At 40.4% G+C, this 212,628-nt stretch overlaps 12 protein-coding genes across 30 annotated transcripts; 5 read left to right on the top strand and 7 right to left on the bottom strand.

The window, feature by feature from the left end:
• The first annotated feature begins 16,022 nt into the window (after positions 1 to 16,022).
• On the top strand, positions 16,023 to 45,254 carry gpm6bb (glycoprotein M6Bb). 3 transcript variants are annotated; one of them, XM_069702695.1, is made up of 7 exons: positions 16,023 to 16,159; positions 37,435 to 37,621; positions 38,440 to 38,596; positions 38,788 to 38,956; positions 40,462 to 40,535; positions 40,642 to 40,707; positions 43,013 to 45,254. In XM_069702695.1, the coding sequence occupies exons 1-7, from the start codon at positions 16,156 to 16,158 to the stop codon at positions 43,160 to 43,162; spliced, it is 807 nt and encodes a 268-aa protein (XP_069558796.1). In that variant the 5' UTR covers positions 16,023 to 16,155; the 3' UTR covers positions 43,163 to 45,254. The 3 variants fall into 3 exon arrangements, with proteins under 3 accessions (XP_069558796.1, XP_069558794.1, XP_069558797.1); XM_069702693.1 differs by lacking the exon at positions 16,023 to 16,159 and adding an exon at positions 29,467 to 29,546; XM_069702696.1 differs by lacking the exons at positions 16,023 to 16,159; positions 43,013 to 45,254 and adding exons at positions 29,482 to 29,546; positions 41,138 to 42,599.
• A 66-nt stretch (positions 45,255 to 45,320) lies between these two features.
• ofd1 (OFD1 centriole and centriolar satellite protein) lies at positions 45,321 to 53,625 on the bottom strand. The gene is made up of 22 exons (XM_069702685.1): positions 53,312 to 53,625; positions 53,030 to 53,233; positions 52,847 to 52,915; positions 52,728 to 52,755; positions 52,544 to 52,648; positions 52,325 to 52,461; positions 52,018 to 52,191; positions 51,618 to 51,724; positions 51,405 to 51,524; positions 50,833 to 50,906; positions 50,658 to 50,749; positions 50,239 to 50,428; positions 49,332 to 49,462; positions 49,003 to 49,114; positions 47,807 to 48,532; positions 47,495 to 47,651; positions 47,295 to 47,386; positions 46,653 to 46,781; positions 46,293 to 46,468; positions 46,005 to 46,175; positions 45,845 to 45,915; positions 45,321 to 45,551 (listed from the first exon to the last, which is right to left on the bottom strand). The coding sequence occupies exons 1-22, from the start codon at positions 53,405 to 53,407 to the stop codon at positions 45,506 to 45,508; spliced, it is 3,207 nt and encodes a 1,068-aa protein (XP_069558786.1). The 5' UTR covers positions 53,408 to 53,625; the 3' UTR covers positions 45,321 to 45,505.
• A 211-nt stretch (positions 53,626 to 53,836) lies between these two features.
• On the top strand, positions 53,837 to 55,791 carry trappc2 (trafficking protein particle complex subunit 2). Its single transcript, XM_069702700.1, has 5 exons — positions 53,837 to 53,868; positions 54,014 to 54,199; positions 54,392 to 54,540; positions 55,213 to 55,294; positions 55,401 to 55,791. The coding sequence occupies exons 2-5, from the start codon at positions 54,107 to 54,109 to the stop codon at positions 55,497 to 55,499; spliced, it is 423 nt and encodes a 140-aa protein (XP_069558801.1). The 5' UTR covers positions 53,837 to 53,868; positions 54,014 to 54,106; the 3' UTR covers positions 55,500 to 55,791.
• Positions 55,792 to 56,812: 1,021 nt separating this feature from the next.
• Positions 56,813 to 58,372, bottom strand: rab9a (RAB9A, member RAS oncogene family). Of its 3 annotated transcripts, none has more exons than XM_069702698.1 (3): positions 58,173 to 58,371; positions 57,771 to 57,901; positions 56,813 to 57,661 (listed from the first exon to the last, which is right to left on the bottom strand). In XM_069702698.1, exon 3 carries the CDS (start codon positions 57,604 to 57,606, stop codon positions 56,998 to 57,000), a length of 609 nt encoding a protein of 202 aa, XP_069558799.1. In that variant the 5' UTR covers positions 57,607 to 57,661; positions 57,771 to 57,901; positions 58,173 to 58,371; the 3' UTR covers positions 56,813 to 56,997. The 3 variants fall into 3 exon arrangements, with proteins under 3 accessions (XP_069558799.1, XP_069558798.1, XP_069558800.1); XM_069702697.1 differs by having other exon boundaries at positions 56,813 to 57,629; XM_069702699.1 differs by lacking the exon at positions 57,771 to 57,901 and having other exon boundaries at positions 56,813 to 57,629; positions 58,173 to 58,372.
• Positions 58,373 to 59,178: 806 nt separating this feature from the next.
• egfl6 (EGF-like-domain, multiple 6) lies at positions 59,179 to 68,981 on the bottom strand. 2 transcript variants are annotated; one of them, XM_069702682.1, is made up of 13 exons: positions 68,602 to 68,981; positions 67,229 to 67,335; positions 66,827 to 66,919; positions 66,501 to 66,620; positions 66,290 to 66,409; positions 64,539 to 64,673; positions 64,333 to 64,455; positions 63,850 to 63,912; positions 63,081 to 63,326; positions 60,515 to 60,589; positions 60,330 to 60,425; positions 59,960 to 60,222; positions 59,179 to 59,792 (listed from the first exon to the last, which is right to left on the bottom strand). In XM_069702682.1, the coding sequence occupies exons 1-13, from the start codon at positions 68,673 to 68,675 to the stop codon at positions 59,685 to 59,687; spliced, it is 1,623 nt and encodes a 540-aa protein (XP_069558783.1). In that variant the 5' UTR covers positions 68,676 to 68,981; the 3' UTR covers positions 59,179 to 59,684. The 2 variants fall into 2 exon arrangements, with proteins under 2 accessions (XP_069558783.1, XP_069558784.1); XM_069702683.1 differs by lacking the exon at positions 63,850 to 63,912.
• Positions 68,982 to 82,483: 13,502 nt separating this feature from the next.
• On the bottom strand, positions 82,484 to 83,836 carry tmsb4x (thymosin beta 4 X-linked). The gene is made up of 3 exons (XM_069702684.1): positions 83,727 to 83,836; positions 82,987 to 83,099; positions 82,484 to 82,886 (listed from the first exon to the last, which is right to left on the bottom strand). The coding sequence occupies exons 2-3, from the start codon at positions 83,084 to 83,086 to the stop codon at positions 82,858 to 82,860; spliced, it is 129 nt and encodes a 42-aa protein (XP_069558785.1). The 5' UTR covers positions 83,087 to 83,099; positions 83,727 to 83,836; the 3' UTR covers positions 82,484 to 82,857.
• Positions 83,837 to 85,187: 1,351 nt separating this feature from the next.
• On the bottom strand, positions 85,188 to 90,451 carry LOC138623261 (toll-like receptor 8). Its single transcript, XM_069702680.1, has 2 exons — positions 89,986 to 90,451; positions 85,188 to 88,501 (listed from the first exon to the last, which is right to left on the bottom strand). Exons 1-2 carry the CDS (start codon positions 90,013 to 90,015, stop codon positions 85,430 to 85,432), a joined length of 3,102 nt encoding a protein of 1,033 aa, XP_069558781.1. The 5' UTR covers positions 90,016 to 90,451; the 3' UTR covers positions 85,188 to 85,429.
• Positions 90,452 to 90,521: 70 nt separating this feature from the next.
• On the bottom strand, positions 90,522 to 95,477 carry tlr7 (toll-like receptor 7). Of its 2 annotated transcripts, none has more exons than XM_069702679.1 (2): positions 95,469 to 95,477; positions 90,522 to 93,686 (listed from the first exon to the last, which is right to left on the bottom strand). In XM_069702679.1, exon 2 carries the CDS (start codon positions 93,684 to 93,686, stop codon positions 90,537 to 90,539), a length of 3,150 nt encoding a protein of 1,049 aa, XP_069558780.1. In that variant the 5' UTR covers positions 95,469 to 95,477; the 3' UTR covers positions 90,522 to 90,536. The 2 variants fall into 2 exon arrangements, with proteins under 2 accessions (XP_069558780.1, XP_069558779.1); XM_069702678.1 differs by lacking the exon at positions 95,469 to 95,477 and adding an exon at positions 93,948 to 93,962.
• On the bottom strand, positions 93,747 to 120,898 carry frmpd4 (FERM and PDZ domain containing 4). Of its 5 annotated transcripts, none has more exons than XM_069702673.1 (17): positions 120,319 to 120,898; positions 112,996 to 113,112; positions 108,398 to 108,573; positions 107,993 to 108,113; positions 107,108 to 107,153; positions 106,100 to 106,204; positions 105,022 to 105,129; positions 104,486 to 104,617; positions 103,706 to 103,825; positions 103,404 to 103,540; positions 102,918 to 103,044; positions 102,651 to 102,740; positions 102,371 to 102,553; positions 102,057 to 102,189; positions 100,997 to 101,971; positions 98,211 to 99,416; positions 93,747 to 97,145 (listed from the first exon to the last, which is right to left on the bottom strand). In XM_069702673.1, the coding sequence occupies exons 1-17, from the start codon at positions 120,357 to 120,359 to the stop codon at positions 95,884 to 95,886; spliced, it is 5,079 nt and encodes a 1,692-aa protein (XP_069558774.1). In that variant the 5' UTR covers positions 120,360 to 120,898; the 3' UTR covers positions 93,747 to 95,883. The 5 variants fall into 5 exon arrangements, with proteins under 5 accessions (XP_069558774.1, XP_069558776.1, XP_069558775.1 ...); XM_069702675.1 differs by having other exon boundaries at positions 108,011 to 108,113; XM_069702674.1 differs by having other exon boundaries at positions 108,398 to 108,558.
• Positions 120,899 to 131,926: 11,028 nt separating this feature from the next.
• Positions 131,927 to 148,852, top strand: LOC138623257 (rho GTPase-activating protein 6-like). 2 transcript variants are annotated; one of them, XM_069702670.1, is made up of 13 exons: positions 131,927 to 132,137; positions 141,518 to 141,677; positions 142,198 to 142,269; positions 143,163 to 143,425; positions 143,646 to 143,841; positions 143,985 to 144,040; positions 144,130 to 144,280; positions 144,392 to 144,540; positions 145,793 to 145,972; positions 146,780 to 146,877; positions 147,076 to 147,338; positions 147,590 to 147,664; positions 147,749 to 148,852. In XM_069702670.1, exons 1-13 carry the CDS (start codon positions 131,991 to 131,993, stop codon positions 148,312 to 148,314), a joined length of 2,376 nt encoding a protein of 791 aa, XP_069558771.1. In that variant the 5' UTR covers positions 131,927 to 131,990; the 3' UTR covers positions 148,315 to 148,852. The 2 variants fall into 2 exon arrangements, with proteins under 2 accessions (XP_069558771.1, XP_069558773.1); XM_069702672.1 differs by lacking the exon at positions 131,927 to 132,137 and adding an exon at positions 137,517 to 137,684.
• Positions 148,853 to 156,612: 7,760 nt separating this feature from the next.
• mid1 (midline 1) lies at positions 156,613 to 183,713 on the top strand. Of its 7 annotated transcripts, none has more exons than XM_069702691.1 (11): positions 156,613 to 156,634; positions 170,623 to 171,344; positions 173,500 to 173,559; positions 177,422 to 177,517; positions 178,573 to 178,680; positions 180,158 to 180,306; positions 180,402 to 180,529; positions 181,136 to 181,279; positions 181,839 to 182,000; positions 182,103 to 182,310; positions 182,599 to 183,713. In XM_069702691.1, the coding sequence occupies exons 2-11, from the start codon at positions 170,679 to 170,681 to the stop codon at positions 182,942 to 182,944; spliced, it is 2,067 nt and encodes a 688-aa protein (XP_069558792.1). In that variant the 5' UTR covers positions 156,613 to 156,634; positions 170,623 to 170,678; the 3' UTR covers positions 182,945 to 183,713. The 7 variants fall into 7 exon arrangements, with proteins under 7 accessions (XP_069558792.1, XP_069558789.1, XP_069558787.1 ...); XM_069702688.1 differs by lacking the exon at positions 156,613 to 156,634 and adding an exon at positions 160,876 to 160,936; XM_069702686.1 differs by lacking the exon at positions 156,613 to 156,634 and adding an exon at positions 163,117 to 163,356.
• Positions 183,714 to 185,841: 2,128 nt separating this feature from the next.
• On the top strand, positions 185,842 to 201,689 carry cog3 (component of oligomeric golgi complex 3). 2 transcript variants are annotated; one of them, XM_069702669.1, is made up of 23 exons: positions 185,842 to 186,026; positions 186,283 to 186,429; positions 186,553 to 186,614; positions 187,894 to 188,059; positions 188,660 to 188,734; positions 189,145 to 189,237; positions 190,136 to 190,261; positions 190,364 to 190,444; positions 190,553 to 190,596; positions 190,718 to 190,844; positions 191,500 to 191,591; positions 191,929 to 192,068; positions 192,832 to 192,992; positions 195,813 to 195,921; positions 196,018 to 196,136; positions 196,261 to 196,350; positions 196,927 to 197,047; positions 197,331 to 197,419; positions 197,568 to 197,702; positions 198,066 to 198,141; positions 198,279 to 198,406; positions 199,033 to 199,131; positions 199,305 to 201,689. In XM_069702669.1, exons 1-23 carry the CDS (start codon positions 185,859 to 185,861, stop codon positions 199,332 to 199,334), a joined length of 2,478 nt encoding a protein of 825 aa, XP_069558770.1. In that variant the 5' UTR covers positions 185,842 to 185,858; the 3' UTR covers positions 199,335 to 201,689. The 2 variants fall into 2 exon arrangements, with proteins under 2 accessions (XP_069558770.1, XP_069558769.1); XM_069702668.1 differs by having other exon boundaries at positions 196,015 to 196,136.
• The last annotated feature ends 10,939 nt before the right edge of the window (positions 201,690 to 212,628 follow it).

Here is a 212,628-nt window from a genome sequence, read left to right as displayed (position 1 = left end):
CATTTCTTTGGCTATAATTCTGCACCTCCAAATGATATGCCTTCACAGCAAATTACCCAACAATAATATTTGCATTTATTTTTGTACACCAAGCTGTTTTTGAGGAAGAGCATGGCTGAAGCAGTACCCAGCTGCAAGCTCCATGTAGTCTGGGTTGGCATTGATCCCCCTCAGTAACCGAAGAGTTGTGGACCGGCTGGAGAGCTCACCTGGAAACAACAAGCAGGCTTTACCACCCTGATGCTCATGTGCACTGGACTGGAGACAATTGAGATCTGCAGAGTATCCATTGCTCCATCGATTCCTTGTATCTTTATCCCACTTAATGACTTTTTTGCTCTATAATTCAACTCGTGGAGCTGATCTCGGGCCTAGCAGGGATACAGAGAGGTAACTTGTTGTGGGAGCTATTTTGATGAGACATTGCAACAAGCCGGTGGAAGAATGCAAAGGATTTAATGAGAGGATTCTTGAAGAGAAGGAAGGATTTGAGAATTCTCTGGTGCCAAAACACCCAGTACAATTATCATAAGCTCTCTGTCATGGCAAAATGAAGCTATTTTGAGGCTCATACGTGGCACACAAGAGAGTGATTAACTTAGATTTTACCATGCACACATCCTGGCTGCAACACAAACATGTGGCCACATGTTTAAAATGCGTCTCTCTCGGTATGGTATAGGATGTTTAGTGTCTGAGGTGAACGAACGGCCTAAATGCTGACGAGGATGCTTCCCCTTATAGGTCGTATTGTCTCTCTGGCAAAGTGAAGAAAGCTACGCTGGTCTTCACAAAGACTCATCTGTCAATCAGCTCTCCTTCATCAGTGGGAGCCCCCTGACAGCCACAGCGCCTTTCTCCATCACTGAGCACAGAAAACCCACTGATCCCCAGTCTAGACCCTCTTACATCCTCCACAGTCTCTCCGTCTCATTCGAACAGCTAAAAAGAATAACAAAAGCCGCAGCGCTTGTATAGGATGCACACATCATATCGAACGCTCACAACTCTGTTCAGTTTGTTAAGCAATTCCTCTTCAATCCATCATGTTCTCTTTCAGATCTGCATGTCACGATGTCTCCCCTGAGTTCCAGTTACTGTGCAGTCACCCAAACCCTAAACAGCACACATACACATACTTTATTTTCCTGGCCAATGTCTGCTCCATGTTGACACTGACTCACAATTTATCTATTTCTAGCTTGCAGGCTTGTCTCACTGAGCGCTGTCACTGAGGCTGTGCTGCTGTCAAAGTGATGCAAGAATAGATTGAAGATTGAATGCAATTTCAATTGCTTAACTGGTTTCCATCAGTTTTTCCTTTCAGTGGTGCTTAGATGTATGTTATGGGACCAATTACCCGCGAGGGGGATACTGGCACAGCAGCAGCGCTCATTCCCCAGCTTTTTTAGATATTTATGGGGAAACTAATCTCTTAAATGCAGTGTGCCATGTTGAATATTAATCTATGTCGATATTCCACCTCAATGTGACCATTTTTAAACTGTGATGGGGAAATGACTCTGGCAGGGAGTATATGGCAGTATAAACAGGGGATGTTGATGTCATGTAGTGGAGTATATGTACAGGTATACAGCAAAAAGGCTCACTGGTAGAATACAAGACATGATGTGCTTGCACAAACATGGCTTCATAAAAGTGATTAGCGTGCAGCATGTCAAATGGAAGAACACATTAAAGGCGACTGACTGTCACTCTCAAAATGAATCCAGTTCTATAGAAGTGAGACGCACACTGTTGTACAGAGGTTTGTTTTTGATGTCTCCGTTGTGCATTTAGACTCCAATACCATACCTGCAGTTAAAGCATTACATTTATAGCTTTTGAGCTGAGTGTTATCCTGAAGTAAAGAAAAAGGAGATTTGTGACACCCCACAAAAACACAGTTCTTTATCATCCAGCAGCAGCGTCTTCTTGACTGAATCATTGCCATGTCTGTTCTTCTACTCATCAGGTTTGTCTTGCTTTAAACTGTCCAAGTGTTTTACTATATTCACAGCTGTGCAACAACTGCATTTACTTTCAATTATTTTTTCAAAACAGATTTTTTTTTTCCAGCACCGTAATTCTGATTAGTTTCTAGCAGCCCTTTTGTTTTTCTTCAGTTAAACCTTAGATGCCTCCCAAACCTCCCTAAGTCTTCCTCAAAATGGCACATTTTTGTTTTTTTTGTTTGTATTTCACAATCAAGCTATTTCTCACTAATTATTTTCTATATTTTAGGTAAATGAAAGCTTGGATTGTTGGAAAAAGGGCATCACTGCTCTCATGCAAATAATGTTAAAGGCGCCCTTTGGAGTTTTGTTGGACACAAACAAAAGCTATCAATGCATTTAGTGTTACCCACCAAAAGTCAAACAACTGAGTTCTGTGAATTTCCTTTCTTATAACCCTTTACAGAGTTGTGTTTTAAAAAATAAAATTTACATCTATGTTTGCTGGCTTGCATTGTTCTTTCTTGCCTTCATTGATACATGTTTCTCGGTCCAGTAGAACAACACTGTCCTCAAAACAGGGGCCCACTCATTAAAACTTTGCTCCACAGAACTACTGGCAGACACAAATCCACAGGGTACTTTTAAATGGTACAATTATTATTTTTTTTTTTAAGTTTCAAAGTAAAGTTCTTTCATTTAAGGTAGATACTTGGGATGCACGATACTATCAGCACGTCATTGACATCAGCCGATGAAGGCTTTCAAATGAAATGTTGGCGTCGTCCCGAAAATGAACATCTCTGCCAATATGACAGGTCAATAAAATGACATTTAAATTGTGCCTCAATGCTTAATGCTTAAGAAGGCACGTCGCCGGCAACGTCTCTTCGTCAAACGTCAAAGAGAGTGCAACAACCCTTCTGTAGTGTGTGTTTGTTTTTTTAAGTGTCAGACATATATGATTGTCTCAGGAAAGGCCTCATTCAAGCCGGTTTAAGTTGGATGAATCTCAGTTTTATTTAAAAGAAAAAAAAAAAAAAAAGTTTTACATTACTGTAAATTGAATTTTTTTTTAAATTTGTTATTTTCTGATGCTCTCTGCAGTTAGGTGGAGAACATATGTGCATATATTAGTATTGGCATCATCAATCACCTAAAAGAGTTAGAAAATATTGGTGTGTTGGTTTCCGCAAAAAAAAAAAATCCAATATTATGCATCCCCAGTGGATACCATATTCAAATAAACAACTATTGATTGACTTTACAAAGGTAGTACAAGATGTTGAGGGCTTCTTTGCATTGAGATCATTACATCATCCACATACTGCATCATTTTAGTACATCATCATCTCATCCTTTGTGACAGGGTACCTCACTGAATCATGAGGTACAAGATACAGTTTATGTTTCATACTGTATCTTGTTCCATTATGAGTTAATATTTATAGCATGTTGTAAAACATATTATTTCAAAAATGAAGCTTTTACTAAAAATATACTTCTCTTGCTGTGCGTTGAAGATGTTGTCTAATGAGTCACTCTTCATCAAAGATTTAAAGGTTGCATTTCAGTTTTCTTATTAATGGTTAAAACTGTCCAACATTATAATTTAATAACAATAGAAATATCTATTAGTTACAAATGATTAACTATTAACACAGTGTGATTTATCAGAAAGGGGAGGTGCTTCATGTCAGATGAATACAAATAACCAAAAATAAACAAATTGGATATATCAGGATGTTGCTGCTGTAGTAATTAAGTAATTAATTAGATAGGAGCTGGAATAATTTTAAAGAAAGGGTACATTTTGATGCACTTACTTCATCAGTGTTCCATATTTTACATTAAAATGGTTCAGCGCTCATTTTAAAATGTAAGCGTGGTTCTAGTTGGGCGATGGACACGATGTGGAGCTGTCAGATCGTCCAGGGGTGAGAGACGACCTGACAGCTCCACATCGTGTCCATCATAAGATAACAGCTTCCACATCTTTTATGTATCTCTGGACCAGCTTTACTTTCATTAAATCAAAAGCTGACCTGACCATTCATAGATAATTCAATAAGAATCATTATCATGCTCTTTTCACATGAACCTGGATGAATTTTTTTTTATCATAAATCAAATAAATCAAAAGTAATCGGAAGAAATACCTGCCATCACGATCATCTGATGTGAAAGAAGTAACAATCAGATTCAGAAAGTTTGATTCCCAAGAAATAAGTTTCTGAGTATCAGCGCTTCACTGAGACCCAGCTTTCCTCCAGTTAATGTAAAATAGTTCTTTAAACTTGATAAATGCAAATCCCATTGCCATGGGAACAGTGCTGTAACTGTCTTCTCTATCAAAAGCAGTTGATTATTGTCATCTTCAAAAGACCTTCTCACAGCATTCACAGTGTTTTAACCTGTATGATATTATCACATTGAGGATTAGCTACAAACAATACATAACAAACAAATACATAATACATAATAAATACATAATACAAACAAGATCATTGTGGATGGAAGTGTTTTTAGGAGTATTTTCTAACTGCTTGAAGATTTCAACCCTTCAAGTGAATACGCTGATGGCGAATAATCAGTAGTCTGAAATGACTAGAGCGCAGTCACAGCTGCAGAAACGGACACATAATCAGACCAACAAAAGATCTTCCCATTTCATTAAAGGGACAAAAAATCTCGAGATGTTCAGGTTTAGATAATGTGCCCACAAAAAGCCCATATTATGAGAAGAAAAAAGAGAAATAATGACATTAGTTAGCCTTTTTAATTCCACTATATGGACTTTGCACTAAGTGGAGACTGCCACAAGGTCAACCTCAATTTCGATATGTAATTTCTGTTTCTAAATCGTACTCATCGGCTTTCATATTTAGCACAGCTGCCAAAAAGATATATGAAGAGCTGTTGGGAGGAAAAAAGAAAGGACAGCAGGGGGGAGAGACATTTTTTAATTTACTATTTTCTCAGACCTTTAAATAGTCTGTTCTAAAATGAGCAAAGTACTGAGTTTGTGTATAAACAATATGTGCAGTGGCTTGCATGTACACATTTAAATTCTCTTGTTACAACGTCTATCATTGTCATTGTTCATCACATCTTTGCACTGCTCTCACTACTCTGGCACCGTTATCACTTTGGAACCATTTTTAGAACACTGTTTCACAGTAAACACAGTTTCCATGGAAACATCACCGAGACACACATTGATAAGCGGATTGGAGCAGCTGTATTTCTCTGATGACGAATGAAACCTCAAAAGCTGAGAGGGTTTCAGCTGGCGAACACAATTAAGCACTGGCCATATTTGGGGAGAGGGATCCACATAAGCGGAGGAATCTGTTTGATTTCTCATTATGAGGAAGATAACAGACGACTCTTATCTGGTTTCACCAAAAGCCTGCTCTGGCTCTGCACTGCCTCGCCGCAGCCAGCCGCTGGGTCTGCCTCTGTGTCTGAGAGCAGTCGCAAACGGGCAACAATTTGCAATTCGATTTTACTTTACAAATGGACATATTGATCTAGTGCAGCTGTTCTCATCAAGCTGGAGTGAAACAATCAGGCACGGTTTAATTTGGCATCAGTCAATAGTCTTAAGCAGATAAAGAAGACAAAGGGGTCAGAACAACTTTGAAAAATAATAACCACACAAAATCACACTGTAAATCATAATAAACAAGGTCTGATTAAGTCTCCAGTGTAATCAATTTGACTACATTATTCATTTTGAGTACTCCACAGAACAAAACATACAGTCCTGTTCAGTATAGCGACACTCATAAGATGTTTGACCTTCACTGTGTAAAATGACACTGTGCAAAGTTGTACATCTTAAAAACATCTTGTGTTCAGTAGTTCAACTTTTGGAATGAAAAAGGATTGCGTCCTTGTACTTTTGGGATTTTTCAAGGAGAAGGAGTAGGTGTACTTTTCAACAGCTTTTATTTTGGTGATGTAATTAATCATTTTTGAGAAAAAAACCCATTTCGGACACAGAAGAGTATCTCAAACGTCTGGAGTGGACTAATGCTGTAATCTGAGACCATTTGAAAGCAGGAGCCTGTATTTACACGGTGTCCCAAGTCTTCCAGGGTTGTGGGCCGAGACTCAGCTGTTGGGAGGACACAGAGAGAACAACTTGATCACACTGCAACTGATGGTGTCGTGAGAGCCGCTTTGCCTGACAGCGGCACATCTCCCCTCTGTGGCTTTTGTGTCCGTAAAAGGGCTGCACTGAAAACACAACAGCAATGACCTAAAAACAGACACCCCCCCCCCCCCACTAAGCCCAGAGACTGTTCGGCTTCGTCACCAGCATATCAATTAATGGAGTTTACCACCGAACCAGAGGGTGAAATGCCACAACAACAACCATTAACTGCATAATGTTACATAACATTAGGAAGTGAAATCGAGCAAATTGCTGCACAGATGATGTATGTTACTTAACACATTGTCTGGGAGGCTTTGACACACCTCAGAAGTGTACATTTCTCATTCGGGTGCTGTATTGAGTGTGGATCAATGTGGCTGAAGCTCAGTGATGAACTCGCTCCCCACTTGCAGCCTGATGGGTCTGTTTTCTAATGAAACGGGGCCTCCAGGGAAAATAATGACACTCTCCCTGCCTCTGTCAGTAACTAGAGGCCAGCCTTGTTTCCTTTATACTGTGTGCAATGAGTAGTGATATAATATTTAATGATACCACGGGTGCAAACATTCTGGAAATCCATTTTTATGCTGCAAAATAAATGGGGCAGGTGTGGGGTGGGGTGGGTGCAAGAAGTAAAATGAGATAATTTACTCTTTTGAAAAATCCCCATCCTAAGTTGCCATATCTAAAGCACAGAAATTTGGGTCAAAATGCTCCAATGTGCCAGACACTGTAATCAGTGCAGCGTTGAAAAGCTTCAGTGAGCCATTGGTAAAATAATTGCAAATGGAAATGAATGCCTGCAGTACCAGGTCAGCAAAAGACAGCCTTCCATCAGGTTCACAGTATAAAAGCCTAATTTCCCATGATCCCATCCTTGAGGAGCTGCCGGCAAGATTGCATAAACAATACACCATCAACATAAGCAGTGCAGAGCATGTACAGTAAATCACATTAAGCCACGTGCTGGAAAATTGTCTTACTTGGCTTGAGTGAGCAAGAAGAAGTGCTTTTTGATGTAATAGGTTTGTCTGTGTGACCAGCCACTTCCCACCTATACTTCTCACCCCAGTTGCTCTTTCTAAGCCAAGAACCAGAGCTGTGGCAGAATCCGGCAGGTGAAATCCATTTTGCAAAGATGTAATAACACATGGAGCTCACGCTCTCGCTAATGTGAGATTTAGAGTGCTAATGGCTTCTCTGAGAACCATGTCTTGTTTATTGAAGTAAGGACAAAAAAACACACTGAAACACTTCCATTTGGAGGTCACCAAACCTGTAAATGAATAAGATATGAGAAGAGGCATTTATCGGTAATTAGTATTGGCGTTGTGTTTGGGAGAGACACAACAGAGAATAATTGATAGTTGAAGGCTGGTGGAGAGTCATCAGCCTGCAAATGGACACTATAGTGCATCACTTCAATATAAAACTTGAATGATGCAACCCTTCAATTTGACATAATTGCCTTTGGGAGTGGTAATAGATTCGAAGACGATGAATGTTTATAGAACAAGAATCTAAGGAACTATTCAATATATTGATTGGATGATGTAGCTGTATGCTTAAATCCTGAGAACAGGTGGGAAGGAGGGAAATTCTGACAGTTTCATTTCCGGAGGTGAAACAGGAATCAATCCGCAGAAACAATAAAGATGTAAATGTTATCACAAAAATAAATGAATTATGAAAAAAGCTGAATTAGTTTGGCAGCAGTTTTATTTCCATTAAAAGCATTTTTTTGTAAAACACTTCATTCACTAAACGTAAAGAGTTTATTGATGGTAAGTTTATTATATTGTTCTTCAGTCTTCTTTTATCCTGCAAATTTCTTGTGGATATTTTCCTATTTTTTCTGACATTTAACTTTAACATTTAAAGTTTTATGCCACTGCAATGGCGAGAGCTGTGGCCATAGGCGCTATGTTTGGGGTTTTTGAACTGCCCATCTTTTGTACAATATATTACTGACTTTTAAAAACAGTTTAGTGTGTCTAAAAACTAGAGCTAACTGCAGTCAAACGTTTCAGTCTGACTCCTTGAACCTTGGATTTATATTTAAAAAAATGTAATCTTGAGAGTTAAAAAAAAGACACATGTAAAGCACACGCACACGCACACATGCACACATAAAACTATGTGCTTTTTTTCCAGACTCAGGGGAGTCAACAGGAGAGCAGCTGCTTGGAGGTGATACCATTCAAATAACACAAGTCGGCTGTTATCCAATGAGTTGATAATTTCCCTCAGGTAAACCCGAGCACACCACTTAATCTGTCAAGTAACATAACAGGAGTCCTCTGGAGGAACTTGACTTTCAACATTTTGTGATAGAAGGAAAAAGATTTTTAATGCCATTTGTTAATTGAAAATGGCTCCCGATCCTCTGGTAAATGGACAGTAAATACTGTGTGTGTCATTTAAACCTGCAGCTGTATTGTTACTTGAGTCTGATCCAAACCAGCTGTTTGGGTTGAACACTGAATCTACAGGTTTAACTTTTAACAGCACTTTGCCAGCGTACTGCAGTATGATAAGAAACAGTGACTGTGGAGTCAGTGAGTAATAACAAGTGTCACTGATTTAACACTGATGTTTTTAACCTTGCTATGTTTCATGATGTTATTGCAAAGTGTTTTAGGACCATGTTGGAGGGTGATTTTGCAATTGAATTAAATTGTACAACACTATCCAGATAATTAAGTGGCCTCGACATGCAAAGCACAACATCAATGACCAAAACTATCTACAGCAACGTTAATTCAGAGAACACAGACACATTTAGATAGTTAGTTAGAGTACGTAACTAACCTGGTGGTTAATGCAAGTCTAGTAAAAAAAAAATGAGCACCATATTCATTAGTATTATCATTTCAAAAAGGAAAACTACAATTCAATAAGCACAGCGGCATTTACAACAAAATCTGCAACAAAAAACAAAAAAAAACATCCACACCGGTAACGCTTTAGTGGTTATTTAAAAAAATATTATCATTAAATGAATGCTGCTTACTCCTGTTATATATATATCAGGACAATGGTATTCTGTAATACAACAATATACCTGGCCAGACATCTTGGCCAAAGTAGCATTGTATGAACAGTTATTTGGTCTCAAGTGAAAACTGGAACAAAGTTTGAAAACGTATTATTGTAAAAATAATTTTTCCCTGAAGACATTTTGATGTGTCATCGGAGGACAAGCCCGGACGTTACTAATACAGCAGGTCTACTAAGTTCACGTGTCTCAGTAAGCCGTGACAGTGTGACAGTAACCAGCATGCACCAGGCGCCCACTGAGTGGGTCTCCCACAGTGAAAGAGTCAGTGCAGCAAAAATTTGACATTTTGTGAGCAGGAGACTCCAACAAGAAATCTGCACTCGGGTGACAGTAAATCTTCTTACCGTGATTTCAGGCTACAGTTGTGACAAAAATAACAAGAAATCATGAAAAGTTAAGTGCATGCATCTGAAGTTTTTTTTTTTTTTTTTTTTTTTTAATCATTTTTGCTGTTTGAACACGACACACAGATTGTGTTTGGCAGGAGTTAGAGGAATAAATATGTTTTATTAATAGTTTTTTTGTACTTTATATCTTTGGACCACCATAAAAAGAGCCACTAGATGGCAGCAAAGTATAGACATATGTCAAAACTATTGTCCATGTTCAGATATTGCACTCAACAAATAACAACTTATCCTCCTCATTTATCAGAGAAACAGCTTCAGACACCATGTAACACTCAACATCAATCTGCAAGAAGGAATTATTTACTGTGATGTAGTTCCTGCCTGTGGCCATTACCGCCAGCTATAACAAATGATGGTATTAAGGCAATGTTTGCTTGACAGAGTGAATAAATCTGATCCAGTGTCCGTTTCAACTTTTTTCTCGTTACATTTCTGTTATTGCCTTGTTGTAGCCTACATGTGAAGGACTCAAATGTTTTATCTCTGAGCATCCGAAAACACAGCTGATGGTTTGATGCGTGATGCATCCCGCATACTGTGCAGAGTAACAGAGAGTGACCCAGTTATCTCTGGAGGCAGAGTCACAAAAGGTGTGCAAAGTTGCTTTGTTTTTCCATTCCCAAAGTTGAGTCTGTCTGAGTCCCCAAAAATCTGGATACTCCCATCTCCTTTCCCTCTCAAAGCCAACACAAATCAAGGGCAGCAGATGCAAACAAAACAAAAAGTGCAGTCTGTGGTCTCATTTTCTAGATTTTCGAGCATGTCCTATCCACAGTGATCAAATTGTAACACATGGTTTCTTTTCTGTTTGTTGTTTTTTTAATTCTCTTTTTTCACCCATGGGCTTGAGGAGATAACCAGCCTGGATCGGACTTCCTGCTCTGCTCCCAGCTGTGTGCTGAGCTGTTTTGTGACTGCCCTCTTTCTAGGGCCTCGGGGGCGATAAATTACATGAGCTCAGTGCTGCTTACATGTTCATCACTCCCCTCGACCTGCTGGAGTCAGTCACCACCACTTTTCCCACTGTCTGGTTTGACTCATAAGCACTGGTGAGGCAACGTGTTTGCAGAGTCTCCTGCAGAGACTGATACACTAAAAAAAAACTCAGTTAAGATATAAACAGGGTTTGAAAAAAAAAGAGAAAAAGACATGGATAAAAGAATCAAACACAACCCTGCTTTGTCCATAAGTGGCACATGTTTCTAACTTGTAAGCAGCATTTAGTTTTTATAGGCGAGTTGAATGGATTAAACTATTTAGAAACGCTTTTGAGGGTGGAAGTAAACAACATACTTCCTCTGTATTTTCCCCGAGATGGCAATTGAACTTCATTTTCCACTTCTTTTCAAATACTAAACCAGATGTCGATTCCACACAAAACCTCACATGTTGTTCACTTCGATACCAGGTCAAAATCTCAGAAATGTATTCTCAGAGTTCAAAGGAATTCAATTTTACATAGAGATACAATACGGTTTGTAGTTATTAGTTATATATCGTTCTTCAAGGAATTATTATTCTCTGTAAACAACTGCATTTTTGGAGGCTTTATCATATTCAAAAACTTATGAAAGTTGGTGCACGTGTCTCTTCTGGCGAAAAATGTAGTATATTAGTGGAGTCGCGAGTGGGCGTGGCCTAATGGCTCGCTAGCGCCCCCTAAAAAGAAGCCCCGGCGTCTACATTTACCTGCATGCACGAAATTCGGTGGACATGTGTATCACACCGATATGTACAAAAAAGCTTCAATGCACCATGCTGTAGTATGCATTTTTTTTTTTTAAAGTCATGACTAAGGTAGGGCCTCGAACCACAAATCTATTATTTGAGAGGCAACAGCATTAACCACTGCGACACCAATCTTCCCAGGTAATATTCTGCATCGTGACAAATCTTTGGCTTACTACAACCTATAACGCCCCCAATATATTCATTCAAATGCGACCAAAATTGCCGCAGACATTCTTTGGACAGTCTGCAGTGATATTAAATATCTTCCTGTAATGTGTAGTGTATGCAAAACTTTTTCAATTTCTCAAAACGTTTCAACTTCACTAAAAGTTGAATCACCATCAACAGGTTGAATCTGAACCATAAATAGTAACTTTGGTGAAGTAGAATCTTTTACCTGTTGAGTTAACCAGACTGTCGGTGAGAATCTGGAAGCTCTGAGTGAACTCCGTGAAACACTTTCTCCTTCCTCGGCGCCGAAGATAGTCCAGCTGGAGATCACCGCATGCAGACGCGGGTTCGAGCCCCGCACGGTTCAAAGAGAGCAAGCAGAGCTACATGGTTCCCACAAGTCCTCACATGGTTCATGTGAGTCCCTATAAGGGTAAGCCACAGTACAAATACAAAACAAAGGTCAACAGAAATACGAAACAAAAATTCAAACTAAAATACAAAACTTAAAGGGTGTGTTTAAAACTACAACAAACTTTATCTCTATTATAGTATGACTTTTTTTTTAATCATATTTCGGACACAGTGGTGCAGTGGTTAGAGCAGTTGCCTCACAGTGAGAAGTAACTGGTGATATCAAAAGTGACCCAAAAGTCATTTTTGTATATATAATGTGTATACGTACTATATGTACTATATATATGTACTACATAGTATTGCATATAGTATATAGTATTGTATATTGTATATACTGTATATAGTATAGCCACCAGGGTGATGCGGCTACGTTTGATGTTTCACCGTGACACAGGAAGTTGATGTTTAAGGTCAAACGATGCTCCAAACCTCATGAAACTTTGCACGTGCGTCAGGCACCAACTTTCATGAGTTTTTGAAGATGTCGACAAAAAAAAAAAGGCAATTCTTTTTTAAGAAGAATAAGGAACGAGATGTGCGGACCCTCTCGTGCTGCACGTCAGGGAGCCGGCGGCCCCCGACCCGCTGGATCCCCTCAGACATCACTTTGTATCCTCCCTGGTGATGCTCTCCCAGACCTTCAGCTCCAGCTTGTTGTGATTCTGCCTGTCTTTAGTTTGGTTTACAGAAAGAGGACTGTACACTCTGTATGGTATTTTGCTCATAAACACAGCTGCCCAAGAAACATCTAGTAACCAATGTCCAAATACATCTCTACTCTTGCAAATCGGGTGCTGAATGTTAAAAGTGCTATATATCATACACATAATGCAGCATCTTCTATTTCATTTCAAAGTGAATGTGCAGAAGAACAGAGCCTGCAGGACAAAAACTGTGTAACTGTCAAAATACTTAAGAAATTGTAACTGTTTGCTGAACCACGGCTTTTCTGGGAAAACAGTCAAATGTCTCCATATATAACCAGAATTTGTAGATTAGGCCGCAAAACATTTGAGCTGGAATATGTCTGTCTGCACTAATCTCATCAAGCTTTTTCAATAAATGTGTGCTGGAACTGAAAGAATCAATAAAATGATCTTCATCAAACATTTAAATCTGGGCTATTTCCCAAAGAACAAATACTTTCTGATGCTTTGGATTTTTATGAACCTAGAAACTCTTGTGTTCATGGCTAGTATGAGCAGGGTTTTTTTTGCCACTGCAGTTCTGTCATGCAGCAGAATGACCTGACACATGAAGTAACGCCTTGCAGGCCAGAATTGTCCTTCCAAGTCATGTAACATTCGATCTGATGCCAACTTTGCTTCTAGTATACGCTTTAAACCGCCTCTCATTTGGAGCCTGTTCACTGTGTCTGCCATTTTCTCAGTGGTTTGTAACCATGGTGGCTGTTGTGTTTGCTGCGGCGCTTCAGCAGCTTTTCTTTATGTGCAATTAGACGCTGCAGGATTACCTCAATTTCCCTCGACTGCCTGCCATCATCCCTGTTTCACTGTGCTTATTCTTAATTCGGAATAACGTAAATTATAACAGAGGAAATTGCTTCAAGAAATGTTTGGTCTTCAGCTGTAATTCCTTATATTGCCTCCTAGGTAAGAAAAACACTTAAAACCATATTACTGCTTATTTAATGCTTTGGTCTACAGAACATATTGGAGATATACATTTGCACCGATCAAACACTCAATAAATCAGCAGGATAATATGTCCAAATAGCTCTGTATGCTGCTGTAGCGAAAAAATTTCCCCTCGGGGATTAATAAAGTAACTACCTAACCTAACCTAACCTGTCCAACTAGAGCCTGATTCATTGTTGGACAGCAAAACCTGCTAAGGGCCAATTATTATCCATTTAAATGTATTTAAATTTAAATTTTCAGTTGTTGTTTTTTTATTTCACATATGATTCTGATACTAGATGACATTGCAATTTGATTCTTCAGGTGTGAAGAACACAAAAACTAGGTCGAACCCATTCATCCATACCACAACCAAATTTGCTCTTTAATCCAATACTGAGTCTGAAACTCAGTTTTAAAAAGAATCTGCATAAATATCCAAGAAACACTGAGGGCTTCTGAAGGTTACAGCATCATCTTTCAAAGTGAAATGTCCTGTCCTGTGTGTATTGCTGTGTAAGTGACCATATGTACGGTGTAATGTCAGATAAAAAGGCTTTGTGCGATGTGTTTTGTTTTTCCAGGGTCCACCCTAATAACAGTTGCATGCCTGCTGTCTGCCAGCTGCTGTGCCTGCTGTAAGAGCCAGCTCGGTGCTGGAACGTTCCCATGCAGACCCTCTATTCACACACACACACACACACACACACACACACACACACACACACACACACACACACACACACACACACACACACACACACACACACACACACACACACACACACACACACACACACACAGAACAACTGTGACCCTTTATGATGATGCAGACGATGCATTGATTGTAGACCTACACACTGCACACACTTTATCACACATAAAGGACATAACTTAAGAACACTTAAGGTTTTGGCATTGAATGACAACACGAGCTATGAAAAATAAATATAAATAATATATTAAAAATGGAAAGAAATTATAATATATATATATATATATATATACACACACAGGTGTACAGGACATTTATGAGGTTGTATCTTTATCTCTTGGGGATCCACTCAAGCATATTTGCAGATGGAGGGAAATGTTGAAAAAGACATCCAGACTTTTGAACTCTTACATTGTCACAGACAAAAACAGAAAGAAAAAAACAAACAATGACTATGATTACATTAAAACACAATCAAACACATATTTTGTAAAAAAAAAAAAAAAAAAAAAAATTAAAAACAACAAAAAAGAAAGAAGGATGGTATTGTCTCTGTAGCTCTGAAGTTGACCAGTTAAATATTTGCCTTTCGGCTGCTTTTGTGTTTGCCATGTTGGGAAGATGCCCTGTTTGACCATGAAACAAACCATTGAGAATTGTCCACTTGGCTGCCAATGAAAAGACTGCATGGGATTAGGGGGTGCTCAGACCTCCTTGGATACCGGATACCAGCTTACTGGATTGATGGTGATTGGTATTGTTGCTTTAAAGGCCCCATCTCTGAAAGACTGCCATTTATTCCAGTCCACAGAAGTAATGTCAAGCATGACAGATATCTTTAAAAAAATCAAAGAGGTCACGCACCCGAGTTTTTTCCAAAGACACTGAAAATCTAAAGATGTGAATGTATGAATTTACAAGTATAGTTTACTCTGGATGTAATACTTCATGCATGCTTATGTGCATATATGTATGATATAAATGTGATGAGGTTTCACAAAATAATGATTTGCCCTTCAGTGAAGCCGTTGAGGGTAAGTGGAAGAGTTTGTGGAATTTGAATGCATCTCTCTCTTTTGTTGTTGTTGTTGTTGTTGAGGGGGTGGGGGACTTATTTCCACTTAACCTCGACCACTTCATTTAAACAACCTTTTTAGAATGATCTATTTAGTACAATTAATTTAGATCAGTGGATTTTTTTGTTTTAATCAAGATGTTTGTAAGAGTATTTGAGGATTCTGAAAAATATCTTCAGACGAACAGCAAGCGTTGTTCTTCCTGAAAAACAAGTTATTAGCTCTGTGACTTGAATATAATGATAATATCTGATGGGCACAAACTGGTGCTTGAAGTATATATATATTTTTACCTCTGCAGCTCTGGCGACCTCTGACCTGTGATAATGCCTCATCTGTCTGTTGTCAGTTTGACTCTGCTGACCTGTTGGCACTTTATCCTCAACTCTAGCTGTGTCTCTGTGGTGAAGAAACCTTCTGCTTGAGTTGCAGATTATAATCTTGATTGAAATCAGTTTATTTGATCAACTCGATTGCAGTGTTCATGATAATCCAATCGTATCTATTGTATGTGCCGTGGAGGGCTTTGTGCACAGGATTGCACTAAATGCTTCAAGATAATGTTGCACCTGATGAGTGAAACTTCTTGATGAGGATTGATTCGGTGAGGGAGGGCGAGGGAAGGGCTCCGTCCTCCCTCCCATCAGTAATCCCCTCCGTGGTGACGTCAGGCGAGCTGTCTCCAGAGGGACGCAGCGTTGAGTGTTTGAGCAGCCAGGCGGTTAGTGCGCATCCCAGGACGCAACATCAGTGTAGCTGGGGCTCAACTTTCTACTCATCGAAAACTTCGGACTCTTTGGGAAAGTTACGAAAAATGGGTAAGTTTTCACCAACAAATGCTCGTGTTTGGCTGAAAGACGGATTTAAATATCGCCTTTTCGTGATGACAGCATGGCTCATATGCTTCGCTCCAACTGAAAGGGGCGCGCCGATTGTTTTGTGTTACGCAGAAGTGAACTCTTACTCGTGGTAGTGTTGCAGGAGTAGGTCGTTTACCTGACCCGGTTTCACGAGCATTAGAGCAGCCGGCTGGAGCAACTTGAGGAAAGCGATTAGAGAGATTATGTCTGCCAGGATTCCAGCAGTCAACTCTCTGCGAGTCTACGGACGCGTTAAGTCCAGATCAACTTTACTGTCTCACCGTTTCCAAAGACCTTTTGAGAGGAACTGCATAATTGCAAAAACCAGATGATCAAAACTTGTTTTCAGTTGGCCACGCCCTTCATTAGCAGCATTCATTGATCATTATTGGTCATCAGTGATTGATCAGGCTGCAGTGTTTGATAGTGACTGCAAAGGTGAAAGGTTGTTTTGGCTTGTATTTCCTAATCAAACCCATCAGCATGGCTTGCTGCTTCATTAAAAGCAGCAACATATTTGTAAGCTGCTTCATGGTTGAAGCCTGTGTCTTGTTTCGCTGAGGGCTTGAGCTGAGACGGTCTGTCCCATCTTTAAATAAGTCCCAAGTGTTGGCCATCTGTGCTCCCAACCTGGGGGTGGAAGGAATGAAGCACTCGTGGACGTTTAGTAACTTCTCCATAACTTTAAGACACTGTGAACCAGATGAGTTAGCACACATGAGAAACAGTCAACTTTTACTCCAAATGCCTCATTACATCTGGCTGGATAATAAACAGTAAAATAGCATTAATTGATTTAATATTGATGAATCGATTCAATAAATCTACCATTCTGACTGGATTTGGGCCGCTTTTAAAAGCGTGTGTTGTTTTCCACAGAACAGCTGAGGGCCAGGGAAGAATACTGTGTGAGAATGTGTATCAGTGCTCATTAATTCGCTCTGAAGCTCTAACAGAAGCGTCTTTGTGCTCCTAATTTGGAGCAGCTCCTTTGTGCGACTTCAGTGGCTCTTAATGTAGAGAGAGAAGTTCACTGAATTGCAAGTTTCATAGCGGATGCCCTGTGAACTAATTCCCCACAGACCCTTGTTCACTGTCTCATAGAGGATATTACTGTGCATGGCAATCAACCCTTGTGCATTGTCCACTTCCTGAAGCCATCATTTTATATTCAAATATTCTCCTATGGCCATTTCTGGAGAAAAAACAACAACCTGTTGTGTGCTGGAGGAGATTAATTTGGAGACTTGTTAGTTGCTGTAAAAGTCTCCTTTTGTTGTGCCAGAGAAATGGATATTCTACTGATGTGATGTAATTCACTGTGTTTCATGTGAAATACATTGACGTGTGCATGAACCCGTCCAGCCCAAAGTTAACAAGAGTACCATGAGGCAGATTTTGAGCGGAGCTGTGAAGTGAAATGTCATTTAGAGGTTATGTAACTTGTGTCTGATTTGATTTTATAGTGACCGTCACCTCAGAGAGTCCACATGTTTTTCAGAGAGATTCTCCTGTCTCTGCCCCAAACGATTTAACAGAGCATTGGCCTGTATGAAGGCTGTGGGAGGATAACTTGGCTTCAATCCTATGAACTTGCTGAGGGAGTTGGTCTTTTTCCACAACTATCTTTCTAAGTTCTTAATGTTAGTTTTGTTATGATTAACACAAGTTGTGTAATCATTGCCCCCCATAAGTTCAACTGATAATTTATCATTGAGCCAAACATCTGGTGCTGGTCTAAAGATGATAAGTTTCTTTGCATGTGATGACAACACTTATTTTAGCAAGAAAAACATGACAATGTGCTGCATAGAAGTTCACGTATCTTTTCTTTGCTGCAGATTGTAATCCTTAAACTATAGAGGATAAATATGTCAAACATGAGATTGTTTTTGGTTTTGCACTGAACTTGTTGCCACTGATTAAGACACATTTGGAAAAACAAAACATCTCAGTCTCATGGAAACCGAATTTTCTTTTCCAGTTCATGTCATTTATGGATACTATTTGATTATGTGCTTAACATTTATGACATTGGATCCAGCTCATCAAATGCAGTAAATTATGGACATGACTATGAACACTGTCCCTGTTTTTCTCAGAGCCAAATCCTGTTTCTGAAAAAAAAAAAGGAAGGACTACTTTTTCCTTATGGAAACTTCTGAACCTCCTCGTCGGAGTGTTTTGTCATCACTGTGGTGGTCTTGTGGAAAAGGTCATCAAGGCTGGATGCAAACCAGATCCAAATGTTACGTCATTGTTTTTTTTTTAAGTAAATCAAGAAAAGGAGAGATAATTACAGCTGTCAGTGTTGAATGCATCTTTAATTAGACACTTTGCTGTAGTTCTATAGCCCGGCTCTTCCTGGAACTCGATTTGCTCGTGTGCATAAGAGATACAAAACAGTTTCATGACTAAAGAAACGTTTTCATGATAAAATCAGGTTGATGATGCTGTTTTTTGATGACCTACAAACACAGGAGTTGTGTCTCACTTGAGGAAGGCATCCAAAAGAAGTGTAACGTTAAGTGTAGCAATCTTCCCATCCTTTTCTCTTTTACTGCAAATGTCACGCTACGGATATGACCAAGAGAGATTCAAGCCACATTTTAAGACAAAGTGGGATGTTCCAACTGTACGCATGCTGCATGCAACAGTATATACTTTGTTAGGGTAGCTGCAGTACGTACTGAAAGTAAAAAAAAAAAAAAGTGTGCGATTCGAAACGCAGCTTCAATGTCTTTGAGGTGTTAGCTGTCTCGTGCATTCCTGCTCCATCTGAACTAGGATGTCTGGAAAGTGTGATTACACATCAGCAGCGATCACTGTCATGCACACATGTGGCAAACTGTATGTGCTGTGACCCCGCATCCTGAGTCGGAGGAGAGGAAAGACCCATGACAGCTAATGCCATGCCAGCGGAGGTGTTTTTTTCAATCTGGGAATCAACAACTTGTCAACTGATGGCGGAGAAATACCAGAGTCTGTATTTTTTGCGTCCTTTTTGTTGACTCGATTTGTTCTGCTCAGAGGCAAACTGTCGGTCACATGCACATGCTTCTGAGCCGAAGATATGCAGAGGAAAAGTGCAGGACTGAAAGGATGAGTCACTGCGGAAATGCTGAACGGGTCCTGGGAGCAAAACTGAACTTTGCTGTTTTGTGTTTGTGTAAATCAAAGCATTCGGTTTTTAACTCTGAAGATTTGCCCTCCTTGAATTTCTTGAGTCTGAAATGCAGCTCAGTGTGTGCTAACATTTTACGCCTAATCTAAAATTTTTATGTCACCATCAATAATTTCCTAAATTGCTTTTTGTCTTCAGTTTGCAATCATTAATTACAGCGATTATCCTCCGTAATGAGGTAGTTGCTGTCATAGTTACATGAATTCTGGGCTTCTTTCCATTTGGCATAGCATATGACTGAGCATCTCTGGTAATTGTACGGCAGATGAGATCCATACTTTTTGTGACTGGGTACAGCTCTAAAAAAGAAACCCTTTTAGCTCAATCAAGACTTCTTTCATCTCCTGCTCCACTTTCTTTCCTCTGAAATCTCCCTCCTCTCTCTCTCTCTGTCAACGTCTTCGTTCTTCTCTCGTCTTCACTGCTTTCCTGTGCCTTTGCAGTTTTATTTTTTGTCTTTTTCCAGACCTGCAGGTCTGCAATGGCAGTATTGTCAATTTGCTGAGCTAATAACTCATCCAACAACAAAGAGAGGCATTGAGTATTGTGGCATGAATGATAGGAATAGAAGTTCATGTTCAGGCATGGGGCTTGGCCATCACTTTTACCAAAAGCCTATTCACAGTTTTGTGTGTGTGTGTGTGTGTGTGTGTGTGTGTGTGTGTGTAAGTTCACCCCTGTCAGAGAGATGTCACTCTGTCACATGATAGAAACAGGATGACATTTAAATATCTGAAAATACTCCCTGTATACAGGAAACATGCAGCTTTTCAGATATGCACCAGCTGCTGAATCTGAGTGTCAGATAAAATATGCCAAGGATACAATCTAGCCTTTATATTATCAGCAAGGCTTCAGAAAAAAAAAACAGACGTGATTAGTCAAGTTTAACCGGCAAATACAGTTTGGCATTATACCGGCATCACTGCATGTGTGCAGAGCTGAGAGGTGATATTTTCCAGTGGAGTAGCAATCTGTATCATTGTTTTGTTCAAAGTCAGGTGATTGTTCCAGAAGGCCTGTGGTAAATAATGGATCGGGGAAAAGCAAAGTGACGCTGCAGCAGAGGATCCAAAAGGCATTCGACCCCGCCGTAGTGTTTTCTGCCACTCTGGATGGCTGCATTTACCACCGCACCAAAAAAACCCACTGCATACCACTTTGCTCTGCTACTTTGATACACTTTCTCCATGTCGCATGAGTCGGGAGTGTTTATTAGATACTCAATAATGTTTTCCCAGAATGACCTATATAGCGTGTAAATAGAAAATACATGAAGCACATACTATTGCATAGAAACCTTTGGTAGCTGATACCCTCTTCCGTTCAGGGCCACCAGGGTTAAATGTTGATTGGAGAGGTTGCACTGTGAGGATACATTCAATCACTGCATTTAAATGAAGAGGAGGTCCCAAAAAAGAAAGAAAAAGCTGATTCAACTTTTACCAAACTGATTGATCTGTAACTCAAACTGGACTTCCACACTTTTATGTCAGGTGTCTTCAGTACCTGAAACAGCACATCCCACATTAATGCAGTCTGTGTTATTTTAAGGCAGTTTTTTTTTTTTTTTTTTTTTTTAGGTATAAATGAATGTTTAAGGCGTGTTGTTGGCTTTAAATGAAATGCTTGTCAAACTATGACGCACGTCTTTTCATCGAGTGTGACCTTTTGGAACAACGATTTCTTTTTAGATAGTTATCAGATGACACGTCTATCTGTGTCATCCTAACTAGCTTCTTTTGACCCCCGGCCTTGACGACCGTTAGATGTTTGCAGACTTGCTGGTTACAAACTTTTTGAAACTTTGGTTTTGAGTGAATATTTCTGCTTTTATAAGATAGTGAGGCTTAAAGACAAATAGGCTCTATTTGGACATGTTTGGTTGATCAGCAAGTGTCTACTGTGGTTGGTTAACTGAGTAGGACTTGCTACTTGCTTGTCCCACGTCATCTTTACCTCCCTCTCATTTGTCTAAATCTGAAAGTTTTTGGTTTGATTAACAGACAACGATGCTGGAAGAAGTCTTAAATCCAGATTCAGGCTTCAGAAGTTTATGGGAGTTCTCACAAGGGCTACATTTTTTATTTTATTTTTTTTTTTACCTTTTCCTACACTCTGCTATTAGGAGAGCTATTTTAGGAGAAAACACACAAGTGCAAGTATTGTTTCAAAATTATTTAGCAGCTTGATGTGTCCACAGTTCAGATGTAAAACTACTTAGGTGAAGTGAGAAAAAATAAAGGGGCCTCCAGCTAATTTCCCCATAAGATCATCTGTCAGGAGTGAGAGCAGAATGCATTAGTCTGCTTTTCAGCTGTGGGAGCCTATAGGATTGAGCTGTTGGCTGTGTGCCCACTGAGTGTATTCAACCCTCCACAGATAGGTCTCTGTCCTCAGCGCTTTTACACAGCTGCTAAACAACCGTAAGACAAAAGCATCTGGGGTACCCCGGCACACCAATGAGAAATGTTCACCACATGAAGAGCCGTGCCAGACAGCCTGGGACAACTGGGATGCAGCCAAATGCTACGCTTGGGATGAATTAAGCAGGAATTTAAATGAATACCCATGTAACCCCTTATGACTGTTTTTTCGCCTTTATATTCAGAATTTTGTGTTAAATCCTCATTAAGACGTTCAAAGTTTTTGAGATAATACTGTTACAAAAGCAGATCTTGTGAGGACATTTTCATCAAAGCGTGTTGTTTAGCTTATCCAAGAAGCTGGAGATGCACATGACTCATCTTTGCTCATGTTGTGGTGATGTGGTGCCACATGTGATAGTTAGAGGAGTCATGCTCTCCTGCCAGGAATCCTTTTCCTGACCAAGAAAAGACCTTTTCAAGTGAGAGTTTGCATTGTCTGCTTATTATCCTCCAGAGAAAAGCTTGATAGGCAGGAAGAGGCACTTCTGCCCAGCAGATGAAAATCTGCAATAGCTTTTATAAAGCGACAGCTGCAGGAAACCCAATAGCTCGGTGAGAGTGTTTGCTTCTCCGACGCAGACTGTTTGGGGGTTTGAGAAGATGGATTTCAATTTGAATCAATTGCTGAAAATGAACATTTGAAAACTTTTCTTTTTTTTTCAAACTTGTAATACACAACTGAGCAGTTCAGTCATGTGGAATGGCTTTACCATTTCATGGTTTTGTGGCAGTCTTTGTAGGTTTACTACAGGGGAAACGGGGGAGGGGGAGGGAATACTGGCTAGCAGGCTTCGGGGCAAGGAAATCCCAGATGTTTCTGTCTGAAAAACAGCTTGACCCCGTAACCACACGCAGACCAGAGGAGAGATCAGCTAGCAATATGAATATTACAGCCACACCACTGAGAGGTCTCATAAGTCATCTTAGCTTTTTGGCCTCTACTGTATAGGAAAACAATATTCAAACAGTAGAGCGGCTACAGCCGAAGACGGAAAATTAAGGTTGTGTAGCAGCAGAGCGTCTGCAACGTACAGGGTGATACTTTCTGCAACTGAACACGTGCTCCTGTGTTTGTGTGTGTGTCTGAAAAGTGAAAAGTGTGTGAAAGATTTAACGTGCGCAAGATGTGAAACTACTTGTGGTATGCCAAGTACATCAGTGTTGACGGCCTGTCATTTGCAACCAGGTAGTTTTTAAAATGATGCGAATGATTTTTAACCTCTCTCCATGTAAGCGCAAAGTTATAGAGGTGAAAATAAAAGCACAAAATTATTTATGATGCAGGTGATTTTCAGCGCACGGGTTGTGTGTGTGCGGTATGCATCATCTATTTCCATCTAAGGACGCATATTTATGAGGGTATGCAGAGAATACATTAGTGAGAATGTCAATGTTTGGACACTAATAATGATTGAGAGACTGCGTCACATCAGATGGTGCCATGAATGGGTTCCACTTTGCACAGTAGATTATTTGTAATGTCCACTTTGATGGACAGGATATTACAGTCTCTACTGTTGGAGAACAAGCTATCAGTGCTTACAGCAATACAGTAATGGATTGACCCACTCTCACAGAGGTCGGCCCGGGTAGAGTACATACCAATCGCTAGAGACATTGGCTTCCATCCTTTTCCTGTGATGTACTGTACGAGTATTTGCCACTTATTGTTAAGGATTTAGTCCATGTCATGAATCTGAGGGACACACATCCCTGCGGAGGTGGAAGTGTCAGGTTCAGGTTACAACCGACTCTTCGTTTCGATCCTTCCAGGATCCAGTCCCGGGATGCGGGGCTTTGAGACAGGAGGAGGAGCCCTGTGCAACAATAGCATTAAAATGATCTGCCTGTTGGCTGCTCTGTTGTCATAGCGCAGACGACGGTCCTGACACAGAGAGGTCTGGCTGGCTGAAAGGAGGAGGCTCCATCTAATGAGGGTTGGGGGGACTGGGACAGGAGAGTTTGAAAAGGGTAAACTTTTGGGTCAGGGGTGAGAGGTTGGCAGCGTGAGGCGGAGGACAATAGGACCGACGGGAGTGACTCAGTGAAAGAGATCCCAGCAGCTGGGAGAGACACGGGGGAGGGTGGGGGCTGTTCATGGGAAGCAACCCCAAGATTAGCTGGAGAGTCTCCTCTGCTGTCTCCTTGTCTCTGTGCTTCATTATGTCTCTATTGTGTGCCTATGCACTGCAACAAGTAGGAAAATGAAAGTCTCCTGCCACGGTGTTATTTGCCCTCCAAGCAGCTGGAGTGTGAGAACGTTTGAGTTTTGGAGATCCTCATCAGTATGAGATCTGTAGTTCCATGCTACTTTTTTGCTTACTGACACAGGATTTTCCTCAGATATCCTTTAAAGTGATGTGCTAAGTTACTGCAACATTTTGCCCGTGCAGTGGGTCTCTAAAGATATCTGCATTTCTATCAATTAATTCTTGGGCCTTCATTTTCCATTAAAATATTGTGCTAATAAGGCTTCATTGGCTAGTCCTTTAAATGCAACTTTTTAGTAAAGCATTTATTATATCAACTTAAAGAAGCTAATACATCTGCATGTCTCTCTAGTGTCCACGAGAATAAATCACTTAACAAAATGTTAGCACTTCACTTGAGTGCAGTGTGGCACAGTGTTGTTATCCCATTATCTGAAAAGTATTAGATTATATCCCCTGATTTTTCTGACAGAAAATGTTTCAGGAAAGGCTTGGCATTTTCATCACTCTATACTTTTTGGCAAAGTATCTTCGCAATATGGATTTGAAAAGACCAGAGGTTATTATGCAGCATTATTCCAGCTTGATAATGGAGAGGTGTTTTCTTGCACAACCTCTGGCTGGTTGATTGGCTCCATAATCTAAGCATGGCAGAACGCAAAGACAGCAAAGCCTCTTCCAGACCAGAAGCATCATTAAAATATTTAGTGCACACTGATAGAAAAACAATGTGTAATGGACAGACCTTCACTTTTCTCTAAAATGGCAGTTTGTGGCTTGTATAAGGGGGTGGTGGGTTACGACTACCATAAACACCTCCTGTCTTTGTCCTTCTCTCTGTATTACTCTTTCATTCTGTCCTAGGTTTCTGTTTCTGTTTCCTGGCACTGTTTTACTTTTTTGACTCCAGACTGAAATTAGTAAATTCTTTCGGTTATGCCTTCAGGTTTTGATATGGCAATTGTTCTCTGTCCGGCCAAGTCATTGTGGCAGTATCCAAGGTACCGTAAGCTAGAAGGCCTCGATAATAGAAGCATCTGTGTCTCTTTACGTTCCCTGTAACCCATTCGGCCCAAACCACAGTGGCTGTTAGAGGTGCCAGAGAGTCAGGGTTGTGAAGTCATTTTTAAAGGAAAAACATGGCTGCCAGGCTTCCCTGAATAAGTGTTGTTCTGCTTCCAGACCTAACACGATAACCCAAACATGCAATTAGAGAAGTGCTGAGTCAGATCGCCTGTGCATTGTTTGGTCAAACACTCGTAATAGCACTGCGGAGAAAAAAAATGATCTGGAAATTGTATTGCAGAAACACCAAGACACAAAGTATGTCTCTATTGGAAGTGGTTGAAACTGAATAGCAGAGTTGTATTTTTGCTACCGTGCTGCAAAAAATAATGTGTATATGAGTAGCTTTCTTCTTGTGGTGGAATTCCTCAGCTTGAAGAACAATGTGTTGGTCTGTGAGATAATGTTTTGCACCACAAATAGATGCCGGGGTTAGTTTCAAGATTTTATGTTTGAGGTTGGGTATTGGCTGGTCGCAGAGACAGAGGCTTGTGTATCATAAGGTCCACAAATTAAGTCTCAATTCCAACAACATCTGGTAAGAATATCACCTTAAACATCATCAGATTATATTTCACAACTCTGAATCAGTGTTTAAAATCAGATTGCAGTGTAACTTTCATTTACAGACATGGTGTTTAAAGGAACTCTTGGACGGGTTGTGATACAAATCAATTTGGTTTACTGCTTTTGACATTTACAGGCCCCAAGATTCAGAAAATAATCTGAAGATTAATTGATGAAGAAAATAACCATTAGTTAGATCCCTAAACATAAATTCACTAGGAAGCTAACTGTTCCAGACATGTGCAATGAAAGTTAAACATCCGAGGTTGAAAAGTTTTTATGTGAGCATGACACCAAAACAATTAATTTGCCTTTCAACCTTTAATCTTCTCAAAGAACGAGTGCAGTAGAGTTTTCTCTTCTGATTTCTTTTTTCTGCTACACAATGATGCTGGAGGGGAAAAAAAAGAGTTTATAGCTTTTTGACTGAGCCAAAATGAAGTGCAAAGCTCATTATAAGTTGGCCCTCTGTGGCTTTTCCTCTCACTGTTCATGTCTTACTATAATAAATGAGGACAGTAAGCATATTTATTTTTTCCACAGAAGAGTGAGGATTTTTCTTTCAAAGTAATACAACTCAGAGCCTTGTGTTGTACATTGGTTTGTTTAATCCTTATATGGTAGTCGTAGCTGTGCTTTTCAGGTGAGTTGTAGGCATGTGTTTTGTTTGTGTATTGTTTATTAAGGTTGCATTTTTCAACAAGTCATATGCTGAATTGTTCAGAAAAAGCCATACAGAGCTTGTGAAGCTTTTGTTCTTCAGTACACTTGCAGAGGAAAATGGGTCAGCAAACAAACGAATGGATCTGTATAATGGGTTCGTTGTGTGCTGCCTCTGTAAACCAATCAATAACTTGGATTCATGCCAAACATGAAGGCAGACATACAGAACACATCGACCCATGAAGAGGGCTCGCATCTAAAACTGGGTCAGTGATGCCACTACAGTACGTAGGAATGAAACTCACTGACTGCTGCAAATTGCCAAAACAATGTTGACAAGAATCTCAAGCTCCAAGACTGGGAATGTGAAAGTTATTTTCCATGAGTGCATCAAAGCATTCGGGGATATTTGGTTTTGGCTTACTTCTTTTCAACAGACGTCGACAGTCACAATGAGTCACTCCTCATATGGTCCACACCACACCCCTATTTGGCTTGATCGGTCCTCCTCTGTTGTGATGTAGTGAGCCTGCTTTCTCAGGCTGTTAGTGGGTGTAAGTGGTGCTCGGGTCTGGGCAGAGACCTGGTTCCCTGAGAACTCCTTCCTCAGTGTCAGCCAAGCAGGGTGCAGGTCTTCACGGGTGACTGAACACTGAGGAGCATTCAGGGCCCCCTGTCTCACAGCGTGAAAGGTTGACCCACAATGAAGCCTCCTCCATTTGTATGAGCTTCATCATCATTCAGATTGTGTCCTTAAGTAGGGGAGTGGCGCGGACTCGACACTGAGTCCGAGCTTGCAGGCTTTGCCTCCTACATTCACATGATTATTCCCACAGCCACTCGGCCTGTCAATATTTTTTAGTTAAGTGTGAAGTCTGTTCACTTCATTCACTGAGCACTACTTTACATCATACTTTTTCATTAAATTGCAATTAAACTACTTCAACACCATTAAGCATTTATTACAATAGCAATAACTAAGGAAGTGAATTGTGGAGCATTGTGTAAAATCATAGACAGATGGTGCATCTCCTTCCTCTCTTTATTGTATGTCAGCCAAAGAAACTCGGTTAACTGCTGAGGTCGAAATATTCTGTTTCATGCGAATCCTGCGTCGTTTTGTGGCCAATCGTCTGTGGGCGGCACTTTTAGATGTTCTTGGAGCAAAGTAAGACTCAATAGCACGTTTCGGCACATCAGGCTCTACTCAATCTCCAAAAGTAGCTGCCAGTGTGAATTCACCTCCACTAACACTTGCTGCTAATTTCACCAGTGGCCACTTGTAATATTGCAACAAAACAAAAAAAAACAAAATCCACTTTGCATGCTCAGTTTATGTTTTTGCTTGTGCACTTTTTCACCCATGCAATGGATGATTTTCTGAGAAAGCTTATAATAGAGTACTTTTTTTTTTAAACACGTGCACTCAACAGCAGCAGAGGTGGAACCTTTTATTTATGTTGAAAAGACAAGTAAAACTGTTTCAACAATTTTTAATGTGCCAAGCCAAAAAACATTATTTTATTCACAGGGTACATTTGTAATTGTTTTCCATTTAAAAGGCATGTTGTTGTTTTTTGTACTAGAATTTGAATACACTACATATGAAAGCACATTTAGATCAGACCTGATCACATGTTTTGAATTTGTCTTTCTCACAAGTGCAATAAAGATGTTGTTGTCCGTGCACTCTTAAAGGTTTGCAGATGGATCTCTGGGTTGCGTTTGATTTTGGTGTTCTCATTCATGAAGTGGCCTGTGTGGTTTAGTATGATACATTTATTCCTGTAAATAATCAACCTTATTTGATGCTTCGATTGAGCTCCTGTAGCACGTTAAGCGGGAATCACAAGCCTCCACTGAATCAGCTGTAAACACAAATATACAGAGTTCAAGTGTTCACTTCTGCAGTCCCGACTTCACGAGGAAGACGTCGGGTCTCCCGGCTTTTACGGGGCTGATGGTAAAAAAGCTTGAAGATTAGTGCTGCATTTTGTTGTTGTGGGATCCCCGCTAAGTTCACTTCCCTGACCCCTGAGGCTCCCCTCCCCTGCTGATCCCCCTCCTCTCTGAGGTCTGGTATCCGTGAGAAGACCCCACTCCAGCGCCACTCCACAGGGCTCCCCCCCCCTCTCAAAGGCCTTTCTCTCATTAGCATGTCCCCGGGGCTCCTTGGCTTGATGTTGCCAAACAAACACAGCCAAGATCTTCTTCCCTGTCTCCCTCGCTGTCTGTTCCTCTGTTTCTCATCTCTCATCATCCAATCCTCCCCTGTCTGTTGTTATTTCTAACAAGTTCTTTCTCATTGTATCATCCTCTTGGATCTTATTTGTCCTTCCTTTATCGGCTCCTTCGGTCAACTTAAATTTGACATATTCTCAACCTTGTTTTCTCCCAATTCGGCCCAGAGGATGTTCTGCCCCCGTGTTTCGGAAATGTGTATATGTGCCTTTCTAGTGCCCATGATTTGGAAAACCAGCAGATGGAGGGAAGACAGCGGTCAGAGGTTGCTAATGTATGCTGGAGGAGCAGCGGGCATATGGTGCAAATCAGAAGATGAAGGGCTCACCCTCACCCTCGACCACACCACACACACCACAGCACGCACACTCCCCCTCTCTTGGACTGTGGTCAGATGGGAAAGAGACAAAGGTGATTGTGTGCCTGTAGGCTTTCTGCTCCAGTGTTTGCAGCACAGAGTGGTTTTCACCTAAAGGAGCGGTTCTTACTCTCCTGTTCTCACCAGGCTGCTTTCCCCAGATTGCTATTCATGGTGCTACTTGAGTCTCCGAGACAGGGCATGACTTGCTTATGGCAAGCGTTTCTATCATTAGGAGGACAATTTAATTTGACTACTTGAAAACTTAATCCCAAAATAGTCAGTACAAACAGAATAAATTAATTTGTTCATCAGGGAAAGTATTAAGGTCAAATCCCTACTGACAAGAGCTCTGTGTCTTGTGATATATACAGTGCAGAGGTACCTTCGTGAGGCAGGATGAGATAAAAAGAGGTTGCACATGTAGGTGAGAGAGAGAGAGAGAGAGAGAGAGAGAGAGAGCGCCTTGTGGGAAGGAGAGGGAGCGAATGAGGGCAGCGAGAGGAGAGAGTGAAGGGGAGAAAAGAAGAGAGAATTTGCTGAAAGAAAGCATTTTTGCTGGATGGAAGAAAAACAACCATGGAAACTCAATCAGAAGAAAACCAAGACCAGAGGCAGGACAAAAGAGGTACCAATGAGCACTCACAAAGAGCCAGTTCACTTCTTTTCACTGCTGTTTACTGGCGCTTTAACCTTCTCCAGTCCGCTGGGTTTCATCGCACACAGTTAGGTAGATTTTACTCAGTGGAGAATTATGACGTGTCAGCGCAGCATCCTTGTTTCAGTATTTGTTTGCACAGAAGTGTTAAGTTCATTTGCAAATTGTGCATCACGGGCTTGTGCAAAACTGATGTGTGCAGCCTGTCGCTCGGGCTTGTTTTTATGATCTAATTACCGTGCCGGACGTTCGCAGCAGACCTCACTCCTGCAGCAGCAGGGATGTCATGTTGCCGCCGGTCATCATCACGATGGTGTCACTGTTAAGGACAATGAGCCTGTTGCTGAATCAACAGCAGATCAATCAAACCTCAGGCTACGTTTTGAGGTGTTCTTTCAGGGGACTGATGATTAATGAGGTGGGTGTGGGGGCAAGGATGAAGAAAAGTGAACCAGACATCAGTATCATAAGCAGACAGCCCTGAGGAGTGTGTACACTAGCAGAGACGGTGTCGTTAACATGCTCACCCTCTTCTTGTTGGAAGCAGCAAGAGTCCTTGAATTTTCTATTGCTGATTGTTCTGAACATCCCTTCCAAGTAAAATCTTGTATATTCAGACAAGTGCTTTTCCCAAGAAAGACTTGTCGTATCTGTCAGGGTGCTTGATAATATTCTGAAAAAGAAGTCGGGAACATCAAAACCAAATTCAAATCTTCACATTTCAAAAGCTAGAAACAGCTTTTAGCTCGATGAATAAAATACTTGAAAAGCTAACTGTAACTAATTATGGGTTTACACACACACACACACACACACACACACACACACACACACACACACACACACACACACACACACACACACACACACACACACACACACACACTTAAACTCTCATGAAAAGTTCTAACATGATGCTGCAGTGATTTCAGTACAGATTATTTAGTACTACTTTACTACAAAATATACTAGCAGGGTACTAGTACTCAATACTGGACTTTATTTAACTGGACAACTTGTATTTGATTCTCATCCATTAGTACAAGACCTACTGTAATCCTATAAGATTGTCACCCCAGTGTTGTATGCTCAAACATTCTGTCTACCTTCATCCCTTTTTTTGTTTAAGTCCTTCTTGTTTTTTTTTGTTTTTTTTTTAATGTTTCTTGCAGATGTTATGTCTTTATAAAGACCGTAGAGAGCTATAGGAAGAAAGAAAGTAAGGAAATGACTCCAACATGGGGAATAACGATCTCATAGTTGGGACTCGGAGAAATTACGTTTTAAAAGGAGCTGGTCTTTGTCTTAAAAAGTTTGGGCTGATTTGAGTACCAATGGACCTGTAAAGTCCAGACTGCATACAATCTTGGCTTATAAACAGATTTGACTTGACTGTTACCCTCCCATCATTTATTTAACAGCACACAAGTTCACATCTTTATTCTTTGTGTCCCCAAATATATACAATTATGTGCATTACAGCTATCGTTGCATCTATTTGGTCACTGAATGCTGACGGTATTCAAGCCTCCCTCAGTGACTTTCACTCCATGGTGAGCTGCAGTCAGCGGCTATTAGCTGGCAGAGTTTAGGTTTCTCTTGTTAGATAAGTAAACAGTGAAACCACTTTTGATGTATTTGCAGGCCCACATCTCCCTGATCCCTCGAGAATGGCCATTATAGTCATTACAGCATTTTTAAGTATTGCGCCTCTCGGTAGAGTGTGGAAAATGAGACTCTTTCTCATAAATGGTATTTTGACAGTTTGCCCTGAATGGAGCAATAAACAACAATACTTATCGTAAGCTGTAAACAGACACATCTGTTAGCAATGAGCCTAGATTTTTAGATTGGATCTGGATGTTGTTTTTAATGGAGCTGGAAGCCAGTTTGTTGTTCAGGACTCGGGGATGAAATGGAAGAGTTGCAATGTCTTCATCCCAAATTGTGTGTGTCCAAGTTCTTTGTTTGTGTGAGTGGGGTTTGTTTGCGTCCTACACATATTTCTGTGTATGTATGATTATGTGCAGTTTGTACTTGTGTTGGTGCGTCTGTGTTTGTGTCTGGTATGTGCATCAAGGTGGAATATAGACATCTTTCCTCTTTCCAGCTGTTGGAAGATTTCAGTTACGGTGACGACAGGCGGTGTTTACGTGATGGCTGTGGTTGAGGGATGGAGGCTGGTGATGAAGCAGAGCCAGCTGCAGGGGTCAGGGATGACTCTGAGCTCAAGCAGACTGTGCTGATGAATGAATGGCCCGAACAACCGGTTTGGAAGCACCGGGACAACCTTTTGCTGCTGGACCCCTGTTGCTTCCTGGACAATACACAGTAGATAGCAGCTTTATCGTGCAGCATTTTGCAGACAAAACTTGTCTCTGTTTCTGGTATTACCTCAAGTATTTCATATAGTACCGTATGCGGTAAATTGATGAAACCGGTTAAATAAAACTTCTTTCAAATTGCCAAACAAATTGTGCAAGTTATCATAATATCAACAACCAGGGCACCCTTTTAAATAGGGGTTAAGTTGCTGATCCTGCCAGAGACATTTGTTCTAAATCCTCCTGCCTCTCTCTCTTCCTTCATTTTTTTTTGCCTCTTGCGTCTGTTGGCTATCGGATAAAGAATAAAGACTTAAAAAGACCACTTCGCCCGCTTTGTAATCAGCACTGTGGTGATTGGTTATCATTTTCCTGATGTCTCTGTCTGGCTGTGCCTCTGTCTCTTTGCCTATCGTGGGTCTGTTTGTCCGTCCTGGGTCTGTATTCCAGCTTGCCTGCAACTCATGTCGCTCTTAACGAGCCATCTGATTCACACAGTGACGGATTCAAGATGCTTTGACAAACAGGATCCTCCTGGAGTGTGAAGAGGCTGTTCTGGCCCATTGTGGCTCAGCTGTGTGCAGTGCTGGAGGGGCACACAGGATGGAGCTCAGTGGTGGGCTTGTCCTGGGCCTCCAGCCTGTAGGCCGGAAGAGTGGGGCCGTGGTTCACTGCTATTCTGAATGGCCCCTGAGAGTCCAGTGTGATGGACAGTCTCGGGCTGCACACACTGGCCTTTTGTATCAAGGCTTCTTGGACTCTCTCTCTGTCTCTATTTTTTTCTCCTCTCTTTCACACAATATCACACACTCACACACACACACACACACACACACACACACACACACACACACTTTTTCACACACAAGCGTCTTTTTCTCCCTCTCTCCTCGTGATCCCGATGTGGCGAATCTAGCCGCCGTTGCGAGGCCAGACATTGTAATTTTCAACAGTCGCTAACTTGTCTGTGTTTCTTTCGCTCTCTCCATCTTTCATTCATATACTGCAGCAAGGAGATGGCGGACAGAGTGTTTTGAAGTGGTTAAAGGTTCTAACCAGGAGTATTAGTCAGGGACTGGGAGCATGTGAAAGTCATCAGAGGGAAAGAACCCAACGTGATTTTCATTTATGGTGCGCCACTCTGAGCAAGCCAGCAGGATCCATTTACTACAAGCTTGTTGTTTAGAGAGTCACCAGCTCCTACTGTTATCCCCTGTGGAGGAGGACGATTTGATCTAAAGCATGCGCTGCAATATCCTGTACACTGTGAAATTCCATATAGTATGCTCGGATAATGTCTATTTTACAACTCTGAAATAAACGTTTCAAACATCTCTATGAAATTTTGTGTTACCCTTCAGCCCATGGAAATACAGACTCCATCATCCTCTTTGAAATAGATTTGTGATTTGGGGAAATGCACCTTCATTTTTAAAGTTAGATGAGAAGATGGGCATCAATTTCTTATCTGTTCAGTAAATATTGAGTTGCTGGAATTTTTGCCATCACAACACTCCAGGAAGTAAATGTTTCCAGTCCTCGAGATAAGCATTTGTAATGTTTGTAACTTTGACAAACAAGCGTGATAGTGGTATAAACCTATCTGTCCCGTCATCTAACTCTCGCTCCATGAGCATATTTCTCCAAATGACAAATTATTCATTTAAGTTGACTCTGCACCGCCGAGCTGCCTTAAAAAGGAGAGAAAACCCAAATCCGTTGTCACGAGTTGACACTGAAACATTCATCCTTCGTTGAAATCGACAGATTTAAAAAAGACACCTAACAGCTCACGGATCTTTCAATACCTTGAAATCCCAACTATGAAACAAGTCTTATTTTACTTTGATGCAGACTACTGTCGGTGTGGTACTTCATGCAGGACTGCTCAAAGGTGCTTTTGGGCTTAAATGTCGTTTCCTTCTTCCCTGATGTCTAAAGTCAAATGTGCACTGCTACTGGATCGCACTGGAACGACGTGCGGACACTTTTTTCTCCAAGTGAGGAAATTAAATGGTCACAGTTCTCATGATCTGGTTGAAATTCATTTACATTTTTTAAATGCTGAATGATCCAATGATCTCTAAAGCCTACGCCATGCAAGAGTGCCAATAAAAATAAATGGAATGGTCAAAGCTGTGATATTGACATTTAAGATGTTCATGTTTTGATCCGCTACTGTTTGCCCTGTTAATGCTACTGCATTACACAGTAAAGGGCGCACACACTGGTTGCAATACAAACTCAAAACTTTCTGTATCTGTTTCATATTTAAAGCGGTCTAGCATTTAAGTAGACAGAAACCCTTCATTTCTTAACAAGGCTTTTATTGTGAAACATTTCCAAGAACCTTTTATGACTGAAATCGGACGGTCACATTGAGATGAGTAACCCAGAACAACTGTTGAAAATAGCAGGGTTATGTTGTTGACTTTAATAAATCAAAGCTAAGGAAAAATACATGATTTACTGTTGTATGTAAACTTGTCACCATAGGAACAGTGGTTACACAGCCTTAGAAATGGGCCACAACCTAATGTGTCTCTGTGCACTCATTTTCACGCCTCATAGGTGTGCTTCAGTAATTCAACAAAAAGCACTACACTCCTGTCTAAAGCCAGTACTAATGCTTTGACAGAGGCCCTTTGTGAACAGAGTTTATTCCCGAAAAGTTGAACCATGTCAGTGGGTCTGTCCTGGTGCGAGTGTTGTTTTAGTCAGCCAGAACAGTGTTATACTGACCTGACAATATCACTAGTACAGCTGTAAAAATACTACCCTGGATTCATTGTGTTTTTAATCATAACACCCAATAAGAAACTCAAGGTTTCTCCATCGGGAGAGAGAGATAGAGGTGTCGAACCAAGTGTCTCAGTCTGGATGGAGCGATGCTTCAAAAGGAATTCCCTCTCATTCGCTTCTCATGGAAGACCTGATCTCCTTCATGACCGGTTGCACTGGAGGGATGCAACATGATCAACTCGGTGTTTTAAAGCATTTGGAGCATTACATAGATATTTGGTGTAGACCACTTGGACCCACCAATACCAATGTTTTGTTCCTTGTAATCAAGACATCCTCATGGGATAAATATACCATATGTGGTCTAGTAAAATTCAGGCAATGAATGCACCCTGGCATTGTGATATTTGCTTTTTAAATAGTTGATCTAATGGGTGGAGTGATGCATTTCAGGGCAGGCTTTAAAACGATGCAAGACTTTTTGAATTGGGCAGCATGAGGAGTTTCGGCCATGACAGAAATTAATTTGTAAGAATTAAAATTTTTAGCATTGGTGTGCCATTTTATTTGTATGTAAATATAAACCCTTTCCACACTTCTCGTATGGAAACATTTGTTCCATCCAGAGTACACTTCATTGCTAAGAAGTTGTCTGGTGATGAAAACTGAAGTTTTTTTGATTCGAAGCTACCTGACGCTCTTTCTTTAAACGGACTGTATTTACTTTGCAGCTGGGCTCAATATCCTGTGGAGTTCTGTGATGTGACTCCCAGCAACCCACTCGCCCTCCCCGACATAGTCATCGGAGAAGTGTGGGCTGCGGTGGAAGTTAGCAACTCTGCTTTGGGCACACTCATTGAGTTGTGGTTAACATGCTGCCATGGCAACTCCCATTCACTCACCGTGGGACAGAAATGTTTTTATCTCCCGGTGCTACACAAACAGTCAGGATGAAGCATGTGGCTGCTAAAGTACTGACCCGGCAGCGGTATTATCTGTTTTAATTTCCTTTGTCGTGGCAAAGAGCACAAACACAGATGAACTTTCAGGATCTGCACCTCATGGAGGCGAGCAAAAATAAAATCATTTTTGTCTCTTTTGTATTGAACTCATCATCTCTACATAGTCGGACAATACAGATTCTTCCTTTTCCCAATGCGTACACAAAATAAATGAAATAATCTCGTAATTATATGTGTGAATGTGCCCGGTATAAGAAGAAAGGACACACTAACTATATAAACCATATAACTTTGCCTCTGTAACCTATCAATTGGACTTACTTTTCAAATTACTAATAGCAGACCACATAAAATGGTGTCATGCTGTCAGTAAGGAGCTGAATGTGTAAAGATGATTTCTCTACTGTAGATTGTCTTGTACTATTACACATGCAATTTGTGCCGACTTTTCTGCAGGACATCTTAAACCTACAAAAAAATTATGTTTTGGACACATTGGGGCAGTTCAGTAAGCCTTTATATATATATATATATATATATATATATATATATATATATTTCCAGCAGATGAACAGCAACATGAACATTTATTTGGAGATGAGTCTGTCACATAAGTCCAATATTCACTCTGTCTAGCTCTGTTTTAGTCACCACCAACTCGTCAGATAAATCTGGTTCTTACGCTGCCAGATGCTCCTCTGTGTTCATCAGCTAGTTGCTAATTTGATCAGTTATTACCTGATGGACAAATAGTGTACCAGGGATTTATCATAGCTTAAAACAGATGCCTGTTGCTTTTGAAAAGGATGTTGATGAGAGTGAAACAAAACAGTAACTTTGCAGACTAGGAAACCAAAACGACAAGCTTAAAGAGGCTAAACTGCCCATGTGGATCCGAGGGAAGCTGAGGTCTGTGGGTCTGTCGGTGAGCTGTGTCACTTCACACACTCATTTGACCCAATGTTAATGTAAAAATAGTGATTATAGCATCTTTAAATACTTTAGTTGCATTAAAACAAAAACAGGCAATGACCTGGATGACTCCACACATCCTGTCAGACATGTGGATCTGATTGGAAACACACTGTTGCTTGTTTTCATGTGTCCACACACGGTGCATTGTGGTGACTGGCTCCGTTTCACAAGGCATAAGAACACATTGGATGAGACAGAACCCATCTGGGTCACTTCATTTCCCTCATGGTTAGTTGCCATGGATTTCCATTACAGCTTGGCAGTCACCCATTACTCTGACCTGCTGGATGGCCATTAGTGCCCTTTAAGTGTACTGATGAATTGTGAAATGAAACATTATGGCAGTAGATTGTAAAACGTCAGTGGCACACAGCTAGCTGTTCTGTTTCCACTGATGTTTTACACTGAAGAAGTTTTGAAAGGAAACGCATATCATAATGTGACCACAGACAAATGTTCCGAAAGCTTTTGAACAGATGCGTCAGCTCTGTCTGCTTTGTTTCCTTTGTAGCATCGAGGATGAGACTATGTTGTTTAGAGAAGGAAAGTTGTGTTACCAAAGGATTGCGGTAGACTGGTGATCTGTCCAGTGGGTATCCAGACTGTTTCCAACGTGAGCTGGCATGGGCTTGATGGAAGAATGGATGATACATATGACTAATCATCTCATATTAAACTTTCCTGAGATTATTTCCTGTCCTGCAACTGAAACATTGTCCTTTATATGGAATTGGGGGCTGATATTGCCTTCAGTTCTCTCCATGGTCTTTTAAAGTAAAATTATTCTGGTACAAAACATGATTTCATGACAATTTACCCCTGAAACTTTTTTTTTTTTTTTTTTTTCCCCCACAGGTTGCTTTGAGTGCTGCATCAAATGTTTAGGCGGGGTGCCCTATGCATCACTGGTGGCTACCATCCTCTGCTTCTCTGGTGTTGCCCTCTTCTGTGGATGTGGCCATGTGGCTCTCACTGGCACTGTGACCATCCTGGAGACCCACTTTTCCAAGGTCACCACTGATCACGCCATGCTGACCGATGTGTAAGTGACCTCGTACTCCGTGTGCGTTCTAAGTGCCTGCTTGTAATGCTCTTTTGGAGTCTGAGAAACACATAAAAATGATAACATCCTTTTAAACTTTGTCATTATTTAGAATATTGCCTCTTTCATGTGACAGTAGGATTACATTACACAATAAGATCACTGGAAAATGTGTTCTTGCATAACCACCACAGTAAAAGAAAGTCCAAAACTTAAGACGGATAACTCTTTTAATGAGGCTGACTTTATGGAGGCTATTTTTAGATGATAATGTCTCCCACATTCACCTTATACTTAAGAACAGTCCTAATATGGATCTTTTTTCTTTTTTCAACGGTGCATCCATTAATCCAGACAATAAAAGAGGGATGACATTAGACAGGCCTGCACATATGTTTTATGTTGGGGTGGATTTAGAGTGCGCTGTTTAATTTAAGAGGTCTGGAGCGGCCGTCTGTCTTTCAGCGGATGATTTCCAGAGACAAGCATCACCCGTTATCTCCCCATTTGGGCTTAGTGTCTTTCTTCATGTTTTAGAGAAGCTTGGAATCTATCTCAATCACAACCATCTGTTTATGACGTACCATCCCAGGTTACTCATGTTTTAAGGGCTGTGTGCCGAATTTCTTTTTACATGCAGCTATTTTCCACACTAGACAGTGGGATGTCATGCTGCTACTATACATGATATTTTAGCGGATCTCTCCAGGTGCCAAAAAACCTCTGTTTTTTTTTTCTTTTTTCCCCCCTTACTGTTTTTAACCTATTGCAGCTTCACCGGCACAACTAAGTTTATGTGTGACATTGCTTTCCAACAGAATACAGCTGATGCAGTATGTCATCTACGGCATTGCTTCGTTTTTCTTCCTGTACGGGATCATCCTACTTGCTGAGGGCTTCTACACAACGAGTGCCGTCAAGGAACTGCACAGCGAGTTCAAGACCACCATCTGTGGACGCTGCATCAGTGGAATGGTATGTTAATACAACCGCACGCACGGCGCATATTTTACAAAGGTTTGATGCCACGCGATTAAAATGTAAAATGCATAGTAGATGTTCATTCTAGGAATGAAGTATGACAATAAAAAGAGGACGAGTAATTCTTACAACTGTTTCATGGTTTTGAAGAGGATGCGGACATCGTGCCATTTCTGTGTCCTCAGTTTGTGTTCCTCACATACATCCTGGGTGTGGCCTGGCTCGGTGTGTTCGGCTTCTCCGCTGTGCCCGTCTTCCTCTTCTACAACATGTGGTCTACCTGTGCTGCCATGAAGTCTCCCATAGCCAACCTCACAAACATTGACTCCATCTGCGTGGATGTACGTCAGTATGGTAAGAGAACAGCACTTTGTCCAAAAATGTCTTGTGTGGCATGATTAGCTTTGACATCGGACTATAAAAATAAATTCTAGTTATTGCGCACACTCTGGTGTCTAACAAACTGAACGATGTAATAAATGAGGTGGGTGAAGGGGGGATTGCAACCTCTTTAAATCAAGCAGTGTCTGCTTAGGAGCCCTCATCACATGTTGTATGTCATCGGATGGCAACTAGTGGAGTTCAACCAAAGTGTACTTTTTTTTTTCTTTAAAGATCCGAAAAGGTAAATTTATCCAGTGAGTCACAAGAAAAAAGGTAAAAATTTCAGGAAAAAGATTGTAAAACCAAACATGTAACAAAAGGTGCAAGGTAGAAATTTGCACTGCTGATAAAAAAAAAAAAAAGAAAAAGATAAACCGGGGACTGAGGCAGATTAAAAGAGGTCAATATTGATGCAGCAGAGGCCAGGATTTACTTTGACTTTTTGGGTTCTCTTTTAGGCCCTTTGCAAGAAGGCGTTGTTTAAATAACAGAATGTACCAGCGTCCACATAAACATCCTCTTGGGCGTGTTGGTCTTAAAATAATGTGTGGTCAGGCACATTGTTGGTGCTTTACTATCTTGAGGAACTGAAAGTGATTGGCCAACAAATATCTGGTCTTAAATTAAAGGTGCAGGATTTTACTGTTCTTATAAGGGCACATCATTAACATAGTAATATGTGTTTGCATAGGAGGGTCCATGATGGATGTAGACTCTGCTTGTTACAAAATAAAAGGTTATTAGTGTGAACATCAATCTGCTCGAACAAGAGTACGAATAGATTTGTTCCCTCCGCAGAGAGAAAGAAGCGTTCTTTCCAACTACTGGACAAACCTGCCATTAAAACAGCAGTCCTGGCTCTTTTAAAGGAAATGAAAGATGACGCTCTGATTGGTTTATTTCATGTAATGTGAAAACATATGATTGATTAAGAGCTACAACACCTTTGAACCATGCGCCTTACTTTGCGCTCACATGCACTTTTGACAGTGCGCTTAGTTCATTAAGATGCAGCCCTTTGTCCCTCTGAAAACATACATCGTATATTTACCATTATGCAAATGGATGAAACTTGCATTCGACCCTCCCTAACTGGTAAGTGCCGTCCTTCTTTTGTATCCTCAATTTGGAGTGCAGACTTTTCATTAGACTTTGAAGCCCGAGCTGAGATAACCCCGCTGACATTCCTAGCATTATTTTCTCAGACTATGGAAAGCTCCAGAGCCACAGAAGAAATCACACAGCTATTTTCACAGGCTTGTGTTCTGCTCCTCGTAGGGATAAAGGCATCCTCATGTGTGAAATCAGTGGAGTGCCCCATTGAATCGTTGAAATTTCATTATCGTTTTTCTCTTTGTAGTCAGTGGACATTACCTTGAGAGACTGTAGCTCAAGTGTTGTACTTCACAGGTTTGGTAATGGTGTGCGTGAATATGTGTGGGGAAAATGTAAACCTTTCAAATTCACGGCTGCAGGAATCATCCCGTGGAACGCCACACCAGGAAAGGCCTGTGGAGCCACGCTAGGTGACATCTGCAACACCAGTGAGGTGAGACGCTGTCTTCTGTCGACATGCATTTAAATGTCACACATCACATGCAGAGCAGGATTTTCTTTAAATTGAAGAATAATCACCGCTGCTTGTCTCCTTTCAGTTCTACCTGTCTTATCACCTGTACATCGTAGCGTGCGCTGGGGCCGGAGCCACTGTGATCGCTCTGGTAAGCTTCCCATCAGTCTCTCCATCCTCTCCCTTTAGCCCATCTTTGCATGGTTTGTATCTGCAGATCATGTGTCAAGTGCTCCTCTTCTCATTCCCATATGGTTTATGTAACCACACCAAGGATGATGACACATAGGCTTTTCCTCAGTCTTAATTCCATTTGCTGTTTACCCATCTGCTTAGATGCATATGGCCCTGTTTATTCCCAGTGGGGGGGAACAGTGTGCAGTTTGGACTTCTTGGTGTCACAATTACAATAACAAAACATCACAAATTCACAAGTAGGATATTGTAAAATGATACTTTATGTTCGTTAACATTTAACCTTGTTGAAAGCTGATTGGTCTCTTTACTAACTTGTCACAGCAGTGGTGACGAGGAGGTCACCGGCATGTACTCTTACCACCTTCTCTGTTCTCTTCCACCAGCTGATCTACATGATGGCTACCACTTATAACTTTGCTGTTTTGAAGTTTAAGAGTCGAGAAGACTGCTGCACTAAGTTTTAAACTGTTTTAAGAGTGCACCGTTTGAGGCTGTGCTGAGTAGAGACAGTTGCCACTGACAACAAATGAACTAAAAAAAACAAAAACAACAACCTGAGAATAGAAAACTCAACATCTCTCCATTAGTAATCACATGACATGTAAATAGCTGATTGTATGCTTCTTTTAGCATTTGGTATCCAGGGATATTGCTTGTCTGAGGACACCTGATGAAAGTTGTCTTCAGAGTGGGGTGGTGTTTAGTTGACTGGTTTTGTTCTGCTTTCCTCACTTATAGACACGTGACCTTCAGAATCTATAGAAATGTGCACAGCTAGAAAATCCACAACAGTGTTATTTATATTCGTAATGTGTGAAGTTGGTTTTGGCCTGCACAAAGGCGTCGGCTGAATAAATAATTTAGATAAGAAAAACATATTTAGCATGCAGTACTTCCTCCGGCATAAAGCTGACGAGCATCAGTTCACTGCCGTCAGAGCTGAAATGCGAATTTGTGCACAACCTCCTGAAGGCACTTATGAAACACACATGTAAGATACTTGTGCAGGTTGTAACAGCCTATTTGAATAATCTAAATTCTGAGGCTTGATTGAGCCATAGACTGCACCAAGCTCGTACATAGATGTACAGCATAAAGCCCTGAGTTAGTCCATGTGGACATCTGAGGACAAATATTGAAGGTGTTCTCAGGCTTCTTGTTTTTAATTGCCAGATTAGCGGTTTTGCTGAGGATGAATTTTAGTGCTACATTTGTAAAAGGACTCGTGGTAAAAGTGGTCGAGTGCCTCGTTCTTATACTTCTTTGAATTATTTGCTTATAGCCTTAAAATGTGGGTACCGACCCATGAAACACAGAAAAACTTCAGAATTATTTTTTTCGGTCACGAGTTAGATTCTAAACTGAACTAAAATCCTTTTTTGCAGATGAGTATTATGGCGACCAGTTGAGTATTGTAGATTTCAAAGTAACTGCACACAGCTAGCACTGCACACATGAAGGGTTAGGCCAGTACCAGGGGTATCGCACTTCTGCATGAGGCCCTAAACCTCAATTTAATTTCATGTATTTTATAAAATAAAATAAAAAAAATCCTATTATAGAGTAGAGTAAATGTATTTTTTTCTATGAGAGCTGATGCTGGTATAGCCTCAGCTATGAAGTTGATGTTTTGTTTCATATATTTTCCTTTACTCTCTCAAAGTGCCATTAAAGAGCCATTTGTTTTTATCTTAACACTGAGCCTGCATGCTTACAATTTTCAGATTCTTTGATCTGTTTATAGTTACTTATACTCCATATTTCATATATTTAATTTTCTCCTAAGTTTTTTCAAGACTGTAGCTTTTACTTTCTATATAAAATAAACAATCTTTGTTTACAAAAGTACCTGGTCTATTTCTTATACATCCTACAGCGTTATAATACTGAAATGGGTACTGTATGGAGCAGGGTCAGATTCTCATGCTTTGCACTAACTTTCAACTTTTACAGCTGCGTGAAGCTTGCATGCAACAACCTCTGGCTTACTTCACTCACTCATCCTGTCACCTTAAAAGTGTCATTTCTGTAGTATTATGTATAGCAACTCCAGTAATAGTAATGATTGTAACAGTAATGTTACAATAACGTCTTTTTAAGTGATGTCTTTTGTCACGTTGTGTGTTTTAGATTGTTTTTAAAAGCTTAACTACACATTTGTGTATGTCCGTGATGTACGTACTGTAGCTCTGACTCCTGTAGCTTGCTTTGCATCTCTGACATGCTCACCGGCCATCCACCTCACCCTTCTCTTCCAGATCCACTTCCTCATGATTCTCTCAGCAAACTGGGCCTACCTTAAGGATGCCAGTCAAATGCATGCCTACCAAGACATCAAAATGAAGGAAGAGCGGGAGCTGCAGGACATCACCTCACGCTCAAAGGAATGCCTCAATTCCTACACATAAGGATATTCACACACGCACACGCACACGCACACGCACACACACACACACACACACACACACACACACACACACACAGACACTGTGGCCAACCACTGTGGCCGCTTTGGACCAAGGCAACGCTCAGCTAAAATAACCTGCCAACTGCCTTGACACTAGCAGTACTAACCAGGCTCCCTAACAAACTAATGCATCAGTGTTGCTTTCTGCACTAACTCGCCAGGAAGTGTTTTTTCAGAACTGCTATGTAAAGTTTCATTCATTCATTTATATGTTCCTGTATTTCTCTGTAGGAAAAGCTGTAGTTGTTGCCATTTGTATAGCCAGTTTTTGCTGGGGAAGCTTGAGACATTGCACTATTCTTATACAATGCATTCCAATGACAATTTTGTTTACCGTCTTGCCCTGTCTTTCTTCCGACCCCCTGTGGCCAGTGTTCAACTATAGTAAAGGTACAACATTTTATGTGTTTTTATAATTTTTTTTAAAATCAAAAATGCAGATGAATTCTACACAACATGAAAGGCCTTACTTCCAATCTGCGTTAGTGTGTCACACTGTACTCACATCAACAAAAGATGTTTTATTTTGACTTAACAGTAAGGAAATTCTAAATTGTGCTCCAGATTCTCTCATATGTATGTGCTCCATGAAGACAGAATCCGTAATACTTGAGGAGTTAACTGTATTACATCTCAGTTAATGAGCCTTTGCGTGTTAATGATTGATTCTAGATTCTAATTTCCAATTGTACAGCTACTAAAGTCGTTCAGAACATTAATGGTCTACATTACCACTACCTCAGGTGTGCACTAGAGCCTATGGACAATTTAACTGGAACAAACAACACTTCTCCCTTCTACAAAATATGGTTTCAAAATCTGTAAAAAGATGCCTCAGACTCAACATGGATTTAAGTAGCTCCACAGCACATAATTATATAACGCAAAATGTATGGTTAATGCCATAAGAAGGACTTTCTCAATAAATGTGGACGATGCCAATAATGAGTCATATTCAACATATTTAATATCTTAAAATTTTGGTCTGTATTAAATGAGACAAAAGGACAAAAATGCATATTTGCCAATGAAGAGATAACTCATTCAGTTTTTAGCAGTTGTCTATTGTAATATCAGTACAATATGATCAAAAATGACTGGATTTTGATAATTCTTATGAAACAATAAAAACTATGTCCCATGTGAATTGTTACCATTTGACAGAGCTAAGACACATGAGGCGTGAACAATGTAAATGTATTACAAGTCAGGATTTTAGTATTCTTTTGTTGTTTTTAAAGATGAAAAGCTCTTAATTGTTTTCTAATTGCATCTGTTTTTAATGTGCAATTGTCATAATGTTGACATTATTATTCGTGTAATCTTTTATTGCTATTAGCTGAGTTACAGGGATAACTTGATGTTTCTTTGTTGCATGAAGACAACTGTTTCTGCAGTGACAAGTGATGTACAGTCATGTATGCTGACATCAGTAGTAGGCAGTGTTTGCCCGTTTCCTTTATTTTTTTCTAACCGCTACAGATTAACCCATGTTATGTAGCTCATTAGGTATAGATGTTTTTAGGTTATTCTAATCAATTTAAAAGTATATGAGTATTATTTTGTTGCCTGATAGTATACCTGAATTTTCTATGAATGTCAAGGGCTTCCTCCTGATTTACTGATACTTTTAATTCAACTTAAAAGTAAGAATTAGTCACAACACCAGTCACTTAAACAACTGTATAGAAATATAAATGGTAAATTTAGCCAAAGTATGTTAGTGTGACTTGCTGCCCAGTGTTCAAAACAGTATCTGAGATACTGTTGTACAAAACCTGCATTGTTCTATGTGGGAAAGGCTACAAATGTACAGTGGCCGAGCAGAAAGATGACATGTACATCACATCTTATCTTTATCTGTTGTGTTTCCTGTTGAATGAACCAAAAAAAGTAAAGAAAAGGCTATCTATCAATCACCAGGAGGACAACAATCAATCAACAAGCATCCTGTCTGACTGGAAACACCCTTTTATGACACGACTCAACTGGCCTGTTGACTGTTTTTATGAAAATAAATAAAATAAAACAAATTTCTGTTTGTTGGGGAGTGTTTCTGTTTTGCATGGTAGAATATTTACATACAAAAGTGTTTCGTAGTGTACAGTTCATTTAAAAAAAAAAAAAAAAAAAAAGTACATTTATTCATACATATGCAGTCAATACAAAAAAGTCCAATATACAAATCTTAAAATTTAAACAAGAAAGACTTCACACTTAAAACTGTAGAAGTCTGGAGAGACTTGTGTAATTCAGTGTATGATAGCACACCGGGACGATCAGCTCACCAGAAATCATCATCTTCATCCTTGTTTGAATATGCTGCAATGCTGGGAAAACAAAACCAGGTTAAGGACAGAAAAAAAACAAAAGAAAAAATAGTTAAGTATTCTTTAAATTAAGTCAACATCCAGAGCAAAACACAACATCAAAGAGACAAGGAGATGAGAAACCATGAAAGCAATTAAATGTTATTGGAAGAGGATTATGAATATTTATACATTTATTAAACTTCCTTCTCGTAACAACAAAGCTTTTGAATTAGAAGAGTTCTGATGTTTTATTCATGAATAAAGCCACGAATCTATTTTGTGTCGAGCCAAGTCACCAGCTTTTAAGTTACCTGTCTTCCTTCTCCACGGACAAACTCTTGGCCTCTGGGCTCATGTTTTCTGCTTCCTCTCTTTCAGGGCTCTAAAAAAAGAAAAGAAAAAGCAAATCACTCAGAGCAGCTGCTACAAGTCTGCAGTCAGCGGCATCAGAGAAATGCGTGTGCAGCTCACCTGTTTATGCTGCTTCTCTCTTGCTTCCAGGACCTTCTTCATGTATTTCTCCAGTGGATTTTCACCTTCAGACTCATCCCTATTGTTATCTGACTCTTCCTTCTGCTCCTCATCTCCTCCTTTCTTGACCTCCGTTTCCTCCTCTTCTAGTTGCTCCACGTCCTGCAAAATCTGGTTAGACAGAGACGCCGTCAACATTAGTTCATGTTGCCTTTCCCCAGCAAACAATAATAAGTTGTTCAGGAGAAGGAATTTCCTCATTGGAAGTTGGTGTAAGATAATCATTACCATCTCTTTCTCCAGTTGTTGAAGTTCTTGCAGCTCTCTCTCTCTGGCTTCCTCTTGCTGTCTTTGCCTTCGCTCTTGTCTTTCTTTTCGCTCTCTTTCCCATCTCTGCTCCTCATCTTCTTCTTCCTTCTCCTCCTCTTCTTCTCTGGCTGATTCAACTGAAGCTTGTGGCATCTCTAGAAAACATTGTGGACTGAAATGAGTTAGACCTTGTTTTGTTTTAAGAAGTAATTCACTGCAGACTGGCTACCATATGAGCTAAATGTGACAGATTCATAGCGTATACAGTAGATGATGGCGTTCTTGTCATTTGGGGTCAACCAAGATTATGGGTCATTACTGGGAGAACTAGCGACTCACCCGCCTGGCCCTGCAAGTCCGGTGGGTCTTCTGGGAGGTCCTGTGGGTGGGGGGCAGCGGGGCCGTCAGGGGCCTCCTCAGAGAGAGGGACAGCAGTGTCCAGGAGAAGCTCTGGAATGTGGCCGGGCTCTAGAGAGAGACATGCACAAAGAGATCTTTTATGCTCCACCATAATGCAACAGGGCCAGAGGACCGGCACAGAATACATAATCAGCTGTCCTTCATCTTCACCATTGTGCAAGGCCGCTGAAAGGACACTTTGGAGGCCGGTCACACACTCATTAAAAAACAGCCTATCCAAAATCCAAAGCCTTCAGACCGGATACACATTTTCGTTACTGGAATTTTGTTCAAATTATTGATAAACGCCAAATATTAAATCATTTTATTTGAAAAAAAAAAAAAAAAAAAAAAATTGCACCGAAAGATGGAGCGACTGCAAATTGATCACCCTTCTGCACTACTCGCATTAAGCAGCATATCCCTGAATACACTGAACGTTTTCCAGTTTTAGGAAAGTGAATCTGGGCCAGTTGTATCAGTCAAGTGCAATGCAAACAGTGCGTTCAACGATGTATGAGGGCATGATGTTTTAATTTAAATAACAGGGGAAAATAAAAAACAAATAGTAGTCTAGGGTACCTGACAAATCCCCTGCGAGATCCTCCAGGTTTATCTTCTCAGGCTCCGGAGACGACTCGGAGCTGGAGAAGACAGGCTGTTGCTGTGGTGGACTGAAGGGAACGGGGGTAAACATGAGGGCATTAGTATTCACCATCTTTCTAAGAATTGAGTATAAAATAAAGTCACATTGTCCTTGCCAAAGCTGTGCCAGATGGTACCTGGACTGGTCCCGCACTGTGCTCTTGAGCTGCGGACTGCGAGGTGGGCTGAACTCGGAGGAAAAGTCCCCTAAGGTCACCACATCATTGCGGGGGGGTCGAGAGAACTGTCTGTCAGACGGCAGCTGGGGGGACGCCACTGGAGACAAAACGGCCTCTAATAGGAGCAAAGACTATATATTAGAAAACACCATCGCGGGAGAAGGATCATAATTCAAAGACTGACGTGTAACGATTTGGACAGATTGATGTGAATGTTTTTAAATTCAGGAGGGAAGTGTTTTGACAGGAGAAAACGTTGTATGAAGGTACCTGCTAAGATCTCTTTTTGAAGCTTATTCCTGGGAGAAGAGTGCGGAGTGGAAGACAGGCGTTTGGATGGAGCAGACCTTTCATCCTCAGGTTGACCATCTCTTAGGAACAAAGGTTCAGTAAATGAATGGAGACTGTGGTCAATGAAAACTGGAGCCTGGAGCCACTCATGGTCTTCTGAGAAGGTCACTCTTGACTGTGCAGGTGGTGGTGAGGCGTTTCTGGTGCCATAGGATGCCAAGGAGGGGGATCGGATAGTTTGAGGAGAGAGGGGTCTGTGTGAGATGTTGAGTCTGTGGGTTGGGTGGGAGTGTAAATGGTGAGAGTCTTGTTTCCTAAGAAAAGAGTCAGGGAGATGTGAAGGATATTTTTGCTGTGGGGAGAGAGGTCTTGGGGGAAGCATGTGTGAGATAGTGGAGTGCACTGCCCTCTGCTGGTAGTTCCTGTAGGCCTCCTCTAAAGTCTGGGCCTCCTTCTGAAGCTCCATGATCCGAGCCTTGGCTTCAGCCACCAGCTCAATGTCGGAGTCTGGAGAGTTGCTCCAAGCTGACTTGTGTCCTTGCGAGGGCCCACCTGTTTCACAATCATTGTTATAACCCACCCTGGCCCTCAGCAGAGATCTGTCCACATAGATGTCAGGGGGGACCAGCTTGTTGGCGCTGAGCTCCAGCACGGAGCGGTCAACGAGAGACGGCTTGGGGTTACGCAGCACTTCATTTTCAAGAGCTGCCATGATTGCGTGAATCACACAATGAAAGGGAAAAAGGAAAAGCAAAGAAGAGGAACGTTGAGCACTAATACAGAAAACCAACCACCATAAAAGATCTGCGCTAAAAGTTCGCTAAGCTATTTCCCAGAACTATTTACATGCAGCCATACCTTCTATAAATCCAGTTTCTACTACTGTAATGTGGCTTTCTTTCTTGTTTTTACAAAAGTTCTTATTATAGCATTTGGAACACATTTGAAATTGGGCCAAATATTTTCCTTTTTACAGATTTAACAGTCTATGGAATGACATGGTTGAGAACAGAAAGAAAGCCTGTTTACGAAAAGCAGAAACAAAGTTGACTGCAAGTCATGTTTGACCAACTGCATCATACATAACTACTGGAACCAACATGATTCAAAGGTACACACTCCGAATCAAGCCACACTATGACACGGCAAACATTGCATGTGCCATCACGGGGTACCTTGTTGAGTTTGTCTCAGCTGCATCTTGATGTCCTCTACATGGTTCGCCATCCACTGTGACTTCTCTTCACACTCTATCAGCTGCGCCTTGAGCTGAGCAGACCGCTCCATCTGCACACAACAAATGACACGACATCACAGAACAAGTTATTGTTTGCAATTGGTACAAGGCCTGCGCAAAGTATAGGATAGAGGTCACCAGAAACACAGATTTTAGGACAAGTGCCAAATACTCAAGAAAGGATACTCCAGAGGTTATACAAAACTGTATTAAAAAAAACACTGATCACATAGTTTCCCACACTGGACTGTGATGTATGTGGCTGACCTCACTCTGGAGCTGCGCCTGCAGCACCTGCTTCTGGCTGCCAAACTCCTCCTCATCCAGCCTGTGAGCGCTCTGCAGCCTCCGAAGCTCCATCTGCAGAGCTATTTGCTCTTTGGACGGCTGGGCCATATCTGAGAGAGGGGTTATCAGAGTCACAACATCAAGTACAGCTCATTGTCCCAAAGGGTGTTCTGTTCTCGTGGGAAAACTCCCTCCTGAAACAGGATCTGTTGACATATGGAAGTAGTTCTGAGCGAAGGTGTAAATTTGAGAAAATACTGCATTTCACATTTTGGGCATGAATCTGTCCGGCATTAGATTACAACACAACGCTGTCGCTTCCTTTTGTCAGTGATGAGGAGAGAGGCCCACTGCTCCCTCACCCCATTCTCAAACACAAAGCATACTGTATCTCTCAGAGAGGTAAAATTGTGTTTGCCCTCTGTCTCTGCTCACTACGCTCTCTGCTCCCATTCACTCCACTTCTCATCCCCCTTCCCTCACTGGTCGTCTGCAAAGCTACAGAAACGGCGCAGAGGCCCCGCGTTGGCAGGCAAGACACATTCAGAAAGACTGAGCTCAGCCAGAGGCAGTGGGACAGACGGCCATGAATGCTTCACAGTACACTGCGCCTCACAGCAAACAATGAGCCCAGACTCGAGCTCTTTGACTACAACACAGGAGCTTTATCAGTTGTGAAAAAAAAAGAAAAAGAGTACAGATATCCTGACATACTGATTTTAGATTAGGATTACATTTCTGAAGTAATGAACACGTTCCCAAACCACAGAGTAATCAGCTGTGCATTCGAACAGCCAGAGACAGGAAATCCCAATTCTGTTATTGGTATAAACTGGAGAGGGAAAATGCAGCTGGGAGGTACTTGGGAACAGCAGCCACTCTTCACCTGCACGGAGAAGCCGGTTTTCCTCTCGGGCTTCCTCCAGCTGTTTCTTCAGCAGCTGCAGCTGCGCCTGCAGCTCTGCTTTCTGTCTTTTTAAGATGGGGTAGTCACTCGTGGTCTCCAGTCTTTCCCTCAACAGCTCCTTCTGTTGAGTCAGCAGAGAAATCTGCTGCTGTGCTGTGTCTGACTCAACCTGCAGAAAAAAAAAAAGAAAAAAAAAAGGAACAGAGATTTGAAAACAGCAGGCGAACTAATTAACGTAAATGAATCACACTGTGAAGCATGCAGTTATTACAGGATCACACTAAATGATTAAAAATGTGAAAAACATAAATGTTACTATTTAGTTACAGGAGTTGTTTCACCACATGCCCACTGAGGAGGGTGAAATCAACACTGCTGGATGAAAGGGGATGATTTACCTGCAGCCGCTTCAGCTCTGAACATGCACGACTGTGCTCTTCCACCCTGGCATTAATAACAGTCGACTCCTTTTGAATATGAGCAGTCTCCACTGAAGAATAAAACGATGTAAACAAAATGTAAACGTGGTCACAGCACACCGGGCATTGATCTTGCATTTCTTGAAATGCTCACCTTTGTTTCTGTTCTCACTTTCTCTGAGTCTTTCTGTCCTCTTGATAAAATCCTCCTTCAACTCAAGCTGATACCTGATTTTATAAAGAAATTAAATCAGTTATTTAAAAGATTTCGCAAACTAAACCAATGCAAAACATCTTCGTAATTATGTTTCCACCGAAATGATTCAAACCAGTTCGGTTAACAATGATAAGTAAGACGGAAATGAACTTTTTAACAAAAGTGTGAACTTATTTGTGGACATTTATTCAGCAGGAACATATTTTCTCTAGAACTCACTGACAGCATTCAAACAGCTTTTGGATTTTAATGACAAAGATGATAGGGATGGACAATGAAGATTTAGACTACATATAGAATGCTTTTACTTTAATGCTAGACAACAGTGACCTCCTCTGGTCACATGAGAAAGTCTTTACAAAAAACAAAAATCACTTAAAATTAAGAGGTGTAGTGAATTTACAGAATAGACAGACTTGCATGGATGTGTGACTAAAGGGATGTTTTAGTTTTGTTTTTTATGAGGATGTGAGTCAAAACAAAACTGGACGTGTTGAACATGAAAATACCTGGACAGGTCATTCTTCAGCCTGTGGTCGTATGTGTCCTCCATCGTCTTCACGGCCAGTTCTCTCCTCCTCATCAGCTCTTCACTCGTCTTCACCTTCTCCTCATGAATTTGACAAGTCCTGTCATCACACAAACATTCATTATGAACTTGTGCCAACGATGAGAGAGCCTAGAAACCCCTTTACAGAAACAAACCGTAAAAAAGATCTTACTTTTCAAAAGCCTCCATTCTCATCCTCAGCTCATTTTCTCTGTTACGCAGTGTTTCTATTTCTTTCAGCACTGATTGTCTCTGCATGTAGACGTTTTTTTCCTCAATCTAAAGAAAAGAGAGACACGTATAACGACATCTATTAGACCGTCTTAGGTTTAAGCAGCTAGAAATTACCCACGTGAATACAGTAATGTTAAGAGCCTCCCATAATTAAACAAAATCAGGGTCCAAAAGTCTGACAGCACATCATCAGTCTGTCATATTTTCATGTAAACCTGGAAATAATCACAAAACTGTCATTGACTGCCGTCCACTCTGCTGGTCTCTGACCTTTGGACTCCGGTGTACATGTTGAAGGTTTATCAGCATAGAACAACAACATATGAGCAATAACTTACCTCTTGTTGTTTTTGCAGTCGCTCGATGGCATTTTTCTCTCGGTCCATCAGCAGCTTTGCCTTCAACTCATAAGTCCTCCCCAGCTCTTGCTTCAGCTTATCAAATTCGTTATGAAATTTAGATTTTTCTTCCATTCTCACCTTTGCGATTTCGACATCTTTAAAATGTTCCATCTTAAAAAGAAAAGAATATATTGGGACCACAGATGGAAAACTACAAAACTAGAGAACATTCTTAATTTTTCTTATATATATATATATATATATATGTGTGTGTGTGTGTGTGTGTGTGTATGGATAGATATACCTTTGTTTTCATTTCTGCTTCCATCTGTGCTTCGGCTTCTTTTCTGTACGCAGCCAGTTTCGATTGGAGCGAAAACATTTTGCCCTCGCTGTAACTGAAGCGCTCATATTCCTTGTCAATCATTTTCATCTTCTCGACTGTAAGACAGCAAGACAACATTTAAAAGTCTAAAAGTTTGGAATATAAAAAGGTCAATTTCAGGGCATCAGTTCATCATACCAAGAGACTCTCCATAACTTGAGGAGCCGGTTGTCTGGGTGTCGGCATCGTGGCGCAGGCGGTGCGTATAATGTGTTAGTTGTGTTAGAAGGCTGATCAGGAACCCTGCAAAGACATTATATATTAAGGACAAGACCTGGGAGCAGAAGGAGCTTTATTAGAAGGAACATGTCACTACACGTACCTTTATCTGTATTGTCTTTATTTGAAAACTGTAAACAAAAAAATAATACGGTTATTACTAATTTCATTTTGTCTGTATCTATTCTTATTTCAAGAAAAGTATTTTACGTTATTAATTACCAGGGACGTGTAAAGGGCAGATTCAGGACTAATTTTAAGAAGCTGAAGAAGATCTTCTTTTGTGAAAACCTGCCGAAATGTATCAAAAGACCAACATCTTTATCTGCACTTTATATATCTAACACTTCACGATACAGGAAAAATAATAATAATAATAATGTTTTAAAAAGCAGTAATACACACCTTGTCTTTACAAAAGCCACTTTCAGGGTAGAAAACAGAAAGTGTGTATTCATACCCTGACACACGCAGATGGTCAGCCACCATGCTGTTACAGGCTGAAACTAAGAGAGGTCCAGATTTCCCAGGTACCGGCCTGGGTACCGGTTCTGGTCCGGTGAGAGGTGGGTGCTTTAGTTCCTGTATGAGCTGATTTCTCAACTGAACCTGAAGAAGAACCAAAGATTGAAATGGACAAATTGGGAATACGCTCGAATAATTGTATTTGTTATTTGTATTACTTACTTTCAGTGTGTCAAGTACTCCTTTATTTTTAAAAGTTTGATATAGTCTTTTCCTCAGCTCATCCGGGGACAACGCTTCTTCTTTGGACGAGGACATAACGGCTGAGTCCCAACAGAAGAGTTAATAACAAAAGCGAGCTGGAGAGTTAAACCTTCCGTTTAAAAACAACGTTTAAAGTCGTGGTAGATGGGTTTGTTTTCCCCCACTCCTCTTCTTAACACCCGATAACACGAACATCTCCAAAAACAGAGTCATTTCGCCAGTTAGCAGCTTGACGACCAGAAAGCGTCTCCTTCAAGGAGGAGGTGTCCATTTACATCCGTCAACGGAAATGTTTGAATACGCACAGGCTCATAGTTATGACGTAACGTCAATAGTGATTTATTTATCCTCATTTAATACTTAATGCAATACTAGACAACATGAGCCCATTTTGATTTTAAATCATCTTTGCAACAGATTCTATAAATAATTATAATTTAAAAAAAAAAAACATTTAGCTGCTTGGCTATGTCGTCATCTCTTCGCGACTGCTCTTTCGGCTCTTCAGGAAGCAGGTAAACAAACGTCGGGTTTTTTTGGTTTGTTTTTTTAATCAATTTTAAATAAGTCCTTACGCTGCATTCTCACATTGTTTCTATTCGTGTCATGTTTGCTTTTAGTATCACCAAAAAAAACAACCAAAAAAAAAATCCCTTCCAGACTTTAATCGACGGAAGTGTCTGTGAACGTTAGCCTGGTTTGAACTGGTTCCGAAGGGGCTGTTTAACTTCGCCAAAACAACAGGAGGAAACCATGTCGGGAAGCTTCTACTTTGTCATGGTCGGTCATCACGATAATCCTGTATTTGAGATGGAGTTCTTGCCAGCTGGGAAGTCTGAATCAAAGGTAACGCGACCATTATTGAGCCCTGGACCGCTCGCAGATCCGCACTGCGCATGCGCCAAACACGAAAAAAAACAAAAAACAAACACGAAACTGCGGTGCAGAGACCTTCGCGCTTTATTTTCATTGGAAATCATATTTTCTGTCAATTCTTTATCGCTTGTTCGATGAGTTGTTTTTCGTTTCTCACCACAGGATGACCATCGTCACCTCAACCAGTTCATTGCTCACGCAGCCCTGGATTTGGTGGATGAGAACATGTGGCTGTCCAACAGCATGTACTTGAAAACTGTGGACAAGTTCAACGAGTGGTTTGTTTCTGCCTTTGTCACTGCAGGACATATCCTTTTTTTTTTCTTCCTATTCCATGCAGGAGTAAATAAAAAAGCACACCTTTGCTATTCCAAAATCAAGTGTGCATGTGTGAGAGAAAGCAGCAGGACATTATAACTATTTATGATTTCATTTCACTTGAGTGCTTCCTTCCTTCTTATGAATAATGCATAACTTAATAGATAGCTGAAAACCTCATGAAGGCAGGTGCCTGGTCTGGCAATGCAAATCAAAATGAAATTAAATCAACGAAAATAAAATAAAATAGCTGAATGTAGGATTAGAAAGCTGTTACTGACAGAAAAGACAGACAAACATCTGCATTGCTACTTTAGTCATGTTTTACGAACTAATTTCAGAGGTGTACATCTCAAACAGTTTGTTGATTAATCAAAAGAAAAATACCACTTTAGAAAAACTGATTCATCATTTATTGAGCAATATTTCTACAGCAGTTCTTTCTGTTGGTTAAACAAAACAAGCACTTTGAAGATGTCACCTTGGACTGTGAGTAATCATTTTGTTATAATAATTGTTAATTAATTGTTGTAGACCTACTGCCGTTACCTGACATGTTAGTTTGAAGTATAATGTGATTAGTTAGTGAGGCGTCATTCTGTTTAGTCATATTCAATCCATTCACTGGCATGGCTTTGTTTTCCTTAACTATTGGCCACACATATAAGATTCATCATGCTGCATGATGTGCGGCAAGAAGATGGAATCAAAAACTTTTTTAACGATGTATATGATTTATACATTAAGGTAAGTAGTCTTGCATATAATTGGAATAACTTGGATTAATAGGGATTAATATTTGGTCTGTTTCACCTTCAGCATTTGAATTGAATCATCGGTTTTGTCTTCCTAGTTTGCAATGAATCCATTCTACGAAATCAACGCACCAATCCGCTCGACAGCTTTTGAGAGGAAAGTCCAGTTTCTTGGAAAGAAACATCTCCTGAGTTAGATCACTTCACAGAAGGATTTGAATGTGTCGCGTCCCTTTGTTGTATATACTTAAAAACACTAGTTTGATGTCTGTCGTTTCCTGTTTTACAAAATTGTACTCGACACGAATGGGAGTTTGTATAAAATGTTTTGTCTGATGTAATTCTTATGGAAAGTTTTGATTTATCCCCTCCCCCCCATGAAGTGGGATGTGGGTACGGCTACTTGTTGTGATTATCCACATAAGGCATAAACTTCAATTTATCCCAAAAGTGCTTTTCCAATAATGAATAAATCTTTTATAGCCACAACCTTATGTCTTGACATGTTTAGGTGCAGCAGCTTGGAAAGAGTCACTTCAGTTCTAAACCTTGAATATCGAACTGACTCCTCAACAGTTAAGTTTTTGGGCTACAAAACAGGATCAACAGACAAATTCTCAGGGGGTTTATTTATCATTTGACATACCAGTAGTACAACCTTGAACATAAATGAAATCTGAATGAGCAACAGTTAGGGTAAATTAATAGTTCACCTTATTAAAATATTAAGCAGTGGGGAAAGACTTCCAACTGTAAGTATATAAAGTGTTAATTAAGAGTGCTTTTTAATATAAAAATCATTATTTCAAACAATAAACCCAGCAATGAGGAGGAAGGATAACTCAATCATGACCACCACTTCATTACGCTTTCAGTAATCTTCTTATGGTTTGATTCAGTTATTTTTTTTTCAAGGTAAAAACTGCTTACAAAATACAAAAGTTTCCAGAAACTTAAATATACTATATGCCATGCATGTTAAGTTTGCTTTTAATATTTATTTTCTGGTCGGGAACTTATCCCTCAGTGCGTCCAGCACATAATCATAATGTATTCACAATGCAGAATGTGCACAAACAAGACCTAAAGGTGCAGTAATCACAAGCCTCAATTTGTTAGTTTTACAAAGTACTACCTTAGCTACTTCATAGTTCTCGAAAAGAACGTTACTGAGAGGTACAAATTATTTTAATTAAGCCATTATTGTTTAAGTATAATATAAATCGGTCATCGCTCTGCACGATCACATTTGGGAGTGTAATTTAGAAACCCTGCACTCCCCAAGTAGCACACATCAAAACACAGACTTTAGGAGTCGCATTATAATTTTCCTTTAAGACAGAATTTTACATTTAACCATCTGAGGTCATGAAAGTTTTCAGTGACCACAGTAGTTTTGGTCCAACATGATATGCTCCCTTTTTATACTGACTTTTAAATCGTGGCAGAGCGAAGTCAATGATTCAGTGCCTTGAGGTTTATTTGTAATTAGACTGGGATGAATTTAGTGTTTGTGTTTTTTTTTTTTTTTTTTTTTTTTAAACGGAGGTCAGACACTTTGCATGATCAAACTTTCAACAGTGTAACAAATCACAAGGCCAGTAGCATGATTTGTTTAAATAAGAGGTTACAGCATTGCACACCTACAGCCTCATCACACAACAGCAAATTCACGTTCGTGATAAATCCTGGATGTTATGAACAGCAAGTGGCAGCAGAGCGAGGCTTTCTGTGGAGCTTGACCGTGTCCGTGGGTATGAGGTGGTCCGTTCTTTCATCCATTGCCAACACTCTACGCACGGCCTCCTCGAAGGCCACCGCCACGTTGGTGGCGTCCTTGGCACTGGTCTCATAATAGGGGGAGTCACCATTCTCCCGGCACCACTGTTGAGCCTCCTCGGCGGACACCTGCCTTTCCGGCACATCCAATTTGTTTCCCAAGATTACGAAGGGGAACTTCTCCGGTTCCTTGACATCCGCGTAGTAGATGAATTCCTTCTTCCAGTTGCCCAAGTTGAGAAAACTCTGGTTGTCGTCTACACTGAAGGTGAGCAGGCAGCAATCAGAGCCGCGGTAGAAAGGAGTCCTCAGGCTGCGGAAGCGCTCCTGGCCGGCGGTGTCCCAGATCTGCAGGGTGACCTGGTGGCCGTCCACCTCCAGGTCCTTGTTGAGGAACTCCACTCCGATGGTGTGGAAAAGGTGAGCGTCAAACTTGTTGGTGACGTACCGGTTCATGATGGAGCTCTTTCCCACGCCGCCATCACCCAGCAGGATAACTTTCAGCAGGGATGTCTTTGTTGTCATGGCTGTTCACTCCCAGATGACCACTTTGGGAAAAAAAAAACAAAAAAAAACTGACCTAATGGAGAGACAACAACGTGTGAGGGATATATATATAGATATATATTTGAATCATCTGCACACCAGCATGGTGGCATTTTGAAACATGAACTCTCTATTTGTCTCACCAATGCTTGATTTAGTTTTTTGTAAACCTTCTCCTCTTGTCCAGATCATGTGCAGTAAACAACAAGTCCTCGGTCACATGCTCATACGCGTGTTGTTGATGCGAGCAGCCATGCAGGTGACGTTCAACCAGCTGTAACACAATGACAACAATCATGTTCCTGATTGACAGATGGTCCTACAACATATCGATTATTTATACTCTAAACAAGGTGTTTCATTTGTGAGGTATGACGAGGCTGGCGTGTTAACAGAAGGAGTCGGAATGATGAGTTTATGTTATCGAAGCTGGACTAACATGATAAAAGGAACAAAACAAAAACAACAGCTGGAGCTGAGTCGGAAACCTAAAATCAGCTGGCGGCGGTTTACGTGCAGGTAATAGGGCAAGTAGCATAACTCACTGTTTGGGTCAAAGCAGCTGCGGAGCCACCGATAGTTCAACCACGAAATATTAAGTAGTAATACTGCTGGGTTCGCGTGACAGCTCCTTTGTCTCGAGAATCGATAAATATCAGGTCGCAGCGTTTCCTGGTGGACTCCGGCGGCTCGGTGCTAACGCGGCTAGCTGCTAACGAGGCTAACGGGGACCGCGTCAGATCATGTGATCACGTCAGACGGAAACAACCAACGAGCGCTGAGGTTCCGTCTCGGGCCACCGCGACTTCTGCATGTAATATTCATTATTGTCACACCGTTATTATGAGAAGAACAAATAATAATAAAAAAAAAAAATAAAAAAAAGTTAAAGTATGGACGTATTTCCAACAAAAATGTGCAAAAATCATTGTGCAGCAAAACGGTTCCTGTCTTGTGTTTTACTGTAGCCAATATATATTTTATATATATATATGATATATTGGAACAGTATTACTGGTGCATTAATGTACTTTATACTAACAAAGATGCTTAAAGTTGTGCTTATTTTAACTTCCACCACTGATCACAGCATCATTCATGCTTCACCACCAGGGGGCGACACCTTGGTGTTGTTTGCCACCATCCCAGCTGCACGCAGTCAAAATCATAAACTGTTTATACAAATCTAAATGCATACTGGCCAGATGCAATGCTGCAGTGGTGGAATGTAACTTAGTACATTAACTCAAGTACTTTAAGTACAATTTATTTACTTAATTTCCTTTACTTGAGTATTTCTATTTGATGCTCCACTACATTTCAGATTGAAACGTTGTACTTTTTACTTCACTGCATTTATTTCACAGCCATTATTACTTATCAGATGAATATTTTATCCATAAAATATATGTCTACACTGTCTACAGACTGCATTTTCAGACTGCAAGTTACCTACATACTTGTTTGCCCAGTTTGCAGCCATCTACGGCAAGTAACATGCTCAAGATTAGCTTCCCAGATATACAGTCTTACAACAAGCACAGAATAAAGGAATGTTAGAAAAAAACAGATTTAATGTAATAATACAGTATGATTAAAATGAACAATTTGCAATTTCTTTGACTTTTTTTTTTATCATTTAAACTAAACAGCCTTCAAAAAAGTTACTCATCTAAGATTTTAGATATAGTTCAACTAATAATTCACATTACATGTCGTAGATTATTTTTAGTTAACTTCAGCAATGCCCTGTCACATACACAAAAAAAGGGATAAGCACAATATTGTTAAACCAAACCAACAGACTATTCCTGAGATTGGAGTTATCTGGATTGTAAGAGACTATTTTTTTTAAATCCTAATAAAGATTGTAACAGGATGCATTGATGTAGCAGCACGGTGATGGAGTAAACTTGCATGCACTGATTGTACATATTCTTCCCTTTAGGGTGCGGCTCTGCCAGGAAAGAACATTGAGAAACTCCACAAAGAAGACACCATCATATGGACAGGAAACAGGAATCCTTGACATGTGTCATTTCTAATCGTGGAGCTTCTTAAAAGACTGGCCCGGCGTCATCTTGACAGGGCCCTGAGGTCAGCACAACATTGTCCAGCCCTATTTCACCTCCAACGCTTTTCCCCCGCTGAGCTTCAAAGATAATCTGAAAGACATTCAATTGCAGTAAACATTTTAGATCAATATCTGTCATGGCTAGTCACAAGTACTGCATAGACGTTTAATACTTTATGGCTCCTTTGGCAGTGTTTATAACAGGTATTATTAGCAGTTACTTCAGTGCATTGCACTTATCAATTATATGAGACTCACAGACTCTGGGGCCTCGTCTGTCCAAGCCACGGTGAGGAACTCTGTCTGCCAGCTCTGGTCTTTGCTTTGGCTCTGCTCCCACACTGGGTAAGCATTGTTATCCAGCAGCACCCTGACTGTGCCCACGTTATGACCCACCACACGGTAGTCAAACGTGAGGCAGAAGCTGCCCTGCTGGGTCCAGGTGCTGAGAAGCAACTTCAGCTTGGCCACGTCCTCTTGCTCCCCTTGGAGCCCACTCAAGGCCATGTAGTACTCCGAACCTAAAAGAGTTTGGAGCTCATATAAGTAACTATAATTGAAGGATCAAAACTGAATGCATTTTATCTGACAAAATAAATCTCCTGCTGTATAGTCATCATTTTGTTACCTTTATCGTGGTATGCTACAGTCCAGTCCATGTCATCAGCCCTGTCTTGGACCCACTCACATGCTCCCTGATCAAAGTTGCAATCCATGATATACTCTAGTTGGTAAAGGACAGAAGCACTTTTTGAAATTAGTCCCATAAACAGTCATTATACAACTGTGGCACATAAACATACATTTGATTACCTTTCTGAAATGGCGCTATTTGGATTTCTTTGACTTCTGTGGCTGGGCCGAGCACCGACTCAAAGTCCTCTGATACTGTGTGTAAAGACAAAGATTAAAAATCACTGTGATGGTTTTTCATATGTGGATTTTATAGCGTGCACTACTAGTTACATCAAGATTAAACTATTGCAGTCTAATAAAACATTTGCGCAATAAATTATTTCTTCCTGATGGTTATAATGTTCAGTTTCCACAAAAACTAAAGGCAGGACTTATAGCAAGACAGTTGTGTTAGAGTAAATTAGTTTTAGCTTAGTGTACCTAATAAATTGGCATCTCAGTGTATAGTCTTTGTCATGATCCAACGCATCTTTATCCTGCATATACACTTACAAAAAAAAATCCCCTGGAAATGTTATTTTAGAAAAAAAAAAACTTCCAAAATAATGCAGCAAAGAGATTTTCCCTGATGAAACAAAAGCCAAAAGCTTGAAAGGGGCTTTTAACCAACAGGTGTAGACCTGCCCTGCTGTCACTCAGGCCTTGAAAGGGAACTCCAACTTTAGGATACAACCTCCCCCAAGCATTTTAAAGCTCTTGCAGCAAATCACCCCTGTGAAAAGCAGCCTTCGACACTCAGGCGAGTGACAGCTGGGGTTTTTGAACCTGCTCAGCCTGAGTGGGCTGGAGTTAGAGAAGTCTGGAGTGCTGATGACAGACTTTCCTACAAGGAGTCAAGTCTGTTTGCACGGCAGCTGTTTTGGGGAAACATAATAAAAGGCTTGGAGGCTTTGTAACCTCCCTCCTTTCCTTGCCCGTCTCCCATAGGATGGGAAGCAGGCCCAGGATGAGTTGTATCCCTGGGCTCTCACATGCCAACAGAGTAAAATTCCTCCCTGGAGGTGATGGATGTCTCGGGGCCTGTCTCCTCTTGCTATCCGAGACCTTAGACAGACTCTGATGCTTTAAAAGATCAAGATTATCAAGATTAGTGGTGAAAGGCAACCCTATTTGTAGGTTTTCTTAGTAAGAAGAATACTGCTACACGACAAGACTATCCAGTCCATTATGTCTCATATTCTAGAGACTGAATCAGATCCATTCTTTATTGTACATTAATGGGTTTCATATTAAGATTCCTACATTTGCATTTGTTTTAGACAGTGGTTTAATATCAGCCTGGCTCCGCCCGACTGTTGCTCACAACTTCGGTCTTTGCTGTGATTATAGTCTGGAAACCCTGTTTTCATGAAGGTTTGCTCAGCCACTCTTGAGGGCGGACTGATCACCAGCTGAGTGCGATGAAGTTGAAGTCAAGAGTTCGTTTTGAATTGTAGCTTTAACAATGTACCGGTGGTAGATAAAGCCAGTTGTACCAACGCTAGAAAATGGCAGCGGTCTCTGGTGTTTACAGCTTGGTGAGTTTCGGCCAAGTTACAACCCACCTCGAGGTCCCCCGATGGTTTGTAAACTCACAGTCTGAAGCCTCGGGTTTGGCATTTTGGCTGTCACCATCTTGTTTATTTTTTTTGGGAGCCAGAAGTGACCGTATTTTAATAATCTGGGGAGGAGCGATGGGTGGAGAACCCGCCCACCTTTACCGGAAACCTGATTGCACCGAGGCATATCAATCAAACGAGACACGCCCCCTAACCCACCTCACGTTGAAGCTTAATCTAATTAATTGTGTAATTTTTTCAGAAGGACCACCAAAACACTAATCAAAAGATGTAAGTATAGCGAATTACATCATATTGACTTGTGGACATTTTTTTTTATTGACTTTGTATTTTATAAAAGAGGTTGACACCTTTTGGATGGGAGTGTATGAAGCCAGAGGTTTTTCGGAGCCAGACCCTTGTGGCCCTCAGTGGTTATTGCACTTTGAAGGACTTCAGTAAAGGAGGCTATGTCCATTTGTATACACAGTCTATGGTTTTAGCACACAGCATAGGTCACATGGTGGTCAATACTGATTGGTAAAGTCTGCTCCAATAGTTTCCAAACCCGACCCGAGGTTATACACCCAGTATGATGCAACGACTTGGAATATTCCCCAGTGTAGCGCGGCCCAATCAATATATTCACAGTAAATTTGGATCTTGTAATACCAGGCCATTTTAATGTAAAAGCGTAAGCGAGAATCGAGTAGTTTTAAAAAACGTCAGGTTAGAGTTAACAATACTATGGGTTAATGATATGCCAGCACAGCAGTTACAATGCTTGTGATTCTTTATAAAAGTAGTAAGAAAGACTGCGATATCTCAGACCAATTTGATTTAATGTGCCTCAGCATGTTGCTGATCACTAAAGAAAACAACAGGGTAAAAACAAAAGATAAAAACAAGCCCATTTCTTCTTTGGCCAAGGGTTTAATGCTGAAGTGCTATTTTATACTTTTTTGAGCAAATTCCTGAAAAATGTGTAATTGTGTTCAGATGCAGTGCAGACATGAGAGCATGATCTCTGCTGAAGCATATTGAGTTTGTTTAGTCTGTTTATAGTTCCTATACTCTGTATACTGTAGACCACCCAGAATAATAGAATGGGTTTATTACAGGCAGCCAAACAAAAACACACTTACTGAAAACATCTCCTCTTGGATTGAGCTGGTTGTCTTCTGCTTCCTCCTGCTCCTCTTCTTCAGGAAATTCCTCCTCTTGTCTTGCCTCAGTCTGGGTGCCAATGTAGACCTCTCCCTCATAGTCATAAGGTTGCTGGTGGCCCCTGGGAGGCAGCGTCGCGACTGGTTCAGGAATAACATTTTTGATGTCTTCATTGCTCAGTTTACCTCCCAGAATCCTGGGCTTCACTTGGGAGTCTGGGATGACTGAGGGCAGGAAGAGGAAACAGATTGGTCATATGGATCTGCAATCATGAGTAGGAAATGTAATATTTTACCAGGATTCAGATGTGTTTCTTGTTTGTTGTCATGTATCTAGCAGCTGCAGGTCTTGGTAATCACTACCTTGGAGTAATTTACCAGTTCATGGATAAAATACTTCATTTTTCCACAGGAGCAGAGCTATATAACAAATGAGCATGCTAAAACAAGAGATAGGATTATCCTACTCCATGCAGATGAAGCATGGCAGAGACTTTCATTCCACATAACTTTAAATTAGTGTCTTAAATGCACAAGCATTTTAATACCATAAGCTCTAGATATAGAAGGTCATGCGGAGGATTCCAGGTTTCATATCAAGATTTGGGTGCTTTGGACATACATCATTTCCAGCCATGATCAAGGGAGAGAGTTGGGGGAGGTGTGCTTAAAAGTAGGCAAGAGGAAAGGATTATAGGTTTTCAGAGCAGGGAGTGAACAGCGGAAGCTGGATTCCACACAGTCTCACCATTGAGGGACTCATCTGCACTGCCTTTGTCTCCATCCCACGACCTCTGATAAAATGGCTTGACTACAAAATAAAAGAGACTTCACCTGTTATGATCTGGACCTGGTTCAGAGAGTAAAACACGACCTTCCTTTTCCCTTCTTCATAAGATGGCTGGCTGCAATGCAGTGGCATATTTACACAGGTGTGTTTTCAATCTGTACCTCTCAGGTACTAACTTCTGTAAAGAGGAGTGGAGCCTGAAAGCAGGAAACTAGCCTTGGCAGGACTGCTGTTTTCAAGAGATTTTTTGAAGAGTCCAAATGAAATATGCCGTTGTAAAACTGCTCCTGACCTGTCTGAGGGACTAATCTCGTCTGGGAAAGGCATGAGACATGTGTTTTTGAATTCTATTGTGAATGGCTTAAATGGCTTGGTACATCTTAAAAGACACTCCTACATATCACTGGATTTATAATTCTGTGAACAGATCTTGGATCTCACCAGAGCATTCAAAGCCATTGCCTCTGAAGCCAGACTTGCACCTGCACTTGTAGGATCCTTCAGTGTTCAGACAGACAGCATGGTGGCTGCACTTGTGGGAGCCGGCTGCACACTCATCAAGGTCTGGAATTGGAAGAAGCCTATTTGTACCTTTTAGCGTAAAATTGATCCCAGATGTGTCTTCTTAATAATCTTGTATACCTTACCTACACAGTCATATTTGCCGTCCACATATTTCAGATCGTAGCCGTCCTGGCACTTGCAGAAGTAGCTGCCGAAGGTGTTCACACATTGTCTGTTGTATGGGCAGAGGTTCTTCCCTGTTACACATTCATCAATGTCTGGAGGGAAACAGAACAAGGGGAGAAATTAAATGGCCAAAGATTTTGTATTCGTCAAGACGGTACTGTTCACTCAGATGACAGTTGAGCAGAGTCCTGAGGCACCACACTACAAAACTACATTACATTATTCTCTATTGAACGTTTTGGAGTTCTGCCTTTTGCACCATAACGAGGAAAAGTATGTACCAAATGAACATAGTAGAACTTTAAAAGAACATTTTAAACATATCACATTCAATGATGATTTTTTTTGCTGTTGTTTTTTTTGTTGAAATTGCTAATTCCCACTTCCCAGCAGTCCCTGTTGCTAGCGCACTATAGTGCTGCTGTTTATGGATTTATTTATGGCTCACCAACACTAAATAACTCTGTTCAGCATTCAATTTTGACATGGAAAATGTGTTTTTTCTTCTCAAGCAGCCTGTGTTGGCAAATTTCATGCAAATTTCATTCTTAACGTGGCATTTCTGGTTAGTTTGCTTAGCAGTTAGCAGTTTTAACCTTTCCTGCTTCACCTTCCGTTTCCTGTTCAGTGTGTCAGATGTTCTTTTCATGATACTGGTATTTTTTTTTAATAAATCTAGCCTTTTCGCAGCAACAGAGGTGAGGCTTTCTAAAATGGCATTGCGGCTCTGCACCATGGAAAACTACCCATTAGCTGCCTCTGTTTGCTGTCCTGTAACAGGAAGCTGGTATGCCAGGCCAGCTGGGAGACAGCACAAAGGGAGCTTAGCCCTAAACAGACGCCCGTGGTAATTATGTCTCATCCAGATGATTTGTCCTGAGATGATTTGTGTTGGGATTTGGAGCTGTATACCAAAACATTTTGGGGACAACATTATTTTGACATCATTCTAATAGTTTTGGAAACATACTCAGACATATTTAGTTGCTGTGGTTGCAGATTTCCACATTGGCCTTGGCAGAGGACTACACTGCACTACAGACCGCCTTTCTAGTTTCATAAATGAATTTACTTTCAGTCATGTAAATATGTTATTTTTCTTGTTTATATTTCTGCTTTGCAACTGAAAGTCTGGGCCTGTAGGCGGTTGGAAGCCTTTCGTATCTGGTGCAGACCAGATACTCTACGCTCACGTTGACATTTCATGTTGAATTTGGTGATCTGTCTCATCGGGGTTCATCTCGGGTAGAAATACACTGTTGCACTTTTGCTGTAAATCTATTTTTTAATGTGTTGGATACGGCATTCCTGAAATTTAATGCTGTAGAACTAGTAGATTACTTCTCTGCGTGATAATGTCAGGCTGACTAAGTCGCAGCTCAAGCTGTTTTGTGGGAAGAAGTATAATTTAATTGCATCCATCTGAATTACAAGGCAAGCAAGCCAAAGCCATGTGATAGAATCCTAATAGAACTTTTCCAGTATGCAAATACTTCCAGTCTATGTGACATAAAAAGCCAAGATATAATAAAAAGTCAGTCTCTTTTCGCTCTGTTTCATATTTAGAGATAAGATAAGATTAGACAAGATAAGGATATTGCTCTATCAGGCAGCAGACATGCAGTATTGCTTTCCTTGCAAGACATTAAATGCTTAAAATAAACGATTTACTGTTTCGATCTGTTACTGTGCGAGTGTGGTAGCTCACCTACACAAGTTCTCCCATCTTGCCCCAGCTGCAGGCCTGCAGATGGGCACTGGCAGCGAATCTCCCCCTCTACCTCCTCACAGCCGTACTGACAGTGAGCAAGGGAGCATGTCCTGGAATCTACGTGGACAAACACAAATAACACGTTATCAGACAGGGAAAAACTGCGTTAATCTCTGCATATCCACTCGGAGTACATAAGGAGACTCACTGGTACAAGATCCATCAGGCATTAAGGTGTATCCATTGAGGCAGTAGCACTTGTAACTACCAAAGGTGTTCATGCAGCGATGCTCACAGGGACGAGGTTTCAGGCCACACTCATTCAGATCTAGAAATAAGGAACATCGTCACTCTCTTTTGTAAAAGTTAAACATTTAAGTGACAACTTCATTGAAATACAGCAGATGAACATTTTCTTATGGGTACCTAAAAGTAGCTCGCAAAGTGAAGTCATCAGCTGGAAATGAGATTAAATTCCTGTACCCAGTTTGACTAATGTTTTCCAGACCCCCTTCACTGACCTCAAATACCCACCTTGATTGCATGTCTTTCCGGTGTATCCTGGGGAACACTTGCATTTGTTGGGGCCAACACACTCTCCATGCTTGCACCCGTGCTCACACTGAGCTGGTAAAACATTTAACATGAAGAAAACACCGCCAGAAAAGTCAGTGGTAAGACTGATGGATTGTAGTGAAACCGCACATTTCTGTTACGCAGGCAAGGATTTTTAATCATTTCCTCCACATTTTGTGGGTTTGGAAAATATCTTTCATGAAAAGAGTAACAATAGTCAGGATGTTGTGGTAGTACATTTCTGTTCTCTAAATATTTTTTGTTCATTCAAAAAGCATTTTGTGTATGCTACAATATTAATACACAGGTTTATTTGAAGGGAATTCAAACATTTTTAAATCAAAAACAGACTGTTCTTACCCTCACACTGCCCTTTGCTGTTTTTCTTCCAGCCATAGCAACACTCCAGTCTCCTGCCATAGCGACACACACCTGGTTGGTTTCCAGTAAGGACTTGTCGGTAGTGCCTTTGTAAAAGAAAATAAGTCTGGAAGGTAATTTGTCTGTCTGCGTAATATTTATAACCTACCAGTCTCAGTCTCATCCAATAGCACATTCTGCCTTTAAATCTTACCAACAATGACACCTTGATGAGAAATCGAGGTTATTACAAATTCATGTTTATTTAGGCCCACACATCCACAAACTCACTAAGCTCTCCCAAATGCAGGCTTTCAGCCATCCATTTTTAATTACAGTCCAAACAACCGAAATAAAGTGTCTGTTCACGGGCTCAGATAGAAGTGTGGCTCCCTGTGGAGCAGCAGCCAGCTGCCAGGATGTCGGCTACAGATGGAGGAAAACACACTAATCAGACACTTCCCGCGTCGGACACTGATACCTCAACTTTGATCTTCGTCTGGGTCTTGTTTCTGGAGTCAGATGAGAATCTACTGTGAAGTTATTCAGAGTTGTGATTAACGAGTCAGCATAGCGCTGAAAATAACCTATAGAGATGACATTGCGTGTGTGTATTTTTAAACCTGTAAATTAAATTAAGATTTGAACGTGCCATTTGGCGTTGACCTAGTAAGTAGGTAAAATCCAAGGATGCAAGAATCGCACATCCAAATCCACCTGCAGATTTCAGCATCATTATCTTTACTTTCAAGCTCAAAGTCACACTGTGATATCCCAGATGTTTAGGTGTCGCTGGGGTCGGCATCCTAAAAGCAGATTTGGCTCCAGTGGGACTGGAGGAATCTGAGACTTGATAGAAATCAACCAGAATAGCCCACAGGAGAGGCGCTTCTAAGTGTGACAGGTGCTCTTCAGTTTTTAACAGTTGCTGTGCCACATTTAGCCGTCACACTCTTGTGGTGGTCTGTTAGCAGAGTGTATACAACAACCGTTTTCCTCCTGTAAAGGTTTAAAGCACATAATTCAGTGAGAAATCAAGGGGTTCATGTTAACCATCAAGCTCCACTTAAAATAACACTACATGTACGAACTAGCAATTAAAGTGTTAGTAATTTCCTTTTAGGCCACAGGAACTGGGCCAAATTGTACACTAGCCAATAGTACAGGTCATATTTTTGGTTTCTTATTGGCATTCAGGCTCCCTGCAGTGTGGTAGTAACTCTACAGTACGAAGAAACCTGTCTGACATCATACTTCAACATCTTTTTGACTCTTGGCTGAGTAAATATGAAAGTTTACACCTGCTGCAGCTCTCAGGGGAGAAACACAGCACACAACATCACACGCTCCGTTGCTCTACTTGATTGACTTACCTCTGGGCTTCTGCGTTACCGGAGGAGATGTGGAGCAGGAGGGAAAGCGCAGCGAGCAAAGTAAACGGCTGCATGTCTGTCACCGGGAGCAGCCGTAGTGCTTTGTTTCCCACGGGGCTGACCTCGGTTGGTGCGAGTCTTGACTATTTCTCCTAAGGGCTTAAGCTCATTAAACTGCTCAGACAGGAGCAGGTCTCAGTTGAGCCTTTAAACAAGGCACGCCGGATTTCATGTATTTCCAGAACGCAAAGTCAAAGTTTCCTCCAGGGAGGGGGGGGGAGGAAAAAGACAAATTCTCTCACTCTCTTTTCAATGCTGCAGCTATACTCTTTGTCCCATATTTTGCCTTCCCTTCTTCCTCTCTGAAACTCCAGAGGTGGGTTGACACGCTGTGAAATGACACTGAGACGGATAGGTGGTGACTTTTGGAGGAAGGAGTGGGTTTGTAAGGGGGGTGGGGATTATGTTTAGGGGTGCTCCTCTATTTACTCAAAGCCTATACAGGACCACATTTTTCTGTACAGGAGAAATCACTGTTTCACCAATGTGAAATACAGGGCAGCCTATTGATGCTTTTACATTAACTTTAGATGCATTGTTTGCCTTTGCTGTCCTTTTTTTAAATTTTTTTAAATTGTTAATTTTTTATCATTAGCTGTATCACCTAATTGTGGAACTCGGACATGCGCAGGCCTCTCATTAGCCGCTGCAGCGCTCTTTGATGTCTTGCTCACAGGTAGCACATAAAGCTTTCCTGTCTCACACATGTTTATTCCAAGTTCAGCCATAAAAGTCTTTAATGAGTTTGCACACTTTCAAAGTTGCCTCTAACATCTGGTCCTGCTTGTCAGCTCCCTTAGAAATGGACAGGTCACGTTTCTGTGGGAGCTGCAGGGTTTAGTTTACAGTTTGTTGTTACATACATGTTTCTGTGTGAGTGCTGTGAATTCAAAATCTGTTTCATTTAGATGTCACACTGGGAGAAGAGGCTTAGCATGATGACTCCAATGGAAGTAGCTTTCAGATGAGATGGAAGTCTGTCGTTAAACAAGTCTGGGATTATTTGAACAGACATTCAGAACTCACGTCAGGAAGGAGAAATGTTTCAGATCGCTCATCAGCTCATTTAGTTTATATAGCAAAAGGTCAAAACTAATTGTACCCAGTTACTCCCACTGTTGCATATGTTTATTGTGGAAATAATGCACATTTGGTGTGGTTTTGCTCCTGTGATGTGAGATGAACTCATACATCAGCAGTTCTTATGAATGCAGGAGGACGTATAAAGGTTATAAGACGTGTGGTTGCTTGTTGATAGACAATTCTTGCCTCAAATATGCAGCACTAAGTAGTGGTGTTGACAGAAAGTACCGTGTATCACATCTGTTAATGGCTGAACAACCATTCGGACAGTAACTTTATTATGATCTCCAGTATCTTGTTTATCCATTTAACTGTGTAGTTTAGGTGTCCTGACCACAATCTCTCTGTAACCTTATCCAAGTAGTTTTACATCGTGGTTACTGATTACTGGTTACGGTTACAGTTAAACATAACCAAGCTGCCTTTAGGGAGCTCAGTTGGTCCCATGTGGTTTGTCCATGAGGGCCACCCAGTTTTTACAGTTACACACAGTACTGAATAATTAAAAGGTGTTTAGAAATATGTGTGTCTTCTTTTAGAAGTGGAAATGATGAGGAGAAATATGTGTTTAATGCTTTGAGAGGAAAATAATTGTTTGACCAAGATTTTACAAAGGCAAAACGTTGGCGAATATTTTCTCCATGATAGGTTTATTCAAGAAATGTATTTACTTATTTCCGTGACCATCGATAATCATAAGCCTGCGTGACATGTACAGGGTTTACACATAATGGGAGATGAAACTATAATTTCATCAAAATTAAGAGATAATAACATTATCACAAACAACAACCTTGTTGTGTTGCTATCTGCAGGCTGCACTTCATCAATTAGAATCTGTAATTCATGGCATACGGTATGCAGAGTTAGTGCCAGACAATATGTGCAGAAGACTGTTTTCTACCCTGGAAGAGCGCGCGCGCACACACACACACACACACACACACACACACACACACACACACACACACACACACACACACACACACACACACACACACACACACACACAAAACACTCACACTCTCACTGTCCTCCATTCCTAGTCTGAAATCGGACTCTATGTGACTGACATCTCAAGCATGTGGGTCATGCAAGCTATACATTAGAGCTGTTTCCTTGGTGCTGACATGTTCACTGCATGTTGGGCGAATCTGATGATGAAGATATTGTCACTGCAACAGCGCCCTCCCCTGTCCTGGAGAGAGCAGTGACATTTAGACCAAGTCTGGATTCATGTGCAGCTCAGTGGCTTTTAGACTTCAGTTAGCAAGTGCTGAGATGTTGAAAACTATTTGTTGCAGTGTTGAATGTGAATATATTTAGCAAGAGTGAAAATCAGAGGGTTTGCGTCATGATAGTTATGAAGAACACTAGTGATTACAGTATTTTTGAGATTTTACAAAGGTATAAAAATGTGTTTTAAATTTAACATTAAAAGTATATATTAATAACCAATTACTAGTTTTGTTTTGTAATTTTTTTTTATAGATTCTTACTTAAGAACCACAATGATGAGACCTGGTCCTATTTTTTTTTTCTACATTTTTGTCTGTATTTCAATTTTCTTTATGAAGGCGAAGATACGGTTCAGCACTTGCCAATTAAAAAAAAGCAATGAACCGACAAAAGGCCACATGTTGCCACTGTATATTATCTGCCTGTAATTAACATGTAATTGAGTTTCACCTTCAGAATGCATTTTAATTTTACCAGCTGCTGTGATTTACTGTGCTGCTTGTGTTATTTTTCTGTCACCAGAGGTCTCTGTCTGCATATATGTTGGGTAGACTGCAGAAGCTGCATCAAGCATCCTGAATGAGAGTCTGGGTTGTAGCAATGTTTGTTTTTTTAAGGAAGTCTATTGATTGGTCAGCAGTTTATCTGCTGTGTCCTGGACATAATAATATGGCCATTTTAGCAGTTTAGGATTAGTTTTATTTTCAGTGCATGTGTTAGATAAAAACTCACATTTGGCTTTTTTCATGTGTTGTCTTTGTTGTTGTCATTGTTGACTTATGCTTTAAAACTTGTCACATAATAAGGCTGTAAGTGGTGCAGGACTTTGATGCTGCCTTCAGGAAGTGTGCCTCCCCCACTCAGGCCAACACACTCCTCTCACTTTAAACTTATAATTTGATAATGCAGCTGAGACCGGGCTCAACAGACCGCTGTTTCACCCAAACCTGCAAGCCACATGTTACTTTGAGAGAAAATCAGTCGCTTCTGTGTTGGCATACATGCTGTATTCATCCATTCACAGGCCTACACTGCAGGCCATGCTGCAGTAAGCAAGGCTTTTACTATAAAAGGAGAGACAATGCTGTTGAAGAGTTATTTTGAAAGTAATGTGTGTATGCAACCGCATCCTGCCCTGAGTGGGAGATGCCATGAGCAATGAATGCACTGCAGACAATACTAACTGCTGTGAAAATGGGCCACTGCTCATCAAAGATACTGTTGGAGGTAGTTTGTCTAAATGCATTTGTGAACTGCTGTCTAGACTTGACCAGAGTCTTTATAACAGTCACATTTCAAAAGGCTGTGCTTAGCAGTAATTGCTGTGCTTCCTTTTAAATCTTCTACACAAAACTGTTACTTTATAGTGTGGACTCTGATAAAACCTGATCACTTGTGTTTTATACGAGGGATTTCTGTGTTGGTTCAGGAAGGGAGCTGTAACTTCCCCCTGCGATAATAAGTGACCTTGAGAAATCATTTTGACTGGGCGTGTGCAATTCTGATTGGACTATTTGTACAAGGCAACTTCCACCTCGTGATACTTAAAGTTTCTTGTACTTTTAGTTGTCATTTTACAGTTGTGTCCTCCTTGTGACCCAACAGAAATCTGCCTTAATTTACACACAGAAGATTGTAATTGCAGGTGCTTCTCCTGAAGCGCCTGCTGCTTAGCAAATACACAATGACAGGCTGTGGCTAAGTGAGGGTCAACCCAGTGCAGCCAGCCAGCCAGCCAGCCAGACAGACAGACAGACAGACAGACCTCGGGGGATTCAGGCCCCTTAAACATGAAGAGTGTGACAAGATAAACGCAGGCTTTCGCCTCAGCTGGACACCTCCCGTTTCTCCTCTAATTAATAATGCAGCAGCGGACACAGTTGTGCCATGCTGTGAGAGTGACTTGATGGGGAAGCACTCGACCTCTCTAGAGGGCTGATGTGTGGCTCCCCATTATTTATTAATGGGCTTGCCTGGTCCGACACATTACAGTGGAATATTAACTCTGTCACAGTCTGTCGCAGATGTGATGGTGGTTGCTTCACAGAGGTAACACTGACCAACACCAGAGTTGTACCATAGTCTTCCTTTAGCAGAGGAGGAATCTAAGCCTTTGTCTGCTGTTATAATGCTGACTTTTTTATAATTTTTTCTAATAAATGAGTCACCACAATTTCTTCTTGAGTTATTTTCTCCCCTCGCAAATGCTGACTTTATCACACACACCATTAAACAATATCTTATACATTTATCGACAAATGGTACTTTACGTCTTTTGACTTCCATTTATTCAAGTCTGTGGTTAGCTAATGGAGAACTTCCCCTGTGCACTTCCTGCCATGTGACTACATCTAAATCCAGATCAGTTTCAAACAGCCTTTATTTACTTCTTGTTCAGATCAAGCTGGATGTGCTTTAAAATGATCCTAAACATATTTTATACTCCATTTCACATTTTTTGGTGCATGCATCTGTTGTATTAAAATTTGTATTTTCCATTATCAGATTTTTATCTGAGCTGCAGTTAAAGACACGTGTTACCGTGATAAGTAATGGAAGACTATAGCTGCATTTTGCATTGTTCTCTGATGTCAGCAGAGATTAAAAATACTTTTTGTTTAGTTTTTTCCATTTTCACCTTTTAAGCAGCACAACCTTGAAGGTTAAAGTTTAAAGCTGCCTTTTATTCCTGTTAGCTGAAGTTGTTGGTGTTGGGTATAATTACACAACTATGTACTCTAGAAGAGCGCTCACCTCACCTTAGTGCAGTGCTCATGTGGATTGCATGCCTAACAGGATAGGACAGGCCGCAGTATCACTTTTACCTCCTACTATGTCTTTGCACAAGAGCTCTAATGTTCCTGCACTACCGTAGGGATTAAAGGCTCCTGGCGATACATTAAAAATGACTCTGCTGTTATTACAGACTTGTGTTGTTATCAGTAAAAGTCTATGAAAATGAAAACAACCAGATTTCATTTCCTGTTTGTTGTTAGAATGAGCTCTGTAGCTATTCCTGCAGGGATGTGCAAAGGAAAGGGATAATACATATCCAGGCATGGCATTTTACACTGTAGGTATGTTGGGGTTGTATAAAATACATGTCTATATACACGTAATTTACTTTTATAATTTTTGAGGGCCTTGGCAGACAGAAGTGAGGCTTGCATAGATAGGTAGGTAGGTAGGTAGGTATTTACTTTATTAATCCCACAAGGGGACATTTTTTATGTTACAAGTGTATGTTACAGGTTCCTCTGCAGTGGTGCACAGCATGAAGTGGAAACAGCCCACAACAAAGGGCAGAGAGAAAATGTCATAAATAGCAGAAGTCAGAAGTTGCAGTTCAAAAATATAAACTAGGATTTGCATTGACGGCTTCCAAAGACCCACTTTAACCTGCACACACACAATCAGGTCTCCTCATCCACATTAATTAAGGGGAGATTAAACCGGACCGAAATCCTAACCCCCTAGCTTCAGCTGCCTTGTTTCACAACAGGCTTTTAAAGCTCTACAGCAAACATGGTTGCAGAACAGATATGATGACAGTTTGTGTGCTTATATGATCTTAACGCAACTGTAAACTTAACTTCGGGCATGTGTGAAGGATTAACATATAAATCGCTGCATTTGTTTAATATACTGTACATCCAGTCGAGACATTCAATCCATGACCAGGACTTCAGGAGCACTGACAGCTCAGCACATTCCTCAGACGGTTTTCATCAGGCTGTCTGAATCCACCACAGGGCTGAGTGTCTTTCAGTTCACCTTTCTGGACCATTGTGCTTAAAAGATTAAAAAAAAAAAAGCAATCAATAATACAGCCATAAGGCAGGCATTGTACATTCTTGTAGAATACAGCACACAAAACTAAATATATGCTTCCACAGTCAGAATAAGATTCGTCGGCATCATCACTTCTCAAAATGTATAAACAGTCTGCTGCACCAAAGTTTCACATCTCACACGAATGACGTGCAGGATTCACTGAACTGCACATAGTGTTCTTTACCACTGTTTCAAAGTTGAGAGCGTTTTTTTTTTTTTAACTTGGCAGGTGATGGATAATGTTAGTTCACACGATAACCTCCCGATGACATCATTGTAAGGGCCTTCAAATCTCTGTACATGCTTCTTTCTCAAACCTCATGTGAACAGAGTGCAAGAATGTTCACATGTTACACCGAAGCTCATTTTATTTGATCTTATAATACTTTATATCTAATAACCTGTTTACAAATACAGAAAAGAGCAATTGTGTCAATAAAATCTTTAATTGTATTCTAATTCATTAGTTTGCGCTGTAAGTCTATCTACACCATTGATTTAACTGCGGAGTTTTGATTATACAGCACGGTACTGCAGCTTTTTAACCACTTCCTGTCACACACCTTTGAAACTGTTGAGTTCAAGCAAACTCACAAATAAGCTGCTGTAACTACAGAGACAATTTGCACAGCGTAAGATCTGAAGGAGATTTACCAGTCAGGGCATGACAACACTTTCATGTCTACACTGGTGTAATTTTTGGAGGAATAACAATCTTATTATTTTTTTTAAACAGCACCTCAGAAATTGTTTTTAACCTGTGCAGCCGGTTAATGTGCAGTAAGTTACAGATAAACTAGTGTTTAGAAAGAGGAGTTGGCACACTCTGTCGATTTTCCAGGAGTATTATTCAAATCTGATATAATGATGCATGCAAACTTGAACTTTACAGCCACATCATTAGGAGAGCTCTGGTTCTTCGTGTCCAATAATGACCTATCACAGTAGTAGATGTCTAAGGTGTTCTGTTCACTGCTGCAAACTCAACTGTCCACTGAACTCTTTTCTCACTATGGCTCATTGGTTTCCTGCAGTGCATATGACATTTTCTCAGACTAAATTTGTGACTGTGACAAAGGATTAACCACATGAGCTCATGTGCTATTAAAAGCACTTGGTCAAAAAAGAAAAACACCATGAGAGAGAGAGCTCTGTATTTTCTCTCACTGTGTGTCCCCTTCGACCAAAAAAGTCCCACTTCACGTTACATGATTACTGCCACACAAATGATATCTCCCTCCAAAAAAACCATGCAAAGCGGCATCTCAATTCACACTTACTCCTCTCATTTCCTGTCTCGGATGTCACACGTGATCACAACCTTAGGCTGGCATGATCACTGTTATCATGCTGCCTGTAACTCACCTTGTGCTCAGTACTCTGCATGTGTTGCATCTGACACAAGCTGTAAACTTACAATCCTCCGTTCATAAATGCATAGTGTGAGATCATGGGTGCTGGAGGGGGAGCGTTTGGGTTGCCGGACTCTCAGCTGATGAGCTACTGTGCACACCAGGGTGACTGTTGCAGATGTAAGGTTGCATGCACATGTCACATTGAATCCGGCTACACTACATCTCTGCTCCGGAGACACATCTGCCTAGCTAATCACATTGCAGATATCTTGTCCAGCAAGCCAAAGAAGTAGTAAGCTCTTTTTAAAGGTTGTTTTTATGTAACTCGGCCTGTAATGTCTGTCATTTTTCTTGAAATGTTATGAAACAAGAAATTAATAAATATGTTGATAATTTAAAAAGGATGTTTAGCTTTTTTTTTTTTTTTTTTTTTTTTACAAGTTTGTTGCCTAGGAGTGTACAGAAATCTTTGAAGCAACATTTACAACCACAACTAAAGGAGGAAGAGTTAATTGTGTACTGTGAGGGTTTTTTATAGCCAGTTAAAAATGTCTTAGGTAGATGTTAGAAGAATTTAGACTCATGACCTCATTTTTCTTTCTATACCAGGCCTGCATTATCTGCCTGCAGGTTAGTTTCAACTTCCTGCCTCAGTGCAGCTTGTCTGTGTTTTGCACCATGTTCTCAAGGTTTTCTGAACTGTTGGTTGACTTATATAAAAAGTACTGTGCAAATGTTTGGGCACTAAAAGTAAATTAGGAGAAACTTTTACAAAAAAATGCCATGAATATTTTTTTATTCATCAATTAACTTAAAAAAAAAAAATCCCACTGGGCTCTGTGATGTTCAGATCATAGCTTACTGCAGCAGCATGTTCTTTCTGGAGTTCTTTATGACTCAGGCTGGATATTTGGGGGCGTTTCATGCTGTAGAATGAATTTGGGACAGATCAGATGGCTCTCTGATGGTGTTGTATTATCAGTAAGAGTCATTTCGAGTTGCCAAAACTTTTGTGCGTTACTGTATTTCTGGCTAAAATTGACTATGGATTTCCAGACAGTAAATTAATCAACTTGGTATCTCCTCAAAGTCTGTAATACACCCGTCAGTCCACTAGGGGATACCGTGTCAGTGTCAAATTTTATCTTGGCGAGAAAAGTATCTGTTTATGTTTTTGGTACATCCAATTTTTTCCTTTCTTGTTTAGTTCAGGAGTCCTTATGTTTAATTTAGTGACCTATTTACCCTAAAAGTTGTGACCTTTCCAAGTTATTCTATGACTGACATCCTAAACAGAGGATACATTCACTGCTGAATAACTTACTGTTCATTCCTCTAACTGCCTTCAGAGAATAAGAAACAGGTCAAACAAGTTCAGTGTTTACTCTGTGTTTATTTTGCCTCTGTATTTACTCTGTTGATAAGGATTCAAATAACTGTTTTAACATTTTAATATCTTTGTTATTCCAGAGACTCTAGAAATCTGCTCCCATATTTATCCATTTTCACATCTTTGCTAATTGATCAGTTTGTCAGATATGTTTGCAGACATCTCTCCTTGGTTACAAATCTCAAACATTGCACAAGGGGGGGAGTTTCTTGTCACACATAAGAACCATTATGGTGTGTCACTGGCTTGACCAGCTCACACCCTCAGCTTTTGTGCCCTCCCTTCACACAATAGCAGAACTGCTTTTTCCCACCGTGGGTTTGAAAAAGGAGACAAAGATGAATTGTCCTCTCCTTGGTGCACTCTGAATTAAGAACATAAAGAGGCAAATGAATGAACATTTTTGAGCCAGCTTCTGCTTTTTATGGTTAGTGGTGAAAGTGGAATGAACTTTTCTCGTATAAATCAATTAAACTGACAGATTTTGTGAACTTAAAAAAAACATATAACACCATGAATTATGTAAGTTTGTGTTGGATAAACTGCAACAAATATTAGATGTGTTTAGTGTTGATGAATAATGGATTTTTTTGGTCTCAAATTAATATTATGTTCTGTTATTCTTTGTCAGTGAGAAAACAGACATAGATACATCCTGTCAGTCGTATTAAGATTGTCTTTAATTGGACTATCAAGCCATTTAATTAATTATCAAATCTCTCTGTTATATCAAGAAACAACTGGCAGAAAAAAAGACTTCCTGGTCTATTGGAAAACAAAAGACAGAGGTGGTGCGACTGTGTGACTATCTGAAGATTTGTTAAATCAGCGCTGATTTACAATACGTCTATCACTGCACAACCAATTGTTCCAGTCTGAGAAGAAGGACTTTCTGTTCTCTCGGGCCAAGTGCCAGTAAGCTTTTCTTTGTATGAAAAGCTGATGATTAGGATGCAGTAAATAAACATAGCTTCCAAAAATTATTGTTTTCTTGGCTGGGGTTTTATCATTTTTTTAAGACTGGTAATTGTTTATGTCTTTTAAAGACGTGGAAAACATTTTTTGACACTTTATCTGGTGGTGTACACCACAATAAACTGTTGGCTGGCTGCAGTCAGCATATTACAGCTGTGAACCATTCACAATAACACTCAGATCGAAGCTTTATGTAAGTTACACATTGCTCAACAGCATTTATCCAGTACAACCTTAACACCTAAAATATGCAAAGCTGTGCCTAAACAGGAAAAACATGCTGTGGCAGGAAGACAATTTCAAAAGTTTTCCCCGAGGAGAAGGTGTGGAGCATTTGTCTGATCTCTAGTGAACCAAACAAGCAGAAAATAGTTCTCTTAGGAGTTGAGTTTGTCTTGTTTTATGTCACCAAGCAGTTATTCTCAAAAGGTTTTGATTACAGCACTTTATGTTCATATATTTGAACAAACTGTATTTTCCTCACAAAAACATTCCCAAACCTTCAGGAGAGTTATTCTGAGTTGGACATTGATGTAAAGAAATAGAATGCCAAAGTACTGTGAAAATCTAAACATACAGCAAATGTACCACAAAGTGTCAGGAAAGAAGTAGAGGAACAGGCCGATTTCCAGAACCACTGTTACTTGGACTGATTTGATCATTCTGGGGGGAAAAAAACAAAAAACAAAAAAGTATTCTTCAAAATACGAACATTTATGAATTTAATGGATTTAGAGCTCTGATCATGTGAAAATCTCCTGTCTGCTACCATGGAAACAAGACGGCAAAAACGATGGACTGAGCAGTGAGGTTTTAGGCTGAATATGAGGAAGCAGCAGAGACTGAGATGAGTTTCACCATGTTGCTGCAAGCAGCTGTGAGATCCTGTCACTTCCTCTTGCATGTAAAAACAATAACCTGTAGGAACAAGCCTTGCTGTTGCCCCTGTAGCACTTCCTGTTAAAAATGCTGCAGTGAGGTTCTTTATTATTGCTTCATTAGGTGATAGTACTTGAATGTGCTGGTAAAAGTAAGGGCTGTTTATTAACCTCTATTGCGTTTCCCTGTATCTTATGGGTTTTAAAATGACATACTCACTGGCAGTCATTTTATTTGCATTAGCAAAGCTTAATCTGATCATCTTGTCAATATTTAAAAATAAAAAAACAGGAAGCGATAGACCAGATCAGCCTTGCTTCTCACTCTGTTTCACACCTTTTCTCACAGTGACTCGTTGTTTATAACAGTGGATGTGTAATTTTAAACCCACGACTTACACGCAGATTGATCAGCCTACATTGGTTTACAAAGCACATCAACACACAACATGGCCATATGCACAGTTTATAAAATATATATATATTTGTTGAGACACACTTCTGTGTCACACAAACAACATGCTAATCAAACCATGACTGCACAGAATTGAGTAGAATCCACCTTTAGTCATTGTCTGACCATAAAAATGTGCTTAAATAAAGTATAATTGCTGAAAAGTAGACAACAGCTCATTTACAAACTTTTTAACTTTCTAAAAGTCTTTCTAAAACACAAAATGTGTCTTATCTATACTCTGTTTTATAACCTGGAAGATTGAATGTAATGCAACATAAGGACATCTACAGTACATATCAATCTCATTTCATCCTGTGCAATGCATGTCAGTTATTCACTCACTCAAACTAACGGCACAATGCGCTTGTTGATAGTATAAGGCTCCGTTGGGGAGCAGAGTCAGTGAGGTCTCATGCTCGATACACATTACGTACAGCGTGCAGCCATGAGCAGTCTAAGAGGCATCTGTGTTCCTGGCAGAGGGCGGCTGCAGTCGGTCCGAGCTGCAGCCGGTCCAGAGGGGTGCCCGTCACAACAGTGGCAGATGGCCTCTTGGTGTCTTACGCCAAGTTCACCACAATCAGCCATTTCACTGTCATTTGCATTCCCTTTCACGGACGTGGTCAGGTCTTGACTGGGCTCACACCATCACAGAATGCATTAGTGAAGATGGGTAACTCGGTATGATGGAGAAATGATTTAAATAAATACTATTATCCCCTTCAAAAAGGGATCAGGTTTGATTTTTCCACTGGATCCTCCATTGAAGTATTGTTGTGCAAGATGCTGACTTCTACAGCTAAATGTTTTAAAGTCTGTCAGAGCGACAGTTTAAACAAAGTGTTCCGTGAGTTTAATAGAATAATATTGTCTCGTAATATGTAATACTGGGTAATGTCCTCCCAAAAGCACACATTGTTACGGGACACTGAGAAGCTGTTGTCTCACCAGACGGCACATATGGATGGTAGAGTACGTAGAGCAGGGAGTGGGAAGAAGAGGCGTGGCATCACAGATGTGTGCAACTGCATGAATTGTTTAGCCTTTTTGTGCTCCTTAAAAAAAACAAGCAAATGGAAAATAAACAGACATGTCGTTTTCCCATACTAAAAATGACAGTTGATTAAATGCAGCCTCATGGGAAAGCGGATGAATGTGAACTTGTGCCAATCCCTCAGCGGAGCTTATTGTTATTTCAACACAGCTCTTACGGTCTATAGACACACGGTATTACGTAATCTCCCTCACCAAACAAAATGCAGCTGATGTTTTTATGAAACAGGGAAAAGAAGAACAACTTCTCTTTTTGTGTGCTTTCAATGGAGAGTTAGATTTGTCTTTTTTTTACTGTACTTTGAAGGTGACAACTTCCAAATAGTGCCACCACATCAGTGCTGTGGTTTACTCATTGACAACATCAAGGCCTTTGTCGACTCAAAGCGTTCATAGAATTACACACTCCTCTGGACGTAGTGATCCGTCCGGGGGCCAATTTGTTCAACTTTTTGGACCTGTTATACTTAATACATCAAATGTCCCTTTCTCTTACGTATGTGAGCACACATCACAGCTTACAATAATCTGCCTCAAACTAATGTGGACCTCTCAGCTCTGATTACAGCTCAGGGCTGTGTGGGACACCCATCTGACAGCAGGTATATAAAGGTAGGTTTCTAACATCCAATTTACTCAGTGTTTCATCGCAGCATTTATTGACAAAACAAATCTGAACATTCAGCAGCTGGTTTAGATATGACTCGGCATCAAAAAAGTCCATTTTCTCTGACAGTAAAACTGAAAGACACTTCACCTGAATTCTGTTTGAGGAGAGGTAACCTGTTAGGCAGGGCAGATTTGGCTCACAATGAGAAGCTGCTGTAGTTACAGCTGGAGTGGGGAGGGACTTGGCCTGACTTAATGCTGGCCTGGTGCAGCTGCACGCAAGAAATCTTTATGTGCACTGTACAAGACCAGACAGGACTGCATGGCTTATCTATGATATGAGCTTTCGTGTTTTTATTTTCTCCAAAGCTCAGATTTGCCTTGAGGCGGTTATATAAAAAAAAAAATCACGACTTAAGGTAGAGCCCAAAGATTCATTTAGCGGTTGTCATTTCAGGATGTGAGCACATGCTTTAAACAATGAGTGGTTTTATTTCCCCTTAGCTACAAACACAGATAGTGAACAGGATTTACACTCCCCCACATTAATTACATATCTTCAATCTTAAATCCTGCCAAAAGATCTAAATACTGAAGTGTTTAAACCAAGGGTGTCAAACTCATTTTAGTTAAGGGGCCACATACTGCCCACTTTGATCTCAAATGGGCCAGACCAGTAAAATCATAGCATAATAATGACAATATTGCTCTGTTTAAATCATTGGTGAAGGTTTTTGGATGATAAACCCTATTTTAAGGTCTTTCTACAATAATGTAACGTATGTTTGACACCCCTGGTTTAAACAGTGTATTCCAAATGTGTATGACTTGGGATTGCACAGATAAAAAATTAAAAAAAAAAGACTTAAATGGATAGTTTCTCAAATGGTTGTTAAAACCCAACATGGGTGGAGCACAAATATTTTTAAAACAATAAAAATCATGACAGTCAATTTCATTTTTTTTTTATTTTGCATATTTAACAAACTTTTGCATTCCAGATGTTTTTTTTTTAATTTTTTTTACAAAACCACTTGCTATGTGAGCATTCACAAGTGTTGGTCAGTTGTTTCGACACGCGCCTGCTCGGCGACTCCACATTGCAGATGCAGACACAGCAGCAGATGACCAGGAACCCACGCAGACATGGAGCCACACTTCCTTACTGTACAGAGGGGTCATTTGGGCAAGTGAGTGGTGTGGGGGTTGTACAGCCATGTCAATTAGTTAAGGGGGATGCATCTTGAAATACATGGTGGAAAGGGAAGGAAAAAAAAAGGAAAAGCTTGTGGAATGTACAGTGCATAGGAGGACTGGTCTTCATTATGAGTCCAACTTCTCCTGTTGGATGGCTGCAAGAGGGGAAAAGAGAAACGTTTTTTCATTAGTCCCACAATCTCATTGACCACAGAAACTGACCAGTGTGGATAGGTCAACAGGTGCAGTACTTACTCTCGTTGGTTGGCAATGTGTTTTTCTCTTGGGTCTCAGTCTTCTTCAACTTGGTCTTGTCGAAGGTTGTGACTTCTTTGATGTCAGGTTTGTCAGACATGTTTGTTGAGGCTCTGGAACAGACGACACCAAATAATTATAAATCATCCGAGTTCATTCATTACCCCTGTGCGTCAAGTCGGATCGTGGATCTTCTCGGGCCGTTTAAATGATAGACTTAAAAAAAGAAGAAGAAAAAAAAGAAAGAATAGGACTCGGGCTCATTGTGGAAGTTATGGAAGACAGGCGCACATCCATGCGTCTTGGGCCCGACTTGTAAAAATGCTTTGTTAGGTGAGCGTGTGCAACCCGGGGACCACCGCCCTAAACAGCGATCTAGAGCAGCAGACTTCAACTACAACAGATCCTCCGACCAATTAACTTGACTGAAAACAAAGCACACGCGCTGCAGCTTTATTTCAAGTAGACATGCAGCATTTACGCAGGCGGCAAAGCAACAATGTGAAGGTATGCCTTCAGGTCATTTTTGCAACACTTCCTTGTTTTACGTTCGTCACGGTTTCTGTATTTTGCGATTTATTCCCGCAGCTTTAAACACAAATCTTGACGCGGTTTAATATTGAGCCAAGACAAACGATGAGGATCAACGACTTAAACTAAAACTACAAATAATTCGGGCTAAAAATAAGTCTCAAAATTAAATTGCATATGGTCTACACTAAACACAGCAACACACTTACCAGTGTTTCAGTCAGATGAATAACAAAAAGCCCGGCACGTCCCGTTGTCTCACGAGCAGAGTGGTTCGCATTCCTTACTCACAGTATAAATACTGCACCGTATGCAAATGATTGGGTGACGTCACGACCAGCCAGCTTTTTTTTTTTTGTACCAGCGTTTTTGTGCTTTTATTTCATTGACCACAAACAGTCGCTCAACGTGTCTAAATTACAGTGAAGGTTTAGACAATTTTATGAATGTTTGATGAAAATAATCTGTATGTCGCTGCAGGTGAGTAAAATGAGTCTATGAAGTTTCTCCTGAAATTATAAAAGACGTAGGCTAAGTATCACCTACAGAATATATCACTGCAGCAGTTCGAGAGTAGTTTCCTTATTCCTTAAAGCCGAAGAAATTGTTTGCTATAAAGTGATGTCTGAGTGGGACACGGAGTTTAGTTTTTAATTTGCATTACTCCCACACAGCAACCTATTAAAACTACCTCATTGGCGACACCATGCGGACAAACGAAGTAGTAGCAGGTATATTGCAAATGAAAATGTGGGTGGGGACCTGCAGGCGGTGGTGGAAAGTAACTAAGCACGTGTGCCCAAGCACTAGTGAAGTACAAATTTGAGATACTTGTCATTTACTCAAGTATTTCCTCTTCAGAGGTAAAGCTTGTGCTTTTTACTCCACTACATTTTCTTTACAGCACTTACATAAAAAAAAAAAAAAGAAGATTTGACACTGCATAATATAACAAGCTTTTATAGACACAACACACTGTTTAAAGACTAAACTTCTCAGTAAATGTTCAAAGGATCCAAGATGTGACAGAAATCCAAGATATGAGAAAAATAAAATTAGGCAGATTTAGTTTTTTTTTTTTTTTTTAAAAACCCAAAAAACCCCAATTCTTTTCCTCTCCCAGTAATCACCCCTCACATATCTGGTGTTGCTGTATGTGCAGCAAAACAAGATATAAACCATCTGAAACTAGCTCCACCTCCTGCAGCTACAGCAGTAACATGCTGCTAACACACTGATGATTCAGTTTTAATATTATAATGATGTCATATGACAATATATCAGCGAGAGGGACTAAACCTAAATATCACAACTACATTGTGCTGCTAAAACTCATGACTTTGCATTTAATTAGAAATTTCCATTCAGGACTTTTAGTTGTGATGGAGTATTTTTAAATTGGTGTAAAAGATCTGAATTGCTTTTCCACCACTGCCTGCAGGTTACAGCCAAACATGCAGTGTGCATTTAGGGTTTGCTTGATTGCAGGAAGTTTAGGATACGTACACTTTTTTATTTTTTATTATTGTACAATAATGTAGACTTCACATAAAACACTTCAATGACAGAGCATGCAGTACATTTTGTAATAGGCAGTACATTGCTCTTTCATAGGTTAAACTTGTGACCTTAGAGATTTTTAGAGACCAGATAATAGACTGCAAAATGGGACAGATTTGAAACGGATGATTTATTTATATGCTGTAATATTTGCACACAAATTATAAGAGATTCAGTATCATTCTGCGTGAGTAAAAATAACGAAATCATGGCTTTAGTTTGTTTATTCACAGACAGATCGATGAAAGTAATGAAGGACCAAACCAAACAGTTACAAAAAAAACTCATATTATCGTCCACAAAGCAACATTATAAATCATTCCAAGACGATCATCACTGTCCTCATCCTGTTTCACTTGTTGGTGAAGTACTTTGAATAAGTCTTGTTGTACATCACCTGATTGTCTACTCTTACGACACTCCTCAGGTTTTGCCAAAACCAGGGCTCTGCGGCTGCTGTTCTCGGCCACTCTACCACGCTCTTCCCACACAGCCTCCTCCTCAGGCGCAGGAAGTGCGAGTGCTGCAGGACGGGCTCCAGCATCAGCAGCACGATCACGTCCACATTCTCGTCCAGCAGTCTTTGGTGGGCCAGATACATTGCCAGCTTGAAGACTCCGGTCTTAACGTAACCCTCTGTCAAGACAAACAAGGTCTTGCGACTGTACTGGATGCTCTGGGTTAGGTTGTCCACGAGCGGGACCCCCGGGGGCCAATCCCTCTCCTCCAGACACAGAGGAAGATGCTTATCTCCTTCCTCTTCCAGTTTCACCCGCAGATTCCTCATCACCCACTCTGAGATACGTGGATCTCTGGTGTCGTACGTCACGAAGACATCATAAACACTGTCCGGTGAGTTCAAGGATCTGTATCCCTTCAGCTTAGCTTTCATGTAGTGCAGGACATAGGAAGCATCCCAGTAAAATAAGTGAGCAACTGTCGCCACTAACATAAAAACAATTATGAAGGATGTTGTGAGAAGGTATATCCGGAATGCCTCACTGTCATTTACACACTGTTTAATATCAAAGTTTATCAGTGCTGCATTCTTCTGGTGCTCCGGCGTGTGACATGTCACCTCAGTAGTCAGTTTGGGGATCTTTACATCATTGGTTTCAATCCACAAAATGAAATTCAGGGCATCACAGGTGCACTCAAATGGATTGTTCTGCAAGAACAAAGTCCGGATATAATTTTCAGGTCCCGACTGAAAAGTGGTCTGATTGATGAGAGTCATTTTGTTGTTGCTAAGGTCCAGAGCGGTAAGGCTTTTCTGGCCCTTTAAGAACCCATCGTCCAAGTGGACAATGTGATTATGACTCAGGTCAAGGAAGGTCAGTGTCTGGCTGATGCTTGAGTTAAAACCTGTCACATGAGACAAGAAATTGAAGCTCAGGTCTAAAATTTGTAGTCGACGGAAACACTTCAGTTTATCCCACATAAAATCACTCAGCGAGTTATGACCTATGTGTAGATTGGTGAGGTTACGTGGAAAATACTCATAAATATTGCCTGGAATCTTTGTGATGTGGTTGTAAGATATATCTAAAACTGTCAGATTAGTGAGATTAGTGAAAAGTGTCTTATATGTGCCGTCCCTCTCTTTCCAAAGAGTTCCCAGAAAATTATTTGTGAACTGAAGTTCTGCTAATGACTTGCTGTACATCTGCTTTGTTGTTAATGTGTAAATGGCGTTATAACTCATGTTTAGCACTCTTAGAGCAGGCAGATTTTTCATGAAATTTAAATTATGCGTTATCCCAAAAGCTTTAAAGTAGTGTTCGTTGTGACTGAGGTCGAGTACTTCTAGTTTCTGGAGCTCATTAAAAGCGTAGTCATAGGCCAGATCAATCTTGTTGAATGACAGGTCCAGGTATTTCAGATTAGGCAGCGAGGAAAACTCTGTGCCGTTAGGCGCAGCTGAAAATCCATTTCCTGAGAGGTTGAGACACGCAATATTTTTATAGGCCTCAAATTGTTTTGGAGATATGAAGAACAGGTTGTTTGAGCTGAGGATAAGTACTCGTCCAGAGTCAAAGCACTCTTGCTTCACAAGGCTGTGTGATATATCAAATTCTTGCGGAGTGCTCTTTATGAGCGGTGAAACCGAAAAGTCAAACCCCATATTGTACCCGTCACGTGGATTTTTCTCTGGCATGGGATAAAGTCTGTTTTCGGCAAGATATATAAACTTTGTGTTTTGAAAATGTTGGAATACGGTGGGCTCGTAGTTAATAATGAAGTTAGTGCCCAAGTTCAGAGCTGACAGGTTTTTGAGCTCATACAAAGGACTGAGTGTGCTTGGTCCAATACTCTGGAAGACCAAACCCTCCAAATGCAAAGTTCTTAGTGATGTGAGAGTTTGAAACTCTTTAGAAAGATTTATTGTTCTTGGGTATTGCTTGAGAGCAAAATTGAAAGACAGGTCGACTTTTTCTAGCTTGGGAATGTTTCTTAGAAAAGTGGCCTCCTCAGTAATTGCTTCTAGTAAGAAGTTGAACGCCAGGAAGAGTTGTTTAAGGTTGTTCAGCCTCTCAAACCAAGACGGATTTAGGTGCTGCAGCGAGTTTCCGCCCAGGTTCAGTGTCTTAAGCTGTGTTAGACTGTGAAAGGCATCAGCATGAATGGCAAGAGAGAGGTTTTGGCAAGGTACACAGGGATATGGAGCATTTTGACATCTTGGACAGTTCCCTTGTATTTTAAGGATTTTTAAGTTTTGTAACCCACGGAAATCATCCTTAGATATGGACTGTATTTGGTTTGACATCAGCATTAACACATTCAGTGATTGGGGCAGTCCTTTGGGGACCTTGGTTAAGTTGTTGAAGGACAAGTCCAGAAGCTTCAGTTTGTGCATATGTACAAAACTGTTGTTCTTAACTCTGATTATATCCCCACACGGGTTCCACGTGTAGCAGTTTTTTGATAACCACAGATGTGTCACGTTTGTTAAGCCAGCGAAGCTCTGCTTATCCAACGACATAATCTTGTTCTTGTTCAGGTCGAGGAATTGCAAACTGAGAGGGAGATTACCTGGAATCTTCTTCAGACCATCACTGACCAGTCTCAGGTGATGCAACTTTGTTAGATTTTTGAAAGTGTTTGCAGCAATGTGCAGCTCTTTGTCCTTGTTTGCCCGGTTGAGATTGAGCTGAGTGAGATTCAGCAGGTTGGAAAATGCATCATCTTTAATATCCTTAATGAGATTGTCTGACAAGTTAAGATCAGTTGCATTACTAGTTATCCCATGAGGTACTTCTTTCAGAAGACGCTGTTCACAGTCAAATCTGACCATAGAGGTGTTGGTGCCTGTGACATCACAAGGGAACTGCGGTCTCATCCATTGAGGTTTGCATGCAGCCAGCTGGATCTCATAATGGCAGCACAGACAGAACAGCAGCAAGTGCATCCAACATGAGACTGTCTGTAGACAAACAATGAAACGCGTCAAATCGAGTAACGTAAATTGTAACACAGTACATAGTTATCTAAAATGTCATGTTGAAAAACAATATTCTAGTACCCATATGAATCTGGGAACAGTTCACAATGGACATGAAGATTTCCCTTCCTAATGCTCTTCCAAGGGACTTAATGAACAACAAAATCTGAAGTGTTTGTCCAGTGAACAAGTTTATTCTGAAGTTTATCTGAAAGTTAATCTGAGGCTCAGCCTTTTCAGGAAATTTTCCAGGCCTTTTTGGGAATGAGGAACAGAAGAACGACCACAGCACGCAAAACCAATATGCCTTTTTTCACAGCAGACAGTTTGTCTCTGTTTGATTCACCTCTTCAGTGAGGCAACATGTACCACACCGAACAGCTCACCTAAATGGAATGCAGCCATTATTAATGGGGTGATTTACGTCTGTGCCTTTTCCTGCTTTCGCATGTCAAAATATTGGCTGCAAAAAAGGTCTGTGTTTATACGTGATTATTGATTTAATGATGAGTGGAAAAATCATTAACCTTTAGGTACTGTAAATTGCATTTCAGTATGGCACCACTTAAACCCAGCAGGTGGCAGTAGTTTGGAGGTGAAATAACACCCATTAGGAACAATAGTCCTGTCTATCTGACAGTGATCAATCCTGTTAACCACTTACAGCAACACTCGATAACATTTACTGTCTAAGTGACAGTTGTGAGATCACAAAACCCTTGAGTGTATTGAACTGAATGAGGGCATGTTTGTTTTGTTTCTGAATTCAACTTTTTTTTTTTTTTAATCTCCAAAAAGGAAGTTTATTCCTTCAAAAGCTAAACATTCAGTTCCCCCACTGTTTCTTTTTAAGTAGCTGTAGGTTGTATTTTAATTCATAGGGACAGTATCACATTGATTTTCTCACATACTTCTTCACTGAAGCTGTATGAGCTTCATAGTGAGTGAAATTAAAAATATTCTACGTCTTAATGAACGTTTCAGTATCAGTCTGACAAATGTGTATCTTTGGAAATTGTGTGGTTGCATAGTTCGTAATCCTGAGGCCCCCAACTGTTCCTGTCTAAAAATGAAAGATAATACTGATAGAATAAAAAGGACATGATATATTTTGCAGAGTCCAATTTCAAACTTTAATGTACTGTATTTTCTGTAGAATACATCATCAAAAATGCAGAACAATTTTCAATGCATTACATGAACAGTCTAATTAATTTACACAAAGTTAGTCTGAGTAATATCAAGTGGTGTCAAGTTTTTCACAAAAAGAAATCATAAAAGCACAAAGTCATTTAATATCATATTTCAGAAACATCCAATTAACACACATGTAGATAACCACAAAGCCCTGATGATTAATTTAGTCTGAGTAATAAAATGTATTTACATAATTCTGTTCTCTGTTACACAGAGAGAGAAAAGCTTTAAATAAAATATACAGAGGAACTTTTGTTAATACAACTCACCATTGTGCATTCGCTGTACTGATCCTTCATGATCTCTGAACGACAGCTTTCAAACCAGGTGACGCTCAGGCACTTAAGATGAAATGATTAAAAAAAATAAAAATAAAAAAAGACTTATAACCTGCATAATCCTTGTACTTTATCTTCACACATTGTGGAAAAATAATTCCCTGTGGTTGAAGTCAAACATAAAAGCAACAAACTGGTTGATTCACACAAGAAGCTGCTATGAACTGTCACGGAGAAGTAGCACGTAGTTTGAGGAAGTACATCTGTTTCACTTCCCTGTTCCATGAAATGCTGAAAGTTTCATTATCATCTAAGACAAGATAAAAAAATGTAATACTCTGCGGGAATGGCAAACAGTGGCATTCAGTAAAAAGGGAATTCACAAGTAAAAAGCACACAGTTGGTCATTAAAATTACATAAATAATATTTCTGTTTACATTTACACAGTGCAATATTCACATTCTCTATCTCTTATGCAGAAGCACATTCACATGAATCTAAAATGAGAGAAAGAACTAAGAATGACAGTATACTGTTTTATTTACAGTGTCTCTTTGAAGAGATTGTTGTATTGTTTGTGACCTTCAGTTGCTAAGACCCCCCTCAGGCTGAACCAGAAGTATGGTTGGGCTTGAGGGTTTGTAGGCCACTCCAGCACCGACTGCTTATACAGCCTCTTCCGTAATCGCAGGTACTTTGAGTTGCAGGACACTTTCTCTAAGAAGATTAGTACAATCACATCATTTTTTTCATCCATTAGCCGTTGCTGGGCCATGTAGAAAGCTGTCTGGAAGTTCCCCCCTTGAATATATCTTTTGGTAAGAATGAACACGGTCCTTTTGCTCCTGTGGATGCTCTGAGAGAGGTTGTCAATCAGGGGACACCCGGGGAGCCAGTCTCGTTCCTCCAGACACAGCGTCAACCGGCGGTCTCCGCTCTCCTCCAGGAGAACGCACATTTCCTTCAACACCCACTCCGACACGGCGGGATCCTCCTTATCGTAGATCACAAAGGCATCATAGGCAGCGCTCGGGGAAGGCAGGCGCCGGTAGCCTCTGAACTTGGCGCTGCAGAAGTGGTAGATGTACCATACGTCCCACAGGAAGAGATGGCTGGAGATGGACAGGGTGAGGAAGGCGAGGGCGACGGACGTCATAAGGATGCAGAGGATGATTGACAGGTAGTGGTGCTGGCAGGCCAGCAGGTCCACTGAGATCACCGGGTGGCCTCTTTGAACCCCCGGAGCTGCACAGGTGACATCCATGCCCAGTCTTGGGATTTTCACTGTGGTTCTGTTGAGCCATGTGACAAACCAAGTGGTATTGCAAGTGCACAAGAATTTGTTTTTGTGCAGAAGTAACATGTCCATCTGATTGACAACATCATCCGGGAAGCTAGATTTTTCAATGTGCTGTATATGATTAAAACTAAGATCCAGGTATTTTAACTTGTAGGCGTTCTTGAGAAAATCTGGCGTGAGTTTTAGGATTTGGTTTTTATGTAAAATGAGTTTCCTGAGAGATGTGCTACAGTTTGACAGCATGCCTGGAACAGACGTTAAGCTGTTTCTACTGAGATCTAAGACTTGCAAAGAAATTAGAAATTGTAGTTTCTCCCAAGGAAAGGATTTTAGTCTGTTGTTTTGGATGTAGAGATCAGACAGCTTGTCTGGCAGACCGTGGAACACTTGCTCTTGAATAGAATTTAGATTGTTTTGGGAGATATCAAGGACAGATAGATTATGTAATTTTTTGAAGTAGTTGATATATCTGGTGTCCCCTTCTCTCCACAGCAAATCCAACCGGTTACCTCTGAACTCTAACGTCTTGAGGGACTGACTCTCCAACTCTGTGTTCGTGGAAGTCGAGATCTTATTGTCGTTCATTCGTAGTATCCTGAGTTTTTTTAAATTACTAGTGAAATTAAGCATGTGAGTCAAACCTTCTGATTCAAAATAATGGTTGTTGTTACTTATATCCAAAATGACCAGATTTTTCAGTTCTTGAAATGCGCTGGAGTGGAGCAGATCCAGGCGATTCGATGAAAAGTCCAGATATTGTAAATTAGTCAAATTGCTAAATTCAGACCCATTCAGAGTTTGGCTCATTGCGTTTCCGGACAGATTAAGACATCTCAGCTCTTCAAAGTTTAAAAATTTGGAATGCAAGAAGAATATGTTGTTTCTGCTCACATCCAGGGTTTTGCCAAACTCACTGCATTGACTTCTGACAAGTGATGTTTTAACTCCGAGTTCCTTATCTTTGTATTTGCAGCTGCGCGCATACTCATCGTAGCTGAAGTAATGAATCTCTCTCACTTCTTTACTTTTGTACTCAACAGCAGCGGTCATGGGAGACCAGTGCAAGGGCTCCTCTCCGGAGAAACCAACAACATCTTGGGCATCGGAGGGAGAAGATATTTTGTTGTCAGACAGACTGATTATTTTGAAGCTCTTTAACTCCATCAGAATACTCAGATTTGTCATTTTAATGAAGTTTGTCCCCAGATCTACAACCTCCAGGTTTTGTAGATGTTTTAAAGGGTCAATGCTCTCTTGTCTTAGCTGCTGAAACACAAAACCCTTCAGTCGGAGAATTCGAAGTGACCCGAGAGAGGAGAAACTTTTGCTCAGTCGCAGTGTTTGAGGATACTTCTGCAGCTCATAGTTAAATGAAAGGTCCAGCTCTTCTAGATTGCGCAGGAATTGTGGGAAGATGGTGACTTCTATCGCTCTTGCTAAAAAGTTTGAGGAGAGATCAAGCACTCTGAGCTCTTTTGTGCTGAGAAACCATTCAGATGGCACACATGTCAGGGAGTTACTGTGCAGGCGCAACGTCTTTAGTTTGGTCAGCATTTTAAAAGCCGACTTACTGATTTTAAGCGGTGCATCATTTGGACACGGGCTGCACGGGAAAGGAGCGTTGTAACATCGAGGACAGTTACCGCTAATGTCCAGAATCTCAAGGTTAGTTAGTTTTTGGAAATCCTCATCAGTGACTTCTGTAATGTTATTGTTGTAGAGATACAGCTCCTTCAAACTCGTGGGCAGCTGAGGTGGAATGAAGGATAAGTTATTTGACTTGAGAGATAACAGCATTAAATTGTTAAACTGTGAGAACGTGCCATTCTCGATGTGATAGGAGTCACCGCAGGGGTTGCGATAATAGCAGTTTTGACCGAGGTAAAGCACCTCAAGGTTTCTGATTTCTGAGAGGTTTGCTTTGGAAATGTTATAAATGTGATTGACTTCCAAACTCAGCAGCATCAGATTTGACGGCAGGCCTTTGGGTATACTGGAGAGCTGGTTGCCATCCAGATACAGCGCTCGCAGATTCCTCAGTTTTGTAAAGGTGTTTTCCTCAATCGTCACACTCTCCGTGCACATGCGGTCTTTGGGGCCAATTTTGATGGGCACACAGTTGCACCGCATGTCAATCTCAGTCAAGTTATCCAGACCATGAAAGGAGGTGGAGTTTAGATTCGGTATATGGTTGATGGTGAGCGTCAGATTGGTCGTGTCTCTCGGGATGCCACGGGGGACTTCTTTGAGGTTTCTCTCAGTGCAGTCCACTTTCACCTCACTCTCGTTCTTGGTCTCAGTAACATCACATGGCAGCGTTTTTGGGTACGAGGGGCCACTTGTCGATGTAGGGGCACAGGAGGACCACAGGCCCAGCAGTGCCACACACATCTGCACAGAAACAGAGTGGCTCCATGAGACATGTGTGCAGTCAAAAGAAAACACATAATATCTATAACAAACACATCACCTATTTTATTCAGCCATGTGCAGGATATTCTACCTCATGATACAACCAGGGAATTTCACAAGCTAACATTTCATTTTCCTCTCCTCCGTGTGGTTGACAGCTCTTCTGATAAAAAAAAACAACAACCTACATTTGACTAGTTATAAATCATGATACCGTGCAGTAGAAAGTTCCTTACTCACCAAGTGGAAGAACATTATTCAGAGATTAAGAAGACGTCCTGCTCTGGGTTCTGTTGTCAAGTTGGATCGAGCACTGAAAGAAATGCAACACTGACAATCAGCTCTAAGGTGATGAGGTGAAAGTAACAGGTGGCAGGGTAAGCCCGTTGTGAGTATAATTAGCCAGAATCACTTCCTTATTGTTACAAACCACTCACATCCAAATATTCCTTCTATCACCACGTCTGTAACAGCTGACGGGTTATTTGTTATAGAAACATGGACATTACGTTAAGATGACCATGAACAGGTTTTCTTTATAATAGAAAGATCAAGTATGATATTCTTTTGCTCTTATTATGTTGTATTGAAGGATTTGTGGGTCATATAGTGGCCTCCACTAGTGAAAGTAGGGGGTTTCATTTCTGATCAACGTGCAGGGCAAAGTGAAACTTGTACTTGGGTTTAGGTTTACCGGCTTACATGTTGTTATTTTGGCCCAGGGAGAATATTCTTATGTAATCTGTGGCTGCTGTGTGGCTGTCTGCGCCTGAGTAACATTCACTCTCACCTGTCTAGACAGTATGTGCCCGGTCTTTCATTTGAGAGACCAAATGATCAGATTCTGTAGTTTTCAACAAAACATCTACATGAGCCGCTTTTCAAAGTGAAAAGGCATGATGGCAAAGCATCCTTGTGGCTATTCGAGCGACAGTATGGCAATGTCAGCCTGTCGAGGTTGATGTCATGCTTTTTAGTAAAGAAAATTTGACAGCTTGGATGAATTGCCATGCCATCTGGTAGACTACAGTTATCCGTGGTGCCCAGAGTATCAAATGAATGTGACTTTGGTGCAGCCCCTGATTTTTCTAAGGTGAATATGGTCAACATTAACCCTACTAAATATTAGCATGTTAGAGTTGGCATTGTGAGCATGGCAGCCTGCTAATGTAATGCTAATGCATTTAGCTCAAAGCACCACACCGCCTATAGCCTCACTGAGCTGCTAGCATGGCCATCAAGTCTTGTTTTACTCAGATGCAAAACCATTATGCAACATGTACTTGAATACTTTCATACATAACGCTGTGCAAACACTCTCTTCAGCCCCATAAGTGAAATAGACCATCATCATCATTAATGCAAAATGCATTACCACCACTCAGACCAGAGGGAATGGTAAAATCATGAATTATAAAACATAGTTACAAAACTAAACATAGGTCAGGGAAGTTTTCTGTATGAATAATGCAAATTTAGTCGCAAACTTGGATAATCCGGGGGGAGTTACTCTGTCAGGCTTTGTCAGTTTGTCTTTGGTGTTTCAGAAATCAACTGAAATGAAAGTGATTTTGAATTTACATGTAACAAAAGAAATTGGTAAACAACAAAACTACGAACGCATGGAGTGAAACAGAAAAAGACCATAATCATTGGAGATAATACTTTTTAAAAGTTTTAATTTTTTTTTATGACGTTGACAAAAATAACGAGAAAGTACTCAGTGTTCATGTGTAAAGTATTCAGTAAATTAAGTGACACCAGCAAATGGAAAAATTGTATGCGTTACTTTAATTTTATCAAGTCTAGTCCTGTGCAGTGATTTGTCTAGAGCTGTATATAGTATATGCATTTCTCCAACATAATATATATTTTCACAATTTATAAACAATGAACTAATAAGATTGTAATAATCTACATGTTAAAATCCTAATATAACCAATAAATCATTAAAATAATCCCTATTGTGTAATATTAGATACTATACTTGAGAGGAAATTCTTATTCTTCTTAATAGAGGGCTTAATATAATCTATTTAAAATTTTAATTATTCATATAATTTTATATTTTCTTTACATAATAAAATATTGTATACACAAGGCAAGATTTTTTTTCACAGCAGTTCACATTGGTTGTTCAACCCATGTCTATTATGTATGGCTTTAAAATCAATAATCAGGACAAAATAACACCAGTTTTTTTGTCCAGCAGTGTTTTCAGTGAGTGAGTTAGTGCATTGATAATAGCAGACATGGTGGCAGAGTAATGTGTCAATGCATTCACACTTTGGTCACTGGGGGAGCCTCCTGAAGCCGCCTCCGCAGCTTTCAGCAGACACACGTAGTTCATGACGACCTCATCCACCTTGGCTGCCACCTCGCGCCGCTCGCTCTCGGTGCTCAGGCCTTCCACCAGTGACATGCAGGCTTGCGTTAAGCAGCAGAGTGTGTGGAAGCTGTGCGTCAGAGTGAGCAGCAGCTCCTCTGGGCTGCTGTACTCCACGGCCATCTGACTGCAGGCGCCGCTCAGCACTTTGGACTGCATTAAAAGCAGCTGGGAGAACGTTTCCATATCAGTCTCGTTGACTTCTGGGATATCACCTCTGGACAAGTGGCCGACGCCGGACCGCAACACGCCGATCATCTCTAAGGCATCCTTTCGTGCGAGTGCGAACCCTGTGTGAAGGCTGTAGGTTTTCCCCTTCATTGAATTTATACGATCTAGTCTTGCTTTCAGGCTCACGTCCTGCTTGGTTGTGGCCCTGTTGCTCCGCTCAGCTTTATAACCTGCTTTCCAGATAGTCTTTTTCTTGCCACTGAAAGAAACTGAGCTGTCAGAGAAGAGAGCACGAGAAGGCATCTCTCCTTCTTCATCACCACCATGAGGATTTGACTTTCTCCTGAGGAAGCAGTGACTTAACGGCCCACGGCACCTCCACGTGCTTGCATCCAGCCTCGGTGCTGTTGACTCTGGCAGCAGCAGAGTGGCTTCTCTTTGCAGCCATCTGCCAGATGAATTAGAGGTGACTGAACCATGGGACAAGCTCTTGGGTAAGGTTTTGGCAGAGAACATCCTCTGCACTTTTAGGGGATCATGAGACTTCAAATTCTGACCATCATTCCTCCCTGTAAGTGTGGCTTTGGTTTTGCCTAACAGTGCTTCTAAGCTCCTGGAACCTGGCATTAAGGTGCTCCAGGTCCTCCTGAGCATCCGAGCCCTGTGTGGCTTCCTGAGGCTGCCTGTCGGAGGGTCACTCAAAGATCCGCTTGAGGGGAAAGCCAGGGCTTGTGGGTCGGGCACACGGCTGGCCTGTGTTAGCCTGCTGGGCTCTGTGCTACTTTGTAATGATGAAGGTGGCATGGTTGTGGTGGTGGTACTGGTCTCATTACAGAGAGCTAGAGATGACTCTTCCCCAGCCTTCTTCAGCTGTGTGCAAGCTACACTAGGGGTAGTAGGAAAACAAAGAGAACTGTTAAGCATCTCCCTGATGGAAATAAAATGTTTCTATTCATCACATGCAAGTAATAACACAAATGCTGCATTTCAGTTACGATTAAAGAGCAATAATGGAGTAAACAGTTTGACATTTTGGGAAGTACATTCTTCCAGATAATGATCTATCTGTTAAATATGAGCCTACCGGCAACTCTAAAGCTCATTAGCACTTAGATTGTCTTTTGTTGAATCTGCAGAAAGAACAAAGTTTAAAAAAAAGTCAGGTTGTGGTTTTATAGGGAGGTATGTGTTGAATTATTATTCGGGTGGATGCAATAACTTTTTTGAGTCTCCGCGAGCTTCATGGCAACCTCGTGGAAGAAAAGATGACCTGTACACACTGTATCTGTACAAAACCACAACTTGCCCTTTTTACACTTTCCCGTTTCCAGTCTTTATGCTAAACTAAGCAAACCAGCTACTGTCTTCAACTCCATATCGAATGTACAGATACATAACTATCTTGTAATTGCAGCAGGAAAGCGAATCTGTGTATTTCCCAAAATGTCGAGCAGTTCTTGTAATAAAACAGGTCATTGGAGGCAAATAATGGCACACACACATATATTTTAAAGGGCCATTTCACCTTTTTTTTTTTTTTTTTTTTTTTTTTTTTACCTCTGGTGATATCGGGCCCTGTAGATTGGTCTGGTTTTATTTTTCCAGATTTTGAGATATTTCACCCTCCCATCCTGATATAGTGAAGGTCATTGGATTTGAATTGTGGTAATAAACAATTATTTAAAAGGAATATCAGCATCATCAAGCACCTGCAACTCCAAATACTTCACACAATATGCTGTGAAGGAATATTTTCTCAGAAGAAAGTAATTCTAGTAAGAAATTTAATCATAAAATAGTGTATTTTTGTCATTTTTGCAAATTGACCCTTTGAAATTTACTCCTGATGTTATTTGCCTGCAATGATGAACTTTTTTTTAAATGTCATTTTAATTCTTTTTACGTAGGCACAGATGAGCAGGAAGCGCCCTTCTGCTTAGTTTTACCTGTGGTTTCTTTTATCTTGGGCATTCTGTGACTGCCATCCCGCGTAATCCCGAAACCGGGCTCAGCACTGGTAGCTGCATGGATCTTCCTCAACAGGGTGGGGTCCATGGGATGACCAGTCTTCCCCTGCCCCGGGGCCCCGTAAGCCTTCTCCTCAGCAGTGACATAACTCAGCCCCTTTAGCGAGGACTCCGACAGTACGTGCATATTGTCTGTGGCACAAAGGGGAGAGTCCATGGGCGTCGCACAGCTGCTGCTGCCTGTGCTACAGCCAGCATCTATTGAGGAGCACTGTGAGCTCTGGAGAGAATGAACGCCTTCACTTTGTATTGACGACATGCGCTTGCTCACGTGGTATTCATATAACCGCGTGACGTCAGGCTCTGACTGAGGGAGCTTCATTAGTTGCTGCTCGTTATCCTGTGAAGTGGCGTCACCCTCTGCGGAGACGGGCCCTTTGGACTGGGAGATGAGATGGGTATTTAATTGTTGGCTTCTTTCATCCGAGTCCTGTTTCTCTCCCTTTGCTGTCAACCTTTCTGCGTGGGAAGCCTGTGAGTCATTCACACACTCTGGAGCGAGATTCTGTGCCATTTTGTTTCCCGACACCCGCTGCTGCCATTTTTGATGCCTGTCTTTAAAGTGAGTTCGCCCCAGATCAAGTTGATTCATGTAATAGGAATCTCTCACAGTGAAAGCGTTATACTTCCCAACGAGATGAGGGGGCTCTTCTTTACCAGAGCCTTGAGGAGTCACGTGCAACTTATCGGAGGAGTCGCAGGTATCTGCTTGGATTCTGCATTCTGCCTCCCTCTGTTTTCCTCTCTGCCTCATTACTGAGCCCATGTGCATCTTAGTGAAGTATTCACTGACTGATTTTATTTCCATTGTCTCTGGCTCCATCTCTCCGCCATCTGAGTGAAACATCTGCGTGGAGGCGACAGCAGAGGATTTGGCCTCCTCCTCCTGGTGCTCCTGGGGGTTGAACTGCAGAGCTTCTGCTCCACCATCACCAGACATGGTCGCCTCGGTCTTTTCCTCATTCATGGCGTGGTATCCTTCTGCTACCGCGACGTGCATCCGCAGGTGGTTGTCTGAGTGTCTCTGGGCAGTGGCCAGCTCGGAGCTCTCCGTCATCTCTGAGGAGTTGGTCTCATTGCCAGAATCCGAAGAGTCGGGACTAAATGCTCGTGATATTTCGACACCTGCGTACCACAGAGAGAAAGACGCTTCATTAACAACTTGATCTGAGGCACATGGACAAAAAAATATAGATTAAGAAGTGATAATTACAATGACAAACTAAATCAGCAGGAAGATGAGAAAAAAAAAGAAAGATGAATGATGACTTTGGAATAATACACAATATTAAATCTAAATCATTACATTATATCATTCCACTTAAAATACAAAAACAGCTTTGGAATTCATAAAAGTTTCACGTGTTAGCCGCTTTACACCTCATTGTAAGAATGCTCTGTTCTTCCTGAAAAGTGTTGAAATTTGAAGCCATTTTGTGGCTCACTTGCATTTCAAGCTGTCAAAAATACTTGCAAAATCTAAAATAATCTTTTAAAATAGCCTGGACAAAATTATTGATACCCCTTAGAAGTGGTGCTAGATAAGTGGATTTGAGTGTTATTTGAAGCAATTACTATCTCCGTCATCTTATAATCACCCTTCTCATCATTTATTCAGCCTATTTAAATGGAGTCACTCAGATGTTCGGTGTCATTGTGTACTTCACGCTGAACAAAGAAAAATAAAATAGAAGAGAAGACTTGTCTAAGGAGAAAAACATAATTGCCAAGCGTGGAAGAGTTAAAGGTAAAGACGGTCTCCGAGCAGTGCCGTGGTCCTGTCACCACAGCTGCTAATATTATTAGAAACTTTAAGCTCCATGGGAATGAAGCCCGCCAGAGGAAAACTGAGTGAACAGAAGGATAGTTTGAGTGGTGGAAGGAGAACAACGGAAAAAAAAAAGGAAGAAGCTGACTTCCTCAATCGAGGTACTGCAGTGTCTGGTCAAACCATGTGTGGTTTCCTAAATGAAAGTGGGCTTCAAGGAAGTCGCCACTTTTAAAGCTTTAAAAGAAAGAACATTTGCACTGTGAGATATGGAAGACGCTCAGCTGGAGACGCTTGTTATGGGTCCGGCACAGGCAGCCTCAATACTGCAGGAGATAATGAAATTAGAAGATTATGAAGGCATTTTGGAGCTCAAGGCAGAGCGCTGTGTCTCAGTCGCAGGTTATGGCTCATCCAACAGCTCAAGACATAAATCTGAAAGCACAGAAAGAATGAGAAGGAAACTTCTCAACGTTTTGAAGTGGCACGCGAGGAGTCCTGATCCAATCGAACATATATGGAAAGAGTCAAACATCTAAAGGAGAAAACTCAGCTAAAACAAGGGATCTCAGAAAATCGTGTTTTTCCTTTTTTAAGTGGAAGGGTACCAATAATTTTGATCGCATCTGTAGATGGCTATTTAAGATGATGAAGATCTATTTTCGATTATTTTTATACTAGCAACAAACCTTTACATTATGTTGGGTACAATGGAGAAAACAAACAAAATGATACACAAAACAAAATCAAAATGAATCACAATAATGAACGCAAATGTCTGAATTGTCAAATGAATGAAGAAATATTCACAAATGGAAACATAGAACAAAATGGGCTTTATTGAAAAAAAAAAAAAAATCAACAAGGACAAATTAAAAGTGATGGCTGGACCATGTGTGGTGTTAATGGATGAAAGTTACAATAGTGTAAGGAGAACCTGTGCTACTCTCTGACTGTGCCGGACTCTGGTCCTCAGATGCAGCGAGGGCCTCAAGTGCCTGTAAGGTGGACACCACTGCATCGTCTAGAGGCTCCCCGGGGCCCTCTGCTCCGTGGGTGGGCACCGAATCTATGAGAGACACTGGGATATCATTACGGGCCCCGTGGGCCCGAATCCCAGCCCCCTGCTGCTGCTCCTCCTCATCAGAGCTGTCCCTGAAACCGGGAGGAGGAGCAGCGATGGCCATGTTAAGAGAGTGCAGCAGTACATCATTGTCCTCCTCGTCATTACCCTCCGGCGGGGGAGGGAGGGAGGTCAAGTCAATGATGTCATCGCTGGACCCTGAGAGCGTGAGCAGTGTAGGTTTGTCAATGTCACTCATCACCATGTCTTCCTCGCAGCTGATGTCATCCTCATCCTCTGCGTCATCTGTTGTCTCTGCATAGCAGATATCGTGCAGCAGCGGCTCCTCGATGCACTCGGTGGGACCGAAGATTTTGGTGGAGTACTGATACCCGTCTTCTATGGCATCCATCATCTTATAGTCGTCCTCGAGACGCCTGTACATGGGGCTGTGATTGTCTAAAATCTCAGAGCCTTCGTCCATCAGTCTCTGGTAGCCCAGATTCTGGGGGTTTACACTGTCTAAGGGAGGGTCTCCAAATATGAAGGAGACCTTTGCACTCCTGGAGGAGTCCTGGGGTTTGGGTCTTGGGATGTTGAGATAAGTCTGGGAGCAAGGGATTCTGCAGCACTCCGCTCTCTCTGCCATGTGAACTGTGTGCTGGGGCTGGTGGATCTCGGTCACATAGACGTGTTGGGCTTCATATCTGCCGTGGTCGAGGTATTCACACTCCTGGTCGGAGTAATCCTGGCTGCTCCTCTGGTTGTTCCTGTTGTCGCATCCTCTATGGGGTGTGCTGTATGTGCACTCAATAGCCTGGTAGTTCTGCTTTACTCTCGCTGCGTGGCCTGCAAAGAGGAAACAGAGTTTGAAATGGATCTATTTTGACACAGTGCACTCTGATGAGTCATATTCACATGCTTTCACACGCACTTGTTTCCATGCTGTTGGTGTTTTTGGCCACATTGAAGATGGAGCGCCGAGAGTCCACCAGTAATCTGTAGTAGCCAGCAGTCAAACAGGCCAGATTCATAGCATCAACGGACTCCATTAAGAGAGTGATAGGCTGTGAAAGAGGCAGATAATCAGACAACAATGAGCACAAAATAAATGAGACAGTGGGGTTGTGCAGTGAGGTTATAATGACTGAAGAATAGATCTGCCGTTGTCAGGATAAAACCCCAAAACCATATTTAGAAATGTACCAGTACTTTGTTGTGTTTTAAAATATGGGAGGGTTTGTTAACCTTTACGTCCAGAACATGTAGCTCCACTCTGACCCGGTTCTCATCCTCGGTGTACATCTCAATGCGGTTCACATGACTGAAATCAGCCAGAAGGGCCACCAGGTTTGTTTTGGTGTTGATCACATGACTGATGCCATATTTGGGACCCACCAGCAAAGTCACTTCTGTGTGCTTCTCGCCTTGCTGTAAAATGAAAGAGAAGGGAAGCACATACTGCTGTAAATGAACTGCATGTGACACTTATTGCATACAGTGTGACGTAGTGAGATCGTTAACTCACAATTAGTGTGGATTTAAACACACGTCCTCCGTAAAGCCTCAAGTCGCTGAGATACTTCAGATAATGGACCTTTGCCTGCAAGGCAGTAAGCTGGGAGGAAACAAAAGACGAAGGATAAGACACAAACTTGTATGACCATTTGGATACTTGGAAACCACTAGGTGGCAGCCAAGAGTCAGACGTGGTAAGGAAAAGAGAAAGATGGAAAAACGTCCAGGAAGAGAGACATGAACAGAGGAAGATGAAGAGGTAGCACGCTCTTTTTACCTTTTTACCAGGTGGCACCAGGTTTTGGTTGGTTTTCAGGATGTGAGTGAGGGCTTTTTTGATGTTCTTCTCTTTCATGCTCGACAGCACTGCAGGAGGCAGGAACAAGGCTAGACCCCACTCCTTCCTGCAGATGCACAATTCATAAATATAAAAAAATAAATAAAAAAGGTCACTCCGCCACTATGAAAAACAGTCAAGTCATCATTCTTGACCGGTGATCGATCCTGTTTACCCGGTGGTGCTGCATTGATTAACCGACAGACTACAGTCAGAGTCATTATCTAACCAGGGATGTATCCTCTGGTGTTGCAGCAGACCAACACTAGTTAGATCATTATTATTTCACTGTTCAACAGCACTGTGGATTTAGCAGTATTCTCTACGGCAGGAATGAGTTATTAGAAAGAACAAAATGGCTCTGCGTTTGGAGACGTGAGGTGGATTCCAGCGAGCACAGCGTATCGTGAAATCCAATGTACTTACTCAATGTACTTGAGGGAAACTTTCTGGGACTGCTTGGTATTGATGGTTAGAATATACATTTGCAGGGCAGCCAGACGAAGTGCCGTGTCGTATTTCAGCTCTGACCCAAATCTCTCCAATACCACGTCATTACAGCTCTGGAGGAGACGGGAAAAGGTTAGACTTCTTATCATGAAATGCAAGACAACAACACACCTCCGACCAGACGTTGGTCCCAGTCCTGATGTATTGTCTCGTGCTGCCAACACAACATCAAGTGCACCACACAGAGTATTGTGTCATCTGCATCTGCTCATATCCACCTGAACGTAGAGGTACTCAAAGGCGACGGCGTCTCTCCTCAGCAGTTCCACGGGATCCTTTGGAACAAAAGTGATGCGAAAAAAGCACTTCATCTTGTGCGACCCTGGTCTCTGTGTCACCTAGAGCACAAGTGGGAGATAAGGAGGGTCCCATCAGTCACGACGTGTTTGTGTCTGCAGTATTTGTCCGATGAACACCGCGAAGAACATAACATCCAACATCGACTGTGGATTCATCTACAATACATTCACAAATCGAGGAGTCAGTCAGGATTAGTTATTCATGGTGATTCCAGGAATAGTTTTGGAGATAAGATTTTCAACATCGCTTTCACATAGAGTTAGATAAATACCCATCTTATATCTGTACATAAATAATGGAGCTGGAGCCAGAGGATGGTTAGCTCAACTTAAAGACTGGAAACTGGCTTCCTTGGCTCTGTCAAAAACTACTGAAATCATTTTGTTTAATTCATACAAAACCAAAGTATGAAAACAAGAATAAATAGTTTTTTGAGGGAATATTATTTGGCTAGGAATTATGACACCCTGGTTTATGCTGCAGTAAACTACGCTAACATCTCCTGGCTTCATTTTTTTTTTTTTTTTAATTTGCGGACATATAAAAGAGATGTATAGAAGGAATCAGCAAATTTCCCCCAAACACATTGTCAAAATGAGAAAAGGTCAATACGTTTTCTCTTTAGTACCACACTATAGATACACTTGTCTGTATACCCCATCTCTCCTGTTTATTGGTGTCCACGAGAGTTGTCTCACCTGAGTTAGCATTTCCTGCTCATGGAGGAGCATGAGTTTGCTGGCCGACCCCTCAGCTCTCTGCTCGAGCATCAGAGAGAAGTGCTCGATGCTCTTAATGGATAGCTTTTCTTGCAGGGTCAGGATGACGTCCTTCGGCATAGACAATGTCACAATTAATACAACATGAGAACCGTGCAGATGCAGCAGCTCCTTCATGCTCAGCTTAATGCCATAACCGTAAGTCATTTTCATGGCTGAACGCAGGCTGAACATTATTGAACACACGGTCACAGTTTCAACTGCAACAGAAGAAAAGCGATTGCAAAAGTGAACCGCTCGACGACTTCTCGCAGCTCCACAGCACATTATGTTCTGCGTGTTGTTTGAATCATAATTTCAGTTCAAATAAGGCTCTTAAGGCCATAGCGTGGAGAAGAGTTTGCATTTTATAAGGTACAGTGCGCCTCTGAGTAACAATTAAAATTTAAACCGAACATCGCTTTAGATTACGTAACAGCACTTCACTATGACGGGAGGTTCTTCCCAGTGCCTACCTTAATGGATGTGTTGCTGTCAAATTTAAATGATTTAGTCTGCCCGTTCTCCAGGTACACCTTCAGAACATTTGGCATAAAGAGAAGAGAGTTGTCCTTCACGGTTTCCTGAGGATGGAATGAGAATCGCGTGGTCAACAAATCTCACTTTCTCTAAATGAAAGTTTTAATTTTTTTTATTTGCTGTAGTGCATAGCTGGGTGGAAAATCCTCTCATAAAAGGACACATTCAAGAATTCAATGTAGAAGTGACTCTGAAGAATGAAGGAAAATTAAAGGGACAGATCAACGATTTGGGAAAAAGACTTATTTACATTCTTACAAAGATAAGGAGAGTGATACCACGTTTATATCTGTACGGTATGAAGCTACAACCAGTAGATGGTTAGCTCAGCTTAACAAAAAGACCGGAAACAGAAAGATAACACAATTCACCTTCCTCAAAATTTTACTAATTACTACGTTGCATCTCAGGATGATTACAACATTTCAGGAAGTTTTTGTAGTAGCTGCTGGTAGAAGTAGCTATTTCTCCCTGTTTCAAGTCTTTATGCTCCGGTAAACTAAATTCATCCAGAAGCAATGCATAACTGTTGTATTCATCTCCACATCTCAGTCTTACAAAGAAAGCTTAATTTCCCCAAATCCCGAACAAATCATTGTAACACGTGTGACCTATTGTGATTTCTTACGTTTTCTGAGCCATCATAGAAGTAAAAGTAACACAGTGACACGTCTTCTTTAATAATCACTCCTTACTTTGTTGTTCTTAAAAACCTTTTTCTCTGTGACTCACCCACAAATCTGGGGAAGCTCTTTGTAAGAAGTTCTCCCCTTTTTACTGTCAATCATATCCACATGTTCTCATTTCATTAACCACTCATTTAAAGTGAGGGTAGTGTGATGAATAGAAAGAAAAGGAAGAGGATTTTTCATTCAATGCATGTCTTCATTTTACAGTCAGTGATTTTTTGTATTTTCACTAAGCTCTAGCTTTAACAGACTCAAGGCTGCTTCTGTCATCTCCTGTCTGGAGCCTCGATGTGTACAGAGTGAATTAATGTTCAATGTGACTTACTGGAACCTGTCCATTGATGATGACCTCCTCAGCGAAGCGGACTTTAACAGGATTAGTCTTTAACTTGGCCTTCTTGGCGGCGCTGATGAATGCAGATTTGGGTGACTTTTAGGGGAAAGAAGGAAAAACAAACTGATTTAAAGGACAATCAGTTGCTTCAGAGATGAGTCATTTATTTTTTTCATTACACTATTCAGGGACGTGTTTTCTTCCCGAAACGTCACAGCCTCGCATTACTTGACTCTGTGCTGATGCGATTAAGGTGGCACCGTGTAAGGGCATAAGAGAGAGGACATTGAGCCTGCAAAGAATCTACTGATAAAAAAAAAAAAAAAAAAAGCAGTTATGAGAGTTTGGTCCTTGACGCATTTGTACCCCTGCATTTATATCTGCAACCTCAAGTTTAGAAATGTTTTAAGTGGCTGGTTTTTTTTTTAAAGGCTCATCATGCTGAGAATCTCAAACACGCATACTAAACAAAATGATGAACCGATGAGTCTTATATGATATAAAACCCTATAATTGCTGTTACGGTATATTGATAATGATCAGATCAGTGGTTTCCGGCCTCACAAAAAATAGTACTCTATATTTCTTTTTCTGTGAGACCGTACATCTATTTTTGGAGGGAACTGAAGCATAATTCCATTTCCACCGACTTATTATTTGAGCTGTAAACAAAGGCCGAATATATGCTGCTGGCACTGTGTCTTCACCACCATCTGGTGCTCCGCGGCTCTAGTAAATGTTGACTCGGCAGGTTCATATGAAGTCTTGTGAGGATCTGACGCCACAACATCAGAAGACTTGGAAGGACTGCAGCTATTCAGAGTCCCTTTGAGTTAGCAGGGCTCTAACACTTTGCTGAGGCATTGCTGATACTGTGCCAGCACAAACATATGGTAGGATTAATGACTTGCTTTCATGGAGTTAACAAAGTAATCAGCTCCAAATGCACAAACAGCCTATTTGAATGTACTCCATTTCATTCATAGAAGATGGACTTACCGGGTACGGCTGAACAACAGTCAGCAAAATGGACTCCTTGCAGCTCCTGCAGGACACACACACACACACACACACACAAAAAAAAACATATTTAATGAAAGGAAAAACTTTGAATGAATATCATTTATGAAAAACAGAAATAAATAAGACAAAAAATGATTGTTATAGTTGTGGAAAGTATTTTGGAGATGACCGTGCACAGTAGCAGGTTGAACACTGTGTCCTGGTGGTGCTCCCGGCAGCCCCGTGTTGCCACCACGGTGTAGAGTTTTACTGCAGAGCCCGTTCAAGGCCACAGGAGCTGTGAAGGAGTGGCCACATGGGCACTTTTCCCTGTACTAATGTACTGTTTACAGACTACCGCACAGGTCGTACAAGGACCAAACGCTCACAGCCAGCCACTCAGCTGTGTCAGGGAAATTAATCTAATGAGACGCTTGAAGAAACATCAACACCAGCGTACAGCTCAATCGCGGTGAATAAGGCAGGTGGTTCGAAAAACAAGCCAAATATCTGGTTTTATAGAACTTCAAAATAGATAGAGAAACCAAATACAGTGATGGGCCACGTGAAGAGCTTTCTTACTCTGAAAAGTATGTGTGGCCATCAACAGTAAAAAGAAAAAAAAAGAAAAAAGTAAATCGTTTATGTAGATCAGGAGCAAAATATAACATTACACTAATCTTAAAATGTGAACAACAGTTCCTACGTAAAGTATTCACCTCCTTTGGAAGTAAAAGTGTTTTATTATTTTATTAGAGTGGAGAGAAGGGGATTTATTGCGGCTTAATAAAACATTTAAATCAACATTAGCATTAAACTATTCTTTTTTTGTGGCACTCGGTTATCTACAACAGGTTGAGCATCAGGCAAATGGCATCTCACCTGAGTGTGTTGTCATACCTGACAAGGTCAATAACCCTCTCCCTGGGCGCTGAACTGACTGGCTCATCATTAATCATGACGATCTCGTCCCCCGGGATCAGCTTGCCTTCTGATGGACCCCCTGTCACAACATACCAGACAAGACATAAGTGGTATAAACTGTGCACAGTCGCACCATTTTTCTTGATTCTCGTTGCTCGCTGTCTGGTGGCTCAAAGCTCTAATGAATGCTTACTCACTGAAGGCCCTTAAAATCAATGATTCATCAACGTAAACTGCAGCCTCAGTGGGTTTTCCTCTTAGCTACATTTTACGAGGATTTCATCTTCTGTTGATGAAATAATGGCCACGGACTGCATGAGTCACTGTTGTATCAGAGCTCGCTGTGTTGCCGGGTCACATTACCTGGTGTGACTGAGCGAACCACCACGGGTTTCTCACTGCCTGCCACAAATCCGAAGCCAAGCACTGGGTCTCGCCTCATCTCCACCTTCCGGGGCGCTGGTGGCACAAACTTGTCTCCGTCCAGACGAACTTCCTCCAGGGAGTTGCTCTGGGAGACGTGGCTGTGGGAATGACATCTAGGATATTTACTGTTTGTGTCACGGCTAGTTGTTTTTGTTATATTGTAAACAACATTTGTACGTGGTTCTGCAGAAACCACAGTTAGTGTTTCCATTTCAAGATGGAACTGTGAGGCATATTCTACAGTATTTGTAGTGTTAGCTATATATTAGTCATTACACCAAGCTTTGGCAAATGACTGGGACTTACTACACAAACAAAAACTGGGTATGCATTGTATTTTTAAGTATCTGGAACCCAAATAATTTCAACCACAACTCTAGCAATTGATCAACCATTGATTAGTTTAATTAGATAACTGACTCAATGTTGAAGTGAAATTTAAAGCAAAAACTCCAGATTCTCCAGTTTTCTCATGTTAATGTAAACTGAATATCTGCCAGTTTTGGAGTATAAGTCAGACAAATATGGACTTTTGAAGATGTCTTTTCTAGCAGACTAAATGGATAATTCAGAAAATAATCAGCAGATGATTTGATTAAAAATAATAGTTGCAACTTTATTTTCAAAATGTGCATGCTGTATTAATATTATCAAAAATAATGATCTCCAAGAAACAATGACAACTTCTACAAGAGACAGCTGTTTAAAAAAATATGAAAAAGGGAGAAAGAAAGAAATATAATACGTTACTATAAGATTGTTGTTTGCTCTAAATCCCCATAGTGCTTAAAGACAAGATATTGTCTTTGGAATAATGAACTAAAAGTAGAACATGTGTATGCTAATCAATCTCCAATGTTTGTATTCTCACATTACAGTAAGTGCTTCACTAAGAATCTGTGCAACTCACACTGATAGGTGTTAGATAACAGGCATCGGCCTCAATGCAGCACAGGTATAATGTGGAGTGTCATGAAATGTCATCACTGCCTGATTTTCAGATTTACAACCTCTGAGATTCCTGCTGTTAATAGCTGGCTGCAAACAAAGGCTCTTTACTTTAGCTACCCTGAATCAATGCATTTCTGCAACACAATTATTATTCTTTTACCTTTTTGAGCTCAAAGTTGAGCACAAATGTATTTGGAGTTTCAACAGTGTCTCTCCGCTCTCCCTGGCTGCAAAAGCAGCAGCAGCAGCTCCGCATGGTGCCAACAACGTTGGTTAATTAAAGCCGTGGGCAGACAGTGTGTAATTCACAGTTATTCTTGACACATGTACTATTCACCACTAAATACTAACAATTAGTCTTCTGCCGCACAAAGACACAGTGAGATCTGTCAATCGCATCCCGACACTATGAGAAAGCAGCAACAACAAGGCCAATGAGTTCAAAGATGTTGACTGTCAACTAATATTTTGGATGAGCAGGATTCAACAAACCAGTAAACATCTACTATGAGGATGTAAAAAGCAGAACCTTTTTCAACTGTTGTTTTTTGTAGTGATATCAGTCCTGAAATGGAACCAGAACCTAATCTCTGTGATGCTCCCACCTTTACAGAGATTTAGATTTTAAATACATTATCCCTGTAATATAAATAATGCTCAGTCCCTCAATAACCCGAATCCAACAGAAAAGGAAAAAGGAATAAGACCGAGAAATTCAAACAAATCTCATCATTTCACAAGTCAGTTCCAGTAAAACTGGGCTTTTATTGTTTAAAGTGAGGTTAGGAGTCCATGTGATGGCAGAGTGGGGAGCCTTTGAAATAGCAACTTAAATCTTACAACTTATGTCATTCAGTGAAAAGGTGCTCTAAATGAACCAAATGGTGTCCTCCTTCAGTTCTAGATATAAAACCCACGAAACTGATTTCTGTACAAGCTAACAAATTCCATCAAGTAAGATTTAAAAGATGCAAGAAGAGAAAACAAGAACATTTCTATAGATATTATCTTCTCTATTACTCCATCATTGATGCTGGCAGAGGTGGTCAATCTTGTGCATTTTTTTTTAACAGTAATTAACTAAATGCATGCTAATAGAATATGTACTGCATGAATATTATGCAGAGGCCATAATACATGTTTTTGCAATCAAGACGTTATCCACTTTGTTTCAATTAAAAACGACACAGCCCTGAGTTTTCCACTGGTCACCTTATTAACACGTCCACATTCTGCATTTATGTGCAGTTTAGAAAATAAAAACAGTATCTTCTCCTCTTTCCCTTTTACCTGAGGTCATTAAAGGACAAAACACCAACTCCATCAGTTTACAAAAGAAATCAAGAAATGTAGCTCCCTCACTGTCAAATAGCCTTTTTTTTAAGTTTTGTTGCAGCTTATGTAATAAATTCCACTTCAGTTTGTAGAAAAAACATCTTATAGAGACATGTTACCTCGAGTTCACTACCATGACACTAGAGGCCAGAATATCACATAAATCATGAATTTGTGCATTTATATAAATATTTAAACAAGCAGATTTTTTTTTTAACTGCATTAATTACATGCAAGACTGGTCAATCAACCAAACGTTTTGGTTTTCCTCTTAGCTTTATGAAATAAAATATGGTGTATTTCAGTGATACATTTTGTCTTCACCTTTGCGTGCAGAAGCGTACCCATCTCATTTTTTAATTTTTTTTGGGGGGAGGCTCCTCTATCAAACATTTCGTTTGAATTTGTGCGTCAGTTTTATCTCACAAATAACAAACTCAACAGATTGTGCACAAAGCAAAAACCATATGGACCTGTGCGTTCAGGAAGAATACTGTCTCCTCCCCTGCACGGCCACCTGCTAACCATGGCTAGATTCCCATTGTGCAGACAGCCATGCATCTAATGCTCCCTAATCATACCCATTAGCTTCTAGTGTAGCTCTGCAACACTCTACAAAGCAATGGCAAGGCAGCATTGGTAGCTTTAAAGTGAACAAGATGAGCAGTGAGAAATACTGGCTGGATTCTCGTTGTACAAACAATATTTCCAAATGTTTTCTTGTGGCATCTTTTGGATTTAGTGTAGTAAGCTCATTACAAAAAGCAATATCCTGTTACTCTTGCTCCTGAAGTATGCGTTGACAATGCTCACAACTTGTTGGTGCTATATAGAGGTTATATTTGTCCTGCCTGGAACTCAACCTCATTGATATTATGCACTGACCACCATTATTTATAATTTTGCTGTGTCACTGACTCTTCCTTTTGATGACTTTCTACAAGGACATTTTCTAAACTCCCAAACCTTTTAAATGTGGTAATGGCTCTGATGAAGTCATGAACCACTGTTTCCTGTTCTTTGACATATTTATATACTGTGAAAACAGATTGCTCCCCTGTCATCTCGAGCTCCGTCTTTCAACAAGAAGTCTCTGTTCAGTCTGTAATTTGTCAACACTTCTCTATATTGTTAGTCAAAACAACATTGCAGTTATTAAGTACCAAAGTGTCAAAACTCTAAATATTAAATGGCTACTACTTTATTCATGTGCTGCTGTCACACAGGCTCGACATGTGTTCCATTGAGAAATACAACAATTTATTGTGAGCCCCCTGGAGCCTTGACAAACTCAGATGACCACTGACATTCACAGACACTCACATTTGATTATTCATGAGTCGCTCTCAGATTTAGAAAAAGAAAAAGCCAGAGCCAAAACAGCCTCCATGATCTGCCTCATGCAGACACACTCTGCATCCAGCACTTTCACTGCTCCTTACTTCTTATGTAACTCCTCTGACATCACGCTTCTCATGCTATAACCCGTGTGTGACAAGCGCTCACCTCCTATTCTGTACACCATTGAAATGTTGTTCTTTTTTTACACTGGAAAGATGCAGCTAGAATACAGATGTTACATGCCAAAATATTAAATTAAAATAATCTAGTGAACAAATGAAAGCAGCAGATATTTTGCAGAATCATGCATGACATGCACACAGGTTGATAAAAGCAGCAATGAAGTAATATATTACATTTTGCACATCATAGTTGTGAGAGAATAGCAGACTGCACAGCCAAATCAACAGAACAGATAAATCAAGCAAACACTCACTTGTTACACGACTGCATGCACAAACATATAAAGCATCAATGGAGAGGTTTTTTTTTTTTTTTTTTTTACCTGCCTGTACAGATTTCCAGAAGTGCCAATTATGAAAGATCAATTACGCTGATAACACTATGACCCAGCATGTCGAGTCTCAGATCAAAAACAAGCCCCCACGCAGGTGAATTTCATCAGCGGCAGCGGCATAACGCACACTCTCAAAAGCCCTCTTCTGCATTTGCGAGACTGCATGAAGAGCATTGTAGGAGTGCGAGCGCGTGAGAGAGAGTGAGAGTAGGCAGGGGCAGAGTGTGCGCAGCAGCGGAGGGAGCAGGAAAATCAGTATTCTGAATGCACAGATGGAGACAGTGTGGAGGCAGTGACGTGGCTGGAATAATCACAGGTTGGCAAAGCGTCTGAAACATCTGGGACAGAGAAAAGAGCTCCCCCGCAATTTCTTTAAACACAGGGCACTTACTTGATGTAGCAGTCACGCCCCTCTCTACTGGTGCCCATATCCCATCCATTTGGGGGTCCCTGCGAAGCACTCCAGGTCCCTGAAGGGGGCGGCCAGCCTGAGGATTTGGTCCTGTGGCTGCAGAGGCAGAACGGGGGCATAAATCAAGCATAGCACAACTTCATATTATGCTTGCATAACACACACAGTATGAAGCTCCGGAGTGATATGAAAATAAATAAAATAAAATGGCTTCAGATCAGATAGGCAAGTCGAACTGCGAAAGAATTTCAAAATAATATTTGCCAAAGAGATATTTGAGTCATAATAGAAATAAATAAATTGTACTGATATAAAGCGATTCAGCCCGAGCGATAAGAGACTGTCCGATTCCACAGTGATAAACAATGTCCTGTAGCCACAGTTCACTCAGTGAAAGCAAATCAAATTAATTACGTAAGCTAGACACACAGGCGGAGTTGTCATGCTTCACTCTTGTGCTTTGAGAGGCATGAAATTGGTTTTATGTCTCGATGTCAGCACATTCTTTATAAAAAGAAGCCCAGAGGAATTCTCTAGTAAAGTTACTCAATCCCAAAAGAATTTGATAAAGTTTATCAGAGAACATAACCAGCTCTAACCCTCATCTGCAAAACGGTTAATTGTCGCCTTTTGTGTGAAAGACAGCCAATGTCAAAATCTTTAGTTGCAGCTGATTTTCCTGACAAAACACAGTCCTGCTCACTCCTTTCGCTGTGTCACAAGTTGGCAGAGTGCAGGTATTCAGGAGAGCTGTAATTGGTTCAAATGTTTCCATGTGTCTTTTTGTCAGCACCCCCCCCCTTCCCTTTTGTTCCCTTTATCTCTGTCTTTGTGTCTGCACACTGGTGATGCTATGAAAGCGGTGGCAGTAAGTTATGTCACTTCAAGGGCTTGTCTGCCGTGTAACAGGGCTCTTCGCATTCATTATTCAAAGCCCCTCTTTCTTTCCCTCTAAATGTTTCCCCAGTTACTGTACCGATGATAATAAATTGTGTGCAGGGTGCTTGTATCTGTGTGAGAGCGCGTCTCTGGGCGCACGTGTCCTCTATATGAGGTGTTTATGAAATATTGCCAGCTTATCAACACAATGTAAAAATATCGTGAAGCTTTATGGTACAAAGAGTTAGTCAGCTACAAAATACTGCAACTCAAGCTAAAGTACAGCACACAGGCTAACCGAGAAAACACACTTAAGTCCTACTGGGGGGCATTAAATCATAATTAATTCATAAAAGAACAAGCTCAGGAGCCAAAAAGTATGTTTCTTCTTTGAGTGCAACATTTTAAGTCGGTCTCTTAATAGAGGAAGCGATCTGATTTTTTGTGTTTGGGGGATATTAGTGTTTCCACATGGATATGGATTTATTTGACCTACAGTACATTAGATGGGAGCAGGCCTCCATGGTGTATATTTAGAACATTTCCTGCAGCTCAAATGATGTGTTTGGACACAACTGGATGCTGTCTGACACTGTTGGAGCCATGCTCACCCCATTGATGAATCCCACCAGCCATGTTAACACGAGCAGCGTCTGATGTAGCAGATTTACACATTTTTAATCAAGGGACTTGCAGCTTATGATTAATGTCTTATTATGACAGCATTTTCCTAAGATTTCACCTTCAGCAGGGATATGTTTGACATTCCTCCAAAGGTCTACAACGTATTAAAGAGTATTGTACTTACAGTCTCAGATGCTGTGCCCTCAGAATATGTTTCTGAACAGACAAATTGTTCTAAAAAAAAAAAAAAATCAATTTTCCGTCCGAGTCACAGTGTCTCTGCAGTAACAGGACAGTCTATCACAGATGATGCGATCTTTGATTTCTTTTGTCTACAGACAGGCGGTGCATCATGCCACTGAGTTGCTGCATTCCCGTTGAACAGAGAGGCTGAAAAGGTTCATCCACCGGCGGACAGTGAAACTGATCTTCCTCACTAAGCATCAATAAATAATGGCTGCACATTCACATCGGACTAAGTAATCAAGCGCCAAGTAGGCAAGCCGTCCTGCACAATTCATGAGCAGGTTACCCAAGAGTCAGAGTGAGGATAATTTGAACAAGAAATTGGAGGCAAATATAAAATCCCGAGGGATTTTTCTTTCAACACAAATTTCACTAAAACCGCCAAATGCTCAATGACCTTTCTGTATTTTTCACATCTCTTTCGATTATTCTCTATTTACAGTTTAGTGGCAACCAAAAATTTGCCTTTAAAAGACATTAACACCAAAATAAAAAGGGAAGAATGCTCATAGCTCGTAAAATTAACAATCAATAAAGTAGATTAGCATGAAACCTTTGCTGCCACAACAAATAACATCAGGGTTGTATAATCTAAAGTTGGGTGCCTACAATACAACTTTCTTCTTTTGAGCATCAGACTTGATACTTTTATTGAGATGAAGAGAGATGATCCTGGGAAGAGTTTAATTGTGCTGAGAGATGGAGAAAAGATCACTTTTCAGTCCTTCATAAAAATTGCATGGACAATGTGATCCTTACTTTATCACAGTGGTTCACTTTCACTTTCATCTGTGTGAATACATGCTCATCGCAAAGAAGCATTCTGGTGTTATATGAAGGCTCAAATCCTGTTAATGTAGGAAGTAACTATGCATTATAGACAAGCCACGGCTTAGAGGAGCACATTCCAACACAGACACTCAAGTTAGTTTAAATAATTTACACTAACAATCTCTGAGGCTTGGCCATATGAAACCACGTCCTGGTACAGCATGCCTGCCATTACGAGTATTTGCACGTGCTCGTAAAATGTTTTCTGATGGTCACTTGCTGATTGCAAGAGGACAAAACTCTGCATTTCCTTTTGGGCTCTTACTGCTTTCCCAGAATGCACTGGGCAAGAGACAAGGGAGTATCCCCAGGTCGGGAAGGCCACAATAACTTCACTGCTCTTTAGGATAATGGCATCATGAATGAAACATCACTTTATTCTATATGTGAACTTCGGTTCTGAAGCCTCGAGTTTGGTATTTTGGACGAGCTGTATGAAGCGAGTGGTTATTTTCAGATGGACCGCCAGAAAACTAATAAGAAGGAGTGACTTTAGGAAATGACACCATCATTTGAATGTCTTTGTATTTCATGAGAGAATATGGATGTGAGTCCATGGAGCCAGAGCCTTTTTGGAGCCAACCCATAGCGGTACTTGGTGGTATTGCAGTTTAACTCACTTTTGTCACTGGCCTCACTTTTCAGATCCAGAAGCTGCGTCCACTTTTATATACACAGTGTGATTAATACACATACAGACAAACACTGTAGCAAATACATTACCAGCGGTTTTATAGATCGAATGAGTAAAACCTCCATGAATTTCTGGAATTTACCAAATACTGAGGATCTAAAATAAGTAAGAATCTTTCTTCCTCTCTCTCCATCGTCGGCCTTTTAACTGAACACAGACTCAACTCTCAGCTAATCTGAGTAAAATATAAAAAGGATTTTTTTTTTTTTTTTTTTTTACCCTCCTTGTGTGACTGAGAGGATTGTTACAAGAATGTCTTGAGATACATAGTGAAGAGGTTGTGACGCTGCTTTCTCGGTGCTCTTGAATTAAACCGACATTTATGCAGAGATAAACCGCTAATGCGATTCTGTTTAGATACAAAACCTGTAGAGAGACAGCTGATGAGATGACCATCTCCTGGGAGGAGGCCGGGGGAGTGGAGCAGAGAAGTGGCTCAGACAGAGAGGAACCTCTCTGATTAAAGGCCTTATTCCTATGCTCCTCTTTTAGAGGCTGCCTCCATCCTGCTGAGGGCACACAGCCGCTGCCTTTTGTTTTTAGAAAACATCTGCCCTCTGCTTGACTTCTCCAACCACCACCTTGGCTCAAATTCTTCAGTCAATATGGCAACATGACAGAACATGGTCCAATCTGCTTTTCATATTGTGCGCTGCTATTTATATGTCACTGTTAAAGTGAAGGCCATCAGGGCTTTCAGAGATACTGCTGACTACGTAGTCACAGTAAATTGCTTGATTTTATGCTGCTGCTCTTCAGCATTCTGGGACATCACTGTTTTAATTCTCACTGCGTCTATTTAACATCTGAGAAGAAAACAGGGCTTTCCTTAGATTGATTATATGACCACATGGCATCAATACAACCAAAACAGACAGCCTGGGCATCTAGAGTTTGTACTTTGCCCCACATAGTCGCATTATACAATAATACTGAAATATTTAGCACTAAAAGACTCACTTCAAAAAAGGAGAGTCCATTTTCCCCATTATTCCAACTGAATATTGCATTTTTGTGTTTGTCTTTGTAAGCACTGATATTGTTGCCATGGGCAACCACACTATCCTGAGCAGCTCTCTGGTGCCTCGATATAGAAAGGTTTTTGGTTAGTTAATCTCCTCTGGGTGGGAATAAAACAGCATCTGGGAAACAGCCCACCCACTGTGGTCCTCCTGCTATTTTATGGCGTGTAAAGGAGCCTCAATGTCCCACTGTTTCTAGTTTACCTGTTAAATAGCAAAACACAATTACCCTACAGAAGAGCTGCCATTTGACTGGCAGATGTGAAGTCTGCTGTGACACCTTTGACAGAGGAAATCATAGCAAGTCAGGAAATATCAGAAACTTAATGTACATGATTGCGTTGCATCCAGTAGTATAACTTCCCTTATTCACTGTATACTGAATTGATAGTTTTATATCCAGGTGTAAGAAGAGACAAAAGGAAATCTGTGTTTTCTTAATTATTTCATCATTACACTGCATTTTCCTCAGGCCTTTTTTGCTCTCCATTGTTCTATGTAAAACATTAACCAAATATAGTGATGAACTTACCCTGTGGGCACTCAACTAGACATGGTCTCCTGTATCTCTTTGTGCGACTCATTGCTTCTATGCTAAAAGCTCTAAAGCACAGAACAAAACAAATGGTAGCGTAAGACCTCATTCTCCGGCCTGCTGGCTCCTACTTCTGACCCAGAGTCATTTCTGATCTACTCTTCCCGCAGAGCCTCTGATTTGGACAGTTAAGTATGACAGATCTTTTGATCTGCGTGTACTCTGATGAGCATTTAGGCGAATCAATTTGTGTCCAGACCAGTAATTTCCTGTGCAAAAAGTTTGCAGTTGCAATATGTGGAACAAGGGTTCACATTATGGATTATTAAAAGAAACACAGACAACAATGAATCAAGTGAGCAGCGCTGGCAAAAATTAATGCAGTTCGACTAAATTTGAATTAGCTGAAGAAAACTGTCACCACCGCCTACTAGACAAACAGGTCTACACGCATTTAATGAACATAGCTATCATTTATGTAAGGCCGACTAAAAATAGCTCCAGCAAGATATGCTAAACAATAATCTAGGCCTCTTTGAATACATGCAGAGCAAACATGCTTAGCAATCAACGAGTTCAACAACCCCATTGAGTCAGGTAAGCCCTGTGATTGAGTGATAATTGACACTCTCTAAATAAAAATGTGAGTTTCATGCTCATTATCTCAACAGTAGTGCTGCTGACAAACTATTTATACTGTATCACCCACAGAGTGTATCAAAAGAGTAACAGGTAAATTAGAGCCAGAGTTATACATATAGTGATCAAAACAAAGCACTTCAAACAACTCTGGTCAAATGGCACAAACTTGGAGGGTGGAGGAGGGTGAGTTTGTAACCTTTCAATGAAATAACTTTCAAAAATAGGGAAATAAGGAAAAGCCAGATCCAAGCACAACAAAGAACGGAGAAAATGAAACAAAATTAGGCATCTGTTTCTGACAGCAGACACATCTGGGGGGCGTTGAGGGAAATCAATCCTTTTCTTGTGACTCTCTAAACATGCAGTGGGCTTCTCTATAAAATGCTCTTTCAACCTTAGCAAAACTGTATCCCCGCTGACTGAAATTCTTGCTGGCAGCTGAGAGGGAGAAAAACAGAAAAAAATGCCGTGATAACGCATAATCAGTGGTAGCATTGTGTGGCATTATTAACAGTGACAGGATGCAGTGACGTTGGGGGTCCACTGGGAGCCGCATCATTAATGCTGCCAGGAGGGATCCTAACTGGAAAACAATGTTCCTATCATATGATGGACAAGCACTGCTACCTGTTTGATTTCCTGTGGGAATGTTATCAAAAAGCAGCTGTGATGATTTGCACACAGAATAATAATTGAGGTCCTATATTACGCTTTTAGCTCACGTTTTTATGTCTAGAAAAAAAGAACAAATGACAAATGATCAATGCGGTTTGTTGATGACTCATAAGTGAAATTAAACGCTCTAAATGGGCATTTCTGTGACATATATGGTATCTTATTTAATATCTGCTGTTTATGATCAGCTGCTCTCCCCACCAGTGGACTGTGGTGTTTCTGATAGAGCCAAATCCCCTGGGAGGATTAATGTCCATTGGGGCAGATCCACTCAATCTAGCAGACCCATGGGTGCATAAGGCGAGGTGTCAGCCCTGGCAATGAATGAATTTGTCAGAACTTAGTTCAACTCTCATATAATCCCCATTACATTTTGTAAAAAAAAAAAAAAAAAAAAAAAAAAAAAAAGAATAAAAAAACTAAATATATATTTTCATTTCTTTTACACACTAAAATTCACCAAGTGAAGAAAATTTTAAGTAAAAACAAAATGTGGGTTTTCACTTGGGAATATTTAAACTGCTCAGAGTCAGCTGTAAGTGTTCATCGTCCTGTTCAGGCCATAGGTATGTGAACTTGAGCAATCATATTGAAAACCACTCATGTCTAATAACTCTAATGACTAATCACAAATCACTCCGGGTTATTCATGAAAGGAAGATATGTTTATATTATCCTTCTGTAATATGAGGTGTGACAATGAATCACAACTCCACTGAGAATTGATAATCATTTCCCGTGGCCCATTAACCGGAGAGATATAAAATCTGGAACAACTGCAGCTGAATTTTCAAACGCTTACAAAATAAAATGCGTATCATGACATAACGAAAGACTTGAGCAACAGACCATAGCCACTGTCTGCAGTAGAAGAAATTTGCGAACTTAAATAAAAACAGTTTAGATTCACGATCCGCATCAGCTTTTGCATCCACCCCCACTCCCATCTACCCCACTTGCTCATTCATTTCACATCATACGTGACTGCACAACTTGCTGCCCTGAATAATCAATAACTCAGCATTTTTATTCCCACATGTGATTCCTGTGTCACACTCTGAATCACGTCTTCAAACATACAAGCCACCACCTTCTGGAGAAGGAGCAGGTACGTCCAAACACAGCAAACACACAGCAGCATCCGTCGGACTCACCCTGACAGCTTTGGCATCTTCACAAAGCTGAACACATCCATGTGTGCTGCAGACTGCAGTTAAGGCTACAAATTCACCATCTACTTCACTCCATTGTCCCGCACTGTCTTTGGCAACGGGGGAATAAATAATTCAGAAAAAAAAAAGTGAAGCTTCCACAAGTCAGGTGGAGAGATTAGTCCTGTTGTCTGGGCTTCTGCATGGCTGAGTGATTGCTGTGTCCTCGCCTCAGCAGCGCAAATCCACAGCCCATGGAAAAGGATCTGGCAGCGCAGCTTCCCCTGGTTACATCCTTCAAAGCATGCCTGTGTTAGCTGCGTTAAGCCACCTTCATTTAATTTCCATCGCGGTGGAATGATGTGCGGGAGCCGCACAGTAACAACAGCTTTGGAGAGAGGCAGAGAGAGCCAGAGCGAGGGACAGAGGGAGGGAGGGACATGGGTGGCGGTGGTGGTAGATGAGAGTGGAGGAAAGAGAAAAGAGGAATGTGTGGGGATGTTGAGTTTGTGTGTGTGTGTGTGTGTGTGTGTGTGTGTGTGTGTGTGTGTGTGTGTGTGTGTGTGTGTGTGTGTGTGTGTGTGTGTGTGTGTGTGTTTAGGGCTCAAGAATTGCTAATAAAAGATGCAGCCAGCCTCTAAGAATTCCCCAAAAGATAAGTCCGATCAATCCTCAGTCATGTGGTGTCTTTCCAGAAAGCCTGAAAAAAGGTTGAAAAGAACAAGAGGGATGAAATGACTCACACACACAGCATCATGTGCCCGTAATGTGTGCTTAAAAGCAACAGAGGAAGCAGCACGAGCAGCTGGCGAGACAGGAGGACCTAAAGTGTCCCATCCCCAGCTGAGGTCTCTGCCTCACAGCTGCACATTAGGATGCTCGTACTGTACAGTGCATTTGTTGTGACCTTTCAACACAGTTCAGCTGCTAAATGCTCACTCTCAATGATGTCAGTCACGAGAGGCTTCCAAACATTTTATTAATCCGCAACACAAACAAACACCGAGCTGACGCAATGGTCTTAGAAGAAGAGCGGGCTAAACATCCTGAAATTCCATGAAGGATAACAGGAACTGGGTTTGTGTGATTGATTACTTTTCAGAGTGAAGGAAGAGGGCAGTTAGGATTCCTATGCCCGGTTATCAAATGCATCTGGCGTCTACTTTGAAATCTACTTCTCGATTAAAGGCCTTTCAGTGCATTTAGGATGCTCAGCTCAATGTCAACGTTCAAAGATAACTCCAGCAACGCCACATTTCTGTCCCGTCTCCTTATGATGAATCACCATAGGTCTACTGTCCCGAAGATGAAGAATCCCCGTTTATAAATCGAACTGCTCACATAAGGCACCTCTGTCGAAAACCACCAAACGACAATTAGCCTCGTCTCTGATCCGGGGAGGTCTGAAACTTCCTCCGGTGTCTCAGACAGTTTGAATAAAAGAAACTTCTCACAGTAATACAGACAATTTACTCTTCTTTTCTCTGATCAGTGAAAAGAACCCTAACATCAAATATATTCTTTCAAGGCATCTGCTCTGCCGGGCAAATGATGTGTTTGAATGCAGCTGTTTACCATCATAAATAAAAGTAGCTTAGTAAACTGTGCAAACTGCACAATTTTAATACTTCTTCATTTGGACCATAATATAGTCACAAGGATACAATTCTTAGAGTTAAAAGGAGATCATCTCCAACCAGGTTACAATCAGTTGGATGACAAACAGTACAATCAATAAAAATGTCAAGTAGTAACGAATCAACAAACACAACCACATCGAATACAAATACTAGTCGATCCTAGTCGAGGTAATCCAGGCTACAATTTTGGAGCTGCACGGTCGAGTAGAAACCATCTTATATTAAAATGCCACAACTTGTAAGGCTCTGCAGAGTGAGTCAATGTGCCTTTGCAGAGAGTGATACATGGAATAAAGAATGTTGTCACTTCCACTCAGGATCAGGTTCACATTTGTTTGCTGCCATGAAGCAGATGTGAATAGATGGGTAACCAAAAAAAAAAAAAAAAAAGGAGAACCGTCCCTGATTTAAATTTTGACTTGAAATCTCTGGTCTGTGATGTGAGTTGGTCCAAATATATTAATCCCAATTTGAGACACAAACAGTTAGCTGATAATGCATGTCTGGAAGGGCACAGGAGGTCTTTTTTCTTTTTTTCTTTGTGAAGAACACATAAAACATGAAGGATGCACTGAGAGAACATGTCTGCCAATTTGCTTCAAAAGCAGCCACAGGGTCCAGAGACTCAGCGTATTCTGGACAGTTGTGTTTGTCCATTTGGGTTTGAGGCCCAGAGGCCAACATGAGTGGCAGAGGATATTAGGGTCAGACAGAGGCGTTGATCTAAGGCGACTACGGCCGAGGCTTTGACCGATAAAACCCTGCTGCCCTGCTGATCCCTAACTCTCCTCTCTCTCTGAGTCCCTTTTAAAACAGCTGATTTCAGTCATTCCGGCACACTTGGCCATTTAAAACGCAGCAGTGCTTAAATTTTGCAAGTACTGCCTTCGGATCACGTCGCTCGCCTTTAAAAAGTAATAAGCGGAGTGCAACCACTTTGCACAGTTGCAAACAATGCTACACGGCAAAGCGTTGCTCAAGAACATGTCTGCATGCACATTAAGGGTTCTACTGCAGATTCTACAACATCAGAAACTTCATTTCAAAGTAAAGTAATGTGACTTTTTAGTTTTTTCTGCCCTCTAAACTTCTCCTGGATCTCATCCTGATCTGTGTGTGCAGCCTCAGCACACAGCCCACAGACCTCCACTCTTAACCGTCTGCGTTGTGTTTGTTTGGGTGTGTTTGTTGACATGTTTTTGCCTGCGAGCCACCCCAGTACCCCAAGTTTCCTTGAATCTGTCAGTGCGACACTAATTATGCCCGGGCCGCAGCAGATTTATTCAATGAATTTAACAGCTTTTAGGAGAGAGTTTACAGACCAGAATGCTGTTTTGCTATGAATATTCAGTGGTGTGACTAATTGGGATAAGAAGTGAAGTGTTACCTGGCTGAGTTATGCTACGCTTTGAAAAGATTATGGATTTGGTTTGCCAGTTTCACTATAGCTGCTGATAAAGTTGAAAGTGATACTGGAGGGCTGTAGTCTATTCTGTGTGGAGTGAATAGGACAACATAATGGAAATACTGCCAAGATGCTCGACACCGCAGTCACCTTGTGCCCCGTTAACCTGCAGGTTATTAAACAGGCCAATGTGGGTCACCGGCAGGTCACGTTTGGTGCATCCATTCATTTTATGAAGCCTGTTTGGGATTGGATATCTCCCAGCATGCACTGAGCAATCGGCCTGGTACACAACATTTATTTTGCCCGTTTTTAACAGCTTTACAAGCAATTCTCATTTGATTCTTGTGATCAATATCATTTTCTCCTGCTAAATTAAACTGTAGCAATGTGATGCTCACAGTGTTGATCTACATAAAATCATCACTTCAATTTGTTGCTTCGTTTAGACTTATAAAGGCTTTCTGCTCATCGCTTTGTCTTCACCGGTTTGGCAGCATAATGTTGTGTACTTAAACTTGCAGTGTTAAACTTTAGTCTCCCGTTGTGGGTGTATAAATTGTGGCTATTTGGTGGATAAATGAAATATAAAGGGGTCACAACCCCACAGAAATGACTCGATTCCCTGTCAGAATTGGATCTCTCTGGTCTGATAACATATGAAAAGTCTCAGAGAACTGCATGATTTATTGTTTTATTTCCATTTAAGTCGGCATCGGGCTAAATTGGAAGTTAGCCGACTTGACAAGTGGAAGTGTCACGTGTGCATGCTCTGCCCACAGAACTTGGACTGTTTGCATTCCTCTGAGCAGCATGAGAATGTTTCACCAGACAACAAATGTAAAAACTCTGCATACTGTGAAATACCGAGAAATTGAATATACATCGTGTGAACTCATTCGGCGAGGGCTTCCTGTAACAGACGTTCATTTATATGTAGAAGTTTCGCACTTTATCTTTAAGTAACTGCTTGCTCACAGCTTGTTTCCATTGCCTCCTCTCAAGTGACTAATAATCTGCAGGTTTAAGTATTCCAGCAAATCAAGCCAGTAAGTGCACAATAACTGGACCTTTGAACGGACGCATTTAAATGGAACACAGCCGTCAACTGATAAGCTGTTAGTCAGGGTTGCTTCTCTAACTAAACGTCAAGATGTGTCTGTGAAACATGTCCATTAACCTCAGTGGGACTTGCTCCAGGAACATTAGTACACTATAGTTGTAATGGAAAACTGTATCATCTTACACCGCCTAATGTATCCTAACTGTCACTCAGGTTCAAAGATACAAAGAGTTCTTAAGAAAGTTTTGAACATCAAGTGTTTTAAACCTCACCAATGCCACTAAAACATACATTACATCTTTGCACTGCAATGCAGTGGTAAAGATTAAGTTGGATAACCCACAACAAAAAGCATCACAACAAAAAGCACAATACACAGAAAATCTATTATTTGTTTTTCACATGGATTAACTGTTCCAGTCATTAATTCTTGTCAAAATGATCAATGTAAGACTGAAGTGAAAAACTAAAAGGCAAGAAATACTTGCTAATGCATGTATATGTCTTAACAATCAAAACTCAGAGGAACTACAAATAGTGCTCTCATCCTTAGAAATATGACAGTCATGAGTAATCACTTGTGACTGAATTATAAAGTAAACACAGAACAGCATCCCGTAGCACACTACTCACTGAATGACAGTGAAGATGCCGAGCTCATTGTCATCGGGGTCCATTGCTGATGACATGTCAAGTCAAGTTCAAAGCAGCACTTGTTTCTGTTTTTTCCTGTCTAGGCTTTTCAAGCCTTCCTTCCCTGATGTGTGCTCCCGTCCTTCCTCCTGACTCCAAAGTTTTCTCGCTGCTTGATTTGGACTTTCAATAGTCAACTGAGCTCGTCTGACTAAGCCATTCAGTTATTATTACATACAGTGCTCCTGTCCAAGTGAGTGGCCAGTGCCCTGGGGGAGGAGACCGAGCTCGTCGCTTCTGCCTCAGTAATGAAATAACATCACATTCCGGGCCAGTGCATCAGAAAACACAAAGAGATCAATGCCGAACAGCTGGACTCCAATGGGCTGCTGTGCTGGTTTAGGGCGGCCTCAATTAGCAAAGTTCTCATGGAAAACATGTTCTGTTTGGGTGAAATTCACCTGTGGTGTTTTTGCATTTCAACTTTATTCTAGCGGTCAGAGCAGGAGAGTAAAAATACATTTGAGTTTTTCCATTTGGGGCACAAACTAATATAAACATCAGTGTTCGTTGTATTATTTACAACATGTCAGCACACAACCAAATCAGAGTATCTGAAATATTTATCTTATCCCTGCGTGAGGCATTTGGAAATGCCATGTGTTTTATCATCCAGGATAGCTTAGAAATTAAGCTTCAACCGTAATCCAAACTCTATCACTATCTGCCTGCCAACTGTCACCCTTAACAGGGCCAAACCTAAATCCTATATAAACCACAGAATTAGATCTTAACCTTAATATTATACACTACGCATATATCATTACGGCATCGGGTGTTATTTTTACGTATTGTTTTCATTATTCTATTATTCATATCTTCAGTGTTTTTACCTCATGTACTGTATGTGGTCAAATGATTCATCTCATCACACTTTGTTTAGGATCACCATATTTTATACTTTTGTCGACATTTTTGGATGTTTAGGGCATTTCCTCATAAAGCCGTAGCATTTTAACATCATGACAGTTCACGCTGGATTATACCATGCTGATTCTCTCATGCATGAATGGCATACACAGTCCTCCATTAGTTATGAACTGAGGCACGTGTCTTTGCCTCTGCAAGCAAATGGAGCTGCTTGCATAACACATCCAATGCCATGTACACACAGCAGTCTATGACAAGTGAAAGTTCAGCTTCCTATAAGACAACACGAAAGTGGAGCAGAAAGTCTGAACAGGTTTCTCATTAAAATATGTCTTGCTATAGAGCAGCATCATATGGCTGCAGTTATTTGTGCGCGGTGCTCACGGTGCGTGCAGCTTCTGTTTATGTACATCAAGTAGTTAGGCATGACCATATGGACACAAAGGTGGGCTGCGTGAGCGTAAAGCAGACAAAAGCAGACCTTTCTGTGAGATAAATACTGCACATGAATCCGACCAATCATGTGGCCCGACACTTGCCCCTGGGCCAAGGCTCGCTGCATCAGTGTCCTGTTTTTCCGTGACACACAGGCCGCGGCACTTAGAGCAGGAACAGAGGATGTGCAAAGTGCAATGACCCTGCACAACGTACACAGCTAAGAACCACACTTAGTATGTTGTCTTGGGGTCACAACAGTGATGATTTAAGACGGTGATTCTTGGCAGTGTGCGTGTGCTCTGAGAGCCATCTGATGCGCTGCTCGCTGTGTGTGTGGGTGGAAAGCTCATTTGTTTCCTTAGAAACTCCTTTGCAAATTGCTCTGACAGCTGATATAACTGCAACATGTAGTCATGAATTTCTGATTAATTAGTCAAGTAGATGAAAGAGTCTTGCAAATAAAGCAAAAAGATACAAGTTGATTTTCAGTCCATCTAAGCAGATTTGTGCCTTGTATAAATAGTGGAAATGACTTTCGCATTACTTTATGGAGCAGAACAAACAGTAGATGCAGCAATTTGCATAAAATGATGAGAGTCACTCCATGCAGAACAGGAGAACTCATATAACAAGAGCTACTGCTTGGCCCATGCTAAAAGGTTAGCGATGTATTTATAAAAGCTGCTGACTGCATTTATTCCAATAATATGATTTATACTATTTGTCTGCAAATCTGAATTCGTGTAATTATCTTTCTTGCCATCACAGAAGAATTCAGAGTAGGTAATTAATCCTAATTAATTAAACACATTGGAAATCCATTAAAGAAAGGCCGACAAAGGCCTTGCTTTTATTTGTCTGAAAGGTGTTCTTGCTGTTTGAGTCAAACACTAACATTAAAGTGCACTATTTAATGAATCCTCCTTCTCAAACAAATCGTTCGTCATATTATATTGGACACAATTAACTGTCAGTAATACAGACACACTAACATCCCCAGCAGGCATGAAAACATGCTGTTGAATACACTCATACCATAGACAGGAAGTACACAGAAGTCAATGGAAGTCAATGAGATCCCAGGATATCACATTCCTCAAATCAGATAGCCACTCTTGTGTCAACACACTACAGAAGCTCCTCCCTGCTGCCCGGGGAGGATAGGATTCACAGCATCCAGCAATTATCTGTAATGTGGGAGAAAAATCAATGTGCCCGTGGAAAGCTGCTAAGGTCACCAAGTCGACGTTGTCACTTGAATCAGAAGCACTGCGTTGCTGCAGGCTGAGCTCTGAGCCACTCAGCCACGATCAGTGAGAGCACGCATCACTTCTAATGCCATGGATTACGCTAATTATTAGCCTGACAATATGGAAGATAATTGCTTTTTGCATGTGATCATGGTAGAATGGAAACTGATCACAGATTTCAATCCAAATGGAAATATCAGATTAAATCAAATCATTTTACGCTCAAGTTGGTTAATTTTGTTACATCTATTCTAAACAAATAATATAACTGTATTTTCTTTTATACATTTTTGGATTACCATGCAATTATATAATTTAGTTTAGTTTCTACCTCATTCCTAAAGAAATCACATTCTTCTGTAGTTGCAATTAAACTTTTTGAACTTAAATTTAAGTCCTTTAAGAAAAGTATAATACAATCAAGTGTGTGTGTGTGTGTGTGTGTGTGTGTGTGTGTGTGTGTGTGTGTGTGTGTGTGTGTGTGTGTGTGTGTGTGGTATATTTCAACCTTACATAATATAAATTGCTAATCGCTGCACCTGACTTTTGTCAATAATAATAATAATAAAAAAAAAAAAGGAAATCAATTATCCTCAGACTCACCTCTCCTGCTTTTGTTTTTTGTCCAAACTGCTGCTGGAACCAATTTCATTTTTCCCCTTGTTGTCAATTTCCATGTCTTCTTTCTCTGGTAGAAAACTCAAAACTGGAGCTAATGGAGAGTGTTCCCTGTTTGTGGTTGAAAAGATCCCGGCAGTACTGTAAGAGGATGGTTGGGGGGCGGGGGAGGGGGCTCCTTGAAACATTGATAGTCTGGTGCAAATTCTATTAAAGGCAAGGGGATATTGAGAAGAATGAAAAATCAATACCTTGTGGCCAGTAAATGTTTGAGGGATCAGGCTGAGTGGAAAAGTGAGATGGCATGGCCTAGCCTTGACGCAGAGACTGCTTCTGTAAGTGGTTAATCAAGTGGTTGTCTGACATCTAGATTGCATTTTCTTCTCACCATTACTCCCATTTTCCCCTTCCACTGTAGAGAAGATGTGCGATCAAATGTAAGAAATGGTAATTAGGGTAATAATAGCACCCACCAATCTGATAAAGATGCACTCTTCTGAAGAGATTGCTAACCGTGCTGTCTTTACCTCTCGGTTTTCAGAAGACAAATGCATTGTGTTTCAAGTCTCAAGGCATAAACACTGGGGCTGCATACACATGAGCCATACACATGTCAGAATTTCGAAGTGTACGGTCTCCTGGAAATGATGCGGATGGGGTGTCTGTGATGACTCACTGGGTAAAAAGGTTGTCTCTGCTCTGTTAAAGTGAACCCTGCCATTTTGTTTCAATCTTAAATACAGAACAGGATATCTGCAGTGCTATAATGCAATCACACTGAGCATCTCCTGCCTGCATTACAGGCTTTTGGAGAAATCCTCCAGTGGAGCTACAATTTGAGACAGAACCCTGCCATTTAATTTATTGGGTTGTTTTTCAGTATCTGTTCAAATAAACAGGAAAAGCAAGGGCAACATTTCCAAAGGCGCCATGCCACTTTCTATTGGTGGCGCTCTAGGACAGATTCTCACTTTAATGTGTGTTATTAAAGGTTCATAACACTTAGATGCTGCGTGCACTATATCTGTGCTCTGACGGTGCACCAGCACAGACAAGTGACAGAAATGGGGCACTGCATGAAGCTGGTAGGCTGATGATGCAATGCTCCTTCATTTACAGTTTTTCTACTTATTACAGTATTGAGGGGTCAATTTAATGCTTGTTTTGTAGGACACATTTGCAACATCTGTGTATTAGATTACTTTTGAGACAGACATGTTAACCACTGTTATTTACTCCGTAAAAGTGAACAAGACAAATCATAAACCTCAACAATGGTAGAATTTGCTGCTGTTGTAATGGATTATATTGTACAGCAATTGTCAGAATCTTGAATCTGTGAGTTTTCAGTAATTTGAAATATAAGAATATCACATGCACTACTAAAGCACAATATCCATTGGCATGATGAGGACCCTGAGGTGGATCCGCTGACATCACTTAATTTTGAGGCCCTGTCTTAAAGAGAGGCACTGTTACAAACTTTTACCTTTCATAATAAATGTGCCTACGTGCATATTAATAGTTCCAGTTGTGTTTAATCAAATTACCTGTAGCTAACCTGGGGCTATGTAATATTCTAGCATAGAAGAAGTGCTGTACACAATGCGCAGAGAGGTGTGAAAGGAGGGTTAATAGGAGCCCAGTAGCTAATTTGCGCTCAGGTGACTCAAAGGAATTTGGTCAACCCAAATAAATTCTCCAAATTAATAATTAGCTCTCCACATTATGTATCAACTCAACTGATGCTTAAAAATCAAAGTGCTAATGCCATCTAGTGGCTGACTGTCTAGTGTTTCTTTTTGTTTTTTTTGCATTCAAAGGAAACCCTATCAGGTCTTGCCATGCTGACTCATGCAATCTTGCACATTCTGTCAGTTACACACATAATTAGAGTACTTTCCATTTGATGTCCTTCTGAAATATCCAATGAACTCTGAAATACAACCTCTCATTATACCTGATGTGGTCAGTCCTCAGAAAGTAAAAAATGTAGAAATGATTTTAAATGTAACGCTATGGTCATCATATCCTCAACACAAGGATGAGATGTCTATGCAAGATAATCTAAATGATATAACAGAGCCTTGTTTTGCTTTCATATGATATCCCCCTCAAAATCTGACAGCACTAGAGAACTGTCCTACTAAATCACCGGGAAGAATTGCCTCCTACATACATCCCCAGAAACCTGCATGGTTCCAGTGAGACAGCAGCGTTATCCCAACCAGCAAGCTTCACATTGTTCTGCTCAATAGATTAAAAAAAATCTGCACTGTGCTGTTGCACTGATGTAAAAATGAAATGTAACCATATAGCTTCTGTAAAATCGGTCATAGTTTCAACATAAATGATGATTTATTTCTTGCTGCTTTATGTAAGAGTGCAAATGTTTTAAACCAAACCCAATCCTGAGGTGTTTCAAACCTACATCCAGGACCTGCGTGAACCAAATCCTTTACCATGTTCTTGGATGTAAGACCGATCCCTCTGAGAAATGATATAATGGGAAGTCTGACGGGAATCTATCAGGAGTCGTACTCCAAACCTTCCCACTACCAAATAAGTGGATCAAACGCAAAGCTGCCTTCTTATCGCCACTTCCCCTGTCTGTTTGGTGGACGTTGGTATCTGATGAATCCTTATCGTGGCCATACAGTGCTGGTTCACATGTCACGTTATCGCACAGGTCCCTTCCCCAGGGCTCCCACAGGAAGAGTCTGTTCCGAGGCCCCTGCATGCCATGTATCTCCACTGGTTTATGGTGAAGAAAATAAATGTTCAGTAAAAAGGAAAAGGGCAGCGAAATTGGGCAAAATCTGTGGAACATTTCCAAGAGTATGTCTACATCCATTAAAACAAGGGGCCAAATTGGAAAAATTCAAAGGTCAATTTGATAGTTTTAAATAGTTTTAGTTTGAAGTTACCTTTGTTTTTAAAGTGCCTCACTAGGAATTGCGGTATATTACCTAAAGATATTTAAACTTCCATTTATTCAAATGGACCATTTAACCTCAAACATTAAAACAAATAAGGCAGCATTAGTTTATACAGTATATACAGTCTAGTCTTCAGGCCCTAGAGAGAGGCTTTTTTTTTCACACTACATTGTTTTATTAAAGTCACTAATAAATAAACACACAAGTATTAGTGTAAGTGTCTGCTTGTTAAATCTTTGGAAAGCCTTGATTTGATGGATTTTTGAGTGGCAATAAGTGCAAAATACAGAAAATAATCCTTTTGCAGTGTTTTTCTTTTTTTCCAAAGCTGAATTGGTCAAATTTAAAAGCTTAATATGTTTACACCTCTGGTGTGCATAATAATGAATCTGCTCGAGTAAACTGCAGCACGTGCTCTCTGAGTCAGACCCACGCATGAATTAAAGACTAAAGTCACAATGCCTCTGTGTATTGTCTGTTTTAGTGTTTGGTGGGGGAATTAACATACTTTTTTAAAAAACGTTATTAAAAGGATAAAAGCAGAAAGTGGTGAGTCAGAGCGCCGGGAGGTGGAGGAGGTGCAGGAGGTGACCCGGGACTACCGCGCGTATTTCGTAACACTGAGCATGGTGACGCGGTGGAGACCTGCTGCTGCTGCTGCTGCTGCTGTGAAACGCTCCTTCTCACTCGTTTGGTTTGGACCTGTGGCAAAGATATGAATCTGTCATAACACTTCTTTATCCACGAACTAAAGGAGATATGTCCGCCCAAGGATTGTTAAGCAGTGTTTTCTCGTGCTCGCTGAGCCCCAAAAGTATCTCCAAGCGGAGACTGAGGCAGACCAGGAGTTTAGACTCCTCATTGACGCGGAATTACAGTACCGAAGCTGAGGAGACATCGTTGAAGGTTGGTGGTTTTATTGCTAATGTTGATTGCCGGACAGATAACACAAACGTAACCGAGTTTTCTGGCGTGCTTCTTTCGGTGTCATCAGATCAGGTCGCAGACGGCTTGTTTTCATCAAGTTATGATGATGATATATTGACAAGATTTTTTTTTTTATTTAATTTTTTTTTTTTTTATATATATATATAAACTGCGGATGCACGTGTCTTAAAACTTTCGACAACTCAAAGAGTGATGCGGAATTTATTTTCCTTTTGAACTGCTTTTTGATTTAGTCATTTTTGTGAAGTTTTTAGTACAAAAAGTAAAGCTGCAGGGAGTTTCTAAATTCCGGAAGAGGCTGGAATTCCCTTATGGATGATGTAGCCAAGAAGGGCTCTCAGTATTTCCTTTTATCTTAAATTAAAAACAGAGACATTTTTTCTCTGTACATTTAGTACATGTAGTTATTGTTTTTAAGTGGAAAAAACAAATACTGAGTAATCGTGGTTCCATTGTATTGCATCATCAAAAAGTGTATGACTAACATAAGTTTGCGAAGTGTGTGGACCTTTTATTTATTTAAATGCTGCGTCACTAAAAGTGATTCAACTTTACAAAGATGAAATGATGTCAGCAGAAGCCTGTAGGCTTTGACTAACTTACTGAAAGAGGTGTGCCTGGGAAACTGCAAATCCTTAAAAAAAACTATAAGACAAACTTCAAGGTGGACTTCTGGAAATATTGTGGAAGTGGATGTGATAGGGTTTAGTTTAACAATTTCCTATGCATCAAGTTTCAAAGTATAAGAAACAGCAATATTATTAAATTAGCTCTTGAATCCGTGCATATCCCTGAGAACAAGATGCTCTTAACTTAAGTTGAGGAAAGTTTTCTAAATTAATTATATATATATTATGCATTAACTCATTGTGTAAAGCAGCAGTACAGTAAATGCACCTGTAAAAGCTTTGGCAGTTTCGAAGCCGTCCTACATTGCCAAAAAAACAAACAAAAAAATCACTGAACATATCATGTCTGAGATTGAGCCGATCTGTGCTGTTGTGTTTAAATCAGTCCTCATGGCAACACTGTTTGTTTAGTGTAATGGATGTATTAGGTGTCACATTAAAATAGGCTTTTAATGAATGCCAGGTGTGTTTTCTTTATTGCATGTTACAGCCAGAGCCCTTAGAAATGTATTCAGTAAATCTGAATGAAAACTCTGTCAGAGAGGATATTTAATGTGATTTATGACTTTGGTGAATGTGTGCATGAGTTACCATGGGCCTAGTTTCTTGCAAGGCATTGTTGTGATGGGAAATTATGACCTCCATTGCAAGTAACAACCTCAGACATTATGTAAAAATGTTACAGATATTCTAATTATGATTTTTACTTTTCCTTAGAACTTTGTGGAGCAGGCTTGCTAGAAGAACTCTGGTCAAAGTCAACTTTATTGTCAATTCACCAAAAGTACAAGACATACAGAGAGATGGAAATATTGTTTCTCACAGTCCCACGGTGTGCAAAAATAAAAAGATAAAACAAGAAAAGTATAAATATGTAACAATAAAAACAAACAACCCTAAACACTTGAGCAGAAATCTGATCTCCTTCCTGGAGACTCGCATGGCCGTGCTGTCAGCTTACATTCACGGTGAGTAAGAGCCTCACTGAATGCAAAATTTACTCCAAGTCAGTAATCAAATATCCAAGCAAAGGTTCATGCAGGGACAATAGTATCCAAGAGACTGTTGCAACAACATTAGTGAAGTCAGCCTGCTGCACCTCCGCCCACTAACAGTCGCAGCTCTGCAAGACTCTCCTTTCATGTGATGTGTCTTGAAACTCAAATTATCCAGGCCTCTTGTAAAGATAAAAACAAAACGTCAGTATTTCGTTTTTTGGATGCCATCCACTGGGAATTAATTCAAGAGTAAATCACAAAGACAACCATGAGTTTCAAATCTTACTAGTTCCAATGGCTTCTCATGATGAGTCTGTAATCAAAAGACATATATCACTGCAATGTGTTATGTTCTGCGTATCCTAATTAAGGTGTGCAGTTTAGACCAATGTGCTTCTTTTTTTTAATGTTTGTGCTGTGCAAAACACAAATAATCACCAAGTGTTGCATGACTCCAGCATAAGAACACATATTTTCCCATGTTTAAAGGGGAGTGTCAGAATGGTTGTTTAGATCAGTGTTGTGAATGACCCCGTGTTTTCCACCGGTTGAATATCATTGTGTTTTATTAGCATTGTGCTCACTCAAGACCTCAGCGGTCCGAGCTGAGATGGAAAGCAGAGACATCTGGTTTACATGAAGAACGCCTCAAATCTTATTTCTCCCAGTACAGCAGCATGACCTGATCCTTGGCTCCAGTCCCTCAGGCACATATTTCTTCCCACGAGAGGCTGTCTGTTTGCATGGCATGGTGCTAAACCGACCTCTGTGTGGTTACATTATGATTCATGTAGTCATTCAAGTCATGAATAAACAAACTGAGCTCACAGTCTGTGGGTGTACGTTGAGATATTGGTGGCACAATATGGTGTAAAAAAAGAAGTTATGTTGGGGCTCTGAAGGTGCCAGATAAGATGTTAGAAGAAGAATGAACTTGCTTGTTTTTGGTCGTTATATAGACATCGAGTCAGATTTTACTCTTCCTCTGTGCAGCACTGGAAAGTAAATATAAGAACAATGTTGTTCCCCATTGAACATTTGTAGGGTGAAAATTCAATGGACACAGTGAGAGGAGACAAAACATCAAGCATTGCAAATTTTATGACATTAGATCATTTGAGTTGGCACAGAAACAGATTTTAAACTTTGAGGCAACATTAACAACCTTTAAATTACAATTACATGTCATTGAAAAATCTGCCAAAATCTACCGCTGATCTGCGCTGACCTTCTTGGTACATCTTCCCAGAATATTACCCTGCAGCCCTGATCCTAAAGTGAGCTTCACACTGTGTAATATTAAGACAGCAGGCATGACTACCCGACTCCAAGACAATTACTCTTTAATATGACTGTGGTGGTTCATTTCTGAGCCACATAAGTGCCTAGCATTGGTCACAGTCATGTTTAGGATTCATTTAAACGGATTTTCTTTTAATTTGAGGTTTTTTTTTGGACTAGCCTCCGGTCAGAACTTTGTGAGGCATTGGAAAATATATATAGTATAATATAATTCAATCCTCAATATATATAACTAACTTATTAAAGTCATTCAGTGTCTTTTCCCTTTTTCTACATTGTTTTAATACTGCCTGAATTAAATCTTGTCTGTGGAAGATGGTGATTTTGAAAGGACCTCAGGCAGCGTGTGATGTCATCTTCGCTCACTTAATATATTCCCTTTATAACGCTTAAGAGAAATACAACTGTATGACACTCCAAACAGCCACATTAGATTTGCAGCTATAAAATATAGCTCCATTCACTCATTACTCTCAGGAAGTGAGTAAACTGCAGGAACGTATAAAGCCTTTAGAGGGAGCCATTCATCACACTGTTGTGGTAAATGAGGACATTAATCACTGCAGCAACTATTAAAGGTTGATAGGAGGTAGAACCCAAAAGATGTGAGCTCATCTTCAATAAAGTAAAATACTTAATTTATAATTTTAGAAAATGTAAACAATTATCCTGTTATTAACTTATTCATACTTGTTCTGCATTTTAACATTATATATACATAAGGTCATTCTAAAATGACATATATTTATAAAAGCGTTGTTCGGTTTAATATTTGAAATGTGATTTTAATCTTATTCTCATACGGATTATTTATTATTATTCTCCTCACTGCCAGGGCGGAGAAGGCTGAATGGCATATTTTTCATCTGTGCAGCAGAAAGCTTGAGAGTACTGCTGGAGTGATTAGGTTATCAGCGTGTCATCAGCATTCCTCTGAGCAATGGAGGAGATGGCCTGAAGGAGAAAGAGCTTGCAGGAAACTGAAAAGGGCTCTCTTGGATCTCACTAAAGAAGAACTAACTTTGCTAAATTGCACGAGGAAGCATATTTATTTTAAAATCTTGCTTATTTTCAGAAAATGTTCCCTTCTGCCATGTTACTTCAGAATAACAGTGATAGAAATTGGACTCCAATCCAAGTTTATAAAAGCTGACAGAATTTTTTTTATTTCTTTTTCAACTGTGACTTGTGAGTTTGAGGTTTCTCACCAAACTTTATTATCACTGTGCCATCAAATGTTATACTTTTAATACCATAGAGAAGCACCAGGAGCAGTTTGGACCACCATGAAACTAAACCCATACAAGGGAATTTATCAATGACAATAGCATTTATTTATTTTTTGATCTTCAAAAATTGGACATTTAGATTGTGAGTGATATTTTGACTGTTTTGTGAGGACACCACTTTAAAAAAAAAAAAAATTATGTATATTATTTGTCTAATCGTAGTAGACAGAATGGTTATTCATTACTAACAGCATGCTGATGCAGCTGTTAGATTGTTCACAATATGATATGACAATATGGTATTAACCAGCATCTGCTCCAGCTGCTGTGCAAAAAAGCCTTTGAATTTGCTCCCGCTATTTATTAATATGTGATAAAAAAAAAAAAGCCTGGTGATTTTTTTTTGGTGATAGTTTATGTTTAATTATATATTCATAAATCTACCCAAATGCTAGTTCATTTGGCAAACTCAATAAATGGACTAGATGTCTGACTGACAGCAGGATAGTGATCTTCAACCATTGAGGTAAAACTTCGAGCTGCTAATATATCACATTATAGAGTAAATTCTATGTAACTCAGTTTTAATGTTTTAAATAATTACTAAAGATTTTGTATCATCTAAATAAGCTCTCAAAGCGAAGACTGATCTGTTCACCCAACATCACCTTCAAAATGTGTTGCTGCATTTGGCAGTTAAGCACTTCCCCCCCAGCTATTTTATCTGTGCAGTCTAACTGTTTAAAAAAAAAAAAAAAAAATTAAAAAAATGTTCAGACATAAAAAAAAAAAAAAAATCAGGAATATAGGAAACATCCATCATGTTAAAATATATCTGTTGATTGAACTAAAAACTACTAATTCATTTTGCTTAGCAACAGCTGCTGAGGATCATGGGTATTGTAGTATTAATTATGATTCGCACTTTCAAACAATTTCTTTTTCTTTTTTTTAAATCCTTCTTTGCATGGCTATCTCTACGTGTGTGATGCGTGCCTACAGGCTGAATCCTCTCAGCTGGGTTTGTTTTGTTAACTCGACGGGAAGCGCCGAGACTTCCTGTCAAACTACAAGTGGCTGTTTTGGAGTTTTCGACTCACCGCGATGATAATCAGTCCCTGAACGTTTCACTTTCCAGCGCACGTGCGCCACCTGGATCCGGGCTGTGTTTAAACCGCAAACATATGAGCTTGTGTGTCTGTATTTTTTTTTTTTTTATTGTCTGAGGTTCAATGGGGGTCCGTTAATTTGTCACTAAACCCCCGGCGTACGCATTTGAGGACGGACGTCTCGACCGGTGTTTGTGTGATGGGGGATCCCATTCTCGAGCGAAGCATCACTTATCTTGTGAGTAACTGTTCTCGGTTTGTCTCTGCAACGACTTTCTAAAATCTTTCCCAGGATCACAACCTCTTTATTAAAGCCAGAGAGATATCTACAAGCTGGCAGAAACATAATGAAGTTCACTCAGGATATGTAAAGTTACGGCAGCGGACTTTGAAAAGTTTTGAACCATCCTAAATGGCACGAGAGGAAACAATAACAATGGTCTTGATCCTTGTAATTTTTTTCTACATCTGCTGAAGCAATAATATTATTCTGTACACAATCACATTTCCAGTGGTTGAAGAGGTAAATCTTTAAGCCTACTACAATATCTTACAAATAGACTTTAAAAGTTCTGCTTTAAAAAAAAAAAAAAAAATCAAGTAAAAGGATGTAGTCTTAAGTTTTAGCAGCACAATGTAGTTCAAGTAAAAGTACTGGTTTGGTCCCTCTGAAAGATTTATTATTATATGACATTATCAAACTAATAATGCTGAATCATCGAGTGCACGCAGCATGTCAGTGTTGAAACTGCTGCAGATAAATGTGAGAGGTTGTCAGATGATTACTGGGAGAGGAAACAAGAAAAAAAACTAAGTTCTGATCCACAAATCTGTTTTTAGTTTTTGGGCTTTTTTCTCTACTCTCTGATTTTTTTTTTTAATTGAGATTGTGGATCCTTTGAACATTTATTGAAATAAAATAATGTGAGAAATTTAGCAGTAAAAAGCTGTTAACAACTCACTCTCTAAAATGTGGCCCCGACTACGCAAACATTTTTGTAAGATGTCCGAAGTGAAAAAGGTTTGAAACCACTGGTTTAATCTTCAACAACGTATTCCACTTTAAAGGCTTGTTATATTGTCTATTGTGCCAAAACTTCATCTTAAAAGTAACTAAAGCTGTTAAATAAAAGTAGATAGTACAATGTTTCTATCAAATTGAATATACTGAAGTAACTAAGTAAGTACTTGAGTGAATATACTGAGTTTCTTTCAACCATGGAAGATTTGCACCCACCCAAGGTTAAGGGCGACATGTGTGCAGGAGGATGCAGTTTTAAATCCTCCAAAGCAGACGTCTACCACGGACCTGTAAAGTAAACAATGTGGGCGAGAGCGTAAGGGCTCCTCGAAATGGCTTCCTGAGCACCGAAGAATATTCATCTCCTCCCTGGGTCTTGTTCGAGTGTGTTTGATTAAAGTAATCTGAGTTTTCCATCTAGCCATATTGTATGAAACTACCTTGTGCGTTTCCTCTCATTGTATTCTAGGAAGTGCTATTGTGTTTCAGCGAGGCTTTGGATCAAAATTAGCCACTGCACAACTAAGTGCACCTGTATTTAGGAGTTGACTTCATCAGTGACTGCTGCACTCATGAGCTCAGTGTGATAAGAAACACTAACTTCATCCAGCTTTGACCGTGTCTGCATCTGGAACTACTGGAAGCATCTGCTCGGGTCTCACTTCCTTTCTCTGCGACATGAAAAAAGGTTGTTAGAAAAAGCCATCGGCCTGCCTAGACGGTAATCTTCACAACACATAACATGAAGCAATATTGCATAAAAACTGCCCTCGTATCACAGGTCTGAACACGCCACACTCAAACCCATGATTATGAAATGACTAAAACAACATTGCATCAAATTGCTATGAACAAGCCTTAGATTGCCTCGACGAAAGTCATTTATTCGAGGATGTGACTTCACTGACGGGCAGAAACTGTGGGAACCCGGCTCATCCTTGGATCAGATATGGAGACAAGTTTCCACTCCCGTACCGTCACACAGGAGGAATGTCAGAACAAAACGACAAGATGACCGCAAATGTGACTCGTACAGTTATCTCAACACGAAGAGTGGCACTTAAAACACTGTTACTCATTTTTCTTGGCTGCAGAAGATACTCGTACTTTTGTGACCTGGTCATTTGTCGGCATTCAGAAAACACAGCGCCGTAGAGATAGGTGGGCAGATAACTGAGCGTCAGCTGGAGTATTTCAGTACTACTCAATATTACACATTCAGAAAGGACATCTTCGTCTAAACCCGTAGTGGGTTTTTGAAAGTGGGTTTTGAGTCCTTACCCGAGAAGATTTATATCGTTGTTTAATCACACTAATTGTAGCTTTTAAATTATTACCTGCCATCTTTTGTTCCAAATAATGTGACTGTAAATCAAGTATCTTTGGTTTTCGAGCCGCTGGACGGACAGAACAACATTTTTAACGACTGATGATTTAGAGCTGAAATGATTAGCCGATTAGTCAAATAGTTACTTGACAGAAAAACGATTTAGATAATCACTTTTGTTATTTTTAAGGAAAACATAAAAGAAAAAAGAAAAGGCTCCAGTTTTTGGCCTCCAGTTTCTGTCACATGTCTTTAGTTACTTTTGGTCGAACAGTACAAGATCATTTTAAGTTTTTATACACTTCGTGATTAATTATTAAATCCAAAACATAATCTGCAGATTAATCTATAATGACTGTTGTTGGTTATAGACCTAAAGTTAAACTATAATGTCGTAATGCTTTTTGTAACGTAGCTAAATTAACTCGACCTGAAAGCAGCCAAATGTTAAGATCTTTTATATTTATAAATTATTACAGGGAAATAATATTGTCACAAATTATTTAGTCACTCATTGTCTCGCTTATGATGAAGCGTTTCAACCTTTATATCATTTTTTTGTGCCAACAGAACTGACAGAGACGAGTTGCAGCTGCAGAAGTTGCCACCGTCTCAGATCTGTCGCTGCATGTCATCCCAGACTGACTCTGTAAAGTTAAGAGCGAGACTCCGCGTGGGTCGGACCATTTGTTGCACTTCTCATTGTCCTTCTTGTCACTGAAGATAGTTCTTCATGAATCTCGCTGGAGGTTTTTGGGTCACGCTGCAGAATGAGTTTGGGGCCGATCAGATGCGTCCTCGATGGACGCCGTGATGTTTTAACCTTTTGGACTGTATTTATACCGCACTTTGTCAAACTGTATGTGTACTCGATAATAGCATGCTACTGTAGCACAGACCCAATTTGCATTTAATGGGAGAGAGCCACTTTAGTGTAAGCCTTATCCTGATAATGACTTACTAAGCCTCTTTGGAACACGGCTCATATGATTGGATTGACTGTGCCGGATCAAAGCACTGTAATCTCCAGCATGGAGATGCTCAAAGGTTGAGGATTTCAGATCAGATTATTTCCTCCGTCATTACCACTGAAGCAAACTGTCAGAACGGCCGTGGCAATGTTTACTGACGAAGTGATGCAGTTTTGATTTATTTGGGTGATAGATTATTAAAAGATGAGTGCCGCACACGCCACAATTATATTCAGTATCATGCACTATTTAGAGTTTCGACGTGTAAGGGCTTATGGTAAAAATCTATTATTCATCATATTTATGATACTTGTAAAATAGGATAATCTGCACAGTGCTCTGATTCAGTAGCATATTTAAGGTACTACAGCTACTTCAATGTAGCTTGAAAATACTTTTAAAGTCCTTTAGTTGGACATGTTTATCTCAACAGTATCACTGATGTCAGCAACTTACACTTCTGTGTTCTACAGTCTAAAAGAAAATGTTAAATTACATATAATAATCAGTTCAAAAGCTCCATGGTAACATCAAGAAGTTGCCTCCACTTCCACATCACAAACTGTCTTTTCAGTGGAAGCTGCCAGCTTCTGTTATAGGAGACAGTTGCTGTCACTTCCAGCTGCCAAGTGAAGCAGGAACATCTGTCAGTTCAGGCATACTGGAGTCATTAGCGGTTATGACTGACAGGTCCTGAATGTGAAATGTGACACCAATTATAGGCGTATCTGATGTGCCGTGTGTGTCCTCAGGGTGACTTCACCTGGAACAGCGTGTCCGGGCGAAGCGTGGACCTGAAGCCCGTCCCGCTGCAAAGCCTCTCGGAGCTGGAGAGGGTTCGTCTCCAGGACGTGGCCTGCAGGCGGTTGTTGCGGGGTCCCGACCTGGGCTGCCACATCACCATCCCTAAATGTAGGAACACAAACACACAGGCACATTTACAGGCTTCTTCTTGTCCAGCAGGCTGCTACTCTGTCCCAGGCTGTAGCTTGTCAGAGCATGTTTTTATGAAACAAAAGCAGAACAGCGGACGGGACTCGTTGCCCGCTCTCCTTTGTTGTGTAAGGGTACAATATTCATAAAGTGAGCTTGTCTTTCTTCTCCATTTCTGGGCTGAATCATTGTCAAGAAAACTTTAGAAGGTTTAGCTTTCTACAGAGCTTTCTTGTCCTGGTTTAGTTTACTTCTTTTGACAATGTCAACGTGTTGTGTTGTCCCTGTTTTATGAAAGGACATGCTCCTTTATAAGGTTATGAATTAAGATTCACTCTCCACATCTTTGCACTTTCTGCACAGTTTATCTGTGTTTGTTTGCTCTTTTTAATTGTGCAGACATTTGGGAAATGAGCCTGAGAATATCAAGTGGAGCGAGCATGAACAGGAGCATATTAACTACATTTCTTTATTTGACCGTGTTTAACTTTTTTTTCAGATGGCCACAAGCACAAGATGTCACTGAGGAGGAAGTTGGACTCATTATCTAAAGAGAAGAGTAAAGATAAAGGTAATGTGACTCAGCATATGGAGCACTGTGAATTATAGCCATATGCAACGTGTTCAATTGCGGTGTAGTTTTATTCCAGTTGGCCTTTTATGAAGCCGTTTCAGTGCCTGCATGATGTCATTGCAGTATAGAAGGAACTTCAGTGCTTTCCAACCCTTTTTCAACCTGTAAACACAGCTATCCTTTACGTCTGTGGTAGAGCCACTGAGTCTTGTCAGACTTTTATTCCCCTCCAGTTTCCAGCCTATAGTCAGCTTCTGACACTCAAAAAGATCCTCTTTTATGCCGTTCACCGAAACTGTTTGGACTCACTGAAGCAGACAATCCCAGCTGTTTATACCCGCGGAGCTCGCAGTGATCAGAATCTCCCAGTGCAGAGGGAAGCTGTGATCTTCAGCCGCTGCACTGCCCCGCCCGCTGCAACAATCTGGCAGGAAAGTGATGTTCTCTGTCAGACAAGCAGTCGAGGGAAATAACTAAAACAATCTTAAGTGGGGGCTCATTCGTTACAGCCTATCCTCCGGCATGCCCAGCCCCCTCTTTCCGCTTTTCTCCTTTTGTTTACAAAGGCACTTGGGAAAGTATGTCCTCTCTCTGAATATTAAGTGTGCGCTGCAGAACACTGTTTTTGCAATTTCTCTTGTTATATTTATTTTGGGCGGGATTTATTAAAAAAGATGGGGTCTGAATATACTGAATGAATCCATCGCAGCACAGTTTTAGATGCTTTCAGCTGGAAATAATCCAAAGGTTAAAATTAGATAATATGCTGACATGACTGGCACATCTAAAGAGTAATTCAGAGTCTCTCTGTTGGCTTGAAGCTAACTAAGTGAACTTTAAGTCTTCCTCTCTTCCCCCCCCCTCCTCCCCCTTCCCCTCCCATCACACAGAGACTTCGCCTCAGGCGTTTGGCATACTGCTGTCGCATGTCATATCCAACGACCGCACGCACAAGCTGCGGCACGATCACCCGCGGGAGGAGCACAGCGACCCCACTGAATTGATGTTATCCTTCTTACACCTGACCTCTAGCTTCAAAAGGGCAAACAAAGAGCTCTCCAGCAGCAACTCATCCCTAAGCTCCACTTCCGAGACGCCTAATGAATCTCCTCTGCCCAGCACACCAGACACAGCCCCGCGGACACGCAGGAGGGTAGGCTCTTCTGTCGATACGCTCATGTAGAACAACAGGGAACCAGTCTAATTACACTTGCACATTGGATTTCTCTGGGAATTCATGACCTTTTTAGACATGCACTCTGTGGGCTGCGGATGCAGCCGTTTAAATAACTGAAGCACATTTTATTACTCAAAGCGTAAGATGAGTTCGCTTTCTCCAGTCACTCTATGGTTGTCACCCGTCTACGTGTCAGGGCGGAGTGTCTGTGGATTGCATCACTGACCTTGACGATAGCCAGTCTCGTCTCCTGGAGGCCCTCCAGCTGTCTCTGCCAGAGGAGGCAGCCGGCAACAGGAAGAAGCTCCGTGACAAAAAGCTCAGCCTGAACCCTATTTACAGACAGGTGCCCAGGATAGTGGACCTCTGCTGCCAGCACCTGGAAAAATACGGTACAAAGTTCAAAAACTAAAACTATATAGGCATAATAACGGACTCTTGGACATAACCTAATGAATCTTACAATTTGAATGTTTTTGCGGTGGAATATTATTCTCAATATTGCCACTAAGGGAGCGTCTTTATCTTCATGTAGGCCTTCAAACTGTCGGAATTTTCCGTGTTGGGAGCTCCAAGAAAAGAGTACGACAGGTAAGACTGCAGCTGGTTGGCTTCAGAACACCTCGACTACTGTACGAGCAACAGGTTTGCAGTATTAATCCTCACAATATTTCATGCAGCTCCGTGAGGAGTTCGACCAGGGATGGGAGGTACACTTGGATGAGGAGCTCAGTGTCCACGATGTTGCTGCACTGCTGAAAGAGTTCCTCAGAGACATGCCCGACCCGCTGCTGACAAGAGAACTCTACACAGCCTTCATCAACACAATGTGTGAGGACAACACACATCTTAAAAACAACACTATTCTTGTTGTTATTGGGTGAATTCTTGTGTGACCTTTTGATTTATTTGACATAAACTGGTGGAATTCTTTTTCTGCAGTGCTGGATTATTCAGACCAAGAGAGTGCCATCCAGCTCCTGATATTTTTGCTTCCTTCCTGTAACAGCGACACGCTGCAGCGCCTGCTCTGTTTGTTATCGACCGTGTCTGCACACGCTGAAGACAGGCTGGACAATGAGGGGCAGGAGGTAAAAAAACAAAAAAAAGTGTACAAGACCTATTTTTATGGCAAAGTAAAGACAGGTCCAAGCAGCACCTGTTTTTTTTTTGTGGTGAGATTTGCATAAACATGATGTAGCACTTGATAAGGTGTTGATATTTTGGTCATAAGTGGGTTATTGATATTGCTGTGGGATTAAACCGCTTGTTGACAGCACATCACACGTTATAACTAGTTGATTCTCCCAGCGAGTACAAACAAATATGAAGGGAATGAGCAGCCAATCCACACTAATTCTGAATATCATAAATAAACCGTTTTACAAATTTTATGCGCTCGTAATGAATCCCAACAACCGTACGAAGGCAGTTGGACAGATGTGCGTTACATCTGCTGTCTGAAAACGCAGCGCCATTACACATGATGGTCCATTATGGTTATCTTTATCAAATGATTCACAACCATTATCAACCTGTTGCACAACAAACAATGCTGCTGCGAACACCATTCTCTTCTGTGCTAATTTGATCCGGAGTGTATTCCCAGTTTATCTCTCTGTCTATATATTTGCACCTTGCCTCTCTGCACCCATCAGATAATATTGTTTTACTGCTTCATAACTCCAGCCCCGGCTCTCCTCGTTATTTGGTGAACGTTTTTTGTGCACTACTTTATTTGAATGAGCTGCTTATAAGATTTGAGATAAGTAATGTGACAGGATGAGAATATAATGCTTAACATCATGCTCATCCACAGGTTTATATTCTGTTTCACTCAATGCTTTTACACATAGAAAAGTGCATATTAATTACTTGCTCTCCTTATGCACATGATTTTAGTTCAACCTGGGCCAGAAGGTCTCTTACTATTGCAATTATCATCACCATCATAGCAGAGATTTCTTTTTTTCCCACGGATATAAAACGGTTTTATTCTTGGCCCTGATCCTGGTGCATGCATATTGTAACGGTGAACCAGAGGCCTGCTGAGTTTCTTTGAACAGAAGCAGGCAGTGCCAGCCTTATTGATAGTGGCAGGCCTGTGGTAGGTAACACATTCCCTGCATTTCCTGGGCGCCACGGAGGGTCTGTCTGCAGCAAAAGACTCCCCTTTCATAAAAAATTATATCGGTTTAGAAAACATTTTCTGTAGCAGCAGGAGTCCAACCTGGGTGATGTAATGCCAGCATCACTGCTGAAAAGATTAGTGGGAGAATGTGTGTGCTCAGTTTGTAGACTGTTGAGATATACAGCATAAATTCTCTGTTCTGTTTTGTTTAGATCACAGGAAACAAGATGACGTCACTCAATTTAGCGACCATCTTTGGACCCAACCTCCTACACAAGCAAAAAAACTCAGACAAAGAGTTTGTGGTCCAGAGTTTTGCCCGTGCAGAAGAGAGTACAGCCATCATCAGCGTGGTCCAGAGGATGATCAATACATACAATACACTGTTCATGGTAAGCAGCTCGTACGGCAAACCCAAAGACATTTGAACAGTTAAAGAGAACACAGGGTTTAATAAGACATTGTCGAGGTCTTAGTCGGGTTTTCTCTGCAGGATTATATTCAATTCTTGAGCTTAATGGAATAGAGCACATCTAATAAAATGTAGACTGTGCTTTTATAGTCACTTATAAAACAAAGCAGCATCATTGTAAAGTAATTTGTTTTTCCCGAACCTTGTAAAATTCAATTTCGTGAATACTCTTATCTGTGCATGGCAAATGAGAAGCCTCTGTGGATGGATGAACAAGTTCATCCCAGCCTCACTTTGGTTTATAGAAAACAGGACCAAGGGCAAGACTCTCATCTACATTCTGCTTTCTGCTTTTAACCAGAAACTTCAGAGTAGATACACTCAATTGAAGTGTCTGAATATTATCTGCTAAGGGAATCCGAGGACAAAAAGCCCATTAGACATTTGCTCTGCATCATGAATGCTGTTAATTACATTCTCATTCAAATATCTGTACTAGTGCGCATTACAATAGAGATAGTATGTAAATATCAGGAAAGTTGTTTATGTAAAAGAGCAAATTCACCAAATGTGGTGAACTGATTAAAAAGAAGCTGCTGCTGTTAAAATGTTGTTGATCGTGTAGACAGAGTACAGTATGGAGATTTGAAGTGTTTTGCTATGTAGACACGTGTTTAGTTTTAATGTTATTAATTATTAAGGCACAATGAAATTAAGTAAACAAGGACTTTACATTTGTCAACCCTTTATTCTGAGCTTCAGTACAACAGATTTTTGGTTCTTCTAGGTTCCTGCCAACCTGCAGAATGAGGTGCTTATGAGTTTGCTAGAAACTGATCCTGATGTTGTGGATTATTTACTGCGGAGGAAGGCCTCACAATGCAAGTGAGTATGTGGCTTTTATTTGATTTATCGTGTATATGTGTGTGTTTGTGTGCTTACCTCATGCCCAGGTGTCAAAATCATCAAAATGAAGCACACATCATGTCAAATGTGTTTGTAGAATCAAAAACGCACGTATCCAATAGCTTAATGCTTATTTCAAAGTTGCTTTAACATATTGTGTCTTCTTTGTTTCTGCAGACAGCCCAGCCTTCTCAGACCAGAGGAGTCCTTCTCTCTGACCGAGAGACGTTTGTCCAACGACTCACTCAAAGCATCTAGTGGAGAGGTGTCTCCCTATGACAATAATTCCCCGGTCATGTCCGACCGACTGCTGTGTAAATACCAAGAGGACAGCAGTCCACTCTCAGATCGGCTGCCCAGACTTTCTGAGCAGCACAGACTCGGTGATGATTCAAAAGAGGGATCGGGCAGCGCCTCTCCTACTCATTCTACTGACAAAGGTGAACTAAATTCATTTCAATATATAGAAAAGTATCATTTAAAGTAACTTATTCTGGTATCGTGTTTTTTAACACTGGGGGGAATAAATCCAAATGATTTTTCCTTGGTATTGTAACACTGTCAAGGTTAAAGGGAAACAGCCGCCAGCTTGAAAAAGAGGTCATGACTGTGCTTCTGTCATATCTTGCGCTGATATATTGATGTATTAAACCAAAGTGAATAATCCTCTTAATTCTTCTGTTTCTGTCAGAGGCCTCCACCGACCGTTTCTGGGACACCTGGCACGAACTGTTCAGGAAGGATTTTACCAGCCGTCACATCACCGGTAACAGAATCCTCTTTACATGTCGCTCCAGACGGTCTCTGGATATGACACGAGTGCTGGTTGTTAACGAACGCTTTCTCTCAGGCTCTGTAGGAGACGTGTCGGAATGTGACTCGTATGGATCATCAGAGGGGCTGAGCAGTCGCCAAGGTAACAACAAGCTGCCCGTCAGACCTACACAAACATCATTGGGCGTTGTGGATTGCAGGCCACACCTCCCGGTGACTCGCAGCAGCAGTGGTCCTCATGACCAGAGAGAGCAGAGACAGCCAGAATCATCATTACATCCGACACTGAGCAGCCAATCAGGAGCCATTAGCTCAGACAACTTGACACCAAGGACAGGACGCCCTGCATGTCCATTACGTACGGCCAGGACGAATAATTTGTCTCCCCTTCTCTGCTCCGGACCTCTAAGGGAGACTCGTATTTCTCACTCCACACCCTCCCTCTTCTCGTATCAGCCTGACCCCCGAACCCCTCAGCAGTCCCAGCAGAGCTCTGCCCTCCACAGTGGAGACAGGACAGAAGCCTCTGGGCCAGAAGAAACAAAGGGCCCTGATGCCTCAAACTGGCCGACAGAGAGATGGTACATATGGCAGATGCTGTCAAAAGAAAATCCAGAAGCCCTGCCAGAAACCTTGGTGTGACGCAGCCTAAACTGATGAGCTAAACTGTGGATACGTTTTAGAGACAGGAACCAGTCCCCTGTCAGTCACATCGTCATCACCATCATAAATAATTGCAGTGTCAGCTTAATTATGTATTTTATACTCTGATGAAAACTTACTCCACATGGATGTATTGTAATTGCTATTGCATGGGTGTTTAGATGTTTATAATTAAAGCATGATTTTGTACACTTTTAAAAAAATTTTTTAAATGTTATTGGATAATTAATTACAGAGAAATTATTTGAAACTTCTAAAACTTGTATTTAGACTTTAATGTCTTTATTAGACTTGCATGTGTTTTTTTATTATGCTGAATATATAAACAAATCATATTTATCTTGTTATATGGCTTTAAATATATTACCTTTATTTGTATTTAAGCTACTTTAATACAAACTTTTGTAACAAGCAGACTGTAATCTGCCAACTTGTGGAAATGCTGCAATCTGTGTCACCGTCTAACCGAGTTCTTTGTTTTCCAGACAATTAAAACTGGAGTTTGTTTTTAATGTTTTTAATACGGGTTATTGCACTATTTCACATTTCAAGCTTTATCTGCTTTTCGACCGCCCAACTTATATATATATATATATATATATATATATATATATATATGATATTTGTACATTTGCAGTACTTTATAATGTAAAGCAAAACAATTATCCATTCTTTTTCTTGGTGCTACTTAATGAACTGACTTTGATTTGTCTCATTTAAAGTAGATTAATCTCAGTCTTTTGTGTCTCATACAATGAAATTCAATTGAAACCAAACCACCCTTCTTACCCTTTCAGTCAGACTGCGGATTGGTCGGACTCCAGACGGCACAGCTCTAAATGTGAGAAACATCCTTCATATAAAGAAATTATAGTATGCTGGATCATGGAGCACTATGGCGTGACATGAGATGCTTTGAATGTAAGCAAAAAATATTAGAAAAGTACATTTTGCTGTACTATCATGTGACGTGACAGGACCGGCGTTGAAGCTCAAACGGGGACTGTGGGCAAAAACGACCTGAACTGAATCTCACCATGATCTAGTATAGCAACATGAATTATTAAACACAACATATATCCAAGTTAATCACAACAAGGTGAGTTTGTACTGGTTAATCGTGCAATTCCTAAAGCCCATGAGCCCTGATGTGACCTTTGTGTGATGAGGCAGGTTTTTTCTTTCAAGTTCACACTTTTAATTTATGCACCTTGGAGGGGCAAATGCATAAATGACTTTAAGCTCATTAATTATCTATAGTATTAGTCCTTTTTTTAAGCACGTGTTAACTACATTATAGATTTGTGTCTGCACTCTTCCGGAGTAGTCACTGATTTAATTGGTGCAAAATTAAGATATTTTTCAATGTAGAAAAGAAATAGGTAAGGTAAGAAAAGACTAGTGGCATATTGGACTCCTATAAATAAATTATGTTTTCTGGTGGCAGATAATGTAACATGACGTTTTATCCTCGGGGTTCATTCAGGAATCAGCAGAAACTCAGGATTACTAAGGTATTGTGGCCAGAACAGATTTTGTTTTGCAGTAGTTCAGAATTACCTAAACTGGCCACCAGAGGGAAGCAAAAGACCAGGAAAAGGTTTTCCTTCCTCGTTGGTCTCCTTTCTTCTTCTAACTAACCAGTAAAGATTGTGGATCCTGATTGTGGGTTATAACCATTCATTACATATTGAATAGCTGTTTGTTAGATTTCATTCATATTAGACTCCTTTCTCCCACTCTCATCGGGATGGTGGTAATTTTATTTGATAGGGGTAATGTCTATTTTTATGCCAGTAAATATCTAATTTTACACTATGATGTGTTGATGTCCTCTGAGTGCAAATTTTGTTTTATCAATATCAATCTAGCTTTATGTGAATCTAAGATATCTGAGCTGTGACAATAACTGGCAGCATTTTCAATAGAAATGATGTTGTAATAGAAAAAGTCCTCATTGAACGTGTGTAATGACGCAAAAAATGTTTGGCATCAAAATCTGACACAAATTACAGAGCATTTACAAGAATACGGTAGTGCATATTTGAGGAGGATTACTTGCCTAAAAGTGACAGAAATGGTTGTGAATACTGGAACTGTGTAATTAACTTTTGAGTTATGAACTAAAGTAATTGGCAATTTCTCACCCAGATAATAAAAATCTTCACTTGTTAGGCAAATTTCCTCAACGCCAGGATTTGTGGTTAAACTTTCAACACTCCACAGCTGTGTGAGTCAAGCTGCATTGGCCACCACAGATTCTTTAATCTGTTGTGCAAATGGAGGCATTCATTGTTCTGACACTTAAAGGCCAAGCATTGGAAAGAAAACGCAGACATATGAAGCTGTTTTCTTCTGACCTGCCTCCTGAAAGCGAACGATTGAGATCAAGCATTTCATTTCACGTCTTATCTTTTGCAGCACTGATGGGTGTAAATTGATCCTTGGCAGAGTGTTGCCGCTGCTCCCAACAGGAGGTCCATCCTGTCTGAGTCCGCTCCCGAGCATCAGAGGCAGCTGCAGGGAGGACGGAGCAAGGTCTCAACCGAAAATGAGGCTGAATGTTCTGAAAGGAGAGAACCCCGGCCCCGCGGTTTCAAGGTCGAGATTGGCACTCAAATCTCTGCAGAGGAAAAACAGAGCTCAGTGGAGCTCATTAAGGTGTTAGTCATGCACAATCACTTTCAAATCAAATGCTACAAAGCCCCAGTCCTTTTGCTGTCATTTTAGGCACCAGCTCCTGACTACTTGCTGTGTACTGACTCATTTTCAATAACTTGTCTACGTCTTGAGTGCTTACTGATCTCAAGGATTTACTCCCTGAGTTGGTAAAGCACCTATGAGCGTCCTTAAATCCAAATATTCTCTCCCAGCATACTGTTGAAGATTTGAAGGTTAAATCAGGGTTGTAACTCAAATATACTTCTTGCCATCAATCATCCAAGTTAAAGTGCTGCATTTACATTTTTTAAAGTTGAGGCAAGAAGCTATTTTCTGCTGATTTATGATTCCCCTTGTGCTTCATTGTCCATGTGAAAATGTATTTCCATCGCCTTTGCTAAGGAGAAACCCTATACAGCAATAATATGACAACAATGACCACAATCATTTCACTAATGAAAAGAATGTGTAATACAATAGCAAGCAGACTATTAATGAACGGAAGAGTGACACAGGACCCAAATGTCAATGAGAGTGTATTATGGGAGTCATGGTCATGACTGGTTAATGAAGTTTATTTTAAGTAAAAAGACGTTAAAGATTAAAGGCTTAGCAGTGATTGCATTAAGCTTCTCAGCTTAGTCCACTTCAGCACTTCATGAACAAATTGCGATGTTTTAGATACAAAGTGTGTCACTGATAAAACAAGTCCAAGTAATTTTGTGCAGTTTTTGACTTGCTTTGGATTCTGATCAGCGCTCCCTCCTGTCTCCTCTTTGGAGGGGGATGTTTGAAGTAATACTTTCCAGTTCGATTTGTTTTTTTTAAATTTTTAATTCAATGTCAGGGCTTTCCAAATCAGTCAATGTATATCTGTTTGAGACTTTATGGCCAGCATACTGAGAAACATCTTTCCTTCTCCCATTTTCTCAGAGAATCTCAGAGAAGCAAGACAAGAGCTGTGTTCATGCAGCCCACAAAATCTAATTTCACTCACACCATCTGTTCTGCCTCATGTTCCAGTTGGGATAGATGTGATTAATATTTCTCATTTTGAAACAGGGACCACATTGCACTTCGAAATAAACTGTAGAAAAACATTGAATTTGTTTATTCTGATATTTGTGTCAAAATGCTCAGTGTAAATATATATGACCTTTATTTAACCAGGTAAAATCAATTGAGAACCAATTCTCATTTACAATGATGACCTGTGAAGAAATAGAAATAGAGTGTGTGTGACCCGAATACACCGTTTCTTGGAGTGTCCATATGGCTTGTAAAGTTTTCCCTCCCTCTCCTTGAGTCCACATAATACAGCGCAGTTCAGTTTAGATGCAGGCCGTGTATAGGATGGGACAGGGGATCAAGTTGGGTCAACCTCAATATGTCAGTTCTTTGGCAGGGCTGGGCAGTGAATGATTCGCTGTTTAAATGACATCAGCAGGACCCTTCAGGACGGCAACCAAAAAGGCAGTTTTCAACAGGCAGTTTTGTTTCTGCCTTCAGACTTGCGCAACAAACAGAAAAGTATGTGACTGAAAAAAAGACTCCCATGCAACATCAGAAATTGGAGCAACCAGATGTTTTTCCCCAAAGCTTGTTGTTATCAAGTTTTCTTGAGGTACAGCAATGAACACATTCATATTCTTACCTATTAATGTTTTTTTTATTTCTTATGGAGTCATGTTGATTCTGTAAGTGTGTCATTTAGTGATCACTTAGCCCCGTGAGATGTGATACTTCAAAACATGTGTTCTGTGAAAATATGTTTGAGAGAACATTACGATTGTCAAGTTTTAACATGTCTCTTTCACAAATGAGAAGACGCTGCACTATTATCTAAAATGTTTTCCTAATCAGGAACGAGGTAACACTAATGTAAGCACGTCCAATTTTTGTCTGTATTTTGTGGCAAAACACACAAACACCTGATAATATGGCTTTGTGTTGATAAAGAAATAAAGCACTTAATCAGCAGCATTAGGATTTCACACTCTTGTCCTGAAGAGGACAGTAAGCAGCAGCTTCAAGGAAAGTACTCTTTGAATCTTCTCACCACTTGTGTCCTCCAATATTCTCCTGTGGCTTTGTTTTTTCTTGCAGCTATCTCGGTTGCATGCTTATTTCCTTTGGTCTCTATTTTCAGCTGTTTTCAGAAACAGTCTCAGCCATGTCCTTTTATCTTTGACGCAAACTGACTTCCACGTCATTAGAAATATGTTACTGAAAGAAAAATGTATGGTATTACAAATGCAGTAGGCTATTAATTCAGTTATGATGTATAGAATTTGTGAAAACACCATAGCAACCACCTAACAACAAAAAACAATTAGCAAAGCACCAACCACTGAGAAACACACCAGAAACCACCTGGTCGGTGATTTTAACATTGTCAGCATGCATAGTTAGGTTTTAGGCTGTGTTAGTTCTGTTATTGAAGATGTGTTTGTAAGTCACAGGGAACACAATGAAAACACAAAAACATACTGACATTAATTGGTGACAAGTTGCAAAAATTGGAGAGCCCTGAGAAAAATAGTTGCAGGTATTTAAACCGTAGCTTGACAATTTGTTTGGGAAAACAAAATCAGTTCAAAGTGTTTAAAAACTCCTGTTTGTTAATGCCCCCTGGCACCTTTGTAATAAAAAAAACCAGATCGTGCCTTTCACAAAAGCGTCTAAACCTTGGAGACAGGGTGGTACTCTGTAGCAAGGGGTTTGTATAAATAACCAAAAGCCACCAAAGTTCTGGATGCTGTTTAGATTATCATTTGATTTTTGAATTTTGAATATGACCATAATTTGCATATTTGGAACCAAAAGCACGAAATTGGTTTTGCCAGAAATAAGAACTGAATGTTTCATCAGTGTCAGCGGTATGAAACACAATCTCACACTTTAAGTGTAGATGCCAGTCTGCTGACTGTTTCCAGCCCATGTCATGTAATCAGTAGAAATCGTCCTGGATTTCCTGAAAAACACAATTAAGCTCATACTTTTGACACTTGTGGCTGCTGTAGTTCGATACTGCACATCTGCAGTAAATGTTTCAAGTCTGTGCACACCCACATGTGTTGCAGGTTTGCTGCTGTTATGCACAAAGGAAACATAAAGGTGTAGTTATCCCGCCTCAACAGGTGTGGAAAAAGTCCCTTCTAATCACACAAACTTTTTATCTGCTTCCTTAGGCGGGGACCAAAATCTAGAAAGCTATCTCACCTGTGAAGAACTCTTTACAACAAAGAAAGAAGCTGCATGTAGATGCCCCTTTTTTCCCTTTTAATAACTGTGAATTCTTCCAAAAAAAATAACACAAACTACTGACATATTGCAATAACAGAACTGAATCTGTCGCTGTGTACTGATCTAATAAACATGATTGTTTTCCCTGGAGTGAGTTAAACATTTTCCAATATTCCATCAGTCCTTCAGGCTGGATTAGATCAATTCAATAGAGTGACTCCAAACTTAGTTCATTTGTAGATTTAGTTATGAAACTCCAATTAACTCCTTAACACTCAACAAGATGAAACAAGACTTAAGTGTAAAACAAGTTTGAACTCCAGCCTAGCCACCTTTTCTACCCCCTTTAGGTTGTTCTTTCTTACGGGAAGGGTAATTATGAGAAAATAAGGTACTAATCAGAGGGTGGCAGCAAACGGGAACTGTATAACTGCTCGTTCGCAAGTTTTGTAAAAATCCTGGCTTCACTATTCAGATAAGAGGTCTCCACCATGACTATTTTTAAGTCAACAAGTTCATCACATCCTAAACTTTCATCAACATCAACCTTTGCCTTTTAACCCAACGCCTGCACAACAGTCTCTGGCACAAAGTCGGTCCAGGTTAAAGGGACAAGGGAGAGCAGTGTGATGTGCCACATTCATGCTTGAAACCCTCATCTGACTCATTGTTGATCGGACCTTAGATTTCACTCTGCTATTATTCTCTTTTCAGCCAAGTAGTGGAGGTCTGGTTTCTTGACTAATAGTCTTCAGCTGCTCCACAGAGATGAAGAGCTTTGAAAGCAGCCTGCAACTGTACTGAGTTAAATATGGTGTTTCTGTCACGGTAGAAAAACAGCAAAACATGGTGATCTTTAGAAGGATTCCTGCAATGCAGCCGCGGAGAAGAAGGTGAGAAGTGCTGGAATCTAACAGTGATTGGTTCACCTCATGAACAACGTCAACATGTTTACCTTTGTATCTTGGGCAAAAAGTTCCTTTAGCTCACAATATTGGGCACCAAACTGACCTGTGCAACTTCAGCAGTTTTTTTTTTTATAGCTCCTTTTCAATGAGGCATGAGAAGATAACAGGCAGAAATCAACACTGGGAGTCAAGTCATGGTCAGACACACTGTAGTGTGGCAGCTGAGAAAAAGAAAGGCTCACAGTTTGACTTTGATATTCACTAGTTCATAGCTCATCGTTTTTTTTCTCATGATGCACAAGTTAATTGTGCATCTCCCTCGCTATTCTATTATTTTTGTAATAAAGTGGCTTTAAGTTAAAGAAACTTCAGCTTCTCCTGGATTTTTAACTTCACTTTCTGTGGTCCAAATTACATCCAAAGGCGAAGAGTCTTAAGTTTCTGATTTCTCTCCAAGGGGTGTTAACAACTTTCTGAACTTTCCAATACTTTTTTCAATTTCTTTTTTATTGTGTGGCCACGACTTGACCAGACTCTGACTACTCAAGTTTGAAAGTTTGTGACCTTGTAGAAATGTTTCAAGAATCGCAAAATTCTCCCACTGTTTTTAATCCATACTATTTTTTGTCTTTTCCTACCTCCCAGCCTTTACCTTAGCTAACGTATACCTACTGTGAATGTTAATCAGCACAGATTTTATTTCATCATGACATGAAAAGAGAAGATTTCTTTAGACAAGGTTGGGCCTGGCTGGATTTTTTTTCCACTCGAGGGATATACACCCAATTCCTCAAATATGATCTCATTATTGCAAGTATGGAATTGTGTTTTTGCACTGACTCATCTATCTCACAGGATGAATTCTCATTAGGGTGGAGAGAGCCAATTCTCTCTTGCTTAATAGAAAGTTTTTTTTTTCTTCTTTGCTGCTTTCTGCCGGCAGCTGTGAATCCTCAGACTCGAGCCTTATTTTTCTCTTCCTGACAATAGAGCTGGGGCGATAAAGAAATGCTCTTTATCAATATCGTCTGGTGCTGACTGTTTATATATCAGGTTCCACCATATACTCACATTTTCATCCATTTTTAAAAATTACTCATGAATAGACGCATTGCAACTGTCCTCGATGGAGCAAGAAAAGAGGAGAGTCCACAACTTCTCAGCCCGTTTTCATGATACGTTATGGGGATCACAAACATCTTCCTTATTGCTTTCAATGCCAGCTCATCAAAGGGTTAAATAGCTTTCCATGCTCCTGTGTAAACATGTACAGCAGATGAGAAGAAAAATGTGTGTCAGTGAGGTATGTGTGGATACACACCTCTTGGGGAGGAGTGTGCATGCAGACAGAACACCTTCAGCCTTCTGTCTCCTGTCTGTTTTACCTTAGGGGAAGTACCAGCTGCCTAACAGTGATACTCTGTTCTAGCCTTTCATTTATTCACCTGGGAAAGACACATACAACCGCAGCCATGGGGAAGCAGGTAAGATCTGATGAAGAACCATTTAGTAGCATTGGGTTTAGGGAGTGTATGCCAAGACTTACATTTCATTTCAATGATAATCATCTCAGATGGAGCAGTGAGATGACTCACTAGAGCTGTGCTGAGTCAGTAAAGATGACTGCGAGGGCCTAAATCCTTCTGCATTTGGTTTCTGGCAAAGTGGAAATCTTCTTTAAAAGAATTTATGATTTTTTTTTTTTTTTTTTATTACAGTAGTATTACCAATCACTGCACCTCATGTGTGATACCTGGATGCCAATTTATTCTACCTGAAGAATCATCACGCTGTAGTCATGAACACTCAGGGAAGCACTAAATGGAACACATGCATGGATGCACAGGATTGCACAAACTGGTTTCCATATCAAGGAGCACAGCACCGAATGAGTAAAGGATTAAAAGACTGTCGGTTGTTTACCAGTCAGAAAGTTAATTTAAAAGGGAGCCAGATATGTTGCCTTGAAGAAGTTCACTCTTGTTTGCACATGCCTCACATCTGCTGACAACTGAATACAGTTCTGATATATCAGCTTCCTCAGAAAAAACAACTGCTGGCAAATTACTGAAGCGGCAAAAATGTAACATTTCCTGTGCACGGAGAATTTTGTTGTCATACTCGAGGCTGGCCAAGATTTTCAGTTTTGTGTATTTTTACAGGATAGCTTATAATTTCCAGTGAGCGGCATCACTATCCTCACTTTTATTTTGATGGGAACTAAAGCAGGGCCGTGTTATTCTAAGAAAGAGCAGAATGTGTATTTGTGCCAAATAACTGTGGATAGGGAACTCTGGTAAATTCATTCGGGTCTTCAGAACTTTCTTTCATGCAAGCATCTGGATCTACTATTGCTCTGAAACTCTCCCTTTGCTTCAGTTTTAAGAGACTGCACTAAAGTATTCTTCTTCTTTTTAAAAAAAAAATTATTAGTCTTTTGGACCTGAAGTATTGAATACTATTCACCTATTCGTTTTTGCATTATACATAAACTGGCTAGAGAAGACAGACTGAATAGTTGATTATTTCTCTGCGTCATGGTGTTGATCTTTCAGTCTTATTCAGTCTACTCCCTGTATCACGCCCTCCACCCACCAGAGGTCCCCAGTCTTTCTTTCTCTGGACCCAATTTCCTGCCTGCCACGCCCACTTCACCTGCTCCCTGTTCCCTTCTATGTTTACCTGCAGACTCTTTGACAATAAGCCCACCAAATACTTCTAGTCGGCCAGATCATATTTTTTTTGTCAGGTACCTTAAGCCTTAGATTTCCTTGAGTTCTGTTTCTTTGTGAATATCTTGAAAGCCTTTGGATGCTGCCTGGACTTTGGACTCTGTTTCTCCTTCTGTTTTGGGATCACCTGCCTGCCATTTGTAATGTCAACCTTTCTCTGTAAGTGAAATTAATTTTAGTTGCTTCACATCCTGCCTCAGTGTTGTGCATTTGGGTCCTCTCCCATGTGAAACCGTAACACCCGGCATGCTTTGGATGCCTTCCGATTTAGACCTCTTAAAATCCCATTTGTGCTCATTTGATAGCTCCGTTTCTGCCGTCTTCACTCCAAATCATAAACAAAGCTGCCTCTCTTGGATCAGCAGTGACAGCTCTATCAACAGCTGTGATCTCTTGGGTGTGGCTGTTGGAACAGCTAATGCAGGGTCACACTCATTGTCAGAGCCAATAACTGCACATGGGAATGGGGTGGGGAGGGGCTTGTGTGTCTGTGTGTGTGTGTGTGCAGCTGGTGCAGCTGAAGAATATTATTATATAATATATATTATTTTCTCGGTGATACCTCTGCTAATGTTTTGTCCATTTTAATCTTCAGAGAATGTGCTTCATAGGATACGATTGAGGAATGTATCCTGACACTGTCACTGGCATGTAGATGGAGTGTGAGTGAGGATATCTGTAGGGGCCACACTAAAAAGCAGTAAAAGCAGGAAAGTGATCCGATTGAGTCGCTTTCAAACCGTTAGAACATCTGCATTGGCGGTTATCACCGATAGTGCTACAGAGCAAATTGTCAAAAATGTATTAACACCAGGAGAGTGTTTTGGAAACATCCCTCAGCCCTAGATGCAGCTGACCCAGATCCCCAACAGCTGGGCTGCTGCCTTTGGCTCCTGACAGTCTCCTCGGACACGCCAACACAGCTCACCACAGCAGATGTCCCGCCCTCCTCCAGCATATCTTGGTGTAGGAGGTTCGAATGGTGTCTCTGTTTCAGAGAATGTAAGAACAACTAGGCCTTTAAGCTTTTCATTGGAGAGTTGAAAGTGAAATTTTTATACCTGCCTGTGTTGGACTGGAGTTGTTAATTGCTGCTGCTTGTAAATCGTGACTGTTTTTTTGTGTTGGGAGTTAGCAGGCAGGAGAGTGATTGAGAGCTTCACTAGCGCCATTGTTGATAAGATAAGTTCAGTGTTGTCGGCAGGAGATTTGTGATAAAGATGTGACACCAGTTTTCTACAGTTGATCCCTCAGAAGCTGGAAGCAATTACAGACTTCTCCAAGCCAGTAAAGAATGTAGCAGGCGTTCACCGCAGCCTTTCAAAAGGAGACTTTTTATTTTTTCAGGAAAAAAATGGAAGCCAAGACTTTCAGGCTACGGGGCTGTGGTGTGGACTAAACATAACATATGACCTTACTGTTCCAAAACTCCTACACTTTTTCAGTCCCGTTAGAAAAACCCCAGACTGTGAAGTATTTGGACCACAAAGTGTAACTGGTTTTCTTGGTAGATGATATGTGAATATTTCCTTATGACCTTCATTTTTTCTTTTGATCTTTTGTCGCGTCTCTCATATTGCACGTACATGTTATTCATTCCGTGAAAGCATATAGTAAATGACTACACAACTTTATTACATCCTCAATATGGCTATAACAACTTAAATATTAACAGAGTCTATTTAAGGTTTGTGTTGACAGGGAATCCCTCAACTTTCACAATGTGCTTGTTTACATGATCTTACACTATATTCAGACTCACTTTTAAAGCTCACAGCACATAGCCTATTTGTTTTAATAAAACATTAAAGAGGGTGACAAATAATTCAGCTTTTGGCAAAACCATTAACAAAGCACCAATGAAGCCGCAGCAAACTCTGACTAATCAAAGAGTCATTTCCAGGTCACTGCCTGCAGAAGTCCTATATGCTCTGCCAGCTAAACATGAAGCAGACCAAATGCATGTGGACATTGGCTGATTTGTACTTTTCATACTTACAGTTTCTACCCTGTACAACTTGCTTTAACAATGAGGAAGCGCAGATTGTCTTTGAGATACTATATTAAATTGCAATAAGTAACACTTGTGTTGAAATTGAAAGATAAATTGCTGAGTGTTAATTGGCTTGCTACTAATGTGTTCTTTCATTTGGTTGATGTTTGGATTGATTGTGTGTGTGTGTTGCTTAGTTATGGGCAGCTTGCCTTGGGGATGAGAGCAATTAAAATCTTGAACCTTTGCCATGATGGGGGCAGGCTACGCTTTCATCTTATTGTTTACTGGCAAAATTAGGATTCTTTTGGACTGTCCTAGTTAGGAAAATAATTACTGCTGCTTAGATCAGTGTTTGCACTCAAAAAGACTATCTTGATGCCAAAGTGTGTGCTAACTCAATTAGGCATGTACATTCAGACTTTAATTGCTGCAATTTCTGTGGTCTTAATGGCAAACATAACACTGTAAAGATCTTCTGTTTTGTGTTTCATTTGTATGTGCGCTATGATCTGATGAGAGCCATTTATTGAGCAGAAGAGAACAGCATTTATTGTGAGGATGTATAGATCTGTGTATCAAATGCAACGATGCAGCACAGCCCTGGAGACTGATCCCATCTGTTCGAGGCCTCGCTGTGTAGTTAGAAACTCATCAAAATGTGGTCCCCAAGGTTTGTGCACCACCCTTTGTCTCTCCATTTGTTACCTCTTTGTCTTATTATTGAGAGGGTGGGGAGCCAGGGGCAAGAGCTCAACCCCAGGAGGGGGGGAGGAGGCAATGGGCCCCAAGCATTAATGGAGACAGTAGCCATGAAATGGCCCAGTGGAAGTGACGCTTCCCGGGCATGTTTTACGCTCGCATGAGCATACGGCTGGGGATGGGGTAAAGGGTGGGGAGCTTCAGCAATGAGGGAGGGAGTGTGGAAAGAGACTAGCCAGGATGCTTCTGTGTGTTTTGTTTAATCTCTCCTCCATGTGCTACTGAAATAGAGAGATGACTTGTCATTGGAGGTTGCGTCTTACACCTGCATTATAGAGGATCACTGTGGACTAGAGCATGTAAGTAAAATGTACTGCTTATTCAGCTGAATCTATTAGAACTGTTCTGATTTGCTTCTGGTTGTTGTGAGGTTGTTTTGACCCTTTGCCGTTTTTTTCTCATGCTGATCAAGCAGTCATGTGGCCATCCCCTCCAAAGCTGTTACCTTATACTTTCTTTTTTTTTTTTGGTACATGTTTGTTTACTTTAGATTACATGCATAGTTTAGTGTTTCTTTATTCAGCATGAAACAAGTTTGCACTTGGAAACAGCTCAAACACCACGGTGAATCCCAAGCTTATAACATGATGATGATGCAGTTTACAAACGTCTGCTTGCTCTTATGCCTTTAGAGAAATCCTGTTACTTTCTCAAGCCATCAAAGTTTATGTAACATTTGATTTCACAGCCTATTTAGTTCCAACATCTTATCTGTTCTTTCAGGAGGACATTTCTGGCCCTTTTCAGGTCTTTTTCCAATTAATACAGCTTGATGTGCCAACTGTCACCAAGAGAACTGCCTCCGGCAGCAAATGGCCTTATTTAGTGTGGATGAATATTCATTTGTTTTGAGTCATTATTCCGACAGTGCTGTTATTTATTGATAAGGAAATATATGGACAGTGTAATACAACATATTCTCTGGAAGTAATTTTAGGATTACAACAAAAATATGAGGATCTTGTTTGCCGCTTGTACAAATACATACAAAAACCAGAATTACTTCACATTGTTTGGAGACCTATTTTGTTCATTTGTATTGCTAGAACAGTAACTTTCTGTTTGGTCAAAGTTGATCTATCATAACATGTCAGATATCTGGATTTAAACTGTACAGTATATTTGTTTTGACATGAAAATTAAGCTGCTAAGTAACAGAAACACACAAAAATAAATATTTTGATCAGTTTTGATCAGGGTTTCCAGCGGGGGAGGTGGGGACAGTTGCTAAAACCACAGTCCAGACGAGTTCTCTTTTTATGGGATGATTAAAACAGAAACAGACATTTTTTCCACTCAAGGTTTATTGCAGTTCAGAACGGGGCGTGACCCTGCAGTAGCAAACCATTCTGCACTGAAATGAATATTAGTTAGTAGTGAAGTAATTTGTGGCTCTATATGTATTTTGCACCATGTGGCTTTGGCGTGGGCAATGAGACTTTCTTGTTGATGTCCTTGCTGTAAATTACTGAAGTGGTATTGTTCATCTAAGGAGTGATTTGAGCCTAATGTAGCCTTGTTGTCTGTGTTTTACATAGAAAATGGATTTGTGTTGTGCTGTTTACAGATCAATCATTGTGTCGGTAATTCCTGCTGAATGAGCCAACCATGGGAGTCACAGAGGAAGTCATGTGTAATTCATGTGTTGTTTCTCCCTGGTTGTGAGAGTTTAGTCGTGGTCACTGGGGGAGAGTGACCTCTCTTAGGTATTGTTGTCCCGCTAACAGCATCTTTACACATTTCCTCTCCTTACAAAATGCAGCAGACTTTAGATTGGCATGCTGATGTTGGAAGGAAGTGGACAGTGACAGACAGCAGTGGGCTTGACTGAAAAACAAACAAGCTGTGAAGAGAGAGCTGAAGGTTTGCCAGTGAAAAGATTAGAGTGGCATTTGGCTCAAGCGCCAAGATGCATCGTTGCTTTTGCCACACTGCCATGGCAACGGAAGCTTTATGCTTCCCTCACGGTCCCCCCGCTGAGTGTCCAGACTGTACCAAAGAGTCATTTGAAGATTCTGTCATTATTCATGTTGACCGTCACATTCAAAAACACATAAATTAAATTTTTTTCTTGAATTCAGATGTGTAAAATAGACATTTGCTGTCACCTTTGATTACACACTCATTTCCATGGCTTTGTATTCTTGGCAATGTCATGTAAATGAGTGAGCTCTTTAAAAGTCTATTATAAATGTAACTTCATTTGAGCATCTTTACAATACCATCCAAAGCTCCCATTTGTCATGCAAGGCACCTCTGATCCCTGGTGACCAATCAGGAGTGCTTCCTTGGTGGCTAAAAGCACCCCCCTCACCACCTCATCATCACATGTGATTGACAGCCTCCCACAGGAAGGAGGGGAGGGGAGGTGGAGGGGGGAGAGGGGGTATTTACCTCCTTATGTTCTCATGGGACTAAGTTAATGATCCCAGCCAACAAAATAATACAAAGAGAGAAAAGCCTGAGAAGTCGGCGCCTAGTTGAACCATTTGGAGCAGTTTCAGCTTCCTTTAGAGAGGATTAGAGAGGAAGAGGCTGTGTGAGGAGAATTTCAGAGATAGCGGTGAGACAGATGAAGCAGCAGAACCCAGACAGAAAGTAGGAGCTGAAGGGGGCTTCTGAGGAGAGCCGGTGATTTCAGAAAAATCTCTTTTTGGGCTTTATTTTTGTATTCATCTGTCACCCTGACTGTGGACTGTCTTGAGTAACAGACTGTGAGGTAAGGCATGATCTGCATTTCCAGTGGAAGACACTTTAAAAGTCCCCTTAAAGTCTCTTTTAGACTTTTGACTTTGGCTTTGAGAGAGTTTAGGGTGCTAAATTAAACATGCTTCACAGTATTCTGCATATTTTTGTGTCTGTGTTTGAAACGTATCAGATTTTTTCCCTTGGATTTACAGGAAAGGGGAGACCACAATGTAAACCAATAACAATGCTGATGTGGCTTTGGTCTGTTTTTCTGCCGGTTACGCTTCACTGCGTATGTTTCCAAGCTGCACATTGTGCTGACATAACTGCTGGATTTGCGTTGGTTCTCCCGCACTTTCCAAGATGATAATGTGTTTACGTTACTGTTCAAGTTGTTCTCAACTGTTCTTATAATCTAAGTTGTTTTACTATCTCTCACATATCTTTTCCTACTTTTTTGAACCACGAAAGGTAAACTGAAGCACAAGGACTCCCGGCTGCGGCTTTGGCGGTTAATCCAAATCAATCCATGCCTCTGGTGCTGTGGTTTTACCTCATAACATAAACATTTGCTTTACATTTGCACAAAAAAGAAATGAAACTGACATTGCTGACAAGGTCGTCTCAGGTAATGGCATCTAACTATTCAGCTCATACTTTATAGTTTAAGACTAAACTCAACTCCAGAGTGAAGAAACTGATCAAACTTTCTGTGATCAGCCTCACTATTCAGATGCCAATCCTATCAGCCACATGTTTGTGTTGGGAGCATTTTCCATGCAGCTTTAGACTGGCGAGCAGATGCCAACAATCTGAAACAACTTTCAACACTATCTAAGTCAGCTGTCGCGACCACGATGCATTCCTGCGTGCTTCCATGCCAGTGAATGTGTCCACATAAAAAAATAAAAGGGTGTGATTGTTTTAAGAAATGAGGCTGCTGTAGAGTTTGATAAAAGCTGACTGAAAGCTGATTCCCTGCACAATGCAGTTTTCTTGACCGGCATGCACGTCACTTGTCAGTAGTGTTGTGTGGCAAAAGTAATTGATAATCTATCAATATCCCTCCATATAACTGTGGTACAATTGGCTGTAGGCCACAGACAAATCATTGCTGTTGTCCTGTCTGGAGAATCTAATCAGAATTGATAACTGTGTTTGTTTATGCCCTATTTCATTTGACAGTATTGAATCTTGCCTAGAGCGTGAAACACATTTCCAACCAAGTTTGCAAACGACAACTAGTTCAAATGTGGCCTGAATATGTTTGACATTATTTGTAAAATGCAATCCTGCCAATTATACAAAAAAACATTTAAAAAAAGGAATGCGTTATTAATGCACTGAATGTTGTTTTTGTGGTGTGCTGCTCAGCTACTTGAAAGATGTTTATTTGAGGATGACAACGAGGCTTTGTCGAGAGTTGTGGCAGCACGCCATGCTCTAATAGCCCTGAGTGATAGACCAAACCGACGCAAAGTCCTGCCCCTCTCAGACGATTGGCTAATGCAACAATTTGCAGCCCACTACATCTTATATGGGATAGATACAATTCTCAGCAAGAGGACAGAAAGGGGTGGTGAGTTTTGATCCTCCTACTGTTTTTCAGTGGGCTTAGAGGAAAGGGTTAGAGGGTCAGAAACTCACAGGGAGTACAGAGAGACGAGTCACTTTGCTTCAAGTTCAGACCACGGCAGTGGATCAGCTTTGCAGAGGTTGCAGCCTACATCAACACAGGCTGACTTTAGAGGTGGCTCCTTCCTGCTCCTGCTTGTTTACGGCTGTAATCATGTGGCAGGTAAGTCACAGGGTCATTCTTAACTCTGTGTGCGCAACTGTTCCTCTGTGATTTCACTCCCGAAACAATGAGTCATCAGATGTTTCCAAGACTCCAGGCAGGAAACTGTTAAAAGTTGTTTGGCCTCGCTGTGTGCACTCCTTCTGGTTTTGAACAGAGGATGATGCTTGAGAGATAGGATGACTAAGTGAGAAGGCCGAGGGGGATTTTGCAATTAAAAAGTGGCAGAGAGAGTGGGAGTAGACAAGGTAGATTTCGAGTGTCAAAGCAGCTTTTTAGTGTTTGCTTTAGAGCATTTCCTTAAATACATACTTCTACATGAACTCTATCCAGAAAATATGATATCATTCGTTGGAGCAATCACTACAGTGAGCTTTGCAACATTATTTCTGAAGGTGCAGCTAGTTGGCTGATCTTTACCTTTTCTCAGTGCCATATTTTTCTGGCTCATTGTAAAAGTTTTTTTTTTTTACTACCTTTTCTCGGACTTGGAGATCTACCGCAGCATAAAACCACCCTTTCATCCTTAAGCTGGTGGCCTCATGACCTGCAAAATACCATCTACTGATAAGATAAAAAGATACATGCTCCCCTGCAACATCCATATACACTCTGGCGGCACATCTGGACACAGTTTGTGACAGGCTCACGTGCATAAAAGCATATTGGAGTCTTGTTACATGAAGCTAATGAAGAACAAAACTGGGACATATAGCTGTTGAGGCTGTGGTTGCCCCCGTTAATTAGTAACTTATCTTGTTCCTGTGAGGAGGAATGTTAGACATCTTCCCAACAGAGTAGCATTGCCTTTGATCACTGGTGTGACAAACAGACATAAAGCTGTCACCATGGCAACACATGTGGAGGCCTTTATAACATAATAAAGAGCTGATGCATTGGTTTTAATTCAAGGTGGGTGGGACTGGAGACAAAATTTGTGAACAGATAAAAATAAATTTGCACAATTCTTTAAATTATTATTATTTTGTGAATTGCAAAATGTCATCACGAGGCATGTTTTATGGTTACAAAGGACACGTTTTGAGTTCAGACAGATAAACTTGCTTGCTGGCAGTTTCCAAATCAGCCACGCGATGGCGCTCCGTGAGTGTTTTCCACGACAGTAAGGTCTCGCTCTTGTTTGTATGACGTCTGTTACATTGCTTATCCTCACATGAGCGACGAGGGATAAATAAAGACAGGATCGAACATTTGGACTTTTAACGATAGTTCCCAGCTCCGTGAGACATTTCTTCTGTCTGGACTTGTGAATAACACAGTTCTGCAGCTCACATGCTTGGAAAGTGACATTCTGTAAAGTTCCTGTGGTTGTGGAAAAGGATACAGCGTTTTCCCCGCTGATGACACCTGCCAAGCCACGGAGAGGAAATGAGATTTTGGTGCAGCTTCTGATGCTGACCAGGATGACCTGTGCAGACAGAACAGACAGTAAGCATGCAGAGAAGTGAAAGACGGGGGGATATGAACTTGTCTGGCTGACCTCTAGACCTCTGTTTCCATTTCTTAGTCTGTTAAAAACTTATTAAAACCATTATGCACTTTATAGATTTCAGCTGAATCTCATTATACAACCACCTCTTCACACTGGAGGGAGGCTGAAGCCAATACTTTCATTACAGCAGCAAAAACTTATGCCACTGTTATTATTTTCCGTGCAGCCATGTTTGACAGATACCTTTTAAATGCAGTTGTTGCAATGTTTAGATTAGTAATTAACTTGCCCTCTGTAATTATTTAAATAACAGCATCAGTGGCTGGTGTTCAGGGCCAGGCTCCATTAGGCTAATCTCAGTAATGTGTGCTGCTGCAGATCAGGTAGATTTGTTAGTGTAATCAGCTGGGTTGTGCTGCAGCAGCTGTAAATCACATTAGGCCTGAGTGGGCCGCTGCTGAGCTGGCTGCTTTAGGGAGCAGCAACAGGCCACACATTGGTCACAGCTACGCTGTGAAGACAGGATTACAGATAAATATGTTAGGTGTCAGCCCCAGGAAAGAAGACAAAGAGCAATCACACTCTTTCAGTCTCTGAATACATGGTTCAGAGCTATCATTAAGGCTGATAAAAGACCATAACCAAAAGGATTAGAAAGTGCTAGAGCAGGAAATTGTCTTCATATCTGAGGCATTGTAATTGTTTCATCTCTAAATGACACTTCCCAGTCAAATAAAACTCTAAATGTTAGGTCAGTACTCAAGTTCATCATTTGACAAAGAGCTAAGTGCATATATCTCATACCTGTCTATCCGCTAATAGCCTTAAGAATTTTGAATTACACCTCTGCTGTACAAAGTAGAGTATCAACCACCAACTGATAATTCATGTTTGAAAGTTTGGCTCCAAAACGAGGGCCTTTACACAGATTTATCCTCAAATAATTTGCAAAACACGTCTGATAAAGTAATCCATTGATTTAATGTTGATTTTGTGATACAAGACCAGATTGTATCTGGTTATTATAAACCATGCTTGTGTGATTTTCATGTCTTAAATGCTGCGTTACAGTTCTGAACTTGTTTCACTGTTGAAGCTGTGAGAACCAAATGGATCTGTCATCATATTTAGTCCTTCTTCATCTTCTGAGAACAAGAATATAGCAACAACATATTAATACACTGTTTATCAATACAGGGGTGTAAAATATGATATTTTTAAATTCAACTTTGGATCCTTTTTGTCATCATCAATCTTTTCCTGCTGCTCTTCCTACACGGTCATTTATTCAAATAGATTCTCTCACTGGTCTCGTGACGCTGAATTCCTTCCCAGTTGGAGACTGTATGGAAGGAAGGAGGGGAGTGCCAGTCGCATTCCCATGTGGAGCTCCCAAGTAATGTAGCTCGTACCCACAGATTTGTCTGAACTTTAGCGTGTGTTGAATATTTACAGTGTGTAACTGTCTCTCAGAGAGGATAGTCATTATGGGGACTCCTTTGAATGACAGGAGAATTGGAAATGGGGCGCAGCAGGGGTGTGTCTGGAAATACAGGCACATGGTAAACAGATGGTACCTCTGTGACTCCCACATGATGGCCAGCAGGGACAGAGTTAGATGTGGTGCGTGATGTTACGTCGTGGCTGTCTTCATTTGGAGTGTTGTGGCGGATGTTTACTGTCTTTCAGTGTTTGTTGAGGGACTCTACAGTATTACTTTATCTGTAAAGCTGCATGTTTGAAATGTGCCGTATCTTAAAACCTCTTTGAGGACAGATAACACACTGGGATGTGTTTCACTGATTCCACATCGCCTTGTTTGTTAAATGCAGAGTTCCTCTCTCTCTTGTTACAGATGAGTCCTGCTGCCTCTCAGACACTCTCCCATCTGTGTTTGTGTGTGAAGCCTCTCTCTTTGAATCCCTGGTGGGGATTGCCAGGAAAAGTTCCAATCGGCAGTATTGTGCTGCTCAAAGCAGAGGGACAGTCACACAAGGGAACCTGAAACTGATCCTTTGAATTACTGAATGGGCAGGGCTGAGAGGACACTGACCTGCCTGTGAGGACGTGGACTCGGGCTCTGCATGATCCTGTGCCTCCGCTTATTTGCAGATTGTGACTCCCTCTCTCTTTCAAGCTCACTCTCTCTCGCTGTTGTCAGCTCCCTCTCTCTTCTTCCAGTGCTGGCCAGAGCTCCAGCTGTAGGTGGAGCTGGCTTTCCTGGAATTGTCGGGCAACTTTTCCTGTTGTGCTTGCTACCTCTTGCTCAATCTCTTGCTTAATGACAGCTCTGCTGCGGGATTACTGAGCGCTGTGAAGACTTGTGCCATTTGGATGCATTTCTCTACAGCATGCCGGAGTTTGTGACTGTCGATTATTTGTCGTTGTAAACATATTTTCATGATTCAGGTCAGACGTTTTCCTTCAGCAAAAATGTCTCGGCAGTGCAAAGTGAGGCGAAATCCATCGGTGGGTAAAGTAAACTGTGTATGAATGGGAGAGCTTTCAGGAGTGCGTACTGAACTTGGGGCTGTAACACAGTTTTCAAAGGCTCTTTGCCAGAGTGTTACTTTACAAGCTTTTTGTATCTTCAGGAAAGTTTATACCACAGGCAATGACATCAGAGGATTAGCATCTTTGCATTGTGTTCATTATACAAAGCGCTGTATTCATTTTGTATTTAGGACATCCTGGTTGAATCAGGAACTTAACCTGCTTGACGAGACCTGCGAGGGCAGCATGTTGTTAGCTTTGCTGTGTGTTTCAAAGTGAAAAGTGGATAAAATGCTGAACAAGTAGTGAATTTGTTTTGTGTGCCACAGTTTTGTTAACCTGAAGAGATTCATGTCTCTGAGGGACACTTAGATATGTCGAAAATATTCACCCAAACATGTTTGAATTTAATGAGAAATTAATTACATAAAATTAAGAGCATCTGGAAAATTTTTAATACGTTAGTGAAATAATACCAACTTTAAAACAATAGGCTGAATGTTTTACGTGTTTAATTGAAGACTGAGGGGTTTGGATGGTGAAGAGGTCGTCTCTGATCCTTTCTAGACAGCTGCATTTCTCGCTTTGTCCATAGATTTTTTTTTTTTTAAATAGCAAAGGAACAATGGCCCACAGATGCATCCCAGTCACGGGAGACAAGTGCAACAATTGCTTCTTGTCTCGTACAGTACAGTGAGACAACTTAATGTCTGTGAGAATTTGAATAGAGTGGAATGAACAAGCCCAGGTCTGTAGCTCAGAGGTAATTGCTGTATCCTCACAACTTCAAAAGGATACTTGTGCCCGACTGTCCTGATAATGAGCTTTTGCCTTCTTCACACATAATGAGTGGAGGTAGAGAGTTCACATAGAGAGACGCTGTGAGCACAGTGTGTCCACTCGCAGCTGGGGTGTCTGACTGGCCGGGAACAAAGGCTTAGTGTCTGTGATGGTGTGGAGCCCCAGCCATCAGCAAGCAGGCCAATAGACTTCTGCTTGGCTGAGTTGTCAGTCCTCGCTGGCCTGCTGGCCTACGGGCTACAGTATAGAGAAGAACACATGCGGACAGGCTAGACCATTCCCTGTGCCAAATTAAAATGAGCCTTGAAGTTGTAAGTTCAGCCAAACAGACCAGACAGAGATCTTTATATAAGTTTATGTATCATATGCAAGCAATTGTTTTTGCTGAGTATTATTCTCTTGCTTGCTTGTTTTATTTTTGCAATATATTTAATCTGCATAATCAGATATCTCTTTCAAATATTTACATTTGTATTCATGCTTTCATATTCAGCCATGTTTTTATTATCATAAGTCGTTGATAATCAGGGCAGAGTTTGTATGATGTCAGTGTTATTGCATTTTTTTTGTTTAGTATGCTTTGTCAACATGGAGCTCGACTTTCTTTATTAATTAACCTCAGAAAAATAAAAACATTTCAATTTAATTGAGTCAATAAACAACTCATTAACTCTTATTGTTAACGCCCTCCCACAGTTTAAATTATTTTTTCCATTATACGTCTGTAATTTGTCTCTGTGTCATCTCTGCAGATAGCTGATCAGCTTCCCTGGATTTCGCTGAGACTTCTACTTTGTTTTGCCTGAAGATGGAAACACTGGAGTCGGAGCTGACCTGTCCAATCTGTCTGGAGCTTTTTGAGGACCCGCTGCTGTTGCCTTGCGCTCACAGTCTTTGTTTCAACTGTGCCCACCGAATCCTGGTCTCCCACTGCACCCCCAGCGAGACAATTCAGTCAATCAGCGCCTTTCAGTGCCCAACGTGTCGCTATGTCATCACCCTTAACCAGAGGGGCCTAGAGGGACTCAAGCGCAACGTAACCCTGCAGAACATCATTGACCGTTACCAAAAGGCTTCTTTAAGCGGACCAAATTCTCCTAACGAGACTCGGCGTGAGCGAGCCGGGCCCGACAGCAGAGCCATGACGTCTCCCGGTGACCGCGTGCAGTGTCAGTTCTGTGAGCAGGACCCTCCGCAGGACGCCGTGAAGACCTGCGTCACCTGCGAGGTGTCATACTGCGAGGAGTGTCTGAAGGCTACCCATCCCAACAAGAAGCCTTTCACGGGCCACCGTCTAATCGAGCCCTTGCTGGACTCCCATCTGCGAGGCCTCATGTGTCTGGAGCATGAGGATGAGAAGGTCAACATGTACTGTGTGACAGATGAACAATTGATCTGTGCATTGTGTAAGCTGGTCGGCCGACACAGAGACCACCAAGTGGCAGCCCTCGGCGACCGATATGACAAACTCAAGGTAAGAAACGATTTGTAGTTGGAGGAATGCTTTGGGATTTGCGATGCAGCGGAAAAACAGCATTCCCACCAGTGTTACCCCCACAAAATTTAAAGACAATTTCTGCACTTGTGAAAAAGCCCTTTTCAGTTTTTATAGTATCTCAGTGTGACAGGTGCAAAAGCAGAGAATAAATGTGTTGCCTTTCCATTTTTTGATAAAAAGAAGTTGCTTTATTTTAGTAATGAAATATGCACAGTCACAGAGTCATAAATCCTAGCTCATCTGTAAATTATTAAAAGTGTTGATAGAGACACAGAAAATTGAAACTCATTAATTGATTACGATTTGTGCAATTTATATTAAACAGATGCTTTAAAAGAAACTGCTGAATAATTAGCTACTTTCAAAAATGCAATGTAATTTTCTTTGCAAGTACAAATAATTGAATACTGCAGTACGCTATAATGAGAGATGCAGCTGCGTTTTTTGTTAATAAATTATGAAGCAAATCTACAGTGGAATTTTACAAACAGTTTAATTACCGCCAGTGTGAGAGAACTAACTCTACCAGATGACTTCTTTACTCAGTTCGATTGTACAATAACGTGTCAGTGTGTGAGTTGGAAGCTCTTTATTGTTGACGGCTTTCACAGTTTTAGGTTAAGTGGAACTGCTCACTTTCAGCGGATGTGCTGACATCAATAAGACATGAGAGGAAGCGGTTAGCTGTGAAGCATATGAAGGAGGCTCCACTTTCTTTTCCGCTGCAAACTAAATGAGTTTCTATCATTAGAAATTTTTACTTTGCACGTCAGTGTTTTGCCAACTCACAAAGTGTCTGTGACAGTTTTAGCAACATCACAGGCTCATTTTATGGTCCACAGCTAGGCAGTTGTGCTATGGAGCTTTATTGTGAAACAGTGAGTTAAATCTGCTCTGCGGCGCTTTTCTCTCTCTCTCTTCTGCCGGCGAGAGTATTTACAAAAAGCTGTCGACACATGATTTGACATGTATGTTCCACATAGCAAACTTACGTAGTCACATGAACTATTTTAAGTGCATACGTGCACTCACATTAACAAGTATGGAAACATGCAATGCAATACAAGTACCTGGATGGCACCCAAAAACGGTCCCAAACTGAGTGTGAATTGCTGGATTCTCTCCACACTCAATGATTGCCATCTCGGCTACATAGCTGAAAGGGACTGACCACCAACTGAGGTATTTTCAAATTGCGGGTTTGAGGAAGCTGCAGCTGTCCAGGTGCATCTCTGGGTAAAATTCGCAAAGCCGTAGGCAACGTAGCCTAGCCCTAAGCTACTGTTACGGCTGTGAAACGTTGGATAAATTTGATAAATGATGGATAAATGAAAAAAAGACTTCACAATCCCTGTGAAATGACTTGCTTTACTATAAAATTTGATCCATTTCGTCCAATAATGTGGAAAGTCTGGAAAAGCTGTACGATTGAATTATTTTCTCCCTATTCAAATAAGCATTTGAACTAAACTGGGAGTTAGCCAGCTTGGCCAGCGAAGCCTGAGGTGCACATACTCCACCCAGAGTTTATATTCATCTGGCCGGGGCGAGAATGTCTCACCGGACGTTAAATTTTAAAACTCTGTTTACTTTTACACACATAGAGATTTGTTTGACAAGGATAGGCTTTATCAGATTTGTATGACCTCGTTTTGCGAGGGCTTGAATGTTTATTCATGTGGAAAAAAAAAAAAGTGCCACGCTGTTGCCTTAACCACACACAAGGCAGCAAAGCAATTTCTTTCAGAGCCTCAAACATCTATCATTGTAATTTGGGGAAATGGTCTAAAACTCAGCTGAAAAAAGCTTTTCAGTTCAGTAAAAGTTCTCCTAAATTCATTCCCATGTTTATTCAAAGAACTGCATGGCATAGACTGCATGAAAAAAAAAAGAGTGTCCTCCTTTTTTCCCCCCACAAACACTCAAAAGTCTTCATGCATGACTCACAAAAGGATGGTTTTATGTATCACAAGTATCACTCATAACCCTTTTGTGCCCGCTCCTTTCTTTCTCAATGCTTGGTCACTGTGGAATTGGGATGCAAACAGTCTTTTTGCAGCATTTTGGGAACGTAGGTCAGAGGACCAGCCTTAACCCTTCTCCTTTGTTTGATCATGCTGTCGTTGCGCAGAAATCTCCTGGCCGCTTTCTCTGTGTGGGGCGTGATCGTTCACACCAGGAGGCAGACCAGGTGATCTGCATCATTTCTTCAATTACACATTCAGGGCAGATTTATTGTAAGGATCAGCCTCAACCTGAATGTCACTTTTAAAGTGATCGAACGAAATCAGTGAAATGAAAGTGAAGTGCATTCTGCGTTAGCTACAACTGCTCTGTACCACGGAGTAATGAGACATGTAGCCTGTGTTTTTTCATGAATTAGTTCGTGTATTTAGCTTTGTGAGTCTGTTGTTGTTTTCATTATTTGATATGTAGTTAATCAGTGCACTAACGTTGTTACTTGTCTTTAATAAGAATAACATCCTCCAGATGATTAAAGTCATTCGATTCTAGGGTAAATTAAGACGGACAGAATCCATTTGATCTTCTTGTAGATTGTTACTCGCTATGATCTGTTTTCTCTGTTGAATGATATTTACTGATTACTCACATTCAGTATTCAGTTGCTCAGCGACATTTTACAAGGGCTTGTATTAATTAATGTATTCATCTGTGTTTGTGTCGTGTTGACCTCACATTACGTACAGTTATTAGGCTCAAGTAAAACAGGAAATGGTAATTCCCATTTTAGAAAGAATAGATTTTTTTTTTCTCATGGCAAACAGGACAGGACCCAGGTGGCATGCAGCTGAGCTTGTTGATAGTTTCTGTCTTTTTCAGGCACATGTTTACAGCCACAGTGCCTCACATTTCTCAGAAATTCCCCCACAAAGGGATAGTATGACACTGTAAAAGCCTGAGTGTGTGTTGGTGTTTGTGTGTTAGTTCTTCAGCCAGATTGGAGCAATATGTGACATGATCCTGGTTTGGCATTATATGTGTAATTATCCATCCAATATTTGTATGTCAGTACAATCCTATTTAAGGTTGCAGCCTGAAGCATGAAGGAAAAACACCAGCTCGCTTGCCAGTTGCAGAGATTGTACGTAAACAGACAAAACAGTCACTCGTAGGCATTTTGAAGTTTGTACTGATTTCAAATCGAATACACCAAATCCGGGGTTGCGCAATACATCAATATTATATCAGTATTTTTATGTGACTAAATATAGTCTTTTTGATATCATAATATTATGATATGGCACAAGTCTTAACGGATGCATTACAGTGGGGTAATGTAATTTTCTGAACTTACCACTTGGTCATCATATCCACATTACTGATGATTATTTATTGAAAACAAATCTCATTGTGTAAATATTTTGTGGAAGAACCAGTCGTCATCCCCACAATACTGTCACGATATCGATATTGAGGTATTTGGTCAAAAATTAATATTTTATTTTGTCCATATTGTTCAGCCCTAATTTAAGAAGATGTAGTTGTAAACGTAATTACATAATTCTTTGTTTGGATCTTTTTATAAGCTTTTTTTTTTTTTTTACACGTATTTTGTAGGTTTTAATTTTTTCAAACGTCAGTATTTAAAGGCATCTGGTTTACTGTGCATCATGTGTGAAAGCTACAAAAACCCTCTAACCCTATTCAGTCAGCAGGCCAGTTCATTTTTCAAAAAATATTACATTTAGTCAGCTGGATCACATAGTATGAAAATCTATCAATTAACAGGCCCGCTGTAGTGTCAGAAACACTTCTGCTTCCTGACCATGATTAGTAGAAAGCCGTATGCGTCATTGCATTCAATGCGTTTCAATGCGTTACAAAAAAAATCAGCTAACATTGCACATTTATCAGCACATTGTGAAGAATTTATAAAGATATATCGAGGCGCATGGAACATGAAGCGCACGCTATGATGGTTTTTTTAGGGTTCAATCTCTGATTCAAATGTAATCTCAACCGTTTAGATTTGTTACGGGTTTGGACTCAGCCTTCATCCCCACCATGACTGGGATGTCTTTTAAATGCCTTTTTTCAAAGCTGACCTTTTAACTTGTCACCGTAGGGAAAGTATAGGTGTTTTTAATAATGTCAATGAATGTCTCTGTTCATTTCAAGTGTCCCTACTGGGATACATTAAAGTTTCTTCCATTTAAAAAGGGTCATACTATACAACACTACCCAACGCACAGTATAAATCTACATGATTTGTCTTTACATACTTAAATTGGAGGTTACAGTCAGATGAGAAACCCACGAGTCAAACACTTTAGGTATACACATTATGTGAATACCTATAAAGTATATGTTCTGGGATTATAATGCAGTGCAGTTAAGTGTAAAATATATATTTGTACACTTGAGTAGGACTGATTTAATTCGAGCTTAAACTGCCCTCCAACAAAGTCCAAATCACGGCTGTGTAACAGGATGAAGTGGCAGCCAACGTGTAAAATGTCTGATGTTGACACAGGATAAAACTCCAAGTCCTGACAGTGACCTGTCAGGGCTCCCGAGAGGAAGGAAGAGGGGCCGGCCAAAGCAAAGGTGTGGAACCAGAAGCATTCGCATACAAAAGGAAGCGGCTATTCTTTCCTCTCATCGGCTTTAAATGGTTTTAGGAAAGAGACCTCCATTAGAGAGAGCTGTCTAAACATGTGAAGAATATTAATGTTTCAGGAGAAGCCATATTTTTAGGCACATTGAGAAAGTGAGTGCACCACAATGTTAGAAGAGATGAACTCACTTTGTGTCTCATGCTTTCCATTTGCTCTTTAGGGCTTCACTGGTGTGACACCTGTCATAATCAAAGACTGGAGTCTGTAAAACGTATACGTTTGGCTATATTCTACATCATTTTGATAAATGTGTTATATTTCATTCGGCAGTTTTGAAATTATGAACTCTCTTCACCTGTACCTGAAGCACTGCATCTGAAATGGCTTTCATCACATTCTTTTCCATATGAATAAATCATATTCATGAGCGCAGTGAAATAAAGCCTTTACTATTTTAGCACACAGTGACGCACCCGCCTTATGAAATCACAATGTGAAACATCTAACATGAAAGAGGTCTTCCCGCTATTTGCTTCACGCTTCAGATCTTTGCAGGCTCCTCTTACCGGTTTGCTCTCGTCTTTGACTATTTCCAGTTTTTTTTCTTTTTAATCAAAGGAATCTTGCTCAGATTTTTATTTTTGGTGCTTGTGAAATGTTTTCCATAGTTTATAATGTTTATACTTTAAAAAAAAAAATATGCAGAACAACTGTAAATTAAATCTAATTCACTGCCATCTCAAAACAAATATTTTATATCCCAGTACTGTGCACTTTAAAGGCAGTAATTCTTTGACTATGAAAATTACAGATCCGTTCATATATTGTATATTAAAAGACTTTAACAGGCATTTTTTTCAGGTTTCTTTTTACTTCGTTGAATCATCACAAAGTACTACTAATTTACATTTCATCGTTTGGTGTCTGTGTTAAAACACTCGTCTGTCAATTTTTTGTCAATCTTATTTTTGGTATGGTGGGACTGTTATTCTGTTCTCATTTAAATCATTAATAGCACTCTAATATAATTGCACAATGTTTTATTAAGTATAAGAATAAAATAATATCAGAGGACATTTTGTGCCATCACTGTACACAATCATCATGCTGCCCAATTACAGTAAGAGATTAAGTTTGAAACATAAGCCTTTGATCTGAGTCAGTGATTAACACGGCCCGGGTTTAGTTGTCCAAATCACTGGCAGATGCTCTGCTAAGCTCTGTGGGCACTATGATGGGATCTTTGGCACGCAGGGAGAACCGAGGGGCTTCGCACTGATCAGAGCCCAAATGTGGTCAGTCTTATCCAGTGTCAGCTTTGAGTGTCCCCCCTTCGGCTCATTATACACAGGCCAGAAAATGGTCCTTATGTTCCCATTCACCTAACTCTCCACCAAGATTTATTCAGCTGTTTACAGTTTGATGGCGGGAGCTGTATGTAATGAAATATTCCCTTTCAATTTCGTTTTGCAGCAAGCGTTGGATTCCAACCTCAGCAGTCTAATCAAGAGGACCAGTGAGTTGGAAAGTCTGATGGGCAAACTTATCCAAACCTGCCAACATGTGGAGGTGAGGTTGTTTATCTGTTTCTTTTCAGGTGGCGCCTCTCAGCCGCCGTGGCATTTCATGGGCAACAACTCATTAAATTATTAACACCATGATGAATTACTGTATCTGAGAGCGGCATTTTATCATGTCAACAAGACTGAGTGCTCATTAGTCTATAGATCAATAATTTCTGTAACGTGCTTGCATATTGAGTCTTTTCAGAGAATGTTAGCAGATAAATATTAATATACATTTAACATAAATATTTATAAAAAATATAAAAACAACAATAAAATGAAGGATGATTATGGTATATTGTATTAAAGAGCCCAACAATACTGGATTTTTGTGGCCATTGTCAGTACCAAAGATACAGCACAACATAAATCTATCAGCAAAACTTTGGTAAGGACTTGATACAAAGATATGTAATGGGGGTACGATATTTTACAGTTTAAATAAACTTCGTTGTCCAAAATGACATCACTACACTAAAACAATATACTTTACTGGGAATATAATATTTATAAATAACTAGATATTTAATTTTAAAAAAAGAAGATTTTTAATGTACTCCAAGCATCTGTTTTTGCATTAAGTTCAGTAAAACAAGTGTTCATACGTATTCGACAACACATGTACCAACATATGATAGGCCAATATCGGACAATAAAATCCTCTTACCAATAAACTGGTCCGGCTCTATCGTTTAATATGATTTATTTCACTGCACTGTGCATTTTTAATTAACGTTGCGTAATGCAGAGTTTTAAAAAGTCAGCAAGAAATTTGGTAAATTTGAATGTCATTCAATACGTTGCCCGTATTCTCACATGTGACGGGTAAAAAGAGAAATTGTGAACGAGGACAACTGAATGCTTTTCTCTTATCTGGTTTCCTGTCACATGGGGTTTGCGTAAAATAAATTGTGCCGTTAGTAATGTGTGCTATAATGATTTTAAACTAGCACATACCTTCATGAGTGCAGCAGGACATTTTGTCCAAAGCAAATGAATAAAAAAAAAAAAAAAAAGACATTACCTACTGCCTCTTATCTGTACTTGTGCTGTTTCTAGGTAAATGCAACACGGCAAGAGAACAAGCTGCTGGAAGAGTGTGACCTGCTGATTAATATCATACAGCAGCGAAGACAAATCATAGCGACCAAGATAAAGGAGGGGAAGGTATTGTTTATCGCCTTTTGTATCTTGATAACCTTTGTTTGCTTGTTTATCACCTTGTCTGTGTTGATAACCTTGCCCCCTCACACACACACACACACACACACACACACACACACACACACACACACACACACACACACACACACACACACACACACACACACACACACACACACACACACACAAATGCATGCTGTTCTTGTTAGGATGCAGCAGTAACAAATTACTGTTGTTGGGTAAAAAACATATGTCTTCAAAATGTTACTGCCTAAAGCGAGTGTATGTAACGTTTAAAGGAATCAAACATATTTTTCTTCTTACTTTGAATTTTAATTCAAAGGAAATAAAACCCACATTCACTCCACTTTTTACTCTCAGTGGTTTTGCCCTTACAGCCGTAGTTGGTCTGGTATGACCAGCAGCTAAGGGTGGCTAATGTTAGCCGACTCTAGACAGATATTTTCTTTCAGGTGACAGTACTGATGTCGGTTCCTTAACTGTATCAGACATTTCAGCATGTTTATTGACAACATACCTCACATGCAGACAGGTCGCTTTTATTCAGGTTGTCCACTGAGGATGTTTTTAAAGCCACTGTACTGCAATAATAGTAAAATAAAATCTTAAAAAATAAAGTGAAATACCTTTGTAATTGGCAGTTGAGTTGACCATACGGGTCATTTGTCTTTATTCTCTGAATGTGGACCGTCACAGAGTAAATTGGCAGAGATATTTTTACCTTTGTTTAGCTATATTTTGTCACAAAAACAATTTGGTATAAGGGAGAGAGGGAAAATGAGATTGGGGTAAAATAGAGGAGTATCATGGTTACAATAAACATGCTGTTAAGGTTATGAAACGTCATTTACTTTTGATTTGAAAGTGGAATAAAACTGTTCCTTTTATATGGCTTTGTAAACTTGTTTGAGCAAACTTGTAGGTTAATGCTTATTTTGTCCTCAGCTTTAGAAATCTGCTTTGGAGTACTTGTGGCGCAGTGTTCACATACATTTAATGTGAAAGTGCAATGCTTCTTGAATCGTTTCCCTTCCTTTTCCCCTGTTAAATGTCCTTAGAGAGGTGGTGGCACTGTGTGTTCAGCGTCAGAGTAAGATCAGCCCTGTTTCCTGTGATGGTCCTCTCTGGGGAACGGCTCTTTCCTTCCTCACCCCATGCCTCACGTCAGGTTGTGGGGTTGCTTTCAACCATTAAGCCTTTGAGGCAAAGAGGGGGGGTTGGGATGGCCCGGTTACTATGGCAGTGTCATGAGGGATGTTTCATATATACACCTCTAATCCAAAAACAGCAAACCGGTTGTAGCTCGCAGTGTAAATCAGATTGATCCCCCAGTAGGAAATTTGTAATTGGCAAGGTGAAACCCAATCTAGCATCTGGCAGGATGACACCTCACAGGTCATATTTTGGTTGGTTATTTACCAAACCATTCATCTAGCTGCATTTCCTATTTCCTGTCCAGTCTGTTAGGCTGAGGAAACTAGCCCAGCAGATAGCGAGCTGCAAGCAGTGCATCGAGAGGTCCTCTTCTCTCATCACTCAGGCCGACCAAACCCTCAAGGAGACGGACCAACCTCGCTTCCTTCAGACAGCTAAGAGTGTCTGTGACAGGTGAAAGAACAGTGAAAGCTAACCCTAATAACAAATAATGGATACAGTGCACAAAACTGCCAGCATCTCTTACTGTATTTCCTTCTCTATCATAGAGTTTCTATGGCAACGGCATCCTCTCAGATCCTGCTACCAGAAATGAACCTGAATGACACCTTTGATACGTTTGCTTTGGACTTCACAAGGGAGAAGAAAATGCTAGAAAGTTTAGATTACCTCACAGGTGAGTCAGGTCTTACATGTTGAAGCACTCAATATTTTATTGTTTGTCATGAAGCCTGTCTGAATTACTTTAATCGATTGCTTGTGCCTGATGACTTTAGTTAGTTTGTAACTGCATCTTTCAGCTGCACACTGCAATTCTTCAATATTTATTTTTGTATGATTTGTCAGGTTCCTCTAAAAAAAAAATGCACTTGAAATCTCACTGAATTATGGATTTCTGTCATTTAAAGGCTTCTGCACGGAAAGAGGCAGGGTGTTTGTATCTTAACTATGTGCCTTATAGCGAGTGGCAGAAAATGAAAAAGCTCACAATGTAGGCAGCAGTGGTTTTATTTTCGGCTGAATGAAACAGGTTGGATTGTTTATGCTAAGCTCCTGTTGTGCTGCGTGACTTTAACTCTGCATGGGGGCTGTGGATGTAATAGCTGGAGGAACTCCAACCTAGATTAATTACACTTGTCAGAATAAAAAACCCCACAAATGAATGGTATTTATCCACCACCGATTTGGACAACATATTTTTCTGTTTGTTATTTTGATGTTGTTGAGGGTCGAATTAAATCCACTCTCTGGACAACATGTGCCTTTTGTTTTCCGTTTGCAGCACCGGATCCACCAGTAATCCGCGAAGAACTATGCACGGCTTCATATGACACAATCACAGTTCACTGGACATCAGATGATGAATTCGTTGTCGTGTCATATGAACTTCAGTACGCCATCTACACCAGACAATCTAATGTTGTCAGTAAGTCCACATTTAGCTTTCTTATGGGAATACAGAATATTGTCTGTGGTGGAAAACATAAAGAGGATGGAGGCATTTGAAAGGTATTTCTGAGAGACTTTAAATTGTTTGGGGGCTATGTTAAAATATTCAAACATAAGATCGGGTTGTAACAGCAGGACAGGAGAGCTCGGTCCTGGCTCTTATGGGTAATTAGATGTCACCAAAGTACACCGCAATTTCTGCAGTGTCTCGGAAGGGGTGGAAATATAACAGTCAGACTGGATTTACATCATGGATGCACATCATAAACTTGATATGATCTCGGGGTTGAAACAAGCTGCAGACTTGGAATTGATTGCCATAATACAATCACAACGGGCTCTATCAAGCAATTTATTCTAATGTGCCTCAGTGCTCAAGCATTCTTGCACAAGTGATAATTAGACTATGTTTGATATATATGATATAACTGATGAGTCAGAAATAGCAGCTATACTATTTTGTTCCCAACTAACTTCAGATTCATTTTAGGATACTTTGGTGTGAATTTGTGACTTTCTGTGTGTCGGGGCTGCAGGTTTGTGTAACTCTGCTGACAGCTGGATGATAGTACCAAACATCAAGCAAAATCACTACACTGTGCATGGACTCCAGTGTGGCACCAAGTATATCTTCATAGTGAAGGCCATAAACCAGGCTGGAAACCGCAGCAGTGACCCAGGGAAACTCAAGACCAACAGTACGTCAACAGCTGCCCAGAGTTACTCATGTTATTAATTATCCTTGAGAATTTTAATGAATGCATCTCACAAACTAACATGCGCCTCTGCCTTAATTAAAGGTCAGCCATTCAAACTGGACGCAAAGTCCGCTCACCGGAAACTGAGGGTGTCCCATGACAACCTGACAGTAGAGCGGGACGAGACGTCGTCCAAGAAGAGCCACAGTCAGGACCGCTTCTCCAGTCACAGCAGCTACGGTGTCACAGGGAATGTCTACATCGACAGTGGCCGCCATTACTGGGAGGCTCTGATAGGAGGAAGCACATGGTAAAGACATTTATGTTTTCAGCCATGGTAGCTGAATGGCTTGACTCCTGTCGGACGGTCCACCACTTTAGTCCCGACTGATATATCTCAAGAACTACCGGATAGAGTCCAATGAAATTTGGCACACACTCTAATGCATCGCTATTGTGGGCTTATTTAGCTTAAAACCTCACTGTGCCTATAAGTCTTTCAGTTGAATTTATTTCCTCATGGATATTGTTTCATACGTACAATACCAGAAATGTAGCAGTATTTATGAACATTTTTCCCTTTTCTTTTGTCACAAAGGTTTGCAGTGGGCATTGCTTATAAGTCTGCACCAAAACATGAGTGGGTTGGCAAAAACTCAGCTTCCTGGGTGCTGTCGCGCTGCAACAACTCGTGGGTGGTGCGTCACAACAGTAAGGAGTTGCCCATCGAGCCGTCACCCCACCTGAGGCGTCTCGGGGTGTTGTTGGACTACGACTCTGGATCTCTGTCTTTCTACGACGCTGTCGGCTCTCAGCACTTGTACACGTTTGACATCTCCTTCGCTCAGCCCGTGTGCCCTGTGTTCAATGTGTGGAATAGATGTTTAACAATCCTCAGTGGACTGCCCATCCCCGATCACTTAGAGGGGACGGACTACAACTGACAAGACCTGCTGGATTTTCTTATTCTATCTAAGAAAAGATCAGACTGCCTGCACCTCTTAAACTGTGACGACCGCATTCTTCCAACGTCCAACAACAGAACAATGGCCTTGGAGTACATTCCTAAGCAAGCCTATGTTGAAATGAATTAGAATAATTTAAGACTTGTTTTCCAGGCACTTGTAAATGTATTACCTTGCTTTGCACATTTATGTACATTACTCTGCTGCGTGGTTTTAAGGGTTTGCTTACAATTTCAAATGTATTATTTTTTACAAATGGGATTTTTGTATTTTATTTTGAGGTTCATATTACACACTTTTCCATTCATGTCCTTTTGAGGGTGATTATAACACTTAAGTGCAAGTGAAGAGGGGACTCTTTAAACGTTTCTGCAACGTTGATAGAGGCAATTTTAAATGTAATGTCTGTGAATGATTTTTCTTAAGTCGTAGCACTTTGAACAAAGTTTTCACTGTAAGATGTATTTGTAAGCCACTTTTGCCATAATACAAATGTTTACTTGTCATTGTGTTTTAAATGAAAGGCACGTAAATAGATAAAAAAAAATACTTTTACTCAGACATTTTAATTTGAAATCGGTTCATTCAACAATTCAGAGTAAAACGTATTTATTATCTGTAAATGCTTTAGCACAGTTTAGCATCTCAGGATTCATTTCCTCCTTGTATCCATTTCAAAGCAGATTTTCATTGCAATTTTCACATTTAATTTTTTTTGACAAGATCTAATAAAAGTGACTTCACTTTATGTGCGACTTTCCTTATTTTTTTTTTTAAAGATGTATTGTAAGCTACAAAATGCTCCTAACAATGCGTAACTGTTAATGTATTATTTGACGTCTTATCAAGCTTGCACTAGTTCTCACAATGTAGTGAAAGAAAAACACCACCACTTAAAGTGTCAGTGTTGCTTTACAGAACTCGGTCTGACCTGCATTGAGCCAAAATACAACTTTTGACAAGATGTGCTCTGACATCTCTTTTTGTACAAGAGTAACGTGGCTTGAACTCTGCAGCATCTCCCTTCAACAAAGAGCAAAAAAGGAAAATAAAAATGTGAACTCGTTTTGACCTCCCCAAGAGACACCCTGCAGACAAAGCTGCAATACGTGAACGCTACCTCCTCCTCCTTGCTAATGCCACCAGGACTGCATTTTGAGATGTGTTCATTTTTGTGTGTAAAGACATACTGAAAGCTCTTTGTGTAAGTATAGGAAATGATACGCAGTTCTTTGTGTACAAATAATTTCAGCTCTTCAAAAAAAAAAAAGAAAAGAAAGATAATGACCAATTTTCGAAACAGTTAAATGAAACAATTTGTCAGAACCATTTATAAAGAAAAGCAGTCAAATAAAACAAAAATGGTTTTATAATAATTGTAATAAAGGGATCAGTTGGTGAATGCAAGTGATCCATAACCCAATTAATAGAAATGCCTCAGGATCATAGATGCATAGTGTGAAGAAAAAAAAAAAGAATCCCTATTTTTGAATAATTTTCTTACATAACCTGCTCGGCATTCTGCTGAAAATAATGTAAATGACTATTTTTCACTCTTCATTGATTGTGAGACGTCCACAATGATTTATTCACTGACAGCATGAAAAACTGAACATATTGATTCAGTGTCTGCTTTCCATTATGAGGTAGAACAAACGTTGTGGCATAAAAAAACCAGGTCTAAACAAGCTGATCTTCACTGCTTTATTTTCCACAAGAATGATTAGAGATGGCCAGTTAAGAGTTGTCAGTTGTTAAATTCAAAGGTCTGTATGGTAGATAAGAAAACACGTCTATAGGTGTGTGAGTGTAACACTTGCTAACTGATTAAATACTCTTCTCTGACTGAATGCTTAGATAAACTTATATGGTGACAAAATAAACAGACCAGAAAATATCACTGTATTAGTTATACGTATTAGGGTTATTCCCAAGGGCTCCACCTGCTGGATTTATATTTTTATATATACATATTTATATAGGCTGTAGGCTATTCATGTGCTGCTTGACGCCATATTTGTCCCACTCAAAAAAAATGCCATCTACCGTGATGGTCTTTTTCTTGTTTGTTTTGAAATAGGCTAACATTGTGGGCCTCAGCTGTAAACCACTGATGTAAAGTTAGCTCAGGGCAAATGGAGAAAGAAAGCCAAGTCCCTCTTCAATAAGTAGTCTACCACTTGGTCAAGCACATGACAGAGTAATTATATTTTACTACTAGGCTGCCTGAAACCCTTGCTGTTATAATAAATGAAGCATAGGCCTTTAATGACACGATTTTGGTCCTGCACTTTTTTCCCTTTTCTTTTCTTTTTACAATTTAAACCAGCCGGGCTATATTCATGTATGCACTTTCTATGGACTGATTGATGTATCCTGCTATGACCAGAATACACATAAGAAAACACCTGTCCAAATATCACAAAACAGTGAAGGAAAGACAAAAGAAAGGAGGATTAAAAGGGGAAACAAAAAGGACATCCAAAAATTAAAAAAAAAAGTAAATACAGATTAAAGAGGAGATGAGACTTGAACATGCAAACACAAAATTTATGAAGTGATGTACAGTGATGAAAACTACAAGTGGCATTAACACAAAATAAAAAAAATGACACAGGATAAGAACAATATAAATATGTTGACACATCTCTCCTTTTCCCAAATACTTTAATTAAAACGTTTCAATAAGGCAAAAAAAAAAGTTATCTTGTCAGCTCTTTTACACATGAAGAAACAAATGGATATGATATATAATAAGTAGTCTACAGTTCAAACAGCCAAGTTTGTTTTTTTTTACACCAGGCCAGTTAAAGTCAGCTTCACGAAGCCCCGCCCACCTCCCCGGAACAGGAAGTAGCTGCCGCTGCTGACGTTGATGTTGTCCAAAGTGACGATGGCGTCCACGGATCAGTCCTTACTGGACCTAACGGACAAGGAAACCCGGGAGAAGCTGACGTTATGGGACCGCCGCGCCGATGCCACGGCTCCCCTCTCGGAGAAACAAATGGACTCGGTCCTGGAGATCCGGGCGGCGGCCGAGACGCTCTCGGTTCCCTCGGAGGTGAGACGGTCCTCCGCGGCTAGCTTCCGCAGCTAACCAGGGCTGCTAACTTACTTTATCAATTAAACGCACGTTTAATTTGCGCGAGCTCAATTCTGCCGCGTTCAAATGATATTAAATTAATATCCGCCTCATGCCAGGTAGCGGGCTTTGTATTCGTGCAGGGAAAAGCTCGTTAGCGCCACATGAATCCCCCCTGTTTGTTTGTTTGTTTGTTTGTTTGTTTGTTTGTTTATTTTTATTGTTTTTTTTGCAGCTGCCCATTGAGGACTTGTGCAGCCTGTCCTCTCGGTCCTTGCAGTCCCCGTTCACGGCGACGGTGCCCGCTTCGACAGAGGACGTCCTGCTCAAAGGTTTCCAGATGCTGGACATGGGAAACGACAGGATAGAAACTGCACAGCAGGTGACTCCTCCTCGTCCTCCTCCTCCTCCTCCTCCTCCTCGGTGAGCAGCTCCTGCATCTGTTAAAGATGCTCGTTTGTAACGTGACGCCCCATTTTTTGTTTTGTTTTTGTGTGTGTTGCAGTTTTTTGCCTGGTTTGCCAAGTTACAGGCAAACATGGACCAGGACGACAGCGCCAAGTACAGGTGTGTCCGTCTTCATCTGCCTTACCTGAGACTGAGGTGTCACGCTGAGGTGTCACGCTGAGGTGCTGAGGTGTCACGCTGAGGTGTCACGCTGAGGTGTCACGCTGAGGTGTCACGCTTGGTCGGGTGCTTTGTTTGGGAGGTCGACGGGCTCAGAGAAGTTTTTATTTTATTATTATTATTATTTTTTTTTTTAAAAAGGGTGCATCAGACACAAACCACTTAAACATGAAACTCAAGGTGCTTTAAAGTAAAACAAACAACTTGTTTGTTTATCACAGAGGAGTATTGTTGAGACTAAAGCCAGGCAGTGTCTTTAAACTGGCGTGATCACCATGGCAACTGATGCTGCAAACTTCACCGGGGGGGGGGGGGGGGGGGGGGGGGTCCGGAGCAGGTTATGTTCTAGTTATCGGATCAAAACGTAAGAAAGGACTTAAACTCTCTATCGACACTGTAGACTGGACATAGTGAACATGGACAAAGCCTCAACCCCATCTGGATGTCACAGTCCAATCCAACCTATCAATTGATATATCCAATTAGATTATATATATATAAATTAGTTTTTATATATATAAAATAAATATTTGATATATTTTAAATATATATAAATATTATAAATGATCAATCTATCAATCCAATCCAATATGGTGTGTGGGTGGAGTCAAGGCGAGCTAAAAGAGTCTCTGTTTGTTTGCCTCTGGCTGAAACTTGTTGGCAGCTGGCCAACTATGACGACATCCACCTGTCACTCAGAGCAGCCCCAGCCGTGATTATGCATAACTTAAGGCCTTGATTTAATTAAATGGTTGAGCTATAGCTTCTCCTCCTGTACTTATGTCATGATGAGAGAAATTAGCTGTTTTTTGTGCTGGACTGTAGAGTTTTGACTTTTTAACATGGGGGGGTCTATGGGTCTATTGAGCCAAGCTCAAGTGGCCATTAAAGGAACTGCAGTTTTTGGCACTTCACAGCAAGCTTTATTTTTCAGCCCTGGGGTGTTGCAGCTTTCTCTATACACTCTCTTATCTACACCCCCAAACAGATGTCACAGCAGGGTATTGTGCCTTTGATAGCTGAGGGAAAACACCTACAATCATATCCTCTTTTTTTTTAAGGTGCTGGTAGAGATGCAAAGTGTCATCTCTCAGAGAGCAGTATATCTAGAGTTTCCTGTTCGATGTGAAAACATAAATGAATGCTGTATTCTGCCATGCAAACCAATAGGTAGCTCCACTGCATTGCAAACAGATAACATGTCTACTTTTCCCTTCAGGAACACCAGAGACGATCTGAACTGCTACCAGGAACAGTGCGATGCAATTCTCAAAGATGTCTGTGCAGCTCTTGAACACTTGGACTCCCTTCAGAAACAGTACCTGTTTGTGTCCAATAAGACTGGCGCCCTCCATGAGGCCTGTGAACAGCTTCTAAAAGAGCAGGTGAGGTGCACACAGTTTTTGTGATTGCTAATCAGTGAAAAATTAGCGAATTATAAATCATCTAATTTATTTTTGGCTGGGACTGTATATTAACGTATACTTCTGTCACAGAGTGAGCGACTGAGGGATTAAGTTACATCATTGGTTGGCAGAATGATGCAACTTCCTTTATCAATTTCAAATTAAAAGCAATGGTTTCATTCATGTTCCAGTTGTACACTAGCTTCTAACCATGTCTTGTTTCTTTCAATTAAAGACCAAAGGAGGATTTTGTATCTGTGAATGTGAATGTTCAGCTAAAACTCCAAAAAAATGGTAAAAAATCCACTGAAATGGTGTAAAACCAACCGTGATAACATCTGAAAACTGAACACCATCGTGTTCAGAACAGTATTGTATAAATAATAGCTTGTCTAAATGTAAAATTTTGATCAGGCATTCTTTTCTTTCCGTGGCTTATTTAATTTCTTATTAATGCTGTATATTTGAGAAATTTGCTCGTGCTCCCAAATACATGTATATTGGACTACGTGAGGAAGCTAAACTGAATATAATCATATCGTATTGTTTGAAATGTGGTTTGTTCTTTTCTCCCTTCAGTCAGAGCTGGTTGACCTGGCCGAGAGCATACAGCAGAAACTCTCATATTTTAATGAGTTAGAAAACATAAACACGGTAAGCTGGGTTTCCTGTCGTCTAACTCTTGAAACATTTGACAACTTCAACGTATGCATTGTAACTCGTGTGTCAGTTAATTGGTCAATTAAATGTAATTGCAATTATTATTAAGGATTAGCAGCTATGTCCCAGATTTAATTAAGTTTTTTCAAAAGAACTTTGATACCAGCTATATTTACATTTAAAATATTTCTAAAAAGTTTAATAAAAGTACTCATAAAATATTGTTTCACATCGCACATTTTTTTTTACATTTTTAAGTTTGGCCTGATTTGAAAATAGAAAACAGCACATTTGTGGCAGCGCTGACTTGAAAAGATGTTTTGATTACAAAGAATATGACCTTAAAAATTTGAATGATGTTGTATATAATAACTTAAAAACTAAGACTTCTTTTGACTTTGCAGAAACTGAACTCGCCAAACTTGTCTGTAAATAGCGAAGGCTTTATACCAATGCTATCCAAACTGGATGACTGCATTGAATACGTTTCTTCACATGTAAGTATTTTGTACTTCAAAGCTTCAGTTTTGTCTGTGCAGATTTGAACTTTTTATACTAATAAATACCAGGGACAGAATAATCTGTAGGCAGTGGAACATTTTTGAAGTTAGTGTTTGAATGCCTTCCATGTAGTTGGTACATATTTATACCTAATGTGAAAGCTTTTTGTGGTGGTTTTGATGCGGCAGCCGGAGGTCTTATGTTTTTGAGTTGTCAGGATGTTTTTAGGATGTACAAAACTCATGTAATTTAACACACACGGTATGTTTTGACTGACGCAGGGAAGTACGATGATTTATGACCTGAATCTCATAAGATACAAGTTTTCATTAATCTTATAGCTCCCGGTTTTGCCATTTTTTTTCACGGTCAACCAGTTTGTGGTTTGTTCTGATGATGAGAGGGATTTTTTTCGATTGTTTGTTGTTGATAAAGCATGTGTTGTTTCGGAAAGGCTTCATCTGAGCTGTAATGTCTGTAGCAGACATCCTGCCGAGCGCATTTGCTGCTAGGAAATCACAGTTTTCAAAATTGCGAGATCCTGCAATTATTGTGGAGATTGGTTGAGTTCACATTCATATTGCTTTTGCTCAATTGTCATTTCCTGGATGGATTGCTCCACTGTCATTCCTATATCTTTGTGTTTTGTCAAAATTGGCTTCATTGGCCAAATTCCTTCAAAACCCAAACAGCATGTATAAGTCTGGACGGACATGAATAGAAACTGCAACTTGAATGATGGTGGTTTTAGTTTTCCAATCAGAAATTCAAACACTGACAATGACCTGTAATAATTACTGCAGAATCATGCTGAACTTGTAACAGCCAAATTTACACTTTGGTGTGTGTTATCCCCAATTAACTGATCTAACACTTGTTTATCTCTGATTACAGCCCAATTTCAAGGACTACCCTGTTTATTTGGCCAAGTTTAAACAGTGTCTCTCTAAAGCTATGCACTACATGAAGATCCACATTGTAAACACTATGCAGAATCTCACAAGCCAGTTAACAAAAAGGGTAAGACGCACTTTCTCCTCATGCAAAAGTAAACAACCGAGTATAGAGTATGTGTCTAGTTCAGTAACAATATTTGATTTGAGTCCTTTTTGTCTCCACCAGGATCCAATGGGCTTGACTAATGCAGACAATGCCTTTACACTTTACTATGTCAAGTTTAGAGCCGCTGCACCTAAAGTTAGAGTATGTATATTGCTATTTTATTGGCGACTGAATTCATGCTGTATGTTGTTTGCGTCGATAATTTTCCGTAATAAATCTACATTTTTATTGACATGTTTGTTCCTGCAGTCACTGATTGAACAGATAGAGCAGAGAGCCGAGAAGATTCCAGAGTGAGTACATTTCACCTGAACAAAAGCAGTAGCAACAGCAATATATATATATATATATTTTTTTTTTTCCCACAGTTCTTTTCCAAAATTAACTCGTCTCTCTCTACATTGATGCGAGCAGATACCATCAGCTCCTAGATGAAATCCATCACTGCTATCTGGACCAGAGAGAGCAGCTCCTCAGTCCCTGCATTACATCCACCATCACTGACTTGACCAACCAAAACAGCAAAGACCACTGTGCTCTGGTAAGGCGTGACTGCTTCAAAGGTGGAACTGCCCTCTTGGATATAGTGAGGTGACATTTGAGTCTGGGTAGACCGGCCAGCACGGCCCCTCTGGACATTTTTTGCAGGCTTTGGTAGAGACACAGAGCTGTGCACATGATAAATGAGCATAACCTGAGATTGTGTACAGCGGCTATCTAGAGATTTCTCCTGTTTTGCTCACAAGTGAATTGCTGTGCAGAGGCTGAGTGTTGTTAGTATAGCCTCAGTCACACTTCATCTATAAAGCTGCGAATCATTGCACTCTTTTCTTCTTTGTGTGAAAAGTTAACTAACCCAAAGTTTGTCACAATAATGAATAGTAAAAAAAAAATGTCCATTCTAATGTGATAGTATTTTGATGCTGTTGTTGCATTTTAAACAGCTCACTAATTGGCTTGATAGGGATGCTATAATTAAAGATCCGAATATCTTGTAATGAGACGTCAAAACAGCCGCACCACCTGTCCAGATTTTCCTTTTAATGAATGTTGAAAGCTTATGCATCTTGTTAATGATTGCTGTAATAGGGGCCTGGATCGTTTATGCGCCGGGAAAGTGTTTGATTGTTTGAGGTGGAGACAAAGTAATTGCAGGCGCTGCAGCGTGGGATCATTATACGTGTGTTTTTGTACAGGTTCGCAGCGGCTGTGCCTTCATGGTTCATGTGTGTCAGGACGAACATCAACTCTACTGCGAGTTCTTCTCCAAACCTACACTTAAACTAGAGTGAGTAACACCCGCCTCTCTGGTAATGTGATCATTGAACACACAGGGAGCCTTCGTCTAGCAGCGCGTTCTGCATGTTTGCTTAAGGTGTGACATTTTAAAATGTGCAACAGCCTTTTCAAGTTTTGCTTGTTATGCTTTGTGTTTGAAATACTAATTCACTGGAGACTATTTGTATGACTATTCTTTTTTTTCTTTTTTTAAACAAGTCCTTTACTTGTCATTGCTTCATTCCTTTATTCTTTACCTCAAATAAAACTTGAAGCTTGAGCAGAAAGTATAATTTTAGACTTTTCTTTTGTACAATCCAATTAAATTGTTTTTTAACCTCTCACAGTGAGCTGCTGGAGAAGTTATGTTTGTCACTGTATGATGTCCTCCGGCCTCTGATCATCCACATCATGCACTTGGAAACCCTGTCGGAGCTCTGCAGCATCCTCAAGAATGAGATGCTGGAGGACCATGTTTATAACAACGGTACGTTCATCTTTTCTTCCCCTCAAAGCTTCTCATATGTCATGTATATGGTAAGAATTAAGTTACCAGGATGCAGCTGAGTTATTGGGGCTTGATATAGTATCATGTATCAGTTTAAACGCCCTGTCAATTTTTTTTATTTATGTTGTGCTATGAAATAAATGTCTTTCGAATCAAATTATTTGAACCTAAAAGTTTCCAAATTGAGCTAAAAAGAAGATGCTGTAATCTCCTGTAATAATGTTGTCAGTGTATATGATGCAACTATACGTTTTCAGCATTGATTACCATTAACATTTTGCCTTTTCCTGTGAACAAAGACGGGAAATATTGACTATTTTAGTCAAAAAGTTTAAAGAAAGCACACATCTTCTCAGTCCTTCAATTTATCCCAAATTTCTAAATTGGTGTGTTGGTTGAGGCTTAGAGCATGTTTGAAGCGGTGGTTTTCTGAGGAGACAACCTTCAGTGAAAGTGTACATTTAAAAAAATAAAATAAAAAATAAATAAAGGTGCGTGATATTTGTTCTTCGAAGCTTGAGGAAGACGTTTTCATAGTTTATCTGTTTTGTAGTTTATCTGATTTCCACTCATGAGCCCACCATACTCCACGTCCCTGTTCATCACATATATACAAGCTTGTAGTTCAGACCCTAAAGGACTTATATTTGTTGAATCTACTCACAACAAACTAGAAGCCCACATTTTTTATGATTTTGGTATTGAATGAACTGTAAACTGACCCCTGTGTGTTTTTATGTAGCCACCCAGCTGGGTGCCTTTGACGCAGTCGTGAAGCAGATGCTGGAGGATGTACAGGAGAGGCTGGTCTACAGGACTCACATCTACATCCAGACCGATATCATAGGCTACAACCCAGCTCCAGGGGATCTGGCCTACCCGGAAAAACTGGAGATGATGGAGGTAAGGCTTGTGTGCTGAAATGTATGGAGACTTTTTTTTCTTTTCTATGACTCCATGGCATAGTACTGCAAACTTGCTGAAGCTACAAAATGCTGAGGTATGTGGTAATGTTGCAAGCTGCAGTTTATACTTGTCTCGTTACATATAAACTTTTACATATACAGCGGGTACGGAAAGTATTCAGACCCCTTTACATTTTTCACTCTTTGTTTCATTGCAGCCATTTGCTAAAATCAAAAAAGTTCATTTTATTTCTCATTAATGTACACTCAGCACTCCATCTTGACACAAAAAAACAGAAATGTAGAAATTTGTGCAAATTTATTAAAAAAGAAAAACTGAAATATCACATGGTCATAAGTTTTCAGACCCTTTGCTGTGACACTCATATTTAACTCACATGCTGTCCATTTTTTCTGATCCTCCTTGAGATGGTTCTACTCCTTCATTGGAGTCCAGCTGTGTTTAATTAAACTGATTGGACGTGATTAGGAAAGGCACACACCTGTCTATATAAGACCTTACAGGTCACAGTGCATGTCAGAGCAAATGAGAATCATGAGGTCGAAGGAACTGTCCAAGGAGCTCAGAGACAGAATTGTGGCAAGGCACAGATCTGGCCAAGGTTACAAAATAATTTCTGCAGCACTCAAGGTTCCTAAGAGCACAGTGGCCTCCATAATCCTTAAATGGAAGAAGTTTGGGACGACCAGAACTCTTCCTAGACCTGGCCGTCCAGCCAAACTGAGCAATCGTGGGAGAAGAGCTTTGGTGAGAGAGGTAAAGAAGAACCCAAAGATCACTGTGGCTGAGCTCCAGAGATGCAGTAGGGAGATGGGAGAAAGTTCCACAAAGTCAACTATCACTGCAGCCCTCCACCAGTCGGGGCTTTATGGCAGAGTGGCCCGACGGAAGCCTCTCCTCAGTGCAAGACATATGAAAGCCCGCATAGAGTTTGCCAAAAAAAACACATGACGGACTCCCAGACTATGAGAAATAAGTTTCTCTGGTCTGATGAGACCAAGATTGAACTTTTTGGCGTTAATTCTAAGCGGTATGTGTGGAGAAAACCAGGCACTGCTCATCACCTGCCCAATACAATCCCAACAGTGAAACATGGTGGTGGCAGCATCATGCTATGGGGGTGTTTTTCAGCTGCAGGGACAGGACGACTGGTTGCAATTGAAGGAAAGATTAATGCGGCTAAGTACAGAGATATCCTGGAGGAAAACCTCTTCCAGAGTGCTCTGGACCTCAAACTAGGCCGAAGGTTCACCTTCCAACAAGACAATGACCCTAAGCACACAGCTAAAATAACAAAGGAGTGGCTTTGGAACAACTCTGTGACCATTCTTGACTGGCCCAGCCGGAGCCCTGACCTAAACCCAATTGAGCATCTCTGGAGAGACCTGAAAATGGCTGTCCACCAATGTTCACCATCCAACCTAATGGAACTGGAGAGGATCCCCAAATCCAGGTGTGAAAAGCTTGTTGCATCATTCCCAAGAAGACTCATGGCTGTACTAGCTCAAAAGGGTGCTTCTACTCAATACTGAGCAAAGGGTCTGAATACTTATGACCATGTGATATTTCAGTTTTTCTTTTTTAATAAATTTGCACAAATTTCTACATTTCTGTTTTTTTGTGTCAAGATGGGGTGCTGAGTGTACATTAATGAGAAATAAAATGAATACTTTCCGTACCCACTGTATGTAGCCACCAATTGTAATCGTTTCGGCTTCTCTACAACACAAACTGGATGGAACTAGGGCTGTGCTAATCAATATTCTCATTTATACTGCATTTTAATGGGGTTTTTTCCATTAATAGTTTTGTCAATAAAATGTCAACAATAACCACAAGTTCCCTCCGATGTTTTCAGCCACACCATTATTAGCTGTGTGCAGGTCCTTTAAAAGACTTGGGGCTCTATTTAACACCCACCACAAAGCAGCATTAAGAGTCTTTGGTGGTTTCAGACCGACACTGTTTGAACAGCTAATGTGCCTGCAACCATCAGAGCACCCGTGGCCATGTTGGTGTTATGTTTTTCCCTCAGATTATCTGCCGTGAGACCACTAGCAGGGAATTTGGACACGAGCTAAATGCACTTGTGCTTTAGACCATAAAGTTAGATGGTCAAAAATAGCCCTTGATGTTTTAAGTACGCTTTTAAGCCTCAGAAGTTCTTTGCTCTTGTGAGTTTCTACACATGTTGTTAAATATGCCTTTTAGTCTTGACTGATATTTTAAAGCTCTTAAATGTGTTGAATATGAACTACTTTCTCAAAATCGCCTCGATATTGACGGCTTAATCTTTCACATTTCTTTAGATAATTCTAAATCCTTTTCTCTGTCTCTTTTGAGACACAGTGCAATTTTACTTTATGTTCTGCTTTCAAAGACCTGCAGAGTTCTTCTGTAGCAGTGGGGAAAAAAAGTTACCTTTCAACATCTGACACTTTCTATATTCAGCTCCATTAAAAGAGTTGTAATGTGTAAACTGAATTATGCAGGCTCAAGTCTGTGGCTGGTCTTATAAATGTTATTAAATATGCTTTTGAGGTTCAACTTATATTTAACATGCCCCTACACTATTTTCTGAATATCAAAAACTCCCTGATGCTCTTTAGATGTTTGGGACTTTCAGTCTGTAATTTAAACTTGCAAATTGATTCTTATTTTATGTTAATTTTCCCTTTAAAAAAAAACCTTCAGGCCTCCTGTTGAAGCAAAAATCGAGAAAAGTATGACTTTCCAGAATCTTAACATTTTCTGTGTACCAACTCTTGTCTTTGACTTTTCTCTTGTCATGAATAGAGAATCGCTCAGAGCTTGAAGGAAGAGCAGATGAAGCAGATGTCACAGGAGTCCATGTTTTCTGATGTGCAGCTTGAAGACGCTGATGGTAGAAGAAACAGTAATGCCGGTTTGTGTTTCCAGATTGTGACACTCACTTGTCTTTTACAACGTTTGGTGTTATTGTCATTTGCTTAATGGCTTCTCCTTTGTACAATGAAAGCAGGCAACATAGAAGCATCTCGTCTGCAGACGTCTGTCTCTCCCGCTGATCTGCATGGCATGTGGTACCCGACTGTCAGGCGAACACTGGTTTGTCTGTCCAAGCTCTACAGATGTATAGATGTGAGTCCTCAGTTTTTATTAGCTGCTAATTTCCACACACAGCAGGATGTGTAGTATATAGTTTCACCACTTTTGCATTTCTTATTCATGTGTTTTCTTCTTCCATCTCTTGGTCTTTTTCCAGAGAGCAGTCTTCCAGGGTTTATCTCAAGAGGCCTTATCTGCCTGCATCCAGTCCCTGCTTAAAGCTTCTGATATCATCCTTAAAAACAAGGTTGGCACACATGGTTAAGCATCGAGTATGGATTTTATTATTATCAAAATAGCTGGAAAAGTGCCTTTCTTTTTATGTAGCAAATAAGATCAGTTCCCTCTTTTTCTTTAGGCTAAAAGATCCTTAAATAAAGCAGCTTGAATGTCGTTTGAGGTTTACGTTGACGTTGCTTTTTTATGCTCAGCAGAGTGTTCAGCAGACTCTCCTTTATTTATGGGCTTCTTTCACCTTCAGATTTGCTGTCAATATCTGTGCTAACTGACCTGTTTCAAACTAACACTTCATATTAAAGCAGCAGCATCAATCTCAGAGAATATGTTCCTACTTCATGTTGATGTCTTTTTCCCATGTTTAAGTTGCTAGCTGAGCAATAAAATGATTTCAGCTGCTTTATTTGTCACAGTAATACGTCCCTTTTCAGCTACGGTTAATCAGCAGTTATTAATTAGACATATTCCCTTATCGTCGCTGAGCGTGTGCTTTTTTATGTTCTCCATCGTTTGGATAGTCAGCAGATGCCCTTTTGTGTTGGCAGCCTGCAGTGTGGATTTAACAGTGTGCTTTCACTTCCTGTAGACACAAATAGACGGGCAACTTTTCCTGATCAAGCACCTGCTGATAATGCGCGAACAGATTGCCCCATTTCACACCGATTTTGCCATCAAGGAAATCTCACTGGACCTGAAAAAAACACGAGGTAAGATAATTAAAGGTGGAGGGAACATTGGCGTTCGGCTCCATAAAGCCAGTCATTACATTTTCATGCTCATTAAGCAACTTGTGCCTATCACATGCACCGGTGGCAACAATTAATGTGGAAATTGTAATCCAGCACCATAATGTACATTAACCGATGGCTCACAGGGCAGACTCGCCCCCTCCTATCGCCCCCATCTCAGTCAAGGACATGTTCAATTTGTAACACTAGAGGGCACTCTAATTCTACAACAGCCCAGATGTAATCTCTGCTTTGTGTTAAGATGCTGCCTTCAAAATCCTGAACCCTAAGGCTGTTCCCAAATTCTTCCGACTTAACAGTCACAACGCCATACTTGAATTCCTGTTGGAGGTAGTGCTTCTTTTTTTTTTTTTTCCTTCTTCACTTCTTTTTTTTTTTTTTCACTAAACATACCATACACTTTATGTACTTTGATAGCACCCTGCCTAAGGGAAACGCCACTTGATAGTACTAAAGCCTTTTTCTCTGTGGCCCCCAGGGAACACCGGAGATAAAGGAGCACTACATTGACTCCAAGAAGGATGTGGACCGACACCTGAAGTTCAGCTGCGAGCAGTTCATCCAGCAGCAGACTCAGATCTTTGTGGGGAACCTTGAGGAGTTTCTCACCAAGGTAACCGTTAGAGCGAAGGCAGACTTCGCCTCGGGCAGCGACGGCTCCTCCCGACCTTCATTTTTTCAGCTTTTACCTTTTAAAAACCTTTAAAAAAAAAAAAAATACCATCATTTGCTTATTCATTGATCACTGAAGGTCTCAGAACGTTACTGACAAGTGACCAAAACATTTTTGTTTTTCATGGTGGATGTTGATGCATGTGTCTTTTTTTTCCCGACTCACCACAATATGTTTTCTCCGGTTATTTATATAAATAATGCTCCAACTCAAGACTGAATTGAATTGGCTGAACTGGCACCACGGCTTGCTTGTGTTAGTCTTTTCAAACTGTAATGTTTTGCTGCGGCTGTCTGCACTCAGGTTGCAGCTCTTAAAACTATGGCCATCCAAGGTGGTCCCACGTACAGTCTGTCTCAGCAACCTTGGGCGCAGCCAGGTAAGATTTGTCTCAGGAAACGCCACGAGCATCACACTGTAATTCATCAAAACCCTGTATGGCAAACGCTAGAGGGCATGTCAATGTTTTGTTTTTTCTTTAATCAGGACTTTTTTTTTTTTTTACTCCCTTTTCAGCAAAGATCAACGATATAGTGATGGCTACCTACCGGGTGATGAAGAGCAAGCTGCCAAGCACTTTGCAAAGCCTGTCCTTGTACTTAGCCAATAGAGACACAGAGTTCATCCTTTTCAAGCCTGTCCGGGTGGGTGGCAGAAAAGCTAGAGTATAGCATGTACTGCATGAGTCAGTTTCCTTTTTAAGTCATTGTTCAAGCTTAAAGAATCAAAGAATGTTTTCACACCGTAGTCCCACGTTGCTGCACTCCAAGGTCCAGTCAGTATTTTTAAGAGTGACATAAATGAAAGGTTTTTCAGGTGTGTCATATAACATGTTGACATACATACAAACACATTGAAATGTGCCGAGATGTTTGCTGATGTTTCCATGTAAACAAACCTCTCGTTATCAGATATCCTTCATGTCACATTTATTCATCAGCCAAGGTTCGATACTACAGTATAAGCCCAGTGAGTGAATTTTGCCAACACTTCTGTGTTTAATATCTACTCTTCAGGTTTCTCTCTTGCTTATATTTGGCTTGGCGGTTGTGCCTTTAGCTATAAATTGTCAACGTGATTGAACGCTAATGGAGAAATCTTTGTACCGCTTGTGTACTGTTCATCACGGTGCCAAGTGAGGCTGAATGAGAGAGAAACAAAATTCTGCGGTTGACATGGAAACAAGATAGTGAGGGGGACATAGGCCAGATGGAAATGTAGTATTAATTTCCTTCCAGCACTCAGTAATAGGATGTTTTTTTTCCCACAGAATAACATCCAACAGGTATTCCAAAGACTGCACGCCTTGCTTCAGGAGGAATACAGCGGAGAAGACCTTCAAATCATTGCATGTCCATCTATGGAGCAGGTACCAGTATTGTGGGATTAGCACAGCCTAAAGGCACCTGGCTTAGTTTTAATAATACCACTTCGGCATCCAGAACTGCTGAGGGCAACTTCAGTGTAGAAACATTAAATATCAGCTAAGGCACAGTGAGCACTCACCTTTTTTTTTTTTTTTTTTCTTCGGCTCTCTTTCAGATTAACCTACTGCTGTCTGTGAATAAGTAATCCTCGGTGTAGCGATGCTGGTGAACACCCTCCGGATAACAATGTGATGCTGCAACTCCAGCCTGTGACCAGGAGCTGTGAGACTTGAGTAGGCGAGATGACCGGAAAACTGCACCCGAGCGGCATGCTGGACCAGAAGAGCTGAACTGACGGCAAAGGAAAATAAAACGTACAATCTTGCACAAGGCCAAAGAATTGTTGAGAGCTCAAGTAGCTACGAGTCTAAAGAGGATCAGGTATTCATCTTGAAGTCCATAACAAACCGGGAGGTGGAGAGTAACTTCACAGGGTACTGAGTTGATCATTTTGTTTTGACTAAAAATTACAACTGGTGTTGCGGTGCCGGTTGCTTTCAAGTAGAAGACATCCATTTGGACGAGGGTGGATTAGCAGTTGCGTCTCTCCCGACACCAAAATTGCTTAGAATAAGAAGAATTTGCACATGTGGGAATAGTTGGGGTTGTTCAGAAAAGGGCGCTTTAAGTGCACAAATTGAGCCGCTAAACACGGCCCGGTAGCTGATGACCAGTAAAGAAGCAGGCTTGGATTTAGATGCCAAGAGTCCCAGTATGACAATGCTGCAAAAATACTTTATTTCTCTTTTCTTAAAATGTAACGGTCTTTGTAACACGCTCAGTAGAAGCTAATAATGACCTGTGCTACAGGTGTCTCAGGTCCAACAGGTTTCCTGCTCTTAATCATCGCAAAATCCACACAGATGTTGTTTTACATGTTTTCATCCATCTCCTTCTTGCGAAATGTTTTTGTTTTTCTGTTGAAAATGTGTAAAAAAGAAAAAAAAAAAAAAAGAGGACGAAATCATATGTTTTATACTTTTTTTCCTTTTATAACTAGGTTGACAAAAACAAATACATATTAACTCTGGCAAAATAATGGAAATCAGCGGTTTTGCTCTACGTGATTCATTGGTGTGTTTTCCTAATGGTCCTCACAGAGTAACAAAAGTAACAGGACACTTTCAATGTAACATTTGGTTTAGTGTGTCCCGTGTAAAATGATGTGTATAGTTATTATTTATGGACATTCTGATTAAAAAAAAAAAAAAAAAAAAGTTGAGGATGTTTTTCTGGCTTTATTTCCAGAAAGCAGTTTGTCTATGAATTCAAATTCAGGGAAATGCTTCAGTTCTAGTCGCTTCACACAAATGAGAAACTACCATTCAAGGACATCATCGGCTTTCGGGGGTCTTCTTGGCAGACCGTTGCTGTTTAACTGGCAGCTGCCGTCTTTCCATCTGCGAGATGAGGCTTTGCTGGGGCTTGACCTTCTGTGGACTGACAGTCTTTTGATAGGTGATGAGGGACTTGATGTTCTGGAGCAGGACATTGATCCCTGCACTCTAGCTCTGAAGCATGTCAGGCCGTGGCAGCGTCAGACCTTTTGCCTTGATTCAGCTGTGACAGCAAGACAATATAAAGTAGCACAATTAACGATTTGGTCTGAAATGGGCTCTCCTCCTTACACCTCCTCTCTTGTATTTCTGCTTTTGCTACAAACACAGAAGCCACGCTAAGTTACTTTGAGTTTCGCCCCTACTTTGAGCTGCACGCTGTCTTTATCGGAGGTGCAGATGTGCTCTTGGGATTGGATGTGGATGTCGATGTTGGGGCTCGGTGTGAAGCGGAGGGGCTGGCTGCAGGGTGGAGCAGGAACGTGATGCTTATTTTCCAGGCGGCTCCGCTGTCTCCTCAAATCTCCTGTGCCACAGCGCCGGGTGCCTCCGCATGAAGACACCCAATAAAGAGAAGCAGCTTGTGAACAATGAGCCCCTCGAGGGTTTTATTGTCTCAGCCAGATAGTTGGTCATTTCTGTCTCCTACCAGTGTAGCCAATAATTGGACAACTCTCACAGAGATGTGGAGATAATTCAACAGATTTTGATTATTTAATAAGATGCTGATTAATGCCAACTATGTTTACACTATTAAACAGCCAATCATGCCATATGCAGACATTGTTGTGGTGACGGGTACCCTGTCCTCTGCCTGAGTGCAAAAGGCTGCTGATGTTTGTCCTTCAGGACCACGAGACCAGACAGCTGATTGTGTAGCAGCTACCAGAATAGCAATCCTTCCTGATGGATCGCTTTTAAATATGATTGATGATCAAACATTAATTGACATGTCGGTTAGATTCCCCTTCAAGGATACCACACCTGCTCTACTCCATCTGGAGAAATCATAGTAAATGTTTGGCTGTTGCTGTAGTGTTTGACAAGCGGTCTTATCATGTGTTGAAGCGAGTAGATTCATCAATCGGTTTCAGCTTCTGTACCTTCAGCCAGTGCAGTGCAGTCTGGGGCATCTCGCTGAGCGTGAACCTCGGTTGTAAAAAATAAAATAAAAAATTGATTTGAACATTTAACCTTCAGTCCAGCATTTCCTCCTTTGAAAGCGAACATGTTTTCACAGTCCGTGATTTATTTTTCAGGGAACGAAGCTTCCCTCTTGGCAGTCAAAGCACCATCCAAGAGGCGATTATGTGGGGCGGCAAATACTTATTTGTGTACTGTAATGTAGTTAAAAGTGTCATGACATGGATGAACAGAATGGAAGGAAAGGCAAATTTAATCTGCATGAGATATCTGTCTGTGGTCGATGGTGTGTCTAACCTGCTTTAGGGGTCTGAACCTTTTTTGATTCCAAACCTTTCAACCTGTGGCGTGTCGTGGAAAATGTAGCATCAGAGAGCCAATAGCATAGAAATTTAATTTGAAAAAAAACCTTTTAACACTGGAAACCAGTAATAGACACGAGTAATCCTGACCTTTGATCTATCTACATCGCTCGGTCCCTCTCAGTCACAGTTTCTTTAGTGATAACTGCTGAACCCTTCGGCAAAGTCTCTGATATCTTCCATGCCTGCTCAAAGCAGAAGAAAGCCGAGCGAAAATGTAGAAATGCCAAAAATATTCCACATTCTGATTTTAAGCAAATTTGCAATCACGTATTCATATGTATTTTTTACTCATCTGTTGTAGAAGTAAATTGTGGTCAAATTGTAAAATCTTAACGAATTGATAGCATCAAAATGTTTTGGTTCGAAAGCCATTTATCTGGATTCTTGTTTCTTCTTTCAGTTGGTAATTTCAAGTGGTGCTTGAGTAAATTTGATCTTATAAAGAGTTCACAAATTCAGACAAAATTCAAGTTGTTAAGGCGCAAAGAGTCAAATTCTTCAGTAAGAATTAAAGTGATGTCAAATATTCAGGATGCTCAATTTGCTTTTGTGAAATTTAGACTTGAAGATGTTGAAGGACACCTTTTTTTTTTTTAATTGTATTTTAGGCAGAATAAAAGCTTTGTTGAGTTCAGTATGGCTGAGACGTAGTTGTCTGACATGGCAGAAGTCTGATTCAGTCCATTCAGCCTTGATTGCTCTGGAACTTGAACCACTGAAAAACAAGACAAAGAGGCAACAGCTGCAGTTAAAGATGCTTTGAGCTAATTAACAACATTGGCACAATGATAATGCTAACATACTGCACAGGTATAATTAATTTAGTGTGTATAAAGCTGAGGCTGATCGGAATGTTGCTCATTTTACAAAAATATTGAACCTCTTGACGGTGTAAAGAGGAAGAGTTCACCAAACTCATTTGGATTTGTCCTCTCTGTACCATGTGTTCGCATTTAACAACAAACCATTCAGTAGTTGCTAATATATTTTACTCTGATCAATTAATGTCAATCATAAGGGGTTGACGGATCCTTAAAATCAGTCAGGCTCACCAATCAGACATTTCAGCCCGAGCCAAACTGTTTCCAACACGAGCTCTGCTAAAATACTAAAAAGATTTGCACTAGATTTTAGAGAGGGAAATGCAAACCATTTAAATTCAGACAGGTGTTTTTTGTTGTAAAATATTTAAATAACACAAATTTACATATTATTATTGTTCAAAAGTAGTTTTACAATTAGTTCTTGTGATTTTTTTTTTTTCTGTTTCAAGTGATTCGTCGTTTATTTTGTTTGCATAATCATCCCAACCCGCAACCAGATTTTATTCAACATGATCATGTCACCATATTAACTGTAGTTTTAGCTGCACACTCAGTCTCTCACCTCTTTTGGGTCAACACTGTCCACTATCTGATCACCGGTCATCGGGGGGTTTCTCAGCTGCTGGCAGTGCTCACAGCAAATGTTCAACACAGCCTGCAGCAACTCCTCTGATCCGCTTGAGGTTGGGTCTGAAAACACTATCGGAAGAGATGCTTTGAATGCATTTCTTTTTATTTATGCACTCTTCCTCAAAACGACGCTCTGTTGGAAATACAAAGCATCAAACTATTCCAGTTAATGAGGTATTGAAACAGCAAGTCAAAGTCTGGCATGTTTTACAGAAAAAAAAGCAGCTGCGGTTGACAGGCACGTTTTGATGCAAAACAAATGCAGACTAATTGCATGTTCCATAGAAGAATTCATATTTATACAAGAGGAGGAAAAGGAGACATTTTAAAGTGTCGTTCTCTTCCATATCTTGTCCAGGTTAGTTAAAGACTCCTCAGTTTCTCCTTGGCAGGCTGCAGGAGTTTAGGGAGTTTCCTCGCTGAGCAAATCCAACACTTCCTCACCTGGGGATATCTCCAGCTCAGACTTCATGTTTTCAGGAACACTGAGGAGAAAAAAAAAACAAAGACACTTCATAATTTATTAAATTCTTTGAGGTCTTTAACTTGTGCTTCATGAATAAATCAAAACTGTGAAACTCCATGTCTCTGGGTACCATGTCATATCATCTTTCACAAGATAAAACTTGCACTGTGACAACGATAGACAAGGCAAGGAAAACTCAAATTCACTGTTTGGCAATAGGAAAATTATCTCTAAAACACACAAAAAGGCTTTATATATGCTAATTGTATCTATTCACCATTTGACTAAGGTCTCGCTATCAAGTGCATTTTGAATGTTAGTTCAATAACAAAAAAAATACACATTCAATTTCAGAGAAACCTCTCCTGCTGTGGGTATTCGAGAAAAGCTTTTATTTTGTCAAGGACATTTCAGTGCTACAAGTCAGAGAGAGATATATTTTACGGGACACAATACCTCATTGTGAGTTTGTTGTTGTAATCCCTCTTCCTGGTCTATACCCCAACTCGGCACACTCGGCGGCTCGGATGTCAACCCCCAAATTCTTGTGTGGTATTCTTGGTTCGGTTGTTTACAGAGCTGATGGAAAAAAGTCATTTCACAACCAAGGTCAGAAACTCATAGTCATGAAATATGAAGAAACTGTACTTTGGCTGCTCTCATTCTCGTATCTCCAGTCAGTCTGTGTACTAACGAGGCTTCTGGGTGACAACTCAAATGCATGAAGTGTCAGGTATTCATATGAATACCTGACACTTCATGCAGCTTACACTGGAGACACTTCTTCTTTTATCAGCTCAATAAATCCAAACTGCTGCACGGGATGAACACAGAACTCAAGTACCTGTAAAATATAATGCAGTACAACACAACTGCTGTGCAGTAAGTATTTTCTATGGGAAATAAAATGTACTTATTTAGCGTCAATTAAACGGGTGCAAAGTTATTCATGATTGAAGCTACATTTCTTTCCAGTGTTTGTGTTAAAACTGATCAAAAACAGATTAATGTCTGAACAAGATTATCCAATTAAGGCCTTCAACAAATATGTTTCTTTTAAGGTGAGACAACATGTGATGCAGGCAATGTTGTTGTTGTCTCACCTTCTTTGGTTTCACTTCATAGTGTCTATTGTTCATGATGCTTTGAAAGAAATCGGCCAATTTGTGGCATTTCTTGTTTGTTTGCAAATCCAGGATTTGTCGTTGAATCCATCGCCGTTGATTTGCCGTGCGAGTCAGTTGTTTGCATCATTTTTGTGACATCCTTGATTCATTGTGAAACAGCAATGAGCAGAGAAACCACAAAAAAGAAAGTGAATTTGATAGAGTGGTCAAAGAAAACATATTTTGCTCCTCGTGTACCATAGCAACCATATTATACAATAGACAATTGTGCTTGTGGTAGACGCAACACAAAGAGAGAAAACTGCACTGAAGGTCTTTAAAATCCACCTCCTCGTTTATTTGATCGATTTTCTTGTGTAGTTCACAGCACAGCCATTATGGGACAGTACACAGCATATACTGTAGACGTGTGCAAAAGCTTTAGAAACCACAGATGTTGGATTCTTGTCCATCAAATAATGCCATGAGGAAGGGAAGGAATAATTGGTTCCCTTTTCACTTCGCAGTGTGACAACGAGGCCAACACATACAGCCAGAGAGGAGAAGAACATGGAGTCCTGCATGGTATGGCCATCTCAATATCCAGTTAGTAGGATTACATGAAGCGACAGAAGCAATTAACACAACCAGAATCAACTCTCCTCCAAGCTGACTTCCAAATCCATTAAAAACAATTGTGTGTAAGAAGTGTAAAATAGCTGTATTATTTTCAAGTTGAACTGTATGGAGTTCATTTTATGTATAATTCAAACAAAGTGATTAGTTAGATTACATTACAAATACAGGCCCCAAAGTACAAATGATTAAATAACCCAACATTTCAACAAATAATGCAATTATTGTAAGATGATACAGTGTACTCAGTTATGTTGCATACATAATAAGAATATTATATAAAATATTTAATGTTACCAATAATTTGTATTATGAAGCACATGCAAATCTAACTGAGTGAAAGCAAGAGCAAAAGAAACTTCTAGAATATTTCCGTTGCACTGCCGTTTTCCTGATCTGTAATTCCTGTAAAAAAAATTCAAGTGTAAGTCAGATATACTCACATTCAGTGACTGTATGAGCTCAATAATTTAAAGGTCTGGAAATAATTCTAATTAACAGTCTTCCAATGGGCCATATGCCATGTACTAGATAATGGAAATAAATCATTGCTGTTGTCTACTACTGACTAAGAGACTGCACTAATTATGATGGAGTAAAATAAGTGTTGCCAACAGCTGCAAGTGAACTGGAAAAGCATTCATGTGCAGGAATCTTTTGAAACAGCATGGATTTGTATTGAGACTGAAAAGCCTGTGTGATGTACTTCATGATGTATCTGTTGTATATAATCAAGGGGATGCTTCTAACATGGTTTATTTATCACACTCATTTTGATACCATGTACCAAAAACAAACAAAAAAGAACCCCTTTACCCCTTTTAGGATTTCTGCTAAACAACAAAATGAGAAAAAGGATACGCTCGAAAGAAAGAAAGTTGCAACAGAATGGAGAAAAACACGTTTTAAAAAGTCAGCCAGACAGTCTCTATATCTATAATTGAATACTGGCAAGGTTTCTAACCACAAATCATTGTCTCTGGAATATGTGCAACCCCTGGAGGTACTAAGCAGGGAAATCTGCTAAATGCCAGATGCACCGACCCATTGTGGGCGGTTGACAACCATCTTATAGGAACCATACCGCCACCTACTGGACTGGAGTGTAGGTGAATTTTTACCTGCCGGTTACGGCCCACTTTAAGTTGGTACAACCCATCTGACTGGGGGTGGCACGGTTCCAAACAAGCTAATATGCTATTAACGGATATTGTTAAAACAGGTAGGCTTACATACCCCCCCCCCCCCCACACACACACACACACACACACACTTTTTTTTTTCTTCAAATGGGTCGGTCCACCCTTGTGATGTCAGAAATCAGGCGGGAAACTTTCAAATCTAGCTGTTGTTAAAATGAGAGTCAAAAATACAAACGTGCAAATGTCCCATTAAGAGGAAAGGTGGAGCGTGAAGGTCGGAGAAATGAAGACAAAACAAAAATCGAGGCTGATGCTAACAAATAACACAAGTTATTCACAAATGACGTTACTTAGAGTAATTAGAGTCCGGAAGAGGCAGTGACGTAACAAACCCACAGGTAAGACTGCCCGTAGTGACGGTGTTAACAGAGCTTGACTTGGTAGTCATAAATTAGATGCTCTATCACATCCATGCAGTGTGTTGAGGCTGGGATTTCTTTTGTGGTTTGTACATGGAGCAGTATTCAGACACTGAAAGATTACCTGTGCATATCATCAATTTGAGCAATTTACTATTTATCTTTGCACCTTTTTGCTTCATTGAATTTACAGAACAAATTATGCATCCTGTCTTAGTTTTTTGGGCTCATCATAAACCATAGATTTTTCAGCTTAAAATTATTTTTTTAGCAACATGCTGAAAGGGCATTTTCTTTCATCAAATAAAATTGATTGATTTAACCATGCAATAGCCTGAGGAAAGAAAAATTACAACAACAACAGCAGCAGCAGCACAAGACTGCTTCAAAATCAAAGAATATATTTATTAATCAGAGCACTTACAAAGCACTAGTAGTGCACCAAATGGCCTATTTTTTGAATTTATGAACTGTCACAATCATTGGGGGGAGGCGCGTATAACCACAGACAACAATACCAATTTGATATCTGTTGCTCAGACTATATTTTATAATTAGGCTGATGCTGCGGTGCATATGCTGCAGAAAAAACATTGGGCCTCTGCCAGGGCTGAATTTTGTTCCCAGGCTGGCAGGTAAAGCGACTATGCTCTGTTTACTTTCTAAATAAATTAGAAATGATATACAGAATCTGAACATGTAGTTCAAAAAACTAAGTTGATCTCGTGCCATTTCACTCAAGGGACCCTGGTGAAGCTTTGCTTTATGCTAATAAAAAAAAATTAATTGGTAATCACATCAGGTTTATAGTGCAGAAATGTCTGAATGGTAGCTTGTATAACAATAGTAAATGCAGGCAAAGCATTTGATGGCAGGTAACCAGTTCCTATTACTGCAGTAATAGTAATAGTAATTCTCAGTTGCTGCATTTCAAATAAATGGCAAGTGATCCCTTGTTAGGTTGGATGGGAACATGTAGGATGTTGTTTGAAGAGGAGAGCTGGGTGCTGACATTGTTGTTTTCTTATTAAGTACAATACATCTACCTGCAATTTTTTTTTATTTTTCTATTTTGAAAACCAAGGACAAGAAGTACCTACGAGTCAGGTGTTGTAACACATTGGCCCCATTAAATGTTGAAGGTCTTTGTCAAGCTGTTGGAAGCAAAACATTTAACGACTCTACATCTGAAATGTTACAGTCATTTTTCAGTTCTGAGTAGGTGTTTCTTTTATAAATATATATATATATATATTTTTTTTAAACAGAACGCACACAAGCAGTGGTTCCACCCTTAGATATATCTTTTTTAATAGTCTTGTCCTAGATGTCACTATGAACTGATTTCCAATGTTTACTAAAATGTGTGCATTGCCACAAGAATTGACCCAATCTTCCATAAATCTTTTTCCATAAAACTCAAACCTTTTACATTCTGAATGTGAATGACTGTAAGCATCGGGATACTCGAGAGATTTGAAATAAGGTAATGCATTGAACTCGTGGCACTGCCATGAAAGATATTAGCTTTTGCCAATTTTGTATTTCTCTCTTCGTTTGCATGGGCTGTTATCTTTCCGGGTGACTTCTCCTTTTCCATTTGTTTGCTAAGCCGCTGCATCTGGGTGATGAATCTGTAATGTGGCTTAATGTTGTGCAGATTTGCAGAGTGGTGAGACGTGCAGGTCTGTATCTGGTCAAGCAGAGAGTACATTTCGGTGCTCCTCTTTTGGATATATCTCCCCAGAACGCCTTGTCCTGGCTTGTTATGGCTCTCTGGACAAATGAGCTGCATGAAAAGAAAAGTAACATAGTGTCCCTTTTTCAAATGTGTTTTTTCCCCCCTGCACAAATCGGTTATCATTAAAGGCTGCTATAATTTGCTTCATACAGTTTACAATAGAGGCTCCTATATTTTCCATGTGTTTTTAAATCCCTGCATGCACATTTCGTAGTGTATGTAGCATTATGTACCTGAAGCTTTGAACCCACTCTGAAGCGTGCGGTGTTGTCCTGATGTGCAAAAGTGACATTCATTCGTTCTTGTGTGTGTGTGTGTGTGTGTGTGTGTGTGTGTGTGTGTGTGTGTGTGTGTGTGTGTGTGTGTGTGTGTGTGTGTGTGTGTGTGTGTGTGTGTGTGTGTGTGTGTGTGTGTGCGCGCGCGCACTGATGTATGGCCCCCAGGTAAAGGTGAGAGGCGTAGATGGAAGGTTACACACATGTGGGTCAAAATATAACAATTTCCAGATCTCTTGAAGCAGAGACTTCCACCAGGGGTCAGATTCAACCTTCAAACACACCCCAGAGATTACTTAGTAAAAAGTCTCCTAAGAAACCAAAGAGATCTCCAACATTTGATGTTGCAGATACTAACGCCTTCGGTTTTAATTAGGTTTAGCGTCGACTCAAATTCATATATGATTCAGAGGACTAGTTTTACATTTCGGAAAGTGCATTTATTCACGTTTAGGCAGAAAATTACATGATAAGATTGTTAAATCTTTTTATCATCCAATTCTCCACCACAATGCAAAAAATGCATATTTTCTCAAAATGACAAGGCCATATTTTGGTGAGAACTTTATTTAAATGAGTTATGATTTATGTGGAGTAACAGTCACCATATCATTTCATTTGGATGATGGCCTGTGGAGCGTCCTTCATTTGTAAAAACACCTTTGATGCTGCGCTCTACGTCCTTGTCCTCCAAGATTATGTGAGTGAAGTCAGCAGCTTCTGCAGACGATATTATAATGGCTGCTTTCCCAGGAGGATAACTTTGTCTATTAAGGATCATTAACACTGTGCAAACCTTTTATCAAAGGGAGCAAATGCAGCCTCTCATTCGTACTTTGACCTCGTCCTTGATTGTCCACTTTGCGCGTTGCTTAAAAGAATACAAAACATGACCTGTTCCATTTGGACATTAGGTCAGAAAACATGTGCCACCGTAGAACTTCTTAATTACTTCTAGCTGTGAGTTATTTATTATATTACCGTTAAATAAAATTGGCTCAACGCTTTTATCTGTTTGTTTCCTTTTTGGAAGTCTATAATGCCTTCTGAATGTAATGTGACAGGATGATCAAACAGTTATAGTTTAGGAGAGACCGCAATGTCGTTTCAACAGCATACATGTGGCCCACCATCTGCCTCTTCTTATCATGTATTACATGCCAGTAGTGTTTTTGATATTTATCTGAGGGATCGTGGAGGATGAAGGGTATCCCCTTTGACAGCCTGTATTGATATCAATACGGCCGCAGCCAACAAATAATTTCCATTTATTCATATCTTCTGAATACTGAATAAGCTCATGATTTGTTATAATGTATATAGACAAGGCTCCAGGATGCACGCTTTACCCACGTCTTTATACAAGTTGTCTTTTTTAGGTTTTCTCTGCAGTCAGCAGTCTATACAGTGGTGCTTGAAAGTTGATCAATTTTCTATATTTGTGCATAAATATGACCTAAAACATGAACAGAAAGTCCTAAAAAATATTTTGGAATTAAACAAATGAGACAAAAATATTTCCCTTAGTCATATATTTATAGGAGAAAATGATTCTATATTTTCTATCTGTGAGTTGCGAAATATGCAATCTTGAACAATTCTAGCAGTATTATCGTGAACGATATGCACCCTCTGCCCTCGCTTGCTCTTCACAAGCTTTCCTCTCTTTTCTCTTGATGGGTGCATGAGGACTCGCTTCAGTCTTTCTATCCAACTCCCTCTGTGCCAGTTTTGATCTCTCTACCCAGATAAGCGTTCACTCTCTTTGTTTAGCTTGCTCACAACCAAAAAGCTGAAAATAAAAGAATTTCAACATTAGACATTTCTTTTTACTTGGAGTGCTACTCTGATATGACCTTTTTCCAAGCACAAATGGAGGTGATTCTGTCACTCGGTAAAGGTTATCTGGCAATCTAATGAATTGATGTTCAATAGAACAAAATACAGTCACCCTCTTAAAAAGTGGGTTTCATTTTTCAGTAGTCCACTGTATTTGAAGGGCTGACAGAGCTGCTGGAAATAGTCATATTGAGCAAGATGAACATCCTTTTTAGATTCAACCTCTGGAACCAACAGCAAAAAATCAGAATCACAACCACCTCTCCACCTCTGATATTATAGCCCCTCCACATGCTGCTATTACTGTGGGAAAATGAAAACAGGCCATCACTGTCATTTCCAGGTACTGGACTTAGTCGACACTACCTTTCCAACCTGAGGATTTTGTTTTGGCTTTTTGCTTAAAGGATAGGAGATGAAGTAGAACCACACGAGGTATAGCACACTTCCTCTTTGACCTCTTTTCATCCTCTGCCCCCTGATGTGAACAAAACAAACGGAAACTTTGATAGTTTGTTGGATGTAAGCTACACGTATAACGTTAACCCTATGAAGGCAATATTTGTCATTTATTTATGAAATAAAAGAAGCGATACCAGTGTAGAAACACTCAAATCAAACATCGATCAAAACATACTTTGACTACCAAAACTAAAAGGTATTTATAATTCAGTGATCTGTACCTTAATCTGTAATAATACATGATCAAGTACTTCTTCATTATATTTTGTATTACCTAATATAAATCTCCAGCTCTAACTGAAGCTGTCAAATAAGTACAATAAAAAGCACAATATTAAACTTGAGACATAGTGGATCGTATAAAGTAGCAGCAATGAAGTACCTGAACACTGAAATGTACTCAAGGACATATACTCAATTAGTTTACATGACTGGATTTTGAACTGTATAAAATAAATGGAACAACTGGGATCTTTAATTTTCTTTTGAACTACACGAGTGAGAAATAATTAGCAATTTGACAGATGTCCAGGTCACGAGAGACAAGAGGGGGCAGGAATAAGTTACTCATTCGCACCCAAACTGATGACATGGCTTACTACGACAGCTGAAAGAGGCTCTCCCACACCTACTCCCAATCTGTCTGTGTTTGGGTGCTCACTCAAGTAATAAATCTTCCATCCAACCTCCATGAACTCTGGTGACACCAGACTGCTCAGAGGAACGGACACAAAACAAAGAATTTCAGCAATACTTTTACTCGGTACATTTTATTCGGACATACGCATAGTCATTAATTGCAATGTGAATGTTATACATTTTAATTCATGGGGCTTAAGGCCTTATTGTAACCTCAATATGAACTGGTAGCCTCTCTGTACTATACTAATCACCAAATGCATAAATGCATAAATTGTGGATTGCTAGTCTGTCGATTGCTAAATATAAGCAAACCAAACACTCAAACTCATTAAGGTACTTTCCAGGTCACTAAATGAACTACATAGTGTAATCTAACATATAAAAGCTTAACATTCAATGGCATTCAGTTCAA

Source organism: Brachyistius frenatus, unplaced genomic scaffold, assembly GCF_029030835.1.
Source record: "Brachyistius frenatus isolate BFR_SWC_R1_liver_20210118 unplaced genomic scaffold, ASM2903083v1 Contig_42, whole genome shotgun sequence".
In the NCBI taxonomy this organism is placed as follows: Eukaryota; Metazoa; Chordata; class Actinopteri; family Embiotocidae; genus Brachyistius; species Brachyistius frenatus.
Note: the sequence above shows the minus strand (reverse complement) of the source record. Positions and strands in the feature narration are given on the sequence as shown.

Excerpts from the sequence above, each read along its gene's own strand:
- gpm6bb (XM_069702693.1), top strand. The coding sequence starts at position 29,498 with ATGGAAACTCAATCAGAAGAAAACCAAGACCAGAGGCAGGACAAAAGA. Across the intron at positions 37,622-38,439 it reads CACGCCATGCTGACCGATGT|AATACAGCTGATGCAGTATG; the intron begins GTAAGTGACCTC and ends GCTTTCCAACAG. Across the intron at positions 40,536-40,641 it reads ACATCTGCAACACCAGTGAG|TTCTACCTGTCTTATCACCT; the intron begins GTGAGACGCTGT and ends GTCTCCTTTCAG.
- ofd1 (XM_069702685.1), bottom strand. The coding sequence starts at position 53,407 with ATGTCCTCGTCCAAAGAAGAAGCGTTGTCCCCGGATGAGCTGAGGAAA. Across the intron at positions 53,234-53,311 it reads GAGTACTTGACACACTGAAA|GTTCAGTTGAGAAATCAGCT; the intron begins GTAAGTAATACA and ends GTTCTTCTTCAG. Across the intron at positions 52,462-52,543 it reads AAGTTATGGAGAGTCTCTTG|TCGAGAAGATGAAAATGATT; the intron begins GTATGATGAACT and ends GCTGTCTTACAG.
- trappc2 (XM_069702700.1), top strand. The coding sequence starts at position 54,107 with ATGTCGGGAAGCTTCTACTTTGTCATGGTCGGTCATCACGATAATCCT. Across the intron at positions 54,200-54,391 it reads CTGGGAAGTCTGAATCAAAG|GATGACCATCGTCACCTCAA; the intron begins GTAACGCGACCA and ends TTCTCACCACAG. Across the intron at positions 55,295-55,400 it reads TATATGATTTATACATTAAG|TTTGCAATGAATCCATTCTA; the intron begins GTAAGTAGTCTT and ends TTGTCTTCCTAG.
- rab9a (XM_069702699.1), bottom strand. The coding sequence starts at position 57,606 with ATGACAACAAAGACATCCCTGCTGAAAGTTATCCTGCTGGGTGATGGC.
- egfl6 (XM_069702682.1), bottom strand. The coding sequence starts at position 68,675 with ATGCAGCCGTTTACTTTGCTCGCTGCGCTTTCCCTCCTGCTCCACATC. Across the intron at positions 64,456-64,538 it reads CGGCAAATATGACTGTGTAG|ACCTTGATGAGTGTGCAGCC; the intron begins GTAAGGTATACA and ends TTCCAATTCCAG. Across the intron at positions 60,426-60,514 it reads AATAGCGCCATTTCAGAAAG|AGTATATCATGGATTGCAAC; the intron begins GTAATCAAATGT and ends TTTACCAACTAG.
- tmsb4x (XM_069702684.1), bottom strand. The coding sequence starts at position 83,086 with ATGTCTGACAAACCTGACATCAAAGAAGTCACAACCTTCGACAAGACC. Across the intron at positions 82,887-82,986 it reads CACATTGCCAACCAACGAGA|CCATCCAACAGGAGAAGTTG; the intron begins GTAAGTACTGCA and ends CCCCTCTTGCAG.
- LOC138623261 (XM_069702680.1), bottom strand. The coding sequence starts at position 90,015 with ATGAAGGATCAGTACAGCGAATGCACAATG. Across the intron at positions 88,502-89,985 it reads AGTACAGCGAATGCACAATG|ACAGTCTCATGTTGGATGCA; the intron begins GTGAGTTGTATT and ends GTTTGTCTACAG.
- frmpd4 (XM_069702673.1), bottom strand. The coding sequence starts at position 120,359 with ATGGATGTGTTCAGCTTTGTGAAGATGCCAAAGCTGTCAGG. Across the intron at positions 113,113-120,318 it reads AAGATGCCAAAGCTGTCAGG|CCACAGGACCAAATCCTCAG; the intron begins GTGAGTCCGACG and ends CTGCCTCTGCAG. Across the intron at positions 105,130-106,099 it reads TCATCAATGGACAGGTTCCA|GAAACCGTGAAGGACAACTC; the intron begins GTAAGTCACATT and ends TTCCATCCTCAG.
- LOC138623257 (XM_069702670.1), top strand. The coding sequence starts at position 131,991 with ATGTCCGCCCAAGGATTGTTAAGCAGTGTTTTCTCGTGCTCGCTGAGC. Across the intron at positions 142,270-143,162 it reads AGAGAAGAGTAAAGATAAAG|AGACTTCGCCTCAGGCGTTT; the intron begins GTAATGTGACTC and ends CCCATCACACAG. Across the intron at positions 144,041-144,129 it reads CCAAGAAAAGAGTACGACAG|CTCCGTGAGGAGTTCGACCA; the intron begins GTAAGACTGCAG and ends TATTTCATGCAG.
- mid1 (XM_069702691.1), top strand. The coding sequence starts at position 170,679 with ATGGAAACACTGGAGTCGGAGCTGACCTGTCCAATCTGTCTGGAGCTT. Across the intron at positions 180,530-181,135 it reads AAGTTTAGATTACCTCACAG|CACCGGATCCACCAGTAATC; the intron begins GTGAGTCAGGTC and ends TTCCGTTTGCAG. Across the intron at positions 182,311-182,598 it reads CTGATAGGAGGAAGCACATG|GTTTGCAGTGGGCATTGCTT; the intron begins GTAAAGACATTT and ends TTTGTCACAAAG.
- cog3 (XM_069702668.1), top strand. The coding sequence starts at position 185,859 with ATGGCGTCCACGGATCAGTCCTTACTGGACCTAACGGACAAGGAAACC. Across the intron at positions 196,137-196,260 it reads AGCTCTACAGATGTATAGAT|AGAGCAGTCTTCCAGGGTTT; the intron begins GTGAGTCCTCAG and ends GTCTTTTTCCAG. Across the intron at positions 198,407-199,032 it reads TCCTTTTCAAGCCTGTCCGG|AATAACATCCAACAGGTATT; the intron begins GTGGGTGGCAGA and ends TTTTTCCCACAG.